This window comes from Balaenoptera acutorostrata, chromosome 2 (assembly GCF_949987535.1).
Source record: "Balaenoptera acutorostrata chromosome 2, mBalAcu1.1, whole genome shotgun sequence".
NCBI lineage: Eukaryota > Metazoa > Chordata > Mammalia > Artiodactyla > Balaenopteridae > Balaenoptera > Balaenoptera acutorostrata.
In genome coordinates this window covers 184100002-184370580 of record NC_080065.1, presented here as the reverse complement: position 1 = coordinate 184370580, position 270579 = coordinate 184100002, and the positions used below count along the sequence as shown (strand labels likewise).

The 270579-nt window shown below is 58.6% G+C and overlaps 15 protein-coding genes and 1 long non-coding RNA gene across 47 annotated transcripts in view; 8 read left to right on the top strand and 8 right to left on the bottom strand.

Annotated features, from left to right (window-relative positions):
- The window catches only part of TCF3 (transcription factor 3), a 35964-nt gene extending 228 nt beyond the window's left edge, over positions 1 to 35736 (top strand). Inside the window, exons 1-19 of one of the 11 annotated variants that reach the window (XM_057539920.1) lie at positions 1 to 83; positions 2015 to 2152; positions 5357 to 5429; positions 18709 to 18782; positions 18951 to 19029; positions 21754 to 21821; positions 23091 to 23220; positions 23916 to 23965; positions 25182 to 25284; positions 25367 to 25536; positions 25621 to 25753; positions 26163 to 26221; positions 26323 to 26401; positions 27193 to 27266; positions 27626 to 27784; positions 27859 to 27961; positions 30492 to 30621; positions 30820 to 31055; positions 33344 to 35736. The exon at positions 1 to 83 is cut by the window's left edge and continues 227 nt beyond it. In XM_057539920.1, coding sequence (XP_057395903.1) covers positions 2081 to 2152; positions 5357 to 5429; positions 18709 to 18782; positions 18951 to 19029; positions 21754 to 21821; positions 23091 to 23220; positions 23916 to 23965; positions 25182 to 25284; positions 25367 to 25536; positions 25621 to 25753; positions 26163 to 26221; positions 26323 to 26401; positions 27193 to 27266; positions 27626 to 27784; positions 27859 to 27961; positions 30492 to 30621; positions 30820 to 31055; positions 33344 to 33486 — 1935 coding nt within the window. In that variant the 5' untranslated portion in view covers positions 1 to 83; positions 2015 to 2080 and the 3' untranslated portion in view covers positions 33487 to 35736. Of the gene's footprint in view, positions 84 to 2014; positions 2153 to 5356; positions 5430 to 18708; positions 18783 to 18950; positions 19030 to 21753; positions 21822 to 23090; positions 23221 to 23915; positions 23966 to 25181; positions 25285 to 25366; positions 25537 to 25620; positions 25754 to 26162; positions 26222 to 26322; positions 26402 to 27192; positions 27267 to 27622; positions 27785 to 27858; positions 27962 to 30491; positions 30622 to 30819; positions 31056 to 32905; positions 33133 to 33343 lie in introns of those variants that run through there. The other 10 variants (XM_057539922.1, XM_057539921.1, XM_057539918.1 and 7 more) reach the window with 10 other exon arrangements.
- A 4749-nt stretch (positions 35737 to 40485) lies between these two features.
- On the top strand, positions 40486 to 44345 carry LOC103010463 (cytochrome b-c1 complex subunit 10). Its single transcript, XM_057541258.1, has 3 exons — positions 40486 to 40637; positions 43540 to 43688; positions 44187 to 44345. The coding sequence occupies exons 1-2, from the start codon at positions 40588 to 40590 to the stop codon at positions 43658 to 43660; spliced, it is 171 nt and encodes a 56-aa protein (XP_057397241.1). The 5' UTR covers positions 40486 to 40587; the 3' UTR covers positions 43661 to 43688; positions 44187 to 44345.
- A 1909-nt stretch (positions 44346 to 46254) lies between these two features.
- Positions 46255 to 51817, bottom strand: LOC130707308 (uncharacterized). Of its 2 annotated transcripts, none has more exons than XR_009007210.1 (3): positions 51363 to 51817; positions 50114 to 50175; positions 46255 to 49655 (listed from the first exon to the last, which is right to left on the bottom strand). It is a non-coding gene; the product is annotated as an uncharacterized LOC130707308 (long non-coding RNA). The 2 variants fall into 2 exon arrangements; XR_009007211.1 differs by having other exon boundaries at positions 46255 to 49645.
- A 127-nt stretch (positions 51818 to 51944) lies between these two features.
- Positions 51945 to 62013, top strand: MBD3 (methyl-CpG binding domain protein 3). Of its 6 annotated transcripts, none has more exons than XM_057541257.1 (6): positions 52298 to 52445; positions 58011 to 58170; positions 58722 to 58859; positions 59724 to 59814; positions 60274 to 60451; positions 61610 to 62013. In XM_057541257.1, exons 1-6 carry the CDS (start codon positions 52432 to 52434, stop codon positions 61800 to 61802), a joined length of 774 nt encoding a protein of 257 aa, XP_057397240.1. In that variant the 5' UTR covers positions 52298 to 52431; the 3' UTR covers positions 61803 to 62013. The 6 variants fall into 6 exon arrangements, 4 of the variants coding, with proteins under 4 accessions (XP_057397240.1, XP_057397239.1, XP_057397238.1 ...); XM_057541256.1 differs by having other exon boundaries at positions 52406 to 52541; positions 58761 to 58859; XM_057541255.1 differs by having other exon boundaries at positions 52406 to 52541.
- A 3898-nt stretch (positions 62014 to 65911) lies between these two features.
- On the bottom strand, positions 65912 to 68976 carry MRPL54 (mitochondrial ribosomal protein L54). Its single transcript, XM_007176571.3, has 3 exons — positions 68840 to 68976; positions 68037 to 68193; positions 65912 to 67390 (listed from the first exon to the last, which is right to left on the bottom strand). Exons 1-3 carry the CDS (start codon positions 68955 to 68957, stop codon positions 67258 to 67260), a joined length of 408 nt encoding a protein of 135 aa, XP_007176633.3. The 5' UTR covers positions 68958 to 68976; the 3' UTR covers positions 65912 to 67257.
- A 791-nt stretch (positions 68977 to 69767) lies between these two features.
- APBA3 (amyloid beta precursor protein binding family A member 3) lies at positions 69768 to 76962 on the top strand. Of its 3 annotated transcripts, none has more exons than XM_007176567.2 (11): positions 69768 to 69908; positions 70565 to 71167; positions 71255 to 71294; positions 74147 to 74292; positions 74424 to 74510; positions 74617 to 74778; positions 75136 to 75315; positions 75437 to 75649; positions 76302 to 76421; positions 76508 to 76648; positions 76742 to 76962. In XM_007176567.2, the coding sequence occupies exons 2-11, from the start codon at positions 70592 to 70594 to the stop codon at positions 76811 to 76813; spliced, it is 1737 nt and encodes a 578-aa protein (XP_007176629.2). In that variant the 5' UTR covers positions 69768 to 69908; positions 70565 to 70591; the 3' UTR covers positions 76814 to 76962. The 3 variants fall into 3 exon arrangements, with proteins under 3 accessions (XP_007176629.2, XP_007176631.2, XP_007176630.2); XM_007176569.2 differs by having other exon boundaries at positions 69777 to 69908; positions 70626 to 71167; XM_007176568.3 differs by having other exon boundaries at positions 69797 to 69955.
- A 108-nt stretch (positions 76963 to 77070) lies between these two features.
- Positions 77071 to 106567, bottom strand: TJP3 (tight junction protein 3). 2 transcript variants are annotated; one of them, XM_057541848.1, is made up of 21 exons: positions 106383 to 106567; positions 94018 to 94074; positions 93793 to 93902; positions 92956 to 93058; positions 92340 to 92688; positions 90568 to 90671; positions 89353 to 89512; positions 88967 to 89075; positions 86488 to 86546; positions 86185 to 86251; positions 85883 to 86039; positions 84880 to 84994; positions 84511 to 84748; positions 83709 to 83920; positions 82479 to 82574; positions 80114 to 80184; positions 79482 to 79692; positions 79293 to 79393; positions 78668 to 78955; positions 77657 to 77703; positions 77071 to 77282 (listed from the first exon to the last, which is right to left on the bottom strand). In XM_057541848.1, the coding sequence occupies exons 2-21, from the start codon at positions 94063 to 94065 to the stop codon at positions 77180 to 77182; spliced, it is 2748 nt and encodes a 915-aa protein (XP_057397831.1). In that variant the 5' UTR covers positions 94066 to 94074; positions 106383 to 106567; the 3' UTR covers positions 77071 to 77179. The 2 variants fall into 2 exon arrangements, with proteins under 2 accessions (XP_057397831.1, XP_007176628.2); XM_007176566.2 differs by having other exon boundaries at positions 84886 to 84994.
- A 4023-nt stretch (positions 106568 to 110590) lies between these two features.
- On the top strand, positions 110591 to 172571 carry PIP5K1C (phosphatidylinositol-4-phosphate 5-kinase type 1 gamma). Of its 3 annotated transcripts, XM_057540120.1 has the most exons (19): positions 110591 to 110811; positions 140428 to 140459; positions 141884 to 141976; positions 143803 to 143933; positions 144823 to 144940; positions 150116 to 150268; positions 151522 to 151821; positions 152577 to 152782; positions 154527 to 154610; positions 156241 to 156289; positions 158173 to 158257; positions 159930 to 160091; positions 161011 to 161149; positions 161240 to 161272; positions 162406 to 162510; positions 165182 to 165302; positions 166712 to 166789; positions 169329 to 169412; positions 169709 to 172571. In XM_057540120.1, the coding sequence occupies exons 1-19, from the start codon at positions 110718 to 110720 to the stop codon at positions 169709 to 169711; spliced, it is 2070 nt and encodes a 689-aa protein (XP_057396103.1). In that variant the 5' UTR covers positions 110591 to 110717; the 3' UTR covers positions 169712 to 172571. The 3 variants fall into 3 exon arrangements, with proteins under 3 accessions (XP_057396103.1, XP_057396104.1, XP_057396105.1); XM_057540121.1 differs by lacking the exon at positions 166712 to 166789; XM_057540122.1 differs by lacking the exons at positions 166712 to 166789; positions 169329 to 169412 and having other exon boundaries at positions 110592 to 110811; positions 169709 to 172570.
- Positions 120285 to 121785, bottom strand: LOC130704564 (heterogeneous nuclear ribonucleoprotein A3-like). The gene has a single exon (XM_057540123.1). The coding sequence runs from the start codon at positions 121783 to 121785 to the stop codon at positions 120673 to 120675; it is 1113 nt and encodes a 370-aa protein (XP_057396106.1). The 3' UTR covers positions 120285 to 120672.
- Positions 172572 to 174505: 1934 nt separating the features above from the next.
- CACTIN (cactin, spliceosome C complex subunit) lies at positions 174506 to 187974 on the top strand. The gene is made up of 10 exons (XM_007176561.3): positions 174506 to 174751; positions 177090 to 177579; positions 180191 to 180286; positions 180754 to 180899; positions 181671 to 181833; positions 181920 to 182034; positions 185680 to 185872; positions 186387 to 186509; positions 186600 to 186880; positions 187342 to 187974. The coding sequence occupies exons 1-10, from the start codon at positions 174579 to 174581 to the stop codon at positions 187830 to 187832; spliced, it is 2271 nt and encodes a 756-aa protein (XP_007176623.2). The 5' UTR covers positions 174506 to 174578; the 3' UTR covers positions 187833 to 187974.
- Positions 187975 to 192747: 4773 nt separating this feature from the next.
- Positions 192748 to 203666, top strand: TBXA2R (thromboxane A2 receptor). Its single transcript, XM_007176559.3, has 3 exons — positions 192748 to 193297; positions 198036 to 198904; positions 202933 to 203666. The coding sequence occupies exons 2-3, from the start codon at positions 198119 to 198121 to the stop codon at positions 203176 to 203178; spliced, it is 1032 nt and encodes a 343-aa protein (XP_007176621.2). The 5' UTR covers positions 192748 to 193297; positions 198036 to 198118; the 3' UTR covers positions 203179 to 203666.
- Positions 203667 to 204408: 742 nt separating this feature from the next.
- On the bottom strand, positions 204409 to 210854 carry GIPC3 (GIPC PDZ domain containing family member 3). 3 transcript variants are annotated; one of them, XM_057541801.1, is made up of 6 exons: positions 210270 to 210853; positions 209327 to 209512; positions 209032 to 209212; positions 207734 to 207846; positions 207359 to 207453; positions 204409 to 207240 (listed from the first exon to the last, which is right to left on the bottom strand). In XM_057541801.1, the coding sequence occupies exons 1-6, from the start codon at positions 210510 to 210512 to the stop codon at positions 204576 to 204578; spliced, it is 3483 nt and encodes a 1160-aa protein (XP_057397784.1). In that variant the 5' UTR covers positions 210513 to 210853; the 3' UTR covers positions 204409 to 204575. The 3 variants fall into 3 exon arrangements, with proteins under 3 accessions (XP_057397784.1, XP_057397785.1, XP_007176723.2); XM_007176661.2 differs by having other exon boundaries at positions 206955 to 207240; positions 207372 to 207453; positions 210270 to 210851; XM_057541802.1 differs by lacking the exon at positions 209327 to 209512 and having other exon boundaries at positions 210270 to 210854.
- Positions 210855 to 213262: 2408 nt separating this feature from the next.
- Positions 213263 to 218904, bottom strand: HMG20B (high mobility group 20B). Its single transcript, XM_057541800.1, has 10 exons — positions 218832 to 218904; positions 218492 to 218547; positions 217896 to 218004; positions 217205 to 217408; positions 216446 to 216566; positions 216054 to 216100; positions 215701 to 215773; positions 215260 to 215475; positions 214485 to 214617; positions 213263 to 213958 (listed from the first exon to the last, which is right to left on the bottom strand). Exons 2-10 carry the CDS (start codon positions 218527 to 218529, stop codon positions 213946 to 213948), a joined length of 954 nt encoding a protein of 317 aa, XP_057397783.1. The 5' UTR covers positions 218530 to 218547; positions 218832 to 218904; the 3' UTR covers positions 213263 to 213945.
- A 10761-nt stretch (positions 218905 to 229665) lies between these two features.
- MFSD12 (major facilitator superfamily domain containing 12) lies at positions 229666 to 246541 on the top strand. Of its 3 annotated transcripts, none has more exons than XM_007176547.2 (10): positions 229666 to 230003; positions 233861 to 234071; positions 235781 to 235919; positions 236040 to 236222; positions 236514 to 236606; positions 236691 to 236783; positions 237189 to 237359; positions 237639 to 237733; positions 238862 to 238992; positions 246407 to 246541. In XM_007176547.2, the coding sequence occupies exons 1-10, from the start codon at positions 229706 to 229708 to the stop codon at positions 246463 to 246465; spliced, it is 1473 nt and encodes a 490-aa protein (XP_007176609.1). In that variant the 5' UTR covers positions 229666 to 229705; the 3' UTR covers positions 246466 to 246541. The 3 variants fall into 3 exon arrangements, with proteins under 3 accessions (XP_007176609.1, XP_007176610.1, XP_007176611.1); XM_007176548.3 differs by lacking the exon at positions 246407 to 246541 and adding an exon at positions 239106 to 239244; XM_007176549.3 differs by lacking the exon at positions 238862 to 238992 and having other exon boundaries at positions 246407 to 246538.
- On the bottom strand, positions 239902 to 245256 carry TEKTIP1 (tektin bundle interacting protein 1). Of its 3 annotated transcripts, XM_007176552.3 has the most exons (4): positions 243214 to 245256; positions 240403 to 240641; positions 240180 to 240305; positions 239902 to 240080 (listed from the first exon to the last, which is right to left on the bottom strand). In XM_007176552.3, exons 1-4 carry the CDS (start codon positions 243477 to 243479, stop codon positions 239902 to 239904), a joined length of 810 nt encoding a protein of 269 aa, XP_007176614.2. In that variant the 5' UTR covers positions 243480 to 245256. The 3 variants fall into 3 exon arrangements, with proteins under 3 accessions (XP_007176614.2, XP_007176613.2, XP_007176615.2); XM_007176551.3 differs by having other exon boundaries at positions 239902 to 240305; XM_007176553.3 differs by lacking the exon at positions 240180 to 240305.
- FZR1 (fizzy and cell division cycle 20 related 1) lies at positions 245568 to 268158 on the bottom strand. 5 transcript variants are annotated; one of them, XM_057539620.1, is made up of 15 exons: positions 267971 to 268158; positions 253905 to 254016; positions 253587 to 253668; positions 252321 to 252446; positions 252158 to 252221; positions 251950 to 252077; positions 251377 to 251459; positions 250788 to 250971; positions 249755 to 249820; positions 249184 to 249286; positions 248916 to 249100; positions 248527 to 248760; positions 248121 to 248225; positions 247527 to 247628; positions 245568 to 247169 (listed from the first exon to the last, which is right to left on the bottom strand). In XM_057539620.1, the coding sequence occupies exons 2-15, from the start codon at positions 253934 to 253936 to the stop codon at positions 247128 to 247130; spliced, it is 1536 nt and encodes a 511-aa protein (XP_057395603.1). In that variant the 5' UTR covers positions 253937 to 254016; positions 267971 to 268158; the 3' UTR covers positions 245568 to 247127. The 5 variants fall into 5 exon arrangements, with proteins under 5 accessions (XP_057395603.1, XP_057395604.1, XP_057395613.1 ...); XM_057539621.1 differs by having other exon boundaries at positions 247536 to 247628; XM_057539630.1 differs by lacking the exon at positions 253905 to 254016.
- Between the last annotated feature and the right edge of the window lie 2421 nt (positions 268159 to 270579).

Below are 270579 nucleotides of genomic sequence, written 5' to 3'. Positions count from 1 at the left end.
TCGGGGCCGCGACGCCCCTTTGTCCGGGGGGGCCGTTCATGCCGCCGCCCCCCGCGCGCTGCGGGCCGGGCCACGCCGAGCAGGTGAGCGCGCCGGGACCCTCGGCCGCTTGGTGCCCGGCGGGTCGGGCCTCCCCGCGCGGCGCCAGGACGTGGGGACCGGGGGACGTGGGGCGGGGGCGGGCCGGGCGGGGGGCGGCGCGGCCGGAGTCATTGTTCTCCAACTTTGCGCGCCGGAGGGGGCCGGCGACGTGGAGGGCGCGCTCGGGCCCGCGCGCCCCCGCCGGCCGGCACTTCGGGAAAGTTTGCGGAGCCGGGCGGGGGCGCGGGGGGCGCCGCGGGGCCGCCCAACTTCGCGGCGGGGCGGCGGCGCGGAGGCCGCGAGCGCCCCTTCGCACGGGGGCCCGGCCGGCGGCGGAGTTTGGAGGGGAGCGAGTCAGGGAAAGGGAGCGTCCTTTTGTCTGCGGGGAAGGTGCGCCGCGCGCCTGCGGGCTCGGGCCGGGGGCCGGGCCGGGGGCCACATCTGTTCCGCGCTCCGCGGGCACGGGCGGCGGCTTCGGGGCGAGCAGCGCGGTGGTGGCGGCTGCGCCCCGAGCTTCAAAGGGTTCCCGGGCCGCGCCACCCGCACCGGCTGCGGGGGGTGGGGTGGGGATTGGTTTCCCGGCCCTCCTCCCACCCCTCCCCCCCACCCCCAGAGGAAGACGTTCCTGCTTCTCTGCTTCCAGAGTGGCTTCACGTTATCTTCCGAGTCCCCTTCGAGCCCCCAAAAGTTCTCGTGACACCCCAGAAGTGTTTCAGCTCTCCTAGAGAAGCGTGTTTAGCCCCCCCAGCTCTGCCTTAAAATCGGTTTCAGCCACCCCACAAAAAAGTGCGGTTTCATACTCTTCAAAAAAAGTCAGTTTCACACGCTTTCCAAAAAAGAAAAAGCTTCGTGGGGGAGGGGGTGCGCTGGGGCATCCGTTTCACACCCGTCTCCAGTTGGCAAACAAAGCGGGGGTTTCTCCGCTTCTGAGGTCGGGTCTCCCTCGATCTCGGAACCCCCTTCCCCTCGCGGCCCCCGCCCGCACCTGGGGCCCGGGGAAGATAAGCTGGAGGGGCTTCACTGTTTGACCGTGGGACGGAGATCTTGCTCTCCTCTCTTTTCCGGATGGGGCCCGGCAGGTGGATCCCCCCCATTCTAGAATGGAGCTCCTAGGGACCATGCGGGGTGGGCGGGAACCCTGGTCTTGGGACCCCCTCCCCCCAGGGCAAGGGATGTTTTCAAAGTTGCTTAAGAATAATTCCCGGATACATCGTGACAATAAAACAATCTAGGGTGGTTTTTTTTTTTTTTCCCCCAGAATTTTGTTGTTTTTTATGGGGGGGAGGAGGTTAAGTGTAGTGGGAAGCTTTGCGGGTAGGTCCCTGCGCGGGGCATCCCCCCTATTTAGTTGTGGAGCAGGAAGGGGGTTCTGCCGTCTTGTGGATTTCTTTTGCTTTGAATTTGGGGGTGACCGGGCCTTCAACGTGCTCTGACAGCTGCTGGGGGGGGGGGTGGTCACTAAATTTCCCTTGGGGCGGGGCCGGGTCGCCCCTCCCCCTTCCCGGGGGTGGGGCCAGTGGAAAGCCTGCGGGTGGGTGGAAATGGGAGAGGTGTCGGGGAGAGGGGCGGGTTCTGGCCAAGCTGGGAAGGGACCACTCCACCCCGCATCCAGTTTAAAATTTGCAACTTGATTCCTTGGTGGTCGCAGAGGGAGTTCAGGGAATGTACTCTGCGCTCTCCCCCCCCCCATTGTTCAAACTCCCTGAAGGCTCTGGGGAGGGGTCTCTAAGGGCCCCAGTCCCTGAATTCTGGCTGCCCCACCCCCATGCCTCAGGGTCTGGAAGGGACGCAGCCTGGGAAGACCCAGACCCAGAGCAGTTAGAGGGGCTCTTAAACAGCTCTCCCCCATCTGCTCACCTCGGCCATTGTCACTCATACCTCTTCTCTTCTCCACTCCTCACCTCTTCTTGCACCCGCTGCGGGCACCCTGCAGGGCTGTCTCTAGGCCTGAGGAGCCCACCCCGGCCCCTGGCCCCTTGCCCCCTGTTGCTTCTGGAGAATGAACCAGCCACAGAGGATGGCGCCCGTGGGCACGGACAAGGAGCTCAGTGATCTCCTGGACTTCAGCATGGTGAGCGGCCCTCCCTGTCCCCCCGTCGTGTCCCCCCCCCCACATGCCTAGCTGTCCACACTCCTGTGCCCCCCGGACGGTGGGAAAGAAGCTTGTGCCAAAAACACTCCCAGCATCTGGACCTCAAGCTCCTATGGGTTAAAGAGCCCCAGGTGGGGCTGGGGGAATTGGGGTGCCCTCGGATGGATGGGTTGACGCCCCCGTGGCAGGGTGCAGCTTTGGGGCCCTTGTCGGCTTCCAGAGGCACCCATCGTCACCCAACTGTTTGCCCAGGCACAGAGTGGGTCCAACATACCACTTTGCAGATGGGGAAACTGAGGTCCAGAGCGAGGGAGGGACTGCCCAGGGCCTTCAGCTTTTCCTTGGGGAGGCTTGGCCCTGAGGCCCCAGCTTGGCTCTGGGCATGCAGTGATCTTGCCTTGGGACCTGTAAAACTGTGTGATCGGGGTTATTCATGCCATCGTGGGTGCAGAAGATGGGGGGGTGCCCAAAGCCTAGGTGCCTCCTGTGGGGACCTTCCGTGAATGAGGAGAGGCCACAGGCAGTGGACGTGTGATTCCTCAGTTGTTTACTGACACGAGAGCCAGTGCCGTGGGTCTGCGGGGTGGGGGGGCAGGGGGATGTCCTCACACTTCCCAGGTGGTGTGCTCTACCCGACACAGCCCGTTCCCCGGCCAGGCTGATGGAGGTTCAGAGAGGGTACTGCCTTCCAGAGGTCACACAGCTCAGACGGGCCCAGGGAGGCTGGGAGCTGGACCATCCCTTGGAGGACTGGGGGCCTTGGTTTGCCTGTCTGTGCAATGGGCCACCTGTGTCGGGAGAGGCGGGGTGGTCTGTGTTTCCTCACAAACCCAGGAGCTGTGTGTGGACTTCCTAAATCCTGCCCCCACCCCTCCCCCAGCGAGCATTATTTTGGTTTGAAATGGGTTCAGGGAGGATGCTTTCGGTCTGAATTTAATCCTCTGCCAGTATGAGGCCCAGGCCACTGAGGTCTGTCGAAACAAAAGTCCCCAAACTGAAACGGCATCAGCCGCCCTGCGGAAAAACACAGCCCACGGGATGGAGCGGCCGCGGCTCCGGAAGGGCCATGCCGGTATTTTTAAGCCCCGTTTTATTTTTGCGTCCCAGCTGAGGAATCAGGGGTGCTGCTCAGTTGTTTTTTTGTTAAACTGACAAGTCACAGACCACTGGGCCGGAACAGACCGGCTTGGGGGTCAGAGGAGGGGGTGGCACAGGTTCTGATGTCGCCCCCGCCCCCCCCCACAGCCTCAACCAGTTGCCCACCACCCCCTGCTGTCCGGGGGGTCCAGACTCCCCCGCCCCCCAGCTCAGACCCATTTCACAGATGCGGAAAGCGAAGCTGAGCGTGCGAGGTGCCCAGTGTGTGTCCTCTGGGAAAACCCAGAACTGGAGTTTTGTTCGACCTCCTTGTTCCCATGAGGAGAGAGGCCTCGAGGCAGCCCCCCATCGCAGGAGGCTCACACCCTTTCCTTCCCACCTGCCCCAGAGACACTGAGTTAATTTGTTTTTTTTGAAACAAATTTTCGACTGAAAAGATTTTGAAAGGAAAGCGCTTCCTTTGGGCAGGTCTGTGTAAAGTAAACGAGGCAACTGTCAGTTAAATACCAGGAAAAATGGCTCCTCCTAGCTGTTAAAATCGCATCTCTGCCCCAGCCCTGAGCTTTGCCTGTTAGGCTGGAGGCTCTGAGGGTGTGTGGGCCTGAGGTGGTCCCTGGGCCTGACGACGGCCTTGAAGGGTGAGGGGCTGGGGAGGGTGCTGTGAGCTTGCCTGGTGGCCTGACCGTGCTCCTCTGAGCTCTGCGCGTGCAGAGGCCCCTACGTGCCCAGGATGCCCACGTGCATTTGGGTTTCACAACAGCCCACACGGTATGAGCTCTGTGTCTGTTTCACAGAAGGGAATGCTGAGGCTCCGAGGGGGTGCGGGGGCCTGGCTGGGCTGATCACAGATCTTCAGTGCCCGCAGGACAGAGCCCAGTGCCCCCCCCGCCCCCCCCACCCTGTGGCAAGTGCCACGTCAGCGGCCTCTGGCACCCTGGAGGGCGAAACAGAAACAGAATTGAGCACCACCCCCCTCCCGCTCCTCAGGCTCCTGATCCCCAGGCCTGCCCCTCCCCCAGCGCAAGCCTCAGTGTCCCCAGCAGGAAAGCAGCCCGCCTTGAGGCCAAGGCCCTGGGTGCAGTGAGCACAGCCCCGCCCCCGGAGGGGACAACAGACCCCGTGAGAACCCGAGTCCAGCCTGGGTGCACACCTGCCCCAAGTCTGCACTCGCCCTGCCAGCTCATTCTGTGGCCTCAGTTTCCCCTTCTGGAGAACAGGGTGTGGGGGCAGGACCCCCTTTCCTGGGTCGCTCCCAGGGCTTGTGATGCTGCCCCGAGTCACGCCCACAGAATGCACACCCTCATGTCCTGCTTGTCAGCCTTCAGCCGCTCCCCCCAGAGCCTTAATGCTGATTGCGGCCACTCTGAATTGCTTGGTCCCCAAAAGAACCTCTGAAACTCAGACCGTTGGGGCAGGGCAGGGCCATGGTTTCTTGTGCTGCACGAGGGTTTGTTGATGTTGGGTTTTCCCAGTTAATGCTGCTAAGCTGTTTAATCTTGAGAGATTTAACACTGTGGGTTTGGGTGAGTGAGTGGGGGGGGGCGTGGTGATGCACCCACACTCGGTGCCCGCCCACCCGGGAGAACTGCCCCGTCGTTGACCGGGAAGGGTGCAGCTCTGAGCACGGAGCCCGGCTCGTGGGGGCCCCCCTGCTCCCCATCCCGGTGGCGGGGCCTGGCTGTCTTCCCTGCACTCCCACCGCTCGGGGTCAGGGGCCCATGGGGAGGTGGATGCCGGTCTCCTAGGGTGAAGGTCGGGGTCCGCGCCTGGGACACCGGTGGGACACGCCATCCATCTGGGAGTGTAAATGATCTCATTTATTTAAAGCTGAAACTTGAAGAAAACTTCGTATCACTTCTAAGTGGATACATTGTATCAAGTGCCTTCGTGTTATTTCATCCCCAGCAAAACAAATACAGAGGTAAACGGGAGATTTCCCTGCCCCCGGCTGTGCTCCCAAGGGGCACTGGGGAGCCTCTTACCGCCAGGGCCCTCAGGGCGCCTCGGGCCTCCCGGGGGACAGGACCCCGGCAGAGCTGTGGCCTTGGGCTGTGCCCCCCACTCAACCCCTCTTTCTCCCCGCAGATGTTCCCCCTGCCAGTGGCCAATGGGAAGAGCCGGCCCACTTCCCTGGCCGGGGCCCAGTTCGGAAGCTCAGGTAGGACCCCGCTGGCTGCCTGGGGGCTTCTTGTTTGCTTGAGGAGATCATTGCGTGCGTAGGGTGGGCCCATGGAGGGTGGGGGGGGGGCGACTGCGGGGTGGGGCTGGCGGCCGGGCGCAGCCTCGTGGACTAGGCACTGAGGGGAGAGGTGTTTGGGGGCAGCGCTCAGGCCCGCCAGGTGGAGTGGGGCTGAGGGGCCCGGGGCGGAGGTCCAGGCGCCATGTGGGCGTGCGGTGGGGGGATGGTGAGCCTAAGGGAACCCCAGGAAGCAGCTGCTGTTGTGGTGGTGTGACTTGCCTTGGGGCTAAGGGAGGGAGCCCCGTGGTCAGCATGGTGTCACCGTCCACCCTGGCCCCTTGTCCGGGTGTGGGGGACTCTGTGTGACTCACGAGGGCCGGGGTGAGCTGGGCACTTGAGCCTCCAGGGTCTCCTTGGCCCCAGTGGGGTTCTGGGTCTCCAGTCCATCCCCAGGGAGGGAACCTGAGGCCCAGGAGGGGAGTTATGTGGAACCCCAGCTTTCTCCAAATCCTGCTCAGCTCCTGGCTGTTTTCATTCAAGTATGTATTAGGTGCTTATCGTTGACAAGACCCGGCACTAGCGTGATTACCTGGCCTGGTTTGTTCGAGGTCTGGGGGGGTTTCCTGGGATCTGGGACTTTGAACGTTCCAACTGGGGTCATCCCAGGCACACCTGGATGAGCTGGGCACCCTGCCTGGTACTGAGTGCAGAGGACATGGCCCAGGGAGGACAGATGGCATGGCCTCAAGGAGCATAGAGCAGGGGTCAGGCTGCAGAGTGGTGGGGAGGGCAGTAGGAGCTGTCTCCACGGAGATGTTTGGATGTTTGAGCAGAGGCCTGGGGGCGCAAAGGCCCTGGGGCAGCACCATACCTGGCGAGTTGGAGGAACAGTGAGGAGGCCTGTGTGGATGGAGCAGAGTGAGGGAGGGGGAGGGGTGGGGGGGAGGGGGAGGGGGGGAGGGCAGGCCATGCAGGGCCTTGTGGACTCGGGCTTTTGAGAGGAGCCATGTGCATGGGGGGGAGCCCACTCTGGCTGTCGGGAGGGTATGGGGGACCCCTCGGGAAGGCCAGAGGTCTGCACGGAGTTCAGTGTCTTTCTGGGGTCTTGGGATGGGGGCCGTGTCCCCCCACGTCTCTGGGGTCCAAGACGGAAGGGTCTGTCTGCTCCAGATTCCATCAGGGTGTCCGGTGGGCTCTGTCTGGAGGAGGAGGGGGTTTCAAGGGTGGTTTGTACTCCCCCCACCCCCCCTGCAAAAGGAGGGACATCATGCTGGTGACCCCACTGCCCCACGCAGGCCTTCCTCTCTGCCTGAGGAAGTGGCCTCAGGGCTGGCCGGAGTCCTCCCTGAAGTGTGGAAATCCCCACAGGCCACCCTGCCTCCCCATTCCCAAAACAGCCCTGGGGAGCAGGGGGTGCTGCTGTTCCTCTGCCTCAGGCAGAGGGTCAGGCCCCAGCAGGCTTCCTGGAGGTGGTGGCACAGTCCCTTCCTCATCTTCCCCCAGGTTCTCCCCTGCTCTCTTTTGTTGCTCAGTGTCCACTTGGGGCCAGTAGCCCCCAAGGAAGGGACCCCTCCAGGACGCCCCATGCCTGGCCCGGCCTGAGTGGGACCCCTGTGAATTTTGCAGGTTGATTTTGTGTGGTTTCTGCAGCCGTAGCCCGCTCAAGCGCCCTGCCCTGGCTACTTCAGGTGGGGAGGGTCCGGCCTTGTCCCGCTGCACGTCGGGCTGAGTTTTCTTCTTCCCCACGAGGGTCGTGGTGTGGTTGGTCCAGCCCAGGAGGTCTCCAGTTCTGGACACACAGCTGGAGACCCCTTTCCCCAATTCATTTGAGCAGTTAGTGCTGTCTGGGGCGGGGGAGGGGGCATCGGACCGGGAGCCCTAAGACCTGAGCTTAGGGGTCCCCTCCTTGCTTCCACTTCAGGCACAAGGCAGGCTGTGTCACCTGACACAGGTGGTGTGACTGCAAGACTCAGTTTCCTCGTTTGTAAAATGGGAGTCTCCCCATCGGCAGAGGGTTCAGCGAGTCCTTGGGCGTGAAAGTGCCTTATAAACTGAGGCGCGGGGCCCGTCTCGGTGTCTGCCTTGAGGGGGTGCAGGGGGGTCGCAGCTCCAGAGCCGGGAGCCACAGGAACTGAGACTGGTCCCTTTGGGGGGGCTCTCCCAGCTCTGAGCTCATTTACCTACTCCCTCTCTGGTGGAGCTGGAGACTCCAGGAGAAGGTGGGGGGGGTGGAAGGGTTGGTGGCCCAACAGCGGGATCGGGCTTGGGGAAGTCACCCCCTTTCTGAGCCTCAGCTTTTTTCGTCCGTAAGATGGGTCACTGCCCTCCAGACGGGCAGTGTCGCTTTAAGGGGACAGGAGTTTCTGAATGCTAGTAGGTCATGCCAGCCACATTCTCCCCTTCACTCTCCTTGCATGTCTTGGCCTCGTGTCTCTCTACTTAGAATTCCTTTGAGTCAACTTGCTTCTTTTAGATTCACTTCGAAAGGGCACTTCATGTTAGAAGAGGAGCAGCCCAAGCCAGCGGGGACGGGTCTCTGAGGAGGGGTCTCCGAAGGTCTCGGGAAGAGGAGCTGAGCGTGTGGGGTGTGCGGGCTGCTTGTGCCGTCTCTGTTTAAAGATTCTTGTCAGGGAGGCGCCGAGGCCAGAGACTTTCTCCTCGTCATCTAGAGCAGAAGACTGCAGAACGGGGATAATTTTTCCACTCCCTCCCTTTTGGGAAGCCCCAAGGCACAGATCTCTCAGTGGCAGCACGTCCTCTGCCACAACCTACAGGGTCCGAGGCCCCATGAGATATGGGGAAACACCTGCTGACACTGGAGGAGACATCTTCCCTGTTTTCCTGTCTCGCAGCTTTCCTGGTCTGTGTGACTCTAAAGGTAACGTGCCCTTGGGTACAAACCTAACAGGTAGGCAAGGCGGCATCTACCCTGGCTCAGCACAGGTGTGCGGTTACAGCCTCAGAGTAGGTTCCCGGCTAGAACTGCCAGCTGTGGACGTGCGTCCACGGTAAGAATGTCCCTCTGGCATCCCAGTGCTGGCTCTTTCCAACCTCCTCCAAATGCGCCGTTTCAATGGGCATTTACACGTTAATCATGGGCGATCATCTTTCCAAAAGCAGATTGGCCAGATGAGTTATTTTTTCATGAATTTCCGATCACTACCCCCTTTTTTTCTTGGATTTAGTGAACTTTTTATTTTGAAATCATGATATATTCACAGGAAGTTGCAAAGAAATGTGCAGGGCGGTCCTGCACACCCCTCCCCAGCCTCCCCAGCTGTCAGTCCTGCACGTCCCTCACGTGACACCAAATCAGGAGGCTGACCTTGGTACGATTTACAAGAGTTTATTTGGATTTTGTAGTTTATTCACAAGCTCTGTGTGTACACGTTTGTGTGTGTGTAGTTCTGCTTGGTTTTATCCCGTGTGTAGTGCCATGAAGCCACCACCATGGTCTGTTCAGAACTGTTCTATCGCCCCATGACCTCCCACCTGCTGCCACTCACCACCCACCACACCTCACCCTGGCGACCCCTGATTTACTCTTTTCCATCTTCCCAACTTTGTTGTGTCGAGAATGTTACATACATGGAACCATACAGCATGGAACCTTCTGAGATTGGCTTTTTCTACTGAGCACGGTTCCTTGGAAATCCCTCCAAGTTGTTGGCTGGATCAACAGCTTGTTCCTTTTTATTGCTGCCTGGTGAACTTTTTAACAACAGCAACAGTAACACTTACCAATGACAACTTATGTCGACATTTGTTGAGCGCTGTATGCCAGGTACTGAGCCTGGATTGTTTATTCTGAGTCCTCAGTCCTCACAGGTTGGTGCAATAAGTGTGATTGTCATCCCCATTTTACTTACGCTAAAGCTGAAATTCAGAGTTTATTAACCATCCCAGCTAGCCACCCAGTGTTGTCTCCCTGTAGTGTCTTGTACTCCTGCACTATGCTGCACTTGTTGATTTGTAAGAGCTTTTCATAGAGGAAGGATGTTAGTCTTTTGTGATCTTCAGCCTTTTCCCTAAGTTTTCATTTATAACCGTTGTTGATGATGGAGACTTTTAATTTGCCTCAGTGCTTTACAGGTTTCAGTTTTATGTTGTCAAGTCTTCTATGTTGTTCTAGCTTTGGTGCCATTTCTGCAAAATCCTTGAGAATTAGATGACACAGTCCATTCTGCATTGCAGATGTGACAGTCATGAATGTGCCTGTTCCTCATTCCATCAAGTTGAAGAATATACGGGAAAAGATGCTGGAGGGCAGAAAAGCATGCCTTTGCAGTTCTTGGCAGAGCAAAGAAGTGAAAAATAAGTGGGAGGTAGAGAACCTCAACAGTGAAGTGATCAAGGTTGAGCTTATGCAGCAGTTTCTGGCCAAGGGAACACATCCAGCTCACCTGTGGGACTGCTCAGAACACACACCCCTGGGCCCTGGACCCAGAGACACTGATAAAAAGCCTGGGATGGGGCCTGTAAGAGCTTCCAGGCAATTCTGAGGGGCACCTCCAGTTAGAAGCACTTACCTTTAAAGGCCATGCCTTGTAAAAGAGATCATACCATTCTTATAAAAATTGATCACATACTGTGCACAAAAAAAACCTGTAACATAAAAAAAGTGACCAAAGTATAAACCGTATTCTTTGAGAACAATGTGGTAAAACTGGAAATGAAAGACCAAAAAACGTAGAAATAAGTAAAAAGCTTAATGACTTGGAAATAACAAAATTCCTTTTCGTTTACCTCTTGGGTTAAAGAGGAAATTAAAACAGGCTAGACAGAAATCAGCAATAATCTAAACACACTGAAACTACAAGGTGCAGCTAAAGCTGTTTTTAGGGAAGAATCATAGCCTTTGACCGTCTTCAGATACAATGAAAAGAAAAGGAGTAAGCATTTAATTTAGGAAGTTCTAGGACAACGGAATAAACTCAAGAAAACCTTTCTTGGTGGTTCGAAATGCCTTAAAGCATTTCCTAAATTGCCATTTACCCATGAATTTTTGTCTCATCTTTTTAGCTTCCTGTTGCTACTTTAGTACTACCTGGTGTCAGTTACTGTAGCTTTTTAGAATTATTATTAAATTTTTCTTTTTTTCTTTTTCTTTTCTTTTATTTATTTGGCTGCACGGGGTCTTAGTTGCAGCATGTGGGATCTTCATTGCCACATGTGGGATCTTTAGTTGTGGCATGCGGGATCTTCAGTTGTGGCATGTGGGGTCTTTAGTTGCAGCATGCAGAAGCTTTAGTTGTGGCATGTGGGATATAGTTCCCTCACCAGAGATCAAACCTGGGCCGCCTGAATTGGGAGTGTGGAGTCTTAGCCACTGGACCACCAGTGAAGTCCCCTAGTTACTGTAGCTTTGTGGTGTTTTTATAGTCTTCAGTTGTTGTTTTTCAGGTCCGCCCCCCCCCCCATATTCAGACGTGCTGATTCTTTTTCATGATCTTTAGAATAACTGTTATGTCTCCTCCCCCATCCCTCCGAAACAAACAAACCTACCTGTTGGGATTTTGATGTTGTGTTAAATTCATAGGTACATTTCGGAAGAACTGTTTGTGTTTATAGTACTGCATTTTCATGCTGTAAGAACTTGGTGTCTTCTTCCTTTACTTAAGTTTTGACCCTTAATATTAAGTTTTTAAGATAAACTTTGAAAATGAAAGCATAAGGCATTTAGCCATTTTATAGTTTTTTTTCTTTCCTAATTTGCTCACATACTTTTTCAGTGAGAGTTGTTTCTAGGTGTTTTAGGATTTTCCATGCTGTGGTTTGGGGATCTTTTTTACCATATTTTCTACCTGGTTGCCTCCTGACATCCCCTAATTATTTGCATTCTTCCCTTGGCTTGGTTTTCCAGGTAAATCATCCTCAGGCCTCTTCCATCCTGGTGCGGAGGCCATGTGCCTTTTCACATCAGCAAGTGTTTCTAGAACCACATTGGGTGTGTGCTGTTTGGCTTCTTGTCAGCAGGACCGGGCCTGATCCTGGCTGTCGATTCGAGATAGATCTCTCTGACTGTCTGTGTTTATCATGTTCAGGGCGTTTCCTTCTCGTCCTATATGACCATCCACGCAAGTGATTGGCATCACTGTGGTGTGTTGGGTGTCTCAGGACAGCCCCTGGTTTTCTCCTTCCCCACGTCCTGACGCTGTCCATTAATGGTTTTTCTCACCCCGATGCTCCCTGAATTTTGGGTTTGGTCCATATCCTTGTTTAGCTGCCAGACCAGATCTGCCAGCATCCGTTTTGCATTTTGCTTGTGTTCCCATGTCGTGTGGCACTGAGGCTTCTTGTGGCTCCCTGCCATGTTTCTGCACCAGTTTCTCTGGAACAGTCTCCAGCAAGTGGGGCCCCCCATTCTCTGGGCACTGGGGAGCAGACCTGCCACCCTGTTTGCATGCGACACTTTGCCCAACTGCTTTATTTCTGCTACGGCGATTGGCCTGTTGTGATTTTGTCCACTCCTCTTGTCAGTTCTAGCATTTTGTTAGGGGGGAAAAAAATCATCCGTTTCAGGCACATTTAAAAATGGTTCACGTTGCATTCTTTAATAACATATGAATCCATCCATGTCTCAGTCCTGAATCTACTTATTCTTTCTTTTTGTTCCCTTGTCCTGGACCCAGCTGTCTCGTGTCTGTATTATTGACTTTTTTCCCAAGGAATCTGCTTCATTGACGAATCGATGTTTATCAATTAACTACTTTTCTCTCCACTACTTCTATTTAATTTAATTAATTTATCCATTTTTTTGCCGTGCCGTGTGGCTTGTGGTATCCTAGTTCTCTGACCAGGGATCGAACCCGGGCCCTGGCAGTGAAAGCGTGGAGTCCTAACCACTGGACCGCCAGGGAATTCCCCACTACTTCTGTTTTAATTCCTCCCGTTTTTTTAGTTTTTCTTTTCTTTTTTTCTCTTTTGACTTCTGAATCGAAGGCCCGTTTGTTTATCTCTGGTCTCTCGCTCAGTAATCATGTTGAGGGTTATAAATTTCCCTCCGAGGACCACTTTGGCCATATCCCGTTGGTTTCAATAATGCGTATTTTCATTATTATTATTATTATTTTGTATAGATTCTTGGTAATTTTTAAAGCACGTTTCTCTTTGAGTCAGGTTCTTCAGAGATTTCCAGTTTCCAGGTTGGCCGTGGAGTGTTTATTCCTCGATTGGCTAATTTCTAGGTCACCGATGCAAAAGTCACCGTGGCTTGGGCTGTGCTGCTGTTGGGGAGATGCAGGGCGTTCCTACTCTCCTGAAACGGGGGCCGCGTTTGTCCTTATTCCTGAGGGCTTGAGGGATAATTTGACACGGAGCTGTGAGGTCTTCGTCTCCTGCCCATCACGTTTAGACTTCTTATTTGTTCAGTGTCAAGGACCCAGGGCGGTGGGATGTTCTCTGTGGGTCCAGCCCACTGTTGACAAAAACCCACCCTCTATTCCAAGTGAGAGCTTGCGCCTTGAATTCAGACTTTTCTGTGAACGTGACGGCCCCTCCTTTTCACTTGCATTGCTTGGTATATCTGTGTGCAGCAGATTGTCTTCCTGAGTCACTCGTTCCAGAACTGTTTTCTGTAGGTGCTGTGTTCTCAGCTTTCAAAAAAATTGAGTCTGCATCTGTCTTATTATACTTTCCATGCTCTTATTTTAGGTTTTCCCGTCTTTATACTTTTTCCTTGCAGTCGTGTCTGGTGTCTTTTCTTGGGTTGGGTGTGGAAGGCTGTGCTGCTGGTGGTTCTAATGGTTTTAGGGAATGTGCTGAAGCCTCACGTGTCTGGCTCCTTCCGCCTCAGAAGTGAAGTCACATCTTGTTGTCCTGCAGGAAAGGGTTCTTCCCCAACCCTTCTGTTTGGTATAAATACTTTGCCACGCTTTAGAAATGTTGTTTCTCTTTGTTCGCAATGTTTGTATCTGGCTGAGAAACACGTGTCCTTATTGTGTTCATTCTGCCACTTAGGAGGCTTCAGCCTCCTCATCTGGGAAGCGAGGTTGATGGCAGCCATTTAAGGGTTCAGTGGGATAAACCACAGGAAGTGCCTGGAGCAGCGCGGCACCTGTGGGCTCTGGTGCCCCGTTCTTGGGATGGCGTCGAAATTCCACTTAGTTTAACTTAATGCGCGGCCCAGATGTGCTCAGCCTCCCTGCACTCGCGGAGTCTGTGCTGGGACTCCCCTCCCTCCCTCGGGGATGTTCTCCAGGGAGGGGTGCGGCTCTGGATGTGCACCTGGCGCCTGCCCCTTGTGAGGGGCAGCGGGTTGGGGGTGGAACTCCCGGGGCCTCGCCTTCCTTCCCTCAGCTCCAGCCCCGTGGGTTGTGTCATTGTGCGTTGTGTCATTGTGCGCGCGGAGCCTCCAGGGAGTGCGTGCGTGTTCTTCCGGGTTTTTCTCTAGCTCCAGGTTTGGGTGTTTTTCCTGTTCCTCCCGGGATGCCGGCTCTGGTGTCTGGGCTCGTGTTAAGCCCTCGTGTCCGTGGTCTCAGAATCCCCCCTTCCCCGGTGTTTGGGGGCGTCTCCAGAACCCACCCTTCTGTTCGATCACCTCTTCTGCATTGTCACTTCTGCCTCGCCGCCTCTGACGCTGCTTTTAAAATCTCTTGTGAATTGGCAGCAAAAACTAATTAGTTTTTCCTGCTTTCGCTCTTCCTCTCTCCCTGAAGCCTTATCTTCCTTCTATTCCACGGCACCCACAAGCTCTGCAGTTTCCTTGATGGTGCATGGTGGTGGTCTTAGATATGCGACCGTTTCCTGGGATAAATCCTAAATCTGTGAATGTCCATCTTCTGTGTTCCGTGTTTGTTTTGCCCTGGGCCTGTTTCTTGCAGGGAGGTCCCAGCTGGGATTCTGAGCTCATATTTGGCTGAGCAGTGGGGTGGGCGAGATCCTCCCATCCTCGCCGTTGGGTAGAGGGGTCCCCCTTGAGACTGAAGCAGGATGGGGTCTTTCTACTGTTGCTTTGGTCACGAATCTGAAATTCACAGGAGGGAGGGGGCAGGGCAGGTTCTGCAGCTGGGGGACCCCGTTCCTCTGAATTACCACACATCGGTGGGCCCCCCACCTGAGGGCCAGCTCCGCCCATTGGGGAAGCCTCTGGGGTTGGGGGGTTGCTGCTCCGGGGGTTCAGGAGAGGTTGGGTTGGAGCCAAGCCCTGGTTTGGGGGACCATCTGCTCTTGGAAATGGTGGGCTGTGCCCTCCACTCACTTCCTCTCCAGCCTCAGATCCGCTTGCTTGGGCGCAGCTCCAGGTCCGCTGTCTCCCCACCCCCACTTTCAGGGGCAGGAACGGCAAGGGCTGTGGGCGCTGTGAGCTGCTCCGGCACTTTCCTCCAGCCACTTGGAACCTGCTCCCTCTGGCGGGAGCTCCCTGGGGCCCTGGAATTCCTACCAACTTTTGCAACTCTGAAGGCCAGAAACAAGTGTAGCTGCTGTGAACACGGAGGGGCAAATGAAAAAGGGGGCGCATAAAAGCGATGAGAGGGTCTGGGTTTAGGGCATATCGTGCATCTCCCCACAGCATTCCTTCAAGTCTGAAGTGATGTAGGAGTTCAGAAGTTGCCCCAAACATCACAGGAAGAGAGGCAAGGACCCCACTGGCCCGTGCAGGGAGGCCCCGGCCCACTTGAGGAAGGGCTTCCTCCTGACTCACACCTGTGTTGGTCTTGCCCCTCATGAGACCCCAGGTGCTGCTGAACAGGCCACCATCCCGTTTCTCGGGGATTTTAATTCTAAGGGGAAAAAGCCAGAGGGGGAGCTGACAGCCTTGGGGAGCTGATAGCGGCAAGAAGGAAACACTTAGGTGAGGACCGGCAGACGGCTGCCCTTCGGTGCTGTTCATTTTTTCTCAGATGTGATCACGGTGCACGGTGGTTATTTTTATTGTTGCTATTTTAGTCTTTACTTGGGGGGCGGCACGTCCAGCACAGCAGCCGCTTAGCCGCACAGGGTCATCTAATCGTGCGTTAATTAACATCGCATCGAGGGGGGAGCTTTTTCCGCCAGTCCCGTAGTAGCTGCGTGTGACCGCAGGAGGATGGCGCCGCCGGAGGCCGTTGTGATTGGTTAGTTATCGGAGCAGTGAAGAGGCCAAAAACTTACTTGTCGAGGTTGTTTGGGGGCCAGCCCTGTTCAGGCAACGCTGGGGACAGGGGGCCAGCAAGGCGACCTCCCTGACGGGGGATGAAGGATTAGCAGGTGTGGGGACCACTGGGGCAGAGCTTGGGTCGGGGTTGGGGATCTGCTCACTTGTTGGGGGGAAGGGAGGAGTGAGCTGGGGGCAAAGGGCGGTCAGGGAGGGGTCTGATCTTTACCCTGAGAGCAGTGGGGAGCCATGGGAGAGGCTAGAGGGAGGGAGGAGAGGCAGGTTTTGCTTCCGGAAGCTCCATCAGGCTGCTTGGGGTGGAGTGTGGGCAGGGAACCTGGGGTGGGGGGGACACTGCTGTACGGATGGGGCTTGACCCAGGGGACACAGGGCCGAGCCAGGCTCTGATCCGAGGCCACGGGGGTGGGGGGCAGTGGAGTGAGGGAAGGGGAGAGGACGGCTCCCGGGATTTAGCCCGGGCACCCGGGCGAGGGGGTGCTGACAGAGCTGGGGCTGCAGGACGAAGCCCCTGACGACCATGGCTATGCGACAGGCTTGTGGTGGCAACGGTGCAGGGCCATGCCTAGGCCCTGTGACCACGTCTTCCCCCCACTCCAGGTACCGAAGTCTGCTAGTCTGGCTACTTTATATGGAGGGACTGGCTCCTGGAATCTTCTCCATGCCTGGGTCAGCAGACCTTCCTTGTAAAGGGCCAGACAGTTTCTACTGCAACTGATCTCTGCGTTGTAACCAACACCGCTGTATACAGGGAACAAACGTCCATGGCCATGCGCCAATAAAACTTTACTGACAAAAGCAGACAAGGGCCAGACTTGGTCTAGTCACAGTTGGCACACCTGCCCTGGAGGAGTCAGCCAGGACGGAGGCCACTCAGAGGGGCCTGCCCCCCCATGTCATCCAGCCAAGGGGGTGTCCGGCTGGAGCCCGGGCTGGGCAGGTCCAGCTGTGCCACACTGGTCATCCTGGCGGCGGCAGCCCTCACGGTGGGCGGTTCTGTCACCCGGGCTGACTCGGATCAGATCTGAAACTCCGAGGGGCGGGCGGTGCCCCTGGGCACACCCAGCCCTCTGCTCCGTCCATCTCCCACCTCTTCCTGGGGGCAGGGCCGGGTTTGAGCAGAGAGATGACCTTTCGGGGGCTGCCCTGCCACCACTTCACCTCTAGCACTTTAAAAAGAAAAAATTATACTGCGACAGCAACGTCTTATTCTATTAGTACATTTTAATTAGAACGTGAACAAGAGATGTTATGAATATTCATGATTGGGTTATTAAAATGCATAATTAACCAGTGGGGGGTTAATAACTATTAATGGCAGCGGTGGGGGAGGGCCCATCCCTCTTTCTGTCGTCTCGTCTCGTCTCATCTCCAGCAGCGGGGAGGCTGGGGCTGGGTGAGGGGGTTTTTACCAGAAAGGGCAGAGCAGGGCCTGGTTGCCTCTGCCCGAAGCTTGTGGGGCCCAAGTTGGAGGGGTCCCTGGGTGTCGGCCCCAGGAGTGCCCGTCACCCTGCCAGCCCTCGGGGGGGTAGGAAGGCCTGGCTTTGGCCTTGGACCTGGCCTCCTGCTCTTGCTCAAGGGTCCTGGCGACTCTGGGGCCCTTGGTGGATGCCCATGGGGGTGGGGGACCCAGAGCGGGACAAGCTCGTGGGTGGGCACCGGAGAGCGAGGGGATGACAAGTAAGTGGCTGTGGAGGGAAACTGGGGCTCGGGTGCTGGCCCTTCGCCCAGGGTCACCCCCCTTCACCAGCTGCTCTCATCCCCAGAGCCCAAGTGAGGACTTAGGACCTTGGGGTGCAGACACCCCAAACCTGGCGGCAAATGTTAGATGGATTTGTGGAGACCATGGGAGCTCTGTCTGACCCCCTACCTGCCAAGGCAGCCCCCAGCTCCCCATGGTAATCACATTGGAAATTTTTTATTAGAAAACAGAATCTAACCGAGGTATATGAATATTTATCAGACTGGGACATTAATATGCATAGTTATGCAAATCAGACAGCAATTAAACACCAACTCTCCAGGGGAATGATTAACTCAAAGGCACCAAAAGAGAAAGATGCAATTTAAAAGAAGTTTCTGGTACAGATGCGCAGAGGAGGGCCGGGTGAAGGATTCCGGTCAGGTGTTCGGGATGTCCACCACGTGGGGTCGGGGGTGGGGTGGGGCACGTCCCCTGGCACAGATGGCAGGGCTGGGCACGGCCTCTCCCGCCCAGCCTGGCCTGGGCAGCTTTGACTCGGACTCGTATGTGGACACCCCCAGCCCTGCAAAGTAGGGCGTGTTTGTGACCCCATCTGCAGAGGAGGGAAACTGAGGCACAGGTGGGAGGGGCCTGGGGGCTGCTCCCATTCTGCTTGTCCAGGCCCTGAGCCCCGTGGCCCCCGATGGATGGTGTTGGAGCCCACCCGGCCCGGGAAGGGTGCAGGCCCCTGTGCCTGCCTGCTGGGAAGATCTGGGTCCTGGGCTGGGCCCCTGGGCGAGTGTTCAAGGAGATAAGGGCCCTGCCCTGCCAACCCTGCATCCAAGGTCCTTGTCCCCACGTGGCTAACCCTGCCACACCTGGGCCTCCAGCCCCGCCTATCTTACGGGATTGGATTCCTCCTTCCCTGCCCGCCAGCCAGCCTGTGCCTGGTGGGTAGTCTGCGGCAGCTGCTGCTGTTACTTCAACAAAGGGACGGCCCCGCCCCTCGAATTGGCGGAGATGGGAAGGGGGAGGCTTCCACTCTCAAGATGAGATGAGAGATCATCCCTCATCCCCATTCCCTGACGCCTTCATGAGCCTGGGCCAGAGGGAGGGACTTGGGCCTGGAGAGGGAAGCCCAGAGTGGGAGTGAGGGCTCCGTCCAGGGTGGGCTGGGGGCTGGACGGGTGGGTAGAAGTTTGCTAGCAGCAATGGCAAATTTGCCAGCAGCTGGTTGAATTGTTTCTTGGGCCGTGGACCCGGAGGTCTGCTTAGTGCCTGTGTGTCCGGGGTGCTTGCCGCTGGCAGGGGTGTCACCATGGGCAGTGCTAGGGTGGGTGCATCTGGACGGGCTCCAGCACCAGGCTGGGTTGGGAGGGGCCTGGAAAGCTTCCCAGGTCGAGTGAGGGCTCCCCGAGGCAATGCGGCTGGTGTGGAGCGGCCGGGGGCCGGGCCCCTAACCCTGCCTTCCTGCCCTGCAGGTCTCGAGGACCGGCCCAGTTCGGGCTCGTGGGGCGCCAGCGAGCAGAACAGTTCCTCCTTCGACCCCAGCCGGGTGAGGAGCCCGTGGAGGCCTGAGACCCTGGGGTGGGGGTGGGGGTGGGTGGGCGCGAGGAGAACCCCCGGCCTGGCCTGCAGGGGCTTTGGGCTCTGTGGCGCGCGGTCGCGTCCTGGCCCGGAGGCGTCCCCGAGCCCCCCTCATCCCTGCCCGTCCCCCCCACAGACCTACAGTGATGGCGCCCACTTCAGTGAGTCCCACGGCACCCTCGCTTCGTCCACATTCCTGGGACCTGGGCTCGGAGGTGAGTGTCCACGTGGTCCCCGCCCCCACCCCCCTGCCCGCTCGGTTCTCGAGCACTGGGGCTTCCGGGACGGCCACCCAGAGCAGAGGACACAGGTGGGGACCAGCCAGGTGCCTGCTGGGAAGTGGACTATGTAGTCCCGACAAGCCGAGTCTGAGGCCGGATGCCTCGCCTGCTCTCCCCAGAGCACCGGCATCCTGACCGTGAGAATCAGGATCGGGACCTGGACGAGGGTCCCCTCTCTAGCCCCAGTTTCCCGACCTGCAGGGATGGGGATTCTCACAGAGCCTTCTGCGTAGCCCGTGGTAAGGACTCATCTGGCTCCCCAGGCCCGAAGGCCCACCCCCATCTCGCAGATGAGCAGACTGAGCCTCAGCGAGAAGGGACCCGGCCTCCGGGACCCTCAGGGCCTGGTTGGGTGTCCGAGTGCTGCCCCTGCTGAGCCTGGGCCCTCCCTGTTCTGAGGGAGTGTTGGGGTGGCTGCAAGGCTGGCATCTCTGGGGGTTCAAAGGGGCCGGGGGGGTGGGTCAGCTCCCGCTTTGGGGCCTGGGCTGCGCACTCCCGGTGCTCCTGAGACATGAGGTCCTTGCACATGACAGCCAGGTGAGGTAGGCTCCTTCGGCGCCGTCCCCAGCGGTTCCCAGGCCGAGGTGCATGGCGGCGGGGTTGGTGGCTGCTGGGGGAGGTGGGTGAACTCTGGTTGCCGGGCCCAACCAACCAGTGGGGCAGCCAAGGCCGGAGGGCCTGGGGTCCAGCCCTTGTGGGCTGGTGCATGGAAGGAGCCAGACGGGCGAGCGGGGCCTGAACGCAGTCCCGGGCAGGGAGGGGGAGCACAGCGTCCGGCACCCACTGTGTCTGGCGGGAGTCCGTGTGCATCTCCAGGACCGGGAGGTGAGGGCTGGCCGGGTGGCCCGGGGTGGCCTCTGCACCTGCCGCGACACCGGTTCCCCTCTGCTGTTCCTTCCTCCGGCTTCTTCCTGGCACGGGCAGTTCCCACAGCCAGGCCTGGTCAGCAGGGCCCAGAGCCCAGCTGTGTCACACACCCACCACACACCCCAGTGGCCGAGGAGCTCAGAGAGTGCAGCAGGGAGCCCAGGCCAGGCCCAGCGAGACAGTGGGGAGGTGGGCGCAGTTTCGCCCTCCCTGGACCCTGGTTTTCTTGCCCGTGGACCGGGGCTGGCGATAGCCATGGTGGGGCAGCGGGCGGTGAGTGCCAGGCCCAGGGGGCGAGGGTCACTCTGTTCCCGTGCGACCCCCAACCTGGTCGAGCTCCTCCATGAGACCTGGTAGTTCTGCTCTTGGTGTCTGTTCTCCTCCCCCCTCTCATACCCTGATGCCCGGGCCCGGTGCATGGCTTGGGCACCTGCTGTATACCCACAGGGCTCGTGGTCCTCGCAGGTCCCCTCCCAGAACCTGTGCTTTCTCTCCTCGCCTCCCTCAGCCTTCCTTTCAGGATGCCCCTGCTTGGTGCCTGCTGTACGCAGGGTCGAACCACAGCAGCCCCGCCCTGCAGTGGGGAGCCCAGAGCCCTGGCTGGGCCGGCCAGCTTTGCTTCCCACGGCCACCCTGGGAAGGGGGGGAGTGCACCCTCTGGACTGGGGGCGAGTCCCCTCTGGCCTCCAGGCTGTGGTTTGTTCATCCCTAAATGGGCCCCGTGTCGCCTGCCCTGAGCTTGGGCTGGTGGGCGTGGCCTGTGGGGCATCTGGTGTGTTGGTAGGAGCATGGCCCTTCTCCCTGCCCCCTAAACAGCGTTTGCTCCAAGAATCCACTTGAAATTGTCCTTTTAAAATCAAGGAGAGAGGGAATTCCCTGGTGGTCCAGTGGTTAGGGCTCGGCACTTTCACGGCCGAGGGCACAGGTTTGATCCCTGGTTGAGGAACTGAGGTCCCACAAGCTGCGCAGCGTGGCCAAAAAATAAGTAAAAATATTCAAAAAATAAATGGATAAAGCGGAGAATTTCCCCCCCACACACACCCAGTTTGAGAATAAACCAGATTAGTCAGTCAAGCATTCTGATTCTTTGCTCACGGTAAGGCTGGTTAAGGTCCACCCTCAGGATAGGTGCCCAGCTGAAGCCAGAAACAAGCCGAAATTGTTCAGGTACTGATGGATCCAGGGACCTGCTTCAGGCGAGGCTGGATCCAGGTGTTTGTGTAGCTGCAGGAGTCTGTTCACACCAGCTGCTCTCTCAGGCAGGCTGTCCCCCCACAGCTCGGTCTTGCCCACCCACACAGAGGAAGGGCTTGTTCGCACCGAGTGGCTTGAATCAGCGTCCCCAGGGATGTCACATGCTTGTTCGTGAGCTGACCCTGTCCAGGAGCTGGGGAACGAGCCCAGGGCCTGGGTGCTGAACCTTGCAAGATACCAGGGACCTCGACCTGTCTGTCCCCTGGGAACCCAGCACCCTGGGGAGTTGACACCTCATGACCTTGAACAGAGGAAACCGGAGCTCGAGGAGGGCGGGGGTGGGGAGCCGAGTCAGTGCTGTGCCGCTTTGGGGATGGGGCATGTGGGGGCCCTGGCGGGTTTGCAGAATCCTCTGCGGGTCATCCGGGGATAGCGTCTGGCTGGAACCCCACTTGTCCCTCGGCTCCTCGCCACTTGATGGGGAGACCAGTGTCCCACCACGGTTTTCAGTGTTGTGCACTTGTGGAGCGCCTGCTGTATACGGGCATGTGTCGGCTTCTGGGTCAGCTCTGGGTGATCCTCCTTCCTTTTCCCCAGGCAAGGGCGGCGAGCGGGGCGCATACACCCCCTTTGGGAGAGACGCGGGGGTCAGCAGCCTGACTCAGGTGAGGCTGCGTCTGCAGGGTGGGCGGGGGAGGGCGTCGGCGGCCCTTGGAGCCTGGAGAGCCCCTGTCTCCAGACTAGGGAGCAGCGCAGGTGGTTAGGGACTGGGGGGTACCCAGTGGGGGCCACAGTCACCGCTTGACTTCTCACCCCACCTTGTATTCCCTAGTTTTAATTTGAAACAAATTCGTCCCAATTGCCTCTTGATCTGTGAAGGCTCGGCCAAGTGCTGGTCACTCTCCAGCAGTCGCTGAAACAGGCCCAGGCCCTGGGCCAGGCCGGGTGGGTTGTCGATGGGGAAAGGGGAGGCTGGGGTCCAGCCTGTGGCGCCCTGTGCACAGCTGAAGGGGTTCCAGGAGACACCTGCCCGCCCGCCTGCCCCCAAGTGGCAGACAGGGAAACCGAGGCCAGCCCGGCAGCCGAGGCCTGACCCTCGCACCGTGCCCCCGGCCTTGTGGTCCAGCCTCGGCACAGTCCCCGGCCTGGGCGAGATTGTCACCCGTGGCCACCCCCCTGGGATGCTGACGGGCCAGTTGCCTGGCACAGTGGTCCCTTGTGGCCTCCTGTCCTGGTCCCCGCTTGGGTCTCTCTCCCGCCCCACGCCCGAGGGCTTTATTCCCTGCCCCTGCCTGCAGTCCTGCAACCTCAGGGTGCAGCTAGGCCCTGCTGCAGGCAGCGCCGCCTGTGTGCACACTGGGCCTCAGCCAGGTCACAGCCACTGAGTGCCCACGGGGCCCCAGGTTGTCGGCCAGGGGCAGAACTTGCATGGCCTTATCTGTCCCGATGACGCCCCTGAGCCGTGGAACGTCTGACATGCCCATTTCACAGACAGGAAAGCCGAGGCTGCAGCACTGCGCCTCGAACCCCAGTCACCGTTGTTCTCCTGGGAAGAGAGTCTAATGTCTGCGAGATTAAACCGTTTACCTTAAAAAAAAAAGGGGGGGGGGGGAGGCTTATGTACAAAGTAAAACAAACAGATTCCCTTGACACCTGAAGCATAGTTGTGCCCGTTTAGCACCCAGACAGCGACACATCTTCAGGCTTGACGGTGTTTCTCTTCCCGTCTTTTTCCTTCATGAAAATGGCAGTGGGTAGTGTCCTAGATCAGAGAAACGCCACCAGTGTCAGCAGGGAGGGACCTATGCCCCAGGTCACTGTCACCCCAGGACCCTGCCATTGGCCTGGACCTTCACTCTTGCCTTTGTTGTTTTAAACCGGAATGGCCTGGGGGCTGGGCAGGGGACCGGCTGCTAACCCTCCCCCTCCCTCAGGCCGGCTTCCTGCCCAGCGAGCTGGCCCTCAGCAGCCCGGGGCCGCTGTCCCCCTCGGGCGTCAAAGGCGGGCCCCACTATTACTCCTACTCTGGTCACTCTCGGCGGAGAGCGGCGGATGGCGGCCTGGGTGAGTGGGGCGGTGGCGGGGCGGCTGGGACGGCGGCCCCTGTGGGTCCTAGCGGTCGCGTCCTGTGAGGTCGGGCAGCGCTGAGTTGGCATAGCGAGGGTCCCACAGCCCTCGGTCGCTTCCCCGGCCATACAAACCCTACGCACTGTGCGGTTCTGTCGAAGGACGCCTCGTTTAGCGAGGTTGCTTTGATTCAGTGACGCTAAAGTCACCCACCCAGAAGTACACAGGTGCCAACGTGGGCCCACAGCGAGGGGGACCGGGACCCCGGCTTCCCATCTGGGCTGCACTGGAGCCGGAAGGCCGGCGGCACCTGGCAACCATGGAGGCGCCCAAGCCAGGGTTGGGGCTTAGCAGTTTCGGCGAGGGGGGAGCTTGCAGGTCCGGGACTCGGCGACCGGGCGGCTGCCAGGAGCTGGGGCTCAAGGAGCAGGCACCGGCTCCCGTGTCCATGAACCCTGCGACCCGGCTCCCAGCACACACCCGCCCCCCCTGAGTTTGCCACATGGGCCCGAGGCTGGTTTAAGTCATTCTCTTAGTAGGGAAGCTTGGGGGTCTCTTCTCCGAGCTGCAGGGTGGGGCTGTCTCCCATCCCCTAGTGACAGGAGTGTCCAAGCGGGAAGGGCCCCCTGCACCCCTCCCTGTGGTGAGGGCGGGAGCCTGGCCGGGGGTGCTCACTCCTTTTGTCCCAACAGACACGCAGCCCAAGAAAGTCCGGAAGGTGCCGCCGGGTCTCCCATCCTCGGTGAGTTGTGGGACAAACGGGCTCCACAGGCCGAGCGCCTCTCGTGACCCCCTCCCGAGGGTGGGCCGGCCCTGCATGGGGTCTGACGAAAGCCCCATGGGCTCAGCTGGACTTCTTCCCCGAGGCCCCAACCCTGAGGTAGTCGGAAAGTCCTTCCTTGGGTCTAGCCTGGGTCCCTCCTGCTTTAAGAGAAGGTGGTTTCCTCTGGCCGAGGCGCCTCAGAAAGGGCGTGAACCGGGGTCCTGGAAGCAGGAGCAGGCGGGCGTCCTGGCGGCCAGTTAGAGGGTTTCCCGCCCCGTCCGCCCTGCTTGGAGCTGCCCTCTGTCCTCGCCCCGATGTCTGGTGGCTGGCGGGCTGCCAGGCCCAGCAGATGGTGCCGAGCCGTCAGCGGCTCCCAGCACCGTGCTCCCGAGACTTAATCACGTTGGGAGAAAAGGCAATTTGCTGGACTCCCCGGCTTGGCCACCACCCTCTCTGCTTGCCTTCTCTGCTGAGCCCCGGAGGCTGACCCGGCCCGTACCAGGCCGCAGGCCCAGAGGCTGTCTTAAGGCTCAGCTCGTGATGGAACATCTTGGAACATCAGAGCTGAGAGGCCCCTGAGCCCACTTTGTCCTACCATCTCTTGGCACTTGCACCCCGCTTTCTGCTCCAGTGTTGGGGCAGACGTGGCCATTTGACCCCAGCACTTTCCTGCAGTGCCCAGCCGATCAGGGTTGGCGCTGATCCTTGAAAGCCTTTGCTGTCTCACTGCTCTGGGGCAGCTGGAGCAGAATATTCACCTGGGGCCCTGCCTCGGAGGCCCCCAGGTCTTGTGTGATCAGGGCTGGGGTTAAGGCAGGTTCCAGTGCTGGGGGCAGCACAGCTGGGCTCTGCTGGATCAATAGGAGTTTACTGGATTAAGGAGGGAAAAGGCAGTCTGGGCTGGGGGTCCAGTCTACAGAGGCCTCAGGCGCAAGGCTGGGACTGTGGGGAGGGCAGGAGGGTGGGGGTGAAGAAGGAACAGCAGAGAGGTGATAACACGAGCAGAGCCTCAGATGCGGGGCCGAGGTGCGGTTTTAGAGGGAAGGTTTGGAGAAGCACAGGGAAGTGGGCGGTGGGGTGGACAGCCCTCCAGGTGGAGGGGGAGACCCAGGAGGGGGAGCTGCGGGGCGGGGGCTGGCCAGTCCCCACCCTGCCCGGCCCCTCCTGCCTGACCATGCCCGCTGGCCCAGCACAGGTGTACCCACCCAGCTCAGGTGACGACTACAGCAGGGACACCGCCGCCTACCCGCCCACCAAGACCCCCAGCGGCGCCTACCCCGCCTCCTTCTACGTGGCAGGTGCTTGGGGGCTCGCCCGGGTTGCCTGGGGCGGGGCCCGGGCTCCCTCTGCCCCCCCACCTCACCATTCCCCTCTCCGCAGACGGCAGCCTGCACCCCTCGGCCGAGCTCTGGAGCCCCCCAGGCCAGGTGGGCTTCGGGCCCATGCTGGGCGGGGGCTCGTCCCCCCTGCCCCTCCCGGCAGGTGGCGGCAGCTCCGTGGGCGGCAGTGGCAGCGGTGGGTTTGGCGGCCTGCACCAGCACGAGCGCATGGTAGGCCCCGCGGGGTGGCCGTGGCAGGGGAGGTGTGTGGGCAGTGCCCCGTCTGACCCTTCCTACCCCGTCCCCCCCACACAGGGCTACCAGCTGCATGGAGCAGAGGTGAACGGCGGGCTCCCGGCTGTGTCCACCTTCTCCTCGGCCCCCACGGGCGCCTACAGCAGCGTCTCCAGCCACACGCCCCCCGTCAGCGGGGCCGACAGCCTCCTGGGTACGGCCCCCTCACTCCACACTCCCGGTGGGCTCAGGATCCAGCCCTGGGTATCATCATTAACCGCATCCCCCTCGCCTGGCTCGGGCTCCTCGGGCCTCCTCAGGTGTTTCAGAGTGGCTCCTCGATGAGTAGGTCCCACTGTTCATTTGGGGAAACAGAGGCGCAGCGAGGGGGCTGCTCACCCCGAGCCCCACAGCCTGCCTGTCCCCAGAGCACTGTGGAGGCGCGTGGTGAGGTGTCAGGAGACGCCCGACTGAGACCAGGGCTGCCCAGGGCCAGGCTGCGGCATCCGTGCAGGCAGCTGCGTGCAGACGGGAGCTCCCCGTCGGCCGGGGCGAGTAAGCCCAGCCCAGGTGCTGGGGCTGCTGCATCCCAGAGGCTGGGCCTCACCTCTCTCCACCCACAGGCTCCCGTGGAACCACGGCCGGCAGCTCTGGGGACGCCCTTGGGAAGGCGCTGGCCTCGGTGAGACTCGGCATGTGGTGGGTGGCTGGGTCGGTGACCCAGGAGGCTGACTCCTGACCAGCCACGTGGTGGCCCTTTCTCTCTCCCTGTCCCCGTCACAGATCTACTCCCCAGACCAGTCAAGCAATAACTTCTCATCCAGCCCCTCCACCCCCGTGGGCTCCCCACAGGGCCTGGCAGGTCTGTGCAGCGTGCTGGGGGAGGGGACTGGGTCTGCTGACTGTAGCCCCGGGTGGGCGGGGAGCTGGACAGACCACATGCCTCAGAGCTCAACGTTCCCATGGCCGTCGAGGAGAGCTCCCTAGAGGATGGGGGGCTTCCAAGCCAATGCTCCTAGGTCACAGCAGAGGCAAAGGTCAGGAGGCGCGACACAGCAGGCTATGCATTGTGAGCATGAGGGGCAGATGGGATCCAGCGGGGGCCTGGGATGCCACCTGGACAGAGGCAGAGCAGCCGGCCCGAGGCTCCCGCCTGGACTCCAGGACGTGGGCATGTTGGCGTTTATTCACCCCAAAAGCTGTTAGGCACCTACTGTGTGCCTCATGTTCGGCTTTGCTAAGGGGGCCGGGTCCCCTGTCCCTAAGAGGGTGCAGCCGGGGCTCAGCCAGGGGCTGCGGAGAAGTGAGGGCCACAGGTCTCCGGAGGGCGCACAGGCCCGCACGGTGCCTCTGGGGCTCCAGTGGGGCAGGACTGGGAGGAGCCACCTGCCCCGTAGGTTTTGCATTTGGAGAGACTGAGGCTCAAAGACGTGACCTGCCCACTGGGTTCACACCCCAGCCTGGCAGAGCTGTCGGGCCAGCTGGGCTGAGATTCAGACGTGGGGCCCTTAGACTGCCTTGTGGGCGTGGGAGCCCCTGTGGCCAGTCTGGGCATCACAGCCGCAGATTCCCAGCCCAGCCTTCCTCCCTCCCTGGGTCAGGCTGCACAGACACCGCTCCCCCCACCCACTTTCGCGCATCTGCCCCTTCCAGGGACGTCGCAGTGGCCTCGAGCAGGAGCCCCCGGTGCCTTATCGCCCAGCTACGATGGGGGTCTCCACGGCCTGGTGAGTGTCCTGGGGGCCAGGGAGGGTGCACCCTCATGGGAGCGCAGGGAGCAGAGGTGCTTGTGAACACACAGGGACACCCGTTTGGGGTGAGGGGTGGCTTCGCATGTCTGCCACGGCCACGAAGCCACATCCTATAAGAGGTCTCAGGTGTTGTGGAAACAGCAGAACGTGCGATAGGACAGGTGCCCCTTGACCAGGTTAAACTTGTCAGCTAATTTGTTGTGAAGAGGATCCAAAGCTGGTGGGTGGCCAAAGCTGTTGCCGTGGCCTGTGGCCCGCGACGGGCAGCTAGGCTGTTGGCAGCTGTATGGGGTCCCGGCAGCCCAGGCACCTCACCCCTTTCCACCCCACAGCAGAGCAAGATGGAGGACCACCTGGACGAGGCCATCCACGTCCTCCGCAGCCACGCTGTGGGCACAGCGGGGGATGTGCACGGAATGCTGCCCGGCCACGGGGCGCTGGCCTCGGGCTTTGCTGGCGCTGTCATGCCACTGGGTGGGCGGCACGCTGGCCTGGTGAGTGCTGGGCGAGGGCAGGCTGGGGGGGCGGCCGGGGCCAGGCCAGCACTGATGACCCCCCTCGTCCACAGGTGGGCGGCAGCCACTCGGAGGATGGCCTCTCCAGCAGCGGCGGCCTCGTGCACAACCACGTGGCCCTCCCCGACCTCTCCCGGCCGCCTGACTCCTACAGCGGTAAGTCCCCGTGACGTCCCCTGCGCAGGGGTGGCTGCACCCCAGGGTGGCCCGTGCCGTGGGCCCGCCAGTGGGCGCCACTCCTCCTTGGAGCCACATTCCTCCTCTGGAAAATGGGGACTGAGAGCCACCCACCAACCTTCCCGGCGGCCTGTGGGCTCAGGACTGTCCACCCCCATCTCCAGTTGAGGAAACTGAGGTCCAGGGGAACTAACTGGGCACCGGTGCGGGGGGGGGGCAATGCCCCCTGCCACATCACCAAAGCCCTACCTGGCCTGGTGGCAGGATCCCACAGGGGTGGGAGGGGCCCTGCTGCTTCTGGGGTGGGTTGGTACCTCTCTGTTCACCTGGTCAATCGGGAGAGTCCCAAAAGGCATATATGTTTAGCGTCCATTGTGCGTCTGGTACTTTTCTCGGCACCAGGGAACAAAACAGATAGGGCAGAGAAAGGGGGTGACTTGTGTGGAAACTGGAAGGTGAAGTGAGCGTGTCAGGATGAGTGCTGAGGAGAAAGTTGTGGGGGGGGGGTGCGCTTGTGCAAAGGCCCTGGGGCAGAGCCGTGCCTTGTGTGCTGGAGGAACAGCGAGGAGGCCCGTGTATCTGGAGCAGAGTAAGCGAGCGAGGGGGAGAGAAGGAGGAGGGCAGGGCCGCGAAGGGATGGGGGAGGGGATGGGGCAGGTCGTGCAGGGCCTTGGGGAGGACTTGGGCTTTTACCCCAGGGAGGTGAGGGCCCTGGAGGGCTGTGGGCAGAAGAGGGGCGGGGCCTTGCTCAGGTGCTCATAGATGCCCTCTGGTGGCTGCTGCTGGAAGGACAGACTTGGGGGGTGGGGCTTGGGTTGGACGTGGGAAACAGGGCAGAGGGGACTGCTGGTCCAGGAGGAATGGTGTGGGTGGATGCTGTGGACCGGCCTGCGAGGGGCCGAAGAGGGGCAGTGGTGGGCAATTTCCAGGTGCTTTGAAGGACTTGCATATGTGGAGGAGGAGGTACGGTTCCGGTCTGTAGGTGGGGGTCTCAGGGTCCTTGGCACACGGTGGAGTTGATGGTGGGGAGCCTGGGCAGGTCCCAGGTGGGGCAGGGTCTCAGGTGGGGTCAGGGTCCCGGGCAGATCAGGGGGTGCGGGTGCTGAGGGGCCTGAAGGAGGGTGCACTATGTCGGATGCTGCGTTGAGGGCCCCGTCAGGGCAAGTGGGGTGGCGTTGGAGTTCTGGGGTGTTAACTGTCCAGGGAAGCAGAAAAATTAGCGAGAGGGGGTGAAGTCACTTGGCACGAGGTTATCCACACAAGGGGGTAACGGTGGCAGGTTTGTGCATGCCCACTGGGGTTTGGGGCCCTGGGTCTCACAGGGACCTGTCCCAGGGTCGCTGGTGAGACCAAGGCCTGGAGAGGATCCAGGACTCCACCCACCCTGCCCCCATCGACCTGGTGAAAAATACGCCGTGCCACATGCTGCGTGCATTTGACAAGGCCCCCTGAACCCACCACACAACCCTCATGTCCGCCTGAGGACCCTGCAGCCCCAGAACCAGCCTGACTCTTGACTCGTGCTTCCGGGGTGTCTAGATTTTGTCACTCCACACCTGGGTGGCGTCTGGGGACATCTTCGGCTGTTACAGGGGCAGGGATGCCGCTCAGCCCCCACAGGGCCCAGGACACCCTGGCCTGGTGGCAGCAGTGCTGAGGGAGCCCCCAAGCTGGTCTCTTAAGCACTGCCCCAGTCCTGCAGTTCAGCTGCGGGAGAGCCCAGGCCACGTGGTGGTTTCAAGCAGCTGTGTGCCCTCGGCCACAGGTCTCTTTATGTGGCCTGGGGGTTTTGTGAGTCGTTGTCCTACTGGGTGGCTTTCCCACCCGACTGCTCACTCAGCTGCCATGCAAGGACCAGCCCTGGCCTCACGGGACACTAGGTCCCGCCCCACCCTGGGCCCACGCGTGGGTGCTTTCCCGAACCTTCGGAGCGTGTCTCCTGGTGGCGGCTGTGATTCTGGGTTGGAGGGTTGCTGGGCACACACGTGCCTGACTTTTCCAGATAAGGCGGAAAAAGTGCTTTCCAAAGCGGTCACCCCCACAAAAGATACTCAGACCCGCAGCATTTCCGCATTTCCTGAAGCGATGATGCAGATTGCAGGCTCCCGGGGGCCCTCCCTGCTCCCCTCAGGCTTCTCCATCACGTCTGCACTGACTTGTAGCAGTTCTTGCGGATCGTGGGGACTTGCCCTTTGTTGGCTTGTACGTGACAGCGTCTTCTGTCCATTGGCGCAGCTGCTTATTTTCTTGGTGATGAGAAGTTCTCAATTTTGATATATTCAAGTTTATCGATTTCTGTTTCTTTTGAGGACAGCTCCTTAGCGTTTTAGGAAAGTTTTCCGCCCCTGAGTGGCCACGACATTTCGGTGCACTTTCTTCTGAAGGCCTTTCGGTCCGCGGGGCCTGGAACGGGTGCCCGCGTGTGGCGTGAGGCCGGTGTCCCGCTCTTGGTGGGCTTCTGGGTGGCTTGCCGTTGCGAACGCAGGCCCCTGACTCCGGCCCATTGCAGATCTCGGGCGCGGCGCCGCCCCGGGGCCCGGCGACATCAAGCGGGAGGAGCAGGAGGACGAAGAGAATGTGGCGGCCGACACTGCCGAGGATGAGAAGAAGGACCTCAAGGCCCCGCGCGCCCGGACCAGGTGCCGCCCCCCACCAACCCCCCACAGGCCGGCTGCGCACGCGCACGCCCGCCCCCCCACCCCACCCAGGGCGCACGCACATGCGCACGGGGCCCGTCAGGGCGCCCGCGCACACGCTCGGGGCGCCGGCTCCCGAGGCCGCGGCAGGCCCTTGCCCGGCCCCGCCTCACTGTCTCCCTCTGGCCCCTGGCCCCGTAGCCCGGACGAGGACGAGGACGACCTTCTCCCCCCAGAGCAGAAGGCTGAGCGGGAGAAGGAGCGCCGGGTGGCCAATAACGCGCGGGAGCGGCTGCGGGTCCGAGACATCAATGAGGCTTTTAAGGAGCTGGGGCGCATGTGCCAGCTGCACCTCAACAGTGAGAAGCCCCAGACCAAACTGCTCATCCTGCACCAGGCCGTGTCGGTCATCCTGAACCTGGAGCAGCAGGTGCGAGGTCAGTGGGGGCGCCGCTCCCCTCCCCCACTGCTGCCCTCGCTCTCCCCTTCTCCCTTCCTGGAGCCCACCTCCCCTGCGTGACATCCCCCGCTGTGACCTTCCTCCCTCCCCTTGTGACCTTTTCCTTGCAGTGACATCACCCCTGCAGTGACCTCCCCCTGCTGACTTTCCGCCTCCTATAGTGATCAGCCCCCCTTCAGTGACTGTTTCCCATTTCCCTTTTCCCTGCTGTGACTATCCACCCCCCGTGACCATCCTCCTCTGCAGTGACCGTTCCCTCCTCAGTGACCATCTCCCTCCTGACCGTAGGCCCTCTGCCTGGCCAGGCCCCATTGCCTCCTCTAGTGGTTTTTTTTGGCCGCGCTGCGTTGGCAGGCGGGATCCTAGTTCCCCAACCAGGTATTGAACCCGCACCCCCTGCAATAGAAGAGGGGGAAGTCTTAATCACTGGACCGCCAGGGAAGTCCCATCCCATTGTTCCCTCTGAAGTGAGAGGAACAGACTCTGGACTCCTAGCCCTGTAGCCTTGGGCACTTTGGCACAGAACTGTGTTCTCAGACCCCAAAGACCCCACCTGCCCAGCCCTTCCTTCTGAGGAAGCCCGAAGCCCGGCTGGCAGGGACTCGTGTCCCTTGGCTCCCAGAGACTGTCACTGTCACTCTCGCTCTGAGCAGACACTTCGTGGGGCGCCTGAGCCCATCGGTCCCCACATGCAGGTGGGGTTCACCCCTCACCCCCAAGGCTGAGGGTCAGGGAGGCTGTGTGACTCCCTCCAGCTGATTCCTTAACGCCCCCCACCCTACCCCCGCTGCCCCGTTAACCCATTCTCTCCTGCAGCGCTGTCGCTTGGACCGGAGCTAGGGCCCTGGCCTGCTGCCCACTGTCCCCTGAGCTCTGGGGTTTCCGCGTCTCCACGGCGGCGTGGGCGTCACGCCGCGTCCGCCCGCCTCTCTGCTCTCTGCCCCCCGTGCTCCCCCACCCTGGCCGCCCACCTCCTCACTCCCACCGGCTGCCCTCCTTACCTCGCACTTGCGCCCGAGCGCTGAAACGGCAGGGCTGCGACCCGGGCCTTTCATCCCCCACGGCCCCCGTCGGGACTTGAGGGAAGAAAGGGGCCCCGAGGCCTGTCAGTTTGGTCTGCACGCTTGTCCTGAGCTCCGGCCGCCGCCGCCGCCCGCAGGGGTCGCTCAGGCCCGAGGGCAGGGTGGGCGGGCAGGACGGGTTCCCAGGGAAACAGGCAGATGGAGAGGTTGCTCGTGCAGAGCCCCACGCTGCGCCCCTGGGGGGCCTGAGCTGGGGTGTGGACCCCGTGGTCAGCTCTCTGAGCCCCCGTTCCAGACTCGTTGGGGGGACTCAACACCGTGCCCGCCGCCCAGCGGTTACAGCACAAGTGCTAGGCCCCAGGGGCCTGCGTGCAGGGCTCAGGGCGGCCACTCCAGGCCCAGCTCTCAGGCAGCCAGGGTCCAACGTGGGGCAGGTGCAGTCCTGTGGCGCCCAGGCATGAGGGGTCTCCAGGCTGTGAGCTGGTTTGCTCCTGTAGATTCAGTGTCCCGAGCTGTGGGAGCCCCAGGCCCAGCTCTCCTTCACCCAGCAAGCAGCTGCTCTGAACGGGGAAGGTCGTCATCTCGGGGTTGGGGGGGTGGGGGCATGGGGCCTCCCTGCTTCCTGGCCAGTCCTGGGTACGGCGAGCGGGCGGGGGCAAGGGCTGCGCCCAGCTCCCCGCAGACGCGCGGGTGGGGGTCAAGGCCCCGCCTCCTGCCAGGCATACGGCATGCGCACTCGCAGCCAGCGGGTGCCCTCCCCACGACCCCTGCCCAGGACTAACGGGGCCCCGGTGCTGTGACCCAGCAGTACGGAGGAGGTGCTGTCCCTGGAGGAGAAAGACCTGAGGGACCGGGAGAGGCGCATGGCCAATAACGCGCGGGAGCGGGTGCGCGTGCGGGACATTAACGAGGCCTTCCGGGAGCTGGGGCGCATGTGCCAGCTGCACCTCAAGTCGGACAAGGCGCAGACCAAGCTGCTCATCCTGCAGCAGGCCGTGCAGGTCATCCTGGGCCTGGAGCAGCAGGTGCGAGGTAGGCGCCCGGGCCGGCCCCGCCCCGCCCTCCGCCCACCGGGGACCTGAGCCGCTGGCGCCCCCCGACGCTCATCCTGCTCTGTAGACCCCCGGCCCGCATGGCCTTCTCGGGGACGGGGACAGGTCAAGAGATGGAGCAGCCGCGCGGGGCCCCCGTGTTCTTCCTCCCCTGGGGACCCTCTCCCACAGTGCTCTCCCCCTCCCCCCAGAGCGTAACCTGAACCCCAAAGCGGCCTGCTTGAAGCGCCGAGAAGAGGAGAAGGTGTCCGGCGTGGTCGGAGACGCCCAGATGGTGCTGTCGGCCGCCCACCCCGGCCTGGGCGAGGCCCACAACCCCGCCGGGCACATGTGACGGGAACGCCGCCCCGACGAGTGACGCCACCTTGGTCTAACCTGGGACAGTCACGCCAGGCGCCTGGTCCCCACCCCACGCAGCCCGTGGTCAGCCTTGAGCCAACATCGCCTTGGGGGCTCCGGAGGCAACACCACCGCCAGGTCTCTGGCCTGATGGATCCTGAAACTGAGTCTCGGCCCTGCTGCCCAGGCCTGGGCGGCAAGGAGCATTGTTTTTGGTTTTGGTATATACACGTTGTCAGACAAGAAAATGAATGCCTTAAGTATAAAACGTGAAGACTCAAACATACCGTTCACAGGAGGGAAATGCTGTGCGGAGCCAGCTTGGTCGGCAGCCACCAACCAGCAACTTGTGCCTACGCCTGAGAGGTTTTTTTGTTTTTTTTTTTTTTAAGGAAAATAAAAGGAACCTTAGTTATGAGAGTTTTTTTTTTTTTTTTTTATATACTGTAGAAGAAAATTAGAATGCCTTTGGTCTTTTTTTTTTTTTTAGCTTTTTTTGCGTATGTTTTCTAAGCAACAAATTTTTTTGTATAAAAGTCTCATGTCTCTTGCTATTTTTGCTGCTGTTTCTAGAAATGAGCATTGCATTTCATGATCAACAAGGTTATTAAAAGTTGTATTAAAAAGACCCCAGGACTTCCCTGGTGGTCCAGTGGTTGACTCCGTGCTCCCAATGCAGGGGGCATGGGTTCAATCCCTGGTCGGTCCCACGTGCCACGTGGGGTGGCCAAAAAACTTTAAAAAAGATCCCTTGTAAACTTGAGGTGAGGTCCCCTTCCCCGCCCGGGGAGCCACGGGACCAGGGGTGGCAGGTGCCGTCCAGTTCAGGTTCTAGCATGGGGGGCTTGCTCTTGTGGTTTTGCTCCCTGTGAAGTAGTGGGTGGGCCGTTGCCTGGTGGGGGCCTCCCCTGCCCGATCCGCTCCCCTCCCTCAGGAAGGGGGACACCCTGCTGGGGCACCTCCAAGGAGGCAGGGACACTCCCCTGTCACACAGCCGAGGATCCTCCCCGCAAGCAGCTCTGGTCCCCCAGGCCCCTGCCTGCGGCCTGCCAGCCCCACATCCCTCCAAGCCCTGGGACCTCTCTCAGATGGGACTTTGTGAGGACCAGCATTCCTGGGCCCGGGGCCCGCGTTGCTGAGCATGGTGCTGGGGGGCCTCCCTAAACACCGCGCCCTTCATTCTCTGAACTCTGGCACAGAAACCCCCTGCTCCCCAAGTGGCCATCCTGACGTGGACTGGGGAAGTTACAGGATCCCCCTGCCCAGAAAGGCCGCCAGGCTGTGTGACAGGGTTGACATCCGGTTGCAAACCAGGAGGGTGAGCCGCCCTCAGGCCCTGGGCGCCAGCTCCCAGGCCTCCCCAAGTAGCCCTCTCTCCCGTGTGTTCAGGGGAACCCACTTGGCCTGGGCTGTCCCAGGTTTATAAACAAAGTCCAGGGCGGTTGGTCACCCTACGTGTCACCTGGGCGTGGGGTCAGGCCTGCTGGGGTCTCACCTGCCCTCCCTTTACCCCCTGCATAGAGGCCTTACGTACCCCCAGGCTGGCTGCGCGCACCCCACCCTACCAGTATCCCAGGTGTCTCCCCCAAAACCCCACCCTCCCTCCCCGAGCACCAGGGCGGCCTGACTCCTCAAGACTGGAACTCCCCACGGCTGGGGGCCGGGTGCCCCACGGGAAGCTTGAGGGAACCCCAAGGCCAGCACGAGCGGGACATCCCAGCTTGGGGCCGGGGCCACCTCCAGGTCCCTGGGATCCCCTGGGGTCTGCCCCTGAGACGGATCAGGGGACTCTCCTTGGTGACTCCCCTGGTCTGTGGGTCTTGTCTCTCTTTGGGGAACCTGCCTCAGTTTCCCTCTGCCTAGGGCCTAACCCAGAGACCCATATGGGCAGGGGCCGAGGAGCCTCTGCGGCCCCCAGAGGCCCGCAAACTTTTGAACTGTGTATTACATATATAATTTAAGTTTTATATATTTTATATATATATAATGAGATTAACCCAGCACGGGAAAAAGTAGCCTTGGGGGAGGGGAAGAACCACAATTACGGGGAAAATTGTGCTCTGAGTGCCTCAGGATAACTGATTTTTTAAAAAACAAAAATTTTTTTAAGTAGAATAATTTTATATAAGTGTCAACACAGCTGGCTGAATTCTTTGGGATTTTTAATAACGATCCTCTTTAAAGTCGATTTGGAGACCTGTACATAACAGCACTGTAGCAATAAATGTGACATTTTATGACAATACTCTGCTGTCCCTGGATCTTTCAGCTGCTGTGTGCTTACAGATGAAAAGAGGGGTTGGGAAGGTGGTGCCCCCGGTGTTGGTGTTGGCGTAGGCGCTCACTAGGTGGCCTGAGTACATCCCACCAAGGATGACCTGGGCGGGTGTGGGCTTATCCGCACTGTGCATCTCCTGGACAGCTAAAACAGCTCGGCGGGCGGGCGGGCGGGGGGCTTGGAAACCATAGGAATCTGTTCTCACACATTCTGGAGGCCAGATGTCCCAGGTCCAGGTGTGGTAGGGCCGCGCTCCCTCCTGACGCCCCGCCCCCCAGGAGAGTCCTTCCTGCTTCTTCCAGCCTCTGGGGACCCCAGGTGTGCCTCGGTTTGCAGCCGCATCACCCTGATCTCCACCTCCATCTTCAGGTGGCCTCTCCCCGTGTGTCTTGTGTCCAGGTGTCCCTCCTACACACACACCTGTCATTGCCTTGGGGCCGCAAAATCTCTAGCGTGACCTCATCTTAACCAATCACATCTGCAAAGACCTTATTTCCAAATAAGGTCCTGATCACAGGCTGTAGCAGGGGCGGGGGGCGGTCAAGACTTGAACATGTCCTCTTGGGAGGACACAGTTCAGCCCTCAACCGGGGTTTGATGGGGTGGTGGTGAGCAAGGCCGCAGACACTGGGAAAGGTGGCCACGGTGATTCCTTGCTCTAGAAGCAAAGTTCCTCGGGCAAAGCCAGGGACCTGCACTTGGAATAAGGGCTCCCGGGATGTGGAAGCTGACTGGCTCTTGGCGGAAGGCCACTCCCTGAGTTAGTATGTATGTATGTATTTATTTTAACATCTTTATTGGATCCCAATGCAGGGGGCCCAGGTTCTATCCCTGGTTAGGGAACTAGATCCCCCGCATGCCGCAACTAAGACCTGGCGCAGCCAAATAAATAAATAAATAATTTTAAAAAATAAAATAAATATTAAAAAATAAATAATGTAATACACCAAAACCCACTGAATGATGCACATTGAATGGGTGAATTGTATGGTGTGTGGATTATACCTCAATAAAGGTGTCTAAAAATATCTTAAAGGTGCCAAAATCCTTATCCGGGGAGGCGCTGCCTCTGTCCCAGCAGGGGTCGGCTCCATGGAAATTTCTGGAAGGAGCATCTGCTTGACTCAGGTCAGAGAAATCTGGTGGCAGGGGGTTGGGCACAGGGAAACTGGGGCGGTAGATGTGTGTGCGGCTTGACAGCGCCAGTGGTGTCGCAGGTGTGTTCCTGAGTCCAAGCCTTTCAAAGCCTGCAGCTCCCCATCTGCTGGATGCCCACCGAGCCCTCGAGGGCTGACAGAGAACACGCAGAGCCCGGTCCTGGGGCAGCCCTGACACCCGCAGGCCAGGGAGGGAAGGGACATGCCTGACTGAGACAGACGGTGCCGGGCTGCAGCAGGGTGATGGGAGCCACAAAAGAAACGCCCACGTCCTGACCTGTGAAGGGCACCCTATTTTGAAAAAGGGTCTTTGCAGATGTAATCAAGTTAAGGATCTCAAGATCGTCCTGGATTAGGGTGACCCCAAATCAATGACAAGTGTCCTTATAAGAGACAGAAGACAAGAGACACAGAGGAGAAGCCACGTGACAACAGAGGCTGGAGGGAGGCAGCCACAAGCCAAGGGATGCCGGGGGTGGGGCGGGGTGGCAGGGTCCAGAAGCTGGAAGAGGCAGAAAGGACCCTCCCTTGGAGCCTCCGGAGGGACCACAGCCCTGTGACACCTTGATCTCAGACATATGGTCTCCAGAACTGGAAGAGGATAAACCCCTGTAGCTTTAAGCCACCCAGCTTGTGGTCATTTGTCACGCAGCCACGGGGAATTAATAGTATCTGTGCCCTTTTTTAAAACCGCAAAACATCCAAACGCAACAGGGACTCTTCATACCTGGCTGGTGGGAACACAAACGGATACAAGGACTTCGGAAAAGACTTTGGAGGTGCACCTGAAACTAACATGTTACATGTCAATTACACCTCAACAATAATAAAAGCGTTTGGCAGTTTCTTCTACAGTTAAACATAAGCCTCTCCTACAAGTCAGCCAGCAGCCAGTCCACCCCAGTCATCCACCCAAGAGACACAAAGACACACGTCCACACAAAGACCTGGATGCAACTGCTCATTGCAGATTCCTCTCCCACCGCCAAAACGTGGAAACAACCCAAATGTCCTTCAACAGGTCAGTGGGTAAACACAAGGGTCCACCCACTCCATGGACCATGACTCAGCAGTAGAAAGAATGAACCGCTGACAGAAACAATGGCTTGGATGATTCAAAATAGCTACGCTGCGTGGACAGAGCCAGACACCAAAGAAAACATACTCTATGATTCTCGGTAGAAAAGTGTAGGAAATGCAGACTAATTCACAGTAGCGTGGTTGTAGGGGCTGGAGGGGGGAGTGGGTGGGGTCCCAAAGGGGCAGGAGGAAACTTCCAGGGGACGAAGGGGAGGTGTTCATTATCTCCACAGTGTGATGGTTTCATGGGTGTGCACATATGTCGAAATACCAAGCTGTATGTTTTAAATACGTGCATTTTTGTAGGTCAAATATACATCAGTAAAGTTGTAAAAATTGTAAAAGAAAAGAATCCAACAGATGAACGGATAAACACCATGTGGTCCCTCCACACACGGGAGCATCACTCAGCCATGAAAAGTGGTGAAGCACTGACACTCGCTACAACGTGGATGGACCCTGAGAACACGATGCTCAGTGAGAGAAGCCAGACACAGAAGGACACACAGCGTGTGATTCCATTGATGGGAAATGTCCAGAACAAGCAGATCCATAGACAGAGAGTGAATTCCTGGTTGTCAAGGGCTGGGAAGGCGGTGGGGGTGGGGTGACTGCTGATGAGGACGGGGCTTCTATTGGGGTGATGGAATGTTCTGGAATTCGATGGCGGTGGTGGTCGCACAACCTTGTGAACGTACAAAAGACCAGTGAATTCTACACTTTACAATGGTTAATTGTATGTTATGTGAATTTCACATTAATGAAAACAAGAAAAGTCCTTCCGTTTCCTGAGGGCCAGATAGGGATCCTGCATGGAACCCAGGAGGCCAGGGCAGAGGGCCAGCAGGGTGCAAGGGGGGCCAACCGTTCTTGCTTATCCACCATCTCTTCTGGTCACAGAATCCTGGTATTCTCTTTTGGGGATCCTCCTCCAATTTCAGCCCACATTCTCAAATGAGAGGGGCCAACTCTGCCCTGTTTCCACAGCACGCGAATGAGAACCAGCTTAGGGGCATTTTCTGTGATTATTGGGAAAGAGGTGCCATCTTCCTGCAAGGGTTGCTGGAATGTCAACCAAGAGTTTCTGGGTGCCTCTGCTCAGAGTTCACCAGAGAGTAAGGGCAACACAGAGGAAAGAAGAGCTGAGAGATAGAGAGAAGATTCATAATGACATTGCTGGACTCCTGGATGCAGCTGTGCCTGAAGCCATCTAACATGCCATAGAACTTCCTTCTGTTCTCTTAAGCCAGTTTTTGTTCTTCGTTTATCACTTGAAGCAAAAAGCATTCTGCCTTGTGAGCTGAAGTGCATTAAGCAGAAGGAACAATGCGGCAGAGCTTCGGAAACTGCTGGATCCAGGACCTGCAGCCTCAAGGCCTCTATGCCCACCTCTGCTCATCTTTTCACGCAGGTCTATTCTCTGTCTCATGATTTCTAATCTCTGTCTCAGATTCTACAATCTCCAGGGTGGCCCCTACATCCCACTTTTTAAGTTTCCATCGAGGACAGAGACTTAATTCAGGTCCTCTCTGATCCCAAGCTCAAAAATCCCAGGGCAACTGGAAAGGCGGAGAAACAATGTCCAACTCAATAGCAACGAGCACCCCTCCTGCCCAGACCGTTGTCTCCAACCAACCCCCTGGTCGGAGGCCAGGGCTAGGTGAGAACCTGCAGCCCCCTGGGAACCGCAGTCTTGGAGGGTGCCGAGGGGCCGATCCCAGCAGGATGGGCTGGGCTGGGAAGACAAACGCCACGGTGTCCAGTCCGCATCTCCAAGCCTGCATTCGACGCTGGGACACCGGAGGCGGTGAAAAGAGAAGGCGAGCCCGAGCGAGGCTGGGGCGGCGGAAAGCAGAGGGCGGAGGACCCACCTGTCCTGGGTCCGTCAGCTAACAGGTGGTATCCTAAATGTTGACAGCGCGAGGAACCAGGCCTCCCTCTGCTGCCGGAATGAGGAATCACTCCCAATCGAAACGTGCAATTTCCCACCGAGCCTCCGAGCAACAGACAACAAAATGCCAGCAAACCGAGGCTCGGGGAAGCGCTGTCATCTGGCCAAGGTCCCACACACAGCGAGTCCAGTGACAACGCCTAATTCCTCCAAAAGGGAGTTCAAATCCCACCCTTCCCCTCTGTGCGACTCTGGGCTTAACCCTTCCCCGTTTGGCCTGTTTCTTTAACTGTAAATAAAGTTCTGGCACGTAATAAGGACACAAACTCACCAGTCAAATGTCGCGGGCCACACTTAGTCGCAGGAGGTTACGCAGCTTGGGGCCACTCTGACCGCCAGAGCGGAGAGGCAGACCCCGCGTCCCCACGTCACGTGGTCAGAAAGCCCCGCCTCCCGGACCCGCCCACTCTAGTCTGCGTTCTTCAGACCCTCCCCGGAAGTGGGTGCAAATATCTTCCGAGTCTGCGCGCGCAGTGGCGGTCCCCGGATCTCGCGCGGTAGCCCGCCCGGGCTAGGCCGGGCCGGGCGGGGCGGGGCCTCCCTGTGGGCCTGCGCACTGCGGCGGCCGCTCCTGCGCAGTGCGCCCGAGCCGGCGGGGCCAGGGTCACCCTGAGCTGGGACGGCGCCGCTATGTTGGAAAGGTTCCTGGGCCCGCGCTACCGCCAGCTGGCCAGAAACTGGTGAGGATGCGGCTACCGCCCCCGGACCCCTTGTCCTCCCAGGTCCCAAATGGGGAAACTGAGGCACAGAGCGGCGGCGCGGTCTGCCCCGCGCGTGGCTGGCCCCCGATCCTGAGTCGCTCTGCCTGGGGGCCGCGACGGTGCCCACCCAGTCCGCGCCCAGCACCTCCGGCTCAGCTCCTGGGGCCTGGAAACTGATCCTGTGCGCTCCTGGCTTTGCTTTTGTTTGACGTTGTTGTGAAGCCGACGGCCGCGCCTGTCCTTGACTGACCCCCGTGGGAGGCGGGTGGGATGGGGGTAACCCCATGTGGCAGCCGAGATTGGGGAGCCCACGATGTGAGGCGCTGAAAAACAGGGGGCCTGTACTCCGCAGTCGTGTCCCTGAGCCCCGGCAGGGAGAGTGACGGGTGGGGGCTGTCCCTGGACAGTGGCGCCGGCAGGGACCTTCGGGTGGACAGTGACAGTGGCGCTTTACAGCTGGGGCGACCCAGGCTCAGGGAAAGGCCGTCCCTGGCGTCGGGTGGGACCGCCAGCGGCCCCTGCAGCCCGTACCGCGGGCGGCTCGAGCCCCCGGGCGCTGTCGGTCCGTCCCCATCTGCGCATGGTCAGACCAGCGACCCCCTCATCCAGGGTTTCGTTCAGTCGGCAGCAGCACCCACTGAGCACCTGGTGTGTGCTCGCATCTACCACTGAGTCGGGTGCCAAAGACACAGCGATAAACGGAACCTTCCTGGCTGACGCTCTAGGTCGTGGACCAGAAAAAAATTAAACCGATGTGATCCATGGCATGAGGTTGATGTAAAGTAATAAAGGGGGTGGGTGCAGCCCTGTCCCACCCACACTGGCTTCCGGAGGCCAGGAAGCGGGACTCACCCCCAGGAGGCACTGTGGAGTTGTGGGGTCTCAGGCTCGGAGCATCCGCGCTCACCAGCTGGGTACTCTGCACTCAGCTCCTCCCCGAGCCCTGGGCGTCTTCCTGTGAGGAGGGGGAGGAGAGGTGGTGAGGGTGTAACGAAGTCCCACGAGGGATTGTCAGCAGCATCATCACCTTCGGTGCCCCGTGGAGGTCAGGTGTGTGGCCACCTCCCTCTCTGTGAGCTCCATAGGGCCCCAAGGGGAGTGGCCAGGATGACTGGGGGGGGGGGCCGGCGGTGGAGGCCTCCCTGAGGGCAGGCTCCTCTGACATCAGCACCCCTCAAAGCTGTTGGGCTGTGAGAGGAAAGATTCCCTCTCTGTTCGTGACACCTGCCCCAGAGCCTGTTCCAAAAGCAGCAGTAACCGGGACCCCACCAAAGCGCAAAGTTGAGTTGTACGGGCCTCTCCCCAGGGAGCAGGGGGTGTCGTTGGTGAGGCAGGTTGGGGAGGGGGTGTTGCTGCTTCCATCTCTCCACCCCAACACCCCAGGCCCATGGGTTACGGCGATCCAGTGAAGTGGGCACCCATGTACAAATTCTGCCCCTGCACAGATCAGCGATGGAGCCTGTGAGAGTTCTCTGTCGCTGCGTAACGAAGAGCCTACCAAATGCAGCAGTTTTGCAGACATTCATTATCAGTTTTTGTGGGTCAGGAATTGGAACACAGCTGAGTCCCCTGATCAGTGTCTCATCTGAAGGCCTTACTGGAGGTTTCCAGGTCACACCTGTGGTTGCAGCAGGGGGCCACCCTCAGTCCTCTGCCACAGGGACACCTCTACAGGGCAGCTTACAAACTAGCAGCTGGCTCCCCGCAGAGAGGGTAAGAGCAAATGAGCACGCCCTGACCTAGCCAGTCTCTAAAAGCCCATCTCAGAAGTGACATTCCCTCGCGGTCCAGTGGTTAGGACTCGGCGCCGCCGGGGCCCGGGTTCAATCCCTGGTCGGGTGACTAAGATCCCGCAAGCCGCGTGGCGCTGCCAAAGAAAACCAAACCAAAACAAAAGAAGTGACAGCCCATCATCTCTCGTATTTGATTCATCAGAGGCGAGTGACTGGATCCTGCTGACCTCAAGGGGAGGGGCTGTTCAGGGGTGTGAACACCAGGAGGTGGGACTGTTGGGGCCATCCTGGACCCTGCCCATCACTGGACGTAAATGTGGAGTGTGGTGGTCTTGGAGTCCCTGCCTCGGCTGTGCACCCGGTGGGCTGTGTGTCTCCGGGGCATGGCTTGCCCTCTCTGTGCCTTGGTCTCATCTGTGAGACAGGGACCCTGATAACTCACATCTCCCTCAGTCCATCGGCTGTCTCAGGGATCCAGCTGCTGCAAATCGCGTTAACGTGCCTACCTGCAAAGTTTAGATATCCTTATGCTTTACAAGCTTGGGCTTTTTCTCTTTTTAGTGGAATTCCTCAAATAAAACCTTAAGCAGGGACTTCCCTGGTGGCGCAGTGGTTAAGAGTCTGCCTGTGCAGGGGACACGGGTTCGAGCCCTGGTCCGGGAAGATCCCACATGCCACGGAGCAACGAAGCCCGTGCGCCACAACTACTGAGCCTGCGCTCTAGAGCCCGCGAGCCACAACTACCCAGCCCGCGTGATACAACTACTGAAGCCCACACGCTCCGCTCACAGCCCGTGCTCCGCAACAAGAGAAGCCACTGCAGTGAGAAGCCCGCGCACCGCAACTAGAGAAAGCCCACGTGCAGCAACGAAGACCCAGCGCAGCCAAAAATAAATAAATTAATTTACTAAAAAAAAAAAAAAAAAAAACAACCCTCATGCATATTCTAATATGAAAGCAGATGGGAATGGAGTTGCCTCAGGGTCACCTGCCTGGTGCCTGCCCTCAGGGTCATCAGCAGGATGTGTCCACACGCTGGGCAGGGCCAGGTGTGTTGGGGGGTGTGGGCACCTGGTAAACGGCAGCTTGGGATGGGGGGGATCCGGCCACGCTACCGGGAGGGTGAGGCCTGACCCCCGTTCTTGCAGGTTACCCACAGTGGGCATGTGGGGCACCGTGGGAGCCGTGGGGCTGGTGTGGGCCACTGACTGGCGGCTGATTATGGACTGGGTGCCCTACATCAACGGCAAGTTCAAGAAGGACGATTAATTAAACCCATCCCCCTCGGACCCCTCCGGTAAGTTTCAGCAGCTGTCAGCTGGTGTAGCCCGGGATTCCTGAGCAGCAGAGGAGCAGTGTTCCCTGCAGGTCCAGGGCTGGGCCGGCAGGTGTTGGGGGCTCACCTGGAGAACCCTGCCTGAGGGCAGAGCCCTGCACTAGCTCCTGCCTGGTGGCGCAGAGCTGCCAGCCAGCAGCCTCGGTTTGTGGGGCTGGGGAGTGGGTGCTGCCCCTCGGGGCTCAGTCCTGGAGGCTGAGCCTGCACCCTGGGTGGGACGGAGGGATGCCCCGTTTTACAGACAGGAAAGTGGAGGCTGGCCTCCCTGGGCGGGCTGCTGTGAGCACTGACGAGCCCGGCGCTGTGCTGCCCACCTGACAGCCCAGAGTGCACGTGCATCCCCATTTCACAGACTCCTAAGTGGCACAGCCAGATCTGGTGTTAGAGCCTGTCTGCAGCATCTGTGCTCTTACTGGGCGCTCAGCATCTGCTGCTCACCCTGCTTCGTTCCCCCTCCAGGTGTCTGGTGGTGCTGCCCCCTTCCATCTGCATCTGGAACGGCCCAGGCTCTTGGGATTGACCTCGAGGAAATACACGGCGCGAGTTAGGTTTCCTATGTTGGTGGAAATAGCTTTGGTGTGTGAACACACACGGCATTAAACCTCACTCTGAAACCTGCTGGCCTGCACGTGCTCATGCTGGGGCTTGGTTATCTTGACTGCAGGCCCAGGGGCCCAAATGACCCGGGGAGCCTTTCAACTCCAAAACTGCAAATCTGCAGTTTCCCAGTGGCTGGCAGACATGGTTTGATTACTTCAGATGTTTAGTGGATAATACCTGCACGGGGTTTTTACTGATCGCTGCCTTAACAAGTTACCCTTGACCTAGTGGCTCAAGACAAACGTTATCTCTCAGTGAGAATTTGGGAGTGATCTTTCTGGGAGGTTCTTGGCTGAGGGTCCCTCATGAGGTTGCAGTAGAGGCATCAGCTGCATGATGAAGGGTGGTACCGGGGTGGGGTGGGGAGTCGGGGCTTCCAGGAGGCCCTCTCACGTGGCTCCTCCCCACGTGGGCCTCCCAGACGCTGCTTGAGCCTCTTTACTACACAGCAGCCCGAGAGCAGGCAGGGAAGAGCCTCTGTGCCTTTTATGACCTACTCAGGACTCTCAGGCCATCTCCTGCTCCACATCTTATTCGGGAGGAGAATTAGGCTCTGTGTCTGGAAGGAGGAACATCAGAACCTGTAGACGTGTTAAACCATCACCGGGGATACAAAAATGAGTGGGTACACGAGGATATACTGCATACAGGCAGTTCCCTCCAACTCCTGCCAAGTTCTGGAAAATTCTAGAAACGTTCTATTTGTGCAGAAGAGCTGTTTTATTAGTCTGTTTGGGCTGCCACAATAAAACACAGGCCAGGCAGCTTAAGCTACAGAATGAATGTCTCACGGTTCTGGAGGCTGGAAGTCTGAGCTCAGTTCTGGCAGGGTTGGTTCCTGGCGAGGGCCCGCCTCCTGGCCTGCAGACAGCCCCCTTCTCACTGCATCCTCACGTGGCCTCCCCTTGACATGTGAGCAAGTGAGCGCTCCAGGGACTCTTAGGACATGCTAATTCTAGGGGACCAGGGCCACACCCTTCTGACCTCATTTAACCTTAACTGTTTCTGCGGGGGGTGCCATCTCCACATGCAGCCACGCTGGGGGTTAGGGTGTCAACATACACATTTCAGGGAGACACTTTTAAGTCCACAGCAGCTTTGTATATTTTAACACAAGTAGTGGCATGTTCTACACACTTCTGCACATTTTCCACCTATGGCTTATTTCCTGGAAGCCATGCTACTTTGGAAAGCACAAAGCATCATGAAAAAGTCTACAAATAAGGGACTTCCCTGGTGGTCCAGTGGTTAAGAATCCACCTTCCAATGCAGGGGTTGCAGGTTCGATCTTAGTTTGGGGAACTAGGATCCCACATGCTGCGGGACAACTAAGCCTGTGTGCCCCAACCAGAAGCCTGCAACGAAAGATCCTGCGTGCCGCAACTAAGACCCAAAGCAGCCAAATAAATATTTTTTTAAAAGTCTGCAAATAAATGCTGGAGAGGGTGTGGAGAAAAGGGAACCCTCCTACACTGTTGGTAGGGATGTAAACTGGTGCAGCCACTATGGAGAACAGTTTGGAGGTTCCTTAAAAAACTAAAAATAGAATTACCATATGATCCAGTGATTCCACTCTTAGGCATATATCTGGAAAAGATGAAAACTCTAATTCAAAAAGATACATGGAGGGCTTCCCTGGTGGCGCAGTGGTTAAGAATCCACCTGCCAATGCAGGGGACATGGGTTTGAGCCCTGGTCTGGGAAGATCCCACATGTCGCGGAGCAACTAAGCCTGTGCGCCACAACTACTGAGCCTGCGCTCTAGAGCCCGTGAGCCACAACTACTGAAGCCCGCGTGCCTAGAGCCCGTGCTCCATAATAAGAGAAGCCACTGCAATGAGAAGCCCACACACCGCAAGAGTAGCCCCCACTCGCCGCAACTAGAGAAAGCCCGTGCGCAGCAACAAAGACCCAACGCGGCCAAAAATAAATAAATAAATAAATGTATTAAAAGATACATGGACCCCAATGTTCATAGCAGCACTAGTTACAATAGCCAAGGCATGGAAGCAACCTCAATGTCCATTGACAGAGGAATGGATAATGTGGTACATATACACAGTGGACTATTACTCAGCCATAAAAAAGGATGAAGTATTGCCATTTGCAGCAACATGGATGGACCTAGAGATCATCATACTAAGTGAAGTCAGCCAGACAAAGACAAATATCATATGATATCACTTATATGTGGAATCTAAAAAGATGATACAAATGAACTTATTTACAAAACAAATAGGCTCACAGACAGAAAACAAACTTCTGGTTACCAAAGGGGAAAGGGGGGAAGGGAGGGATAAATTAGGAGTTTGGGATTAACATACACACACTACTATAAACAGATAAACAACAAGAACCTACTGTATAGCACAGGGAACTATAGTCAATATCTTATAATAAACCATAATGAAAAAATATGAAAAAAATATACATGCATGTGTATAACTGAATCACTTTGCTGTACACCTGAAACTAACACATTATAAATCTACAATTCAATTAAACAGAAAAGAAACACACAGCGTCCTCAGTTTTTAAATGGCTGCCTGGTACCAACATTTACTAACCAGTCTATTAGCACAGGACATTCATTTCCTGTCATTTGCCATTATAACAATATCTGTGGAGTGATGTTATTTCATACATAAATGAATAGATGCCACTTAAATACCTATAAGTGACGGATTCTGAGATAAGTTACTCAATTTTTTAAAAAAAATTTCTAACTCATGCAGATGTGGACAGTCCCACAGCCCCCCATCAAAGCCTGAAACAAAAGGAAATGTGAGCCCCTGTACACGAGTTATGTATTTTTGTAATGGCTAATGGTTTTAATGAAAATATCTGAGTTTGCTTTTGTGAAAGCCAAAAAAGTAAAATTCTAATAACTTCAGGTTCGCATTAAGTACAATATTTAGGCTTAAACTTCTGTGAGTTCTCATACAACTCCTTTTCAACATTTCAATACTTTTTCAACCACTTCAGTGTTCAGGGAGGGGAAAGTTAACCATCAAAAACTACATAAAAACTTATTGTATAAAGGGGGACTTCCCTGGCGGTCCAGTGGTTAAGACTCTCTGCTTCCAATGCAGGGGGTGTGGGTTCGATCCCTGGTCGGGGAACTAAGATCCCACATGCTGCGCTGAGCGGCCAAAAAATAAAATAAAATAATAAAATAAAATAAAATACTAAATAAATAAAATAAAAATATCTTCTTACAATGTCTTGTACTAGGTTGGTGTTCAGTAAATATTGCTTTAAAAAATGTCTAAAGGGCATATCTTCCTCATTTTGTCTCACTTTAAAATGGCACAGTACTGTTCAATCTGTATTTAATTTTTTTACATTTTGTATATAAATAGCTCCTACAATTCAATAACAAAAAAAACAGTCCAATCGAAAAATGGGCAGAAGACCTAAATAGATATTTCTCCAAAGATGGCCAATAGGCACACGAAAAGATGCTTAACATCGCTAATTATTAGAGAAATGAAAATCAAAACCACAGTGAGTTACCACCTCACACCAGTCAGAATGGCCATCATTAAAAAGTCTACAAATAATAAATGCTGGAGAGGGTGTGGAGAAAAGGGACCCCTCCTACACTGTTGGTGGGAATGTAAATTGTTACAGCCACTATGGAGAACAGTACGGAGGTTCCTTAAAAAACTAAAAATAGGGAATTTCCTGGCAGTCCAGTGGTTAGGACTCCGTGCTTTCACTGCCAAGGGCCCTGGTTCAATCCCTGGTCGGGAAACTAAGATCCCACAAGCCGCATGGCGTGGCCAAACAAAAACAAAAAATAGAATTGCCATATGATCCAGCAATCCCACTCCTGGGCATATACCAGACAAAACTATCATTTAAAAAGTTACAGGCACCCCAATGTTCATAGCAGCATTATGTACAATTGCCAAGACACGGAAGTAACATTAATGTCCATCGACAGATGAATGGATAAAGAAGTTTGGTACATATACAATGGAATACTACTCAGCTATCGGAAAGAATAATGCCATTTGCAGCCAACAGGGATGCAACTAGAGACTGTCATACTAAGTAAGTCAGAAAGAGAAAGACAAATACCATATGATACCACTTATATGTGGAATCTAAAATACAACACAAATGAACATATCTACAAAACAAAGACAGACACAGAGGAACAAACTTGTGATTGCCAAGGGTGGGGAGGGATGGAGTGGGAGTTTGGGATTAGCAGATGCAAACTATTATATACAGAATGGATAAATAGCAAGGTCCTACTATATAGCACAGGGAAATACATTCCATATCTTGTGATAAACCATAATGGAAAAGAATATGAAAAAGAATATATATATGTAAGACTGAGTCACTTTGCTGTATAGCGGAAATTAAACACAACATTGTAAATCAACTAACTATACTTCATTAAAATTTTAAAAATTTTTGACATTTTGTTCATCATGGATTTTTTGCATTCATTTCGGATTGTTAAAATATTGCATTAACTGCCATTAATCTTGAAGTTTCTGGCGCCCACTAAATTTTCTGCCCAAGGTAAGTGCCATGAATGCCTCATATTAGCTTGCAGGAACGCTTGGCTGGGGACATCCGTGGTTGTCACGACTCAGGGGGGGGCTCCTGGCATGAGTGGGCGGGGCCAGGGATGCTGCTCCACACCCCACAGCGCCCACGATGACCCCACAGAGAATGTACTGGCCCCGACGGCAGCAGTTGCAGGGGAGAGAGACCCTGCCTCCGAAAGTCTTTTCAAGGTCCTCACATGGCACCTCCTGGTTTAATTTCTATCTTTCACCTTGTGGAGACGGGCAGGAGAAGACGTCTGCTTGGGGACTGGGCCAGCAGGCCTGGGCAAAGAGTTTATTTCAAAGGAGCAGCGCCCAGCCCAACGGGAGAGGAGCTGGGCAGCCCCCGTCCCTCCCATCCAGGCCTCCTGGCCTCTCGTCTCTGCGTCTGCCGCCAGCACCCTGGGTCACGGCCACCCTCCCGGTCAGGCCTCTGGAACAGTCCCTCGAGGACAGTCCTTGGCTCGGGCCAAGTAACACCCAGAGACCCACTGTCTATGCTCTGGGGTCAGCCGGGGCCCGAGGGGGTCAGATTCTCTGAGAAGCAAGTGAGACCGGCGGGGCTGGTTCTTGAGGTGGAGGCGTTGCATTTCCATCATCCAACCATGAGGTCAAATCCAACACCACACGTCCATGGGTATACGACTGTCAAAACCCAGAAAATAACAACGGAGGATGCGGAGAAATCAGAGCCTTTGTTCGCTGCTGGTGGGAATGGGAAATGGGGCAGCCACCGTGGACAACAGTCTGGCAGTTCCTCAAAAGATTAAACATAGGGCAACAGGCACATGAAAAGATGCTCAGCATCACTAATCATCAGACAAATGCCAATCAAAATCACAGTAAGGTATCACCTCACACCTGTCAGAATGACTATTATCTAAAAGTCTACAAATAAAAAATGTTGGTGAGAATGTCGTGGAGAAAAGGGAACCCTCCTACACTGTCGGTGGGACTGTAAATTGGTGCAGCCACTATGGAGAACAGTAAGGACATTTCTGTAAAAACTAAAAATAGAAGTACCATATGACCCAGCAATTCCACTCCTGGGTATATATCCAAAAGAAACAAAAACACTAATTCAAAAAGATACACGCACCCCAGTGTTCAGAGCAGCACTATTTACAATAGCCAAGACATGGAAACAACCTAAGTGTCCAGCGACAGATGAATGGATAAAGATGTGGTACATATATATAATAGAATATTACTCACCTATAAAAAAGAAGGAAATTTTTCCACTTGCATCAACATGGATGGATTTGGAAGGTATTACGCTAAGTGAAATAAGTCAGACAAAGATAAATACTGTATGATACCGGTCATCTATAGAATCTAAAAAATACAGCAAACTAGTGAACATGACAAAAAAGAAGCAGACTCACAGATATAGGGAACAAACTAGTGGTTACCAGTGGAGGGGGAGAGGGGCAAGATAGGGGTCGGGGGTGGGAGGTCGGGGGTGGGAGGTACAAACTGTTGGGTGTTAAGATTGGCTCAGGGGGGCTTCCCTGGTGGCGCAGTGGTTGAGAATCTGCCTGCTAATGCAGGGGACACGGGTTCGAGCCCTGGTCTGGGAAGATCCCACATGCCACGGAGCAGCTGGGCCCGTGAGCCACAATTGCTGAGCCTGCGCGTCTGGAGCCTGTGCCCCGCGACGGGAGGGGCCGCGATAGAGAAAGGCCCGCGCACCGCGATGAAGAGCGGTCCCCGCACCGCGATGAAGAGTGGCCCCCGCTTGCCGCAACTGGAGAAAGCCCTCGCACGAACCGAAGACCCAACACAGCCAAAAATAAATAAATAAATAAATAAATAAATAAGAAAATCCTTTAAAAAAAAATGTATATAAGATTGGCTCAGGGATGTACTGTAGGACATGACCAATATTGCCAATATTTGGTAATAACTGTAAATGGAAAGCACACTTTGAAAACTGTATAGAAGTCACAAAAAATATATTAATGTTTTGCCCTTCTCAAAAAATGAACAAAAACAAAAACAAAAATTTAAAATATAGGATCGCCACGTGATCCAGTAATTCCAGCTCTGGGTGTGCACCCAAGAGAAGTAAAAGCAGGGCTGGGGTGGTGCTGGGGTCTCCTGTCACAGGAAGGCTGACAACTTTTTCCTTTAAGCGTCTTCACGTGCTTTCACTGATTACAATGCACGCATCTATCTTTGCAACTTTGATTTTTAAATGAAAACGAAGTCGCACACGCTGGGAGAAAACACAACAGCGACCAGCACTGCCCTCTGTGGAAGGCCAGGTCCTGGAGCCCTGGGTTTGGGCCTGACCTGCACAGAGGCATCCAGTACTCCGAACCAGCTTTGTAAAGGGGTGACCGCTCGCCGATCAGGATGCCTCCCCGGCCACGATGCCCTTTGTCTGTGGGAGAGCAGCCCAGCTACCCCTTGGGGAACCCAGGAGGGAAAGGGACGTACGAAATTGAGAAGTTGCACTTACCCGGGGACTTAATATAAACAAGTGACACCTGTGGGCCATGGTCTTCGGCGTCCCGCCCAAGCCCCGCCTCCAACTAGAGCAGGGACCTGGGGGGCCCCAAGGCTGCGAAGACACCCGCAGGGAGCTCCAGGTGCGCGGCCCAGGCCTGTTGCCCTCGGGGGAGCCCAGGGCCTTCCCACCCGCAGCCTCCCCCTCCCCCAGGGACCCGACGCCAGGACAGGCCCGTCGGGAGGCCCAGCCCGCTCCTGGCACTGCCCAGAGCTCCGGCCACTCACTCAGCAGTCTTTTCTGAAGTACCTGCCCTGGGCCGGCCAGGCTCTGCCCTGGGGGAGCAGGGCAGGCAGGAGAGGGCCTGGGGGAGGGGGAGGGGACACAAGACGCGGGGGGGAGCGGGAGATTCCCAAGTAAGGGCCTGGAGCCCCAGGAGACAGAAAGCGGATGGACTAAGGAGGAGGCGGGAAGAGGGGGCCGGATTCTGAGGTGTCATTAAAGCGTCGGGTGGGCCTTGGGGTGTGGAGGTGGGTGGTCACCGACAATGACCCTAAACGCGGATGCCAGTGACGAGACCAGGGAAGCGGCGGGATGGCGGTCCGGCACTGGACGGGCATCCCGGGACACAGACGGGGCCTCGGAAGAGGCGCAGGAGAGAGACCAAGGCGAACAGCGCAGCGGCAAGCAGGGGCCACCAGCCACTTGCGGGCGGCCCAGGGCGCAGGCGCGGAGCGGACGAGCAGCGCGCCGCCACAGGCCCCACCTTCAGGCCGCGCGCTGATTGGCGCCGCCGCCGAGGGGCGGGACCTGCGCAGCGCCTGCGCAGCACGGGGCCCCGCGCGCGGGCGGGTGGGCGGAGCGGGCCCCCCGAGCGGGGGCTGGCGAGCGCGGGGAGGGGGCCGAAAGGGCGGCAAAGCCGGCGCGCGCCCGGCTGGGGGCGGAGGGCGGAGGCCCACGGGCCGGAACAGCCGCGGCAAGTGGCGGCGGCAGCGGCGGAGGCAGCTGAGGCGGCGGCGGCGGCGGCGGCGAGCGGGGGTCCGGGCGGCAGCGGCGGCGGCGGGCCGAGGAGCCGGGCGCGATGGAGCGGAAGAGGTGGGAGTGCCCGGCGCTCCCGCAGGGCTGGGAGAGGGAAGAAGTGCCCAGAAGGTCGGGGCTGTCGGCCGGCCACAGGGATGTCTTTTACTATAGGTGAATGAACGTGCCGGCCGGGGAGGGCCCCAACGGGCGCCTCCCAGCGGCCTCTGCGGCGGCCTGGGCGCCTCGACCCGGGCCGCGGCCTGGGCCCCGCGCGTGCGTTGTGCGTGCGTGCGTGCGTGCCGGCGCGCGGCGGGCGCTTGGCCCAGTGCGCGTGCGTGCCCGACGGGCCCGAGCCCAGTGCGCGTGCGTGCCCGGCGAAGCCCTCGCTCAGTGTGCTTGCGCTCCCCCCGCAGCCGCATGGCCCTGGGACCGGCACCGGGCTGGTGGCGGCCTTTGTTCGGCGGCCGCGGCGAAGCGGCCGGCTGGGCAAGGGGCACCCCGGCGCGGGCCAGACGCCGCTGGGAGGCGGGGGTGGGGGCTGGGCTGTCCCTTTGGTCCTCGTGGGGCGCTCCTGGGGCCGCGCGCAGCCTGGGTCGGGTGGGGATCCCGGGTTTCAGGGAGCAGGGTTCGCTCTGGGGGACCAGGGAGGGCTGCCTAGGGATGCAGGTTCCTGGGCCTTTCACAGGGTGGCCTGGTGCTGGAGATGTGTGTCTTTTAAGAGCCGCCCCTCCCCCATCCTTGGGCACCGTGGGTAGTGGCCTCTCCAGTCGCCAGACCGGGGACGCGGCCTTTGTGAGCTTCCCTCACCCAAACTGGAGAGAGGGCTGCCCTTGGGCTGAGAGGTGGCAGGGACACCCCCCCCAGTGAAACAGAATCAGTAGGCGGCTGGAAGCCCAGCCCCAGACCGTCAACCACCTGCTGTTTGCCTTTTCCTTCCTTTTTTTTTTTTTTTTTTCCTTCTCCTGACTGGTGGAAGATGCTTTTGTTTCTGAGCCAGGCTTGATGGCTCCCTCCCCTTTGCTTTAGAACTCTGACAAAAGAAAGGCAGGCGGGACACCTGCCACGTGTTGAATGCCTGCCAGGTGTTGGGGGGTGTGCAGCAGGTCCTGGGCCTTTGCTGTCCCCGTTTTGGGAGGAGTGAAGGAAGTGAGCAGGGTAAGGATGGCAGCTCATCCAGGACAAGCTCAGGTTCTAGTGTCCAAAGAGTGCTGGTGGCCCTCCAGTGTGTACTGTAATTGGCTGGGGTCCCGTAATGTCAAGCATGAAATAGTGGGGTTACGATCGGTATCTCTTAGGGAAACGTGTGTATTCCCCCTCACTGCGGCTGTCTGTGACGTCACTCCCTCGCTGGCTGTTAAGAAAAGCTTCCTTCTGGGTGCGTGAAGAGGCCTCTCACCACCTCCCCTCATTTAATTCTGAGCACACTTGTGTTCTCACTTCTTCCTTTTAGGTCTAAAGACTGAGGCAGATCTCTGTTCCTCTAGTCCTTTGTTAATTTAACAGACGCCTCTGCAGCACATGCTGGGTGTCTGTCCTGGCCATTCAGCTGGGAGTGAGACCTGGGCCCTCCCCTCCTGGGTGACAGCTGGTGCCCCAGCCATCACCCCGTTGCTTTCATAGTTAACAGGTGATGACATATGCAGAGAGATGTGGGGGTCTGTGAGGGGCAGATGATGGGAGTGCCTGGTCGAGCTGGGGGCGGGTCAGTGAGGGCTTGTCTGGGGAGGCAGCACAGAGCTGAGCCCTGGCAGTGGAGCCAGGAGGAGAGTCCAGGCAGCGCCAGCAGCCTGTGAGGAGGCTCAGGAGCTGAACCGGGGCCAGCGTGGCTAGAGGGCCCCAGCCCGTCATCGCCTCACCTCTTGTCCCCACCTGCCTGGGAACCTCTCCGGGCTTCTGTCAAGTGGGACACTGCTCCAAGGCCCCGCCCCCGAGCATAGGGGTCTGGTGGTAGGGAAGGGCTCCAAACTGGGGCTGGACAGATGGAATTTCAGGTTTCCCACGGCTCCAATGAGAGGTGAGGGCCTGAGACAGGATGCGGGGTGCGGGGTCCAGTGCCACTCCCAGGTCTCTGGTGTGGGTGACATACCCTGTCCCAGCAGGTCGGAGGTCTGGGGGGGATGTGATATGTTTTCTGGAATGTGGACCCTTGGCCTTCTCACCACCCGATGCCGAGCCAGGTGACTAAGCAGGGAGCACAGATGGATTTCCCTGGTTCTCTTTTTTTTTTTTTTTTAATATTTATTTATCTGGCTGCACTAGGTCTTAGTTGTGGCACATGGAATCTTCGTTGTTGCTTGCGGGATCTGTAGTTGTGGCATGTGGGATCTTTTAGTTGCGGGATAAGGATCTAGTTCCCTAACCAGGGATTGAACCTGGACCCCCTGCATTGGGAGCGTGGAGTCTTAACCGCTGGACCACCAGGGAAGTCCCTTCCTGGTTCCTTAATGCAGAGGGAAGGCAGATCTCCAGTGCTGTTGAGTCAGACAGACCTGTCCTTGGATCTTAGCCCTGCCCCTAGGGATGTGGAACCTTGGTTTGCTAGTCCAGAGAGTGGGAGAGAGCCAGTGTGTTCTTTGAAGGAGAGGTGGAGTGACCTCACAGACCATTCTGTAGGACTCACCCACACGCCCTTCCAGCTTGGCGACCTGGCCCTCAGGACTGGGAGATGGGGGCGGAGCATCTGGTTACAGCCGAGTATTTTCTTTGGAAAAATCATCTCCCTGCCTGACATTTACAATCCAGGCAAGAAGTTGAGGACTTGGAAGTTAGCGTCATTCTTTGGGGTGCGTGGAATAGAGAGGACTTACCGGAGCTTTTTTTTTTTTTTTTTTTTTTTGGCTGCACCATTGCAGCATGCAGGATCCTAGTTCCCTGATAAGGGATAGAACCCACGCCCCCTGCATTGGGAGCGTGGAGGCTTAAACCACTGGACCACCAGGGAAGTCCCAGAGGTCTTTTTTTTTTTTTTTTTTTAATTAATAAATAAATTAATTTTATTTATTTACTTTTGGCTGCGTTGGGTCTTCGTTGCTGCACGCGGGCTTTCTTTAGTTGCGTCGAGTGGGGCTATTCTTTGTTGCTGTGTGTGGGCTTCTCATTGCGTTGGCTTCTCATTGTGGAGCGTGGGCTCTAGGTGCGTGGGCTTCAGTAGTTGTGGCACGCGGGCTCAGTAGTTGTGGCTCACGGGCTCTACAGCGCAGGCTCTGTAGTTGTGGCGCACGGGCTTAGTTGCTCTACAGCATGTTGGATCTTCCCGGACCAGGGCTCGAGCCCGTGTCGCCTGCATTGGCAGGCAGATTCTTAATCACTGCGCCACCAGGGAAGACCCCAGAGGTCATTTTAAAGGTGCAACTACTCAGGAAAGCAGGAGGTGCTCGGCAGGTTGACCCCCCTTCCTTGGACAGCGGGCTCAGCTTGGCCAGAACCAGCTTCATCTTGCTGTTTGGGCCTCACTGGGCATCTTGGGTTACAAGCCTCCTTATAGGCCTGGGGTCAACACCCGCTCATCACCCCTCATACAGCCCTGCATCCGGCCCAGGCCCTGGGCTCCACACTTGGTGCTGGCTCCATCCCCATGACGGCCCCAGTGCTTCAGGGTCCCACCAACTCAGCCGAGGGCTGCCCTCCGCCCGGCTTCTGGCTACCTGTCTACTCCACCGGGTAGGCCTGTTTCCGTAGAAAGGCCGCAGTGCTCATTTTTGTTCTACACGTGTGGTTTTACTACAGAAGTTTTTTTCTTTCATTGGATAAAACAACTCAGACATTTTTCTGTCCCAATACAGATCTGCAAAACCTGTTTTTAAAATTGAGGTATAGTTCACATTCCATACGATTCAGTCTTTAAAAGTGTCCAATTCAGCGGTTTTCATACACCCATCACCACTCTTTAGTTCTGGAACGTTCTCATCACCCCAAAATGAGCCCTGTGTCCATTAGCTCCCCAGCTCCTCGTAGCCCCCATCCACTCTCTGTCTTGCGTTCACTTTTGTGACAGCTTTATCGAGGTAGGAGTCACATGCCGTACTGTTCACCCGTGTAAAGCGTACAGTTCTCAGGTAGCTGCAGCCACCACCACGGTCAAAGCTAGAGCCTTTTCCTCCCCCCAGAAGAGCCCTAGACCTTTAACTATCTCTGCCCTTAGCCCTGCTCCCCAGCCCCTAATCTACAGTTCTGCATTTCTGTTTCCCTGTCCTTATGCATTTTTTAAAGCAGAACAGCAGCAGGTGGGGTGACTGGAGGCCAGGAAGTGCTGGCGAGTGCTTGTCAGGGTCCTGGCCCTCTTTGTGGCCATAGTTGGAGCCAGAGTCGGGACTCAGGGTCCTTTCCGCTGCTCCAGGCATGTAGACTCCGTTCACGTCAGCCAGCACAGAGCATAACGGAAAAATGGATCTTCCAGAAGAGTCCACGGGGGTCTCAGAACCCAAGGTGGTGGGGCTGGCCCTGACCCAGGTGAGGCCCTGGTGGGGCGGGAACGGGTTCCACTCTTCCCGCTTTTGCCACTTGTCCGCAGTGCCCAGGGACACCTGGAGGGGGCGGGCGTGTGCTGGCTTGAATTCAGGCTCAGCCTAGAGGCTCTCAGGGGAGATCAGCAAAGTGCAGGCCCTTGTTAGCCTCAGATGGAGAGTGACAGGGATGTCCTAAATGGGTGCCAGGCCTGCTGGAGGCTTCATGTGTGCCACTCACTGGTTCCTAGTACATTCAGGGCTGTGCAACCATCACCTCTAATTCCAGAACATTCCATAACCCCAAAGAGAAGCCCCAGTCCCTGACAACCAGGAACCCACTCTCTGTGTCTGGATCTGCCTGTTCTGGACGTTTCCCATCAATGGAATCACACTCTGTGTGTCCTTCTGTGTCTGGCTTCTCTCACTGAGCATCGTGTTCTCAGGGTCCATTCACGTTGCAGCGAGTGTCAGGGCTTCTCTCCTTTTCATGGCTGAGAGATGCTCCCGTGTGTGGAGGGACATCTGGGCTGTTTTCACTCTGCCCAGTGAGTCATGCTGCTGTGAGTAATTAGGTGTAAGTTATTATGTCGACATGTGTTTTGATTTCTCTTGGATACTTAGGGGTGGAATTGCTGTTTAACCATTAGAGGAACTGCCAGACTGTTTCCCAGAGTGGCTGCAGGAGTCCCTGTGCCCAGGGACGTGTCATCATTAATGCTCACTGGGTCCCGTTCTGGTCACCTGTAGCGTGAGCTCTGAGTCTGCACGGCAGCTAGAGGTTGGCGTTAGCTTTTCCTAGAAAGGCGAGTCCCCTGCGCTGGTCCATGGGGTGAGCAGGATCGCAGAGCTTCACAGCCAGGTTTCAGGCTTTCCCAGCAGGTCCTGCCTGGGCAGCTCTTTGGTGTCCTGGCCCCAACACTGAGGTTTTACAGCCCAGCCCCCCCAGGACAGGTCCATAATGCTGTAATGGACCTGCTATCCTTGGGTCTTTTCTCAAGAACACGGCCAGATTCTGTTTCTGGAATGTTCCAGAAACTCCAGCCAGGCTCCCAGGGCTGGGCCCCATCCTTCCGAAGGTCGGGGCGTCCATCCCTGCTCTCGGCCTCGGCATCTGCTGTGCTGGGGAGAGGGTGGACCGGCCCGGCCTGGCCCTCCCCCCCGGCCCCCTCCTCCGCTGACCGCGCTGTGTCCGCAGCCCGAGCGGGAAGAAGTTCCGGAGCAAGCCCCAGCTGGCGCGCTACCTGGGCGGCTCCATGGACCTGAGCACCTTCGACTTCCGCACGGGCAAGATGCTGATGGGCAAGATGAACAAGAGCCGGCAGCGGGTGCGCTACGACTCCCCGAGCCAGGTCAAGGTGAGCCCACGCCGACCGCTGCTGGGTAGGGCTCACCCCCCATCCTGGAGTTAGAGGCCTAGCTACTCACTGGGGGAAGCTCAGCAGCTGTGGAAAAGCAGAAAGAAGACAGGAAACCGCCCGTCATCTGTCCCCAGGAGAGGCTCGGGCATGGGGCCTGGGAGGCGGCTCGGCTCTGGTCCACACTTGGGCGCCTGGTGACCAATGTGTCTGCGGGTCTCTGATGGACGCGTGTTCGGGGGACTTTGTTCCCTGCCCCGGCTGCAGAACAGAGGTGGCCAGGGCGCAGAGGTGTTCTCTGCGGAGAACAAGGCACGGGAGGTGAGAGGGACGGTGGGGGGTGGTGAGAGGGGGCAGGTGTGTGTCTGGAGCCCCCGCTACGGCCGCACCGAGGGCAGCGAAGCAGCTGGGCCTGGGCTTGGCGTTACCTCTGGATCCGTGGGTACCACGCAGTGTGCTGGTGACCGGGGCCTGTTCCCCGAAGCCCCTTGCGGGGCACGGCTTTCTCGCTGACGGGGAAAGCCCGCTGAGGACCCCGCCCGACCCTGCAGGGCAAGCCCGACCTGAACACGGCCCTCCCGGTCAGGCAGACGGCGTCCATCTTCAAGCAGCCAGTGACCAAGATCACCAACCACCCCAGCAACAAGGTGAAGAGCGACCCGCAGAAGGCCGTGGAGCAGCCCCGTCAGGTGAGCTCCGGCACTTGGTCCACTCTTCAGAGCCGAGTCCGTGGGCCCCGGGCCCCAGCACCACGGTCAGGAGCCATCACCCCGGGGCACGGTCCTGCGGGCACCAGCGCCCGACACGCGTATGCTGGGCCTCCTCGGGCCGGCCACTGTCTTGAACAGATTGATAAGATCCCACAAATGCAGTTTTGTGATCTGTTTTCCAAAAACTGAGCCTTAGCCGCGTTTTCATGCATCTTTACGAACTCCCGGTAGATAGTGGGCTGTGGAGGTGCTAGGCCAGAGCAGGGGGCCGTGGCCGTCAGAGGGGGAGACGCTCAGGGACCCTGCAGGGCCTGGGCCCCGCCGTGGGCAGCCACCCTGGGTGCCGTGCCGTTTGGGTTGGAGCCCTCTAGGTAACAGGTCAGAAACCTGTGGGGCTGCCTGTCGCCCCCCTCCCCGGAGTCTGGAGGTGCAGTCGAGGGTGTGAGCTTGTTGCCCGTCCGGGGGCTCCTGGGTCCCCTGTCTGCACCGGGCGGTGCCCACGGACAGCGCTTGCTCGGGCTGTGGCAGGGGTCGGCCGGGGCTGTTGCCCTGGGCCCGGGGCTCGGCCTGGGGTGGAGGTTGGACCTCCCACCCCCCAGCTCCCGGGTGAAGCGGAGCCACAGACCGTCCGATGGCGCATCTGACATCCTGGGTCTTCATCCTGCCGGAAACGGGGCTTGGGGTTTCTCTGCCCTGCGAGGACCCTGGGGCGCGAGCAGCCCCAGCAGGTGTGGGGGTCAGAGGTCACACTGAGACCCCCATCCCGGCCGCCTAGGGTCGCCTGCTGTGGGAGCAGGTGGCCTGGCCATCCTGTCGGCCTGACGTCTGTCTGTGTGGCGGCAGCTCTTCTGGGAGAAGAAGCTGAGCGGCCTGAATGCCTTTGACATCGCAGAGGAGCTCGTGAAGACCATGGACCTCCCCAAGGGCTTGCAAGGTGACCCCCTGTGGGGGGGAGGGGGGAGATGGAGGAGGAATGAGGCCCGTGCTCCCCCAGCCTGGGGCCAGCCGGGCTGCACTTGACGCTGGGGCCGCGTCTGGTCACGGGGTCCTGAAAACACTCGGGGGTCTGGTTTCCCTGCCGCGCCATAAAAGCATCCCTGCTGTCCCTGAGAGGGTAGTTGTCTGCCTGTACTTCGTGGGAGTGACCGCCCCCTTCCAGCGTCCGGGTGTGACATGGAAATGGCCGGGGAGGGCTCGATTCAGACAGGGAGACTCCTGGGGGGCGGGGCTCCTGGCCCTGCGACGGCTCCCCTGAGCAGGGCTGCCCGTGGGCTGTGAGGCCCTGGCGCACACAGGACCGGGCAGGGCCGGCTGTAAAGGGAGGTTCAGGATGAAATCGGGGCTGAGGGGACAAGGCTGGTGCCCACGGCGACCACCCTCCCTTGCCCGGCAGGCGTGGGTCCCGGCTGCACGGATGAGACGCTGCTCTCGGCCATCGCCAGCGCCCTACACACCAGCACCTTGCCCATCACTGGGCAGCTCTCAGCCGCCGTGGAGAAGAACCCCGGGGTGTGGCTCAACACAGCCCAGCCGCTCTGCAAGGCCTTCATGGTGACCGATGAGGACATCAGGTAGCCCCCCCCCACCCCCCGCCAGTGTCCAGGTGTGATGTGGAAGTGGCCGGGGGAGGGCTCGGTTCAGACAGGCGGGCACCTGGGGGGTGGGGCAGCCTGCAGGGGCGGGAGAGGACGGGGCTCTTGGCCCCGCAACGGCTCCCCTGAGCGGGGCTGCACATGGGCTGTGAGACCCTGGGTCAGGGGGCGCTGGCGCACACAGGACCGGGCAGGGTGGGCTGAGGGGAAGCGGGACGCGTCCCAGGTCCTGGATGCTGGGCCTGCGCTTGGCCAGGACCCCATGTGTGGTGTCCGGGTGTGGGTGGAGCTGTCTGGGAGGGCCTCCTGGAAGGTGGTTGGAAGTGGCTCCTGGGCAGGAAACATCTAGAGGTGCTGAGAGGGTAGAACATGGGTTGTATTCAGCTTTGAAACATCAGTGCACAGCTGAGGTTGGGAGAAGGCGGGGGGCTTAGGAACCCACAGGAGGGGCTGGAAGGCAGAGCAGCCGCACCTGGAGTACTGTGGGGGGCAGTCTCGGGACTGCAGGTAAAAGCCAGGTGGGTGTGAGAGGGCAGCCCTGTGCCCCGAGAGAGGCGAGGACACAGCGGTGAGACCACACGCACGTGTACACACACACAGATGCACGTACACAGGTACACACACACTACACATGCACGCATGCACTGCATGTATGCGCACACGTATACACATGCATGTACACATACACGTGTGCGCGTACACATACGTGTATGCACAGGGCTCATCCCTAGGGAAAGGGCAGGAAAAGAACACGACTGTCTGAAAAGTCCAGGCAGATCTTTAAAGCACAACTTGCAGAAATAGAAAGTCAGTGAGGTGGGAACCGCAGGTGTCAGGTCCAGCAGTGGCAGTGGCTGTGGTCCTGCTGGGAGGAGGGACTTGTGGCTGGTGGAGGGGAGCGACAGGCACAGAATCAGGTCCCCGTGCTGAGGGGGGCAGCATAGAGGCGGCAGGGAGGGGACAGGGGTCCTTGGCCCAGGCCGGCAGCCGCCCTCTCAGCGGTGCTGATTTGGGGAAGGCCTGCGGGCTGTGCTGGGGCCAGGGGCGGGGGCGTCAGTCTGGACGGGGCGCCCGCAGCACCCCCGTCTCCCCAGAGATGGGACGTGCCCTGGCCAGCGGGTCTTCCTGTGTCCCCAGGAGGCAGGAGGAGCTGGTACAGCAGGTCCGCAAGCGGCTGGAGGAGGCGCTGATGGCCGACATGCTGGCCCACGTGGAGGAGCTGGCCCGGGACGGCGAGGCGCCGCTGGACAGGGTGGGCGCCGACGAGGATGAGGATGACGAGGACCAGGAGGAGGGGCCCGACCAGGACCAGGAGATGGAGCACGTCTAGAGCGGGCACTGGCCGGGTCCCAGGCTCCATCTCGCGCGGGTAGCGACCACGGGTGAGGGGTGGTCCGGGTCCCTGGGACCTGCCTTGTGCCAGTGGCAGCAGTGCTGGGCCGGGCGCCTCCCGAGAGCACCTGTCTTCAAGGAGGACGGCCCGCCAGGCACTGATGGCGCCCTCTCTGTCCCTGCACGGGCCCCACCCGCCCGTGGGCCACCTGCAGACTCCTGCATGGGGCCACCTGCAGACTCGGCCCTCACCCTGCCCAGGCGTGTCCCCTCCCCTGGGCCATGGGGACACGGCTGAAGGACGGCCTCTCGCCCGATGGACCCCCCCATGGCTACTTCTTGGGGTCATGGCTCCACGCTGGACTCGGGCCAGCCTGGTCCCCGTGGCTGCTGCCCTGGACCTCTCGCACAGGACAGCTGCCACTGGGCCGCCTGCGAGGCTCCCCGCGGGGCTGGAGAAACACTTGCGGAACAGTCTCCTCTCCCGACCTGCACACGTGAGGGACGGTGTCCCAGACTGCCCGTCGGCCCTTCCAGAAGGGGATGCACAATGGCTCCCCGGGGCCCACCCGGCGGGCACAGCGCTCCCAAGAGCAAATGGCACAACCCGGACATTTTCCTTCAGTAAAACCCATGGTAGAGGCGAGGCCGATGTCCACGTAGCTGCTTAACCTTCTGTCTGTTGCGCACGGACGGGAACTCAGGCCTCAGCGCCTGAAGACCTCGCTGTCTGCAGCCCAGCCCAGCCTGATGGTCGGCGCCGTGGACAGAGGACTAACTGCTCACGGCCGGACTCGGGCCAGGCTCCAGGCCAGCGCCGCCATCGGCTGACCTCCAGGCCTCGGTCTTGCCCCGTAGAACAGGGACAGTGGCGCTGATCCGGCAGGTGTGGGGCCTCCCACCACCTGGGGCCTCTGCATCCCCATCCCAGGCGCGTTTCCTGGCTGGGCCTGGGCAGCAGCCTCTGTGGAGCATGGGGTTTGGAGGCGGTCAGAGTCGTGCTGTCCCTCCCTGCAGCAAGTGCCCCGGGCCAGGGGAGCTGGCGCATGCAGGACCGGGCAGGGCACGCAGGACTGGGAGCTACCCTGAGTGGACCCCGGGCCAGCCCCCTTCCCTCAGCCCCAGGAATGCCCTTGGGGTGGCCCCCAGCCCCTCCATCAGTCTGGAGACACGAACCCTGGGCCGGTGCGGCCCCAGGGACCGCCAGCCCTGTCCCAGCCCTGCCACACCTGTGGCCATGACTGTCGGGAGGGACCTGGGTTGCTGCCTCGTTTGGCCAGACACCCTGGGCTGCTGTGGCCTGCCCGGCGGGGCGACAGTGGCAGTGGGAGCCCCTCGGGGCTGAGACTCGCTGCCCACTCCCTCCAAGGACGCTGGCCCAGGAGGTCGGGCTGACTGCATCCTTCCAAGTCCAGTCAAAGCACAAAGCCCTGAGGACCGCGGACGCTGCCTGGGGCCAGGCCATCACAGGTCCCAGGAAGGCCCCTCCACAGAGGCCGCGGCCCCGAGGGAGGCTCCTGTGGGCGGTGTTGAATAAAGCGTGTCGGGCGAGCGTAGTCTGGGGCCTTGGTTTATCGGAATCCCAGTTTTCGTGTCACAGCGCTGGGAACCTGCCTGTGCTGAAGTTCATCATCCTGCCCTGGGTTGGGGGATGGGAGAGGATGGCAGACCCCTGGCCTCTCCCAGGCAGGCGGGCTTCCCATGGCCCCAAGTGGGGCCTCCTGATGCTCGGGCCCCAGCAGTGTTGGCGTGAGAGCTGGGTGTGGAGGCTTCCAGAAGGCCGGCACACTTGGGCGCCCATGTCCTTCCTGGGAGAGACGAGGACCCGTCAGTGGGGTCCGCGCCAGGAGCTCAGCGGGGGCTCCTCGCGGCCAGCGCAGGGGCAGGGGAGAGGGTGCGGCTGAGCTGACCCTGCAGGCCTGGGCTGGTGCTGACAAGTGGCTGGGGAGGGGGTGCTAGGACATCGGCCACACCGGCCCCCTCTCCAGCTGCCCCCCGACCCCTGGTCGGGTGGTCATTGCTGGCTTTTCTCCCGACCCAAAGCCAGGGCGCGGGAGCTGGGAGAACCCTGGTCCCTCACCTGCCCAGGCACCCCAGCCTGTTATTTGCAGGCAGCAGAGGGTCTGCCTTACCCAGGGGGAGCAGGATCCCTCCCCAGCTTGCCTGGACCCCCTCCTCACCCCTACTGTGTGGGTCTCACAGGCGTGGGCAGGGCGGGTCCTTCCGGGGGCTCCAGGGGAGCATCGGTTCCCGCCTTTTCCAGCTTCTAGAGGCGCCGCATCCCTGGCTCACGGCCCCTCCTGCATCCTCACAGCCAGCCACGCAGCATCTCCCGTCTCTCTGCCTCTGACCTTCCTGCCTCCCTCTTATAAGGACCCTGTGATGACACTGGGCCCCTTGGGGAATCCAGGGTCCTCCTCATCTCAGGGGTCTTAACTTAATCCCTCCTGCAAAGTCCCCTCTGCCCCATGAGGTGACACATCCTCAGGTCCCAGGGTGACTTCGGGGTACATAAGCCTGAAGGCAAGTTTCTGTCTTGTCGAGGCCACCCCTAACCACATGCCTCAGCTTCCACCATTTCTTCTTTCACCCCCAGCTCATTCCAGCCTCTTGGGCTTTGTCCCCACTGTCCCCTCAAGGGGAACGAACAGCTGCTACAGAAGCCCTAGAACTGGCCAAGCTCAGGATGCATCGGGTTTGCAGAGCGAGGGAGCTGGAGGTGACTGGAGGCAATGATGCCTGGTGACAAGTTGGGAGTTTCCCGGTCAGAGAAGAGGCAGCAAGATCGGCTGGAGCAGAGGGGCCAGCTCGGATTTCTGGAACAGTCCAGTGGGACCCCCCGCCAGCCACATGTGGCTGGGAAGTTCAAACTGGTGACAACAAATTACACATTGCTCTCCTCAGCTGTCCTGGCCACATGGGGCTGGCAGCCATGACCAGACAGAGCAACGGGGAACATCTCCATCCACACCGTCTAGAACACGGGTTCTGAGCCTTGGCGGGGGCGGGGGTGGGCGACACCTGTAAGATCAGGTAAGTCTTGTCAAAAATTGACCACACAGGGCTTCCCTGGTGGCGCAGTGGTTAAGAATCCACCTGCCAATGCAGGGGACACGGGTGCTGTCAGGCCCACGACTTTTTGTTGAAACCGTTTGGGAAAAGAAATTGTTTCCCCCTGGACTTGGAACTGGGAGAGTACGAGCCGCTGGGCAAACGGATCTGCTCAGAAGAGTGAGGCCGCTCAGCACAGAGGAACCCGAGCCGCGAGGGGGGCCTCCCCAGGACCTCATCCCCGCCCACACTTTGCACTTTGAGCCAGTGGATTCCCTCTTCTGCTTAAGTCAGTTTGAGCAGACATTTGTCCCCTGCAGCCCAGAGTCTGTCCTTGACCACATCCCTGCCGACCCCACCTGAGATGCGCCACAGCCGAGGCTGGACTCGGTGGAAAACACCGCCCCCTGGGAGCCTCCAAGGGCCATCCTGGGGCCCCGCATGCTCGGATGGGATGGGGGGGGTGTTGGTCCTGCTCACGAAGACATCATGGGGCTGAGCTGGACTCCAGGTTGGGGGGAGGGGGGAGCTGGCAAGGAATGGGGTGTCACTGCTGCCTGGGGCTGGCCCAGTGCCCACATGACAGGGCACCTCCTTATGGGATGGGGCAGCCAGGGTCAGGAGAGTGCCGTGAGGCGGGGTCAGGGGCAGCACCCCACTCGCTCCAGGCTCTGTCCAGGAAGTTACCACAGGTACCAGGACATTCCAGGAATTTCACTTCTAGGTCCTCACACCCAGATCACCTGCCCACTGGGGCTCTCAGCTGGCCTGCTCACCTCCAACCTCAGGTGGCACCTCGCACATGAACCCGATGGCCTGTGTGTTGTCCACACTGCAGCAGCCAGGCCAACCATCCATCCAGTCATCCGTCCACTCACCCAACTTACGATGAGGACACGACTGAACAAAGCAGAGAAAAGTCTCTGCCCTATTGGAGCTGCCACTCCAGTGGGAGAGAGACAAGAACCATGATTTTAAAAATAAATAAGTAAAACATGAAACATCTGCTGGTGATAAGTGCTTGGGAGAAGAATAAAACCAGGAAGGGCGATCAGGAATGTGTGGCAGGGTTGCAATTTAATAGGGTAGTCAGGGGAGGTGTCAATGAGAAGGCAACGTCAGACCAAAGGCCTGAAGGTGAAAGAGGGAGCCTTGAGAACATCCGGGGGAAGAGCGGCGCAGGCAGAGGGCCCAGGGGCAGCACCATGCCTGGCGTGTTGGATGAACAGTGATGAGGCCCGTGGCCATTACAACTTCGCTTTCTACCGAGAGCCATGGGGAACCATGGGAGGGTTGGGATGATCCGCCTGCCCAGAACAGTCCACCAGCGAGGGCAGGTGTGGGGTAATCTGCCTGGCAGAGTCCTCCGAAGAGGATGAGGGGCCTCATTTTCCTGGGACCAGACAGAATTAGCCTGGGGGACCCTGCCCTGCCCGACCCGTCCAGCTCTGGAGGAGCCTGGAGGGCGAGAGGGCCCTGGTCCAGCCCCCCAAGTAGTGTGGTCCTGGCACTGTGTGTGTCCTCCAGCTTCCTTCAATCTGGTGGGCACCAGTGGGTGTGGATGGACAGGAGAATGATGAGTAGGCCCAGGTCCCTCGGCTCAAGTGACTGGCCAATGAAGATAACCCCTGTGACCCTGGCAGAAAGGAATAAGAAGTCCCTTCCCTCTGGCTGGGCTTGCTGAACTGGCTAGGGGGTGTCAGCTAGAAGCCCTGGAGCCACCCCTGCCCGAGGGAACTACCCACTGGAGTTAAAAGGACCCAGAGATGGAGAGAGCCACATAGCTGAATACTGAAGCACCTGGATCCAGCCGTGCCTGAAGTCAGACCCTACCCCTGGACATTTCAGTTCCTGAAGCTCACAAAGACTCTCTTCTGCTCCGGATGACTTGATTCAGGTGTGAGTCCAGTGCAACCCAGAGCGGCTTGGCTAGAAAACCCTCCCCCTCGAGGATGGAGGTTGGGGCCTCTTGGGCAACGCTAGGAATTCCAGGAATGAGGGTGAGCAGCTCAGTGAGGCCGGGAGGAGAAGATGGACCTGCAGACGCCCAGCAATCATTGAGGGTGGAGGCTGGGCCATGGGACCACTGGGTCTGAAGTACCCACCTCCCCACTGCCTGCCCCAAGTCCCTCCTGGCCCTGACATGCGACAACACCCAGAGGCATCTGGGGCCTGCCAACAATTGCCCCAAGAAGTCTTTATTGGCCCCCAGGGCCCTGATTCAGCCTCAATGCAGGGGCCACCCAGTAACCCCAGTGAAGGGAGTAGTCTTCTCTGTTCTCGGAGAAGTCTGTTTTTCCAGAAAATAAAAAGTCCAGGGGGTGGGCTGGGGGAGGTACCCCTCGACCCACCGCATCTCCTCCAGGTCACTGGAGGGTCAGGGTGCTCTGGTCCTTCCCCCGCTAGAACTTCTGGTTCTTGCTCAGCCGGTTGTGGCGCCAGATGTTGTGTTTCCGCAGCAGCCGCCAGTACTCCCGGGTCTCGGGGTCCAGCTCCTCCAGACTCTTGGGGGAGCCCACGTTCATCTGGAACAGCCTGATGGGGAGTGGGTGGAGTCGGGGTTGCAGAGCAGCCCCCTTCCCCGCGGCTCCCCCACCCCAGACCCCCTGGGCACGGGCAGCAGCAGGACTGGGTCCCACGGGGGCCGCCTGACCTCAGGGCAGTCCCTCCCCACCCTGAGAACATGGAACAAGGGGGTGCTGGGTTGTGGAACAAGGGGGCGCCCCCATCCCAACGGCGCTGGGATCTGAGGTGGGCGCACACCAAACCTTCTGCCTCCTGGCCTTTGTCCATGCTACCTACCCACCTGTAAGGCCTCCCCACCCACTCGCTCAACCTTTCTAAACCTTCCCCAGCTTGAAGGATTGGCACGTGGCAACGGCTTCTGCATCCTGCCACTGCTCTCAGGGCCAAGAGCAAAATTCCCCCTGTAGCCCCCTGAAAGCTGGGCTCCATCAAGTTCCTGCCCTGTCTCCCCCTACTCTCCACCTTGCCTCCTGGGGTCCACTAACAAACCAGGTGCAGTTCTGCCTGGGGCCTTTGCACTGGCTGTTCCCGCCCACCCCTAAAGCTCTGTCCACCCACTCAGGTCTTGACTCACACACCACCTCCCCGGGGAAGCCCTCCCGGATCCTCAGATTTGGTTAGCCAGGCCCTCTTTACCCAGTCCTGGCCCACTCACCACTCTGGATACTCGGAATCCGGCTTCAGGACCACATCCTGGCCCTCCTTGTAGATGTTGACACCCATGGCGTGCGTGGTGAGCCGGACGGGGTCTGTACACACCTCTGGGTCCTTCAGGGCCTCACCGACCACAGCGCCTTTGCCCCCCTTAATGACTACGGTGGGGGAGAATCATTTCAGCCCAGCTCCACCTTCGGGAGGCCAGCCGTCCCTTTCTGCCCTGGCTGGACCCTGTCTGCTGCATTCAAAATGATTTTAACGGGGACACGGATACTGCATTAAATGACACTGATATTCAGAGTAACCAAGTCATTCCTCTTCAATCCCATTTTCATTCCTTCTGTTTATCTCACGAAGAAAGAGCCTCCGCTGGCTGCTCTGTGTCTTTAAAACCTCACGTCTGCCAAATCCCTCCTTTCAACAAAGGAGATCGGGCAAGGCTGTATCCAGAGAAAATTTAAATAACCTCGTTTTGGTTTTAATACTTAGGTGGGTCCCAATTTCTGGTGGTAACCTGCCAAAGGTGACTGATTTGGAGGCAGAAACGTCATTGGGACCCAAGTTCACGACCTACTCCTACCCCCGCCCCCACATTAAAACAAAACAAAACAAAACTTGGGCCTGCGCGCTGAGTCCAATCGCGCCCTAAGCACCTCAAACTGCGCCTGCGCATATAGCTTAGCGTCTGCCTCTACACTTGCGCGCTGACTCTAGGACGTGCCTCCCCAACCAGCGCTTGCGCACTACCAACTCCCCAATGTCCCTACCGTTCCCATCTTGGTCCCTCCTAACCCAGCTCACCCGGTCTCTTGGCATAATCTCGTACATGGAGTCTTACAGAAGCGGCGGGGTTCGGGAGCTCCCGAACCCGCCAGCCGGCCGAGCTCCACGTAGCACCGAAGAGGCGCCTGGCCGCCATGACGTATGCCGGCCGTCTGCACGTGCACGTTTCCGGAGGACGTCTGCGGCCGAGGGGTGCTTGGGAGTTGTAGGCTCCTAGAGATTTATGGGAAATGTAGTTTTCCGGCCGTAAGCATACGTTAATTGTGATTTCTTTAAACTTTTGTAGATATCCCCAGGTACTGCACGAGGCGACTTCCAAAGGATGTCCGACTTCTTGCCCTTCAGTTACTTATCACTTACTTTAAGTATCACAACTTATACATCCCTGATTCTAGTCAATGAGCACTTACTGAAAACCTAAAACTAATAAAAGTTAACACTATTATTAGGCTCATTATTTTCTAAACCTATTGCTAAATCTGTAACCAGCTCGATTTCATTTAGTTAGGAGGTAGGTACTATTATTATCCCCAGTTTACAATTGAGGAAGCCGGAAGTTTAGGGAAGTAAGTTAAGCCAGGCGAGCCATTCGGCCGCCCTACTGAGTGCCACAACGGAAGTCTGTCTACAGTGTGGTCCCCGCGTCGCTTCCGGTGTCCCCGGAGTCGAAAGGGTCCGCCTCTCACGCTCCTTTATTATTTTCCAGTCCCATTTCTTCCCATCTGCCATCCCTTGGAATAATGAGCAAAGCCGTAGCAGTCAAGCAGTGGCTTTAAACCGCACTTTGCAGTTCAGGAAACAGGCTCAGAAGCCAGCCCGAGCTTTCACTGTGCGTAAATGAAGGTTCGGGATTCGAACTCACGGTCCCAACATCTAGCGCCCTCGCGCGGCCAGGCTGGCTGAGAGAACTACATTTCCCAGCAAGCCCCGCGGGCTTGCGCATGCCCAGTGGTCCAGGAGCGCTGCGCGAACAGATCTGCCAGCGCCCTGTCCGGGAATTGGCGAGCGGCGGCGACTGGCAGGACCGGACCAGCTAGGGCGCGGGGTCCTGGGGGCCGCGCGGGTTGAGGCCACCTCGGTTTGGGAAGTGAGTGTGCCGGCGGAGCAGAGCGAGCTCTGGAGCCAGCGCCTGAGGTCACGGCTCTGAAGTCTTGAGTCTGGGGTCTGCTAGAGCACTGGGGTCTTAACTCAGCTTTAGGCTCGAGTTGAGTCTTCAGGTTGGGTCTGAGGTCCGGGTCTGAGGTCTAGGTCTGAGTCTGGGGTCGATCTTGAGGGTGGCATTGGAGGTTTTGAGATGAGAGCCCGCTTTCTGGCATCTTGGAACTCCAGTATTAAGTCTGAAATTCTGGGTCTAAAGTCTTGGACTGAGGTCTTGAGTCCTGGGTCTCGGCGACCTACACCTGTCGGGTCTGTATAGTCAGAGTATGTCTCCAGCCTCCACATCCCCGGGGAGGAAGACTTGGAAGAACCAGGGCTGGGGTGAACAGGGTCCACGGATGGGGAGAGGTCTGGGGCAACGGGTACAGGGGAATCCTCCGGGGTTTGGAGCCTGGGAAGCCACAGCCTTACAGCTGCTCATTCTGCACCTCAGTTTCCTCGTCTGTAAAATGAGGTCATAGCAGAACCGTCCTTGCAGGGTATGATGGGGATTAAATTATGTGTCCTGTATGAATACATACCAGGTGAGAGAGCCTGGTACCAAATTGGCAGCCAGGAAATCTCATCTTTGATTCTCTTTTTCAGATGCTAGCTTGAGCCCAGGGTCCAGGCATGGAATTCCTGACAACCTCCCAACCCCCTCCAGGACCTCCAGCCATGGACTTGGAGGAGCCCAGGGACACACTTTCACCCTCTCAGGACCTCACCCCTGATTGCCAGTGGGACCCGGCACCAGGAGGCCCCAGCAACCTGAGTCAGATGGAACTTGACGGGCTAAATATTCAGGACCTGCTGCAACAGTTTGAAGCTCTGCCAGGTGATCTGGTGGGCCTGTCCCCAGATGGACCCCCGTGCCCCTTGCACATTGCCACTGGCCATGGCCTGGCCCCTCAGGACATCACCGATGCCCATGGGCTCTTGTCCGCCGAGGCTGGTCGGGAAGACTTGCTGAGCCTCTTGCAGCAAGACGAGTGCCCTCCTTCCCAGTCAGGTCCCCAGGAACCTCCAGACCCTGCTCCTCACCTGTTGCAGCCCCCTGATGACCCAGAAGGGGATATGGGCCCCCAGGAGTGGGCAGAAGGAGCCTCTGTCGAGCAGGACGAGGGCAGGAGCTCAAGCAGCTCCCCAGAACCCTGGCTGGAGACAGTACCTCTGGTCACTTCTGAAGAGCCACCTGCCAGTGCCCAGGTAGAGCCCACCCCACCCCCCAGGCCGCTCCACTGCTGGGAGCCAAGCAGGAGGACTCAGGCCTACCCCTCTTCTGTCTTCTTCCAGAGCCCCAAGACCCTGGCTTCCTACCCAGCCCTCCAGGAGGGTGAGTGTCCCGCCCACCCTGGCCCCAGGGACTTCGGGGTTTCAGAACAGCCCGACTCAAGCTCCCAAAACCTGGCACAAAGTTTGCCAGTAACGAGTTGCTTCTAGAGAGGCTCTGAGGTTGGTTTTGAGTAGATTCCAGACACCTGAAAGAAGAGACAATCCTGAGAATGTTCTAGAATGAATAGGGAGCATTAGGGCAGACTTGGCAAATTGTAGCACTTAACTTGATTCTAGAGCAAGGGTTGGTAAATTACCATCCATGGACTTTCTGGTATGTTTTGTGAGCTAAGATGGCTTCTGCATTTTTATTTATTTATTAATTTTTTTTTTAATTTTTTTTTTTTTTTTGGCCACACTGCGCAGCATGTGGGATCTTAGTTCCCCGACCAGGGATTGAACCTGCACCACCCTGCAGTGGAAGCGCGAGTCCTAACCACTGGACCGCCAGGGAAGTCCCATGCATTTTTATTTTTATTTTATTTTATTTTTAAAATTTATTTTTGGTTGTGTTGGTGTTCGTTGTTGCTCATGGGCTTTCTCTAGTTGCGGCGAGCAGGGGCTGCTCTTTGTTGCGGTGCGCGGGCTTCTCATTGCAGTGGCTTCTCTTGTTGCAGAGCACGGGCTCTAGGCGCGCAGGCTTCAGTAGTTGTGGCTCGCAGGCTCTAGAGCACAGGCTCAGTAGTTGTGGTGCACGCACTTAGTTGCTCCATGGCATGTGGGATCTTCCCAGACCAGGGCTCGAACCCGTGTTCCCTGCATTGCCAGGCAGATTGTTACCCACTGGGCCACCAGGGAAGCCCCCGTGCATTTTTAAATGGTTGAAAAAACTTGAAAGAAGAACATTTCTTGACAGATGAAAACGATAGGCAATTCAAATTTCAGCGTCCGCAAATAAATTTTATCGGGAGGGACTGATGCCCATTCATTCGCGTGTTGTCTGTGGCAGCGGCCAGACTGAGTAGTTGCAACGGAGACCATCTGGCCCACAAAATAAAAAATATTTCCTGTTTGGGCCTTTGCAGAAAGGCTTGCCAGTCTGCTCTCCAGGCATGAGAAGTATCTGTTCTGGCCACCTGGAATGTTCTAGAACATTCTCCCCCACACTATCTGAGGCTCTAGGTCAAAGAACAAGTTCTGTGGTTGTGGGAAAGGAAGCTGGTTTGAACTTGTAGTTCCAAGAAAGTTCTAGAGTCATGGGTGGAGCTGTGATTCACCTAGAGAGTTCCAGAACCTAGCATTTTGCCTGTGGTTCTAGATTAAAGTGACCTCGGCTGATGACGGTGTTCTGGAATGATGAACAGAGCTGTCAGGTTCTACTCAGACTGGGGAGTTCTAGAACCATGGAGTGAATAGAATTTATCTCTGGTTCTAGACCTTTAGGAGCTGTACTAGAACTGGGCAGAACTGTCCAATTCTAGAAAGTTCTACAGCTATACAACAGAAATAGAATTTGAGCCACATGTCACTTGTAATTTTTTAGTTATCCACATTAAAAAAACAAACACTTAAAATTAGCTTTAATAACATTTAAATTAAGCCCATGTATTTAAAATGTTATTTCAACATACAATTCAACATTTTATAATTTTACATTTTTTTTATGAGAGCGTCTAAATCCGGCATGCATTTTACACTTACAGCACATCTAAGTCCAGACCAGCCACATTTCAAGTGCACAGTACCCACATGTGCCTGGTGGCTACCATATTGGATGGTGCAGTTCTAGAACCCAGAGCAGAGTTATCTGTTGTTCTGGAATGCTTAAGTCATGAAGGACAGTGGGCAGAACTGGCTATCCTTTAAGTTCACGGGAATGTGGTTTCATTCCCTGCGGCCTGTGGTTCTCCAAAAAGCAATAGCTATTGGTTAGAATATTCTAGAATCACTGGCACTGCTGTCTGGCTCTAGGTTGCTCAGGGAATTCTAGAGTCATGAGGGCAGAGCTTTCTGTGGTTCTGGGCTGGGTTGGGGGAATTCTAGAACCATGAGCGGAGTTGTTCGTTTCTGGATTGTTCAGATAATTCTTAGAATTGCCCAGTGCATCTGCAGTTATGAGTTATTGAGGGGGTTCTAGAACCACAGGAGGAGCTTCCTAATGCTATCTTGATCAAGACGTTCTGGAATCACGTAGTGGAAAAGTCTGATTCTGGAGCAATGTAGGTTTCTAAAATCCCAGGCAGAATTCTGTGGTTTGAGACCTGTCAGGGAGTTCTAGAATCACAGATCAGGAACCACCTGGGTTTCTGGACAGTATGAGAGTCTGAGCTACGTGGACAGTTGCCTCTTTCTACTCTGTTTGGGCAGTTCTATGACCATGGAGTAGAGTTGTCTGTGGTCCTGGGCCAACAGAGAATTCTAGAGCAGTGGGCAGAGCTGACTGGCTCTAGATTGATTGGGATTCCAGAACCATCCAGCAGAGTTGACTATGGTTCTATAATGTCAAGGGTTTTAGAAATAGTGGGACTGTCTGGTTCTAGCCTGATTCCTGGAATTCTAGCAACACAGGGCGGCAGTGTCTGTGGGCACTAGAGCTGTTTCTGGCCGTGGTTCTGGATGCAGAGTCTGCTCCTGAAACCGCGTTCTCTGCCTGGGAGTCCTTGAGCTGTGGGCAGAGCCTGCTCTAGACTGACGGAGGGTTCTACATCCGTGAGGGCCGAGCCACTGACCTGTGGCTCTGGCTGATGGGGTGGCTCTGGGACAGTGGGCAGACCTGTGTGGCTCCAAGTGCCCAGCCGCGGGGCAGAACTCTCTGTGCTTCCAGACCATTCAGGGCTCTGGGCAGAGCCCGCAGGGGTGGACGAGCCTGGCAGAGGTTCTAGGGGGCTGACCCGCCTCTGCTGTCGCCCTCAGTGTCCGGCCCCTGTGACCACGAAGACCTCCTAGATGGTGTCATATTCGGGGCCAAATACCTGGGCTCCACCCAGCTGGTGTCTGAGCGAAACCCGCCCCCCAGCACGCGCATGGCGCAGGCCCAGGAGGCCATGGACCGCGTCAAGGTGAAGCCAGGGGCCGGCAGGTGGGTGGGCGGGTAGGTGGGCTGCAGGCCGGGTCCCCCGAGGCCGTCTGAGCCTGGCGGGTCAGAGTCTGGGTCTTTGGGGGCCTCCATGTCCCACCCCACCCCCCGCAGGCCCCCGATGGGGAGACCCAGCCCATGACAGAGGTAGACCTCTTCGTCTCCACCAAGAGGGTCAAGGTTCTGACGGCTGACTCCCAGGTACGGGGCCCAGGCCTGGCCTCTGGGGCGTGGGAGCCTCCGCTGAGGGTGAGGCCGAGCGAGGCCCCCCGCAGCCCACCCAGCCCGGTCTCCCCGCCCCCTCCAGGAGGCCCTGATGGACCACGCCCTGCAGACCATCTCCTACATCGCCGACATCGGCAGCGTCCTGGTGCTCATGGCCCGGCGGCGGCTGGCCCGGCGGCCGGCGCCCCAGCCCCACAGCCGCCGGCTCTACAAGATGATCTGCCACGTTTTCCACTCAGAGGACGTGAGCAGCGGGCTCTGGGTGTCCTGAGGGCGAGGGGGAACTCACAGCGGCCCCTGCTCTCCACCAAAGCCCCACCTGGCCACACTGTCACCCCAGCGTCCTTCCATCCTCACCCTCCTGAAGGCCCTGAGCCATATATTCCAGGCCTTCCTGTAAGAGCCTGAGACTGGCAGCCATCTCCCCAAACCCTCCCTGCCCCAGGCCTGTCTCCCTTCCCCTCCCCCTAGATTCTCGGCCAGCGGCTGGCGGGCCAGTCCCACTTGGGGGTGTATGGGCTGCTGCTAGGGATGTCAGTGGCTGGGGGGGGACCTGAAGGAGGTGGGTGGGACCCCCAGAGAGGTGCCACCCACCCCACAGGCCCAGCTCATTGCCCAGGCCATCGGCCAGGCCTTCGCCGTGGCCTACAGCCAGTTCCTGCGGGAAAGCGGGATCAACCCCAGCCAGGTGGGCTCCCAGCAGAGCCAGGGGGCCACGGGCCCCGGCCACCTCCACAACGGGGACCTCGACCACTTCTCCAACAGCGAGAACTGCAGGGAGGTGAGCAAGCGGGTCCCCCCACCCCGGCCCACCGAGTGGCCCTGAAGCCCTCCCGCGCCCCCCACCCCACCTCCTCCTACCTCCTCCAAGCAGCCCTCAAAAAGCACCTGTGACCCCCCAGGTGTGCATCGAGAAGCGCCGGGGTGAGGGTCTGGGCGTAGCCCTGGTGGAGTCGGGCTGGGGTTCCTTGCTGCCCACGGCCGTCATCGCCAACCTGCTGCACGGGGGCCCCGCCGAGCGCTCAGGGGCCCTCAGCATCGGAGACCGCATCACCGCCATCAACGGGACCAGCCTGGTGGGGCTGCCCCTGGCCGCCTGCCAGGCTGCCGTCCGCGTGAGTCCTCCGGGGTGGCCAGGGCAGAGGGCCTGCGAGGGCCCCCCAGATGGCAGGTCCCCCCTCCCCACGTGGCCAGGAAAGTGAGCCCGAGGCCAGGTCTCTGTGTCTCAGTCCAGAAGGGGCAGGTAAAGCTTCAAGTCCTACCCGCTCCCATGCACTTTGGGAAACCGAGGCTCAGAGAGGGTATGTCCAGGGACACCGCTCTGGTGCGGGAGCAGGATTGGAACACAAGGCCGTTCCTCTCTGCCATGAGGCAGCAAGTGTATTCTTGAGTCTTGACCCTCGTTGCCCAGACTGGGAGACTGAGGCCCAGAGATGGGGAGGGGCCTGGTCAGGCCAGAAGGGCAAGTCTGACATGGTTCACGCAGTGTGTTACTGAGTGCTTGTAACCCTGCCTTGTGGGCACTGCTAGAACCTTGCTTTTGACCATAAGGAAACTGAGGCCCAGGGAGGTGAGAGGTGGCACGGCTCTGACTCCAAGGCTGCCCAGCTCTGGTCTGCATTCTTAACCACTTCTCAAGGGATCTTGTAGAATCTATAGGTTCCATTTTATGAGTGGGTAAACAGGCCCAGGAGGGGCTGCAGCTCAACAGGAAGTCTGGCAGCCCCCCGGAGGCCCAGCCAGGCCAACAGCCCCCATCCTGCACAGGAAGTGAAGTCTCAGACGCTGGTGACCCTCAGCATCGTCCACTGCCCGCCGGTCACCACGGCCATCATCCGCCGGCCCCATGTCCGCGAACAGCTGGGCTTCTGCGTGGAGGACGGCATAGTGAGCCCCCAGCCCAGGGACCGGGTGGCGGGTGGGCGGCCCCAGGCGTGGCCCCCTGAGCAGCGTGGCCCTTCCTGTCCCCCCAGATCTGCAGCCTCCTCCGGGGTGGCATTGCCGAGCGCGGGGGCGTCCGCGTGGGGCACCGCATCATTGAGATCAACGGGCAGAGTGTGGTGGCCACGCCCCACGCCCGTATCATTGAGCTGCTCACGGAGGCCCACATTGAGGTGCGTGCGTGGGTGGTGGGTGGGGCGTGGGTGGTGGGCGGGGCCTGAGTGGGAGGAGGCCGCCTGCAGCTGCCGCCTCCTCTCTGCCCCCAGGTCCACATCAAGACGATGCCCGCTGCCACCTACCGCCTGCTCACAGGCCAGGAGCAGCCGGTGTACCTGTGACCGGCCACCTTCCCCTCACCACTGTGCCTTAGCCCCCGCCGGCCCTGGAACTCCATCCACGGACCCTCCTCGGCTGGCCAGGGCCACAAAAGTTTCTTGGTTCTATATTATTTTTTATGTAAAAAATTAAAAGCTTATTGAATGGGCAAAGTGTCAGATCTGGGTCTGTGGGGTTGAGAGAGGAAAGATAGCACCCTACTCTGGCCCCTTGTCCCTGGAAGTCACTAAAAAGCCAGTGCTGTGAAAATAACTCCATTTATTAAAGACCGGGCAGAGGGAGGCAGGTTTCCAGGTTCTGTGTGGGAAGCTGAGTCTCAGCTCCAGGGATAAAAAGGGAGGACAGGCCAGCTGGCCACCTGGGAGGGGTCACAGGTCAGTGGCCGGTCCCCAGTCATAGCCATCTTCGTCAGAGGACTCCACATCTCGGGCTCGTGTAAACTTTTTCCTCAGAGCATCCCGCTCATATGTCCTGGGGATCAGAAAATAGAACAGAGGCTGTGGGTGGGGAGGATGTGGACTTACCTACCATTATCTGAGTTGACTCTGGGCTAGGCACAGTGGGTGCAGTCAGAGATGAGCAAGACAAAACTCCTACACATCCTTCAAAGCCCGCTCCAAATTCCCCTCCTTCAGGAAGCCCTCCCAATTCTCCCAGGAAGAGGATTCCTACTCCCATGGCCCTGACTACATGGGGCTTGGAGTGGCTCTGTCTGGCTCTCTCTCACCCAGGAGGCTCCCAACACCACGAAGGCATAGCTTGGTTCTAGGTCTCTTCTCCACCCCACACCCTGAGTCCCAGGGGGAGGGTTGAGGGCCCCCAATGTGGAGTACAGGGGCTCTTACCGCATGCTGTCCTGTCGCCATTGACCCTGTGGGTGGCGGCCATCCACCTTGCAGAGGGAGAAAGGAGGTTAACACTTACCCCCAAGTATGATAAACTGGGATGAGTAACCACCCCATCCCACCTCCCCACCTTTGCCCCCGGCAGTGCTACCCACAGGCTTTCTCCTTGTCCCCACAGAAGTCTGGAGCTCATCCCCAATTTTAAATGAGAAAACAGCCTGGGACAGGGGAAGGCCTTGGCTGTGACCTCCCAGCCTGTCAGCAAAGGGGGAGTGGGGTTTCCCATCTGTGACTTTCCTCAGAGGGCTGTTCTCAGGAGCTCATAAATGAGTTCATATATGTCAAGTGCTTAGAGGAGAGCCTGCCCCATAATCAGGATGCCATGGACAGTTGAGCAGGTCGGGTACTGCACAACCCCACGGAGCACCATTCTACCAGAGACGTCACAGATTCGTACATTTTTACATTTCCCTAGAGAGGGTTTGGAGGAATTTGTCAAATTCACAGAAAGGCACCTTGGAGGCTGAGGCAGCCGCACAGAGAATAAGTGCTAAGTCAATATTTGTTATTGTTAAACACCCGACTCCCGTGGGCCAGGACTTGGACTAAGTGTATTCTGTTTAAACAACAAGCTTGTGGGAATTCTCTGGCGGTCCAGTGGTTAGGACTCTGAGCTTCCACTGCAGGGGGCGTAGGTTCGATCCCTGGTCAGGGAACTAAGATCCCACAAGCCGTGTGGCCAAGAAACAAAACAACAACAACAGCAAAATAACAAGCTCGTGACGTCAAGACTTTACCATCAAACCCTGTATCTCAGATAAGGAAACTCATGCAGAGGTTAAATATTTGCTTTAAGTGACTCAGTGGTTCAAATACCCTAGATCCAGGTCCCAGCTACTGATCTGGTCGGGGAAGTTTCTGTTCCTCGACATCCTGGCGGAAAATAGGCTCCCTAGGTGTCTCAGCCCCGTCCCGAGACCCTTGCTGGGGCCAGCCTGGTGCTCTGCTCACCTGGGTCCCCCGGTGACCCGAGGATCTGCCGTGATCTTGCAGGATCCGAGGCTCATCCTCCAGCACGGGCTCCGAGGACCGGGCCAGGGCTGGCGCCAGGGGCCCCTCGTCCACGTCCGTGTGGGGCCCACCCTCGCCATCCGTGTAGCCCTCGCCGTCCGTGTAGACGCCGCCCTCACCGTCTGTCTCATAGTCACTGTTGAGCCGGCTGTCACAGCTCAGATCCGCGGAGCTGTCAGCCAGGCTGCGATGAGGGAGGTCCAGGTTGTCCTCTGAGGAGCTGTCCAGCTGCGGGTGCACATGGCCTGGCTGAGCCGAGCCCCGGCCCTCCCTGATCTTAGAGAAAACCCCAGACCCGGGACACCACCTTTCAAACTCCAGTCCTCAACCTCAAATTGAGCCTTAACCCTTGACCCCAAGGTGAGTTCTGACCATTGACCTTGGTCCAGACTGAGGCCCCAGATCTGAGCTGAGCCCCAACCCTGACTCCAGTGTCAGGAAAAGACCCCAATCCCATCTCACCCCAGGAACCAGGTCCAGACCCTAGCCTCAGATCAAATCTGGGCCTTGACCATGGCCCCTAACCCAGCCCTAACTGCGACTGTTCCCAAACCCTGGCAGGTACCTGGTCCTCGGCCGTCCAGATGGGCCGCGTCTGCTGCTCGCGGATGATGGCCTTGAGCTCTTGGTACCAGGAGTCGCTTGTGCCCTGCAGGGGGATGGTGGCTGCGGGCGGGGGGGAGGGGCATCAGCCTGGCTGGGAGACTCAGGGCAGGACCCACCGCCCACCCCAGACCCTCAGCTCCCGCTTCACCTGTGAAGAGGTGGTCACTGTGCTTCCTCAGCTTCTGGGCCTGAGCGTAGAGGCGGCGGGAGTTGCGGTGGGAGGTGGGGGCCAGCCATTGGCGCAGTGCCTTGAGGGCTGTCCGGCTCTCGGGGACACAGAAGACCACGATTGGGTAGTACTGCACGTAGTTAAGGCGCTCAATGGCTGAGGGTGTCACGTCCAGGAGTGCGTGTTTGTCCTGGGCCAGGCCAATGTTGGGGGCCGTGGGGGAGGGAGACAGACAGTGGAGGGAAAAACACCCAGAGACAGAGCATCAGAGACAGGTGAGGTGAAGAATCAGAGAGACAGAGATGAAGAGTCTGAGGTCAGAGTGGACCCCAGCCTCTCACATCTGCAGGCCAGCATGTTGGGGTGGGGCTTGGTGATAGCCCAGGCCACAGTGTCTTGAGCACCAGAGCCCCAGTTTGAGTCTCTGCCTCTTCCCAGGACTTGCTGCTTTGTGACTCTGGGCGGGCTCTGTCTCCCTCAAGTCCCCCACATCACAAAGCCTCCAAGAGGGGGAAAACCACACTTGCGGGGTGTGGGGCCAGAACAGGTTGGAGGACTGGGCCTCGGTTTCCCCATCCACGAAATGGGACCCACAGCAGGGCCTTGCTTACTTTCTCTGCAATCACCCGCACAGTGTCCAGTTTGATGATCTTGGAGGGGCTGTCGGTCCTTGACATGCTCTCTGTGGAGGGGATAGGCGACTGGCAGCTTCGGGAGGGCAGTCCACTGGCCCTTCAAATTCATGTCTCCCTGCCCCTCCCCTGCTCAAGAACCCACCATGGCTCCCCATGGCCCTTGAGAGAAATTCTAACGCCAGCAGCAGCAGCAGCAGCTCCTGCTGGCCCCACTCCTGACACCACACTGGGTCCCCTCCTGACCACAACCCTCACCTCCTCCTCCTGAACAGGAGTGGCTGTTACTGGCAGATGGGGAAACTGAGCCAGGGACATACAGTCACCAGCTCAGAGTCACTGAGCCAACGACTGGCATGATGGGGAGACGGATGCATAGTCTGTGCTCCACACACTCACTTTCCCAGGTTTGGTCCCAACTCTGGGCCTTTGCTTGGGCTGTGACCCGAAAGAAGCTACTCTCCCATCCCCTATGTGTCCTCTAGGACCTGAGATGGAGTACTGCTTCCTCTAGGAAGCCCTCCTAGATAGCATGGCAGCTGAGGGAGAAGGCACGCTGGGGTCTAAAAGGAGGGGGACACATACTTGCCTTTTTTCTGTTGTGGTAAAATGTGTGTAACATAACATGTACCACCTTAACCATTTTTAAGTGCACAGATCAGTGGCATCAAGTGCATTCACACTGTGGTGCAACCATCCCCGCCATCCATCTCCAGAACTTTCTCATCTTCCCCAACTGAAACTCTGTCCCCATGAAACACTGACTCCCCATCCCCCTCCCCCAGCCCCTGGCCCCCAACCATCTACTTCCTGTCTCCGTGGATGTGACTCCTCTAGGGACCTCCTGTGAGTGGAATCAGACAGTGTTTGTCTTTTTGTATCTGACCTATTTCACTGAGCATTGTGTCTTCAATGTTCATCCATGTTGTAGTGAGTGTCAGAATTTCCTTCCTTTTTTAAGGCTGAATAACATTCCACGGTGTGCATGGAGCACGTTTTATTTATCCATCACCTGTCGATGGACACTTGGGTTGTGTCCATCTTTTGGCTGCTGTGAATCAGGATGAATCTTCATGTACAAGTATCTGTTCAAGTTGCAGCTTTCAGTTCTTTTCACATGTCACAAAAAAATTGTTTTAACTTCTTTTCAACCATTTAAAATATATCAATACCATTCTTGGGCTTCCCTGGTGGCTCAGTGGTTAAGAATCCACCTGCCAATGCAGGAGACACGGGTTTGAGCCCTGGTCCAGGAAGATCCCACATGCCACGGAGCAACTAAGCCCGTGCGCCACAACTACTGAGCCCATGTGCCACAACTACTGAAGCCCGTGCGCCTAGAGCCCATGCTCCACAACAAGAGAAGCCACTGCACTGAGAAGCCCGCGCACCTCAGCAAAGAGTAGCCCCCACTCGCCGCAACTAGAGAAAAGCCCACGCGCATCAACGAAGACCCAATGCAGCCAAAAATAAATAAATAAATAAGAGGCACACCTATTTCAAAAATAAAATAAAATATATCAATACCATTCTTTTTTTTTTTAAATTTATTTATTGTTGGCTGCCATTGGGTCTTCGTTGTGGCACGCGGGCTTTCTCTAGTTGTGGCGAGTGGGGGCTACTTTTCATTGCGGTGCATGTGCTTTTCTCATTGCGGTGGCTTCTCTTGTTGCGGAGCACGGGCTCTAGGCGCACGGGCTTCAGTAGTTGTGACTCGCGGGCACTAGAGAGCAGGCTCAGTAGTTGTGGCGCACAGGCTTAGTTGCTCCGCGGCATGTGGGACTTCCCGGACCAGGGCTCGAACCCGTGTCCCCTGCATTGGCAGGCGGATTCTTAACCACTGCACCACCAGGGAAGTCTCTGAATACCATTCTTAATTAGCAGGCTGAATAAAAACAGCCATATTTGGCCCAGGAGCTGTAATTTGTTGATTCCCTACTCTAGCTTAATTGTTCCTGCAGTTGTTCATTTTTGGTCTCCTCAGGAGACCCTGTGTATTCGTTCGATGCTGTGTCTATAGCTCAATAGACAAATCTCTTGAACAAACAGACAACTGGCAATTGTCCAACTGGCTCCATTGGCAATGGCTGCTTGGTGAACTGTGTTAAGAAGGATTCTGAGGCTCTATCCAGGTAAAGGGTGGCAAGATTGATTGAGGATGTCTGGCCCAGGGATTGGAGGGGGTGCTGGCGGATGATCTGCCTCATGTTTGGCATGGTTGTTCTAACTCTTTCCCCCAAACAGCATCATTAGCAGCCCCCTTATCAAGCTGCCTCAACCCCAGGCTGGGAAAGGGTTATGAAATGGTTCACCAATGAGGTTGCTATGGGACCTGGTTTCTCACCTGCAATTTCAAACTCGTCAGGCATCTCAGCAGTCAACTTCTGCATAGCAATGTCAGCCACGGGTCCCAGGATCACCACCGGGCGCTTGAAACTGGCTGCGGGGCAGAGAATCAATGACAAGAATCAGGATCCCAGGCGGGGCAAAGGCTGCTAGCCTCTTGTGCAACTGTCTCTCCACTTTCTCCATAGTGGATCTAGCCAGGCCCATAGCTGCCCAGCTGAAGACTACAACTCCCAGCCTCCCTTGAAGCTAAGGATGGCCATGTGACTACATCCTGGCCAATGGGATGCAAGCAGAATGATGTGTGAAATCTGGGTTGTATCCTTCAAGGGAAGGTGTGAGACCTCTTGGCCTTCTTATACTGAGACTGTTACTTGAAAAGGAAACTTCTTGTTTATACAGTTTGGGGTCAGAGCAGCTGAACCCAGCTAACTCAGTGATTGGCAACCATTACAACCCTCAGGCCACATCCGGTCCACTGCCTGTTTTTGTAAATAAAGTTTTATTGGCACAAAGCCACATCCAGCATGTCCCCTCTCTCCTGCCTTCCTGCAGAGTTGAGTCATTTGGACAGAAACCATCTGGCCTGCAAAGCCTAAAATACTGTCTGGCCCTTTGCAGGAAGAGCTTGTTTGACCCCTGGCCTCACCAATACTCCCTTTTACCAGTGAGGAAGTGGGTGCAGAAGGCATCTTGGCCGGAGAAGGCATCTTGGCCGGAGAAAAGCGAGTAAGCAGACGGCTCTTTACACCTCACCCTTCTCTCTTTTTCTCCTCTCCTTGCAGGCCTCTCTCTTGCTCTTAAAAACTCAATACGTTCAGATTTCTAAACTTTCGTTGCCTGGGGGTAGAAATTAAGTACGTAGCCTTTTATGTTTGAGTCTTTTTTGTCTGGATGACAGACCAGCAGCTGGAAAGCAGCTCAGCCCTTTCCGGTCCTGAGTCACCTGCTATTTTCTTTAAAAAGCCTCAGCACCTGGTTTTAATCCTTCTGCCCTGAGGCTGTGGGCAAGAGCTTAATCTCTTCCCTTCCTGAAATCTGAATGAGGTGTATTTTTACCCCTGGTTCTCGGGTAGTGAAAGGATCTATGTGCTGGTTTTGTGTGTGTGTATTTTCATCCTAAAGTAACCAAAAGGGGGTATTTTGGGTGGAAGGAGAGAGGTAAGGATTGTGGCTTCGGAACACTCTTATTTGAGGCCCCCCCTCGGCCCCTCCCACCCTGGCCCACCTTCTCGCAGCACCACGCGTTCATATGGCGGGTAATGACCCTGTCTGGTCAGAGCCGACAGATCCTCGCGGCTCCGATGGGTGGTCTTCTTGGCTCCCCGACGAAGACCCCGCAGCCGCCAGAACTCGGCCCGTGTGCTGGAGCCCGCTGAGGCTCCGGGCCCGACCCCCACGGCCCGCTGGGCAGCCTCCAGACTGGCCAGCTGCTCCGCCCTGGAGAGAAGAGAGGAGATGAGTGAGCACTGGGGTCCAGGATCACAGCCCCAAAGATGTCCAAGGCCTAATCCCGGGACCTGTGAGTATGTCACCTCTCACGGCAAAGGGGACTTTGCACGTGGGGTTAAGTTAAGACCCCTGAGATGAGGAGGACCCTGGATTCCCCAGGGGGTCCTAGTGTCATCACAGCGTCCTTATAAGAGGGAGGCGGGAGGGTCAGAGGCAGAGAGACGGGAGATGCTGCGCTGCTGGCTGTGAGGATGCAGGAGGGGCCGCGAGCCAGGGATGCGGCGCCTCTAGAAGCTGGAAAAGGCGGGAACCGATGCTCCCCTGGAGCCTCCGGAAGGACCGGCCCTGCCCACGCCTGGATTTAGCCCCATCAGACTCATTTCTGACCTCCAGAACGTGAGAGGATAAAAGTGTGTTGTTCAAAGCCCCTAGGTTTGTGGTAATTTGTTACAGCACCTGCAGGAAACTCATACAAGCACTGACTGGTCAGCCCTGAGCCTTCTGCACGGCTCCCCAGAGTGAATCACCAAGGATGCTAAGTGGTGACACTGTGCCCTGTTCCAGTGGGCGGTCCCCACCTGCTCTGGTTGGGGATGATGCCCCGCTCTTTCTCCCGGAGGTCACGCCCCATGCGCACCGCCAGCCAGTGGCCTCCGCGGGCATGGCTCTGCCCAGGGCCGGGGTACAGCGTGTCCAGCACGTGGAAGACGTCTCCGCGGGTGAAGCCCAGACCAGACGGCGGGCTGGGCTCCATCTCAAAGTGCATGCGGATGTAGAAGGAGTCGCCCACGCGGGACTGCACCATCTTCCGGAAGACTGTGGACACGGAGGCTCCGTGAGCTAGCAGGGCCACCGCCCAGACCCGACCCCTCCCCAGGGCCTGGCCGTGGATCCCAGCTCCACTCTCACAGACACACACGCTCTCACACACTCACACACATACACACACTCACTGTCCTGCTTCCGCTGCGTCACCAGCTCCACCTCCTCGCCCGGGGGCAGCTCCAGCAGGAACTGCACAGCCTCCTCCCGGGTCAGGTTCTGGAATGGAGTATCATTCACCTGCCGGGAAGTGGGTGCAGGGGTGGGACAAGGGCACAAGATCCCAGCTCTTCCTCCAGACGAAGCCCTCCACCCAACTCCTTCCAGAGCTGCTGTCAAGAGCCCCAGAGATCGGGGGACGGCTTTCCGAAAGGGGCACTGCCCTGTGGCAGCCTGGGCATCACACACACACACACACACACACACACACACACACACACACACCACACACACACACACACACACACACACACACACACACACACGTCTGGCCCAGAAACCAGGATACAGGGAATGCAATCAGTACAGGCATAACCAAGGCTCTGTGGGTTGTCAACATCAAGACATGGGAACGAGGGGTCACAGCTGTGACAGGACCAGGACGCTGGTGAGAATTTTGTGATACTTGAAAGAGTCAAGACAGACATGGGGTCGTGACAGGGACACAATATACAGACCCAGACAGCAGGTCACAGACACTGATGATCATGGAGTTAAAGACACACCACGAAGGCGCAACCTGGATAAGGCCACGACCCGGACACGGGAGACGGGTTGGCACAGAAAGGGACTGTGGATGGACGCAGGGATCAAGGGTGCGGCCCAGGCAACATAGTCAGGACACGGTCAACTCAGTGACACAAACAAGGAGACTGTGACATCGATAACGAGGCAGTGACCTGGGAAAGGTCGTGAGCTGGACATCGAGGTCATGACATTGACAAGGATGTGACATGCACAAGGTCATGACCCAATCATCAAGGTCATGCCCCAGGCTGGGAAGCCTTAAAATGTTTGAATGTCTCTGGGTGTCTTGCCAGTCCCCAGGGGGTCCCCGGGGGAGGACACACAAGCAGTAACAGACTCGGGTACCACCCAGCAGGCCCACCACCAGCCTCCCCCGCTCACCTGCAGAATCTCATCTCCCTCCTGGATGCCCTGCCCGTCAGCCGGGCTGCCCGCCTGCACCCCGGACACAAAGATGCCCACGTCATTGCCTCCGGCCAGCCGCAGCCCAATGTTTGCGCCCTTGAGGAAGCGGACCACCCGCGAGGCGGGGCTGTACCTGAGCAGTGAGGCAGAGACGGCGTCAGGCCATGGATGGGAGAGCCCCACCCCCATGCTGGTGCGAGAAGGCAGGTGATGGGAACCAGGAGGCAGCCCCGGGTGTGCGAGTCCTCAGCTGGGGGGCTCTGTCCTGGGGCACATACCCGTGGTCCTCCACGCTCTGACCGCTGGGCACGCTGTGCATGTCACAGCTCCTTTGCCTCGGGGAGTCTGAAAGGGAACAGCCAGTTTTTCCCGAGCACACTGACTGGTCCAGCCGCCAAACCTTTGCTGGGGGGTGTCCCTGCCCCTTGGAATGCAGCCCCCAGCCCCCCGCTTCTTCCCAGGGAACTGTCCCTGGCCTCTTAGGTCCGTGCCGGCCTTCCCCGCTCTGCTCGGTACAGCCTCGTTAGCTGCGATCAGAAAAATCAGAGGAGGGGTGCTCAGAGTCACCACCCTCTGCTCACCTGGTTCTGACGCAGTCCTAGAATCCACTGAACTTTCCTGCCGAAGCTGGGGGCTCTCCCTGGTGGGGAACAGATTTGGGGTGAGGTGGGGGTGGGGGGATGTTGAGCAGCAATTTTTAGAAGAATTTTAATTTATTGGCACGTGGGTTCTAATCCTGGTCCTGCCCCTCTGCAGCTGTGTGACCTCCGGCCCTCTGCTTCCCCTCTCTGAGCCCCAGTTTCCTCCTCCGAGCCCTGGGATGGCTGAGTCGAGTCAAGGCCTCAAAATGAGATGAGCCTGTGACAGTCATGTTTATTGTTTTAATATTAGTGAAAAGTTATAGAAGGTGCTCTTGACCCAATGTCTGTGTCCCCCCCCAAATTCATATGCTTAAGTCCTAACCCCCAGTGGGATGGTCTTAGGAGGCGGGCCTTTGGAGGTGACCAGGTTTAAATGAGGTCATGAGGGTGGGGCCCCCATGACGGGATTAGTATCCTTATAAAAGACACCAGAGATCACTCTCTCCACCATGGGAACACACAGCAGGAAGGCGGCCGTCCATGGGCCAGGAAGAGGCCTTCACCAGGAACTGGCCATGCCAGCACCCTGGCCATGGACTTCCGGCCTCCTGCCTATGGTATTTTGTTAACAGCCCGAGCAGACTAACACAGAGTTAAACCACAGGACAGAAAGAAAGTTCCCTGCAAAATCAACCCACTGTTAGCACAAAAGAGTTACTTTCCAGATCTTTCAGATGCTTCCAAAGAAACAGTGAGGAAATATATACTTTTGAAAGAAGATCAAGATCAGGCCATATGTTAGCATTTCCGACATACAGCCTGTGAACCCCCAGTGCTGAGTGACTGGGGGTGGCAAAAGACACTTGAGAATGATGCACCCCCAGCCCAGGTCTCACAGGGCAGGTTTAAAGAGTACAGGGTCTGCATCGGAGAAACACATCAAGCTACTTGGAGCCGTCTGTCCACAGATCCTTCTGTGTGCCCATGGAATCCCCGGGAAGATCACACAAGAGTCCCCCAAACCCTTTGAGATGCTGCCCTGTGTCATTCTGCAATCCGGTTCATTCACCATACACAATGCCAAGTGCATTTTCCCAAGGTCTTTTCAATATACTCTTGGAGACATCCTGTTTCATGGCTGTCTAATATTCCCAAGCAAGGATTATATTATAACAATCGTAATACAGAGCATTCACTACGGGCCAAGCACACACACACCATCTCCTTGTGTTGCCGCTAGTTAGTGCCCTAATTAGTGGTGAGTAAGATCTGGGGCCTTGGCGTGGGCCCTCCTCTGGCCTCTAAAATGGACCGCAATGACCCCCACCTCCTGGTCCTCCCGCCAACAGCCATGCGAAGGAGCTTAGAAGGGGATCATCCACTCCCAAAAGCCCACAGCCCTAGACCACGTCTTGACTGTAACCTCACGAGACCATGAACCAGAACCACCCAGCTAAGCCATCCCCAATTCCTGACTCTCAGCAACAGTGAGATAATACATGTTTACCATTGTTTCAAGCGGCCAGGTTTGGGGGTCATTTGTTATGCGGCTGTAGATAACAGATACAACCCCCTACTTCACAGGGGACTGCAGGCTTAAATGAGGTGCCTGTTACCTAATCCCCAAGTGTTGTGCAGTCATGTTTTTTAAGGCACTGAATTGTGTACCCTCAAAATTCATCTGTTGCGGTCCTAACCCCCAGGATCTCAGAATGGGACCTCATTTGGGAACAGGGTCATCACAATGTGATTAGTGATCTTGAGGTCATACTGGGGTGGGGGGGGGCGTGGCTAATCCAGTCTGACTGGTGTCCTTATAAAAAGGGGACATCTGGACACAGAGACACATACACGGAGGAAGATGACATGAAGACACACAGCGGGGAGACAGCCACCTGGAAGCCAAGGAATGCCAGAGGCTACCAGAAGCTAGGAGAAAGGCCTGGAACAGATTTTCCCCTAAGAGCCTTGAGAGGCAGTGTGGGCCTGACACCGTGACTTGGGTCGTCAGTCTCCAGGACTTTGAGACAATAAATTTCTGTGGTTCTAAGCCGACCAGTTTGTGGCGCTTTGTTACTGCAGCCCTAGGAGACTAACAAAGTAACTGCCACTCTGTCCCTTTTATAAACATCATCATAACGAATAAGCATCCTCTAATCCCTGCACACAGCTGTGGCTATTTTGCCCCCAAGAGAACTCTCTAAAAGCCTTGCTCGGTGACAGGGCTTATGCATTTTGAAGTCTTCTAGGGCTTGTTGTAAAATTCTGTTGTCCCTTCTGCTTTAAGTCCACCCATTTCTGGTTCTCCCAGGACCAAGAACCCTGAGCCACAATAAGGAGGCAAGAAGGACTGTGTGTGGAAGGAGAGGCCTCTTCCAGGCAGGCCGCCATGACTGCACCCTCAAGGCTACCCCATGTTGGAAAAGATAGGCCCATTTTCCCATCCCACTTGGCCATTCTAGCCAATGAGGTTACATACATGGGGGAGCTGGTTCGGCTGGCGTCCGGACTCCGCTGCCCATGCTGGGGTGGCGGTGGTACATGGGATGGTGGCGCCTGAGACAGTTCTGACCCAAGGTCTGAGATGTCTGCGGGGGAAAGCGTGTCTCAGCCACGGGCATGCCTTCCAGGCTGCCATTTCACAGAGGGGCACATCAGGCCCCTCTAAGCAAAGGGGCCCAGACCAGAGTCAGACTCAGCTGAGGGCCTCCAGCCCTAACTTGCTGTGTGGCCTCGGGCAAGTTTCTGTCCCTCTCTGAGCCTCTCAGGGCCAGGCTTCCCAACTCCTACTTGGCCCTGCCTGGCACAGCCTGCCTCCCTGGCCCTCCATTTGAACCTCCCAGGGCCGGCCTCTTGGCCCCTCACCCTCCAGAAGGGAGCTGTCACTGTCGCTGACGGCCGGAGGGATATTCACCAGGAACTGGCCTCGGTCCCTGAGCACCAGCAGAGTCAGTTTCCCTTCTGACTTCTCGATCAGTTGCCGTGTGTCACTCAGTGACAGATTCTCACTGGACACCCCGTTGATCTAAAAGGGATCAGGAAGGAGGAAGCAAGTTCATGAGAGATAGGGGATACTAGAAACAGATACCTTGGTGAGGGGGACTAGAAACACACAACCCTCAGGGGTTACTAAAAACAGGCATTCTCAACAGAAAATGATAGAATTGCATTCCTGCTGTGAGAGGAGACTATGCCAATAACTGACCTCGAGAAGAATTCTAGAAACAGACAATTTTCTAAGAGGGGTGGGGGGGCGCTAGGGAAAAATTAAAAATGGATTGACTCTCATTTCCCCAGAGGGGGAAATTTCTCAGGAGACACTGGGAACAGATATTAGAAACAACTCTAATTGGGGGAGAGGGAGTAAATACTTAGATACTAGAAACAGACAATCTCTAGGAGGTACTGGAAACAGACATCTAGAAGTGGATTAGAAACATACAATTCCTAGGAGAGATTTAATGTCATCTCCCCTCACCAGGAATCCACTGCTAACATTTTCTCTTGGGAATGTCTGTTTTCAGTAACCCTTCTAGCCCCCAGCCCCACCTCCAAGCTCTGTTTCAAGTGTCAGCCCCAAATTACTAGAAACAGACAATTCCTCAGGGTCACTAGAAACAGACAACTCTGAGGAAACTCTAGAAACAATCAACCAGAAATGATTTGGATATCAAACACTAGGAATCACTAGAAACAGATTTTCAGGGGAGGAGTCTAGAAGGAAACCAAGCTCTTAAGGCAGAGCTGCTCCTCAAAGCCCGGTCTCTGGACCATTAGCATCCAGGCACCTAAGGCAGGCCCATAAATCAGTGCTGTAGCCAGCAGGTCATGTGATTCTGGGGATACTAGAAACAGACAACCCAAAGGGGGTGCTAGAAACTGACATTTGGCAATGGATTTGCAGCAGTGGGGGGAAGGGGGGAAAATCCTGCATAGCTATCTCCAACCTTTGTGAAACAGGCCACAATGCAGGAGGCAAGTAGTTCAGAACCAGCTCTGCTGGCCGTGCCATATGCCTCGGTAACACTGTTACCCTCTGGCCCCGGTCTCCCTGCCCCTTGACAGGAAGCCTGGTCTCACCTGTAGGATGAGGTCTCCTTCCTGGAGCCTGCTGTTCCGGGCAGCCAGGCCCGATTCTGTGATGTGCTTGATGAAGATCTGACTGCCCAGTTTGACCCCGAAATCTGTGGGGGGAAGAGGAGGGAAACTGAGGCAGGGCCTGGGTTCTGGGCTGCCAGGGGCTCTCAGACCTCAGCCTTCTCGCCTGCCCTCAACCATCCCACCTTCCAGGCTGCTGTCCTGCAGGGAGGGGGCAGGCTTCAGCCTGCTGCCCCTTTCCAGCGGGCACTCTCCCCCTGCAGGTGCCTGTCAGCGGGTGACCAAGCAGACCTGGTCCCCTGTAGTTGGGGGAGATGGAACACACAAGCACCCGGTGATGCTGAGCACTGGGAAGAGAAAAAGCTGGGGGACTTCCCTGGTGGCGCAGTGGTTAAGAATCCACCTGCCAATGCAGGGGACACGGGTTCGAACCCTGGTCCGGGAAGATCCCACATGCTGCGGGGCAACTAAGCCCGTGTGCCACGACTACTGAGCCCGAGCGCCACAACTACTGAAGCCCACGCGCCTAGAGCCTGTGCTCTGCAACAAGAGAAGCCACCGCAATGAGAAGCCCGTGCACCGCACTGAAGAGTAGCCCTTGCTTGCCTCAACTAGAGAAAGCCCACATGCAGCAACGAAGACCCAACGCAGCCAAAAATAAATAAATAAATAAATAATTTAAAAAATAAAAAGTATTAAAAGAAAGAGAGAGAGAGTAAGCCAGGAGGTGGGGAGAGTGGCCGCGGAGGGGCAGTTTGGGGACAGGTGGTGGGGGATGGCCCCTCTCAGGGGGTGACGTCTGAGCTGGGTCTTGGATGAAGCAAGGGGGCAAACCCTGCAAGGGTCTTGGGAAGGTCATTTCAGGATGGGGGGGGGAACAGCCCATGCAAAGGCTCTGGGGCAGGGATTCTGATATCATTGCGCAGCAGTCAGCAGCAGGCACCTGAGGAGGAGCAGAGCCCAGGCTGTCCCTTCCCAACACCCTGATGACATCACCAAAGGGGCTTAGGGGTCACAACCCCAATACTCAGTGACATCACGATGAGCGTTTTCAGGATTATTAAAATTACAATGTGGGGTAGATATCCCAGTGCCATTTGTCACATCATGACCAGAATTCCAAGGTCACAATACTGCCATTGACTCAAGACAGGAATGAGAGATCACGTCCCTACTGTTCTATACCTACTAATCCTTTGACAGTCGACTGATGTCACGATGTGTGAGTTTCCTGTTGCTGTACCAAACTGCCACAAACTTAGTGGCTATAATACAACACAAATTTATCTCATAGTCTGAAATGGGCCTCGACGGGGCTAAAATCCAGGCATGGGCAGTGCTGGTCCTTCCGGAGGCTCCAGGGGAGCAGCGGTTCCCGCCTTTTCCAGCTTCTAGAGGCGCCGCATCCCTGGCTCACGGCCCCTCCTCCATCCTCACAGCCAGCAGCGCAGCATCTCCCGTCTCTCTCTGCCTCTGACCCTCCCGCCTCCCTCTTATAAGGACCCTGGGATGACACTAGGACCCCCCAGGGAATCCAGGGTCATCCCCATCTCAGGGGCCTTAACCCCACATGCAAAGTCCCTTCTGCCCTATGAGGTGACACATCCACAGGTCCTGGGACCAGGATGTGGGTATCTTTGGAGGCCACTATTCTGCTGACCACACACCATATGTGACCAGATTTTGGGGCAGCAGCGCTGCCCGTTCCCGGGGATGCCAAGCCCCACTGCCGACAACGTGGCCCCCACGCTCACCGTCACTGTCTCTCCTCCGCACCAGCACGGACTTCACGGGCCGCATCTGCACGTCCTGCCGCGGCAGCCGCTTGAAGCCAGACACTAGGGCCAGCCCGTTGGCTTCGGAGCCACTGCCTGGGCTCCTGCGCCCATGGCTGCCGGCCCGGCTCCGGCGACCTGTCCTCGGCCGGCGGGAGCGCTCGCCCCAGGAGTGGCCAGAGCCGCTGGACGTGTCACCCTCGTAGCCCTGGCCGTGGTCAGCCTCGTCCAGCCGCCGCGGCCCATCTTCCTCGTCCGAGTCCTGGTGTCCCAGGCCAGAGGTGGCCTTGGTGGTGGGCAGCTGGACTTTCCGGGGACGCTTGACTGTCTGTTAGGGCAGGCAGAGATGGTCGGGGTGGCAGGGGGCAGCTCAAGGCTTTGCCCCATCCCATGGGGGACCCTGGGGAACCCTGGGGCACTCTGGTCCCTCTGGGCCTTAACATCCAAGCTGTGAATGGCAACAAGATTCCACTTGCTTGGGGAAGCTTATACTCATACTGCCCATGGGCAGCAGGACCAGGGGGAGTGGGGTTCAGCCAGGGGCAGAAGTGCCACCTGAGCCAGGGGCTGCCTCTCCCACCGAGCCCCCACTCACAATGTTGGCCACTTTTGTGCAGGTCTTGAGTATCTGAATGGCGAAGGTGGAGGTGACACTCTCCATGGAGACCCCATTCACCATGACGATGTGGTCCCCTGTCCTGAGGGAGGAGGCCAGGTCTCAGGGAGGAGACATCACCCAGGAGCCCCTCTCCCCAGGCCTGCCCTGAGGGCCCCTGGCAGGTACCCCCACGTGTACAAAGCCTGGTTCTGATTCACTGGTGTCCCCAGACTCATGAAGACATTTATCCTTCTGGGCCTCAGTTTCCTCATCTGTAAAATAGGGCTGATCGCAGATCCCACATAATAGTGAAATGCAATCATAGAACATAAGCTGCAGTTACACCTGGTGTCCCTGTACCCCCTCACTTCTTTCTCTCGGGCCCCCTCTTCCTGCTTTTCTCCCCTTCTCTCCCTGTCCATTTCATACTCTCTCTCTCTGAAGCTGGTCGCTGATTCTGAGCTGAGCCATATCACCCATCAGCCTCTTGGGTCCCAGAACCATTTTCCCAGCATAACTCCCAGGAGCCTCCTACCCACAAGGGCTCAGGACACTGGGTCTCTCTCCCTCCAGCCAAAAAGAGGTTCCCAGGATATTTGCTCCAGGCGCATCCTGGGGCCACTATGACCCCCAGAACTCATCAGAGGACCAGTGCCTTGAGGAGAGTGGGGGCTAGTCACTGACTGTCCTGCTGCCAGCTCCAAGCCCTGTACTGACAGAGCTGGAAGGCGCCAGGCACTTTCCAGCCTCCTGGCTTTGGCCCACACGGTTCCCTCCTCTTGATGTGTCCCCCCACCCCCACCCCCGCCGGAACCCGGCTGCCTTGACACTCACTGTAGCCGGCCCTCAGCTGGTCCTCCGGGCACCACATCGGACACAACCACTGATCCACTGGGCCGGTCTCGGCCACCAGATATTGCAATGCCGAAGCCTCGGCGGGGGTCCTGAGGGGGGATGAGAGACAGAACGTGATTTTGCTTCTCATTGGGACAAAGGCTGTCCTGCAGGGACCAACCCACCATTCCCATCAGCACCCACGCAGAGGGAGGGAGGCCCCACCTTGCTGATCGTGGCTGTGTGCTGTTCCCAGATGGTCAGCTCCTCCATGTCCAGCACCTGGTGGGAGGTGACAGGGAAGGTGGACATGAGGTCTATCAGAGCAATCAGGGGTCCCCATACCTGGGTGTGGAGCCTGGCTCTGACACTCCCATGGCCCAAGTCTGTGAGTTAGTTGCTACCTCTCTTGAGATCTCAGTTTTCTCACCAGCAAAATGGACTTAAATCAGTGGTTCTCAATCCAGGACCATTCTACCCCCTCCCCCAGAGGGCACTGGGTGGCATCTGGGGACATCTGTGGTTGTCATGACTGGGGGGTACTCCTGGCATCGAGGGAGTGGGGGCCAGGGGTGCTGCTCAAACCCCTACATGTAGTGCACAGTCAGACCCCACCACAAACAATGATCCATCTCCAAATGTTAATAGTGCCATACTGTGGTGGGAGCAGAGGAAATGTGAGTCCTTGTCACTGTACCTCTGGAAGGTCTGGCTCAGTCCCTGCGGGGGGCGGGGGCGGGATCTAGCAAGGCCTGCAGACACAAGGGTCTCACTCTGCTCCAGACACTCAGGGCTCCTCGATGTTCCTCCCACACACCAAGCCCGGTCCTGCCCCAGGACCTTTGCATGAGCCATCTCCTCTGCCTGGATCTCTCTTCCCCCAGATCTGCACCTGGCCTGCTTCCTCACCTCCTTCTCCCAACCACCCTGTCTGGAACTGGAACGCTTGCCATCCCACAACAGACCAGTTTATCCTCCTTTCCCTGATTCCTCGTTCACAGAACTTGTGATCCCTTGACACTCTCTAGATTTTTAAAATCTGGTCACTGCCCTTCTCCCTCTAGAATATTGGCTTCAGAGGTCAGAGATTTTTATCTGCCTCATTCAAAGTTGAGCCTGAGTGCCTGGATCATAGGAGAGATTCTAACTATCTAAGGAATGAATGAATGAATGAAGTGCTTCCTTTGCGCCAAGCACTTCACAGGTAAGATCTCATTTAGTCTGCTCACTAAGGGGCATTCTATTATCCCCCTGTCACAGAAGAGGAAAGCCAGGCACAGAGAGGGGAAGTCACTTGCCAAGGCAACAGAGCAACTGGAGGGTGGGGCTGGAGGGTGGGGCTGCGGGGCGTGGATTCTGTTATTTTCAAGCCCAGGGTATAGATGAGATCACAGGCTCTGGGAGTAGAGGTCACTCAGCCGGGAGATACCGGCAGAAGGGGGGGATGTGGAGCCCGCCGGGAAGCCGGACCCCACCCATCCCTTACCTTCTGCGGGGCTGTCCCACTCCCCCGGGGACCTTGTAGAAATGACACTCCCTCCCCAGCCTGGTTGCCCAGCTCAGCACTGCGCGGGCGGGGGATTCCCTGTGAGCCCTCCGTTGGTGTGATGTGTTCCGGTGCCTTTTCTTAGAGGTTCCCGGGAGAGCAGCATTCCAGGCTCCCCGGAGGTAGGAAGGGGGCGGAGAAGAGGGAAACAAAGCCAAGGGCAGGGCCTCACGGACACTCCTGGGAGCCAGGTCTGCTCTCTCAACTGAGCCTCAAATCCTGCAGTCTGCCCTTTGCTGGCTGTGGTGGTGCCTCTCCAGCCTCATCTTCCCCATCTGTGAAATGGATACCTCCCTCACCCCCGCCGTCCCATCTTTCAGCGCTGAGGTGTGGGAAGCGGGCATGGAGTCATGCACGAATAGCAGAAGGAGCCTCTGGGAGAGATGACAGTGTTGTTGTGAGAAGTAATAATAATGACCTTCTTCCTCTGCATAATATTACTAAGCAACACTATTCCGTGCGCTGCCAGCGAGCGCATTGCACGTACCCATTCATTTACTCCTGAGTGACCTCAGAAAGTGGCACTTCTCCTATTCCTGCCTTCCTGCCTTACAGGGGAGGAAAAGGAAGCCCAGAGAGGTTCAGTAACTTGCTGGAGCTCACACAGCGCTCCGCAAACCTTGGCAGCCCATCCCATACCTTTAATCTTAACCACCGGGCTACAGTATCCTTCTGCTTTTTTTTTTTTTTTTCCTTCTGAACTTATTTTTCAGAACAGAATCTTTTCACTTGCTTTGATTTTATGCTTACTGTCATTAGACGGCCTCCCAGAATTTTGACTTCCTGGCCTTATTTTAAGAAACAGCGCACAGGGAATCAGGGCCCCTGAGGGGGCAGGCGCAGGTGGCTGGGGCTTGTCCCAGCTTGTGTAGCTTTGCCTCCATGGATACTGCAGGACTCTCCATGACCCATGGGGTCACGCCTAACGCCACATCCCACCTCAACTTAGTTCACCTCCAAACATTTCCCTGGCAGTCCCCTGTGCCTTGTTACCCTCCAAGGATGCACACAGCTGCCCCGGACACTCAGGTCTCAGCTCAAACGCAACCTCCCCAGGGGACCCTACTAGACTAGCCAATCTTCCCTGGCACCCTACCACCCCTCCCTACTTAATTTATGAGGTTTTATTCATGACATCCAAAACCATCTTAAATTATCCTGTTTAATCATCAATTAGTGAGTTTCTGGTCCTTCCTCTTGGGCTGTGAAGGCTGGGCAGGGCTGTCTCTCTGGGTACGTTGGTGATGGGCCCTCCAATCAGCTCCTTTCCAGGCTTTTGCACATGCTGTGCTCCCTGGCAAACTCTTATTCATCCTTCACAGCCCCAGTGCCATTGTCTCTTCCTCCAGGAAATGAGTCCTCAAGGCCCCCCGCCCCCCCCCCCATTTTACGGCTCTGATTACTGGGCCCTGGGATGTCCCAGTCCACCTGTCTCCCCTACATTCCTCTAGTCAGGGGATTCCTAGTGGGCAGGGCTGGGGGTCCTGGGACCCCAGCATTGTCCCCACAAGACCAGGCACGCGGGAGTTTGAGGAATGCGTGAATGGTGGAATAAAAGGCTGATTCCACCAGGAACTCAACCAGGTACGTCCTGAGTTCCTAGCCTCCTCAGCCCCGCCCCCGTCAAGGTGCGCTCCGAGGGGGCGAGGCCCGGGCCTTCGTCCTCGCCCCCTGCCACGCGCGGGACAGAAACACCGGAGGGGAGACGCCTCCAGAGGGACAGGTCTTACCAAGTCACACCGCCCCGGGCACTTGGCTACCAGGCTGCTGTCTGCTCTCCCCCTCCCCCCTCCAACCTCTGGGAACAACGGCGGGGGTGGGGAGGGGGAGGGGAAGGGGGGTCACAAATACTCGAGCTGGGGACTAGATTCTGGGAGCGGTTCCTTGCTGCCGGGAAGGAGGCGGCGGGAACCAGAACTGCCCGGCCCCAGAGCCTCGGGCGGTCCGGCCTGGGGCGAGCCACGTAAACAGCCTAGGCCTGTTTACCCCTCTGGGGCCCGACCTGAGACCCAGTGGGGTGGGTGTGACAAAGTCGATTCAAGCTTCAGCCCTGGAGAGCGAAGTCCCCCCAGACAGAGCCACAGGGATTCCCTCTCGCAGCCCTGGTCGGCTTGCTCGGTGCAAAACGGAGCTCTCGACGCCCATGTCTACCAGGTCGCCCAAGTGAACGGCTCTGTATACAGTAGGCACCCAATAAATGGGGATCCCCTCGTCCGCAGCCTCACCGCATTCGCCAAAGCCGCTCCCGCCCACAAATGAAGTCCCTGCCCACGGTTCCACCCTTAGTGCTGAAGCTTAACTCCGCTGATCTCCCGGGAAACCGGGCACGTACTACGTGCCAGGCGCTTTGCAACACACTTTTGTCCTGGAATCCTTCCTACGCCCTTCTATAAGGTGACCATCATCCACTTTATAGATGAGGTTCGGAGACGCATGGATTCACCGGCCCAAAGTTACGCAGAAAAAATGGGATTTGAACCCAGGTCTACCTGCGAAGGCAGACCCAGGACAGAGGAAGCCCCCGGAGGCCGCTTTGGAGGCCAGTGGGCGCGGACGCCTCTGCCCGTGCAGCCTCGGGCTAGCCACTACATTCCTCTGGGCCTCAGTTTCCCCATCTGTTACCTAGGCAGAGGGAGATCTGGGGTCCTGGATCCAGGTCCCAGCCCGGACCCCAGCTCGGTCCCCTCCCCCTCCCGCCCTCGGCGGGCTACTCGCCTGGAATCTCACCGCCATAGTACACCCGGGGGCCGTCCAGTGCCTCTGCCCCAGGGGGGCCTAGAAACAATTGGCCCCCACCCTGGCGAGAGGGAGGAGGCTGGGGAGGGTCGCGGCGAAGCAGGTGCCCGGCTCTCGCCCTCCTCCAGTCCGCTCCGCCGCCGGGGCTGCACCTGCACCTCTTCCTCCTCCTTGGCCCCTACCGGCCCCGCCCCCGCCCCCGCCCCGACATGCCTTCGGGACGCCGCCGAGGCAGCCTTCGTCTCCCCTTGCCCTCCCAACACAGGATCCAGGCCCAGGGGTGGGAATTCCAGGCCGGGTTTCCCGCCCAGCTGAGCACTAGCCAGCGGCAGGGCTGGAGACCAGCCAGGCAAGGCTGCAAGGAAGACCCGGCAGGGATTACAGCCGCGTTCGGAACGGAGCCTGCGCTTCGGAAAGTTTAACATCCGCGAAAAACTCTACATGTTGAAATTCAGTAGGGAGACCTGTTGGATTAGGAGCTAGTCAAGGGTCAGAGACCTCAGGAGCATAGGGCTGGTCTTTCTCGGGTCACCCATCTTCAGGAGGTTTACCCTATTTTAGAGAGAGAAAACGGAGGCCCAGGGAGGCCAGGGGCATGGACTTTCTGAAGGCGCACAGCGGCCGCCTCTGGGCCTGCCCTGAATCCAGTGGTACCCGCCTGTCTTCACACCTAGCACCTGGCTGGGTCCCCAGCTGGGGAGGGCGGGGCGGCGAAGGCGGAGGAAATTCTTTAGGCTCCTCTGAGTTAAGGTCAGGCTTCCTTCTCCTCACCCAGCCCCACCCTCAGGAGCCCGGTCTAGGAACTACAGGACAAGAGCAGGAAACCCTCTACCTGGGGGTGAGGGAGGGAGGAAGTCACCTGGATGGGTGGAGCCACCATCGGCCCCACCCACACATTCCTTTGTGCTTAAAAAAAATAGACCCTGAGGCCCAGCTGTTTCTGTGCCCCACCTCAGGCCAAGGTTGAAGGGGCAAATCTGGGCATAGACACCCCTTCCCAGCCTCATCCAGTCAAGACTGGGCAGAGAGGAACTCCAGACTGTGGGAAGGGGGGAGGCAGAGGGGAAAATGGGGGATCAGGGAAGTGTTCCTGGAGGAGGGGGTATTGCCACTAGGGTTTTTAGGGTTGGATAAGAGTTTGCCAAGTGTAGAAGGCGGAGAATATAATCAAAATCTTTGAGGCCCCCAAAGTTGATTTCTCACCACTCTCCACTGCAGTTATCTCCCAAAACCTAGTCTGGAGACCCCAGTTAGCCAGAATCAACCCCTCAAGGGTCCTCAAAGGGCCCCAAGGCAATAAACATTTGCAGAAGCCCCCTCTTAAGGACCTGCTTGGAACCTCATGGCTAAAGGGGAAAGCTCAGCCTTTCCCGACATGACCTTGGGTCACCAGCAGGTGGCACACAACATGATTTTAGGTAGAAGAAAGTCAAATATTTTCTAAATAGATGTGTATTTGCTTTAATGACTCATAGGACAAAACATAAATAAGTTCCCCACTGCCACGTGCATGCAGGGGTTCATGGCTGCGATTACTGGGGAGGACTGGGGAGGAGTTACTGATTGGATGTAGGTCTGGCAAAATCAGACAAGTAAGCTGGCTCATGCTTATTGAGTGTTTGCTTTGCTCCAGCCACTGTTACACAGATATCCACGTGACCATTTTGCAGCTGAGAAAACTGAGGCCAGGTGGGTCGAGTGGCAAGCCCAAATAGAAGAGCTGGATTTGGCCCTGGATTTGGCTCTGTTTGACCCCACACTGCTCAGTCTATACCAGTGCTTCTCACTGTAGGGTAATTTGCCCCCCATCCCCCAGCCTGACACCGCAGGGAACGATTGGGCCCCAAAAGCCAATAGTGCTGAGGTAGAGAAACCCCACTTTAAACCCCTCTAAGAAGGGGGGCAACCACCACAAGACACATGGTCTTCCTTCAGCCACCTCACATACTCATGCCCTGCTCAAGAACACTCACTGGGACTTCCCTGGTGGCGCAGTGGTTAAGAATCCTCCTGCTAATGCAGGGGACATGGGTTTGATCTCTGGGCCAGGAAGATCCCACATGCCTCGGAGCAACTAAGCCCGAGTGCCACAACTACTGAGCCTGCGCTCTAGAGCCAGGGAGCCACAACTACTGAAGCCTGCGTACTTCAACTACTGAAGCCTGCATGCCTAGAGCGCGTGCTCCACAGCAAGAGAAGCCCCTGCTCACCGCAACTAGAGAAAGCCCGCGGGCAGCAACGAAGACCCAACGCAGCCAAAATTAAGTAAATAAATAAATTTCAAAAAAAGAACACTCAGTGTCTCCCTAGTACCCATCGGATGACGCTGTGCTCAAATGCAGGGCTTTGGAGAAGGGTGCGTCCAGTGCTGCCTCACAGGCCAGAGGCGGTGTCATTCATGCATTCATTTTCCCACCTATTCAGTCATTCACTCAACAAAAATATTGCAAGCCCCTGCTCTGCGCCAAGTACAGAAAGGAGAGGTGATGGGGGACGGAATTCCCGTCTGAAATTGCAGTGCAAACTACAACCAGGAGGGGGCAGTGTGCGCATGGCCGGAAGGGGTGGGGGAAGGGAGGATTCAGAGAAACCTGTGGGATGATCCTCCTCTGCCCCTTCTGAGCGCCTACAGGGAAACTGAGGCCCAAAGGGGGTAGGGACTGGGTTGAGGTCTCCCAGTGGGTCGTGGTCGCCAGGAGGGGTGGGAGCCTGCGGGGTTCGTTCACGCTGGGAGCTGGGGGTCTCCCTGGTGTAGGCTGCTTTGTGGGGCTGCAGGAGGCTGAGGTCTTATCTGTGGCCTAACAGGTCTGACCAGAGCCCAAGAATGAAGCAGCTCTGCAGCCTGGCTGGGTGCTGGCTCATTCACTCGAGGTTTACTGATCGCCCACTGTGTATACCCAGCACTGACGCAGACCCAGTCCCTGCCCTAAAGGAAGCCAAGGGTCCTCAGGGGAGATAGACAATAATCAGATCATCACATAACAGAAATAACAAGTCCCACCTAGATTTCTGAGAGCATAGGTACAGAGGCACAACCTGGGCTGGGGGCTCCGGGAGGGCTTCTCTGAGGAGGTGGTACTGAGATTAATAGGAGTGACCTAAGTGAGTGGTATCTGGGCAGAAGTAACAGCTAGACCTGAAGGAGGTGAGGGAGGTGCCGTGGGAGAGCTGGTGCAAAGGTCCTGGGGCAGGACCATGCCTGGCGTGTTGGAGGAACAGCGAGGAGGCCCGTGTGGATGGAGCAGAGCAAGTGAGGGGGAGAGAGGGAGGAGGGGAGGGCAGGAAGGGGACAGGGCAGGTCATGCAGGTCCCTGTGGGCTGCGGGGAGGACTTGGGTTTTTACCTCCAGGGAGGTGGGACCCTGGAGGGCTGTGGGCAGAGGAGGGGCGGGGCCTGACTCGGTGCTCACAGGCGCGCTCTGGTGGCCACTGCCGAGAGGACAGACTGGGGGCCGTAGGCGGGAGCTGGGAGAGCAGTGAGTCCAAACCCAGAGGCCCTGCAAAAAAATGTTTTAAATAAACATTTTATTTTGAGGACTTCCCTGGCGGTCCAGTGGTTAGGACTCGGCGCTTTCACTGCCGAGGGCCCGGGTTCAATCCCTGGTCGGGGAACTTAGATCCCACAAGCCACACAGCGTGGCCAAAAAACAAAAGAAACATTTTATTTTGGACTAGTCTTAAATTGACAGAAAAGTTGTAGATATAATTCAGAGAGTCCCCCTATGCTCCTCACCCAGTTTCTCTCAACATTAACATTCTACATGACCACCACGGTATATTTGCCAAAACTAAGAAACCACATCCTCATCACTGTTAACTAAACTCCATGCTGTATTCAGGTTTTACTAATGTGAAATCTGCACCAGGAGCCCATCCAGTATCCCACAGTGTGTTCACGTCTGTGGGATCACGTCTTCTCGGGCTCCGCTCCCCTCGTTCCGTGACCTTTTCCGTCTGCAGGAGACGGGTCAGGGATTTTGTACGATGCCCCTCATTTGGGGTTTGTCTGATGCTTTCCTCATGCCTGGACTGGGGTTATGGGTTCAGCCAGAGGGCTCAGGAGGAAGGGCAGTTTCTGGGTGGGGTGGGCTTGCTGATGAGCGCAGCACTGAGGAATGTCCCAGCGGTTGGCACCATGTGGGTCCCGGGGCACCTTAGGGCGAGTACTTTGATGTTGGAGGGAGGGGAAAGCGAGGAGGGGGTGAAGACCCTTCTGGGGGCGGCTGGAGGGGGCTCACAGAGGGTGTCACCCACCCCCCACCCCCTAGGTGGGAGGAAGCCCTAGAAGGAAGCTCCACGGCAGGGGGCAGAGCAGTGCCTGGCGAGAATCCCAGCCCCTCTGCTTCCTGCCTCAGTTTCCTCATCTGTATAATGGGACCTGGTTCCGACTTCGAGCGCTATGATCAGGAAGGTTCACAAATTAAAGCAGCTGGCACGTAGCAGGTGCACAGAAAGGTTTGCCTGGGTGCTCCTTGTAGTTCCTCCACTCAGGCCAGAAGGAGGGAGACTGGGAAAAAATGGAAGGGAGTTATGGTGTCCTCCAGAGCTGGATGGGGACCACCTGCAAAATTGTCTATTTCAAGCTTCCATCATTGTGTGCAATGGCTGGGGGAAGAACCCAGGCCCCTGACACCTTCCTCACCATCCCTGGTTTCAGTCTGGCCTCTGCACCTGTACCCACAGCAGCTCCCCCCACTACACCCCATGAAAGGTCCCGTGAGACCCCACCCCTCATGTTGCTGACCCTTATCTGCCTTGAGGCTGAGCCTGCCACAGCCGGAATCTGTCCTGCTAAAGCACACAGCACTATCTTTCTATTCTGTTCAGAATCTTAGGTTGTTCCCCATGAGCTATTCATTCATTTATGGAGCGCCTACTGCATACCAGGCACTGTTCTGGGAGCCTAGGACACTGCAGAGATAGAGCTTACAGACCAGCACGGAGAGCAGACATTCAACAAATAAGTCAGGACTTCCCTGGCGGTCCAGTGGTTAAGACTCAGCGCTTCCACTGCAGGGGGCGTGGGTTCCATTCCTGGTCAGGGAACTAAGATCCCAAAACCAAAAAATAAATAAACAGTCTCAGCAATGAGCGTGCAGTTAACAAGCTGTGGCTTTAGCTCAAGAATATTCCATAGCTCCCTAGCATTCGGTCAAGGATATTTATTGAGCATCTGATCAATGCCAGGCTCTGGGTACCCTCTTTAGATATCTGTGCTTCTTATGGTCTTCGAAGTATTTTACAACTCTGTAAATTATAAGAAACTGGTGGTATCTCAAAAGATTCTTGTCCATAGAAATACAAATGAATTTTGTCCCGTGGAGACCACTGATTATTTCCCTGTGGCTATTGACCAGCTTTACAACTATTTGCAAATTCATTTCAGCATTGATTGCCTGTGTGTGTGTTCTTTCTTAATATTCTCTCCTTTTTTAAAAAATTATTTATTTATTTTTGGCTGCGTTGCGTCCTCGTTGCTGAGCGTGGGCTTTCTCTAGTTGCGGCGAGCGGGGGCTACTCTTTGTTGCAGTGTGAGGGCTTCTAATTGCGGTGGCTTCTCTTGCTGCAGAGCACAGGATCTAGGCGCGCGGGCTTCAGTAGTTGTGGCTTGCAGGCCCTAGAGCACAGGCTCAGTAGTTGTGGCACACGGGCTTAGTTGCTCCGCGGCATGTGGGATCTTCCCGGGCCAGGGACCAGGGCTCGAACCCGTGTCCCCTGCATTGGCAGGCGGATTCTTAACTGCTGCGCCACCAGAGAAGTCCCAATATTCTCTCCTTTAAACAATCTGTAAAATCTTGCTGGTTCTCATATTAATTAATGAGTTAAGTAAACTCATAAAGCACCTGTTTGTTTTATATTAGTATAGAGTCATGCTTTTACATTTTTGAAAAAAAAAAAGATCCCTTAACTCCATTACACCGAAAGCCTTCTTCACTCTAGCATCCAAGGCTCCTCCCTGAGGAGATTCCCAATTACTCCGTCTTACCTGTTACCATCTTCAAGTCCCAGAGCATTCTTCCCACTTTTCTTCCTAATCATCCTGAACTCTGTCTTTCGTAGTCAGCAAATGCTGTTGGTTCTCCCCAGATCTGTCCAGAATCCGTCCACTTCTCCTCACTTCTGAGCCCCCACCTGGTCCACCGCATCCTCTCCCACCTGGACCACCTCAGTCCCCTCCATCCAGGTGCCTGGTTACGCCCTCACCGCCCACAGTCTGTCCTCCCCGCAGCAGCCACCAGAGGGCGCCTGTGAGCACCTGAGTCAGGCCTCGCCCCCTCTACCCACAGCCCTCCAGCCTGCACGACCTGCCCCGTCTCCTCCCTGCCCTCGCCTCCTCCCTCTCTCCCCCTCACTCACTCTGCTCCAGACACACAGGCCTTCTAGCGGTTCCTCCAGCTCGCCAGGCATGGTACTGCCTCAGGGCCTTTGCACGGGCTGTGTGCTCTGCCTGCAATGCCCCTCCCCCAACTACTCACTTCTTTCAAGTCTTTGTTCAACTGTCGCCTTCTCAATGAATTCTCCCCTAATCTTTCTACTTAAGACTGTAAAACACCCCCCTGCCTGTTTTACTCCTATCCCTGTACGTCTTTCACTTTTTTTTTTTCCCTGTAAGACTGACCATCCTCTAACCCAGGATACAATTTAGGATACAGTTTCCTTCCTTATTGTGTCTCTTGTTTCTTGCCTGTCTTCCTCCACCAAAACACAAGCCCCACAAGAGCAGGGATCTTTGTTTCTCTTGATCACCCCTGAATCCTCAAGCCCCAGAACAGCACTTGGCACACAGTAGGTGCTCCATAAATGCAGGTTCATTCCCTGGGCACCCCCGCCCCCCCAGTCATGTTCCCTGCTAACCTCAGCCCATTCCAAAGGGTGTCAGGCTCCACCCTGAGCAAACACAGCTCCCCTGGCGCCAGGCCAGACCCGAGGTGGAAGAACAGGAACCCAGACTCCCGCGGTGGACTTTCCCCAGAACTGGGGCCACACAGAAGCCCTGAGCTGGGGAGGCAGGACTCTTACAGATTCTGAAACTGGGGTATTGGCTGGGGGCATAGGCAGCCCCCAGACCTCCCCACTCTCCGCAATTTGACTCCTATCAGGCTGACAGCCCTACTTTACTCTGCAGCCCAGGGCAAGTGGCTGCCCCTCTCTGAGCCTGGGTTCGAGCTCCGCAAAACAGGAAGGCAATGGGACATTGCCACTGGCTTGGCATTCTGAGTTCTGATTTGGGGTGGGACAGTTTACCTTGACCCCTGCATGACTGGGAATCTATTACTTGCTCTATCATATGCTGTTCTCAGCAACCCTGCGACGTGGTGACTCTTATTATACCCAGTTTACAGAGTGGAAAACTGAAGCCAGCTCTATTTGACTCCATGGGTTTTTCTCTCCAAACCCAGGCAGGGTGGGATCTGACAGTCGAGATGTCCCCGCTCCCAACCCCACAGACCCCAGATCTTAAGCAGCTCTGCTTCCCGGGGGTGACCCCAAATGCCAGGCTGGCTCTATACCCTGCAACTGGGACGCTCATGCCTCCTGAGCCCCAGAGGGCCCTCTTGGGCCCAGACAAAGAGCCTTGAGGCCTTGAGGTGCAATCAGACACTTGGCTGGCTGGGAAGTTCTCTTTGTCCTGCACTTTTTGGGAGCAAATGACCCAGAAAGAGCTCTTGCCACTGGATCCCTGTCTTCTCCTGGGTCTAAGCTTCCTTTGCCCGGAGACCATCCTGGCTCCTTGCCCACAGTCAGCTCTGCAGACTGTTGTGACAACCGTCCACCCGCCCCTTCCTGCACTTCTCCGCTGGGAGATTTCACCCAGAGAAGAAATCAAGATAAGCAAGATAAGCCTCCCCAGAACCCCCCGTTCCCCCAGCTCCAGCACCTGGAGAGGGGTCAGAGATGAGATGCAATTGTCTGAAAACTTGGGGGCCTCTTAAGAAGTACCAGGAGGCCCAGATACCAAGCAGGTGCCAGGCCGCCTCACCTGCCATCTCCCCGCCAGCCTCCCCTCCTCAGTTTGGGGGATCAGAGGCCAGTCTGTGCCCCCTCAGCCCCCCTGCAACAGCCGGGGCCAACAATGACCCTCTGAAGTCTGCGGCTATGGCATCCTGGGCGGGCTGCCAGGGGCAGTAACTGCCGGCCAGATAATCCCTTAGAAACTATGTCAAATGCCCACACAGTGGTGTCAGTTTCCTGCTTTCCGGGGAGCCTGGTGGTGGGGGGAGGTGACAGGGGGCCCAGGACCCCACAGTGGGGAGCCCAGTCTGGGCAGTGCCTTCGGGATGGTGGGCAGATCGGGGTGGGGGACTCACCTGTCTAGGAGGCTGGGTGGCCTCTGGGCAGACGACAGGAGCTAGGGCCTGGGTTTCCGCCTGGCATCAGGGGCGGGGAGGGGACCCGAGGCTTGAGCTCTGGTCTCCCCACCTGTTTGTCCAACTTTGCCTCCCTGCGGTGGCACAGGCTAGCCGGTCCCTTGCCAGGTGGAACCAGCAGGGCAACAGGCGCAGGCAAACCAGCGAGAGTGAGAGAGACCTGGTTGGGTGTGTTGCTCTGTCGCAAGGTGCTCTCACGTGGGAGCAGCTGACCTTAACCCCTGCCGGCCCAGAGGCCAGGGACGCCCAGTCCCGCCCTGCTTGCACTGGCCACCGCTGAGCCCTTGGCATCAGCAAGGGACTGGCTCATGTGGCAGGTCCTTGGGAGACATTTGTGGAAAAATTCAAGGATGAATGAATGAATGGTGCATCCCTGCCCACCCCCCCATCCCCTCACTGCTCGCCTTGCCTTCCACCAGGCACAGCGTCCCACCGCTTGTGGCAGGGCTGCTCCTTCCCTCCCCGCAGATCTGAGCGCAAATTCTGCTTCTGTGCCACCAAGTGACCGGCCGGATTCCCACACTGAGAATTTTCTATCACTTCCCAGCTGGGCAGCTTTGGGCAAGTCACCGGCCCCCCAGTTTCCTTATCTAAAAAAATGGGAACAACGGGGACGTCCCTGGCGGTCCGGTGGTTAAGACTCCACGCTTCCAGTGTTGGGGTCGCAGGTTCGATCCCCGGTTGGGGAACTAAGATTCCACATGCCGCGCGGCGTGGCCAAAAAAAAAAAAAAGAAAATAATAATAATAATAAAATGAAAACTAAAATAAAATTTAAAAATGGGAACAACACTGGCGTCTGCTCCTAGGGTTGTTTCCTACAGTAAAGTGAATGAACGTCCGTCCATAAAGTGCTGAGAACTCTGCTGGGCACACAGTAAAGTTGCACCTTCCAGCTGCGACCCACAGGTGCCTGGTCTGAATGAATGACATGCAGGTAAAATACACATTGGATTAGGAAGAGCAGCTGTGCAGAAAAGCATGTAAAATAGCTCATTGGTTTTACCTATCGATTCCCTGTAGAAATGATAATAGTTTTGAATGTATTGCATTCAAAGAAATATAGTGTTAAAAGTTATCTCACCTGCTTTTGGTTTTTTAATTTTTTTTTAATGTGGTTGCTAGAAAATTTTAAATGATATTTAAAAAGTTAAACTGAGGGCTTCCCTGGTGGCGCAGTGGTTGAGAATCTGCCTGCCAATGCAGGAGACACGGGTTCGAGCCCTGGTCTGGGAAGATCCCACATGCCACGGAGCGACTAAGCCCGTGAGCCACAATTGCTGAGCCTGCGCGTCTGGAGCCTGTGCTCTGCAATGGGAGGGGCCGCGATAGTGAGAGGCCCGCGCACCGCGATGAAGAGTGGCCCCCACTTGCCGCAACTGGAGAAAGCCCTCGCACAGAAATGAAGACCCAACACAGCCATAAATAAAAATAAAATAAAATAAAATAAAATAAATTAAAAAAAAAAAAAGTTAAACTGAAATGGGCTTGCCTTGTAGTTCTATCAGAAAACACTGGAATAGGAGCTTAATACGTATTAGCTGTGGAGCCTTTTGCAATCACATTCTGTTGCCATTGTATCACATCTGTATTAGTTTCAAAGTATTTATTAGCAGCTGAAACGCCTTGTGTCTTGTTTGCTTGTTTGTTTGTCTTCTAGATGTCTCTCTCTCTCTCTCTCTCTCTCTTTTTTTTGGCCACGCCATGCAGCTTGTGGGATTTTAGTTCCCAACCAGGGATCGGACCCTCGGCAGTGAGAACGTGGAGTCCTAACCACAGGACCACCAGGGAATTCCGTAGATGTCTCTTCACTGAGGTCGGGGATTTGGTCCTGCTTATTTGTGTATCCTCCTGGCCTAGAACAGTGTCTGGTATACAGTAGGTGCTCAATAAATATTTGTGGAATGAATGAATGGAATATGGGGAGGGGGTGGAAGACTCATAAAGTCCCTCTTACCTGCAGGACCCAGTGCTGACAGAAATAACCACGATAGCCACGAGGGGGTGCCCGAAACCAGGCAACCAGCCCCAGCTGGGCAGCCTCACTTTTCCATCCTGCAAAATGGGAATATCGAGCAGGCACTTGGGGGGATGAAGCAAGAGGAGCAAAAGCCGCTACCCCACGGGATCCCGGCCCCTCCTCTCCATTCCCAGTTGTCTGAGCCAGTGGTTCTCAAACTCTATCAGGCATCTGAATTGCCTTGGGAGGCTCATTGAAAGACAGACTGTGGGTCCCCGCCCCTGGAGTTTCTGATGCAGGAGGGCTGGGCTGGGGCCCGAGAACCTACATTTCTAACAAGCTCCTGGTTGATGCTGATGGGGGCAAGTCCAGGCACCTCGCTCTGAGGATCACTGATGCAGATCTTCTCTGGAGACAGATTCAAAATGAATCAGGAGTTCTATCCATGGCGTGTGTCCAGAGAACTTCTGGAGCCTTTTTAAAAAATGGTGGCAAAATACACATAACATAAAATTTACCGTCTTAACCATTTTTAAGTGCACAGCTCAGTGGCATTAAGCACATTCTCATTGTCGTGCATCCATCCCCTCCACCCATCTCCAGAACTTTCTCATCTTCCCAAACTGAAGCTCCGTCCCCAGGAAACACTGACTCCCCAGCCCCTCCCCAACCCCGTGGTCCCCACCATCTACTTCCTGTCTCTATGGATTTGAGTCCTCTAGGGACCTCCTGTGAGTGGGATCAGACAGTACTTGTCCTTCTGTGTCTGGATTCTCTCACTGAGCATCACGTCCTCCAGGTTCACGTACGTTGCAGCGTGTGTCAGAATTCCCTTCTTTTTAAGGCGGGATCATATCCCATTGTATGAATGGACCACATTGTGTTTATCCATCATCTGTTGATTCCCTGGAGCTGTTTGACTCCTCCTCTCTGGGTAGGCTTAATTCTAACAGGACACAGCTAACCTAGGGGATCCCTCCACCTCATCCTGGGTCCTGTTCTCTGCGTCTTCCTTTTTCTTGATTTGTCTCCTTGTTTTGATGGAGAACATTTCAGGAGCATCTTTCTAAGCCCTGGGTCAGACCGAGGCCTGCTCCATCTTGCTGATTCCCCCTTATCCACCACCAAGCACCCCTAAGCCCAGCCTTGTCGGCCTCCCGCTGACCTCGCCAGCACCCTGACAATGAAGAGGGGTCACGTGTCTGGAGTCGGACAGGCCTGGGTGAAAACAGCCCAGCTTCACCCACACCAGCTGAGCGTCTGGACTCCCCCACCTGCCTCCCAGCAGAAATCATTAATAATGAATAAAACTACTAATAGCAACATTTATTACTCCCCAAACCATGACCTCAGAATGAATGACTGCCTAACCATGTCGTTGGTGAGTTCACCATTAGACTTAAATAATATTATTATTCTTAATACAATAAGTAAAGGGGACGCTTCACAGCACGGTCCTTTGTGTGATACCAAACACGTGGCTTCAGCTCTCTGCGCTCCTGTTTTCTCATGTGTAAAATGGGGATGATAATAGTTTCCATCCGGTTGATCAATATTATCAAATATTTATTGTCTTCTAGGTGTAATGTTCTGCGTTTGGTATTGAGAATATGGTAGTACTTAAAAAAAAAGGAAACAAAAAGCAGGTCCCTAACTTATGGAGGTATTGCATATAAAGGCTTTAGCACTAAGCTTGGCATTTAAGGATATTATTGTTACATATAACTAATTTTTACTACGTTATATATCATAAATAATATTTTTACGTTACATATTAATATTACTTATTACAAAACCATATTACTGTTTGTTTAATAGTCACGTTAATGTATCATGACAATATCACATATAATTTGTATATTGTGCATAATGATAAAAATTTTTTTCTTATTATTACGTAACTATTATTTACATCAAACAATCATATGTAATATAAATTTTATTTTTAATATGATGACAATTTTTAACTGTAATTATTATTTATGCTCGTTATGTATAATAACGCTCTTACGTACTACAGTAATATTGACAGGAATGGCGCTGCCCTTCCACCCCCTGGGCACGTGAGGGCGCTCGCGGCGCTCCCGGGGCCCGGGACGCACGCAGGCCCCGCCCCCGAGCTCCGATTGGCGGTGCGCGCGGTGCGCGATGGCGCAGCGCCTGGCCCCGCCCCGGGCCCGCCCCTCACTCCCTGGGCCCGGCCCCCTCCCTCAGATCTCCAGCCGGTGGCGGTTGTTGTTCAGCGGCGGCGGCGGCCGCAGCTCGGGTAGCAGCCTCCGGCCGCCCGCCCGCCCGCCGGCAGGTCCGCGCGCGGCCATGGAGCTGGAGGTGCCGGACGAGGCGGAGAGCGCCGAGGCGGGGGCCGTGACCTCGGAGGCGGCCTGGGCGGCAGAGAGCAGTGCGGCAGCAGGTAACGGTTCCGGACCTTCCTCCTTCTCTCCCCGCTCCCCGAATGGACCCGCCTGCCCCCCCCTGCCGAGGCCCAGTGGACCCATCCGAGCGCCGGAGGGGCGTCGGGACCCGCAGCGGGGAGGCCGGAACGTTCCACTCGGGGGCGCTCGCGGGGGGGATGGAACGCCCCACTCCGGGGCCGGGGGACGCTCCGCGGGGCCCGAGACGCCCCGCCCTGGGGTCGGGGTGGCGCCGCCCATTCCCGGGGTTCTTGGGGGAGCCGCCTGTCTGGGAGCGGGGGTGGGCGCAGGGCCCCATTCTGGGAGGCTGTGGGTGGAGCAGACCCCGTTGGAGGCATGCGGGGAAGATGGGTCTTCACCTCTGGGAGGGATGCGACCCCTATTTAGGACGCGCGGTAGGTGGGTGCACTGCCTCCTGCTGAGGGCGCTTGGGGACGACGTCCCATCCAGTCTTGTTGTCAGGGGGCTGCTCTGCATGTGGGATAGTGGAGTACCCCCGTTCCGGTGGGGGGCCCTGCCTCCAAGGGGTGACGCTGTCCCACATGTTCCCCCCCCCTCCCCCCCCACCGTCTGGACCCACTGCTCGGGGCCGTCCACTTTGCTGGTATCAGCTTCCGGGCCTCACCCGTTCCCCTGCAAGCCGTCACCCTGTGGGCACATCCTACTGGTCGTTAAGGGCAGGGGCTGCTGTGGCGGAAGTGGGGGGTCTCCGAGGCCAGCTGGGTCAGCCTCCTGACTACCTCAGTTTTGTGGAATTCACCAGACCTGGTTTCTAGTCCACTGGCCATTCCTTCCCTTTCTGGGTCTCAGTTTACCTCCTGTAACCGGAGGTAGGTAGGGGGATGACATCTCCAGGCACCTTCAGTGCCAGGGCTTGGCAAGCAGGTGGGGGAGGAGAAGGCCCCCTGCAGCCTTTTCCCTGGATGTTGGGGGGCTGCCGTAGCTCTGTAGGGGCACTGCTTTCTTGAGCTCCTCTCCTTGGCATGCCTCCCTGGCCCTCTAGCAGAGCAGGTTTGGGGAAGGAGGCAGCCTCGCCCAGCCCTGTGGGCCCACGGTCTGCCTTTCCCTGGGGCGGTGTGCAGAGCCCAGCCACTGCCTGGTTCCTTCTTGGTCGAGGTTGCAGGCTCCCAAATAGGAAGTTTCTGGATCCGCAGAGTTCTCTGTTCCAGGCAGCCCTCTCTGGCGAGTCCCCTGTAGACACCCACAGGGGCATCCATCCTCCTTCTCCCCCGGGCCTCCCGAAGCTTCCTTGGCAGGCAGGCAGATGCTGTGCTGCCTGGGAGTTGGGAGAAATGTCTGGAGGAAGAGCCAGAGCGAGCGAGCTCCCCCGGGCTCCAGAGGACTCCCACCGCTTCCTTTCCTGCTGCCATCTGGAGCTGCTTGGTGGGTTACCCTGGTTCAGCTCCAACCATCCGGCCCTCTGGCTCCCGGTCTTTGCTGGCGGCGATGCCCTGCCTGGCCAGCCCCAGACATGGCAGAGGGACCCGGCTGAAGTCCTTTCTCAGCCCCCTGACCTCCTTCAGCAGCCCTCTGCCCTGTGCTGGGCAGAGACACAATAGCCTAGGATGCAGTGCCCACAGGAAAGCCACACAGCATACACTTGTCTTATCAGGGGCTAGGTGATCTGATGGGGGCAGATAAAGTCTCAGGCCCCGGCTGTGGTTGGGTCTGAGCACAGGGACCTGGCCCATAAGGGGCCATCCCTGCTCCTGTCCCCAAACCCGCAGAAATCCGGTTCCCACAGCTGATCACTTATTTCACTCACTTTAGGGCTAATAGCTGTCTGTCCTCCGCCGAACCCGTTTCTCTTAAGTTTGGGGAACAACTGTCCATGCCTTTCCTGCTGCTCGAACAGATGCGTAAACACACAGATGGGTCTGCTTGCTCTCCAGGGGGTTCGTACGATGCCAGAGTCTCGATGCCTCAGCGCTAGTTTGGGGCTGGAAAGTTCTTTGTTGTGGGCGCCGTCCTGGGCACTGTGGGGTCCAGCGGCATCCCTGCCCCCACCCACTTGATGCCAGGAGCCCCCCCAGTCCTGACAACCACAGATGTCCCTGAACATCACCCAGTGTCCCCTGAAGACACAGTCACCCAGGGTGAGGGCTGCCGTACTTCACCCATCATTCTGTAACTTGCTTGCTTTTTATCCATAATACGGCTTTTTTTCCCCACGTTGGTATCAATTCTTTTCTTCAGAGAGAGAGAATATGGTGCTGTGATTGAGAAGGTGGAAACCCCTTATCCTGCCTGGGTTCCACTCAATTTCTGTGTGACCTCCCAGGGCAAATGCTTTGATCTCTCTGAGCCTCAGTGTCTCCATCTGTAAAATGGGGCCACACTGCCAGCTTTACCTGAGTTAGTGTGTCAGCAGGTGGAGGGCGCTTGGTGAACTTTAGTGACAGCCCACCCCCTTTAGGCACGAGCTTCCTGCTGAGGGACGATCCAGTGGTTTCTGGAGCCGCCTTTTGCTGTCACAAGCGATGCTGCAGTAAACATCTTTGAACGTGGGCCTGTAGCCGTGGTGCTCTCAGTTCTAGTGGTTGGAGTCCCCGCCTTGGAACCGCTGGGTCAGGCGCAACCAGATTGATGCCCCCTGGCTTTCTGGAAAGGTCCGGCAGGAGCCAAGAGAGACTGTCTGTCTCCTCACAGCATTGCCAGCTCCGGATGTTATCGGCCTCGGTCATTTTGGCCAATCTGATGGGAGGTGAAATGTATCGGTGGTGTTTTAGAATCCGGTTACTTTAAACTCCCGGGCTCCTGAGCCCCGGTCCAGGGAAGGCCCGATGGTGTTCTCTGCTGGCTTTTGGGGACTCTGTGGAGTGCCTGGTTCTGTGGAGGATCTCAGAAAGGCTGGGCTCTTGGGCACATTCACGGGGCCCCTGTGGGCTTTGGCCTGCACTGTGGCCTGGTGTTTCTGAGCAGTTTCCCTCCTGTCCTTCCTGCTTCTGTGATCTCTCAGAATAGTCAGCTGCATTCCCCGCTGACCCCTGGCCCCTCCCACGTCTAACCTGGTGGCAAATTATGTCGGCTTTGTCTTCAAAGTGGACCGAAAATCCACCCATTTGCTCCCCACTCCTCTGCCACCACCTGGTTCAGTCCCATCATCCATGGCTGGCCTGGCCCCCTGTCTCTTCCTGTGCTCCCTCCCGCTCACTCCAGAAGGCTCCCACTAAAAGCTGACTCAGGCCCCGCTCCTCCTCTGCCCACAGCCCTCCAGGGTCCCACCTCCTGGGTGTAAAAGCCCAAGTCCTCCCTGCGGCCCACAAGGCCATGCGCGACCTGCCCTGTCCCCTCCCTGCCCTCCCCTCCTCCCTGTCTCCCCCTCGCTCACTCTGTTCCGGACACATTGACCTCCTCGCGGTTCCTCCAGCTCGCCAGGCCTGGTCCTGACCCACTGTGCCCTCTGCCTGGGATGCTCATCCTCCGTATCCCTGTCATTTGCTTCCTTAGTCCTTTCAAGTTCTTGCTCTACTGTGTCCTCTCAACGAGGCTTCCCATGACATTTGAGGGAGGCCTGAGGGAGGCGCAGGAAGCCAGCAGGGCCCAAGCAAAAGGCCTCATGTGCTCGAAAAGCAGCGTGGGGCCAGCATGGCTGGGGGTGGGGCCTCATCACCAGGGGCCTCCTCTGTAGCTGTGGGCGGATTGTAACCGCGGGCAGCAGCGTCCCTCGTCTGCTCGTTGGGAGTCAACAATGGCCTTTGGAGGCAGAAGGCTCCGGTTCTAATCCCGCCCTGGCCACTTTGTAGTGAGGCCATGTCCAGTGCTTGGGCCGGCAGCCTGGTCCTCTCCGTGGAGAGGCCTTGGGAGCCGGACCGCCGTTGCCAGCCAGGGGGTCCTCTGCCTCGGTGTCTCCATCTGTGAAATGGGTGTGATGACTGTGCCTTTCTCATGGAGCCGGATCAGGTCGATTGGCTTGTAGAGCCCTGGAAGGGTGCTGGCCTGGCCGGCCCCACATGGGTGCCAGCTCGAGGGACCGCTTCCCCCAGAGCCTGGGCAGGCGGGGCTGCCATCTGACTCGGCTCACGGGGACGTGCGATCACCTGTTGCTTTGCCCTTGGGCAGGGCCTGTTGGACGTTATGGAGCACCTGCTGGGGGGGCGGGTGTCCGGCGCCTGGGCTCCCTCACCTTCAGATTGGTGCGGGTCAGGATGCGATGGCGAGCTAGTAAATAGGTGAGGCCAGCGGTTGCAGACTGAGGCCCCGGGTCCATCCCGCCCGCCGGTTTTTGTCTGTCACGTCTTCCTGGCGCTTCGCCACTCCCTGTCAATCGCCTGTGGTCCACGGGGCTGTCTAGCTACGGCGGCAGAGCTGAGAGTTGAGACAGAGACCCGTGGCCTGCAAAGTCGGAGACACTCACTGGCTGGTCCTCTACGGAGAACGCTTGCCGACCCCTAAGTCAGACCACGCCGGCCCATGGGGAGCTGCCAGGGCAGTGAAACGGGCGCCGTGGCCCCAGGGGGTGACCAGGGCCTGCTGCTGCCAGGTGGTCAGGGGAGCAGGTGACCCAAGTGAGACATAGCAGCCGCGGTTGAGCATTCAAGCAGAGGGATCAGCAGTGCAAAGGCCCTGAGGCAGGAATGAGCGTGATTCATTCCTCAGAAGGGAAGGGGTGGGGGGCCTGGCCCTGCTCGGGTTCTGGTCTGAGGCCAGTCGGTGGTGCTGGTGGGTTTAAGCAGGGCAGAGAGTCACATTTTACAGAGCGAGAGCCCTCTGCCTGCGTGGTGGGGAGGGGCTGCGGGGGTGGGCGTCCAGGTGAGTGGGGCTGGGGGCCTGGACGGTGGTCTCGTGGTGGGGGAGGGAGGGGAGGGAGGCCTGCACCCTGGAGTTGGTGGGGGGAGGGCGGTTGGCGAGGCCCAAGGAGGAGCAGGTCTGGGGGTCCAGGCCCTGGCAGGCTTGTGCTGATGGGTGAGGAGCAGCTCTGGGGGGCTGCTTGGGGCCCCCAAGGCTGGTGGATTCCCACGGGATCCTGGGCAGGGCGGCCTGGGGCTTGACCAGGCTCAGCCCTGCCTGGGCTGAGGACAGTGTGCCTGCCTCCGCCTCTCAGAATGAGGGCAGGGGTCCCAGGGATTCGGCGGGGCATGGAGAGGTGAGACCGGCACCCCCGGCGGTGCTCGTTAGGTGACAGCCGTGTGGCCCGGGCATTTACCAGCCTGGTGGCCAGGCCCCGGGCCCTCCTGTTCCCGCTGTCCCCACTAAGCCGCGTGGCACCACGTGTGACAGGGCAGGTCGGGACCCCGCTGGGGATTTCCTGGCTGCTGCCAGCTGGACAGTGGGGACTGCCCACGTGGGGGGATTACTGACCTGGGGATTAGCCTCGGGACCCCTGTACTAGGTGCCACCAGGCCCCATGGAGGGGATAGGGGTCCAGCCTGAGGGGCCCCAAGTGCCTGAGCCAGTGGAAAGGCATTTGGAGACCTGGCCTCTGGCTCTGACTGAGGAAAGGGACCCCAGCATCTGCCCCAGTTGCTCTTCTCTCTCGATCATGCGCATGTCATGGACACATATGGGCCGTTATCCTGGGGGCATGGGGTTGCCGTTGAAGGTTTCGGGCTGTGGGGTACAGGTCAGGTGTTTGTGAGCAGATGCTGCTGAAGACTGCTCGGGCCAGGTGCTGGGGAGGCCCGAATGAGATGGGCACGGTCCTTGTGTGCATGCCGGGGGTGCGGGTGGGGTGTGTGCAAACAGTAAATGAAGAAAGGAGAGAGAGGTGTAACATGGCAGGGGAGGCGAGTGCCGCAGGGAAGAGCAGAGCAGAGAAGGGGAGAGAAAAACGGGCGTGGGGGGAGCTGATAGAGGCCAGGTACTCAGGAGGGGCGACGGGCGACATCTGAGCAGAGATCTGCAGGAAGGAGGGGATGTGCACTGAGGGGGTTTGGGGAGAGGCTCCCAGGCAGAGGGCACAGTCCGTGCAAAGGCCCTGGGGCAGGACTGTGCCTGGGTTGTTGCAGGAACAGTAAGGAGGCCCATGTGGATGGAGCAGAGTGAGCGAGGGGGGGGGCAGGGAGGGGACGGGGCAGGTCGGGCAGGACCTTGTGGGCCGCAGGGAGGACTTGGGCTTTTACCCCGAGGGAGGAGGGATCCCTGGAGGGCTGTGGGCAGAGGAGGGGTGGGGCCTGACTCAGGTGCTTATGAGCTACTTCTGGCCACTATTGGGGAAGGACTGTGGGGAGGGAGGCTGGGAGCTGGGGACCAGGGTGGAGGGGACTGTGCTGGTCCAGGTGGTGATGCTGGGACTTGGGCTCGGGTGGAGGCAGGAGGAAGGAGAGATGCAGAGTAGATTTTAGAAGCCGAGTCGACCGACCGGACTTACTGAGGGGTTGAGTGTGGCGGGGGAGGGGAGAGGAGTAGAGGGTGACTCCCAGGTTGGGGTCTGAGACCCTGGAAGGACAAGCTGCCTCGGCTGAGATGGGGGACGGTCGGGCGCAGTGCGAGTATGAGACGTGGAGACGTGGGGGGCAGAGGACCGAGTCTGGAGCCCAGGGGGTGGTTGGGCAGACGGCCATGGGGCGAGGAGGCGGGGACGAGGCAGGGAAAGGGCCTCCTCGTGCAGAGCGATGACCGGGCAGCCGATGGGTCCATGGAGAGGGACACGTCTTAGCGCCCCTGGCAGGACATGGCCTTTACAGCGTGTGACGAGGGGAGGTGACCAAGGGGGCGGGCGCAGGTGGAGAAGAGGCAGGGTGCAGGGTCCCAGCAGCCACGGGAAGCGCATTGGTGAAGCGGCATCCAGGCACGCCTTCCTCTCGGGGATCCCATGAGGATTAGATGAGCCAGCTCATGCGAACCGTCCAGGACGGGGCTTAGCTTGTGGGGAATGGAGGCGTCTCTGCAAGCCAGGTTGGACGCAGAGAAAGCATGGGTCTTTCCTGGGGTTTCCGCAGGATGGGAGGGACGGGCACCGTTGGCACCCTGAGCCAGCTTGGGATCGGCTCGTTCGATGGCGGCGGCTGTGGGCTGGCATGGGCTCTGGCTGGGGGCGGTTGAGGCGGTGCCCCTGGGCTTGCGTGTGAGCAGGATGAGGAGTGCTGAGGGTGTGGCCCGTAGTGGCTTGGTTGGCACAGCAGAGATGTGCTCACAGGCAGGTGGTTTGTGATCTAGGGGTTGGCTGGCTCCAGGAGGGACAGTCCCCAGGTCTGCAAGGCCCCCGAGATGTCAGAGCATCATAAGATGCACGTGATGAACCCAAGGTGAACCGTTCTGAGTTCCCTCCAGCAAGGGTGAGAGCTCCGTGCCTCGCCCATTTCTTCCATCTTTGCCAAACTTACGGCACAAAGGGAGGTCTGGGCATAGTTGCAGCTTGTATTTATCATAACGTGAATCAGAGGGAAACGTGAATCAGAGGGAAATGTCTTCATGTATTTTTTCCTTTTAATGTTTCATCTTTGTTTTATTAAAAATGTATCCCAGCAAAGGGAGCAGAGACTTGCCCGCCCAGGTCACACGGCAGTCCAGTGGCACTGGACTGCCTCACCTTGACAGCATCCTGCACTTTGTCAGAGCTGGTAAATGGAGCATCGACCACCAGGGAGTCCTTGGTGCCTTTGCCCCCACAAGCATTCAGGTCTCCACTCTGTCTTGTCTTTTTTTTTTTTTTTTTTAATTAATTAATTAATTTATTTATTTATTTATTTATGGCTGTGTTGGGTCTTCGTTTCTGTGCGAGGGCTTTCTCCAGTTGCGGCAGGCGGGGGCCACTCTTCATTGCGGTGCGCGGGCCTCTCACTGTCGCGGCCTCTCTTGTTGCGGAGCACAGGCTCCAGACGCGCAGGCTCAGTAATTGTGGCTCACGGGCTTAGTTGCTCCGCGGCATGTGGGATCTTCCCAGACCAGGGCTCGAACCCGTGTCCCCTGCATTGGCAGGCAGATTCTCAACCACTGCGCCACCAGGGAAGCCCCTCTGTCTTGTCTTGATTCCACACTCACAGACCCCTTTTCACCACTCACCCCATTCCTGCATTTAATCCTACACATCTCAGGACTCTTATTCATTTTCTGGAAGCTGTATACTGATTGTATCTTTCCCATTTTCAAATTACTTACCAGTCTTTTTCTTATTGATCTGTGGGAGCTCTTTATATATTATGGAAGATTTTTTTTTTTTAAATCCACGATACAAGTAAGTTTAAGTAGCTTTTCCCCATCTTCTCTTAAGATGATTATCAATGCCAGGCAGGTGTTTTTGTTTTCATGTGGTCCCATTTATCAGCCTCTCTCTCTTTTTGTTTTTTACATAGTATCTTCTATTTACTTATTTATTTAATTTATTTTTGGCTGTGTTGGGTCTTCGTTGCTACGTGTGGGCTTTCTCTAGTTGTAGCAAGCGAGGGCTACTCTTCATTGTGGTGCACAGGCTTCTCATTGTAGTGGCATCTCTTGTTGCAGAGCACGGGCTCTAGGCACGTGGGCTTCAGTAGTTGTGGTGCGTGGGCTCAGTAGTTGTGGCTCTCAGGCTCTAGTGCGCAGGCTCAGTAGTTGTGGCGCACGGGCTTAGCTGCTCCGTGGCATGTGGGATCTTCCTGGACCAGGGTTCGAACCTGGGTCCCGTGCATCGGCAGGTGGATTCTTAACCACTGCGCCACCAGGGAAGTCCCTGTCAGTCTCTTTTTATGGTTTCCCAGTTTGGTGTCATGATGGAAATGTGTCCTCTGTTCTGAGGTTACAGTTAAATTCTTCTAGTACTTCTATAATTTTACTTATTTTTTTCTTTACATTTAAATTCTTGTTATATTTGGCATTTATCCTGGCATAAGATGTACAAGGGTTTAATTGAGCCAAGTCTTCCCAGGTGGCTCAGGGTCAGCCCAGCCCCACTTCCTGGATAATCTGCTTTCCTCACAGATTTCAGATGCCACCTTGATTACAGACCAGATTCTTGCGTGTAGCTGGTCTATTTCTGGGCTTTCTGTTCGGTTCCCCTCATCTGCCTCTGTCTTCGTGCGAAAGGCATGCCTTCAGCTACAAATAATAACATGCTTACTGGAAAAAAGCAGCAGCCCAGACCTGCAGTCAGTGGAAAGTGAGCATTTATTTGTCTCGACCCTCCGTTTCTACGGAGGTAATGACCATTGTTCCGGATGTTTACCTGTCTCCGTATATATTATTATTATTATTTTTTTTTTTTTTTGAATTCTGAGATTTTTCATTTGAAGTAAATCTTAATGCTATTAAATTCACAAATATGCTAATTTAAATACCCAATTCTATTATCTAAAACACACATTGCAAACATACAAATATCTATTCTCTCCGCATGTCAGAGCCCATTCATTTCATGGTTTGGAAATGGGGAGAATAGATCCCCTTAAACTGCAAGTCAGCAGGTGTTTCTTTACAGTTAACTTTAGCAAAATTCATACAAAATATTAATTAACAATGATCTTCTTTACTTGTTAACTCACAAGGAAACACCTTCAAAACTGCATTTTGTTAAAGTTTCTGTACTAAAATGTAGAAAAACTGAACTACACAAATATTGAAAAGTTAAAAATTCCTTATTTTTTTATTCCTGGTACCACTACCACAATTTACAGGGCAATATACCTGATGTAATGAAAAGAAAAAGAAAAAGACAAAGCTACAACAGATAAAAGACCTCAGGAATGTACATCTAATTGACACTACGTTGCATTAATCAATAGCTGCACTTTTTGCAAACTGTGGCTAGGACAGTCCTGAACAAGAAGGGTTTCCTGTTTAAGCTGCAGTAACTTTTCTGACTATGGATCATCGTTCCTTCTGTGGCAGATTTTTACAGTTCCTCTAATGCATTTGGGACGACTGTCTCAAAGTAACCTGCAGCTTTCCTGACAACTCCTCGCTCTCTCTCCTGCTAAGAACTGTAGCCCTTTTCTTCTGAGTTTTTAGAACCTTCTGCTACCATATCCACCACTTCCACCACCAGATCCATAACCACCACCATAGGGACTTCCCGAGCTTCTTCCACCAAAACTGCCCCCCTTCATGGGTCCATAATTTGATTGCTGTTGTCCACTATAATTTCCAAAATCATTATAGCTCCCACCACCACCATAGTTACCTCCAAAATTTCCTCCTTCATTGTAACCATCATATCCTCCACCACCGCCACCATATCCACCACCTTGGTTTCCATATCCTGGTCCACCACCACCATAGCCTCCTCTACTACTGTAACCAGGACCACCGCCATAGTTACCACCGTCGCCTCCAAATCCGTTATATCCACCATCACCTCCTCCATAACTACCTCTGCTGCCACCACCTCCACCACCATAGCCTCCTCTTCCACCAAAGTTTCCACCACGGCCAAAGTTACCTCCACCACCTCCAAAGTTTCCTCCACGACCCATAAAGTTGCCAGATCCACCTCCACGACCTCTTTGTGATCCAGCAGATTGCATTTCTTGTTTAGAAAGGGCCTTTTTCACTTCACAATTATGCCCATTAATAGTGTGGTATTTCTGAACAACAATTTTATCAACTGTATCATGATCATCAAAAGTTACAAAAGCAAATCCTCTCTTTTTTCCACTCTGCCTGTCTTCCATAACTTCTATGGTTTCAATCTTGCCATACTTTTCAAAGTAGTCTCTCAAATTATATTCTTCTGTATCTTCTTTAATACCACCAACAAAAATTTTCTTCACTGTTAGATGGGCACCAGGCTTTACAGAATCCTCTCTAGAAACAGCTCTCTTTGGTTCCACTACACGCCCATCAACCTTGTGTGGTCGAGCACACATTGCTGCATCCACCTCTTCAACACAAGAGTAAGTCACAAAACCAAAGCCCCTGGAACGTTTTGTTTGGGGGTCTCTCATCACCACACAGTCTGTAAGTGTGCCCCATTTCTCAAAATGTTCTCTTAAGCTATCATCTGTAGTTTCAAAGCTCAGACCACCAATAAACAGTTTTCTCAACTGTTCTGGTTCCTTTGGATCATGGCCCTCCTCCCCCCGGCGGCGGCGGCGACCGGGCGGCGGTTTTACCTCCATTTTGAGGATATTATTATTTTTTTAACGTTTTATTTTGAAACCTTTGAAGCCTGCGGAAAGTTGCAGGGACACTCTGGTGACCCACACGCCCTCTGCCAAGGGAGGGAGGACACGCGGGGCCAGGTTCCGCCTCTGTCACCCCATCGTCACAACTGATCCCCATGCAGCAGCCTTGTGTGATGTACGTTTCTGTTTAAAGACGCCTTGTCTGATACCAGTTGTTGATTCATTCACGGCTGGCCTGTAACCCTTGCCTGAACGAAGCTCATCTAACACACGTACTGTCCCCGTGAGCACGTCACTGCCCTCCTGCACTTGGGACACCGGCCAGCAAGCACTTCAGCTCTACGCTGGGGGGCAGTTTTAGATGCAGAATCACTCACCAAAAACACAAAAATGCAGAAAACATGGCACTAAAGAGACCACGGAAAGTACACTTGTCTGTGGTCTGAGAGCTGAACCGAGCAGGCAGGGCGTCGCCTGGCTCGGGCTCGCTGGGCACGTGTGTAGGGCACCCGAGACCTCGCTGCCCTGCGTGTGCCTGAGAAGGAGCGTGGCAGCCCTGCGCGTGTGGGTTACAGATAAATTCCAGCCGGTAGGTGGACTTGCAGACGTGGAATCTGTAAGGAAGGAGGACGGAGGACGGGCTGTACGTCCGATAAACAAAGACGCTCTCTGAGCTGAGGGCAGGGGTCACGTGGAGGAAATGGAACATCGGCGCGGCCCGCAGTCGGGATTCACAGTTTTGTGAATTAACCCAAACCGTCCCGTATGGTAACTTTTTTTCCCTCTCCTGGATTCAGTCCAGGATCACACACGGCATTTGGAGACGTGGGGTCGGCGGGGCCCTCCAAGGGCCCGAGACTGGACAAGCCTCCTTCCTGGGCTGACAGCCCCTCTGTGACCCTGACCCAGCCGCCTGAACCCTTCCACCTGCGGAGCCACTGAGAATGTGCCTGGTGACCCCCGGAGCCACCCTCCTTGCCTCGGTCCTCCTCCCCCCTGTACAGTCCGTCCTCTGCCTGCTCCTCCAGGAAGCCCACCCGATTTCCATGGCCGAGTCCGCCCCCCTTAGACCTTGCATGTGGTTATTGTCTGCTGACCCGAGGGCCGTCTCTGCCCAGAGCCTCGGGCCCTGAACTTTGGTGGCAGGCCGGTGCTCAGCCCAGACGGGTGTTAGGCTGTGTCTGTGGCATGAGTGGTGAAGGTTCTGGAACCTTCTTTCACTTAGGGCCTGTGAGTTCTGGATTAACACCCTGCCCCCCACCCCCACCCCTGGCCCTGTCCTTTGCAAGGTTTCCTGTTTACCACTGTGGAAACACTTGCTCTGTGCAGTGAAATGGGGGGGGGGGGCGCAGCATGGGCTGCTGGTCAGGGCTTGGCCCCCAGCTGCACCCTCCCCTCTAGCCACAACAGACCCTTTCTTTGCTGTTCCTGGAGAGTGTCCTGTCACCACAGGGCCTTTGCATGTGCCCCCCACCGCCCCCCCCAGAATTCAGCTTTCTCGTGATTTTTCTTTTCCCTCCTTTGGAAAGCTGCTGTGTGTTTCTGGCACGAGATACAGGCCTGGCCCCACCCTCATACCCACCCCAGGGACCTCTGTTGCCAGCCCCTTGGGAGGCACTCGCAGTGCACATCTGCCCTGGTCACACACTTCCTACTGTGGTGTTTGTAAAATGCAAGCAGACCTCGGAGACACTGCAGGTTTGCTTCCAGACCCCTGAAATAAAGCAAATACCGCAGTAAAGCAAGTCACACGAATTTTTGGTTTCCCAGCAGATATAAAAGTTATCTTTGGGGATTCCCTGGTGGCCGAGTGGTTAGGACTCTGCGCTTCCAGTGCCGGGGGCACAGGTTCGATCCCTGGTTGGGGAACGAAGATCCCACAAGCCGCATGCGGCCAGAAAAAAAAAAAGTTATCTTTACACTATACTGTAGTATTATTAAGTGTACAGTAGCATTATGTCTAAAAAACAATGCACATACCTTAATTTAAAAATACTTTATTGCTAAAATATGCTAACGGTCACCTGAGCCTTCAGAAAGTAGTTATCTTTTTTTTGATAGTAACATAAAAGATCACTGACCACAGATCAGCATAACAATATAATAGTAGGGACAAAGTTTGAAATGTTGTGAGAAATAACACAGTGTGACTCAGAGACACGAAGGGAGCAAATGCTGTTGGGAAAATGGCGCCGATAGACTTCCACAAACCTTCATTTTGTCAAAAACTCAGTATCTGCTCAGTGCAGTAAAGCGAGGTCGGCCTGCAGACCTCATTCTGCACTTAGACTTTTTTCTGAACACTTTTTTGGGTAACAGCTTTGTTGAGATATAATTCACATGCCACATGGTTTTACCTATTTAAAGGGTGCAACTCAGTGGTTTTTACTATATTCACAGAGTTATGTGACCATCACCACAATCGATTTTAGAACATTCCCATCACCCCAAAAGGAAGCCCTGTCCCCATGAGCAGTCACCCCCATACCCCTCACCAGCCCCTGACAACCACGAATCCACTCTCTGTGTCTGTGGATTTGCCTGTTTGGACATTTCATGTAAATGGAATCACACCCTGTGTGTCCTTCTGCGTCTGGCTTCTCTCACTGAGCATCGTGTTCTCGGGGTCCATCCACGTTGTAGCGGGTGTCGGGGCTTCACCCCTTTTCATGGCTGAGTGATGCTCCCATGTGTGGAAGGACATGTGTGTTTATCCATCATACGTCGATGGACATTTGGGGTGTTTGCACCTTTTGGATGCTGTGACTCGTGCTGCTGAGAACATTCACGTACAGCCTTTGTGTGGACACGTGTTCTCATTTCTCTTGGGTGGACACCCAGCCGTGGTGATGCTGGGTCAGATGGAAACTCCGTTTAACCTTCTGAGGAGCTGCCGCTCTGTTCCCACGGCGGCCGCGCCACTTCCCCTCCCCCATCCTCACCAGGGGGCGGGGGGCTCACCGTGGTCTTGGTGTGCATTTCCCTGACGGTTAGTGATGGTGAACATCTCTTCGTGTGCGTGTTGGACGTTTGTGTGTCCTCTTGGAGAAACGTCTATTCAAGTCCTTTGCTCATTTTCCAGTTGGGTTAGTTTTCCTTTCATTACTGAATTGTAGGCGTTCTTTCTGTGTTCTAGGCATGAGCCCCTCTTCCAATAGATGATCCACAGCATTCCCTCCCATTCTGTGGGTTGTCTTTTCATCTTCTTAGTGGTGTCAGTTTTGACCAGCTTCCATTTCTCTCTTTTTTCTTCGGCTGCTGTGCCTTGGTTGTTGTAGCGAAGAAATCCCTACCTGACCCGAGGTCATGAGGATTTACCTGTTTTATACTAAGGGTTTTATGGTCTCAGCTCTTGCGTTCGTGTAGGTTTGTGATGCGTTTTGAGTTAATTTTGTGTTGCTGTGGGTGGGACCCCAGTGTTTCCCCTATCCAGTTGTCTGGGCGCCCTTGTGGCCTGGCCTCTGGTCATAGCGGGGGCCAAGACAGACCCTGGCCCTGCCTCCAAGGAAGCCCCCCGTCTGGGAAGCGCTGGAGATGGACCCTAATCACCAACCACACGTGGGTCCAGTGGTGACAGTGGTGTCAGGGCCTGTCCCCTCCCTGCCCTCACCTCTTGTCGCTGACTCTGCTCTGGCATCACAGCGTCTTGCCGACCGCCCCCCGCCCCCCCTCCAGCTCTGCAGGCATGGTCCTACCCCAGGACCTTTGCACTGGCTCTTCCCGCTGCCTGGGAGGCTGTGCTGGCTCTCAGCTGGCTCTTTCCTTTCCTGCATCCTTTCCTGGATGCAGTCGTTGCTCAGGCTGAAGCCTGCCGTCTGGAATCAAGTCCATCCGTTCCCTCTCTATCCTGGGTGACCTCAGGCGAGTGACCTGGTCTCTCCGAGCCTCAACTTCCACATCTGTCACGTGGAGGTAATCATAATACCTGCCTTACAGGTCCATTGGGCAGATTAAACAAATCAACAGCCCTGGCCTCATGGTACAGACTCGGTCAGCATTAACTCTTTGTCCCTGCTGCCCTGGCTGGTCTCTGGAGTGACTGGAGGGTTGGAGCTGGTGGCTCACACAAAGCAGCCTGTGCCCTGGGGCTCCTGCCCCCTGTGTGCCCTCTGAGCCAAGCCCTGGCGCCCTGGCCCCAGACCTCGTCATGACTCCTGGGGCCATCACCAGGGAGAAGGGGGTGGTGCCGGTGCCCGCGGTCCTGCCAAGTGCCAGGCACCTGCTCCCTGGGCTGTAGATGTGCAGGAGGGTGTGATTGCTGCCCGCACGGGGCTCATGGCTACTAAGGGAGCAGCCACCGGAGGAGCAAAACTATAAAAAAGAAGGTTTAAACCAAGCAGACTTATAAGTGACAGAGAGTGGGGTGGGGAGCCAGCTGCAGCCGGTGGTCAGGGAGGGCCTCTCTGAGGGGGTGGCGTTTGATCCAGGCCTGAATGGTGAGCTGGGGAAGAGTGTTCAGGCAGAGGAGAAACACGTACAAAGGCCCTGGGGCAGGACTGTGCCTGGCGTGTGTGAGGAGCAGTGAGGGGGCCACGTAGGGGGAACACAGTGGGGGGAGGGAGGAGGAGGAGGTGCGGGCCGGGAGGGCCCTCCATCTGGACAGCTCTCCCATCTCCATCCACTCTTCCCGTTTGTGCCTCAGGGGCCATGTTGAGACCCAGGTAGCATCGGTTAGTTATTGCCGTGTAACAAATTACCCCAGAACTTCGTGGCTTAACATAGTAATAAACCTGTATCATTTCACACTTTCTGTGGGTCAGGAATCTGAGGGCGGCTTAGCCCCAGACCTCGCGGCTCCATCTCTCGCGAGGTTTCGAGGTTGCAGTGAGGCTGTGGGCCAGGCTGGAGGAGCCGCCCCCAGGATGGGCCCGTGCTGTGGCTGTGGGATCAGGCCGCTCGTGTGGCCTTGGAACCTCTCTTTTCTCATCTGTAAAGCGGGGCGCTTGTAGCCCTTGTCTCACTGGGTGGAGCTGGGCAGTCAGCTCCCCCATGCCTGGCTCAGAGGGGCCTCGAAGTGCAGGAGCCCCTGTGACACCCCCAGGGCCCAGCCGGCCATCAGGGGCCTGGCTCCTGGTCTGGCCTATAGGGTCTGGTGGCCCCTGGGATATGGGGCCCAGAACTGGACTGTGAGAGCAGCACCCCCCAACTGGCAGTACCCCCCCGTGAGCAACCAGGGGGCCTCCGGCCATGGCCCCGCCTCCCTCAGTGCCCTCGGTCTGCTGAAATCCAGTGCGGTGTGTGCCACTCAGCCCGGGCTGCTGGAGAATAAAAATACATCTGGGAGGCAAACTGGGCCAAGAAACCTCGAGCATCAGTCCTGAGATAGTGCATGACCCTCCGCCAGGTGCCTGCAGGGTGAGGGGAGCACTGTCCCCACCGCGCTCCGGCCACTGTCCTCCGACCTGGCTCCTGCCTGCCGGCCCCTTCCCGAGCACTGACGCTGGCGACCTGGTTTCCCCTGGTGAGCCCCTGTCCAACCCACAGGCAGGGTGCCTCGGCCCTGGGTGAGTGGGACCAGGCCTGGTTGCATCAGAGCCTCCCTGCTCTGGGACTTCATGTGGGGCAAGAGGATGGAGGGGCTGGTCCACCCCACACCCAGGTGCCTGCCGGGGGGGCAGCAGCAGAGCTGAGATGGGGAGACTGAGTCCTCGGGGCCCCCAGCCCAGCGAGGCTTGAAGCCCATCGCCCAGCCTCCTTGGTCTTGCTGGGTTGCAAGCTTTCTCTGTGAGGGGTTGGGTGGTCTATGTGGGAGCTGATGCTGCCATGATTGTGAATGAGTGGGTGGGGCCATGTGCCAATAAAACTTTATTTATAACAATTGCAGTGGGGGGTTGAGTCCACAGGGCAGTTTGCTGGCCCTTGACTTACATTAACAAATATTCCTCCCCCCACACATCTTTTTTCACCAAGCAGTGTGAATTGGGTTTCTGTCTCGACTCAAAACACCCAAATACCCCTTCTCTGAGCCCAGTTTCCCCCACTGAATAGAAGAGACAAGTAGGGCATCACTCAGGACAGGCTGGGCTGGAAGCACCACGGGCTGTGGCCGTTCTGGGCCTTCAGCCCTTTGTCTGATGTCCAGCTCGGGGGAACGTGTCTGAGACTCGTGAGTGCTGCGTCCCCACTGCTCTTCTCTGAGGCTCTCGGTGGTGCTTGTCCTCAGCCTCCTCCAGGTAGCCATCCAGGGTTTCTCGCTCAGCCGATACTCACTGAGGTCCAGTCCATGCCCAGCCCTGGGCTGATGCGGGGGCACTGAGGGGGCTGGAGAGGGGAAGCCTGCCCCATGGAGCTCTCAGTGGAGTCAGGAGAGCACCAAAGGTGGGGTCGCAGTGTGTTGTGCCGGAGGGAGAGACCCAGGCCGCCAGGAGAGGGTAGAGCCGGGACTGCCGAGATCCCAGGATGGGCATGGGGAAGGCGAGCTCCACCTGGGTGTGAACCGGATGCGGCTTCCCTCACCCCAGCACCCAAATCCACAGAGGAGGAGGTGCGGTGCTAGTGTGGGCCCGGCGGAAGGCTGCGCACGGCCAGGCACGTCTGTGCTCCAGGGCAGAGCGAAAGTCGGTCATCCAACATGAGGTGAGCCTGCGCTCTGTGCCAGGCCGGTGCCGGCCCTGGCAGCGACTCTGTCCTTGAGCCCAGTGGAGGCGGGGACAGGTGACCAGATGGCCGCAGGGCCCCAGGCCAGGTGTAGGACACAGTCGGCAGCACGGCTCCACCCGGAGGGTCAGGGAAAGCCCCAGAAAGGGTTCAGGAGGAAGCTTCTGGTAGCTGTGCGGACGGGTCCCAGCTTGGCCTGGTGGCCTGAGCACCTCCGAGAGTTGCCCTCGGGGGCTCAGTGAGTCTGCAGGGACCCAGGTGCACACGGGGCCCTGGGGACCCCCTGGAGCTCCACTTAGCTCACACTTTGCACGGGAGACATTAATCCCCACCTGCCCCAGGACAGAAAGATTTTCTCCTTGATTTACTTCTAAAGTGTTTTTATCTTTTGCTTTTAAGTCTTTCCCCGTCCAGGGTTGATTTCTGTGTACGGTGTGAGGCAGGGGTCCCCAGCACCTGGTTGTCTGGGTGTCAGGTGGGCGTTCCCCAGCAGACCTGCAGCGCCCTGTCACATACCGTCCGGCGGGAGGCTGCTCTCGGCTCCCCTGATGCCTGCCCTGCCCGGGGCTCAGGCCGCCCAGCTGGCTCCCCGCAGCCGCCGAGTCTGCCGAGAAGGGGGGGTGGCCGTGGCCCTGGAGGGCAGCCACAACTCCCTCCCCACACAGAGGACTCTGGAAAGGAACCCAGGCACGCGGGGATGTTATTCCAAGGGCGAGGGTTGTGTGGCTCCCTGGAGATGTTGGTGTGAAGGGACACGAGGCCAGGAGCCAGATGGGAGGGTGTGAAGTGGGCCACGCTCGCTGAGGGGGAGCTCAGGCCTCGCGTGGCTGCACACCCGGGTCGGCAGGGGTGCGTGTGGTGCCAGCTGTCCTGTGCTGCTTCCACCGGGTCCTGCCTGCGCCCCCGTGACCGTCCCCACCAGACTCGCCAACTGAACGTGCGTGATGAACGGAAGAAGGTGGGGGAGGGTGACGATGGGAAGACTAACAAGGTGCGTTTGGGGACGGCTTTCTATGTGCCTCAGACTCCTCTCCACACCCTGGGAGCTCAGCACTGTTCTTACCTGTTTGGCAGGTGGGTAAACTGAGGCTCGGGGAGGTTGGGACTTGCCCCTGAACTGCCAGGCTAGGAGGGGAGCTCCCCGTGTCACCTCGCGAGCTGGCGCTGTCCTGCCTCTAGGGACAGGGAGCTGGGGGGCAAGGCTGCCAGTCTGACTCTGAGCTCCCTAGGAGCCAGAGTGAAGAGGGAAATGGGACTGGCAACTGCTTCATGGTGAGAAAAGAGGCCTTATTTCCTGGTGCCAGGACCTCGTGTGTCTTGATGGCTTGAGTTGATGAGATACCTTTGCTAAGAGGGGGCCCTTTCCATTTGTCCCCCTGCCCCCAGCCCCGCGCTGTTGGGTGAACGGGCCCAGAGCTGTGTGGCAGCACAACTGGCTCTCCGAAGGCCTGGCCTCCTGGGAGCGTGTTTGCACACAGGGCACTTGTCCGGGCCTCTGCATCTCTCCACCAGCTGCTGGATGGGCAGCTGGGGGCGGGGAAGGGGCTTGCCCCGGAGCCCAGTCGATCTCAGAGGCCGAGAACCCCACCCAGGCCCCGGGGCTTGCTGGCCACGCAGCCTTGGTCAAGCTCCGTGGCTCCAACCCCTGGTTTACCTGGAAACGGCACCAGAGCCTTCCTCCCCCTCAGGCCTGCGACGTGGCTCTCGGTGCGGCGAATGGTGACGCTGCAGCCTTTGAACTCGCCGGACCTCTGGGCCTCAGCCTCCCTGGCTATGAAGTGGGTCCAATGGTGATTACCTCCCAGGGGTGTCGAGAGGGTTGGAGACTCAGCTAGTGGGGCGCCAGCCCAGCGCAGGGGGGGCTGTGTGTGTGCCGTAGCCTTGTATCACGGGGCACCTCGAACAGAATTCAAGGCAGACAGGGTAGTACGAGTGAGTGTATTTTTATCATGAAATATTTTAAACACCTAGAGAATAGTATAATGCACCCGCATGTGCAGGCTCTGCCCCCCGTACCACACATCTTTATATTTGCTCCAGGTCTCCCCCGGCACTGCTGATGTCAGGCCGGGTCATTCCCTGGGGGCGTCCTGGGCGCTGTGGGGTGTGGCGCAGCATCCCTGCCCCACCCACTGGATGCCAGGAGCCCCCCAGTGGTGACGACCACAGATGTCCCCAGACATGGTGCAGTGTCCCCTGGGAGCAGGCCACCATGGGTGAGACCCACCTTTAGGTCACTCCCCTCGCCAGGACGCCTGGGTGGCCTCTGCTGGCTCTCCTCTGGCCCTGCACAGAAACTGCTTGCTGACCCCTGACTTAAGGGATAAACGAAAAAAGATTTGTTTAACCTGCATAGTAACACATTGCTGTCTTTTATTGTGTGCTTTCCTGGGTGTTTAAACTCTCTTCTTATTAAACATTAGGCAAGGAACCAGTTTCCTCTGGAGTATTTTATCCGTAAAACAGGACCCTATACCTAAGGGATGCTCACTGAGTTTGTTACGAGTGAATGAATGAAGGAATGAATGAATGAGTGAACAGACAGAATATCATCTGGGAAGTTGCTTACTGGGGAAAATTTTTCATTCCTCACCTGGTTCCATTCACCGTTCCGGGGTGCAAAGTGATAAATGCAAAATCATAAGAGCAAACATATGCAAGAGGAAGGAAATACCTTGTATTAATCCCCACACATTTTTTGGAGACTTGCCATCTGTTCTGAAGTTCCAGACCATGGCCCGAGTCCTCCCGCGGTGAGGCCCCACTCACTACGCCGCAGCCCCAGCTGGTTGGTGGCTGTGGACTCGGAGCCACCTGGCCGGGACGGGGAATCAGACCTCGGGTGTGGATTCCTCCCGTGGGCCCAGCCAAGCCCCGCTGTGGGCCGGGCAGTGCTTCCCAGTGTCCGTGTCTTCATCCATTCATTCGCTGACTCAGCGAGCACCTGCTGTGCGCTGAGCGCTGCTCTAGGCATCAGCTGCCACCTCCACAGGCCGTCTCCCACGTGTCCCCAGCCCTGCTTGTCCAACCACCTCCAGGATGTCCCTCCCGGGCCCCTGTCTCAGTGATAGGGGTCCCAGCCCCACTTCCTCCCATAGCGGGGTCTCCTCATCCTTGCCTTCCCCCTCTGAGATTGCTCCCCCATCCGTCCATCCCCTTCTCTCCATCCCAGCCTCCCCTGCCCCAGCTCCATTGGACCTGTAGTTACTATGCTCCTACTGTGTGCCAGCAGGCAGGCTAGGTCTGGGGAAGCGGCTGTGAACGAGACAGTCTGGTCTCTGCTCTCCCAGGAAGGAGCAAGGCAATCAAGAAGTTAGCTTCAGACAGTGATGTGTATCATGAAATAAACGGGCGTGGTAGAGGGTGCAAGGGGTCGGGGGTGGGAAGGGGCCGGCGTGGTTGAGGAAGGTCTCTAGGAAGAGACATTCACGCTGAGACCCGAGCATGGAGGACAGGAGCCAGCCACGAGGAAGTGTAGGGATAGCGCGTCCCAGGCAGAGGGCACAGCAAGTGCAAAGGCCCTGAGGTAGGCACGTGCCTCCTCCAGTGTGTGATGAGCAATGCCTGTTATGCCGGGCCTGGCACGCTGGTGCTCAGTAGTGTCCACTACTGCCCCTGCGATCACTCACATTCTTTGGGCAGAATCTGCTCAAAAACGTGTTTCTCCAAAGTTCAAAAACACCTGACATCAAAGGTGAAAATTCACCTTTAATCCAGAGGAAAAAGATTTTATTAAGAAAATCTTCAACCGTACTGAAAAGTTGAAAGAATTGGACAGTGGACACTGACTGATTACCGCTTGGATCCTACAATTAACATTTTGCTGTATTTACTTCATCCCTCCATCCACCTGCCCATCACTCATCCATCCTTCTCTCCATCTGATTTTATGGATGCATTTCAAAGTTGCAGACATCAGCACACTCCACCTGAAACACTTACATTTGTGTATCATTAACTAGAGCGTGATATTTTTCAACATGTTCTTTGGGACGTTAACTACCTTCATCAGTTATTAACTTTAGACTTCTTAGCCTTCCCTGTCATGAATGCTGGCGGTGAAAGTCTGCGGTAATATAAAAATATGAAAGTTCTTTATTTCTGTCACTGTGTGGTGTTGACCCCAGATTTGCATCTATTCAGTGTCACACCAGGTGTGACCCTAGTGAAGGAAGGATTAGCAGCTGCCCTGTTAACGTCTGTTAATCAGAGAGGTCATCTACATTTGACAGATTAAAATTAACCCAAGTGTGAAACCATGGATAGGCAGACATATAAGAGCAGATGGTGGGTGCAAAGGGCAGAAACTCCCAGATCCCACTTCTTCCCGACGTGTCTGCAATATGACCTCAGGTTAGTCACTGGTATCTGTCTGGCCACCTTGCTCCGCTCCATTTAATTCAATGATTGGTCAGTTGGTTCTCTTAGATTTTCTAAAATTTTGTCTTTTTTCTTTTCAATATTCATTCCTTTTCTTTTTTCTTACCGCATTGGCCAGTGCCCCCACTGGAGTGGTAACCCTCACAGCTGCACTCCTTGTCTTGTGGTTGATATGAATATGTTTACTGTGTTTGCTTTGTATTTTGTTTTGTTTTGTTTTTGTTTTTGTTTTGGCCACACTGCTCGGCATGCGGGATCTTAGTTCCCCGACCAGGGATCGAACCCGTGCCCCCTGCAGTGGAAGCGCGGAGTCCTAACCACCAGACTGCCAGGGAATTCCCCTACTTATTTATTGTTTTTTTAAATAAATTTATTTATTTTATTTATTTATTTTTGGCTGTGTTGGGTCTTTGTTGCTGCGCGTGGGCTTTCTCTAGTTGTGGCGAGCGGGGGCTACTCTTCATTGTGGTGTGTGGGCTTCTCATTGCGGTGGCTTTTCTTGTTGCAGAGCATGGGCTCTAGGCGCACGGGCTTCAGTAGTTGTGGTGCGTGGGCTCAGTAGTTGTGGTTCTCGGGCTCTAGAGCGCAGGCTCAGTAGTTGTGGTGCACGGGCTTAGTTGCTCCGCAGCATGTGGGATCTTCCTGGACCAGGGCTCGAACCCGTGTCCCCTGCGTTGGCAGGTGGATTCTTAACCACTGCGCCATCAGGGAAGCCCGGCAGGCGGATTCTTAACCACTGCGCCACCAGGGAAGCCCACCCTACTTATTTTTAAGTAAAGGTGGTTCCTGCCTCATGACCCACCCCTGCTTTTTTTTTTTTTTTCCCCTTTCCTGTAGTTTCTTTGTAGTTTTTTGGACATGACTTTCATGTTGAATTTTATGGGACACTTTTCTGGATTCTGAGATGTGATCGTAAGCTTTTTCACCTTTGACCTGGAGTAACTTCCTAAATTTCTCCAAACCCGTGCGTCCCCTTCTGTAAAATGGTGGTAGTGAAATGTGGTCATTAAATCAGGTGGGGTCTGGCTCAGGTACTTGGCGGCGTCCTCTGGACACCGTGGGGGGAACAGACCACGAAAGTCAAGAACGTGGATCCAGGCAAGTGAGGATGTTGGCCTTGTCTATGTAGATCTGCTCACTTTTCAAGAAACCCAGGTTTATCTCCAAAACATTGTGATTTTGAAAGTTGACTCAACTCACATCAACTCTGTACGTCCAGAAAGAAAGCCTAGGTAGGGGGTTTCTGATGGTGTAACCGAGGGATAAACTCGCCGAGCACGGGGTTGTGGAGTCAGGGGCGCCTGGGTTCTCACCTCTGCCTGTTGCTTTCCCATGGGGACTGTCGCCTCAGGTCCCCACGCAGACTGGGGAGGCCAGTCCCCATGTCACCCGGTCAGTGTGGCGTTAGGGATGAGTGGCGGGACGGGGCGGGCGGTCTGCGGGACAGGGCCCACACAGCGCCCAGCACAACGGGAGGGCGTGATGCTGGCCGTCACTGCCGTGGTAAACGTCTCGTCCAAGGGCTTTCAGCCACAGGGACTAGGGCAGACGGTCTCACCTGGGCGACCCTGTCCCCTGGGACCCTGTCCCCTGTGGTCGTCACGACTGGGCGGCCCCTGGCGTCCAGTGGGGGGGCACGGATGCAGCTCCACATCCCACAGCGCCCAGGACGGCTCCACAGAGAGCAACCCGGCCCTCGTGTCTGCAGTGCTGGGGGGCGGGCTGGGTCAGCGAGTGGGCTTTGGGGGTGCCCGGAGCCCCCCACACTGTCCGCAGAGGGGAGAGGAGAGGCCGAGGCCGGGCTGCGCAGAGTGTCACAGCTGACACGACGGTGGGTCCTCCACGAGGTGAGAGCAGGAGGTGGGGGCAGTGACTTCTGTCTGGTTTGACTGCAGTTGTGTGCACGTGGAATCAGGAGCAAAACCTCGGGCTTGATCTTGCGTGTCTTCGCTTCACTTCTCCAGTAGCTGATTCTTACTGTGTTTTATGGATGTCTGGCCCCAGGATGGGTTGGAAATAGAAGGAAAAACTGGTCCTTCCGCACAGGAGGTTGGGGGAGCGGCGGCCTGGAGGGTTGGCTGCCCTTCCTGAGCTCAGACACCTCCATCTGGTTGCACGACCCCGTTTCAGAGGTGGGGAGACTGAGGCCTGCCTGCATCCTCTTGCTTTGCAACATCACTGCCAGAGGAGCAGGGTCTGGAGGAGGCTCTGGTGCCGCACATCACTGGGTGGTGTTTTTGCAACTAAAGGGATTCATTCCTTAAAAGAAAAAAAATTTTTTGAGATAGAGTTCACATACCATAAAATTCACCCTTTTAAAATACACAATTCAGTCGTCTTTATTATGTTTGCTTTGTTGTGCCACCACCACCAAAATCTAATTCCAGAACGTTCCATCCCCCCCAAAAAGAAACCAGTCCCCATGAGCAGTCAGTCCCCATCCCCTCCCCCGAGCCCCTGACAGCCAGGAACCCACTCTCTGTCTCTGTGGATCTGCCTGTCCTGGATGTTTCCCATCAATGGAATCACCCACTGTGTATCCTTCTGCGTCTGGCTTCTCTCGCTGAGCATCGTGTTCTCAGGGTCCATCCACGTTGCAGCGAGTATCAGTGCTTCATGCCTTTTTAAGGATGAGTGATCTGTCGTGTGGCACGTTTAATGCTTTTGTGAGCGTGAGGAATGCAAGTTGGGCAGAGGAGGTAAAGTGCTCTCTCCTTTATCCCTCTCCTAAAGGAGTCCCTGGAACTGGATCCTTATATTCCTCTTGGAAGTGCTCTCAGTGTGGAGGTGTGGTACCTGCGTCAGTCAGCTACTGCTGTGTAACAGCCACCTCGGAGCTGCGTGGCTGCAAACTGCACACGCTTGCCTGCGCTTCTGCCATCTGGGTCGGGTTTGGCGGGCGGCACGAAGTTTAGGAGGCTCCTGTGCTCACAGGCCTCGGGGGAGGGGGCTGCCTGCCCCTCCCTGCCAGGGGGTCTCCCCCAGGGCCCCAGCAGGGACCCCGAGGGTGGAACCAGAAGCTGCCCGCCTTCCTCACGTCACACGGTCTCTTCCGTCGAATTCTGCAGCTCAGAGTGAGTCACACGGCTGCTGGCCACAGAGCCGACTGTCCTTATGGGTTACAAGCAGATTTCCCGGTGTGGCTTGTGGGCGGCCCGGCCTCACCGGGGGCCCCAGCTTCCTGCCATGCCCATGGGATGCCTGGCTTCCCCGCGGCCTCCCTGCAGGACTCTGCTTCTGTGGCCAGACCTTTCCAGCTAATAGGGGAAGTGAGTGAGCGCTGGCCCTGGCACCGCTTCCTGCTTTCTCGGGGTTGCAGGCCCGACGGCCTTGTGCTTTCTTGTTTGCTGAGTCGGGGAGCCAGCTCTCTCCTGGGCACCAGGCGGGCACTGCTTGGGGCACAGCCCCTGCAGTGACCCCACAGGCCTCATGCCCCCTGCCGCCTCTTTCTGGCGGGGCCTCTCCCCCTTAGCACTCAGAGAGCTCTGCAGGTGCCTGTTGGCAGGAGACAAAGCAGACCTGGTCCCCTGTAGTTGGGGGAAGATACAACACACAAGCACCAGGTGGTGCCAAGTGGTGGGAAGAGAGAAAGCCTAGAGGTGGGGAGAGTGGCCTCAGAGGGGCAGTTTGGGGCAAGGTGGTCGGGGGACGGCTTTTCTGAGGGGGTGATGTCTGAGCCAGGTCTTGGATGAAGCAAGGGAGCAAACCCTGCAGGGGTCTTGGGAAGGTTATTTCAGGTGGTGGGAACAGTCCGTGCAAAGGCCCTGGGGCAGGACCAGGCCTGGCATGTTGGAGGAACAGCAAGGAGGCCTGTGTGTCTGGAGCAGAGTGAGTGAGGGGGAGGGCAGGGAGGGGACGGGGCAGGTTGTGCAGGTCTCTGTGGGCCATAGGGAGGACTTGGGCTTTTACCCCCAGGGAGGTGGGAGCCCTGGAGGGCTGTGGGCAGAGGAGGGGCGGGGCCTGATTCAGGTGCTCACAGGTGCCCCCTGGTGGCTGCTGCAGGGACGGCAGACTGGAGGGAGGGTGGGAGCTGGAGACCAGAGGGGAGGGGACTGAGCTGGTCCAGGTGGGAGAGGATGGGGGCTGAGAGGAGCCGGGGACAGTGGTGGATTCTGGGTAGACGTCAAGGTAGAAAAAAACCTAGTGGTTTTGCTGAAGGACAGATGTTAAGGCCCCTCCCCCGGTCCTTGGGGAGCTTTCTCTGCTTCATTTTCCACATCAAATGTAGAGAAGCGGTCCTGTGTGTGCCAAGGAGGGGGTGGGTCCCTCGTCAGCGGGCTTCAGAGGTGTCTGCTGGGAGCTCGGCCCGAGGCACAGCTGTGCCCCCAGATTCCCCCAGGTCTCAGCCCTGCAGCGCCTCACACTCTCCCCCTCCCCCCGGCTATTTTTAAAACTTAATTTCCTTGAAAACGGGGTGGCTCATTCAAAAGATAATTGGTCACTCTTGGGCTGGGAGGAGTTCGACATCTTGGCGTGGTCCCTGCCGCCCCCGGCCCGGCTGGTGGAAGTGGGTGCAGGAACCGCGTGGCCCCTGGCAACAGGGCCACCTGGTCACAGGGGCGACGGACAGACAAGGTTCCAAAAGGGAATTGCAGAGAGTGAGTGAGGGCGTGTGGATGGCGGGACCCGGGGAGGCCATGAGGAGGCCCCTCCGAGGGGACGTCGGCGAGTGTCCGGGCAGGGGGCGCGGCGCCGTCCCCGGTGTGCCCTCCATTCCCTGTCCTCCCCTCGCTCTGTCCCTGCCACCCCTGCCCTGTGACCTGGGCCAGCGTGGAGCCTGCCTGCTGCCCCTCGTGGCCTCACGCCTGGGGGTATTCCGCGTGGGGTGGGTCTCCCCCTTCACCAGCCAGCGTGTGAGTTGGGCAGGAGAAGCAGGGGGGCCTGGGGGTGAGATCCAGGCACAAAGCGGGGAGACCCTGAGGTCAGTCCCTCAAGTGTCCCCAGGCAGGGCAGACCTGGCTGGGACTTTGCGTCCCATGCTGGTGTTGGCCAGGCCGCTCCCACAGGCCTGAGACTGCAGAGGCCTCGGTGGTGGGCTGGGGCTTGGGGGGGGGAATCGAGACCACCGTGTTGGACCAGCTGGACCCCGGGATGAGGGGCTGGGAGCTGCAGAGGACTTGGGTGGGCACAGGGGTTGGGCTGTGGGCTCAGGTGCCCCAGGTGGGCCGAGAAGGGGCTGCCTGGGGCCCCCAGACGAAGTCTGGAATGTTCTGCGCGGTCCACTGCCGCTTCCTGCCTTGTTCCCTCTTCCTTCCCCCACACCCCAGACACAAAACCATGCATTGTTCTGCTGTTGGACAGCCAACGAAAATATTATGTCGGCTTTCCAGCACCTTCCGCCACCCCCCGGGCCTCGGGAGGGGCTGAGCCCAGGTTCGTCCCTGTGGCCGGGGAGCCCGGGCTGGGAGGCCCACGTGTTGCCGGCGGGCATGGCTGGTGTGACCCACACGTGGCTGGCGTTTCCCGTTCTGGTGGTGGTATGCGCCTTCCAGGGCCTGTGGGCTTTGTCCTCTGGGGGTGGGGGTCCCTTCTGTGAGCCCTGCTGCCACGAAGCGCCCAGCTGGCTGCCCACCTGGCCTCAGTTTCCTGTCTTCTGGGGGTCGCGCGCAGAGATGGGCGCTCAGGGGCGTCCCCACCCTGCCCAGCCTGGCTGCACCGCGGCCGTGTCGTCTTGGGTTTATGTTCTTTATTGAGAGATAATTCACAGATAGCATAAAATTCCCTATCAAGTGTACAATTCAGTGTTTCTTGCACAGTGTTGTGCAGCCGTTACCACTGATTCCAGAACATTCTCATCCTCCCAGAGGAAGCCAAATGCCCATTCGCTGTCAGTCCTCACCCCCCAGCCCTGGCCTGAACCGGGTGGATACAGTGGGTGTTCTGACCCCTGACCCCTGACCTGGGCCTGCTGCTCCCCGGCTGCCCTTGCTCCCCCCCGCCACCGTGGGCGTCTCTCCTCCCCCACCCCTACCTCCCCCGGACGGCCTTGTCCACTCTTGGGGCTCGAACCCCCTCTACCCCCGGACAGCTGCCTACAGCCCTGTCTCCAGCCTGGGCCTCCCCGAGCTCCTGACTCAGGGTCCAGCTGCCCCTTGACATCTTCACGCAGAGGGTTCACGGGGGTCTCGCACTCAGCATGGCCACCCTGCACCCGACCACCCCCAAAACCTGCTCCTGCCCGGTCCCCCATCTTGGCCGAGGCAGCTCTCTCCTTCTGTGAGTTGCTCCAAGATCCTGAGTCATTCCCGACTCCTCACTTTTCTTCACTCCGCCCCCAGTGCGCACAGCCTGTCTCTCCTGACTTCAGAGCTAACCAGAATACGCCCACTTCTCACTCACCCCTCCACGGCAGCCACCCTGGTCCACCCCATCATCTCCCACCTGGACCAGCGCGGTCCCCTCCCCACTGGTCCCCGGCTCTGTCCTCACCCTGTCTGTCCTCCCACGGCCACCAGAGGGCACCTGTGAGCACCTGAGTCAGGTCCGGTGTGTTTCCCATTCCTGGCCCTGCAGGACTCCCACCTCTCTGGGGTAAAAGACCAAGTCCTCCCTTGCTGATCTGATCCCCCACCTGTCACCCCAAGTCATCCTGTTGGCACTCGCTGCACTGTCCAGGCCCTTCTCTGCTCCCCCTGGGCTGTGAGCCCTTGAAGGCGGGGGCTGGGACTGTCCTGGTCACCACTTGCCTCCCCTCTCCAAGCTGACACCTGGTAGATACCGGTGTCTGAGTTTCCTGTTGCAGCTGTCACAAATCACCACAAACTTGACCTAAAACCACACAGACTGGTTCTCTCACAGTCCTGGAGGTCAGGATTCTAACTCGGGCCTCACGGGGCTAAATCCAGGCATGGGCAGGGCGGGTCCTTCTGGAGGCTCCAGGGGAGCATCAGTTCCCGCCTTTTCCAGCTTCTGGAGGTGCCGCATCCCTGGCTTGCGGCCCCTCCTGCATCCTCACAGCCAGCAGCGCAGCATCTCCCGTCTCTCTCTGCCTCTGACCCTCCTGCTTCCCTCTTATAAGGACCCTGGGATGACGCTGGGCCCCCCGGGGAATCCAGGGTCATCCCCGTCTCAGGGGCCTTAACCCCACCTTTAAAGCCCATTCTGGGATCAGGATGTGGACATCCTTGGGGCGATGGATATCTGCTGATCACACTCACTGAACAGATACTCCTCAGCAGAAGCCTGCTTTCTGGGTGAGGACACCAAGGTCAGAGGGGTCAGTGGTTGGCCTGAGGCCTCCCCGCGTGAGCCTCCTGGGCCCCCCAGACCCCAGCTGGGAGCCGTGTGGGTGGGAGCCAGGCAGCGTCCTTGGCTGGCCCGGCTGCCTCGGGAGCCGCACCATCACTCCAGCCTGGGCCCCAGCGCCGACCGCTGCTGCCCCGTCCCTGCGACGACCACCTGCCCTCACCTGGGGCCCTCCTGGCCGTGGGCCGTGCTGTTTCTCCTCTCCCGTCCCCGCCCCCCACCCCTGTCTGCGAGGCCACGTCGGGGTGGTCACTTCCCCAGCATCTCCCGCCTCGGGGCCCCTCGTCCAGCCCGCCTGCATCACGTCCCCAGGCCCGTCGCCCATGTGGGGTCCTCACGGCCTTCCCAGGGGTGCAGGGTGCATGTATGGGGGTGCCCCCGTGTCCAGACTGAAGTCTCCCTTCTCTCCCTCAGGTTCAGCCCCGAAAAAGATGACCCCGGTGGAGGTGAGTGTCCCATGGGCCCCACCCTGGCCTGCCTCGCGAAGGTGGACCGGAAGTGCCCGGCCCAGCCCGCGTCCTGCTCTGTGGCCTCGGGCATCTCCCTGCACCTCTCTGGGCCCCAGATGCTGGCCAAGCAAATAAGCAACTGTCATCAGACAGTGAAAACCTGTCTGTCCCGCCAGCGTCTTGAGTTTCAGGGAGGGGTGGGGTGGGCGGGGAGGGCCCCGAGGACCCTACCCTGGGCTGTCCAGGGAGCAGGGAGGCGGAAGGGGCCTGGAGAGGGTGGTACCACCTCCCGCCAGCCGCGCCTCCAGGACGGCGCCCCCACAACCCCACACGCCTGTCCGGGTCCCGCCAGTCCTGCCTGCTCGCGTGAGCCCCGGGCGCCCAGCCCCTGGTCAGTTTCCGGTCACTCCTGGAGGCCGCCTGTGGGGGGCATCTGTGAGCCCTGTTGTCCAAGGAGCCACGGTCAGCGGGTTAGAGGCAGCTCAGGTGCACAGGAGCCCCGCCCCACCTGGGTGTCCGCCTTCCCTCCCAGCCAGGCTCCTCTCCCAGGACGCCGCTGGGCACTCAGGTCCTTCTTAGGCGAGCTTTGTCCACCTGCTGGGGGCCCGGAGGGCGTCCAGGCCGCAGGCAGTGGGGAGCCAGCGAGGGGTGCGGAGCAGGGCTGGCAACCAACGTTCCCTGAGCGGAGCCCGCCCCCTGGTGGCCAGTGTGCAGAACAGGCTGGTCTGAGCCCTTCAAGTGGCGGCAGGTGCTTCTTAAATGTCCGTGACCCGTGGAGCCCCGGCCCTGAGCTGGCATCTGTGTCCCTCCAGGCCCCACTGCCCCATCCACCATCCTCCCTCTGTGATGTCACACACGGGGGCCAGCGGCTTCCACACGACTTTGCTGGGATGCCACATGTGTCCCCTGGAGCTGGCAGGAGCCAGGCCAGCGGGACTTCTTCCCTCAGGGAGGAGATGCTGTTTGCAGTCATTCCAGCCCAGAGGGTCTCACCTGGCCATGTCTGGGGGCGTCTGTGGTTGTCACAACTGGGGGGCTCCTGGCAGCGAGTGGGGGGGGGCAGGGATGCTGCTCCAAACCCCACAGTGCCCAGGACACCCCCTTCACAGAGTGACCAGCCCCAAGTCAGCAGTGCCAGGCGGGGGGAGGCCCTGAAATTGGGGCTCTTCTCTCCCCGCCTGCAGAGGGCCGGGGCTGCCGACCTTCCTGCTTTCTACAGGAGCAGGCAGTCCTAGTCTGGGGGTGGCCCCCCCGGGCGTGGAGCCCAAGTGCCCTGCAGCCCACCCCCAGCGGCCCCCGCCCTGAGTTTCAGCTGGGCACGGCGACGAAGCCCCTTTCTCGGCAGGATTTCCGGAGCATTCTGGCCCCTGCAGCAGTGCCTCGTTGCCAGTTTTGAACACTTCCTGCTTCCTCTTTTCCAGGCCCCGTTGATGACTGGACAGCCAGGCCCTGGCCACGGGAAGAAGCTGGGTCATCGGGGTGTGGACGCATCCGGCGAAACCACCTACAAGAAGGTTCCTGCTCCGCCCTCCGCCGGCGGGGGTGGGACGAGGGGTCCTCGTGGGTGCACAGGGCCCTGAAGGTCGGGTGTGGGCCGCGGCCATAGGTGGCTGGAGACTAGGTGGCTGGAGACAGTTGCTCTCGGTTGCCGGCAGGTGCTCTGAGGCTGCACCACCTGCCAGGCTCCTTGAGTCACCTGTGGCCTTGGGCGTGACCTTGAGCAAGAGGAAATCACAGCTCCCTCCCTTCCCTCTGAAAGTGGGGCTGAGGAGAGGAGGGGTCAGGCCGGGGATGTGAGAGGCAACCCTGGGCCCCGCTGCCTCTGGTCCCCCCCTCCCCCCGCCTTGCTGCGCCTCCTAAAATACCAGCTTTGCTGGGAGCCAGTGCGTGCAGCCTATGAGTCACTCTTCTGAAGTGTTCAGTTAGGTGGTTTCTAGAGTATTCAGAGCTGTACAGCCATTGCCACGGTCAACTTTAAAACATTTCTCTTAACCTCCAAGAGAAACCCCGTACCCATTAGCCTCCTCCACCCCCTCCCCAGCCCCTGACAACCAGGAACCCACTCTCTGTGTCTGTGGATCTGCCTGTTCTGGACGTTTCCCATCAATGGAATCACACCCTGGATGTCCTTCTGTGTCTGGCTTCTCTCACTGAGCATCGTGGTCTGAGGGTCTGTCCACGTGGTAGCGAGTGTCAGGGCTTCACCCCTCTTCATGGCCGAGTGATGTTCCCGTGTGTGGAGGGAACCATTCTGTGTATCCACCATCTGTCGATGGACACTTGGGTTGTTTGCACTTTTTGGCTGTTGTGAGTAGTGCTGCTGTGAAGGTTTGCGTACAGGTTTTCGCGTGGATGGTGCTTCTCCCTCTGGGCTGCACACCTAGAAGTGGAACCGCGGAGTCCCATGAGAGCCATGTGTAACCCACTGGAGGAGCTGCCAGACCCTGTCCACAGCGGCTGCCCTTTTTTCCATTCTCAGCAGCCCAGCACAAGGGTTCCACTCTCTGGTCCTCCATGGTGCTTGTTGTCTGTCCATCTGGTTCTGTCCCTCCCAGCACGTGGGAAGCGGGTCTCACTGTGTCCAGATTTGCATCTTCCTGGTGGCTGGTGGCGCTCAGCACCTTCTCCTGTGCTTGTTGACTGTCTGCGTATCTCCTCTGGAGAACTGTGTTCAGTCAGTAGCATCTTGAGGGAGTGGCTCGCGGGGGGCTTCAGGAGGAGAGGCGGGTGCCGGGGAAGGGCTTGCTCCTGCAGTGGGGGTGCTGGGGACCAGAGTCAGTGACTTGGGGGCCGAGGTGTCTTTCCTCAGTGGTGGGCGCGTTGCTTAGGGCTCACAGTGACAGTAATATGAACGGCGGTGCTGACAGACGGACAGGCAGCTGGTGCTTCTCCAGTGTGGGCGGGCATGAGGGTGGCCCCAGGAGGGCTGACGCTGTTACCTCCATCCCCGACCGGGGTGGGGACCAAGGAATAGAGAGGCAGAGCCCCTCGAAGGTGGACAGATGGAACCCTGGTCTCGGAAGTGCAGCCTGGGCACCGCTGTGTTTTGTGCCCTCCCCCCAAAGGAAGCCCTGGCAAAATCCCCCAAAGACCCCTGCTACGTTGGGGCAGTTTTGAGATGTGGGAACCTTCTAGAAGCTGGAGAGAAAACAGGCCTTGGGGCCGTGCCAGGTGGTGTTGGTGTCTCAGCCAGGCCACTTCCTTGCTGTGTGGTTGTGCAGGCTGAGCGGCAGGCCAGATGCCGCCCCCCCATCCCAAGGGGGCCTCCCATCTTGCCTCTCACCCTGGGTGGGCCAGGGACTGGCCCCGGGGGTCTTGATGTGGCTGGGTTTCTCCGCAGACCACGTCCTCCACCCTGAAGGGGGCCATCCAGCTGGGCATTGGCTACACCGTGGGCAACCTGAGCTCCAAGCCGGAGCGCGACGTGCTCATGCAGGACTTCTACGTGGTGGAGAGCATTTTCTTCCCCAGGTACCTGGCCTGGTCCGCGGGGACAGCTCCCGTGCCTTCAGCAGCTCCCGTGCTTTCAGCAGCTTGCCCTGCTCGCAGACAGCAGTGATAGGAAATAGTCTTCCCGTTCTCTCAGCTCCTTTCTCTGCCAAAAATAGCACTGACCCCTCCTGGGGTCTCCTGGCTTTGAGGTCCAACCCTGTGTAAGGATGTTAGTTTGCTGCTGAATCACAGGGATGCAATATAATGGTGACTTTTAAAAATAGGGAAAGACAGAAGTTCGTTGTTTCTCAAATGTGTGCGTGTGTGCCTGTGTGTGTGTGTGCGCACGTGCGCGACACTCACACACACTGATAGTCAGTCTAGGGCTGGTCAGGTGGCTCCATGATGTTGGGGGGCCCGGGTTCCTTCTGGTTTCTCCAGCATCTTCAATATGCTGCTTTACTTACCAGTGGCCCGTGGGGGCTGCCTAGGCTCCTGCCATCACACCTGCATTCCAACAGCAGGAAGGAGGAGAAGGAGAGCACATGCCCCTGCCCTTTAAGGGCATGACCAGGAAAGGACCCACATCATTGCTCCTCCACTCACAGGGGACTGGCTGAGCACAGCCCCCTGACCACACCTGGCTGTGGGAGAGGCTGGCAGTGGTCTTATTCTGGGCAGCCATGTGTACACCCAATGCTGTGGGCTCTGTTGCTGATGAAGGGAGGGTAGTTGTTGGGGGACAGCCCGAGGCTGGCCACGGCCCTTTGTCCCATCGGGAGACCCGTGTTGCTTTTTGGATTGGCTCTTTAGGGACCTTGGGGCCGAGCCTGGGCCTGGGCAGGCGGGCGGGCGGGCCGTCAGTGGGTGAGGGGAGAGCACACGAGCCGCCGTCCCTCACAGACCTCCCCCCCTGCTTCCTCTGCAGTGAAGGCAGCAACCTCACCCCCGCCCATCACTTCCAGGACTTCAGGTTCAAGACCTACGCGCCCGTCGCCTTCCGCTACTTCCGGGAGCTCTTTGGGATCCGGCCGGATGACTACTTGGTGAGTGTGTCCTCGGCTGCTGCTGCGTCCCCCGCCCCCGGCTCCAGCCCAGGCTCGCTGGCTCGGATCACCCCGTTTGTTGCCTCTTGGTCTCTGTGGGGCAGGGACGCGGGTGCAGCGTCGCCGGGCTCCCTGCTCAGTTTGTAGTCGGGGTGGGCCGGACTCGGTCCTCGCTGGCTGTTGGCCGGGCCGTCTGTTCCTTCCAGACGTTACAGTCTCCCGTGCGCTCATCCTGGAGGGACTGTCCCGTCACCGGCCATGCTCGTGCTCCTGGCCACCAGCCTGGACTCTGTCCTCTCGGCTCCGGTGTGGTTTTAGTCTCTCAAGTTAGAAAAACCAAAACCTAGGCCAGACCCTCTGACCTCGCATCCATGGTCAGGACTCGTCCAGATGGGGCTTCACGATAGCAGCGTCTGGGTCATCGGCCAGAGTCTCCACTTCAGAAGGTCCGGCTGGTCTGTTCCGGGCCCACCTGGTCACACGTTGTGACTTTGCACGTGGAGGCCTCGGCGTCTGCGCAGACGCCCACGTCTGACCTCCCAGCACCTGCCATCCCCGGGGAGGCCCGATCCTTGGGTTTGGGGGGCCTTGACTGTGTTCCGACTGCTCCCGTTCGGGTCTTAATCTGTGGGAGAGCTGTGCCCTCAGCCGGGGCCACGTCCTTCTGGAGGCCCAGCGTTTGCTCTGGCCGGGGACACACGTGACCTGAGGCTCTCCAGCTCTGCCCGGTCAGTGCCCAGAAGTCACCAGGTCCCACGTGGCCTCTCCCATCCCAGCCCTGGGAAGAGCTTCCCTCGTCTGCGAGCCCCGTGGCATGAGGAGGAGCATTTCGTGTGCAGCCTGGTGGTTCTACAGCAGAAAGGACGCCGGTTACCCAGACTCTGTGTTATCATGTTACCAGGAGGGGAAACCTACGGCCTTGTTCACAGTCGGGGAGAAGTGGCCTCGGTGTCCATTAGCAGGGAGTGGACAGTGGAACTGCCACGTCCACAGAGGCGGGCCACGGAGACGGCTGGGGCCTGATCTCGAACTTGATAAGCAAAGTTCAGGGACCTCAGACGTCTGAGGTCACCTGGCCCCACCTTGGCGACCTTCAACTTCATTCTCCCTGCTCTTCCCAGAAGGGGAGTGTTCTCGTTTCTCCCTAACCTCCACTCCCACCAACACCGCCAGGGACAGGCAGGCAGCAGCCCTGCGGCCTCCAACATAGGCCACGGAGGGAGCGTGAGCCTGGAATGGCAGCAGGAGGGCGGAGATGGCCCGGGTGTTCTGGGCCATGGGGCCCTGGTGGGCTAGAAACTCGCTGGAAGGTTCAGACCTGAGGCGTGTCCATCCTGGGCCCAAGGTGGGTGGGGGGGTGCTGCAGACAGGGCCTCGGGGAGCCTGCTGGGGTCGGCCGTCGGGGAGCGAGCCGGGAAATGCGGCAAGGAAATGGGTGCCGTGTGGAGGGCAAGCGGAGCCCCTCAGCCTGCGGGCTGGGTCGCTCCGAGCTGCAGGAGTGAAGCCCACGTGGCGGGGCAGGGATGGACCGGGCGCCCGGACTGTCCCCAGCCTCCCTCGCCAGCTCTGCCTCCCCCGGGGTTCCCCTCTCCTCCACGGTCACGGCCTCGGCCCCTGGCTGCCGCCCCAGCCCCAGCTACAGGCACCAGGCCCGAGTTTTCTTGTGCAGAGTCACTCTCACCCCTTGTGAGACCCCTGCGCTCTCCTGGGGTTAAGTGTCATTTAATCTCAGCTCAGGACAGCAGGGCATGGTCGAGGGGGGCGGGCTGTTTCCTGAATCGGGGGTTGTCTGCCCATGACCCCGTCCTGACGGTGGGTTACCTGGCTCAGGAGCCCTTACTTGTCGCCCGCCTGCCCCTCGGCAGCGGTGCCCAGTGAGGCCCAAGACCCAAGGCCCCGACCAAGCTGCTCCCCAGGGCAGCTGCTGTCAGCCATCTGGTTCCAGAACTTTCTCCGCCTGTAGATTTATCCTGTACAGAGCTGGACACGTCCCTTCTGCTGGGTTTTCCACTCGACGTCCCTGCTCTCCTGCAGGGTGCTTTGCTGCAGTCTGTGCTCAGAGGTGCCCGGCGGTGGCTGCGGGCCCATGCCTGGCAGAGTGTGAGGAGGACGGGGCACCTGGGCGGAGCCTCTGTGCTGTGGATGTTTGTGGCTAGTGGCTGCGGGCGGAGCGGGGATGGACAGTGACTGTGGCCGCAGCTGCACGCCCTTCGCCCCCATACGAGCCTTCCCTGAGCTGCTCTTGCTCCCACGGCCAGCCCTGCTGGGGTCCTGCCAACCCTGCTGTCGGATGCATCGGAATCTGGCCACTCCTCACCCTCCACTGATGCCCCTGGCCAGCCCCCGCCCCGCCCACCTGGGCACCCCATCAGGCTCACACCCCGAAAGTCCAGAGGCGCCTCTTAAGACACAGATCACACCATGTCACTCCCTAGCTGTCCCCGCACTCGGAATAAAGGTCGGCCTCCTTGGTTCCCTTCCCAACCGAACTCCACTGCACCATCCCCATTGCCACCCGCCCCCCACCCCGGCCTCCTCCCTGTGCTGTCCTCCACCAGCTGCACGCGCTCAGGGCCTTTGCACGGGCTCGGTCACGTTCTTTTGCTCGATGTTGGCTCCTCAGGGGAGACACCCTTCCTGGCCACCTGGCCACCGTAGCTGCCTCCAGCACGTCTGCCTTTCAACCGCGGGATGTTTCTCTGTGCCCTTTGTCACCATCTGACACACTGTGTTTTACTTTATTTATCTGTCTGGCTTCAACAAGAATGTCAGCTCCAGGGCTTCCCTGGTGGCACAGTGGTTAAGAACCTGCCTGCCAATGCAGGGGACACGGGTTAGAGCCCTGGGCCAGGAAGATCCCACATGCCGCAGAGCAACTAGGCCCGTGAGCCACAACTACTGAGCCTGCGCTCTAGAGCCCGTGAGCCACAAGTACTGAAGCCCACGCGCCACAACTACTGAGCCCGCGAGCCTAGAGCCCCTGCTCCGCAACAAGAGAAGCCACCGCTATGAGAAGCCCGTGCACCACAATGAAGAGTAGCCCCCGCTCACCACAACTAGAGAAAGCCCGCGCACAGCAGAAGACCCAACACAGCCAAAACTAAAAATAAAATAAATTAAAAAAAAAAAAAAAAAAAGAAAGTCAGCTCCAAGAGCCAAGGATTCAGCCTGTTTTGTTTACTGCTGTGTCCCCAGTGCCAAGACTGGGCTTCAGAATCCCTGGCGGGAGGACTGACTGTCCCCCCACTGCTCCAGGAGAGATGCCCGAAGTGTTAGTGCCTCACTCGGGGTGGCCCCCGCCTGGGCCCTTGAGTGACAGCAAAGAACACAGCCCCAGCTGACCCACAGCAGACACAGTGTAAGTGCTGTCTGGGGGCTGCTTGTTAGCATATCCTGACTGTGCTGACTGCTGTATGAGCTGGCTTCTGCCTCCATCACAGTGAGTGGGGGCAATAAAACTGCCGGCTCCCACCTCTCAAGGCTGAGGTCAGGCACCAGCAGACCAGGGGGTACATGGAAATACGCTTGGGTGTCAGGTAGTACTGAGAAAGTGGCAGTTGGCTTTTGGTCAAGGGACCGAGGAAGGCCCTTCTCCTCCCTTGGGCCTGAGTCTGCCTCCGCTGGTGCTCCTGAGAGTCAGTAATACGTGAGAAACAGGAGCACTGGGAACAGCATGCATCAGTCAGCACGCAGCAGATTATGCTGGGTAAGAAACAGACCCCTGCATCCGTGTGGCCTAAAATGACAGTGGTGTGTTTCTTGCTCACACTCTGTGTCCGCCCTGGGTTGGCTGGGGGCTGTGCTCATCACTGGCACAGCCAGGCTGACGAAGCAGCTCCCACCCCAGACGTCTGGTCTCCGTGGCAGAGGGAGAGTTCTGGAAGGCTCACAGCAGCATTTAAATCTTCCAACCTGGGGATGATGCACCACTTGTGCTCACAGTTTACTGGCCAGTGCTCGTCAGACAGCCTCACCCCACCCCGGAGAAGCCAGGCAGTGCAGTCCTGCTCTGTGCCCAGAAGGGGTGATGGTGGGTGGGATCCAGGGCTGGCTGTCCGTGGGCTCTGAGAAGCCCTGGAAGTGGGCTTCAGCTTGTGAGCAGCCCCGCACCTAGTGCTTGTGGACGCAGGGTAGCCTTTGGCTCGGGGGCCTGGACATCCAGGGGCAGCTGTGGCGTCAGGCATAGTTGGATCCAGGAGCTGGGCCGAGGGCAGTGGGGTCCTGTGTCTGTCTCCCTGCTTTTCTCTGTGGATAGGAAAGGGGGCCCGTCCTCCATGCTTTGTATACCAGCGGTACTTAATTAGGATTTGGGGGGTGCAAGAAACAGAAAACCTGACCCAGACAGCCTCAACCCCAAAAAGTACTTCATTGACTCAGCTGAAAAGGCCTGCAGGCCTTGCTTTTCATTCATTTGCTTAACGATTGAGCATCTACTCTGTGCCAGGCACTGAAGTATGTGCTGGGGACCCCTCTTGTTATGTGAACAAAATCACATAGATATTCCTGTCTCCCTAGAACTTACTATCTAATGGTGTGGAGGGGGTGCGCGGGGACGTTGGGCAGTGATCGCGGAGGTGGAACGTGGGTGTCAGGGACTAGGAGGTGGGGAAGAGAGGTGGGAGGGGCCGGGTGTCCGGGGGCCAGGTGGGGCTGCTCACCAGGTACGCAGCTGCTGTTTTTGCCGTTCCCGGTGCCCGGCTTCCACCCCCAAGGTCACCACATGGTCCAGTGCGGCTGCGGGGTTCCAGGTGGGAAGGAGAGAGGGGTGCAGACAGGAGGTGCGCCAGCTCCTGCCACCCGTTTAGAAAGCCTCTCCCAAGTCCCACACGGCAGCCTGTGCTTACGGCTCACAGGCCAGAGCTGACCGTCGTGGCTGCAGGGAGGCTGGGAGGCGAGTCGTGGCCAGGTGTGTCGGCTCCCCATACAGCCAGGTGTCTGTCCCTCACAGGAGAGGGAACACACTCTAGTGGGTCAGCACTGAGACTGCAGGCTTAGCCCGGGCTCAAATCCTTGCTGTGTGGCCTTGGGCGAGACCGTCCCCCTCTCCAAGCCTCAGTGGCCTTGTCTGTAAAGTGGAGCTGATGGTGACCAGTTTTGGGGTTGCCCGCCAGCCCCTGGCCCCGCGGGGGGTGGGGTGTGGTGAGCACCCCGCCCACTCGCTGCCCCCCTTTTCAGTACTCGCTGTGCAATGAGCCGCTCATCGAGCTGTCCAACCCCGGTGCCAGCGGCTCCCTGTTCTACGTCACCAGCGACGATGAATTCATCATCAAGACGGTGATGCACAAGGAGGCCGAGTTCCTGCAGAAGCTGCTGCCCGGCTACTACATGGTGGGAGCGCCGTGCCCCTCCAGCCCCAGCGCCCCCGACCTCACACCCTCCTCCTCCCTCTGCCCGAGGAGCCTTGGGCACTAGTCCCCCCACCACACCGGCACCTCCCACTCTGGGCACCATCCCCTCCAGGCAGGCCTCAACATGCCGTCCTGGGTCACTGAGCCTCACCCGCAGGACCCCCTCACGTGGCGAGCAGGAACAGCCATCTGGGCCCTGTTGGCCATCGCCCCCCAACCCACTGCCCTGAGTCCTGGGTCCTAGAAATCATGGCTTCGCGCCTCGTGTCTCAACAGCCAGTGACTCAGAGAAGCACTGGGGAGGTGGGCCTGGCTGCCAGCTGGCATTTGGGCCGCTGGGCGGGGGTGGGAGCAGGAGCCTCAGACTTCTGGCCGGCAGTAGCCGGGGGTCCTGATACACACACATGGGGGCGGGGGCAGAGGCCCCGGGCAGCTCTGCACAGTTTGTGACCCATCTCTCCCTGTGGGGTGCACCACCCACCCCAGCCGTGTATGATCTTGGGTGAGACCCCCGGCTCCCCTAGATCAGGGGGTCAGCAAACTTCTGTAAGGAGCCAGATACTAAACATCTTCAGCTTTGTGAGTGACAGCCTCTGTCTCCACGGCTCAGCTCTGCTGTTGCAGCGAGAAAGCTGCCACAGACAAGGCGAGAGCAAGTAGCCATGGCCGAGTGCCAGTAAAACTTCTTTTGTGGACACTGACGTGAGCATTTCACATAATTTTTACGTGTCATAGGACACTTTTTCTTTTAGTTTTTTAACAGTGTAAAACCATTCTTAGCTCCCGACTGTACAAAGACAAGTGGCCTGGATTTGGCCCTCGGGCCGGAGTTTGCTGACCCCTGCCCTGGGCACTCCTGGAGGCCGTGCCCGCCATCCCCCCAGTTTGGGCTGGGGAGGTGGGACACCTGGGTCTGACCTGGTGGGAAGCCAGGCCCAGACACCTCGGGAGCATGCCCTGGGGCCCTTTATGGAAAGGCTGTCTCTCGCTGGGCCTGGCTCTGCAGAAACAGATCCTCCTGGCTCTTCCAGGTGGGGTGATGGGGAACTCATCTGGCTGGCTGTACAGTCAGGGTGCTGGGGGCGTGGAGAGGGGGATGAGCCTGGGAGAGGTGGTCACGGTGGGCTTCCTGAGGAGGTGGCCTCTGGCCTGAGATCTGTGGGGCAGGCAGAGTGCCGCGCAGGGTGCGGGCACAGCTCCCGGCGTCATCTCCGCTGACCCTCTCCCCCCCAGAACCTCAACCAGAACCCACGGACGCTGCTGCCCAAGTTCTACGGGCTGTACTGTGTGCAGTCGGGCGGGAAGAACATTCGCGTGGTGGTGATGAACAACGTGCTGCCGCGCGTGGTCAAGATGCACCTCAAGTTCGACCTCAAGGGCTCCACGTACAAGCGGCGGGCCAGCAAGAAGGAGAAAGAAAAGAGCATCCCCACCTACAAAGACCTGGACTTCATCCAGGACATGCCTGAGGGGCTCATGCTCGATGCCGACACCTTCTCCGCGCTCGTCAAGACGCTGCAGCGCGACTGCCTGGTGAGGAGGGGCTGGGCCGGGGCCGTGATTACGGGGCTTCCATCTCTGAGCCCCGGTTTTCCCACCTGTAAAGCGGGGACGCGGTGTGAGCCTGAGATACACGCTCCCTCCCTGCCCCAGCCGCACCTCAGGCTGCGTTCCTGCTGCCGAAACAAAGCCCCAGGAGCAGCCTGGTGTATTCAGGGAGGGCCCTCACCTCACATCAGGCCCGTGCGGGCTCCGAGCTGCCCTCCTCCACGGGCAGGTGCTTCTTAAGAAAAAAGAAGGTCTGCCAGGCTCTTTGCAGGCCTTGCAACTGCAGTCCACCGCGCCCCCCTCGGCCTCAGAGGCGCGGATATGGAGGCCTGGCGGGGCTCAGGCCAGGCCTGGGTCCTCCAGGGTCCCCTCTGCACCCCGGCTCCCAGACCCCTTTGGAAGCGCGACACAGACTCCCCAGAAATCCACCAGACACCTCAGGGCCCCACGGCTTCCAAGAGCCCCCCCCCCCCCGCCGGGGCCCGGGTGTCCACGTCCTGGGCTGCACCTCGGGGCCTGGAGCAGGAGTGGCGGCCAGTGAACCGCGCTCCTGAACCAGGGCCAGGGCAGCCTGGCCTCCAGTCAGAAGCTGCGCCCCAGGCCCACCGCTGGGGTCCCCAGTGGGATGCGGACGGGGCCTCCCACCTGGCTGTGGGGACTGAGTGGACACAGACGCAGGTGGGGCGGGGTGTGGGGGTCGGGGGGCAGCTGGCGCCTCCCCATGACCGCCGGCCCCGCAGGTGCTGGAGAGCTTCAAGATCATGGACTACAGCCTGCTCCTGGGTGTGCACAACATCGACCAGCAGGAGCGTGAGCGGCAGGCCGAGGGCGCCCAGAGCACCGCTGACGAGAAGCGGCCGCTGGGCCAGAAGGCGCTCTACTCCACGGCCATGGAGTCCATCCAGGGCGGGGCCGCGCGCGGGGAGGCCATCGAGACGGACGACACGTAGGTGGCGGGGCTCGGGGGCTTCCCGCTCTTGTCTCTGCCCCGGCCCCCTTGCCAGGCGAGAAGCGGGCGGGGGGAGTCGTGAGGAAGGTGAGAGGGATACGACTGAGTCCAGGGTCTGGCCTGTTCCTGGTTTGTCAACCGGACAGCAGCGCCCACCCATCCCCCAGCCCCCCGCGCCCCGAGGGGTGGACGGCGGACACACAGCTGCAGCCAGGTGTTCTGACCAGGGCGTCCAGATCAGTCAGTCAGTAGACGGAGGTCATTGGCCATCCCTGTGGGAAGCACAGATCCCCTTCCCTCCCGCTGGACCCCAGGGTGGGTTAAAGCGCCACCGTAGGCAGCAAAGCTGGAAAGGTGTTGAAAGACAGCCCCAGAGAAGGTGGAAACAGCTGTGGATGAGTGACCCTTTCATAGCAAGATACCAAACCCGGGGTGCATCAGGGGCAGGGCTGAGAACGGTCCTTCCCTGGCGATGCCAGGCGGCAGTGAGGGGTGACTGGGTCCAGAGAGGAGTGCGTCCCCCGACCCCACCCACCCGGCCGACCTGGTCCTGCCCTGGTCCTGCCCTGGGTGCTTGGGCGCGGTCACAGACATACGGGGTAGCCCTACCGCCCACCCTGTGATTCTCACATTCAGGGTCGGGTCACTTTCTCTGGGGCGTCCTGGGCACTGTGGTGGGTGGGGCAGTGTCCCTGCCCTCCAGTCGTGACAGCCACACGTCCCCAGGCAGCATCACTGTCCCCTGGGGACAGAGCCGCCCCAGATGGAAACCGCTGCTGTGGACAGGTGTCACGATTGTCCCCTCATCACCAGGCACTGACCATGCCGGGAACCAGCGGCACCCTCCACTTCCAGATGCTGTTCAGTCCTTGGGGCGTAGGGGGCCCTGGAGGAGGAGGGTGGCATCCCCCTGTCTTCAGTTGGGAGAAGGAGGCTCAGAGGTGGGGGTAGCCGTCAGGGTGCAACAGCCGGCTGGGGGACGGGCCGAGGCTTGACCCCGGCCTGGCCACCACACTGGGCCGCCAGCTGAAGGGCCCTGACCGGGCTGAGGCTGGGGGGACACGAGCTGGCCCGGAGCTCAGCCGTCTGGCGTTCGTAGGGTTGGTGCCAGACCAGGCGAGATGGCAGGGTGTGCAGGTGAGATCGGGTGTGGAGTGTGGCTGGCAGAGCCTCTGGGGCCCTAGTGACTGCAGGACAGCTGCTGCATCGTGCGACCTCACTAAGTGCACCGGGCAGGCTCGGCCTGGGGCTGCGTGCGGCCATTAACTCCCCAGGCTGCACCTGGAAGCCTGGTCCTGCCTGGAAGCCTGTGCGTGCACGTGCGGGCATGTGTGCGTGTGCCTGCGCGTGTGTGCAAGTTCCGCACGTGCACGTGTGGGTGGGTGTGCGCACATATGGGTCTCGTGGCCGGGACCCCTCTGTACCTTGTGGCCTCCACCTTGGACTCGGTGAGCTGGCCGGGAGAGCTGCTCGACCCCTCACCGGGATGGGGTTCCCAGGTGCCTGGACACCCTCTGAGGGTCCAGCCAGGCTGCCACCTACAGGGAGCGTGTGGATCCTCAAGCCCCAGGCCCCATCAGTCCTGCTTGCGTCTCCCTCTGTCTGTGTCCCCGCAAGTCCCAGACCAGGCCCAGGGCCCCAGGCTCTGGGCTCCAGACCACCTCCAGCCTGTGCCCCTGACAGGTGGGCCCGCCCCTGGGCCAGCTCTGCAGGTGCTGATACTCTCAACCCCTTTCCCCAGGATGGGCGGGATCCCCGCTGTGAATGGCCGCGGGGAGCGGCTTCTGCTACACATTGGTATCATCGACATCCTGCAGTCCTACAGGTGGGTGCCCGCCCCCCATCCTGCGGTCCTCCAGGTGGGAGCCCGCGCCCCCTCCAGCCTGCGGTCCTACGGGTGGGTGCCTGCCCCCGCCCTGTCTCCCCACTCCCCAGTGAGAGCCCGGTCAGGGCCAGGTCAGGGCCAGTGCAGGGCTGGGTGGTGGGTGAGGTGTCGCCAGCTGACTGACTGTGGGCCCTGCCGTGTGCCAAGTGCTGGGCTGAACAGAGCAAGACGGAAACACCCTGTGGCTGGGAAGCGCAACATCTCTGGAAGGTTCCTACACTTCCAGAAATAAATGCTCACAGCCAGTGCCACGTGCTGTGTGGTCTCGAGTGTGGACACGAGCGTGGTGCAGCCGAAGGAACAGACGCCTTTGGGTGACGGGCAGCTCCGTTACCCGTGCCTTGTGCTTTGCACGCTTACAGCAGTGAGCGTCTCTTACTTGTTAGTTGTTTTTTTTTTTTAAGAATTTATTTATTTAATTAATTTATTTCCTTATGCCTGTGTTGGGTCTTCGTTTCTGTGTGAGGGCTTTCTCCAGTTGTGGCGAGCGGGGGCCACTCTTCATTGCGGTGTGCGGGCCTCTCACTAGCGCGGCCTCTCTTGTTGCGGAGCACAGGCTCCAGACGTGCAGGCTCAGTAATTGTGGCTCACGGACCCAGCTGCTCCGCAGCATGTGGGATCTTCCCAGACCAGGGCTCGAACCCGTGTCCCCTGCATTGGCAGGCAGATTCTCAACCACTGCGCCACCAGGGAAGCCCCTACTTGTTAGTTTTTTATCGAAGGAGTTACACTCATGCATCACACACAGTCCAGGCATGACAGGCAGGTTGTGGCCATGGCGGTCCCCCTTTCGCATCCACACCCCATCCCGTGCCAGGAACTCCACTTAGCGTTGGGTGACTTCTCTGCCTGCCGGTCACCTCTTGCTCATCAGACTGCTGACGTTTGCAGCCTGTTTCCTCACCTGAGGGCTGACCCCATCCCCTGCAGGCGTCTCCCTCCCGTTTGGAGCAGGAGCAGGCAGCTTTCCGAGTAGCGAGCCAGGGTTTCTGCAGAGACCCTGGGTGGGGCGAGGGGAGCGGGACAGCACGGGGCAGGCAGCCACACGCTCACCCCGGGGCAGAGGTGTGTGCCAAAGGAGGGGCTCCTTCCCCCTGCAGCCTAGAGGTGTCCAGGAAGGCTGCCCGGAGGAGGCAACATTCTCCCCAGCCCCGGTGTCGGGCGGGGCCTAGCTGGGGGTCACGGCGCAGGGCACTCACTCCAGCAGCGAGGGGCCGGGCTCAGCCTGGCCCATGGGAGAGAGGAAGGGTGGTCTCTGTCCCCCACAGGGGGCTATGCACCACGACCTTTCCACTGCCGCGCCCAGAGCATGTGGTGGGAGCAGCCAGCAGGCGGGGGGCGGGAGGGTCAAGGGGGCAGGAAAGGGGAGGTGGCCTCTGGCTGATGCAACAGGTGGCCTCGTTCCTCTAGACCAGGGCTCCTGTACCCCCTTGATGCCAGGAACACTCCCACCCGTGCCAACCACAAACGTCCCTAGAGACCACCAGTGTCCCCTGGGACGGGCTTGCCCAGAAGAGAACCCCTGGACCTGAAGGTTTGGTTGACGTCCTGGGCGTTTTCTTCTCTGCAGGTTCATCAAGAAGCTGGAACACACCTGGAAGGCTCTCGTCCACGATGGGGTGAGCATCGTTTGTTCATTCATTCCGTCCATCTGTCCACAAACGCACTGACCGTCTCCCTGGGCCAGGCACAGGTGCTAAAGAGCTGGGAGATGCGTCCCCCTTTCTGGAGCCAGTCATGGGCCAAGGGGTCAGGGCCGAGACGAGGAAGCAAGGCAGGTGCAGGATCCTCAATGAGGGGTCCGAGCCATCCGTGAGGGGTACAGGAAGGCTTCCTGGAGCGGGTCGGGGGGCCCCAAGCTGAGTGGGAAGGATTCCCAAGGACAGGCTGACCCGGAAAGTCAGGGGCCGGCCAGGCAGAGAGCATTCTGGAAACGTGTGATGTGGAGGGTGTCTTGGGCCCCAGCTGCGCCCCGGGGGCAATACTGCACAACTCTAACCCCTGCTGCCCCATGGGGGTGGGGCCTGCTTAGACGGAGCGGCTCAGTTATTTGAGAAAAGCTTGAAATTCGTGTTTTCCTGTGAGCGCAGCCAACCTGTGAACACTTGCAATGAATTACTTCAAAATGTAAAAGACTGTGAAGACCAACAGTTGGGGCTAAACAGAGCCTGCCTGTGGGCCCAAGGCAGCCCGCGCACCCCTGGTCCAGCTGTGGACCCTCAGGCGGAGGCATCTCCTCCCATGGGCCCCCCCGCCCCCCGCAGGCCAGTTCTCACTCAAGTGCTAAGGGCTGTGTGTGCCTGCAGTCTGTAAAATCCCGGGTCCTAACAAGCCCGCCCACCACTCAGAGAGGGTTTGGAGGGTCTGGGGGAGCTTCCGGAATAAGCGCTGAGAAGGTCCAGGTTGCAGCCGGGCGGCCGCAACCCCCGTCAGAGGATTTGAGTCGACTCCCCAGGAGCCTCAAATGTCAATGGAAGTAACCATCCAGGTGTGAGCGACCTGGGGCCAGTAGGATGGCCCTCAGTGTTGGGGGCCAGGTTCTTTCCTGTGTGTTGCCGCACACCCCCAGGCGTTGTCCTTGGCCCCTGGCCCCAGCCGGAGGGAGGGGCGCCCTTCCTTTCAGGGCGGAGAGACTTCCGTTAGCTCAGCTCATCTCAGCTCGCCAGCCATTGGCCAGAACGTGGTCACGTGGCCATGTGGCCACGCCTCCGCGCAGGCGAGGATCGAGTACAGCTTTCATTGTGGGAGGCCATGTGTCCAGATGGGTTCTGTTATGTTACAGTGGGGGGAGGACACCGGGCGGTGTCTGGGGACATCTGTGGTGGTCACACTGGGGGGCTCCTGGCATCGAGTGGGTGGGGACCAGGGATGCCGCTCCGCACCCCATAGTGCCCGGGACGGCCCCCAGAGAACGACCGGCCTGCCGTCAGCAGTGCTGGGGCGACCGTGCCATAGCAGGCGAGGAGACTGGATCCCGGGGACAGCAAGGGTGTCCGTCCAGGGGCCCAGCCCGTATCGCGCCCCGGCCGTGTGCCGGGCTCCCTGCCTCACGGACATCCCGTCCCTACGTCCTGGCGCGCCCGGCAGCCTCCAGTCTCCCCGTGGCACAGATGAGGAGCAGTGCGTGGCCAGGGCCGCCCCCACCTGAGTGCAGGACGCCGTGCCTGCCTGCCCCGAGGACACCAGCCTCCCTCTGTCGTAGGGACAGGCCTGCAACCCAACTTTCGAAGCAGCCTCGGGCCGCGCTCTCCCCGACCCTTGCTTTAGAGATTCTTTCTGGTTTCTTGATTTTGATACTTACCTGTTTACCTCTTTGAAACATGGTTCAAAAAGTTAAAATTACAGATGAGGTTATTAGGAAACCACCTCCCTGCTTCCCCATCCATACCTGCACCTTGGGTCCCCTCCCCACAGAGGTTACATCCCGCCCCTGACACGGGAGCCCCCATGGGGCCGCAGCGCTCACCCCTGCCTGCCCTCGGGCCCCTACTTCCTTTCCCAGGACACCATCTCTGTCCACCGGCCCAGCTTCTACGCTGAGCGCTTCTTCAAGTTCATGAGCAACACGGTCTTCCGGAAGAACTCCTGTGAGTGCCCAGGCCCTCTGGGTGGGGGCGTGGAGGGAGGAGGGTTGAAGGTCAAGGGCAGGGTAAACCTGGAGCGCTGGTCCTGTGTTCGGCCAGCTTTGGGCCTCAGGCGGGGACTTGGTCCAGGGAACAGGGCAGTCGGGGTGGCCCCTCCGGGATACAGCATGGGGCCTGGCGCCCGCCCAGTCCCCGTCCTGCTCTTCCTCATCCTTCCCGTGCAACCTTGAGCAAGTGACGCCCCCTCCGCACCTCAGTTTCCCCATCTGTACAGAGCCAGGAGCGGGAGGTGTGTTCACGCACGCGATCAGTGGGGAAGCACCGTTGCCAAGGAAACGGGACCTTGCCACACGGAAGCGGCCGGTCATCAACCAAACTGGGCGTCGTCGGGGAGGGCACAGGGCGAGCGTGGTGGCCCCAGCCCATGGTGGCCTCTGGAGGTCCCATGTCCGTGCTGGACCTCCGGAGTCACAGACCCTGGTGCACCCCAGGCCGGACCCCACATGGGGCCTGAAGGGGTCTTTCTCCCTACGTGTCTGTCATCAGACCCCCCAACCCCTCACCCACCCCCAAAAGGCAGGGTGCTTGTTCACTCTGGTCGCTCCATGTCCCCAGCGTCCAGCCCGGGACCTGGCACACAGTAGGTGCTCAGTAAGCGTCTGTGGGCGTGGGGATGGTCTTGGTGTGCGCCTTACTGTCCAGGCCTTGCGCTCCACGGGGGCTCCACACAGGCAGCGGGAAGGGGCAGGCCCAGTGTCTGGCCCTCAGCTGGGGGGCCACTCTCCCTGCCTGGGCCAAACGTCTGCGGGCCGCGAGCCAGAATGGCCACAGCCATTCTGTGACATCTGGTTGTACGCTGAAGTTGACTGTGGAGGGAATGTTTACACCATGGAAATCGGCAAATACCACAAACCCAGCATCTGTCCCCAGAGAGCCGGTTGTTAACCTTTACCAGCACACCTCTTCCTGGAACCTTCTCAGGGCGCTGTTCCCACTGTGGTCCAGGGAGTTCACCGGCCTCCAGGGACTGGATGGCTGTGCCTAAGGCAAACCGAGCGCCTACTGTATGCGGGAGCTAAGCTCGCCATGCTGGGGGCAGAGGTCACAGGGGCCGCTGGGAGAGGGTGGTGACAGGTCCTGATGGGGCGCAGAGGGCGTCCCGGGGTTTACCCGCCTCCCCTGACCCTGATGTTGCAGATGAGGACTTGGGGGCCCCGAGAGCTGAGCTGCGTTCCCCAGGCCGTGCAGCCTGCACGGGAGCCAGACCCTTGGTGCTGAGCCCCACTGTCCCAGGCCCTTGACTTCCATGTCAGCGGCGGGGCCGTGGCCGGGTGGGCTGGGACACAGTGGGTAAGGCCCCAAAGTGCTTGGTAAATGTTGGCAGCTGCTGGTCTGCTGCTGTTTCTGGGGGCCGGGGTGGAAGTGCTGGGTCCCCGGGGGCTCGTCCCATCTCTCTTGACGGGCAGGACAGGTACCTGGGGCTCCCGGCACCTCCTGAGGCAAGCCGGGTGGAAAGCAGGGCAGGCTTTCTCCACCAAGAGTGAAGAGCACTGGGGGACAGGCTGGAGGCGGGGCGGGGTGGGGGCAACCAGGCTTTTATACAATGGAGGCACCGGGGGCTGCAGGGCCCGGCCTCGGTGCTGCCACCCAAGCTCTAACTGCCCTCCCTCTGCAGCCCTCAAGTCCTCGCCGTCCAAGAAGGGCCGCGGTGCCTTGCTGGCCGTCAAGCCCCTGGGGCCCACTGCCGCCTTCTCGGCCAGCCAGATCCCCAGTGAGCGGGAGGACGCGCAGTACGACCTGCGGGGGGCCCGCAGCTACCCCACGCTGGAGGACGAAGGTGAGCAGGTGGGCCGGGAGGTAAGGGGGCCCCTGGGGCAGGCGTCGTCCCTGGGGGGCTGAGAAGGGAGGGGCTCAGGGAGCAACAGCAGCAGTCCAACGGGAGGAAGGGGCCCCTGCAGCTGGGAAGTGGGGAGCAGCTGGGATGGGGCCCCCAGAAGAGCCACAGCAAGGGTTGAGCATAGAATTTGCCTCCCCGCCCATCCCCCCCAACCCACGCCCCAGAGGTGACAGGCTCCCTTCACATCAGAGGTGCACAGAGACCTGGAGGGATGAAGTGCTTGATGGGGTTGGGCCTGATGTTCTGGAAGGTCCCTCCCGTCCCCTGGGTCAGAGATTCCAGGCAGGGAGGGGCTGGTGGAAGAGCATCAAGGAAGGGAGAAGCTGCCTGTGCAAGAGGCCCTGGGGTGGGACCCGGCCTAGCCTGTTGTGTGGGAGGAACAGCGAGGAGCCTGTGTGTCTGGAGCAGAGGGAGAGGCGGGAGAGGGGGAGGGGGAGAGGGGGAGGAGGGGGAGGGGGGAGGGGAGGAGGGAGGGAGGGAGGAGGGGAGGAGGGAGAGGAGGAGGGAGAGGGGGAGAGGGGGAGGGGGGAGTGGGGGGAGGGGAGGAGGGAGAGGGGGAGGGGGGAGGGGGGAGAGGGGGAGGGGGGAGAGGGAGAGGGTAGGTGAGGCCTGAGGAGCAGGACCCCTGTGGGCTGAAGGGAGGGGTTCGGATTTTAGTTTGAGAGCAGTGGGAAGCTACTGGAAGGCCTTATGCCAGGGGGAAACTAGAGCACATCTGCCTGCTTAAAGCTGGCAGGGACGACAGTGTGGGGTGGCAGGTGGGAGTGGGGGGCATGGGTGGTGGAGGGTGAGCCGAGTTGTAGGTGGAGCCCAGAGGCCTCCCAGGCCCCCGCAAGTGCCCACCCGCTCCTCGCCACAGGCCGGCCAGACCTCCTGCCCTGCACACCGCCTTCTTTTGAGGAGGCCACCACCGCCTCCATTGCCACGACCCTGTCCTCCACGTCCCTCTCCATCCCGGAGCGGTCCCCCTCGGAGACATCAGAACAGCCGCGGTACAGGTGAGCAGACCAGCCGTGTCCCTCCGCGGGGGGCTGCGCGTGGGCGGGGCCTCACCCCACTTCTCCCACCTGCTTGTGGTCTCTCTGCAGGCGGCGCACGCAGTCCTCCGGACAGGATGGCCGGTGAGCTGAGACCCCAGCCCTCTCCCTCTCCCCCCCGACACCACCCGCCCACCCCAGTCCCTCCTCCGCTTTCCCCACCCAGAGCCCTTCGTCTCTGACCGCTCCTTTCTGGGCACAGATTCAAGTCAGGCTCTAGAACCGCATAGAATCTCAGGTCATTTTGTGTCTGTCTCCCACCTGGGTGCCCAGAGGACCCTGCTCCCACGCCTGCCTGTTGGTTCTTCTTTCTCTTTCTATTAATATTTTTATTTAAGAGATACAAAAAGGAAAATAGTTAAGATGTTTCCCCCTGCCCCATGCCTGCTCCCCTCTCTGGGAGCAACCCCCCGGACGGATTTTTTGTCTCCTTCCGGAGATATCTGTGAATATACAAGCAGACACACATTCAGGCCTGTCTCTCCTCGCATTTTGACCAGCGTGCACTCTGGGCGGCACACTGCCCTTTACTCTGTCACCTACCAGCAGAAGGTCACCTGTCTGAGCAGGTGGAGCATGTGCTGGTTGCCATCCCTCTAATGGGCCATGGACACTTGGGTTGTTCCCAGTTGTTTGATCTTGTAACAGGACTGCAATGAAGAGGCCATTTCTGTAATTAGTTTTTTTGGGATAATTCCTGCCAGTTGAAAAAAAGTCATGGTACAAAACATCTTTGGTGCAAAGTGCATCCCCCTCTGTCCAGCTACCTGCTCTGACGTCAGCCACCATTTTACTCCCTGGTGTTGCCATCCAGAGATTCTGCACGCCTGGATGCTGGAATGTTCTGACCCACCTACACCATGGGTCTCAGCCTGGAACCCCAGAACCACCTAACCCCCTAGTCCAGGCCCCAGGCAGGTGCCTAGCTGCCCCCAGGGGGTCGGCAGGATCCAGGCCACCATTCACTCATTATGCCTCTGCTGGTGTCAGAGTCACAGGATAGCCCCAGGTGGACCCTTGCAGCCCCGAGGCGGGCATGACGGTTGGGCTGGCTCAGGGCCCTGGTCTGATGGTGCGCGGAGACAGCACCTCGTGGAGACTTCCAGCTTGTTACCGGGGGTGGAAATTGGCACCGGCCTGGAGCTCGGCTGGTGGTCCTGGTGGTGGGGGGGGGCGGTGAGGAGGGAAACTGAGGCGCAGCTCCCTGTTGCCTCCAGGCCCCAGGAGGAGGCGCATGCGGAGGAGGACCTGCAGCAGATCACGGTGCAGGTGGAGCCCGCGTGCAGCGTGGAAATCGTGGTCCCCAAAGAGGAGGATGCTGGGTGAGTGGCCCCTGAGTCAGTCGCTGCGGTCCCGTTACCTGGTTCCTGCTTTCCAGTTCTGCTCTGGCCCCATTGGTCGAGCATGGTCACGTGGCCAGCTGGCCGCGGGGGAGGCTGGGAAAAGTAGTCCGCAAGCTAGGGGCGGGAATGAGGCTTCCGGGCGTGAGGCGTGGGGGGGGGGGAGGGGGCGCGTGATGCTGGGAGCAGCGGGGGTTTTGCACTCGGGGAAGGGTCTCCTCCTCCAAGGCTCAGAGCCGCCCTGTCATCTGAGGTCACTTTCCCTCCTACCCTTCCTCTCTTCGCCCTCTTAGCTTTGCCGGGGCTTAGAAGACAGCGACTTACAAGCTTTTCAAAGAACCGGTTCGGGACTTAGTTACCTTTTCCCTTGTTGTGTTTTGTTTTTATCTCATTCACTGTAACTCGCCAGTAATGACTTCTTTTTTTTTTTTTTTTTTTAACATCTTTATTGGAGTATAATTGCTTTACAATGGTGTGTTAGTTTCTGCTTTATAACAAAGTAAATCAGTTACACGTGTACATATGTTCCCATACATATACATATGTTCCCATGACTTCTTTCTAGCTGCTTCTGGTTTGTTTTCTCACTTGTTTCTTTTTTCCAGTGCTTCAATTCCTTTTTTTTTTAAATAATGAGGCCCTTAAGGCTATGTAGTTTCCTCTGAGTACTGCTTTTGCCATGTCCCATGGGTTTTGACATGAAGCAGTTCTTTTATATTGACTCGCATGTGCATGGTTAGTGATTTTTTTCTTATTTCCTCTTTGAATTAAGGTAGGGGCTTTCAACCACCTGAGGGTGATTTTGCCCTCATGGGAGAGTGGGCAGTGTCTGGGAACATCTTTGGTGGTCACGACCAGGGGTGCTCTTGGCATCATGGTGGGAGCCAGGGACGCTGCTCCACACCCCACAGCGCCCAGGATGGCCCCCAGCAGAGAATGACCTGCCCGATGTCAGCAGTGCTGAGGGGGAGACCCTGGACTAAGGCTTTTTAGGGGTGTCTCTCAAGTGTTTAAGATTTTTAGTTTACCTTTTTGGTACTTACTTCTAACTTCATTAGGTTTTGAGCTGAAGAAAATGGCCTAAAAAAGTCTACGCTTTGGGGAATTCCCCAGTGATTAAGACTCTGCACTTCCACTGCAGGGGGCAGGGGTTCGATCCCTGGTTGGGGAACTGAGATCCTGCATGCCACGCAATGCAGCCAAAAAAAACTATGCTTTTTTTTTAATTTTTTTTTTATTTTTGGCTGGGTTGGGTCTTCGTTGCTGAGCGCGGGCTTTCTCTAGTTGTGGTGAGCGGGGGCTACTCTTCGTTGTGGTGCGCGAGCTTCTCATTGCAGTGGCTTCTCTTTGTTGCGGAGCAAGGGCTCCAGGCGCACAGGCTTCAGTAGTTGTGGCAGGCGGGCTCAGTAGTTGTGGCTCTCGGGCTGTAGAGAGCAGGCTTAGTAGTTGCGGCGCACGGGCTTAGTTGCTCTGCAGCATGTGGGAATCTTCCTGGACCAGGGATCGAACCCGTGTCCCCTGCATTGGCAGGCGGATTCTTAACCACTGCACCACCAGGGAAGTCCCCAAAATTTACTTTTTAAGTGTCCATGGACACTTGGGAGAAAAGTGTCTTCTCTGTGAAAGGATGGAAAGTTCTTTACAAGCCTCTTCTGTCCAGTGTCTTGATTGGTGTCATTGGTTCCTTTACGTCCTTACTTGCCTCTTGTCTGTTTGGGCTGTTTAATTCTATAATTGCTTTATCCAGTTCTTCTTGCCTTTCCCATAATTTTTGCTTTATATACTTTTTAGAATTTCTGTTCTATTTCTAGAGACTTAGCACTCCCAGCACACATTCCCAGGTGCACTTTGCTATTATTTCACACACGCACCAGTTCCTGCCACTGTCAGCTTTTTTGCCATTAACTGAAGTGTCGCAGTGGGAAGTGTCATTCAGTCTTTGCCCCACAAAACAAGTTGCCCTCAAATGTGACTGGAGAACCAGTTCTGCACGGTTACAGGTGCTCTTTCTTCTCAGAACTCGTCATTTCATCCAGGAGGTGAAATTTAGTCACCGGTCACATGGCCGCCAGCCGAGGCCTTGGGCATGTTCCTCACCTTCACTCTGAGCCTCAATTTCCTCATCTGTAACACAGGACAGCAGCAGCATCCCCCCTTTCCCCAGTGGAAGTTCAGTGGGTTCATTCACGCAAGGCCCTCAGACAGGCCTAGCAACTAGTAAGTGCTCAGGAAAGAGGAGAAAGAGGTTCTGGCCCCTCGGGGGTAGGTGCCATGTGTCCCCACTTTACAGACGAGGAAACTGAGGCTCCGAGAAAGAACGTGGTCCTCCTGGCTGCCCAGCAAGTGAGTGGTGAGGCGGGGATCTGCCCACGGGCGTGCACCTGAGCAAATAGAGGGGGAAGGGCCCGCCTGCTCGGGGGCGGGCACATTGTTCCCTGGGCCGCAGCAGTGCTTGGGGGTGCTCTGTTTGTTTTGTGCGGGAACTAGACCATGTCAGACAGGATGCATCCCTGCAGTTGGACTCCCCGCGTCGGTGGTCTCTGTGATGAAGGACGGTGTGGAGCAGGGAGGGTCCTGGGGTGCGGGCTGGAGAAGGCGTGGGCTGTCCAGAGCACCCCCAGCCAGGACTCCCGTGTCTTCCCCGTGTCCCCAGGGAGGGGGCGTCCCCGGCCTGTGCCTCTGCCGCCGTCGAAGTGGAAACTGCCAGCCAGGCCTCCGAGCCCGCCAGCCAGGCCTCAGACGAGGAGGACGCGCCTGCCACAGACATTTACTTTGTAAGTCCTCCCGGGATCCCTCCCGTCGCCGGACCCTCCACCACCTGTGCTCGCACGTGCACACACATGCACGTGCCTGTACGAACCCACGTGTGTTTACACCCACACCCGTTCACACATGCGCACCCTGCTCCCTCACAGGCTCGTGCTGACACATCGCGCACACAAGGCGCCTGTGCACACCTGCACGTGCACTCACACACAGGCACACGTGTGTGCTCACCTTTCAACACTCAGGGCCACGTGCCCGCCCAGCACGCTCACACTCAGGTGTTGGGGAGCACCCCTGTCCCTCGCCATCCAGCCCAGGCCTCATGACCACATCTGGCCACGAGCCAAGGCCCTGTCTTCAGTGGTGCCCCGGGAAACATCTGGAGTCCTCAAGTGCTCGGCCCCGCTGGCCTGAGGGGAGGCCCAGGCCCTGGGTGCCGGGGCAGCCCAGGCTGGCCATGGTGGGCTGGCATGACGCGCACCTTCTCTCTCTGCGTGGTGGGTGCGGGGGGTGGGCTCCGTGCTCAGGGAGGTCAAGGTCCCGCCGAGAGGGGCAGGTGGGCTCTACGCTGCCGACTTCACAGGATGAGGACGCACAGCTGCTCCTGGATGAGGTGGCGTCCGTCAGAGTAGGAAGGGGCCCTGCCCCGGGGACCCGGGACCTCTCTCCAGAGCTGGGGGTCTCTTTCCCCACACACCTCCCATGGGCGGGCAGGGAGCTGAACCAGGAGCCTGGGTGAAGTGGGTGCCCGGGGGCCAGGGAGCCCCCGACAGTGGGTCCTGGAGCCATCTCCCCTGGGTGGCCCCGCTCAGGGATCACATGGTCCCAGTTACAACAGAGAGGGCCAGACACGCGCCCAGCCGCCCGTCCTCTTCCCGGACCTTCATTCTCACCTCTGACCCCCGACCCTGCCCCAGGAAAGTGAGCTGGGGCCTGCCCCCTCCCCGGCGCTGGGCCTTGGGGCCTGTTTGGGTGAGCTTGGCCCTCCCGCTGGCATCGCTGCTTCATAACTAACACCGACCTCTCTGCTCTCGGTCCCCGAGCCAGTGCTGCCGGAACACGGCCCTGCCTGGCCTGGAGGGTACCAAGTGCACCCTGTGTGTCCCCCCACCTGCCGTCAGCTCCCGCCGGGGCTGGTTGCTTCCCGCTCTCTGGATCTGTGTGGGAGGTGGCCCCTGGGGCCGTGTCCTGTCATGTGCGTCAGGGTCCCGAAACCCCCGAGTGGGCAGCCGGGCCCCACGCGCAGCAGAGAAGGAAGCCATTGGGACCCCCGCCCGCACCTCCTGCTTGGCCACCGGCTCACCTGCCCCTCCCGGTGCCCTCCTTGCCTGACCGCCTGCCAGACCCCCGTGGCCTCATCCTGTCACTTCATCCTGTCCTCTGTTTGCTTCCTCCCCCGCCCACCCGGCCCGCCCAGTTCACCGATGGGAGGTACTGGATTTACTCTCCCCGGCATCGCCGACTGCGGGCCGTGACGCTGAGCTCCTCAGGGACTGTAAGTGACCATGGCAGGCCTCCAGGGAGCCCAGCCCCGCCCCGCGCCGTGGGCAGCAGGGAGCCACAGGTCCTGGCTGTTCCTCTTCCTCTGAGAAGGGACTTGGGGAAAATGTCACTGTGGCTGAGGTCGGCCGCGCTGGCCCGTGTGGGGCTCTGTGCTGCAGGCATCCCATGGGGACGTTGCTTACTCCCCTCCGAGGTGGGCGTCACTGGGCCTGCGGGCACACAGCTGGGGCTCTGGGGGCCGGCCTGGCTGTGGCAGGGTCTGCATCTGACCCCCAGCCCCTGGCTGCCCTTGCCCCTTGTCCCAACCCTCCCGGGTCAGGGACGTGCCAGGTGCACTGTTCCCACTTGTTCAGACCTCGCTGCTGACGGCTTCCACGGGGTGTCTGTCCCCTGAAGGGGGTGGCCTCATGAGTCAGCAGAGGGACTGCAAAGCCAAGCTCTTAATTGCAGGAGAGAGGAGCTGGTGTCTCCATACCCATTTCACAGATGGAGACACCGAGTCCCTGGCTCTCCAGGGAGCCCATGAGAGTGCAGGGTAGACACAATCTGGATCCCAAGCTTCAGGCACCTGTGTGTCTAATAAACACTTATCCACCCAGCGTGCCTGGGATGCTGTGGGGATATTGTGTAGCGGTGGCATCGTTAGTGCTTGTTATTGTCATTGTGAGCAATAAATGGGGGCCCAGAGAGGCCAAGTAACCTCCCAGAGGCACACAGCACTCGAACGGGCAGGACAAGGCAAAGACCTAAAGCGAGACTTTGTGTTCTCAAGATGAGGCCCCTTGGAGACCACACTCCAGCCCCGTCAGCAGCCCCTCTGAGCGTCACTGGGTGTCGGGCGCTGCCAGGCGAGCCCGAAAAAGGGAGACCGCTTCCACAGCCCTCCCGCCACGCTCGGTCCAGCCGGGGATGCTGCTCCCCAGAGATGGTCCCAGAGTCGGGGACACGTGGCCCACAGGGGCCTTGGGGTGGGGCGCTGTGGCAGAGGCTGCCTGGAGGGGGGTTGACCCGGACTTTGACAAACACGTGGGGTGTGGGGAGGCGGAAGAGGAAGGGCGGTCTCAGCTGGAGCACCAAAGAGGCAGGAGCCTGGAGGCCGACGGGAGGAGAGGGAGCGGCAAGAGGAAGGCCGGGCCCCGAGGCCCGCCGTGCGGGGCAGGCGTGCCCTCGGCCCGACTTCCATGGGTCGCCCGGGGCCGGCTCCTCACGGGGTTCCCTGCGTGAACCCCGTGTCGTCCCCACTCTGAGCCCAGCAGGGCAGCCACCCCAGTGTCAGGAGCTGCTGTGGCCCAGACAGGCCTGGCCCCGCCCCCCGGGCTCCCAGGTGGGCAGGGAGCCAGGGGGTTTATTGCTTTGTGACCCCCTGAAGGAATGAGTGGGGCCCCAGCTGGGGTCTCGCCCTGCTGCCCCAGACGCTTTGTGCGAACCCCTCCGTAGGTGGACACGGGTCTCGTGGGTGCGCGGCCTGGGCCCACACGGGTGCCGGCACGGCCTGGGAGCTGCGGGGAGGGTGGGTGGGGTGGAGCAGGTGCAGAGGCGGCCGGCGGGCCCCGAGGGCAGCAGGGCAGAGGCTGGTTGCTGGTGGTGCCCCAACCCCGCTGAGGAGGGGTGGGGCTTGGGGTGCCATGGTGGGCTTAGGGGCCATGGGACGCCCAGGGGGACGCGGCCAGGACAGGTGTGTGCTCTGGTGGGGGGTGGAGGTCAGAGGCTGCGGGGGACGTTGAAGGAAGAGAGAGAAGAAGGCGGCTGGGGGAGCCCCAAGAATGTTGTGGTGGTGAGAGCAGACCTGGGAGGGACGAGGGGGCCGGAGGAATGTATGTCCTCCCCGCAGTGGGACCCGGATGGGGACCCCTCCCCAGACGCAGCTGGAGGAAGAGCAGCCTGCGGCCCCTCGGCGGCCAGTCCCCGCTCTGCCTGTCCCCAGGCCGGGACTTGGGCTCCGCTGCGCCCCCGCCCCAGGACGGTGACCCCGGGCTCTCGGAGCGGGGCGGGGAGGCCTCTGCTGCTTGCTCTCTGGGTGGCGCCTGCCTGGGTCTCCCCTGAGCAAACCTGTGTGTGCCGGTGCTGAAAGGCTTCCCGGGTCCGGAAATGGGCTCCCCCCGAGTCCCCACCACTCAGGACCCCCAGCAGAGGGTCTCCAGGGCGCTGCCGGGCTAGGCTGGAGGTCAGGGTGCCATGGGGCGGGTGGTGGACAGCAGAGCAAGCCAAGCCCCGCCGGCCCTCCCCGCCTCCCGCTGTGCCGGCCCTGCCTTGACCCCGCTCACCGCTTCCTGCTGCCCGCCCCACCGCGCTCTGGCCACTCAGCCCCAGAGGCCCGGCCCCCGGCCCCGCCGAGCCCGAGGGCCATCCGGGTTGGGGCAGGTCCCCGTCAGGGAGAGGGCAGCGGGGGCTGAGCCGCCCACCCGTGCCGCCTTGGGGGCCCCCTCTTTTATTTCTGTTTCTTCCTTCCTTCCTGTCGCCTCTGTCGCACCTCCTCGCACCCTGCTCTTCTTCTGCGCCTTTCCCGCACGTGCCGCCCGCCTGCCCTCCAGCCCACCGATGAGAGGAGCTGGGTGTACTCCCCGCTTCACTATAGCACGCAGGCCCACCCCGCCTCCGACGGCGAGAGCGACACAGTAAGTGCGCCACGGCTGGCCAGCCGGGCCCACTCGGGGCTCAGGCCCGTGGCCTTGGCCAAGGAGGGCCTGAGAGCCTGGCCTCCAGGCACCCCGGGACCGACAGGGAAACTGAGGCCCAGGGCGGGAGGGGCAGTCGGGCTCTACCGCGCGGGGGCCTGTGTCCAGCCCTCATGGCTCCTGGGGTCCCTGGCCCTCGGCATCAGCTGTGGGGCCCGACCCGGCCAGGGGAGGCCCGGCGGGTGTGGGTCCGGCCCCGGCCCACCATGGCCTCACCCGCGCCCCTGCCTCTGCAGTAATTCCTATGCAGGCACTGACGGAGCCGAGTGTCCGCTGCTGCCCTGGCTGCTCCCTGGGGGTGCTGCCCATCCGCTCAGCCCAGAGTTCGGGAGACGCCCGCCTGGCCGCCGGCCCTCGCCCTCGCCCTCGCCCTCCCCTCGACGGCGCCGAAGCTCGGGCTGCAGCCATCCCAATCCGGGCGGCTCGCCTGGCCCCGGCTCCCCATCAGCTCCCTGCGCCTGATACTGTGAACCCTCCGTTTCCGATCATGTATTTATTTGGGGCCCTTATTCTTTGCACAGACATGGCAGCACACGTGTGTGTTTTTTTAGAAAAAGAAAAAGCCCCCCAAAAAAAAAACACCACACAATGGAAAAGAAAAAACTCCATTCCACTGCACTTCTGGTTCTTTGCTGTGCTTGCATGTGTCTTGCTGAGGGAACCAGGCCCTAGGCTCTGGGGACCTGCACCCCAGTGGAATCCATTCCAAGTCCTGGCCGCGATGGACGGTCCCCTGGGACAGAAGGGCCGCCGGGTCCCCAGGGCGCCACTGGAGGCCTTCCACCGCGCCTGCCAGGTGCTCTTGGCTCAGGGTTTTGGGCCAAGAGCCGGACACCGTCCTTGAGGGTGGCCGGGCGGTGGCTGGGGGCGCTGTCCACCCTGTCACCCCTGCTGCTCAGCATCTGTTTCCCACCACCCACCTCCCTGGTGACCTTGAGCGGGAATCACCAGGCGTGATTAGAACCTCCATGTGGACGCAAGGCCGCCCCCTCTCGGTGGAGCTCAGGGCCGTGGGCTTACCTCTCCTCCAGAGGACGGACCAAGCTGGGAGGAGGTGGCTGGGCCCTCAGCCCACGGGACTTCCCGAGAGCCGTGTCCTGGAGCAGAGCCCCCCAGTCAGGCGCCCGGCCTAGAGGACCAGACTCCCTTGAGTAAGAGGACTGAGCTGGGTGTCCTCTCTCTTTTTGATGGTGGGGGCACCTGTGCCGATTGAAGGACAGAAGAAATTCTCGGTGAAAAACAAGTTTTTTTTTTTTGGATGGTCATCTTCAGCAGGGCAACCACTGCTGGGCCCAGAGCCCCACAGGGTGGCCGCCAGGGGCCCCTGCTGTGTCCACAGCAGGCTGCTGGAGCTGGCAGCTTTGCAGGGTCTCTCCCGCCTCTGGAGAGGGACACATCGGGGATGGTTTCCCCTGGCCTGCCCCGCCCTGCGTGGGAGGAGCTGCGAGCTAGCGTGGAGTGGAAGTTGCACCTTCTGGGAAAATTTCTCCCCACCTTTGCCTCCCTGGTGGAGCCTGAGACAGCTGGAGAACCCACCGACCCAGGAATTTGATTTTTTGAGTCCATTGCAAACTGCGTACACTGCTGTCCTCCTGCTCGGCGGGTCCCTCCTCACCTCCCCGGCACAGCCCGCTTCGTGCGCCTGGCCGGAACCTGGTGTCTAGCTGCGCCTCTCCTCCCTGGAGAACCGGGCTGCGCCCTGGGGGCTCTCCCCGCGCAGGGCCGCCAGGGACACTTCAGCACGAAGCGGCTCTGAGAAGAGGACCTGTCCGAACAAGCCTGCGGGTGTCCTGGGCTAGAAGCAAAATAGCGTCCTCCCCTCCTGTCCTCGGAAGGTGTGTCCAGACTCCAGAACGTCCTCGCCTGGACTTCACACGGGCGCCCTCCGCAGCGCCTGCCCCGTTCTGTGCGGGGGTAGGCGGGCTGAGTGGGCAGAGGTCTGAAGGGGACGAACAGGGACTGCTGAGTCGCCCAAAAGCCGACCGGAGTCCCCGCCCAGGCCCCCAGAGGCCGGGCACAGAGACATTGTGTCCCGTGGGGACCACCAGAGCATCAGGCCCCACGTCCAGGGCGCCCTTAGCCACCTGGAGCTGCAGGAGCTGGGCCCCTCAGGCTTTCCTGAGTGAACCACGGAACAAATGCACCAGTCGGATGCGGACTTGGAGAAATTTGCAAACCTGGTGATCAAGACGTTTTCATTTTTGTGCTAAGTCATGAACACCCCTTTGAAGGCCCCCTTTGTGTTAGTTGCATTCTTTGTCCCTTTTTCAGAGAACTGTCACACGGATGCAAAGTGGTCTGCGGACTGGGCCGACTGGGAGGCATGTGCTTATGGTCAGGGCAAGGGTAGGAAGGCAGGACCTTATTTATCACGTGTAGTGAACTCGTGGCCTTCCCCAGACCCCCAGCAAGGAGGGCCCTGGACCCACCCAGCTGTCGCCCCCACCCCGCCCCAGGATGGAAGTCTGCCGATTCCTTTGTGGCGATGTCCTGGTTCTGTCGCAGCTCGTCCCTGACGGCTGCTGTCACTGCGAATGTGGGCACAAATGTACAAATGAAAGGCGTGTTCTGAGACTGACAAGGTGGAACCTCCGGTGTGTCCCCTGCTGGCCTCTGGCCTCTGCCATCTCTTGCCCTCTCCCTCCACCACCTGGCTCAGTGCAATACTCCCGTCCCACTGGGGCCCCCTGCCATGGTACTGTCGCCACAGCCCCTCGGTCCCCACCCTGGGACGAGCACCCTTGGCCACCTTCTCTGGTGGTTCAGTTGCATCGCCTGTTCCCATCCCAACCCTGTTTTTATGGCCGAACTGATTTCCAAACACAAGGAAACTGCAAACCTTGTGTGTCTTAATTCTCACCGGGGGTTCTGTGTGCTCAGCCCCCATGGTCTGGTGTGTGACAATCCGGGGCACAGCCTCCTCGGGCACAGGACGCCATCCCGCTCAAACCCAGAGCCGTGGGCGCCTCTGTAACCGCAGCCACTGCTGGTCCCGTAACACTCATATGCAGCCCCGGAACCCCAACCCCCAGCCCCGCCGTCCCCCCCCCCTTTTTACGTGGAAGAGATCTCTCTAATAAATCGGGTAATAAGCGTCAGCCGCCTCTTTGTCTCTCTGTGCGTTCCGGTGGTCTGAGTGGGAGTTTAAGGACTGACTTTGAAGGAGAGCACAAAGAAACCTTAGTAAAAATCAAAATAATTAAGTAACAACAACGGACCCGAATGCCTTAATAGTAGTGAGTTCCAGTTCAACTCGGAAAAACTTAAAAGCTCACATCAGTGCAACCCAGCTGGAAGGAACAAACACTCCCCAGAGTTTGTATTTGTTCTGCCAGAGTCTCTCAAATTGAGTAATGCATGGACCCCTTTTAAGGGGAAAATATTTCTCCCGGACTCCCAATTTGAGAAACACTGCATTGAAAATAAGATTCTGTCTGTAAGCAAGCCCTTGGAAAACCCAGTTTTAATCCCAGACGCAGACGGCTCGTCTTGTTTATACACAAGACTAGGCGATAGAGAATGTGCTCACCTTACGTTCAGAGATGAGTATCCAGATACGCTCAAGGATGCATCGTGGGCTTCCCTGGTGGCGCAGTGGTTAAGAAGCCGCCTGCCAATGCAGGGGACACAGGTTCGAGCCCTGGTCCGGGAAGATCCCACATGCCGCGGAGCAACTAAGCCCGTGCGCCACAACTACTGAGCCTGTGCTGTAGAGTCCGTGAGCCACAACGACTGAAGCCCGCGCGCCTAGAGCCCGTGCTCCGCAACAAGAGAAGCCACCGCAATGAGAAGCCCGCGCACCACACTGAAGAGTAGCCCCTGCTGGCCGCAACTAGAGAAAGACCACGCGCAGCAACAAAGACACGATGCGGCCAAAAATAAATAAATAAATTAAAAAAAAAAAAAAAGGATGCATCTGCATCAGAAAAATCACCAGGACAACCCACATCCCATGACAGGCAGTCATCAAGGGTTCCCTTTGCGCCACCACCGCCACCTCGGCACCAAGCAGAGCATACAAAGCTAGCATCTAAGGTGGTGTTAGGAAGTTGTATCATAGGATAAACATTTAAAGTATTAAGTGCCATTCTCTGGGGTGGGCTGGGAGAGCTCAGAGCAGGACTTCGGGGTCCTTCAGATCTCCGGGCCTCCATTCTTGCCCCTTTGTGGTCTTGCCCCTGCCTGCCTGCCTGCCTGCCCTGAAGGGACCCACCTGATGACCCCTTTCATCCCTCCCTGCTCAAAGCCCTCTTACGGTTCGCCAGCACCCAGAGGACAAAGCTGGACCACCAAGTTCAAATCCCAGCTCTGCACTGCCTCATTGAGGGCGGGAGTGTTACAGTGACTTTCACTCTCTGAGCCTCAGTTTCCCCCCTATAAAATGGGTTAATGGGGAACTTAAGGAGTTATCCAAGTTTTGTTTTGTTTTTTTATCTTAACCCCTGAAACACACAGGTATTATTGGCGGGTGGTGAAGCATGATGGTGACTCTCACAGAGGGTCAGCCCAGCATCTAAGGCTTTTCAGTCTCCGTCCCAGCTCCCACCCCTCGCCTCCTTGGGCAGCCTGAACTCTCACCTACGGTCTTTGAGGCTTCCCCGCTTCCACAAGCCGCGAGACCTCGCTCCCGGGACACGCCTCCCTTGGCTACGCCCCTAGACCCCGCCTTCTGTTGACCCCGCCTTCTCTTGATCCCGCCTCCTAGGCCCCGCCCACGCCGGCTCCAGTTCCTCTCTGGACCGGCTTCTTGGTCCCGCCTCCCCAGGCTCCGCCCCCGCACCGTTCCTGGTTCGCCCTTGCTCCGCCCACTGCTCCTTTGGCTCCTAAGGCTCGAGGACCCACCTGCGCCTGCCCCCAGTACTGCCTGAAGAACGAATCCCCAGCCCTAGCGACAACAGTCCGGCAGGAGTTCATTACGCAGGCCACGTTTGAGGACGGTGGGGAGGTTATGGGAGGGTCGGAATCCCCGCGGGATGAGCAGCGAGATGGGTTCCTATCTCCCTGCTCAGGCGTGGGTGGGGCAGCCAGGCACGCGCCGCGATCGAGGAAGGCCCCCGGCGCAGATCCCGGATATTTGTGTCCGCGCCGCCGCCACCGTCCTAGCCGATGGGTCGAGGTACACGCTCGCGCTCGCGGTCGGCTGGTCGCAGGGGCCGAAGGCAGCGGAGCCGGAGTGGGAGTCGGAGTCGGAGCCGAAGTTGGAGCGGGAGCCATGGGCGGCGAAACCGACGTCGCCGGGACGACGAGGGGCGGGGCAGGCGGAGGAGCTGGGAGCGCAGGTAGGGTCGCTGTGTGAGCCGCGCTGGGGGTCCGGCTCCAGCCCTCGGGGAGCTGGGAGACCCCCGAGTTAGTCAGGGAGGGCTTCCCGAAGAAGGGGACGTCTGAGCACGTCGGGGTTAACCAGGCAGCGAAAGGAAAGCGAGAGGCGTTCCAGGCAGGGCGCCTGGTGGTTGGAAGTACAGCAGGAGGCGCCGTGAGCGAGGCGGAGGGGAGTCGATGAGGTCATAGAGGAAGCGGGAGACCGGATCGTGCGGTCTTGTGTACCGTGGTGAAAGGTTTGACTATTATTTGGAGGGGAGTAGGGAGCTGTGGAGGATTTTGAATCAGGGAGCGATGTGGTCTGGATTACTTTGCAGAACTCCTGCTGGTTTTCGCGTGGAGAAGGGACTGAGCGTGTCGGCAGGAGTGACACCAGGGAGGAGGAAGATAGTGCAGCTGTCCAGGCAACAGATGATGATGGCCTTCAGGAGAGGGAGGCTGTGGGGAGATACAGTGGGAAAATGGATAGATTTGAGAGGGATTTCCGAAGTAGAGGTGACAGCACTTGCCAATGGAGGTGGGGTGTGAGAGGGAAGAACTGTTGATGGCAGGTGGCAGGACTCAACTGACTCCTGAGACTTGGTGCTCAGCCTTCCCTCAGCCCGCAGCCCTTTTCTTCTGGAGATGGGACACCTGGCCAGACTTGGCTTGAGTCTGCTCCAGCACAAAGGAACCAGCACTGTGACAGGGACTGACTCTCAGACCTGCGTCCTAGTGCTGGCTCAGCCAATAACTGGCTGTGACACTCAGGGCAGTACCTGCCCCCCTGTCCCCCAGATTTCCTCATCTGTGCCTTCAGGATCTCCACGGGGCTTCTCCAGGCATGCACTGCCTCCCATCCCTCCAGCCTGTTCTCCACACCATAGCCGTAGTGACTGTTGTCAGACATAGCTGATCACCTTCTAGGTTTGAGAAGGTGGCTTTTCCTTTTGCGTCTCATAAGATCATTGCCATTTAGGAATTCCAGGAAGGTATAAGCAGAGGAAATAGTAAACAGATGGTTTAAACCAGGGCTTGGCAAACTACAGCCTGTGGATCAAGCATAGTTTTTACATGTTTAAACGGTGAGGAGAAAAAAAAAAAATCAAAAGAATAGTATTTCATGACACGTGAAAATTATTTGGGTTGGCTGAAAAGTTCATTCGGGTTTTTCCATAAGATGTTAACGGAAAAACCCAAACAAACTTTTTGGCCAACTCAATATATGAGATTCAAGTTTTGGTGTCCAGAAATAAAATTTTATTGAACAAATTTATGCCTATTTGTTCATGTACTGTCCGTGGCTGCTTTTGCACTATGACAGCAGAGTTGAGTAGTTGTGCCATAGACGCTCTGGCTCTTAACAGAAAAAGTTTGCCAACTCTGGTTTCAGCTCCGGGCCTTGATGTTTTAACATTGGTTCACGTGTAGTGGTAAATCTTGTTATTATCATCTAGTGGTTTCTAAGATTTTAGTTATTCACAAGAATCAGCCACCCTAGATATTGTAATTAGAGTCAGTGTCATTTATGAAGATTTGATCAGATTTGCAGTCTGTATTTACGTATTTGAAAATCAAATAATTGATTTTCATGTTGTAGATTCTTTGACGTGAGCTTAATAAGTGGAGCATTTGACAAACTAAAGACAGATTTAGTTGCTCAGAGGCCCCCAACATTAAAGAATCTATCCCCAGGATTCATATGGTGCCTTCCCTGCTCGCAGTGCCCTTCCAAGGCTCTGTATTCCCTCCAGTCTTACTCCAGTTCACTCCTGCCCGTCCTATAGGACCAGTTAAACACCATCTTCTCCTGTAAGCCCTCACTGGACACCTTGGACAGCGCTGATAGCTCCTGCACCATCTGGCCCCAAGCCCGCCTCCCTGCCTTCCCCTCCTCCCTCTCTCCCCCTCACTCACTCTGCTCCAGCCACACAGGCCTGCCTGCTGCTTCTTGAATATGCCAAGTAAATTCCTGCCCCAGGGCCTTTGCTCTTGCTGTGCCCTCTGCCTGGATCACTGTTTCCCCAGATCTCCCCCTAGCTCCCTCCCCCACTTCCTCCAGCGTTACTTCCTCAGAGAGATCCTCTCTGACCTCTCCACACCCTAATGCTGCATCACTATCTTGGTAGCTCATGGTACCATCCAGTGTCACACTGTGTGTTTGTTGATGTGAAGGCAGGGACCATCAATGTTTTGGTCACTGCCGTGTCCGCAGAACCTAGAACAGCTCCTGGCACCTAGCAGGCGCCCAGTAAAGGGCCGTGGGATAGATGGCTGGCCAGCAGGCAGCGAGCAGAGCTTTGCGGGTTCCCTCCGCAGGTCGGATTCGGATGAGGAGCGGTGGGGGCGGCAGCGAGGCAGGCAGAGCCGGAGCCCCCCGCCAGCCCACCGGCGCTCCCAGGACCGCTCCTCTCAGTCCGACTCGGGTGACGAGCGGCGGCAGCAGCGGCGGCGCCGATGGGCCCGCCAGTGGCAGCAGCGGACACACTCCTGGTCCCCCAGCTCCTCCGCATCCAGCTCCGCGTCCCCGGCCCACTCCCAGAGCCCTCGGGAGGCGGCGGCAGTCCTGAGCCAGCGGCGGGGCCTGCAGGAGCGGCTGCGCCTGCGCGAGGAGCGGAAGCAGCAGGAGGAGCTGCTGAAGGCCTTCGAGACGCCCGAGGAGAAGCGGGCACGGCGGCTGGCCAAGAAGGAGGCCAAGGAGAGGAAGAAGCGGGAGAAGATGGGCTGGGGCGAGGAGTACATGGGCTACACCAACACCGACAACCCCTTCGGTGACAACAACCTGCTGGGCACCTTCATCTGGAACAAGGTGAGCCCGAGGTGGCCGCCGGCCGTGGCCCTCAGTTCTGCTCGCGTTGCTCGCCAGGTCTTCCTGTGCTTTTGCTGGGTTTTGCTTCATGAACTGTTTACAACTTACCTTCAAAGACGGTGTTTAGCACTCCCAGCACATGTGCCCAGGTTGTACCTGGCCATCGAGAGTGTATTTTTACCCACACGTGCACACACACTGGCTCCGCCAGCTTTTCCCACGCTGTCTCTTGCAGTGTACAGTTTCAGGCACTCTGCCCACAGAACCAGCCTAACCTCAAGACAGGTTCTCAGCGTCACATGCCCAGGGTGGGATTTCACCTCAGAGCTGTCACCTCATCCTTGAGATGAAAACTACACGTCAGGACTTCTCCTGCGGTCCAGTGGTTAAGACTCTGCGCTTCCACTGCAGGGGGCGCGGGTTTGACCTCTGGTCTGGGAACTAAGATCCCGCATTCTGCGCGGTGCAGCCAAAATAGATAAATAAAAAACTAAAAAAACCACAGAACTACACACCAATCCCTTTCCCACCAGCCGGGGCCTTGGGCACTTGGATTAAAACAACACAATTTCCCTCGCAGTTCTGGAGGCCAGAAGTACAAAGTCAAGGTGTCAGCAGAGCCACGTTCCCTCTGGAGGTTCTAGGGGAGAATCCTTTCTCGCCTCTTCCAGCTTCTGGTGGTTGCCCGCCACCCTTGGCTTGTAGCTGCATCACTCCAGTCTCTGCCTCTGTCGTCACATGGCTGTCTTCCCTCTGTGTCTGTGTCTTCACGTGGTGTTCTCCTCTCTGTGTCTCTGAGTCCAGAGTTCCCTCGTCTTATAAGGACACCAATCACTGGACTAAGGCCCAGCCTAGTCCGGTACGACATCAACTAATCACGTCCGCAGAGACTCTGTTTCCAAATAAGGTCATGTTCCCGGGTTCCTGGGTTGGGACGTGGACATATCTATGTGGAGGACAAATTCGACCCGACACAGCTGTGGGGAGGGTGAGAGCCGGTGGACACAGGCGGAAGCCGCCGTATCTCCCGTTGTCTACATACGGTCTGAGCTCACAGCACCTCAGGGCCTTTGCACTCACCATTCCTCTACCTGGAGCGCTCCCGAGCCTTCCCCATGGCTGTTTCTTCCTCAACCTTCAGATCTCGGCTGATGTGTCCCTATTCTGAGAGGCCTTCCTGGCCCCCTTGGTCCCCCAGGTCCCCTGCGTTCTTTATCAAGGCATTGCTTCTCCCTTCCTAGTGCTTTACTAACAGACGTGAATCATGTGCCTGCCGGTGCTGGGTACCGTGTGGGCCCTGCGCATGCGTCAGTGAGCGACAGACAGAGATGCCTGTCCCTGTGCGGCCAGCAGTCTCAGGGGAGGCTGGCTGTAAATAAGTCATTTAGCTGAGTCCGCAGAGGAAGGCGGGGGTGGGCGAGGCGGCTGCAGTTTAAACACACGGGTCCAGAGAGGTCTCGTTGCAAAGGTGACATCTAAACACACGTCCCACTTCATGGCATGTAATTCCTGCGGACTGTGAGCTCCACGGGGCAGGCTCGGTCCCAGGCGCTGGCACGCAGTCGGCCCTCAGTAAATTCCGAATGGGTGAGCGGGCCTCGCCCCGGCCCAGCCTCTGAGGCCTCTGTAGTCGGGGGAGGGCGCTAGATGGCTCAGCTGTGTGGGCGGCGTCACGCATCTTGTCCCGGCGTCCTCGGGGTGCTGGGCTGGCAGAGTGGGCAGGCGTGGTGTTGGCCACGAACATGCCTCTCCGGGCCGGGCGTTGGTCGAGGGCTCTGTGCCTGAGTGCGGGCTCTCCCCGTCCAGGCCCTCTGCGACTGTTCTGTGTGGCCGTAGAGACGAAGTGTGGTCATTGTCACTGTGTGGCGTTGGCCCCAGGCCAGGCCACCCCGTGTCACCCTGGGGGCGCGTTTTTCTGTGCACAGGGGCTCCTGGAACGGCCCTCGGAGCCGGCAGAGGTGACAGGAGGCACGGGTCTTGGCACCTGCCACCCACAACAGTTGTGAGATGACTTGGGAGGGGCGAGGGGTCTCCGGGAGCCTGTGCCCGGCCCCCTCCGTCAGGTGAGGACGCAGACAGGGAGGAGCCGCTCTCCGTGCTCGGGGTGCCCCGAGGGGTCTGTGAGCGGGGACCCCGGCGAGTGTGCTTTCAGAGTCCCCCTCTCGCTCAGCCGCTGGTTCCGCCCCTCCCCATGGCAGCTGGGGGTCTGACCTGCTGAGAGCCGGACACCACCCAGCCGGTGCAGCCAGGCTTGTGTGTAAAACAAGAGTCAGCAGCCCCAGGTAAGACTGTCCCGTGTGTGACATGGTCGAATTCTGCAGAGGTGGGGCTGCCTCTCCCCTGTATCTCAGCACACGGCTCGGGGCAGAGGGCGCCCCACGATGCTGGAGTGTACTGAACAGATTCTGCAGGCGAACGGGGGGCTGCATCTTCCGGTGGAAGTTGGGGTGTGGCCGCGGGCAGGTCGCTTCTCCCTCAGCCTCGTGCTCCTCATCGGCAGAGCGGGTGCTTTGGTCTGGTGGATCCCCACCTCGTGGACCAGCAGGTGGTCCCGGGGAGGGCGGCAGGAGGAGGCATCTCTGCTCAGCGGGCGTGTCGTTGGCCCTTTCAGGCCCTGGAGAAGAAGGGGATCGGCCACCTGGAGGAGAAGGAGCTGAAGGAGCGGAACAAGAGGATCCAGGAGGACAACCGGCTGGAGCTGCAGAAGGTGGGGCGCCCCGGGCCACCCTCCTTCCCTCCGGAGGGCTCCCAGGCTGGCTCACCCTGGCTTATGTCAAGGGGGACCTGATAGGCTTACGTGGAGAGTCCAGGGGACATTGGCTTCAGACACGGCTGGATCCAGGGGCTCGGGCAGTGACTCCAGAGAGCTGTTTCCCCCCACCTCGGCTCTGCTGGCCTCTGGGATTTATTCTAAGACGCTCCCTGCTGGGTGGCCAAAGTGGCCCTGGCTGCTGAAGGCTGCTGTGTCTCTAGCAAAAAGAGGGCTCCTTCTGCCACAGGGTGTGTCCAGCGTTTCAGGCATCCCCAGACTGATTCCTGTGTCCAGGGCCAGCCCGCTGGGGCCAGGCCATGGGTATGGTCCCACCCCGACCCTAGGGAACCCCACAGCCTGACAGGATGAAGGCACGAGACCCCCCTCGTCCGCTGGCCGCTCATCTTCTTGTACGCCCCCAGGTGAAGCAGCTGCGGCTGGAGCGGGAGCGGGAGAAGGCCATGCGGGAGCAGGAGCTGGAGATGCTGCAGCGGGAGAAGGAGGCGGAGCACTTCAAGACGTGGGAGGAGCAGGAGGACAACTTCCACCTCCAGCAGGCCAAGCTGCGGTGCGCGCGGCTCGGGCGCCCTACCGCCCTCCGGCCGGCCCTCCGGGCCCGGACACAGGGAGCCCGGCCTTGCTCCCACGTTGCCCCTGGGCCCTCGGGTTTCCACCGCCGCCTCCTCCTCGGGGTCCCTCCTGACTCCCTTTTGGGCACTGCTTTCCGTCGCTTCCTTCATTGCGCCTGTCTCCCCAGGGGCCGGGTGCCAAGGGGATGCACGAACGTGCTGCTGAGTAGAGGGTGCCGGGTGCCCTGCCATCCCCAGCCCACGGGGTGGTTCACTCAGCAGCCTCGTCTAGAGTCAAGAAAAGTGAGGCTCCTGGGGTGTCGAGAGTTGCCCGAGCTCACACGGGGTGTGTGAGCTCCAGGCCCGGCCCCCTTCTCACCTTGCTGCCGCGCCAGCCCCCAGGGGCTCAGACCTGCCTGGTCACAGGGCTCCCTGGGGTTGGACCAGGGTCAGCCTCTGATGCATGTTCCCACACGCAGCACTGAGGCTCCAGATCTTTCACCCCGGGTGGGCCTCTCTGACCCTCTCTCCCCACCCACCCCCTGCTCTTCAGACCCCCTCGCTCCCGTCTCTGCCCCTTACAGGGCCTGTGCCTTCCAGCTGACCTGTCTTGCTCCTCCGCTTGATGCCTCCTCTTCCAGGAAGCCTTCCCTGACCACCACCCACAGCAGGCCGGGCTCCTCCCCTGGCTCCGGTCAACCCCCGAGGGCGAGGTCTTTAGGAGGGTGGACACAGCCCCGGCTCTGACACTGCCCCCCGCTCCCCGGCAGCTCCAAGATCCGCATCCGGGACGGGCGGGCCAAGCCCATCGACCTGCTGGCCAAGTACATCAGCGCCGAGGACGACGACCTGGCCGTGGAGATGCATGAGCCCTATACCTTCCTCAACGGCCTCACGGTGGCCGACATGGAAGACCTGCTGGAGGACATCCAGGTATGGCCCTGCTGCGTGCCCGGCACCGCCGCTGCCACCCCAGCCCCGGGCGTGCCTTCACCTGCCATCTGCACCTTCGCTTCCAGGTGTACATGGAGCTCGAGCAGGGCAAGAACGCGGACTTCTGGCGGGACATGACCATCATCACGGAGGACGAGATCGCCAAGCTCCGCAAGCTGGAGGCCTCGGGCAAGGGGCCAGGTAATGCAGGCCGGGCCACCGGAGACACACCGGGCTGTGCCCTCGGGGACGCATCTCTGGGTCTGGTGGGAGCCTCTGTGGGCCGGGTGGCTCCACGGAAGAGGCCTCGGCTTCCTCTCTGGGGTCTCCCTGCCGGGGGCCTGTCTGCGAGCCACCAGGGGGCAGCACTGGGCAGCGGGGGCAGCGGGTCCTGAGCGAGGCGCTCTCCCGCCGGCGTGAGGGCTCACCCAGGCAGCGCCAGTGGCTTCCTTTATTTTTATTTTATTTTATTTTATTTTTTTAAATTTATTTATTATTTTTTTATATTTATTTTTGGCTGCGTTGGGTCTTTGTTGCTGCGCGGGGGCCTTCTCTAGTTGCGGTGAGTGGGGGCGACTCTTCGTTGTGGTGCGCGGGCTTCTCATTGCGGTGGCTTCTCTTGTTGCGGAGCACGGGCTCTAGGCACGCGGGCTTCAGTAGTTGTGGCGTACAGGCTCAGTAGTTGTGGCTCGCGGGCTCCAGAGCACAGGCTCAGCAGTTTGGCACACAGGCTTAGTTGCTCTGCGGCATGTGGGATCTTCCCGGACCAGGGCTCGAACCCGTGTCCCCTGCATTGGCAAGCGGATTCTCAACCACTGCGCCACCAGGGAAGTCCCAGTGGCTTCCTTTAAACAGCTGCTTAGCGCTGGGCTTCCCCGGGAGCAGCGTCTGCGGGTTTTCTGTTTGGGTTTCAAGTTTTTGCCGGAGGCTCAGTCCGTTTGAGTGAGAACAGGACCTGACTGCACTTGGCGGGAACCCGTGCAGCGTGGTGTGCTTCTTTAATCAACTTTTCTTTTCCTCAAAATGATTGCCTGCATATAATTGCAAGGGAGACAAGCTCTAAAGCAGGGTCTTTCCCCCCAGCACTGCTGACATTTGGGTCCAGACTGTTCTCTGTGGGGCCGTCCTGGGCCCTGTGGGGTGTGGAGCAGCCTCCCTGCCCCACCCACTCGGTGGCAGGAGCCCTTGGTCGTGACAACCGCAGATGTCCCCTGACATGGCCCAGTGTCCCCTGGGGGGGAGGCAGATTCAACTCTGGTTGAGACCCACTGTTCTAAAAGCTCATTGGCAACCACTGCAGTCCCACCCCTCCTGCCCCCCTGAAGCCACCGGCTTTAACGACATCTAGCTCCTGGGGGCCTTGAGCCTGTGTCACTAAGCTCTCAGCTCCATCTCACTGCCCACCCATGGTGGCTGAGGACGAATGCCCTCCCTTCCCTGAGCCTGTGTAAGTGCTGTTCTCTGCTCAGTTGTGGTGGTCGGGGAGGTTTCCTTCCTCTTAGGAAAAGGAGGAGCATCCTTTATCTTTGTAAGTGGAGTTTTATTTCTCCCGACCCTTTTAGCGGGGCACATCCTGTAGTAACTTCCAGAGAAAGGAAAGGACTCTTTGCTGTCAGAAATGGGTGTCCAGGGGAATTCCCTGGAAGTCCAGTGGTTAGGACTCTGTGTTTTCACCGCCGAGGGCCCAAGTTCAATCCCTGGTCGGGGAACTAAGATCCCGCAAGCCACACGGCACGGCCAGAAAAATCCAAAAACAACAACGACGACAAAAAATAAATGCATGTCCAGAAACATCTGCTTTAGTGGCAGTGGTGCTGGTTGGGAGGGTGCTGCAGGGCCCTTGGACAGAATGACAGTTACACGTGTGGCTCTGGGTGCACACCCGGGTCGCCCAGCAGCTTGGCCACCTGGGGCCAATCGGTGACCTCCCCAGAGCTTGGTTGGTCCTTGCATCGCACGGGGTTGAGAAAACACCTCCGGGAGGATTGCGTGAAGAGGAGTGAGTACATGGTCGTCAAGCATTCAAAACAGCGCCCGCTCTTATCATGCCGATGCCTCAGCGCGAGGACTGTGGGTGGGGGATTCTGCACCACCGACCCCACCTTCCCCAGGGGGTCAGACACCTGGGAGGCTCCCATCAGGCCCCCTGCCCCGTCCCTGGGCCCTTTCTCCCCCCTCCCTCTTCCACCGCGGGTGGGTCGTCCGCTGCCACCCTCCTGCAGCTCCTGCACTCGCCCCAGAGGAGGTGCCCCTTTCTGGGACCCCACATCTCTCTTTCCTGTGGTTTGTGCCCTCGCATCCTCCAGTAACTTGTAGAGAGAGGCAGGAAATTGTTGGCGTCCCATGTGTCAGGAAATGTCTTCTCTCCCCTCGGCTGCTGGCCACGGGGCAGGAGCCCTGCCCCATGGCTGCGGAAAAGTGTGAAGGGACGTTGTGCTGGGTCCCTCCTGTTTCCAGGGCTCCCCGCATGCCTCGCCCACGGTCCCTCCTGTGGCACTTCCCTTCCCTCTCCCCCTCCCTGCCACGTCAGTCACCCCTCTGTCCCCTTTCCCTTCTCACGTGTTACGGTCAGGGTGCCAGGTGTCCTCAAAGAGAGTGTTTGCGTTAGTCTTCTTTTGGCCTGATTTCCGAGAGAAGAGGGGGAGCTTCTTGTCTCCACCACTCCCAGAGCCCCGCAGAGGCGGCCTTCATCATTTTAAATTAAGTTGGCCCTTTCCTTTCCTTTCCCTTTTCCCTTTTCTTTTTTTTTTTCTTTTTTCCCCCCTCTCCTTTTCTCTTCTCTTTGCAGCTGGGAAATCCTAACTGTACAGTAGAGCGTGCAGTAGGAAGTGGGTCCCCGGACACCCCTGTGGCCTCTCCAGTGCCCCGCCCCCCTTACAATCCCCGTGGGTCCTCCCAGGGAGCACCTCTGAGGAGAAGCCTTCCCCCCACCCAAACGGTGCCACCCCCTCTCCTGAAACGGTGTCCCAGAGGGCACTCAGCCGGCACTCTCCAGCCAGGCCTGTTGGTGGACCCTTGGGTGGCATCCAAACCCAGGACCTGGCCTCCTTTAAGCAGTGGCTCAGCACCCGTGGCTTCTGTGGGAGCGGCGCCCACTGGGGCTGTCTGTCTGGGTTGTTACCACCGGTGGCTCCGCCTGTCTGAGGGAGCAGAGGCCTGGCTTCTGTTTGAGGTCAGTGCAGAATGCGGCTCTGCTTGGCCGGGTGTGAAGGGTGTCCCCGAATTGGGTTTTGGTCCCGTGATGTGTCTGCACCTGCTACAGACCGAGGCCGGGCTGCCGGCCCTCTGGATCTGCTGCTGAGGCCAGGGCTGCTTGGGAGCCCAGGTGCTTATTCCAGCGTCCCAGGTTGGTTGGCTGGAGGGGACTCGGGTTCTTCTTGACCCTGTCTGATCAGCTGGGCTTGGAGAAGCCAGCTTTGGAGCAGGGAACACGAGCCGGTCGCCTGCCCCCACGTTCACCCAGAACCTGCGTATGGAGCTCCCTGCCCTTGGAAAGCCGAGAATCAGGCATCCAGGCCAAGGGAGCAGTCTGGTAGTCGGCGAAGGCTTCCCAGTAGAAGGGATGCTCTCGCTGAGGACTGAGGATGGCTGGGATCTAGGAGGCGGACTGGATGGGGAAGAACTTATTGCTGGTGGGAAGCGCCCACCGCATGTGCAGAGGCCTTGGGGCAGGGCAGGGGTCGGAAGGGCACAGCGTGCTGTCTGATGAGCCACAGACAAGGAAGCCAGCCAGTGTGAGGGAGAGCTGGGGTCAGGCAGCATTGGCCTCACCCTCAGGGGCCTCTCAGTCTAGAGGGTTAGGACCTGGGCCCAGCCCCATGCCGAGCAGCCCTCACCCCACTGCAGGTGAGCGGCGAGAGGGGGTCAACGCCTCGGTCAGTTCCGACGTGCAGTCGGTCTTCAAGGGGAAGACGTACAGCCAGCTGCAGGTCATCTTCCAGGGCATCGAGGGCAAGATACGGGCCGGGGGCCCCAACCTAGACATGGGCTACTGGGAGAGCCTACTGCAGCAGCTGCGTGCCCACATGGCCCGTGCCAGGTGAGCTGGCGGGGCCTCCCTGGGAGCCACAAGCTGGGGCCCCAGCTGGAAGGCCCCCGCCCAGCCCCCAGCAGCCTGCCCACCTTCCTTCCGGCCTCTACTTAGCACCTGGTCTTTGTTTTCCTGGGGTCAGCGGACACCACAGGAAGCCCTCAAGGCTGCTGTCCCCCGCCTTCCACAGGCCCCACACCCGCTGTGTATGAATTCTCTGCGTGCTTGGCGCTGTCATGTAAACACAGCTCCTGTCTGCCGCTAAGTGCAGTCACTTCTAAATTTATCCTCTTCCTCGCCTGTCCCCCGTCCTTTTCCAGCCCAGCCTGGCCCTTAGGTCACGCCTGCATGTGAACACCCCAGTACAGGGACCTGCCCCCTCCTGGTGTCCACCTGTGCCGTGCCCACTTGCTGCCTTCAAACTCCGGGTCCTTGCAGCAAAATGGGGGGGGGGGGTCATGAGAAGTCCTTGGGGGGGCCTTCCTCTTAGAGTGTCAGGGTGACCACCCGGCCTGCGTTCCAGGCTCCGCGAGCGGCACCAGGACGTGCTGCGGCAGAAGCTGTACAAGCTGAAGCAGGAGCAGGGGGTGGAGAGCGAGCCCCTGTTCCCCATCCTCAAGCAGGAGCCGCAGTCTCCGGGCCACAGGTAGGCCTGGGTCTGGACGTCCCCTGCCGGGCGGTGGGACTGGAGGCCCCGCCCACTGCCCGCCCCGCTCAGTCCAGCCCTCTCTTGAAGCCTGGAGCCTGAGGACCCGGCCCCCACCCCGCCCGGGCCCTCGGAGGGTGGCGCTGCTGAGCCCGACGCGGAAGCAGCGGCGCCGGCGGAGGGCGAGGCGGACGGGGAGGCGGTGCTCATGGAGGAGGATCTGATCCAACAGAGCCTGGACGACTACGACGCCGGCAAGTACAGCCCGCGGCTGCTCACGGCCCACGAGCTGCCGCTGGACGCCCACGTGCTGGAGCCGGACGAGGACCTGCAGCGCCTGCAGCTGTCCAGGCAGCAGCTCCAGGTCACAGGTGCGGGGCGGGGCCAGAAGGGGGCGTTGGTGGTGAACCCGCTCCCGATCCTCTTCCGCCGCCTGCTCTCTTGAGGGTGTCCGTTCATTCACCCGCTCGCTTGTTTGTTCGTTCTGGGCGTGACCGGCTGGCTGGTCCCAAGAACACAGAGGTGGTGGTCTTTACTTCCCGTGCCCAGCTCTGCTCTGAGCTCCTTACACTGCCCACTTGCCGGGGCCTTGGCCTTCCTGGGCATCCATCGTCCCGGAACAGCGGAGAAACGGCCTCGGAAAGGCCCCGGTCCGGGGTCCCACTGCGGGCTTCTGACCACCAGGCTCTTCGGCCAACCCGGCAGGGGACACGTGGTGTTTGGTGCCCACCCGGGAGGGCGGGGGCACCGGGCAGGCGGGCCCGGGTGGGGGCTTGTGACCGGGAAAGGGAGGCTGCGTGCCGGGGTCCCAGTTAACGCGCCCCGCCCGCAGGCGACGCCACCGAGAGCGCGGAGGACATCTTCTTCCGGCGCGCCAAGGAGGGCATGGGCCAGGACGAGGCGCAGTTCAGCGTGGAGATGCCGCTGACGGGCAAGGCCTACCTGTGGGCGGATAAGTACCGGCCGCGCAAGCCGCGCTTCTTCAACCGCGTGCACACGGGCTTCGAGTGGAACAAGTACAACCAGACGCACTACGACTTTGACAACCCGCCGCCCAAGATCGTGCAGGGCTACAAGTTCAACATCTTCTACCCCGACCTCATCGACAAGCGCTCCACGCCCGAGTACTTCCTGGAGGCCTGCGCTGACAACAAGGACTTCGCTACGCTCCGCTTCCACGCCGGGCCGCCCTACGAGGACATCGCCTTCAAGATCGTCAACCGCGAGTGGGAGTACTCGCACCGCCACGGCTTCCGCTGCCAGTTCGCCAACGGCATCTTCCAGCTCTGGTTCCACTTCAAGCGCTACCGCTACCGCCGGTGACCGGTGGGCCCCCTCCCAGACCCCTGCGAACTGACCGGGGGTGTGGGAAGCCTGCAGCCTCCCCCGGCAGGGCCTCCTCCTCGCAGGGCCTCACTTCCTGGTGTGAACAGGGGTCGCTGCGGAGCCTGCCTCAGAGAGCTGAGGGAACCCACCACCAGGCGGGCCTGGAGCATTGACGCACAGGAGGGGCTGCTGAATGGATTTTCAGAGCCCAGGGAACCAAGCAAGCGTCCCCAGACCTCAGTCCTTGGATTGACGCTGAGCCCCACCCAAGAAACAGGCCCTGCATAGCCGGGGCTCTGGGGGGCTTGCAGAGCGTTGCTCAGCCCCTGGACATGGCCGGCAGCTGCAGGACCCAGGCTCCAGGCCCTTGAGTGCGTGTTCCCGGAGAGGCCATCCGGGGACGTCTGTGGTCCCCCAGCTCGCCCCTGGTGCTGGCTGGGGTCAGCCTCCAGCAAGTGGGCACGGAGGACACGTCACTGCCCACCATCAGGTCTGGGAACATCCTTCCACAGCCACCGAGCACAGGAGCCCCCAGGGTGCGGCTGTGGCGCCCCATCGGGCCTCTGGGCCTTTGCACGTCCCTCAAGACTGAGCTCCTAGGGCCACTTCCCAACCACCACAGGGCCGCCCTCCTTGTCCCCAAGTCTCGGACAGGGGCAGTCAAGGGCCCGGCAGGTACGATCACTCACCCAGTCACAGACTCAACGGTGCCCCAGGCAGGCCCACCCCAGAAACAGATTGCTTTTAGCGTTTTCTTACGGAGACATTGCCAACCTCAAGTGGTCAGAAGCCTGAAGGGCCGCTGCCAGCTCCTCAGACAGCCTTGCCCAAACACCCTATTTCATCTGGAAACATTTCCATTTCAGGCTGTTTCTCTAAAACGATTTTTTTAGGTGGGGGGGTGGGGGGGAATCTTGTTTATTTTCATTTAATTGGTCTACTTGTGAGATTGCATGTTTCTTTTCAATAAACATTTTATTTTGGAATAAGTTTAGGTTTTCAGAAATGCTGCAGAGATAGTCTAGTGTTCCCACACCCCACACTCAGCTGTCCCCATGGTTAACGCCTTACATAACCACAGCACATCTGTCACAACTAAGGCACTAAACAGCTAAGAAGACCTTTTGAAAACAACCACCACACCTAAAAATAGTCAATAACAGTTCCTTAGGGAGCCCCTCGTAGTCTGAGGGCTTCCTCCCTCTTTGCCGCCCACCCCCTGCCTCAGCTCCCAGAAGGAGGATGTACTCCCGAACGCTCCAGGAGGTGCGCAGCTGCTCACCTAGGCCAGGGGACAATGCTCAGCGGTGTCTGGGGACATCTGTGCTGGTCATGATCTGGGGGGCTCCTGGCATCATGGGGTGGGGGCCAGGGATGCTGTTCCACACCTCACAGGGCCCAGGATGGCCCCCCACAGAGAGTAATCTGCCCCTATGTCCCCAGCACTGAGGCTGAGACTCCCCAGGCCACTGGTCATCTACCAACCCCGACTTAACAATGTCCCAGGAGCCTCTGGCTCAGCTCTGGCCTCCACTGCCCTGCCCCACCCCACACATGCTCATACATCAGTAAACATGTTCTAGACAGCAGGGCTTGGGGACTCGGCAGGGAACTGCATCTGGTCAAGGGGCACCCAATCCCCACTGCAGACCCTGTCCCACCCAGCCAGCCTGGTCCAGGATGAAGACTACCCTTTAGGGCAGCGCACAGACCACATCCATCCCCTTTGGAACCCTCCACAGACATTAGCAATCAATTGCTGATTGCCAGAGCAATCTTAGAATCCTCTGGGCAGCCACTACCAATTGATCCCTGGCCTGCTCCACTGTCATCGAGTGTGGGACAGGCCCTGGGAGCAGGGTTGAGTCGGGGGCAGAGCCGGGAGGCACTTTCGTGCCTAGCAGGGTGCTTGGTCACCAGATGGGTCGGGCCTTGTTCTGTTCTCAGAGCATGGGCTCTGTGTGGCTGCAATGGCCTGGCCTTTAGCCAGTGTTTTGTGGACTTCATGCCAGCCCTACATGACAGCACTTGTGTCCATTTGGGGAAACAGGCTCACAGAGGCACATGTTTTCAAGCCTAGAAAGCAGCAGTCAGGGTTAGAACCCGGGTTTCTCCAACCTCCCATTCCCAGCCTCAGTTTCCCCACCTGCCCCCCGAGGAGTCTTCCCAGCCCCAGCATCCTGGTTCCTCCTCATGCCCCTCCTGCAATCCGGGCAGGGAGTCCACCCCAAGGGAGGTGGCGGCTCTGAGCAGGGGGAACAAGGTGGCTGTGACCCCGACTCGCTGGGCACGTGTTTAGCCAGGAGCCCCCAGTCCGGAGGGAGGAGAGCTGGGCTCAGACGCCCTCCAGGCAAGGAGTCAGGGTAGGGCAGGGGAGGCACTGAGTCTGGGGGGCCCCAGAAGGGACACTGAAGGCTCCCTGGAGGAGGGGAGGGATGCAGGTGCTGGGCCTGGGAGGACGGGGCTGCCGGGCAGAGAAGGAGGGTGGGGCCTGCCTTGCAGAGGAAAAGGCAACAGGTGCGCCCAGGGCAGGGCTGAATGCAAGTCCAGCTGCTGGACTCTTTCCCAGGGCACTGGGGAGCCATAGAGGGTGAGTGAGTTGGTCAGGGCACAAGCTGCGTGTCAGGCAGACTGGGGCACATCACCACACCCAGCTGCCCCATGACACAGCCCCGCCCAGCATCCACCCAGTGTCCCTCAGATTGTCCCCAACCCCCATCCCAGCCTCTTCCTGCCCTGGGCTGTGAGTTAGGCTAAGAATAGATGCTCTCAAAAAAAAAAAAAAAAGAAAAAAAAGAATAGATGCTCTGCCTGGCTCCCACCGGAAACCACAGCCACTGGGGGGGCACGTCCTGAACCTGGTCTCTGTTCCCACCATCTGGAGCCCCCAGGCCATCTCAACCCCTCCCACGCCTCCCGTGTGCCCTTTGAGCAGGGCGGGGGGCGGGGTGGGGGGGAAATGGAGGCCCGGAGACCCCCAGCCACCAGCCGAGGAGGTGGGGGAAGCCCAGTACTCATATTCAGATCCCACCCACACGTGGCCTTTGACACGTCCTATCTGCCCTCCAGGCCTCAGTTTCCCCATCTATAAAGTGAGCATTTTTACCCCCTGCCTTGCAGAGTCGTGGTGAGACCCAGGCTAATTGCAAGTCAAGTGCACTTCTCTGACCCCTGCCCTGGCTATTTTCCAGAAGGAGCACTGTCCTTCTTATCTTGGGCCAGAGGAAGTGAGACCGGAATTGTCCCCTTTCATCTCACCCGCCACCCCATCTGAAGCCCCAGAACCACATCCTCTTCCCACCAAGTCTGCCCTCCTTACAGTTCCCCGAAGCCTCATGTTCTCTTGCCTCCAAAGTTTTGCACGTGTAATTTCTGCCACGTCTCTTGGACCTGTGGAACTCCTACGCGTTCCACAAAGCCCCAGTTCTGAGTCCCTTCTCCCCTACTCCCACTGCAGGATGCCTTCCCGGCTCACTTCCTGGACTCCTACCTAAGCCCTGTCACTTCCCTGGGCCCAGCCCTGAGCGCAGGAGACTGGGACTGTCTGTATCCAGCTTTCTCTCTCTCAAGCCTGGGGGATCTTTGAGGGCAGGTCAGGTTTAGTCTACCTGTTCTACCACATGGGCTGCCACACAGAGTTGCCCTTAAGGAGGGGTTGGGGGAGGCAAGACTGCCTGGAACAACTAGGCTTTACAGAGGAGAGGGCCTCGGAGCCAGGGCTCTGCCAGATGCATAGGAGTTGGGGAGACTCCTTGTCAAGGAAGAGAAGTTACGGTTAAGTGGGATGGAACAGAGGAGGTGCCGTCTGGAGGGATGCAGAGGCCAGAAGGATAGTGGGTAGACCCAATGGAGGGGAGAGCAGGGCCAGGGCAGGAGTCCATCTTTCTCACTCAGAGCCTGTACTCTGTGCCCCTCCCAGGCCCCCGAGGACTGGGTGGGGTGAGGTCAAGGCCAAGCCAGAGAGTCCCGGCCCACTCCAGGCCTTAACTGAGGGCCAAGGAGGCCCAAGGCCACCCCTCCATGACCAAGCCCTGCCCTCCACACATCTTCAAAGGCCAGCCCCAGGCCCGTGGACCCCCTTCACCCACCTGAGGCCCAAGGACTGTGGGCAGGAAGGACCTTTAAGGAGCGTTTCACTTTCCTGCATCACGGTCCAGCCTCCATGCCTTTGCTCTAGCCGTACCCAGGTGGTCACCCTCTGCTTTCATGGCTTTGGGCTGATCAGACCCTGGCCCACAGCCCTGAGTGAGTCTGGGGGCTTTCAAGGAAGCCGATCCTGCCTGGGGAGTCATTCCCCAGCCCTGCTTCCAGCCCCCTGCTCATCCTCAATCTCTCCTGCAGTGCCGGGCTCTGGGCATCCTTCCCCACCCTGAACTGGGGGGCGGAGGGAAAGCACACCTCCCCACCCCGACCACAGGCGGCTCTGCAGGGGGCTTTGCCTCCTCTGGCCCCAATGCCAGCCTGTGTCCTCACAGGACCCTCCCCCTAGAATGCCACCACCCACAGCCCTCCCAGATCACCTCCTCGAGAAGCCTGTCTCAGCAGGCTGCCCACGAAGCTCCTGGGTGGAGAGTGTGGTCGCCTCTCCCCTCTAAACGTCCCTGCACCCCTACCCCCAGCCCGGGCAGGGGCCTCAGACAGACCCTACATTGATGAGGCACCTACTGTGTGCCAGGCCCCACCCCACCGGGTTCACCAGCTCTGAGCCCTGGGTCCCTGGGTCGGGGTCTGGGCGCCCTGGGGAGCGGGGCCTGCCCCCGCCCCGCCCCCTCTCAGCCTCGGGTGCTGCCCGGACGGTGAATAACACTGGGCCTGACGGCCGGAGCGCCGGGAGGGGACCTGGCTGGGGCGGGCTTGGGGGAGGGGAGGGGAGCGGGCGGAGGCTCCCGAGAGGGCGCCGGCCACCCCCGCCACCGCCCCTGCCCCTAAGGCCCTGGGGTCCCATGGGCGCCCCCTCCCCCAGGAGGCCTCGCGGTCTCCCCGCGGGGCTGGGGGGCGCCCACTGACCCTCATCAGCCAGGCCCGGGCGGGAGGGGCGTGGCCAGCGCGGGGCGGGAGGGGCTGATGGGAGACGGACCGAAAGACAGAGAGATTGAGCCAGACACTAGCAGAGACAGGCGCCGGCCGCAGAGCGGAGCCCCAGCCCCGGGCTATTTTTAGCCCCCGCCGAACCCCCTCCAGGCCGGGAGGGGACCTCGCCGCCCCTCCCGCGGCCCGGGACCCCGCGCCGCCCCACCCTCCATCTGTGTCCCGCCGCGACGTGGCAGTGCCGGGGTCCTCGGCGTGGTCCTCCCGCCGTGACTCAGTTTCCCCAGGGGCCCCGGAGGCAGGGCCGCCCTGCTTCCGCTTCCGCACGCCCCCCTCCAGCCCGGCACCCGCAGGTCCGCCGGGACACGACTGCGCGGCTGGCTACTCCTGCACGCCCCATCGACCATCGCCTGCTGAGGACAATTGGCTATCAGGTTAGGGGCGGGGCATGAGAGTGGGCAGGTGTGGCTTGGGTGTATCCTGCGGTGGCCCGCCCTGCTGTGGGTGTTTCACCGTGGGCGGTGACAGTTGCCAGGTGCTGGGTGTTCCGGGGCATTGGTGAGCTTGGGTCCCGTGCCTGGAGTGCTACCGACCCTGGGCACCTGCGTGTGCCTCTGTGGCCAGTGTGGCGGAGGATGTGCTTTGTGTGTGGGTTTCTCTGGGTGTGTGCCCGGCCACTCCGTGTCCTGTGGTGCCACCACAGCCGGAGAGGGTGCCAGGGTGCTGGGTGTGGCTGTGTGAGCACACGTCTGGTTGGTTGTGTGTCTGTGTGCACACTCGGAGTTGTGCCCATCATTAACCACTGCCGCCTGGCCTGGGTCCTGTTCCTTCATCACCCATCCGTCCCCCGCCGGTGCTGGGGGACGCCCACTGGACAGATAAGGAAACTGAGGCTCAGAGGGAGGGACTGTGTGAGTCCGGGCCAAGGCTCAGCTCCAACCCTGACAGGCTGACTGTAATGTCTCTGGGGTGGGGGCCTGGCTGCTGTCACCAACAGGAAAAGTTTCCGGAAATTGAGTCTTGTGGTGGGGGAAGGCAGGGGCGGGCCTGGGGACTGACAGTGGCCCTGCATGTATGCGTTTGTGTCTGTGTGGGCGTCTGTGGCTGCACAAGGGCGTGGAGGGGGTCCACACCCTCAGGCGTGCAGGTCTGCATCGGGTAAGGGCAGGAAATGATGCAGAGATTGGCCTGGTCCCTGCACTTTCATGCCAGAGGACATCGTCGTTGGTCACCTGGGCAGCACTAAAGGACTTAGGAAGTGTGGACGTGGGCCAAGGTCACACAGAGCATCAGGGCTCCCACCTGGCTGCCCCATGCACGCAGCCAGGAGACGAGCTGTGAGCACAGCCAGGAAGCAGGAAGGGTGCACCAGGCGGGGTGGGGATGGGGGAGCACAGCGGAGGCAAAGTCTCGGTGGCAGGAGCAGGTCAGGCCTGGGAAGACCAGCCAGAATGCCAGCAGGCGAGTCGGTGTCCTTGTTATCCCCATTTCACAGAGGGGGAAACTGAGACTCAGCAAGGTCGAGCCCCCAGCTGGGCAGTGGCAGATTGCGGGCTCCAGTCCGAGTTTGTCTGAGGTCACCGTCACCCCTGGGGGAGGCTGGGTGGGTCCATGGCGTGAGGACAGGCAGGCCGGGCAGGCCAGGTGGTGGCGTGTCAAGAGGAAGAGGGACTTGTTGAAAGACAGATGGATCACAGGAGCAGGAGGAGAAGAATGGGGCAGGTGATGACGGACCATCAGGCAGAGGAGGGGCCTGGCCCTTGGGAACCAAAGGCCACATTCCATCGGGGCCACCATAGTGGGCGGAGGGAGGACCAGCCTGGTGCCCGAGCCCAACCCAGCGCACGGGCCTCTGGGACAGCGGTGGATAGAGCCCTCCCAGCCTCACCGAGGGAGGTTGAGGGAGCAGTGAAAGTCCATCCTCCAGAGAGGAGCCAGGACCCGAGAGAGAGATTTCTGGAACCCAGGACCCAACCAAATTCCCATCAAAGTTCTGGAACCTCAGCCCCTTGAAATTCTAGATTCTTGGGGCCTTCAGCTTCCAGAACTGGGAACTCGTTAGAATTCCAGAACCCTGGACCTTCAAAGTCCAAACCTCCCCACTCTCGGGGCATGGAATCCTGGGTTTGTCCAGCAAATCTGGGGTCCATGTTTCTCTTGAGGCACAGAGAGGGAGAGCAATTCCCCCAAGGGCCACACAGTGGTGCTTATGGACCTCGGGCTGGGAAGAGCACGGTCCCCTGCAGGGTGGGGGCCCTGCCAGCCCTCCCGGCCAATGTGGGAGGGGAAGGGAGGCCTCGCCAGGTGCCCCTCTGGCCCGCTTGCCTGGGGAACTTGAGCTGGCCGCTCTCACCTGAACCCCTCGGGGGGACTGGAAACCGCCGGCTGGGGCCAGAGGGAGTGGTGCCAGTTTCCAGCCTCCCCCAGGCCAAAGGCCCTGGGCCACAGGTTTGTTCCCAGACATGGGAGACGAGGCAGACACGAGGTGTGTGTCCCCGGGTGCATAAGCTCCCACGCAAGGTGGGGAACCAGGGGACCATGAGACCCGGCAGGAGGTGGCGGTCACTCAGGGCTGAGGCAGGGGCAGTGACCGCAGGCACAGCCCGAGTCCCCAGGAATGTTTAGAAACAGCGCATACCAGCTCTCAAGGGAGGGAGGGAGCAAGCGCCCCGCCCCAGGGGGAATCCGAGTGCAGGCCAAATCTGAGATGGCAAAGAGCACACCCCTGCCCGGGAGTGGACGGCTCAGATGGCCGAGCACCGTGGAACGCCCCCACCCCTCTGGGGTTCTGGTTTCCCTCTCCAGGCCCCGCCCCCATCGAAGTGGCAGTGGCCTTGGCTCTCAGCCTGGGAGGGAAGCTCTGTGGAACTGGCCATCGGGAGCTGGATAATTTATGAGGCTCGATAAGGAGTTGCTGAGCTGAATTAATGAGATGGGGAGTGAGGGGGTAGCTGAGCACGCTCACTGCTGAGGCCAGGTCACAGGCACGGGCCCAGGGCCAGCACGAATGCAGCGCCTACATGGGCTTAGCCCTGGGCACAGACGAAATCATTCTCATCATCCGCCCCATTTTATAGGAAGGGAGACTGAGACTCAGAGCGGGGCAAAGAGGGTTCGTGGATTCGAATCCAGTCTGACCAACTTTTTAGAAAAATTCTATCCCTTTTTGTTGTTTGTTTGGTTGGTTGGTGTGTTTTTTGTTTGTCTTGTTTGGTTGAGCTGCACAGCTTGCAGGATCTTAGTTCCCTGACCAGGGACCGAACCCATGCCCTCTGCAGTGAAAGCTCGGAGTCTTAACCACTGGGCCGCCAGGGAATTCCCTAGAAAAATTCTATCTGTTTTTCATCAAGGAAAATTCCAATGATGGTGACGCTCCACACCCACCTCCCACCAGCCTCCACCTGACTGGCAGGCCTTTGACTCAATTACACACATTTGTATGTAACGAGGCCCGAGTTTAAATCTCAGATCCACCCCGGCTAGGCTGTGTGACTTTGGATTAGTTATTTAACCTCTCTGTGCCTCAGGTTCCCTGCCTTTGCAAAATGGGGATCATAAGAGGACCTTTCTGATCTTTAACTGCCTGGGCCATCTGTGCCTCCTATGGTCCTGCCTCCCCACCTTTGCCCACTCTGATCCTGCCGCCCAGTGCCCCCTCCCTGCCAGCACAAGGATGGCTCGTGGTGTGCACCCAGGGTGGGGTGCCGGCCCCCTGGGTGACTTTATGCCCTCCCTGCTGTGTCCTTTTGGGGAATAGTTGTGGCATGCGGACTTCTTAGTTGCAGCATGCAGACTTCTTAGTTGTGGCATGTGGACTCTTAGTTGTGGCATGTAACTCTTTAGTTGCGGCATGCATGTGGGATCTAGTTCCCCGACCAGGGACTGAACCCAGACCCCTTGCATTGGGAGCGCGGAGTCTTACCCACTGGGCTACCAGGGAAGCCCCTGGAAGTTGGCTTTTGAATGGTCTCATTTTATTTCTACTCAGCATCCCCATATCTGGCTGATTCGTCCACACCCGAGGCAGTCAGACCTACATGTCTCTCCAGTTTTCTCCCCCAGCCCCACACAGGGTAGTTTATAGCCCATTACCCTCCTCCTATTGTTTATAGCCCGTCCCTGGGGATCCTGTTGCTCCAAATGACCTGAGTTTTGCTCCCAGATGGAACTGGATTTCTGGGTTTATTTCTTTTTTTTTTTTAATTTTTATTTATTTTTATTTTATTTTATTTTATTTTTATTTATGGCTGTGTTGGGTCTTCGTTTCTGTGCAAGGGCTTTCTCTAGTTGCGGCGAGCGGGGGCCACTCTTCATCGCGGTGCGCGGGCCTCTCACTATCGCAGCCTCTCTTGTTGCAGAGCACAGGCTCCAGACATGCAGGCTTGGTAATTGTGGCTCACGGGCCCAGCCGCTCCGCGGCATGTGGGATCTTCCCAGACCAGGGCTTGAACCTGTGTCCCCTGCATTGGCAGGCAGATTCTCAACCACTGCGCCACCAGGGAAGCCCCGGTTTATTTCTTATTAAATGAAAATGGGGGGAAAAAAAGAATCTACATGATTCCAACATGTGAGGAAGGCTCTCCCTAAAACACCAATGGGGCCGGGCCTCCCCCACAATTTCACGAGAAATTGTGACCCACAAGGCTGACCTTGGAGCCCACTCGAGAACCAGCGACCTCTGGCCACCAGCCAGCCGCCCTCCCCACACTGGGTGTGTCCTGTTTTACAATAGCTGAAATCTGTTCTGGATTCTGCAGTCCACCAAGGGCTCAGATGGATGACCAGCAGGGAAATGGAAGTTTAGAGAGAAGAAATCATTTGCCTGGGGTCACACAGTGGGTACCAGGGCAGGAGTTCAAACTGGGGCTTCTCAGCCCTTCTCTGAGACCTGGCAAATACTAACTGGTGTCTTATCAGGGTTCCCAGAGGAGATAGAACTGATCCTCACCCTTGAGGGTCACTGAGCCTGGGCAGGACAGGGCTGGAGCTAGTCATAGTAGTAATAGTAATACTTACTGAGTGGGGAGTGAGATAGGTCAGGAAAGGCTTCCTATAGGAGGGGATATTTGAGCTGGGGCATTGAAGGTTGTGTAGGAGTTCACCAGGGCTGCTCAGACTAAAATGCAGAATGAATCACCAGCAAATCTTCTCTTCCGCCACCCCCCTCCCCAGGTGTGCCTGAGCCAGTGCCAGTCCGCCCCACCTGCAGCCTTGGCCTGATGGGGTGGTGACCCTCCCCACTCCGCTCTGGCGCCATGTGGCCCAATGGCAGTTCTCTGGGGCCCTGTTTGCGGCCAACAAACATCACGCTGGAGGAACGGCGCCTGATCGCCTCCCCCTGGTTCGCGGCCTCCTTCTGCCTGGTGGGCCTGGCCTCCAACCTGCTGGCGTTGAGTGTGCTGGTGAGTGCGCGGCAGGGCAGCTCCCATGCGCGATCCTCCTTCCTGACCTTCCTCTGCGGCCTGGTCATCACCGACTTCATGGGGCTGCTGGTCACTGGCACCATCGTGGTGTCCCAGCACGCCGCCCTCTTGGACTGGCAGACCGTGGACCCAGGTTGCAACCTCTGCCACTTCATGGGAGTCATCATGGTCTTTTTTGGCCTGTGCCCGCTGCTGCTGGGGGCCGCCATGGCCTCGGAGCGTTACCTGGGCATCACCCGGCCCTTCTCACGGCCCGCAGCCGCCTCGCAGCGCCGGGCCTGGACCACGGTGGGGCTGGTGTGGGCCGCCGCGCTGGCGCTGGGCCTGCTGCCCCTGCTGGGCGTGGGTCGCTACACCGTGCAGTACCCGGGCTCCTGGTGCTTCCTCACGCTCGGTGCCGAGCCGGGGGACGTGGCCTTCGGTTTGCTCTTCACCCTCCTCGGCAGCCTCTCGGTGGGGCTGTCCTTCCTGCTCAACACGATCAGCGTGGCCACCCTGTGCCACGTCTACCACGGGCAGGAGGCCGCCCAGCAGCGCCCACGGGACTGCGAGGTCGAGATGATGGCTCAGCTCACGGGCATCATGGTGGTGGCCAGCATCTGCTGGATGCCGCTGCTGGTGAGTGGCGGGGGCAGGGGCTGCCGGGGTCTCCCACCCACCCCTGGTGACTGGGCCTCGGTTCCTCCCGAATGAATTCATAACCCTCAGGTTCTTGTCCGCCCAAGAAAATGTGGGCATGACCCCAGTGTTCAAGGGTCCTTCCTTGAGGAACCCATGAGCAAGACACAGATAATCCCAAACTAGGGGCAGGACTGGGGCAGAGGCAGTGTCCTGGGACTGAGATGCCCAGGGAAGGGCTCCCAGGCTCTCCCTGGGATATCAGGGAAGGCTTTCTGGAAGAGGGGCATTGGAGCTGGGGTTTTGAAGGATGAAGAGGAGTTTACCTGCCAGAGAAAAGCAGGGAGGACATTCCAGGTACAATTACTGAATCATTTCTACTTTGTGCCTAGTTCTGGGCTGGACCCTAGCCTTGCACAGATCTTCCCTGAGTCAGGGGAGCTTGCTGAAGTCCTTCCACTGATTGATGTAATTGGCCGCTTGGAGTGGTTATTTTTCCATTTCTGACTGGATGGGGACAAGTCTGGAGACTGGAATCAGATACTTGGTTTCCAGCCCACATCCAACAAGGACTTATCATGTGACTCTGGCTACGGGTTTCCCTCCTCCAGCCTCAATCTCCTCTTATTATGGGGATGACTAAAAAGGTGCCAGCCTCTCAGAGTGACTGTCAGGATGATGACATGAACTCATTTATTCATTTGTTCCTTCAACAAACATTTATTGAGCAATGAGTGTGTTGCTGGCTCTGGTCTAGGCACTGCACAGGGAACAAAACTGACAAAACTGAGTGACTTCCTGGAACTCTTAGGTCATGGGGAAGACAGAAAATAAACATAGTATATAAATAAGTGAAGTGGTAGATATTAGGAAGTGATAAGGGCTAAAACAAAAACTAAACCTGTGGGATAGGAAGATTGCAAATTTGGTTTGCTTTGTTTTGCTAAGAATGTTTTTACGTGTGTCAATGGTGGGAGAAAAAAAAGAAAGGAACATAAATTTTTTTGTGATACGTGAAGCTGCAGGCGCTGATGGGTCCCAGGGGAGTGGCAGTTACCGGATGATGCTTCTGGCTGAGAAATGTGCTTCTGTTCTGTACCTGGGGTGTCCCTCCCAGGCCTGGTCTCATAGAACTGAGGCCATTTCTTTTTTTTTTTTTTGAATTTTTGAATTTTATTTTATTTATTTTATACAGGAGGTTCTTATTAGTTATCTATTTTATACATATTAGTGTATATATGTCAATCCCAATCTCCCAATTCATCCCACCACCACTGCCCCACCCCGCCACTTTCCCCCCTTGGTGTCCATACGTTTATTCTCTACATCTGTGTCGAGCTGAGCCCATTTCTATATTCACTTATAATTATTATCATTATTATTTATCGGGCAGCATCTAGAGGGTGCCTGTGAACACCTGAGTCAGGTCCCCCCCTCTGCCCACAGCCCTCCAGGGCTCCCACCTCCCTCAGGGTAAAAATCCAAGTCCTCCCTGCCACCCACAAGGCCCTGCACTACCTGCCCTGTCCCCTCCCTGCTCCCCCCACCTCCCTCTCTCCGCCTCGCTCACTCTGTTCCAGACACATGGGCCTCCTGGCTGTTCCTCCAACATGCCAGGCCCGGTCCTGCCCCAGGACCTTTGCACTGGGCTGTACCCTCTGCCTGGAATGCTTCCCCCTACCCCAGATCTCCACATGGATCACTCCCTCACTCCTCCATGTCTTTCCTCAAATGTCACCTTCACCAAAAAGTCCCTGAGAAGGATCTGCCTCAGCCTCTTCTTTCTCCCTGCCCTCCAGCCTTGACTCTCTTGAAATACCCAGGATGAGCCCTGCCCTGCTCTAAATAGGGGTTGAACTGTTAGGTAAAAACCAAGAAGGCATCCTAGGTAGAATCATTGAACCATTAAACGATTCCTTGTCCCCTTTGGCAGCAAAATTTTTCCTAAAAGGCCATATAGTAAACCCTTTAAACACAGTCTCTGTGACAACAACGCAGCTCTGCTGCTGTGGCATGAAAGCTACATGGAAACAAACGAGCACGGCTGTGCACCAGTAGGACTTCATTTACGGACTCTGAAATTTGAATTTCATGTCATTGTCACGTCACAAAATATGCTTTCTAGGCCACTACCCTGGTGGCCCAGTGGTTAAGACTCTGTACTTCCACTGCAGGGGTTGCGGGTTCGATCCCTAGTCGAGCATGCTGCGTGGCACGGCCAAAAAATAAAAAATAAAAATAAAAATTTTTTTAAATTAAAAAACCCCCAAAATATACTTTCTATTTTTTTCTCTCACCATTGACACATGTAAAAACATTCTTAGCAAAACAACAAAACAAACCAAAAAGGCAAAAATAAAGCAAACAAAGCAAAACAAAAACAGGTGGCAGGCCAGATTTGGCCCACGAGCCAACTCCTGCTCTAAAACCTCCCATAGCTCCCTATTGTCCCAGAAGAAAGGCCCACAGACACTTCCTTCAAACTCATCTGGGAAACTCCTATTCGCCATCTGGTTACCTCTCCCAAGCCCGGTCAGGCTCCTACTCTGGGCTCCAACAGTGCCTCCATCACTGCTAGGTCACCCCCACTCCCACCGCCAAGCTGCAACCACCGGGTCACATGTCCTAATGGGGCTGTGAGCCTGTGAGCCTGTGCAAGTGGGACCTGGGTCTGTCTTGGCCACTGCAGTGTCCCCAGAATTGCCCAGCACACTGTAGGTGCTCAGGAAACAATTTTAAAATAATAATTTATGGGGAATTTCCTAGCGGTCCAGTGGTTAGGACTCTGCACTTTCACTGCTGAGGGCACGGGTTCAATCCCTGGTCAGGGAACTAAGATCCCACAAGCTGTACGGCGCAGCCAAAAAAAAAAGAAAAAAATTTATTTTAATATAATACATGCAATACAATATGAATATAATTATATTAAATATAGTATAAATTTGATTATAATTATGAAATATAATAATTATAATTAATTATATTATATTAGAATTAATACTTAATAATTATATCAATCATATAATTGTTAAATACTGTATAACATATAACTGTAATTACATATTATTACTTAATATTTAACAATTATATCAATCATTATATAATATATAGTTATATATTATATAATTGTTAAATACTATATAACATATAACTATAGTTATATATTATTCATTCATACTTAATAATATATCAATCATTATATAATATATATTATATAATTGTTAAATACTATATAACTTATAGCTATAATTACATATTATTAATTAATATTTAATAATTATATCAATCATTATGTAATTTATAGTCACATCCTTATAATTATGTTATATATTATATAATTACATATATAATTTTAAATACTATATAATATATATAACATAACTTATATAATAGTTATAATTAACAATATATTAATTATTAGGTAACTAATTATATTCTATGATAATCTGTAAATACCTTATTACATTACATATTGTATAATATTAAATATAAAATCCAATATTTAATAAACTATATTAAAGTGATTTAATATAAGAATTTAACATAAAATTATTTGTCATAAAATTTTATAAACTATAAATTTTAATATAATATAAACTGACTCAAAATAAAGTAAACAACATAAAATTTAATTATTTAATATACAATTTTATACCATAATTTGATATTATATTATAAAATTTGTGTAAAATATAAATGTTTGATAGAATAATGAAACTGGCAGTCACAGTGATTCCACCTGCTCACGTGTGCAAGTCCTCTTGTCCACCACGTTTAATTGTGCCCAGGAGAGGAGCAGGAAAAGTATCTATTTTTCGGTCACATCAGCTGAAGCTCAGAGAGGTCAGGCAGTTCTCCCGAGGTCACACAGCACCTCGGGGACAGAATCGGCACGGGATCTCGGCAGACGGCAGGTGGCCCGGGCAGGTGCTGGTGGAGGGCAGGGCTGGTGGCCGGCCTGGCCCCCGGCTGACCGCTCTGGCCACACACACACACACACACACACACACACACCCCTCCCCCCGCAGGTCTTTATCGCCCAGACGGTGCTGCGGAACCCACCTGCCATGAGCCCGACTGGGCAGCTGTCCCGAGCCACTGAGCAGCAGCTGCTTATCTACCTGCGCGTGGCCACCTGGAACCAGATCCTCGACCCCTGGGTGTACATCCTGTTTCGCCGGGCGGTGATCCGGCGCCTCCACCCTCGCCTCAGTACCGGGCCCAGGTCGCTCTCCCTGCAACCCCAGCTCACCCGCAGGTCCACGATGCAGTAGGGCCAGGGCTGGACGTCGGGGGCAGCTCTGGAAGGACAGAGCACCCTGCCAGCATGTCCCCCATCAAACCTTCATCCTCCCTGTCAGTCGCATCTGCCTGTTCGGAAGCCCAGGAGCCAGGAGTGCAGGATGGACAGTTTGAGCGGCAGGATTGTGTGCTGTCTTCCATCATCCCTGGGGACCCTCCAACTCTTCCCTGACTCCCCTTTCCAAAGCTCCTCCCCTCTCTCAGCCCCCTCCCCACTCAGAGGCCCCTCCGAATCCCAGGAAGGGTGTGGGCAATGCTGGGATGGTGTCTGGAGGAAAGCAGACTTGTAAGCCTCCCCTTGCAGAAATCCTCCAGAAATGGGGGACTCTGACCCCTGAATATGACCTACTTACTGGGGTACAGTTGATTCCCTTTGACAGCCCAATTTGAGAAGGCTCTGTCTAGAAAAGGTTGAATGAGAACGGGCAAGAGACTCCCTCTCTTGCCAAAATATAATCTCTTTTGGCTCTGAAATTGTCAATTATTGAAGTTTCTTGGATCAATATTCCTATCCAACCGTGTGGCAGCCGAGCAGGACTGGGGGACTGCGGAAGCCCCAAGAGGCTGGGCTGGCTTCCAGCTCCTCTCCCCACTTCCTTTATTGAGTCTTCCCTAAGCACATTACAGCTTGGATCTCCTGGAAGCCTCCCTACAGCCCCTAGGAGAGGGTTCTGGGATTAAACCCATTTTGCAGGTGAGGAAAAGAGAGGGCAAGACACACGGAGACCATGGGGTACACGCCTGCTTCCTCCACGGAAGACGGGGCGCACTCCCTCATAAGCTTGTGGTTTAGCCATCTATTCGCTCAGCCCTTCAGACTCCCCATGCCTTGAACAAGCAGCTCCTGGCCCATAGTAGGTGCTCAATAAAGGCAGACGGAATGGCCGAACGACTGAGCTTGTACAGAGCACCGTGTGTCTGCAGGTCCATGAGCACCTGCACACTTAGCACTTAACAACGTGCCTGGCACGTCGTAGCCACGTAAGAAGCATCCAGTGTTGCCATGTCGGCCCCCCAGACCCTCACGCCTGCCCCTTCCTCTGCTCTCCCCCAAACACCCCCCAAAAACGACACACCAGGCTGCAGGGGTGGGAGGTGCCTTTATTCCCCATGAGCCCTCGAGGTACATGAGGAGGAAACCGCCTCCTGCCCCCACTTCCCACACCCCCACCCCACCTCCCCTCCACAGACCTGGGATCTGCTTACAGCTCCCAGAGCCAGGCCCAGGTGAAACCGAAGCCCCTGTGTCCACCCTCCCTCACCCCCCACCCCCCGCCTGTGGGGGAATGAGGTCACCTGCTGCTTCTGGGGGACCCAGGCTGGGAGGGGCAGGAGAGGGCATGGGGGCCACAAGTATGTCACCCCCAAGCTATAGCCCCCCATGGTAGGGGAGGGGCTCTGACGCCTGCGGAGCTGGCCCTGGCTCCCTGAGCACGGCGGAGGGGGCAGGCCCCCGAGCTGAGGGTTCAGGGGGCTGGGAATGCAGGAGGGCCGCCCTGGTGGCAGAACTAGGGATGACGGATTTGGTGGGCAGGGTGGACTTCTGGGGTCCCAGCTGGGGCTTGGGGGGAAGGGCTGGTTTCTGCGGGGCGGAGGGGGACCACGGCTGTGGCATCAGGGCAGAAGTGGATGGGCTTCGGCCTGGGCCAGTATCGGCCTGGGCTCCTTGAACCAGATCATGGGGCTGAGGGTGAGAGACCCTCCTAGGACCTGGAGGTGGGGCTCTGGGTGGTGGGCCTGGGTGTTGAGGTCGGGCTGGGGGAGTGGGATCAGGCTGGGTTCTGGGGTCAAGGCCAGGGGTCTGTGGGCGGAGCCCATTTCTAGAGCTGAGCTGGATTCTTGAGCTGGTCTGGCTTCCGGAGCTGGATTGGGTTTCAGAAACAGATTCGGTTCTGGAACTGAGGTGGATTCCAGAGCTGGGCTGGGTTCTTGAACTGGTCTGGGTTTCAGAGCTGTGGTGAGTCTCAGATCTGAACTGAGTTCTAGAGCTGAACTGGGTTCTGGAGCAGAGCTGGGCTCCAGAGCTGGGCTGAATTCTTGCACTGGTCTGGGTCCCAGAGCCGGGCTGGGTCTCAGAGTTGAGCTGGGTTCCAGAACTGGTCTGGGTTCTGGAGCTGGTTTGGGTTCCAGAAATGAGGTGGACTCCAGCAAGGGGCTGCATTATCGCACTGGGCTGGGTCTTGGAGATGAGCTGGGTTCCAGAACTGGTCTGCGTTCTGGAGCTGAGTTGGGTTCCAGAGCTGGGCTGTATTCTTGAACTGGTCTGGGTTTCAGAGCTGGCTGTTATCTCTGAGCTGAACTGAATTGTGGAGCTGGGCTGTGTTCTGGAGCTGAACTGGGCTCCAGAGCTGGGCTGAATTATTGAACTTGTCTGGGTCCCAGAGCTGGGCTGGGCTCTAGAGATGAGCTGAGTTCCAGAGCTGGTCTGTCTCCCAAAGTCCGGCTCAATACCAGAGCTGCCTGGGGGTGTGGTCTGGAGTTGGTTTCTAGAGCTTGGCAGGGTTTCTGAGGTGAGCTGGGTCCCAGAGGTTTTTTGAGCTCCCAGGCAGGGCTGGGTCCTGGAGCTGGGCCTGCTCTCAGAGCTCGACAGAGCTGTGGAGCTTAAGTCTGTTGCTGCATTGGTCTGGGTCCCAGGACCAGACTCTAGTTGGATTCTGGAACTCAAGTGGGTCTCAGCAATTGACTGTGTTTTAGCGCTGGATGGGATTTCAGAGCCAGCCTGTTCTCTAGAACTGAGCTGAGTTCTGGAGCTGGGTGGGGTGCCTGAGCTGGACTGAACTCTGGAAATCGGCCAAGCCTTGAAGTCTGTCTGGGTCCCAGAGCTGGATGACGTTCTAGAGCTGCTCTGTGTTCTGCAGTGAGGGCGGGGCTTGGCATCAAGTGGAGCTCTGGAGGCGGGCCTTGCCCCAGGGATGGATGGGGGTCCAGAGCTTGTCTGAATTCTGGAGACAGGCCTGCTTGTTGCACTAGTCTGGGGTCTAGAGCTGGGCTCAGTCTCTGAGCTGGACTCATCACTGGAGCTAGACTGGGCCCTAGTATGGGGGTGGGGTCTGGACCTGGGCTGCTCTGCAGCATGCGTCTGGGTTCCTGAGCTGGTCTGGGCATGAGAATAGGGTTGGGTTTGGGAACTGTCTTTGAATCCTGAGCTGATGTGGCTTCTGGAACTGGGCTGCTTCTTGAGTCTCACCTGGGTTCCAGAACTAACTGGCGTTTCTGAGCTAGACCAGGTGTCCAGGTACAGCTGGGTCATGGAGCTGTCTTGCGTTCCAGAGTCGGGTCGAGTTTTAAGGCAGGGCTGGGTCATAAAGCTGGCCTGGCTTTCAGAACTAGGATTGATTTCAGAGCTGGGGTGGCTCTTAAAACTTGTCTGGGTTCCCAAACTTGACGTTATATCAGAGCTCAGCTTAGCCTCAGAGCTGTCCTGGGTTCTAGAGGAGAGCTGGGTTCTGGATCTGGGTTGCATCTCAGAACTGGATTGGGTTCTAGTGATGAACTGGACCTCAGAGCTGGCCTGGGTTCCAGAGGAGGGCTTGGTCTCAGAGCTGGGCTTGGTCTCAAAACTGGTATGGGTTCTAGAGGTGAACTTGGTCTCAGAGCTGGCCTTGGCTCTAGAGGGGAGCTTGGTCTCCGAGCTGAGCTGGGTTCTAGAGCATGGCCGAGTCTCAGGGCTGGGCTTGCTCTCAAAACTGGTGTGGGTTCTAGAGGTGATGCCAGTCTCAGATCTGGGCTTGGTCTCTGAGCTGAGCTGGGTTCTAGAGCAGGGCTGGGTCTCAGATCTGGGCTTCTGGACTCCAGAGCAGGGCTGGGCTTGGGGAACTGGCCGGGAGGGCTGGGGCAGGGGGCTGGGCTCCGGGCTGGGGCTGCGCTCGGCCCCGGGGCAGACTAGCCACAGGCCTCCCTGGCCTCGCCGATGGCGGCCCACACCTCCACCACAAACTCGTCCGGGAAGGCGAACTCGCCCAAGACGGAGTCTAAATGGCGTGCAAACTCCTGGACACTCACTGTCTTCTTGGATGTCTCCACCATGGTGGACGCTGCAGGCCGAGCCGAGGGGAAGTGGGTGAGGGCGCTCCCTGGGGGGACGCCAGCTTCCCCTGGGACCCTTGCCTCCTCCCCGTGGGCTGTCCTCCCCCCAGGGTCCACCCGGCTTACCCTGGCCCCTTACCCAGCTCTGGGTCCCGAATGCCCATGTAGCTCTCCAGCAGGTCATCTACCCTCTGAGATGCCTCTTCCTCAAATTCACTAGGCTGGGGGCGTAGGGAGCAAAGCAGAGGGTCAGAAGCCTGGGATCCCTCCGGCCCAGCCCCCTCCCCAGTCCCCCACCCCTTAGGTGACAGCAGACTGGGACCACCCATTAGTCAATGCTTCTGGTCCCACCATTACTGCCCTGACTGACAAGGGCCCACTTTGCACGTAGGGAAACTGAGGCTGGGCAAAGGAGAGGGTCTTACCCAAGGTCATGCTGAGTCAGCGATAGAACTCTAGGTGCAAGAGACCCTGAAGTCCACCCTTCTCCCCTCCACTCACCACTTCCTCCACGGTGGCGGCCCCCCCAGGCCGAAGCCGCAGGGTCTCCCTCCCGCTGCTGACTTTTGCCTCCATGGGGCATTTGCTGCTCCGGCTCCTCTGGCCGATCATATCTGGAGGGGACAGAGTGGGGGAGGTGCATGTGTTCTGGGCAGATCCATATCTTCCTAAACACTCAGAAGCCACCAGCTGAGCCTTTCTAGAACCTTCCTACCCTTCAAAGTCCTCCTTATGTCCATGGGTGAATCCTCAGGGACCATGCTTGAGAATCCTTTCTTCCCTCAAATTTCCCTCCTCCTCTCAAAATGACTTTCTCTAGAAGAGACTGGTTAAGATTCTCCTTGTGCCCAGAGGGTCAATCTAGAAAGCTCCTTGCTCTAGAATTGGCTCTTTCTAACCTGCTCATGGCTCTCAGAGTTCACTGTCCTGCTCCAGGGCAGACCTAGGACCCCATCCTGTCACACTCTCCTGGGACCTCCCTCCAGATGGGCCAGGGCAACTTTAGAGCCTCTTGTTCTGGGACAGGGCGACTCAAAGGGCCAGTCCATGATGAGATAAGAAGGCTGTGCCAGAATGGAAATAAGCATCCTGCTTCCTTCCTTGAGAAAGTCTACCTATGGAAAAAAATTGTCTGCTGAACTAAACAAGGTGATCTACATTCTAGATCAAGGTTCTCAACCCAGTTGGCACGGGGTGGGGAGTGTGATTTTGCCCCCCACCCCTGGTGACATTGACAATACCTAGAGACACTTTTGATTGTTACAACTCGGGGGAGACACTGGCACCTGTTAGGTCAAACCTGACAGTGCCCAGGACCACCCCACAACAATCATCCAGCCCCAAATGTCAATAGTGCTGAGGTTAAGAATCCTTCTTCGACGGGGACCTCCTTATGTCATCCATGGACCAGTCACAGACTTCTCTTTGAAAACCTCCATTCTAGAGCTCCCTTTGAGAGCCACTCTCAAGAACTCACCAGAGCCTCATAGCAGTACTTTAAAAGCTCCCAGACCAGCTACGAAATAGATCCAGATACCTCCTCATCCTTTCCCAATCTTCCCAAGCCTCCCCCGACCCCCATGCCCAGACCAACTCTATAACAATCTAGAAATGACCCTCCTGTTCCTCATACAGTGCCAGAAGCTCCCTGTCCTGTCACCAGAGGCATCTAGAACCTTCCATCCTGTCCCATCCCCCCCACCCTTTGCCACCCCGTGCATCCAGAGGACCAATTTCTGGAAGAGCTTCCCCGCCCCCCCCCCCACCAGCCTGCCCCCTGGGCCCCAGGTGGCCCTCACCAAAGGCTCTCTTGGGCTGAACCAGGCGCAGGGTGAAAGGCTGCAACTTGGGCAGCTCCCGGAGCATCTTGGCCACCTCGTAGTGGCGGCAGCCAACGATTGAGTGGTCGTTGATGGCCTCAATGCTGTCGCCCACGCACACTGCCTCGATCCGGTTGATGATGCTGCCTTCCTTGATCCTCTGCAGGGACCCAGAGTCACTCACAGGGCCACCCCAGCGACCCCTCTCAGGTCCTGCTCACACCAGAGAGGGGCAGAGAGGGGCACCCGGGAAGCCACCCGCCCCCACGGGCACCTTGATGAAGGCATAGCCAGCCCCGTTGTCAGTGATGGTCAGTCCCAGGGCGTCCTCGGTCTTAGTGACCTCCACCTCTTTGGTCTCGCCGCGCACGTGGGCAAAGATAAAGTCCTCCAACCCTATCTGGCCGCCCAGGAGTTTCTGCATGTCCACTTTGTGGCTGTTTAGGGTGCAGAATAAGATCTGTCCCGAGGGGAGGGGGAGCCCAAAATTAACGACAGACCTCATCCCCCACCGTCTGCGCAGAACAACCGGGGGTTGGGCTCAGGGGCCTGATAGGGAAACCAAGGCGCACAGAGGCACGAAACTGACTCCAATCATCCCCTACCAGGATCGCAGTCACGTGTAATGGCAGAGTATGGGATCCTCTCAGAATGGGGTGGGAGGCGAGGAGATTGGGACCCCCAGAATGGGGAGCAGGGTGAGAAGGAGACTTCGGGCAGGAGGTCGCCCCCTCTCCCACCCCCCAGACTTCCCCTTTTAACCCTTCGGTGCCCTGTCACCCCCAATCTTTTAAGACTGTTCTAAATCTGCTGGCGCCCCCTCGGGGCTGCGAGGCGCTCCTACAACCCAGCCCCTGACCCCCCGCGGCCTCTGACTTCTCACCTGAAAGGGGGCTGCCTGGAAACACAGCCCCGCAACCGCGCCCAGAAAACATAGGCGCTTCCCTGAGAGCTGGGGTCCACTCCTAGCTGGGTCAGCCCAGTGTTTTCCTGGACGAACTAGGCATCCATTAACCCTAAGACGTGCTCATGTTTTGCGCAGGGGGTCCACCGGGTATGGGCACCCCAGGATCTGAGAGGTGCGTCTCTGAGATCCGGAGATGGGATCCCCTCCATCCGAAGATGGGCGTTCTGGGGCCCCAGTCCCGGCGTCCAGGGTCCACCCATACCCCCGGTCAGCCGGTGGGCCTCGGGTGCTGGGGGTCCGGGGGCCTCACCTCGGTGGGCGCGATCCCGAAGGCCTCGGCGATCTTGGCGTAAAGCTCGCGGACGTTGGTGAAGCCCTCGATCTTGCCCGTGGGGCTGCCGTGAGCCAGCTGCGTGCGGAAGACGAGGCGCGGGCGGGCTCGGGGCGCGGCCGGGGTGGGGGACGCAGCCGGGGGCTCGGCGGGCGAGGGCGGGGGCGCGGGCAGGCGTGGGGCCTCGGCCCCCCGGGCCTCGCGGGCCGCTGTGGTCTCCATGGCAGGAGGAGCTCGGCCACCGGGGCCACGGCCACAGCCGCCGGATCCGCCGCTTCCTGCAGCCTCCCCTCCCCCGGCCCAAGGAGCGACAGCCGAGCCGCCCGGGTAAGGGGATCCGGGAACCCGAGCCTCCCGGGAAGGCGACACCGCGGAGTGCGGGGCCGGGGAGGGGGGGCAGGGGGGCGGGGGGGGGTGGGCCCCAGGTGTGCCGGCCTTGCCAGGGCCAGCTGTGAGCTCTCCGGGGAGCGGGAAAAATAAGGATCACAAATAAGGATGGGGCAGCCGCGGGTGCCCGGGCGCTTGCTCTCTGCTGGGCGCACTCATTTAATCCTTGCGACAACCATAGGAGGTGGGGAGGACGCTTACCCTGGTATAAACTGAGCCACACCGCGTCCATCCTCTGCCCACAGCCCTCCAGGGCTCCCACCTCCCTTGGGGTAAAAACTCAAGTCCTCCCCTTGGCCCACAAGGCCCTGCACGACCTGCCCCGGCCCCTCCCTGCCCTCCCCTCCTCCCTCTCTCCCCCTTGCTCACTCTGCTCCAGACACACGGGCCTCCTTGCTGTTCATTCAACACACCAGGCACAAAATCCTGCCCCAGGGCTTTTGCACAGGCTGTGCCCCTACACTTGGAACATCTTCTCCCAGATCTCCAAGGTTCACTCCCTCACCTCCTTCGGCTCTTGGCTCAGCTGTCACCTCCTATCACCACCTCCCAATCTCTCTTTCTGGCTTTTTTCCTCCCTAGCACTGAGCATGACCTGACATAGCAGATAGTTTATTTATTCATCTTGTGTTTCCTCTGTCTCTCCAACTGGAATGTCAGCTTCAGGAGGGCAGGAGTTCTGGTCTCTTTTATCCCCTGCTGTATCCTGGCACACAGTGGGCACACGGGGTTACAGATAAAGAAGGAGGTTCTCGGCACCAGGAGGCGTCTCTCAGAATCCCCTGGGAACACAGCATCTAGGCATCACCAACAGGAACGTTGGTTGGCTCAATAAACAGCAGTGGAATGCCCTATAGCAGCTCCAAAGAGAGGTCTTTCGCCTTGGATGGATCTCAGAAACCAAGCATTGATGAAAACAGGCAAGTTGCAGGCTTTGGACGATGTAAGAAAATTTATGTAAAGTTTAAAAACGTGCAAAATGGGATACACACTATAGCACAGATGAACCTTGGAAACATGATGCTCATTGAAAGATGCCAGATTACAAAGGCCACATAGCGTGTGATGCCGTTTAGATGAAGTGTCCAGAACAGGCAAATCCATGGAGACAGAAAGTAGATTCGTGGTTGCCTGGGGCTGGGGGAGGTGAGGATGGGGAGTGATGGCTAACGGGAGGGGGGTTTGTTTTGGGGGTGATGAAAATGTTCTGGAATTAAGTTGTGCTGGTGGTTGCACAACTTTGTGATTAAACTAGAAACCACAGAGTCGTCTACTTTCGAACCTTTAGAAAAGGAACCAAAAAAAATCCATCAAAATGGTACTCTTGTGGGAAGACATCCTTTTGTGCTAAAAGTAGGTAAAGATCTGCCCAGGAATGGTAAACTCCAAATTTGGGATGAGGGTACGGAGCCAGGGAGGGGATGAGACGAGGGAGCACACACTTGGAGGTGGGTGTGTGTCAGTATCGTTTTTCGAGTCTCCTGGGACAACCGTAACAAAGTATCACCAACTGGCTGGCTTATAAAGAACAGAAATTTACTCTCTCACAGTTCTGGAGGCTAGAAATCAGCAAGACCAAGCTCCTCTGACACCCTGGGTGGCATCCTTCCTGCCCATCCTGGCTTCTGTTGGTGGCTGGTCATCCTTGGCTTTCCTTGGAGGCGTGCTTTGCTTGTGTCTGCCTCTGTTGTCACATGGCTGTCTCCTCTCTGCGTCTGTGCCCAAATCTTTATCTTCTTATAAGGACATCAGTCATATTGGATTAGAGGCTGCCGCACTCCAAGATGACCTCATCTTAACTAATCATATCTGCAGTGACCCTATTGCCAAATACGGTCACATTTTGAGGTTCTGAGGGTTAGGGCTTCAAGATTTTCTTTGAGGGGACAAAATTCAACCAGTAACATCAGTGCTTGTCAAATTACTCCCCAGAATTTTTAAGCTGCCCCAAACATTCCATTAAAGGCTGAAGTCTCTGTGAGGGCTCCCCAATAAGTTAAGCATAGAATTGCCATCTGACCCAGCAAGTCTGCTTCTCGGGATCTACCTAGAAGTGAGGGCAGGTGTTCAAACAAAAACCTGTACGTGCATGTTCTCAGTAGCACGATTCACAACAACCAAAAGGTGGGAACAATCCAAATGGCCATCAACAGATACTGGATAAACACAGCGTGGTCCATCCACACGATGGAATATTATTCAGCCAGAAAAAGGAATGAAGCACTGACATACACTACAATGTGGATGAACTTTGAGAACACGATGCTCAGTGAGAGAATCCAGACACAAAAGGACACGCAGCATGTGATTCCATTTACATGAAATGTCCAGAACAGGTAGATCCAGAGACAGAAAGTGGATTCGTGGGACTTCCCTAGTGGTCTAGTGGTTAAGGCTCCGGGCTTCCAGTGCAGGGGGCATGGGTTCCACCCCTGGTCGGGGAACTAAGATCCCACATGCCACGTGGTGTGGCCAAAAAAAAAAAAAAAGTTGATTCCTGGTTGCCAGGGGCTGGGGAGAGTAGGCTTAGGACCCCAACAGAGGGTCCTGGCCTGTTTCCCTCCAAAAGACACACACTCACAAGCTTGAAATTCAAATTCCATTTTTATTTAAAAAGTCCAATTGAGCAGTGGCAAAGGGGCCCCCTCCACGGGGGTCCCTCAGCTGGATGAGGGTGGGGTGGTCAGTACCAGCCCCCCCATTCTGGGGTGCAGGAATGTGAGGGCGACGGTAGAGGGCCCCGCCCGGAGTGTGAGAGTGTATCCCTGCGGCGTGCCCGGCCGTGTGGGCACTTAGGGTGACACCTGCCAGGCAGGAGTCCCAGTGTGTCAGGTGTGGGTTTTCTCTGCCCTGTGTCCAGGGACTGGTCCTGGAGAGCCGGTGTAGGGTGTGTGACTCTCCCCACACCGGGCGTATGAGCGGCTGTGGGTCTCCTCCTGTCCCGGGTCACGCTGTCCACGCGTGGTGTTCCCACGTCCGCGTAGCGTGATGTGCCCTGTCGGTCGAGCAGGCCTCGCTGGGCCCTGGGGCCGTGGGGTTCTATGTGTGCTGTGCGTGGTGGGCGATTTTTCTGGGTTGGGGCGCTGGGGAGACTGAAAGCTAGAGGGATGCTGTAGAAATTTAATTTTAGGGGGGCTGGAGCCCCCAAGGTGCAGGATTGGGCCTGGCCCCAAAGGATGGACCCGCACCCCTCCTCCATGGGGTGGGGGTGGGGGAGGGGCCGTGACCAGGGCTTGGTCTTCTCTGGATCATGGGGTGGCAGACACCCTCATAGATGCTCACTGTGACAGAAGGGAGGAGATCTGTGAGGGGGGACCCCCATCATCTCTCAGCCCCACCCCCTTCCTGGGTATCCTAGAGGCCATGCCCCTCTGCTCCTTCAGATGCCAGGGTGGGGAGCTTGGAGTTCATCCCACCTATCCTGGGCAGCTGGGAGCCACCCAGAAAAACCCACCCTGAAGCTTTGGGGAAGCTCGGGTCCCCTGGGCCAAGGGGGTGCTGGACGATTCCCCAGAGTCGTAATAGAGTACCAGGCCGAATCAGCGCCCCCAGGGGCTAGGCCATTAGCCACCTGCATCAAACCAGCCCCACCTAGTAGATCCCGCATGGGCTGTGGCCTCCGTAAAAGAGCCGGCAGCCAGATCCCACTGGGCAGCGCCCACAGACCCCAGAAACCCCGCTGGAGGCCTAAAGCTAGTCTATTTCGCCGGGCCCCGCCAGCGAAGGTTTAGCCTGAGGCAGCCCCTATGCAAGGCAGCCCCAGCTGGGCTGAACGGGCCTGGGGGGCAGACCTGCCCGGGCACATACCTGGCGACCTGAGCCAGGATCTCCTTGATGCGGACGATGAGCTTCTCGTGCTGCGCGGGGTCGCGCTCGATGGCGCCGTGCAGCCGCGCCATGTAGAAGTCCAGGGTGCTGAGCGTGGGCGTCTCGCCTGTGCCTGGGGGGGGAGGACCCGTCAGCCGAGCCCAGCGGAGGAGTCACCGCGGTGGGGTCTCCACCGAAGCAGAGGTCAGAGGGTGGGGGTCTGTAAGCGCGGGGTCCTGGGGAGGGGGTCAGGGGCGCACTTCAGTGGGGCCGGGAGGGCGCGGTCAGGGCGTCTGTACCGGGGGAAATCAAGGTCAGCTGTGGCAGGGGTCAGACGATGGAAGTTGGAGAGGGCGAGGTCGTGATGGGGGGGGATGCGGGGGCTAGTGGGGGAGGGGAAGTTGGCCCAGGTCAGCTGAGGAAAGAACGCGGAATGAGGGGAGGGGTCAGAGGCGAGGCGAGGCGGGGCGCGAGGGCCAGCGTGGGCGGGGCTGGCGCAGCAGGGTGGGGCAGCGGGACGGGTGGGGCAGCGGGACGGGAGGGGTTCGGGTAGCCGGGAGCGGGGTCCGCAGGGGCGCGGCGGATTGGAGGGAGGTGAGGGTTTGTGAAGAGACTGGTGAAGGGGTAGGGGTAGGGCTCGCGGAGCCGGGCCAGAGGGGGTGGGACTCGAGGTAGCCTGGGCGGAGCCCGAGGTAGTCGAGGGCTGAGTTAGCGGGGCAGGACTCGCGGGGGTGGGAGGGGCGGGGCTAGGGTGTTGGGGGCGGGGCCTCCGCACCCGGCACCGGCAGCGAGGCGAAGCTGGCGGTGAGCGCCTGGCGCACCGCGTGGAGTTGCTGCTGCAGCGCCAGTGTCCGCCGTTCCTCTAGCGCCAGCTCCTGCTCCAAGCGCTCGCGCGCGCTGCTCATGCTCTGCGTGTGCCTCTGCAGCACCGCGTTCTGCTCCTCGAAGGCCACGTTCATCTTCCGCAGGCGCCGCAGCTCCGCCTCCCGCGCTGTAGGCGGGGAGCCGGGTCAGATCCTGGCGCTTTCCTGCCTTCCCTCAGCCGCGCTTTGCCCCTAGCTGTGCCCCCCGCCAGGCCTTCCGTCACTGCTCTGCCTCCAGCCCCACACCTCAGCTCTCTGGTCTACGGGGGCAGGAGAGGAAGGCACCCACTGCCTACCCCCTTGGCGCCCTCTGGGCCCAACACTTGCTCCAAGAACCTGTGGTCAGCGCTCACCTTTGTTTTGGTCCAAGAACTCTTCCGTGAAGATGGGGACGTCGAAAGTGGAGAAGCCGTCACAGTCTCCACCCTGGGACGACAGGACAAGGTAGCAATATTTTTGGGAGGGGGTGGGAGGGCAGCCACACCCCCTCTGGGACATCCCCTAAGCTTGGGAGGGTCTCCTCAGGCCACCTGGGTCAGAGTCCATTTTACAGCCTTCCCATTGTGTGGCTGTCCAGCCTCTGCTTGCACACATCTGGACCGGGAGCTCACTTCATCCGAGGAGCGATGGTCCTCACTCACCCAGAGGTCTAAATACCTCCAGACCTTTCTTGCCCAGGTGTCCTCCTTGGAGGAGGGAAGCTTACCTTGTGTCCATTCAAAAGGGTATTCATGAGCCCGGAGCTGGAGTCCTCTGGTGGGGGAGGGAGGAGGGCAGGGTGAGCCTCCCAGGTCTCCTCGGACCCCACGCTTTGCTCTGCACGTGCTGTTCCCCCTGCCTGGAACACCATCATTCCCCTCCCCTAGTCAGCCCTACTCATCCTGGGTCAAGATCCCCACCTGGTCCCCTCCCCCCGCCCCCGCATCTGTGTGTGCCCAATCTCAGCGCTGACCAGCCCTATTCACTCACAACTGTCTGGTTATGTGTGTCTCATTCCCATGGGACCGTGAGAGCCCTTTGGAGGGGGTAGGTTGGTCTGCCTGTGTCACCTATCTCAGAACAGGCACTCAGCTGCCTGGGGGCTGGGGCCCTTCGCACCTTTCTTGATTTTCTTTTCCTGGATCTTCTCTGTGCACATCTTGTAGGCTTCTGACTGCTGGTATGCCCTCAGCTCCTTCATGTACTGCTGCTTCTCCCGCTCTGCCTCGTCCAGGTACCGCTGGCGGGGGCAGCATGAGAAGGCTTGGCCCAGCCCAGGGGCAGGGTAGCCCTCGCAGGCCAAGACCCCATCTCCATCCCTCAGCTCACTGTGCTGCACCTTCCCACAGCGCCCTACTGCCCTCCAGACAAAACCCCACCCTTCAGGCTGCTGCTCAGGCCACCTCCCAACTCCCTGACCTCACCGACCTCACCCCAATTCCAGCCTTTATAAACCACTCCCTGGTGTCTGAATGTCTGCAGGCTCCCACCTCCAGGCTGGACTGCCCTCCCAAACGCATTTTGCTTGTTGAAATCCCAGGGTAGAGGGTGCAAGCTGGTGCTAACGTTTCCTTGATATTTTTGCAATTTTTAAATTAATTACCAGAACTTAAAAACCATAAGGTTTCTAACAGAAATCCAGCCCTCACCCCTACTTCTTTAGTCTAACGTTGTTTATTAAGTTTTATGTCTATTCCAGCCTACTGCTACTCTCTCCTCCCTTCAACAAGCTGGAGAGAGCTAATGGGTGGTCAATTCTCCAGGTCCTGGAGTCCAGGAGGAACGAAGGACCCTCCACACCTGTTCCTTTGGGGTAAGTGGCTGCAGGTGGGTATCTGAGTGGGTGAGGGAAGGTCAGTGGTCCCCAGCCGTCCCCACCTGTTTCTCCGCCGGCTGCAGCTTGCTCCACTCGGCACCCAGCATCTTGGTGATCTCAGGAAAGGGCAGGTCCGGGTGGCGCGTCCGGATCTGCTCGCGCCGCTCGTTCAGGAAGCGCACGTAGCCGGTGACAGGTGCCTTGGGCCCATTCGGCAGGATTTTCTTCCGCTTCTTGCCTTTGGGCCAGCCGCGCTTCTTCACCGGCTGCAGAACCCAGCCGCGCCGTTGGGGGGGGCCTGGAGGGCTGGGGCCGGGCCCAGAGGGGAAGGGGCGGGGCCCTGAAAGACTTGGGCGGGGCCTAACCACGAGGTAGGACCCAGAAGGCCTGGAAGTATGGCCTGATCAGGGTTCAGGGTTGGGAGACTGGGGTTAAGGGACCCCTGGCCAGGGGTGAAGGGATCAGAGAAGTACTGGGGACAGAGGATCAGCCCAGGGATGGGGCTGGCTTGTGTTGTGGGCGTGGCCTCGTTGTGGCCGTGGCTTCCGTACTGGCTTCGATCCCTGGGCAGTGGGCGGGGCCTGGACTTAGAGTGGCAGTGGAGCTCTTGGGGCGTGATATCTGGCACGGGGCGGGGCCTCAGCATCTGGAGGGAAATCTGGACTGTGGGCGGAGCCACAGCGAATTCAAATTGAGTTCGGGGCGGAGCTTCAAGACTAAGGGCCGCCGCCACGACAGTGCAGGGACTCTCACCTCCTCCTCGTGTGACCCCTTCTCTCCGGCCCTCGGGCCCTCGCCGCGCTCTTGCTTGACAGCCACCACGAAGCCCCCATGCTGTCCTGGAGCCTTGCCGCTCGCCGGCCTGGAGCCATGGGAAGCCAGGGTCACCCCCCACTCCCCAACACCGACGGCGGAGTTGGCAGCGAGGGGCCTGAGTCCTCCCTCAGAGGAGGGCACTGAGAGGGTCAGGATCCGGGGGTTGAGGCAGAAGCACTAGGGGGGGCCACAGGGGGCGTGGGAGAGACTAGAGCCACGGGACGCCAGGGTCATCCACGCCCCCACGACGCTAGCGCTGGCAGCTAGGGGCCTGAGTTCTGGAAGCAGGGGTCAGAGGAGGTCAGGATCCGGGGTTCGGGCAAGAGCACTAGGGGAGGCTAGTAGGGGACCCCTGAAAGGGACTGGAGCCCGGAGGTTTGAGGGAGAAGCCCGTGGGGGCCCGAGGGGGAGGGCCTGCCCCAAGTCGGGGAAGTCAAGACCCTGGGGGGCGGGGGTCGAGGAGCTCCAACGGGACGAGGTGGGGGCTAGGCTGCAGCTCCGAGTGGGCTGGGGGGAGGGGATGTCGCACTCACGCGGCGGCCGCGCCGGGCTGCTTGGGACCGTGAGACATGGCCACTCCCGGCCGCACCTGGAACGTAGACGCGTGGCCGAGTGAGGGCCGCCCAAGCCGGTGACGGCGGGGCCGGGCTGGGGAGCCCCGGAAAGCCGGGTCCGGGGCGCCTGGGGGGGCCGGAACCGGGGGCGGGGAGGCCGTCGAGGGCGGGCGCCCCAAGGATCCTTTGTTGGGCAATCGCCCCCCCCCCAGGAGGCTCGGGTCCGCAACCCCCCGGCCCAGGAGGGGCCCCGCTCCGGCCCCTGGACCCCCGCGCCCCCGCCCCCTCGCAGGGCCCCGAGTTCCGCGGCTGTTTTCACCTCCAAAGAAACTTTCCCGGACCTCTCGGCTGCTACGACGCTCCAACCAACCGCCCCGAGCCCGCCCCTGCCGCCCACCTCTGCCGTCCGCCCCGCCCTGGCCCGCCCCCGGCATGCTAATGACGGTTCGGCGAGCGGTCGGATTGGGTATGCACTTCCCCTGGGGCGTGACCATGCAGATGAGGGTCGGCGCGCCCGTTGGTGATTGGCTGGCACGGCCGCTGAGCCGCGTGGGAGGTAAGTAGGGAACGCTGCGGGCGGGTGCGTCAAGTTCGGCTGCGCTCGGCGGCTCTCGGGACCAATCAGGATGCTTTGAAGCATCGCAAGGAGGAGCCTCTTAAAGGGCCAGTAGGCGCGGCGCGGACTCCTCCTCCCCCTCGGAAGTCGAGACTCCCCGCCCCTGCAGGATCCGGGGACCTGTGACTCCGAGTTGAGCCCCGCCCTAGTTGCCCTGGGACGGCGGCAGGTTGCTAGGGGAGGGATTAAGGTCTTTCGGAGCAGCCCCTTACCCCACGGCAAGATGGGGACCTGTTCTTAGCAAACCTGGCGGGGAAATTTCCCCTTTTTGACAGGACTTGTAGCCCCCGACGCCCCCGCCGTGCCCCGCCCTGCTCTGAGCCGGGGGCCTTTGGATGCAGGGGCTACTCTCCTTCCTGTGAAGGGGCCTCTGCTTTCTCTCCTGTGCAATGGGGATTTTGCACGGTGTTCAGGACCAGGAGGCTGGGATGCTGCGAGGATGAGACCGGGAGCTGGGCTGGAAGCATTTATGAAAAGGTGGTGTGGACAGGAAAATTGCAAGGACCTCGTGAAGACGGAGGGCCAGGAGACTCTGCCCTGGGATCTTGGGGACCCCCAGGCAGCAGCCTGGTCTTCTTACAGCCTGGACTGGGGTTACCTCTGACCCCAGGATGCTAGTTGTGGTTACTGGGTGCTCATGATGGCCCATTAGAACCTAAACAATCTGCCGACATCACCTTCCGGCTCTCACCTCCCTGCACTTTCCTTCTCACTCCGCACCGGCTACCTTGATGTTCCTCAGATACCTACATTTCATTCATTCCCACCTCTGGGCCTTTGCACTCGCTCTTTCTTCCACCTGGAGTGCCCTTCCCCCAGATTAAATGGCCCCCTTTTCAGTGAGACTTTCCCAGGCTTGTACCCCACCTCGTCTAATCTTTCCTCCATATGTTCGTTTGCTCCCTGTGAGCTGCCTGTTTGCTCATTGCTATATTCCCAGCACCCAGAACAGTGCCCACAGGCGCTCTCCATACATATATGTTGAATAAACAAATAGATGAATCATGTAAATTTCCAACAGGCAGGTGCAGCAGCTTTGGCAAACAGTCTGGCAGTTCCTCAAAAGGTTAAAAAAAAAACCATGGAGTTACCATGCGATCCATCCATTGCACTCCTAGGGATACACCCAAGAGAATTAAAAACATACATCCACAAAGACACTTGTACATGAATGTTCACAGCAGCAAGATTCACACTAGTGCAAAAGTGGAAACAGGGACTTCCCTGGTGGCGCAGTGGTTAAGACCCTGTGCTCCCAATGCCGGGGGCCAGGGTTCGATCCCTGGTCAGGGAACTAGATCCCACATGCATGCCGCAACTAAGGAGCCGGCGAGCTGCAACTAAGGAGCATGCCTGCCGCAACCAAGACCCAGCACAACCAAATAAATAAAATTAAAAAAAATTTTTTTAAAAAGCGGAAACAACCCAAATGTCTATCAGTTGATGAACAGATAAATGCTGTGGTCCATCCATCCAATAGAATATCATTGGCCATAAAAAGGAATAAATTGCTGATTCATGCTACAACAAGGATAAGCCTTGAAAACATTAGGCTCAATGAAAGATGCCATCACAAAAGCCCACACAGTGTATGGTTCCATTTATGTGAATTGTCCAGAACCAGCAACGCCAGAGAGACAGGAAGTGGATTAGTGGTTGCCTGGGGCTAGAGAATCAGTGGGGAGGGGCAATGGAGAGTAATTGCTAATGGGCACGGGGTTTCTTTTGGGGGTGTTCAAAATGTTCCAAAATTAGACTGCGGTGATGGTTGCATAACTCTTTATACTAAAACCCACGCAACTGTACACTTTAAATGGGTGCATTATCTGGTGTGTGAATTAAATCGCAATGAACCTGTATTTCGAAGAGCCAGCCCAGGGCTGAGGAAGATGAGCAGTTCCCTGGAATCTTGACAGACCCAGATTCCACACCTTGCTCTGTTGCTTCATCCGATGTGGTACTTCCCACTCTCACTTGCCTCTCTGCTGGGTTAGAAACTATGGATGTCTAGGTGAGAATTCCAAGCTAGAAGACAGGGGAAGACCCGCCCTCCGAGCCCCGCCTCTTTGGCTTGATTGACAAGGCTGGTGTTGGCATAGAAACTGTCCTTCCACTCCCAAGGTACCACACAAGGAATTCAGGGGTCTTCCTGTGTATCAAAAAGAAATGAAAGGGGCTTCCCTGGTGGCGCAGTGGTTGAGAATCTGCCTGCCAATGCAGGGGACACGGGTTCGAGCCCTGGTCTGGGAAGATCCCACATGCCGCGGAGCAACTGGGCCCGTGAGCCACAACTACTGAGCCTGTGCTCCGCAACAAGAGAGGCCGCGATAGTGAGAGGCCCGCGCACCGCGATGAAGTGTGGCCCCCGCTCTCCGCAACTAGAGAAAGCCCTCGCACAGAAACGAAGACCCAACACAGCCAAAAATAAATAAATAAATAAATAAATAAATTTTAAAAAAAAGAAATGAAAGGTTTTGAGGTTGATTTTTAAAATTTTTATTGGAGTAGAGTTGATTTACAATGTTGTATTAGTTTCAGGTGTACAGCAAAGTGAATCTGTTATACATACACATATAGGCACTCTTTTTTAGATTCTTTCCCCATATAGGCCATTACAGAGGATTGAGTAGAGTTCCCTGTGCTATACGGTAGGTTCTTATTAGTTATCTGTTTTATAAATAGTAGTGTGTATGTCAATCCCAACATTCCAATTTATTGAGGTTGATTTTTTTAAATTTATTTTATCTATTTTTTGCTGCATTGGGTCTTTGTTGCTGCGCGGGCTTTCTTTAGTTGCGGTGAGCAGGGGCTACTCTTCGTTGCAGTGTGCAGGCTTCTCATTGCGGTGGCTTTTCTTCAGTAGTTGTGGCACACGGGCTCAGTTGCTCCGCGGCATGTGGGGTCTTCCCGAACCAGGGCTCGAACCCGTGTCCCCTGCATTGGCAGGCGGATTCTTAACCCCTGCGCCACCAGGGAAGTCCCTATTGAGGTTGATTTTGAAAGAAGTTTGGAGCTCTTTGGCATCAAGACAAATTCCTTGCTGTGTGGGTATTTTGTAGAAAAAAACAAAAGTGTCTTGAGTCCAAACTGCATTGCATTCAGTCCAATGCATGCAATCCAGACACACACCACCCCCCAACAAGCAACATGTAAGAAGCAGCATTTCTGCTGTTTGACTTTACATCCTTCATATGTTTATCTAAAAGCAGATCCTTTTGCCCCCAAATTATAAATAGGTTTTTCTTAGCAACAAAGTTCTCTCAAGTCCTAGCTCTCAGTAAAACCAGGAACTCTAGCTGTCTAATGTCATATAATTTCTTGCTAGTTTCTTTGCATTCATTTCTATGCTCCATTTGGAAATTTTTATAGTATGAAATCAGGAGGAGTATCCCGATTTGTGGTCCTAGAAATATGAGATCTGTTAAGGATGGCTTAAATGTCTTTGTTTACAAAATTAATTTTATTATGCAAATAATGTGCAAATTCATTTCATTTGTACAAAATTAAAGTAGTGTATGAAGGCCACCATACCTCCACCATACTCTCCATTATCAGCTTGTTACATTTCTTAGCAAAACTTCTCCTAGACACACACACACACACACACACACACACACACACACACACACACGCACTCTATGAGTCTCCTAGGGCTACAGTTCTGGGGCCAGAAGTCCAAGATCAAGGGCTTGGTCAGGACTGGTTCCTTTTGAGGCCGTGAGTCTGTCCCATGCTCCGTGTGCTCTCCCAGTTTCCGGGGGTCCCTGGCAATCTGCGGCGTTCCTTGACTTGTAGAAGCATCACGGCATCTCTGCCTTCATGCGCACATGACGCTCCCTGTGCTTATGTGTCTGTGTCCAAATTTCCCCTTTTTCTAAGGTCACCGGTCATATTGTACTAGGGCCCACTCTGCTCCAGCTGTGACTCTTCATTACATCATTACATCTGCAGTGACTCTATCTCCAAATAAGGTCACATTCTGAGGTCCTGGGGGTTAGGACTTTCACCTAGGAATGTTGGGGGGACACAGTGCAAAACACAACACGTGCAGGACTTCCCTGGCGGTCCAGTGGTTAAGACTCCACGCTACCAATGCAGGGGGCCCAGGTTCGATCCCTGGTCAGGGAACTAGATCCCACATGCCCCAACCAAAGATCCCGCGTGTGGCAACGAAGATCCCATGTGCCACAACTAAGACCCGGCACAGCCAAATAAATTAATTTTTAAAAAACCCAGGGCTTCCCTGGTGGCGCAGTGGTTGAGAATCTGCCTGCTAATGCAGGGGACACGGGTTCGAGCCCTGGTCTGGGAAGATCCCACATGCCACGGAGCAGCTGGGCCCGTGAGCCACAATTGCTGAGCCTGCGCGTCTGGAGCCTGTGCCCCGCGACGGGAGGGGCCGCGATAGAGAAAGGCCCGCGCACCGCGATGAAGAGCGGTCCCCGCACCGCGATGAAGAGTGGCCCCCGCTTGCCGCAACTGGAGAAAGCCCTCGCACGAACCGAAGACCCAACACAGCCAAAAATAAATAATAAATAAATAAATAAATAAATAAGAAAATCCTTTTAAAAAAAAAAAACCCAAAACACACAACGCGTGTGCACGCCCACGCACGCGCGCACACACACACACACACACACATGAGTGTGAATGTATTCCTATATGGAATGTGAGCTCACATCTTGCTTTTTGGGATCACATGGCCATCATGCTGTGAACATCCCCTGCAAACTGTGAGTCCATAGCCTTTCTCCCAGTGGTTTTATATGTGAGGTCCAGAGCAGTACCTCGTTCCCTCTGGCGCTGGGTAACATTCCACAGCAGGACCACATCACCGCCTGTTTAACGAGCCCTGGCTGACGCAGGTTCTGGTCCTTCTCGATATGACTGTATTGCAGCCCCTGCTTCAAACGTTCCCAACCTGCTGTCTAATGCCCTTGGTTGGCTTTTCCAGGGTAAGTAGGAAGACGTGAAATTACTGGGGTGTGGTGCCTCCCGTTTATTTTTAAATTTTTATTGTTTTTGTCCATGCCGTGCTCATGTGGGACCTTAGTTCCCCGACCAGGACCAGGGGTCAACCCTGTGCCTCCTGAATTGGGAGCACGGAGTCTTAACCACTGGACCGCCAGGGAAGTCTCCCATTTACATTTCCTTTTTTTTTTTTAAGATTTTTTTGATGTGGACCATTTTTAAAGTCTTTATTGAATTTGTTACAATATTGCTTCTGTTTTATGTTTTGGTTTTTTGGCAGCGAGGCATGTGGGATCTCAGCTCCCTGACCAGGGATTGAACCTGCTCCCCCTGCGTTGGAAGTCGAAGTCTTAACCACTGGACCACCAGGGAAGTCCCCCATTTATGTTTTTAATGCTTATTTGCCAACATAGGATGGTTCAACTTCTCTCCACCCCCAGGAAGTATCAGGGTGTTGTCAGTGCTCCCAGGATATCCCAGCCCTGCTCAGGCTTTTTTACAGAGTGAATTTAATACAGGGGATAGCTTTCATGGGCATTGAAGGGCCGAGAAGGCAAAAGGGAAACACAGAGGTATCAGCTGCCGGAACGAAGGGGTGTGGAGACAGGGGTCTCAGACCTCTGAAGAGGGGGCACCCCCACTGCTGCTGGACCCTCAGGAGCTCAGGGAGGTGGCGCTGAGCCCCAGCTGTGTGACTTGGGCAATTTATCAAAACTCTCTGCACCTCAGTTTGCTCCCTCTGTGAAGTAGGATAATAACCATGTCTGCCTTTATGAGGTCTTTGGAAGGATATAATGACTTTAATTCATGGCACAGTGCTCAGAAAGATCAGGGAAGGCCCTGCCTAGGGGAAGGGATGACGAAAGGAAGGAGAGGTAAATGCCCAGCCCTCAGGGTAGGACAGAAGGACAGACAAGCATTGGCTAGTCTTGTCCACGGAGACTGAAGCCCCTGTTACAGAGAATTTTCTACTGCCATGGTTCCCACCTGGGGGCAATTTGCCCCCTCCCCTACCCCCACCCGGACTGATGTCTAGAGACAATTTTGGTTGTCACGACTGGGGCCGGGGGTGGGTGGGGACCAGAGATGCTGCAATGCCCAGGCCAGCCCTCACCACAGAGAACAATCCAGTGCCAACTGTCAATACTGGCCAGCTTGGGAAACCCTGTTCTAGGGCCCAAGAAGTTCTTTACCTGTCTGATCTCCCTAAGGCCTCCCAAGAACTCTATTCAGAGTTGCTACTCTCACCTCCATTTCACAGAAAGGGAAACTGAGACCCGGTGGCTTGCATGAAACTGCCTGGGTTTGGTCTTGGCTGTGGGCTCTGCACAACCACCCAGGGATCTAAGGAAATTTCTTCTGAGCCTCCATCCGAACCCTCCCTCTCTGAGTGCTCCCCCCACCCCCCTTTTTGACCTGGGTCAGAAGAAGATCAGAGCAAGCACCTCTCCTGAGGCTGGACAGGGGCCACCGGGATATCTGATCTCCAGCTGGGAGGAGGGGAGACGCGGGTCTGGCGTCTGAGGTGGCTGGGGGATGCTCTGGGGGCATCAGAGGATGTCCGGATCTCTCCTGACCACAAGCCTGTCTGTCCTTCTGTCCTTCCCTGAGGGCTGGGCATTTATCTCTCCTTCCTGTCATTCCTTCCCCTAGGCAATGGCCTTCTCTGATCTTCCCAGCAAGTCTGCCCCCGCCTCTTATTCGGGTCACTATGCCCTCCACTGGTGTCCCACCCATGCAGCTGAGGCCTGCTTTGGAATAAACCGCCCTCACCCTCACCCCCACAGACATTTTATCTGACCCTCCCCACTTCTAGAAACTCCTGTGGCTCCAGTGACCTGAGGGTAACTTCCCGACTCCTCCTCTGCCACTCAATCACCCTTTTTTTTTTTTTAAAGATTTTTATTTATTTATTTTTTATTGATTGATTGATTGATTGATTGCTATGTTGGGTCTTCGTTTCTGTGCGAGGGCTTTCTCTAGTTGTGGCGAGCGGGGGCCACTCTTCATCGCGGTGCACGGGCCTCTCACTATCGCGGCCTCTCTTGTTGCGGAGCACAGGCTCCGGACGCGCAGGCTCAGTAATTGTGGCTCACGGGCCCAGTTGCTCCGCGGCACGTGGGATCTTCCCAGACCAGGGCTCGAACCCGTGTCCCCTGCATTGGCAGGCAGATTCTCAACCACTGCGCCACCAGGGAAGCCCTCAATCACCCTTTTTGGTCTGATTCTTCCAGCCCCAGCACTGACCACGGGGGGCTCGGAGGGTGTGGCTCTGCCCCCCCCCACCTTAAGACTAGGGGCTTCAGAAGCTTTGGGGGTCCAGCATTGCTCAGCCTGAGACCAGATCCACTGAATGAATGAGTTCATGAATGAATGAATGAGTTCATGAATGAATGAATGAGTTCATGAATGAATGAATGATGATGCTTGGGAGGCAGCTCCCTGGCTCCCCCAGGGTCAGAATCAGCTTTGTTCCTGCCTTCCCCACAGAGTCAGGGCCAGGAAATACTAGCTGACTCTAACAGCGCAAGGACCCAGAGATCAGAGATGTGCTGTGCTTCTGCCAAACATCTCCTCGTTCCCCTGCTGCATCTGCCCCAAGGGGCTGCGGGGATGACTTCTTGTGTTCCTGACCCACACAGGAGGCGGATAAGAGGGAAAACTGAGCCACCTTTCCCTCCAGGTGGGCTCTCTCCTGCCAGTGAATAAATAACTCAAAGATACTGGAAGTCACAGGGAGCTCAGTTGGAAACTTGAATCTGCCTCTTGTTAGCTGCTTGCCCTCTGGCAAGGGACGTCTGTCTGAGCCTCAGTTTTCTCATCTGTAAAATGGGTGTGGGGACTTCCCTGGTGACACAGGGGTAGAATCCACCTGCCAATGCAGGGGACAGAGGTTCATGCCCTGGTCCGGGAAGATCCCACATGCCGCGGAGCAACTAAGCCCGTGTGCCACAACTACTGAGCCTGTGCTCTAGAGCCTGCGAGCCACAACTACTGAGCCCACGTGCCGCAAGTACTGAAGCCCACGCGCCTAGAGCCCGTGCTCCACAACAAGAGAAGCCACTGCAAGGAGAAGCCCGCGCACCGCAACGAAGAGTAGCCCCCGCTCGCCGCAACTAGAGAAAGCCCGCGCGCAGCAACAAAGACCCAGTGCAGCCAAAAATAAATACATTTATATATATTAAAAAAAAAGAACAGAAGCAATATTGTAACAAGTTCAATAAAGACTTTAAAAAAAATGGGTGTGAAGTGTTGAGGGATGAAAGGAGAGGAGGAATGCAAATAAAAAGCTTAGCCTAGTATTTTTTTTAAAAATATTTATTTGGCTGCACTGAGTCTTAGTTGCGGCATGCAGGATCTTTTTTTAGTTGCAGCATGCGAACTCTTAGTTGCAGCATGTGGGATCTAGTTCCCTGACCAGGGATCGAACCTGGGCTCCCTGCACTGGGAACTCCGCAGAGTCTCAGCCACTGGACTACCAGGGGAGTCCCTAGGCTAGTAATTTTAAAAGTCGTCTTCCATTTCCTTCGGAGAAATCAAAGGGGAGCATGCCCAGCAGGGAGGAAAGACTTGTGGTTCTTATCTCTCCTAATCCATTTATCAAAGATCTGGGTCTACCCCTTATCTCCTTTCTTCCCCTGCCAGGCTATCTCTCTTGGAGCCTCTATTCCCCATCCACACCAGTTTTTCAGCCTCCTTTTCATGAGAGAATTGTGGGTGGTCTGCGTCAGTGTGGGCGTCTGGGCCAGGCACCCCTTGGGCTGCCTGGGCTTCAAGTTTATAAGTGGGTTCCCCTCTGTTTCCCAATTTCTGTCTGCATTTCTGATTCTCTGCCTGTATGTCCACCATTCAATCGTTTGACAGATGTTTCTTGAGTTCCTACTATGTGCCAGGCATCGCTGGGGACAACGCAGTGACTAAGACGGACCCGGTTCCTGCCTTCACAGGGATCATGGTCCAGTGGGGGAGACAGTTACAATTGGGGCGGGGAGAGGAGGAGGTGTCAGGGTTGTGATGGGGGCAGCCCAGGACACTGTGGAACCCGGAGTAATAACCGAGGGGGGAGGAGAGGGTGCTGGAAAGCCTTTCTGGCTGAGAATATTGAGAGAACACTTAAAGGATTTCCCTGCTGGTCCAGTGGTTAAGATGCCTCGCTTCCACCGCAGGGGGGCGCGGGTTCCATCCCTGGTCAGGGAATTAAGATCCCACCTGCCGCGCGGTGAGGCCAAAAAGAAAAAAAAAAAAAAGATAACGCTTATATCCTTTTAAACATACATTATACCCATTCTAGAGCTCGGGAGACTGAGGCCCCACGAAATGGACTCGTCCCAGCCGGAAGAGCTAGGAGGGGGTGGGGCTGGGTCTGGATCCCGTGACTCTGGCTCCAGAGTGCAGGTTTTTTTGTGTTTTTTTAAAATTTTATTTATTTATTTATTTATGGCTGTGTTGGGTCTTCGTTTCTGTGTGAGGGCTTTCTCTAGTTGCGGCAAGTGGGGACCACTCTTCATCGCGGTGCGCGGGCCTCTCACTATCGTGGCCTCTCCCGTTGCGGAGCACAGGCTCCAGACGCGCAGGCTCAGCAATTGTGGCTCACGGGCTTAGTCGCTCCGCGGCATGTGGGATATTCCCAGACCAGGGCTTGAACCTGTGTCCTCTGCATTGGCAGGCAGATTCTCAACCACTGCGCCACCAGGAAAGCCCCAGAGTGCAGGTTTTAAACCACTGCTGGTGGAGGCCCGGAGGCCGGGGGAGCTGCACCCTACGCTTGGAGGAACTTGAAACTGCTTGCGTGGTGACCCAATCGTGGGAGGGCTCCAGAGCACAGGCCTCAGAGTCGCATGCACTTGACTCACTGTGCGCCCCAGAGCACCTGCGTCCCCTCTCTAGGCGGGTTTGTCCCCTGTGAAATCGGAGATTTGCCCCGCCTCCTGCTCTGCTGGGATGAGAAAATCCACGTGGGGCGCTCGGCACAGTCAGCGCTCATTAAATGCCAGCTGCTGTTAAAATTCTGATTATCCCCATTATTATCGTTAATAACTAAATAATTAGAACTAATGCGTCCTCTCTGCGTCCGATTGGGTCCCTCCGCGTCGGGAAATCACCGGACCCCAAGAGAGGCGAGGTCGGACTCAGACCTCTCTTCCACCCACCCACGCCCCGAACCCACCCCGTCTGCCCCGGTCTACAGCAGGCAGGCCTCGTAAATTTGCAGGCAGGCTGAGATGGCGCGGGCCTGGAGACGGGGGTGTGATTAAGGGTGCCCTTGGCGTCGCCCCCCATCTCCGTGGGAGGGGTCCGCAAACCACTGTGAGACCGTTGGGCGCTAGGACCCAGCAGCCCCGTCGGTGCCGGGCGTAGAGGCCGGGCTAACCCCGAGACCACGCCTTTCTTCGTGATGATTGGCTTTCCGTCCCCGGCCTGCGGCCCCGATTGGCGGACGCGGCCGCCGCTCCTGGGATTCCCCGCCCCGTCCGAGCTAGTCTCGGGTCCACCGGTTTTGTCGCCGCAAAAGCGCTCGGCGGGGCGGGCGGGGCGGAAGAGGGCATCCCGGGCTGGGGATCCCGTCTGCCGGCGCCGGACGGACGGGCCGAGCCCGGAGCGCCGCCATGGGCCCGGGGCCCCCGGCGGCCGGAGCGGGGGCGCCCCCGCGGCCGCTGTCCCTGGTCGCGCGGCTGAGCTACGCCGTGGGCCACTTCCTCAACGACCTCTGCGCGTCCATGTGGTTCACCTACCTGCTGCTCTACCTGCACTCGGTGCGCGCCTACAGCTCGCGCGGCGCCGGCCTGCTGCTGCTGCTCGGTCAGGTGGCCGACGGGCTGTGCACGCCCCTCGTGGGCTTCGAGGCTGACCGCGCCGCAGGCCGCTGCGCCCGCTTCGGCCCGCGCAAGGCCTGGCACCTGGTCGGTAAGCCCCGGCCCGGACTCCCCCATCCGACTGCCTGCCTCAGGGCCCGAACCTCCCCGCTCTGTCCCACTGCTCCGTCCTCTCTAATTGCCCAACCCATGAGCCTTCCCATCTGTCTGCTTAACTGCCCAGTACCCCTTCTGTTTGTCTGTCGCATGGCTGCCGTCTGACCCGCGGAGCCTCCTCCGTCTGACTGTTCGTGTGACCGTCCAGTGTCACTTTTCTTTGTCTAATTCTCCGGGGCACCCTGAACCCTCTCTGGGTTGGGTTTACTGCCAGCGCCTCCTCTGTCAGTCTGTCTGGTCTGGCCTGACTTCATCTGTGTCAGGGTGACCACCCAGGACAACTCTTGAGTCAGGCTGCCTAGAGTCCCCTCTGTCTGTCTGTTCCCCCAGCGCACTTTGTGCATCCATCCCCTCCCTCATCTCGGGCAACCTGGCACTTGGTGGCTTTGGGGAGCTGTCCTGGGATCTGGGTTGGGGACCAGGTGAGCCAGAAGGGTCAGGGTCCTGTGCTTGTCCGGCTGATGGGATGCGGGTCTGCAGAGCAGGTAATGGGGTCACCCTCTGTTTGTTATGAGGGAGTTACCTGGACTAAAGGGCTGTTGGTGAGGGGAGGAGGTGGGTCCCACGGGGGCCGGGGCACCCTGCCCGGTGCACATCCATGATAAGGCCCGGCTCCTGGCATCCCTTCTCTACCCACCCGGACCCTGGGCCCTGAGATTAGCCTTGGCCACTTTGCCTGCTGTTCTTTCCCTGGCAGAAGTACCCGCCGCATCCTGGCGCTTGGGGCATGCCGGGCATTTCAGGAGGCAGAACCAGGAATCCTGCCCGCTTCTGGGAATTCTGGGCGGCAGCTTTCCAGAAACCAGGAGGGCCGGCTGGTGTCTCCTTGCCCTTGGGAACAATGACTGAGGAGGCAGTGATTTGCCCTGGCCCTCATGAGGGACATTTTTCCAAGGTACAACAGATCTCCAAGTTGCCTGCAAGTGGCTGGCATTGCTGTGGCCGCGGCTTCGGGTCTGGATTTCAGTTTCTTAGACAGTGAGGATGCCCAGGCTGTTCTTGGGACACATTAGGCTAGCAGCCCGGGTGCGGGGGCGCGGGGGGAGCGGGGAGCAGGGAGAGGCACGTGACTCAGACCCCAGACAGAGGTATCCCTCTGCGGGCTGCGGTTGGGATTGGTTACAGAGCTGAGCCCAGAGTCTCAAATGCAGTTTTGTTCATAATAGTTGGGTAGACCCGTTGACACACAAAAAAGGTAGTTCTTGGGTCAGAGAGATGTGAGGGCTGTTTTCTCTGGTGCAGACAGGTGAGCCCCCTCTAAGGAGATGGAGTCAGCCACAGGTAGGTTTGCCTGGCAGTGGACGCTGCATGTGCAAAGGCCCTGAGGTGGGACCTCGTAACAGCCTGTCTTCCCGTTTTGTAGGTGGGGGGCTGAGGTTCAGCGATGGTCCCACCTGACCCCAGAGGGAGACGCTGAGTCCCCTTGCAGAGGGGAGGTTAGGGTAGTGGAGGCACCTTTGTCAGTACACTGAAGGCTTTGTGTTTATGCCTTCAGCTTATGATGGGTGCCCCAACCAGATACCAGGGCCTCCACCTGCGCCCTCTCCCTGCACGTGCAGAGATCCAGGAAGATCTGTGGAGAGAGGAAGCCAGGGTGGCCCATTGTGATGCCTGATAAGGTGACTTCAGTGAAGGTCACCTTTGGCCACAGTGCTCACTTCTCTTTTTTACCCGAGTCTGTGGGTGGTGGCGACGGACTCATTCTTTCCCTTAACAAGCCCTCGGGGCTCCCCGTCTAGCGCAGAGAGGACCCAGAAAGCCAGACATGGACACTCCTGTCGGGTCCAGGCTGGGGCAGGTGGGTAGACTGGGCTTCATAGGAAGAAGCAGAGCTCTGGAGGAGGGGACATTAGCTTTGGGGTTTTGAAGGACGAATAGGAGTGTGTGTGTGTAGGGGGGCATTCCAAGTAGTTGAAACAGCTTTTGCAAAGGTGTGACATCTCATGGCTTTGAAGTTGCTGAGACAGGCAGTGGCTCAAAGTAGTAGGAGCTCCCAATTTCACACATTAACTCTTAATTCTCATGCCAATTTTGTGAGGTATTTTTATTAGCTCCTTTCCTGGAAACGGAGGTCCAGAGAGGCAGTCACTCGCCCAAAGTCCCCCAGCCAGGCAGCCTGGCCCTGACAATGGTTAACGTGGCCTGGGCAGCAGCAGGGTAAGAGTCCGTCCAGCCAGGGTAGCACATTCTTCTGACCAGAGTCTACAGTTCCTGTCTGGCCCCGGGGTGGCCTCCAGGCCACCAGGAATCTGCCTGGGGTGCCTCTTCCAGGCACCAGTTCCAGAGAAATAACAAGCGTGGTTTTGGTTTCATTTCCCAGTCCCTGGACTGTTGGGGCGGGCCCAGGGTCTGGGGGATGAGGTCACCTCCGGGGCCTGGTGGGGAGGAAGGAAGTCTGGCTCCAGGCACTCTGGGATGGGAGGAGAAGGGTGGAGAGCTGGAGGGAAGGAGCATGGCTCGGGGTCCAGCAGGCTGGCCTCGCAGCTCTGCAGCTCACTCAGTGGGCCTCAGTTTCCTCATCAGGAAATGGGGTTAATAATAACATTCACCTCTTTGGGCTGTTTTAAACAGAGGCCACTATTATTATTATTCACTCATTCAAAAGATCTTGATGTGCCAGACTCTATATTGGGCGCCAGGGACACAGAAGTAACTTGGAGAGACCGGTTACCCACCCCCCAGACAGAGAGACAAAAGAATTCCTGTGTGTGCAAAGGGGTATGAAGGAGAGAAAGCAGGGTTCAGACAGAGGGTGTCAGGGTGGGGAGGGGACTGCTGGTGACTGGGCTGGTCAGGGGGGCTTCTTTGAGGAGGTGGCATTTGAGTTGAGTCCTGGAGGGATGAAGAGGAGTGCGCCTTGCTAAGATGTCATGGGAAAAGCATTCCAGGCAGAGGGGACAGCCTGTACAAAGGCCCTGGGGCAGGAGGAACAGGGAGGAGGCCCCGGTGGCTGGAGCAGAGTGAGCCGAAGGGGAGAGAGGGAGGAGGGGACGGGGCAGGGCGGGTGGTGCAGGCTCCTTTGGGACCTCAGGGAGAACTTGTACTTGTTCTGAGGTATGAGTGTTTTCCAGGGAGAGGCCCCCTTGTAGGCTGACGGGGACACTAGGAGGGACACTAGGACTCGGGAGGGCAGGATCCGGCCCAGCCCCGCCCAGCGTCACCTGGGCCTCCTGACTCCTGGCAGCCCCATGGGACGCCGGGTAGGAGCTGGGAGGAGAAGGCCCCCTCCGTGGGCGAGGCGGGAAGGGGAAGTGACGGGGGTCAGTGGTACATCTGCGGTGGGCAGTTCCCCAGGGGACCTCCACAGCGCCCTCTCAGCCTGCTGCGTGGCCTCAGGCTCGGCTTGTTTCCCCAACTGTCACCAAGGGGGCAAACTTGGCGAGCCCTGAGCCGGCATGGCGAGGCCCCATTCTTGCCCCCTATCACCTGGCCCTGCCCCTGCATGGTTCCAGCACGTGGCCGGCTCTGTGTCAGTTCCCCCATCACCCACAAGGGGCGTAGGGCCTGGGCTGGGAGGCCCAGCCCCTCTGTCCTGTTTGGCTGTGTGTCCTCAGGGGGCCCCAGATCTCTCGGCCTTAGTTCCCCATCTGTCACAGGGGCTGTAAGCCTGGGGAGCCCTGGGCTGCTGACGGCCACTCACTGTGTGACGTTGTTGTGTGTGTGTGTGTGTGGGGGGGGGGGGTCTCTAACCTTTTCCGTGTCTCGGTTTTGTCCCCACCCGCTCACCTGGGGAGCCCTGGGCCCGCGTGGGAAGGCCCTGCCATGTGCCCTCCCCGCTCCGCTCGTCCACAGGCACCATCTGCGTCCTGCTGTCCTTCCCCTTCATCTTCAGCCCCTGCCTGGGCTGCCAGGCCAGCACGCCTGAGTGGGTTGCCCTCCTCTACTACGGGCCCTTCATCGTGATCTTCCAGTTCGGCTGGGCTGCTACACAGATTGCCCACCTCAGCCTCATCCCGGAGCTCGTCACCAACGACCATGAGAAGGTGGAGCTCACGGCTCTCAGGTGCCACCTTCGGGGCAGGGCGGGCAGGCGTGCGAAGAGCAGGCACGGCCGGGGGCCCAGGGCCACCCTCCATGTCTGGGCACCAAATGAGCACCAAGTTAGCAACTGCAACCAGCACACATTGACCACCTCCTGGTTTCTGTGGGTCAGGAGTCTGGCTTAGCTTAGCTGGGTTCTCAGCGTTAGTCTTGAGGCTGCAATCAAGGTGTCGGCTAGGGCTGGGGTGTCATCTGAGGCTTGGGGTCCCTCTACCCTGCTCATGTCATTGTTGGCAGTGTTTGTCTTCTTATAGATTTAGAAGTCTTGGGGGCTGGGACTTCCCTGGTGGTCCAGTGGTTAAGACTCTGAGCTTCCACTGCAGGGGGCGCGGGTTCGATCCCTGGTTGGGGAACTAAGATCCTGCATGCCGTGCGGCACGGCCAAAAAAAGAAGTTGTAGGGGCTTGCTGCTTCTTTGAGGCCAGCACGAGTCTCTCATCTCAGGGATGGTGTGAGCCCACTTTCTGAGGGTCGCCTGATTAGGTCAGGCCCACTCAGGATAATCTCCCTTACTTACATCCACAAAATTCCTTTACCTTTGCCACAGACAGTTACCTAACACGGGCTTGACATCCCATCACATTCACACGTCCCGTTCCCCAAGGGGAGGGGGTTAGAGGGGGGCGGGGGGGGCAGGCCATGGGAATGTCTGAGCCGTCTTAGAATCCCGCCTCCCACACGTGGGTACAGCTGGTGCCCAGCGCATCTGTTGACTTGCTTGAGGTGCTGAAGGAGGTGATTCTGCATGTGATGGTAGCAGGAGCACTTATGGAACGCTTGCTGTGGGCTGGGCACAGTTCTGGGCCCGTCACGCAGAAGATCTTCTTGAATTCTCACGACAAGCCCTAGTGGTTGTCATGTGCCCAGGGACAGGGTTGGAGCAGAGCGGGGCCTGTGCAGTGGGAACAGGGATCAGGAGATGACGGTTCTCGGCAGGAGGGACGTCACGCATGAAGGTGGCCGTGTGGGCATAAGTGCTCGTCATGAGGGCCCTGCCTGTCTGAGCCCAGTTCCCCATTGTGGCCAAGAGCTGTGGGCACTAACGGCGGGGGTTGCTCAATGTCTGGGGCCCCCGAGGGCGCCAGCTGAGGGGGACAGGCTGGGCCCAGTAGAGGCCAAGCTCTGGGCGCTTTCTACCCGCACGTGCTTTACCGCCTGCCTCGTGTCATCTTCGCCTTGACCTCTGCGGGTGTTCTTATTCTCACTTTCAGAGAGGGAAGTGGACTCCTGGTGAGATCCAGGGGCTCCTCGCCCCGGCCGAGGCCCTAGGCGGGACGTGGCTCTGGGGCTGCAGGCAGGAGTGGACTCAGATGACTCTAGACCATGGAGCCCTTGCCCAGCTGAAGCCCAGGATTTCTGGGTATCTTGGGTTCTCAGGCTTCTGGGTTGCAGGCCTGACTCGGCCCTGCTTTGCTGAGTCTCTGCATTCAGGCCCCAGGCAGACGGGACCTCACGGTGGGGTCTTGGGCCAGAGAAATCAGATACGTGCAGGCTGGGGAAACTGAGGCCAGCAGAGGCTTTCCTGAGCTACCCAGTGTGTTGGTGGCTGAAATCACCTGGCCGGAGGTTGCCCAGACGCCACAAGCAGCTCTGACTGTACGCCTGCCTGGGGAGGAAGTGGTCGCGTGGCTCCCGGGCTGCCCTGCTGAGGCCTCGCCTGTGCCCCGGCAGGTACGCCTTCACCGTGGTGGCCAGCATCACCGTCTATGGGGCTGCCTGGCTTCTACTCCACCTGCAGGGCTCTCCCCACATGGGGTCCACCCAGGATGTCTATGACCAGCTGGGGGTCCAAGATGTGCCGGTGTTCCGGGTGAGCTGGGGCCCGGGGTGGGCCAAGGCTGGCCGCTGCCCGGGTGGGACAACCCCAAGGCCCTGAACTCAGGGCTCGGGCCGAGAGTCGCTGCTGACCCCTCTCCCGCCCGGTCCCCAGAACCTCTCGCTGTTGGTGGTGGGCATTGGAGCTGTCTTCTCACTGCTGTTCCACCTGGGCACCAGGGAGGGGCGCCGGCGGCAGGTGGAGGAGCCAGATGAACACAGCCCCCTGTTGGCCCCTGCTACTGCCCGGCCCTTGCTGCTCTGGAAACACTGGCTTCGGGAGCCGGCCTTTTATCAGGTACGTCATAGGGGCAGAGGGTGTTGGAGTTGATGCCCCTCTCCCACCAGGCCCTTACTCTGTGTGGCTGCAGGCAGGGATGGCAGACATTGGAGCAAATGTAGCCCCTTCTCCAGTCACACCGAAGGCAGACATTACTAATCAGTCACTGCTCTCTTCTCCACCTGACCAGCTAGGCAGTCACTACTAATGGATCAGGTGCCAGCTGCAGGGTTACTCACGTTGGCCCCCAGTGCTCCCCGCTTATGGGAGTAGAGGAGGGCCCCCTCTGACCTGTCCCTCTGTTTGCAGGTGGGCTTGCTGTACATGAGCACGAGGCTCATTGTGAACCTGTCCCAGACATACATGGCCATGTACCTGACCTACTCCCTCAACCTGCCTAAGGTGAGCTGGCCGGGCGGTGGGGGTGCGGGGCCCCGAGCCTGATGAGCCACGCCTGACACGCCTGTGCCCGCTCTGCCCCGACAGAAGTTCATCGCCACCATCCCGCTGGTGATGTACCTCAGCGGCTTCCTCTCCTCCTTCCTCCTGAAGCCCGTCAACAAGTGCATCGGGAGGAATGTGAGTGGGCCGGGCAGAGGGCAGGGTGCCTTGCAGAACCTGGGCGACTCCAGACCACGGCCCAGCGTGGGAGCCAGAGGGTGGCCGGCGTGACTGAGGAACTGAATGCTTCATTTTGTTTCCTTTTAATTGACTTGCGCTGAGACCCAAGTAGCCGCCCACTGCTCTAGTGGCAGCCGTAACAGACAGCATAGCCCTAGAACATCTGCTCCAGGAGCTCGGAGCACCTCTGAGGCTGAGAATCTCAGAATCCTCTGAAGTCAGAGCTGGGCGCTCCTTAGGGATAACCCAACTCAAACCCCCCTTTGCTGGGGTTGGGGGCCAGACTAAAGATCAGAAAGGGCAAGTGCCAGGCTCAGGGCTGCCCAGCGAGGCAGGCCTGACGCCGGGCCGGGCTCTCTGCAGATGACCTACTTTGTGGGCCTCCTGGTGATCCTGGCCTTCGCAGCCTGGGTGGCACTGGCAGATGAGCTGGGTGTGGCTGTGTACGTGGTGGCTGTGCTGCTGGGCACGGGCTGTGCCACCATCCTCGTCACCTCGCTGGCCATGACGGCTGACCTCATCGGCCCCCACACGGTAGGGCTGCTGAGCCGGTCCGGGTTGGGGTTGGGGACCAGGGCCGAGGCCTGGGAGGCTGAGCCCCTGCCCTGCTGAGCCGGTCCGGGTTGGGGTTGGGGACCAGGGCCGAGGCCTGGGAGGCTGAGCCCCTGCCCTGCTGAGCCGGTCCGGGTTGGGGCTGGGGTCCAGGGCCAAGGCCTGGGAGGCTGAGCCCCTGCCCTGCTGAGCCGGTCCGGGTTGGGGCTGGGGACCAGGGGCGAGGCCTGGGAGGCTGAGCCCCTGCCCGTGTCCCCCCAGCACAGCGGAGCCTTCGTGTATGGCGCCATGAGCTTCTCGGACAAGGTGGCCAACGGGCTGGCAGTCATGGCCATCCAGAGCCTGCACCCCTGCTCGTGAGTACCCCCATCCATTCGTTCTCGCGTTTAATGAGCTGTGCTGAGGCCGTGCTGCGCGCCGGGCGCTGCCCCAGGTCTGCTAACTCCATGAGAACAGAAGACCCCGCCCCGGTGGCCTCACAGCCAGGGAGACCGGGTTTTTCCCCACCTCGAGCACCCATTTATTTACTGAGCCGACAGTCTGTCCTGGGCCGGGTGCTGAGGAGACACAGATGGATCGGGGGGATGTGAGCGGACAGGGCAGAGGGAGAGCCTGGAATCCCTGTAATTCAGACCCTCAGAACCTAGGGTTCCAGCCCCAGATGGTTCTAGACCTGCGCTTGCACCCTGTAGAAGCCCAGGATTTGGGAATGAAAGCTGGCCTGGTCCTCTGTCCTCATGGAGCTGGGGACAACACGAGCCACATGAATAATCTCATGAATAAATGTGTACAAAGGGTGTGAAGGACACTACTTAGGGAGGCCTGACTGGGGCGAGAAGTCAGGAAGGGCTGCCTTGAGGTGACATGGGACCCGAGACCTGGAGGATGTCAGGAAGTTCTAGGCATATGGGGAGGAACAGCCTTGTGCAAAGACCCCGGGGCAGGACTGTGCCTGGCATGGTGGAAGGACAGCAACCAAGGCCCTTGCGGCTGGAGCAGAGTGAGCGAGGGGGAGAGAGGGAGGAGGGGAGGGCAGGGAGGGGACGGGTCGTGCAGGGCCTTGTAGGCCAAGGGAGGTGGGACCCCGGAGGGCTGTGAGCAGAGGGGGCGGGACCTGACTCAGGTGCTCACAGGTGCCCTCTGGTGGCTACTGCGGGGAGGTCAGACAGGGAAGGGAGGGTGGGAACAGGGGAGGGGCCTAGGATGGCGGGGTGGTGGTGGGGCAGGTGGTGACAGGGCTGGATCCTGAAGGAGGAGAAATGGGCAGTCTGGGGTAGACTTGGAAGGCAGAGCTGACCTTACTGACTAAAGTATCAGATGTTGGAGGGGAGGAGGGGGTTGAGGGCAATCACTTGGTCCTGGCCTGAGTGCTGGGAAAGATGGGGGTGCCCCGGCTGAGATGGGAGGAGCAGGAGGTCCAGGCTGGGGCTGGAAGGTACTGATAGGCATCTGCTCACCTCCTTCTGCCCTTCCCCCGCCCCCAGCTCAGAGCTCTGCTGCAAAGCCTGTGTGGCCTTCTACCACTGGGTGATGGTGGCCGTGACGGGTGGCGTGGGCGTGGCTGCCACCCTGGCTCTGTGCTGTCTCCTGGTCTGGCCCGTCCGCCTTCGGAGCTGTGAGTTGCAGGCCCCGCCACCCCACAAAAGCCCCAAACCAGCCATGGGTGTAGGTCTGGGCCAGGACAGGCCCCGCCCTCCCTAACTCCACTTCCACCCCCTTCTCTTGCAGGGGACCCTGGAGCCCAACCCTGACACTGCCCCATGGTCCCTTACCCTTTGTAACTTAACCGCGACTGTGAATACTCGCTGCCCAACGAGGCCTGGAGCGGCCCCTTTGCTGCTCTGATCCCACTCCTGCGTCTGTCCCGTCCCTGCCTGGCTGCGGGGTCGGGTGGGGCTTGGTGGGCGCGGTCAGGATGGGCGGGATCCCAGCAGCTTATCCCACCGAGCTAGGCCCTCTGGTATTCAGGGGCTGGTGGGGTCCTTGTGGGTCTGGGGTACCCCAATCCCAACTCTAACCCACCCCCAGCTGTCTGGATGATTCGGGGTGCCCTGTGTTGTGTGGGGGCTGGATGTGAGGCTCCTGGGCGCAGGGCCTGCCCTGAACTCAGCCCCGGCCAGCCTAGGGTCTCCCGGGTGCCGCCAGGCCCTGGAGGAGAGCCGTTGCTGAGCCTGCCAGGAGCCCCAGCCTCTGGGTTAGGGGGCTGGGCCCGGACCCTGGCTGTGGCGACGGTGAGGCTCAGCATGCTGGCCTGGGGCCCGAGTGGGGCTCCCTGCGCCCAGGCCACTGCTGCAGTGAATAAAGAGCCGCCCGGGGCCAGGACTGTGCCTTGGCCTGGGGCCCGGGGTAGGGGGAGCTGAGGGCAGGAGAGGTCGTCTATCTGACTCTGCCCTGGAGCTTGGTCACCAGGGTCCTGGTTCAGAGCTCCCTTCATCTGGCTGCCTGACTGCCCCAGAGGTGGACAGATGCCTTGAGGGAGAGGCGCCGGGTCCCCGAAGAGCCACACCGGGCAGCGCGATCTTTATCAGTGACTGGGCATGTAGACGGGCGGGGGCCGCTGGTTGGTGGAGGGGCAGCAGGGTTCCAGGTCCCACTGCCGGTAGTCCTGGGTGGTGTAGCGCGGGCGCTGGGGCGCCGACAGGTATGGCACGTAGTCAGACGCCCGCCACAGCGGCTCGACCCCGAATTGGTGCCTGTGGATCCCTGGGGGGCCAGGACCCGGGTCACCGGCTGGCCCCGCCTCCTGGCCCCGGGCGGTCTCACCCCCAGCCCCTGGGTCGCCTGCCCCTGGCCCAGGCTCACCGTACTCCTCGCCCCGGATGGGTCTGTCTTTCCACAGCACGCTCCCATACCGCGCGCGGGGGCCCCTGTACTGCGCGGGGATGACGGGGTCGTACCAGGCGGTCTCCCAGAGACGCTGGGTGTAGGCTGAGGGGCAGGGGTCAGCGGTCATCTCTGCACCTGTGGGCTTCACCTTCCCCTCGAGGCAGGCCTGGTGTGGGGGTGGGCAGGGCCGGGCACTCACCCGAGGGCATGCTGCGCTCCTGGGGGCTGTGGCATCTGTGCCTGCGGGCATAAGCCTCGAGGTGCGGGCTGTCCAGAGCCCAAGGGAGCATGTTCCAGGCTTCTCGGGAGTCCGAGTTGGTCAGGCCCGTGTACCACAGCTGGCCGGCCGCATCTCGTCCCATGGGCGTGTACTTCCAGCGCGTCGCCTGCCTGATGGCCGGCGTCTGGCGGGGCCCCTCCTGGGACAGGTAGGCATCGCTGAGGGTGGGGGTAGGAGGAGAGAGACTGAGCTTTCAGCCCCCCTGCCCTCCCCGGGCCTCTTCATCCCCATCGCCAGCACTGAGGGTGCAGAATGCAGAAGCCTGGCCCGAGGTGCGGGGGGGCCTTGTCTGTCCTTCAGTACTGGACACCCTCCCACCCAGGCTGGCAGAGGGTGGGAGGCTGACCCCTTGTAGCCCCTCCTCTCTGCCACATCCTCCCCAACCCCCAGGACCTCCTAAACATTTCATCTTTTCTTGCCTCTACTAAGTCCTTTGCCCAGCATCCCAGACCTGCAGGCCCTTTCCTCCAGGAAGCCCCCCCCTGGCCTGGAGGTGCACCAGGAGGACGTGGTCTCAGCTATGGCTGAGTGAGTGGCGCAGGTTTCACTGTCATTGGTCTGGCCTGGGAGCCGTGGGTTGGGGACACTGGGAAAGTGTGTGGGGAGCCCAGGCTCCCAGGGAGACCTTTGGGGAATCCTTGTGCCATCACCACCCGCCCAGCCATCGGGGCCATCGGGGCCAGCGGGGAGTGAAGGCAGGCTCACATTTAAAGGAGAAACTGGGCTTCCCTGGTGGCGCAGTGGTTGAGAATCCGCCTGCCAATGCAGGGGACACGGGTTCGAGCCCTGGTCTGGGAGGATCCCACATGCTGCGGAGCAACTAGGCCCGTGAGCCACAACTACTGAGCCTGCGCGTCTGGAGCCTGTGCTCCACAACAAGAGAGGCCACGATAGTGAGAGGCCCGCGCACCGCGATGAAGAGTGCCCCCCGCTTGCCACAGCTGGAGAAAAGCCCTCGCACAGAAACGAAGACCCAACACAGCCATAAATAAATAAATAAATAAATAAATATTAAAAAAAAAAAAAAAAAAATAAAGGAGAAACTATTGCAGCTACACAGGAGTGCCTGTTCCGGGGGCCTCTGTTGCCAGAGCCCGTCCCAGGCTGAGAGCATCAGGAGGGCTCCCCCGAGGAGGTGGCAGTGATGTGAGGGACCCGCTTGTGCAAAGGCCCTGGGGCAGCAGGGATGGTGTAAGGAACAGAGGCTGGCAGAGCAAAGAGGGAAGTGGAAATAGGCTAACGATGGCAAAAATCAAACCTCAACGAGGTACCATCAAAACTAAAGCTACCCTTCGGGAACACCCTCGCAGCACCACTGCCCAAGAGACAGACGTGGGCACGTGCTTTGACCTGGCGAGCTCGCTTCAGGGAGATGCCCCAGGGAAGGAGGCCGTGGCCCCAAGATGGTCCAAGCAGAGCTGCTGATAAAACGTTCTCCCCTGTGCCTGCTTGGAGTTCTCACTCCACACGGAAAACCAGAAACCCACGTTTTTCAGAAGAGGTGGGCTCGGCCTGGTCAGTTCCGGGAAGTGGCCGCAGGCTGGGTTTGCCACTTGCAGGGAGGGGAGTTTGGGGACCGTCTGGCAGGCCCCACTCTTTTGAACTACAAAATGAACCGAAACTACAAAATGCACCTGGCTTGTAAAAAGGAATTAAAACAGTCAAAACTAACACAATGAAAAGCGAGTCTCTGTCAATTATACCTCAAAAAAACTAATAAAAGAACATCGCGTTATAGCTGAAAAACTTTTTTTTTTCCTCATAATAAATGAATGCCTTTTTGATCTAGAATCGAGAACTCTAATGGCATTTAAATAAATAAAAGTATTGGAAAAAGCAGCGAGTCTCCCTGACCTAGCTGCCAGTCTCCTCCCCCGGGGCTGCCACTCTTACTGGTTTCTGCTTCATTCCAGAAGCAGTGTGTGTGCACGAGCCATTCCACCCCACCACACACCTGTGGGAGCCTGCTTCTATCGTGGTGGCACAGCTTTTTTTTTTAACTTAATTTTCTTGGAAATGGAGCAGCACCAAGGGCACTGACTTGCCTTTTCTGTAAAGCTGCACGGTAACCCATCATACTTTATTAACGCTTATTAATGGATCCTCTAATGGGTTGAACGTGTCTCCCCAATTCACGTCCACCCGGAATCTCAGAACATGACCTTACTTGGAAATAGGATCTTAGCAGATGTAACTTAAGACAGGGTCATGCCGGGTCAGGGAGGCCCTAATGCAACCCTAACGCGGAGCCCTGGTGAGGCCGGGGTATCTGCACAGTCAGGGGAGGTCACGAGACGAGGGACGCCACGGACTGCCAGCACCCCCAGAAACCAGGAGGGACATGGGGCAGATGCTCCCCTCACGGCCTCAGAAGGCCCCAGCCCTGCTGACACCTTGGTCTTGGGACTCCTGGCCCCCAGAGCTGGGAGAGGTAAATTCTGTGCTCGAGGCTGCCCTCTTGTGGGGTTGTTCCAGCAGCGCAGGGCTCCCGGGAATGTATCTGCTCTGCTGGCTGGCTGTGTGCGTGTCCTGCATGCGTGAACCATCACGTGTGACCTGCGTGTACTCCTGCCAGGTCCCAAGCCTGGTGCAGGTGGGTGGGGAGGGTGCAGGGAGCAGCCGGGTTAGGATGCAGGGAGCAGGTGCAGCACCCACGTGCCTTTATGGAGAACGAATGATGCTGGTGGGAAGCAAACCCAAAGAGGCAGTGCAGGGGCAGGATGTGCTCACCTGTAGAGAGATGCCGGGAGGTTCACTTCCAGGGTCCCCCGGGGGACGTAGGGCTGGGCAGCCTCCTGCCTCAGGGTCTGCATGTCTGCCTCTGCGTGCCCAGGGGCTCCTGCCTCCAAGGCCTGCGGGGCCATTGTTGACAGCAACAAAGGCGGCCCGGTGTCCTGGCAACAGCTGGGTCTGTTGGCCACAATCCAGGCCACTGCCTCTCCCCCAGCTGAGGGGCCGAGCCGGGAGAGCAGAGGCTGGAGGAGGCGGGCGCTCATCTGGGTAGGGCCGGCCTGGGGCTCAGCCCTCCCACCTCTTCTCTGCCCCCCAACACTGCCGTATGGGGGCCTCCAAACCCAACGAAGCTTCTGAATTTCCTTTCCACAATCTCAGCGCTACCCTTCCAGGTGCTCAGGCCAGCAGCCCTGCAGCCCCCAGGTCCTCCCTTCTCACTCCACCCCCGTCCAGTCCTTCGTCTGTTTCCAAAATACATCTAGCGCGAGAATCTGCACACGCGTGTTCACAGCGGCACAACCCACAACAGCCAAAGAGCGGAAGCAACCCAAATGCCCACCAACCGCACAACAGAAACCCAAAACAGGGTCCCTCCACACACTGGAATGTTAGCCATGAAAAGGGGTGACGCGCCGACACGACCTCGAGAACACGAAGCTCAGTGAGAGAAGCCAGACACAAAAGTGTCTGATTCCATTGATGGGAAACATCCAGAACAGGCAAATCTACAGACACAGAGGGTGGATTCGTGGTTGTTGGGCTGGGAGGAGGATGGGAGTGACTGATAATGGGGATGGGGCTTCTTTTGGGGGTGATGGAATATTCTGGAATTAGATGGTGGTGGCCAGTACAACATAGTAAATACACTAAAAACCACAGGATTGTACACCTCAAAATGTTACACACATTTTACTACATGTTAAAAAATTCACAAGAAATCCAGAACCTGCCTGCCTTTCATCATTTCCAGCTGCTTGTGGCCGCAGTCCTGTCATTGCCTGCCCGGGCAGGGCGTCCTCCCTGGTCTCTGCGCCCCTGCCCACCTGTTTCCAGGTCTCCACACCGAGAGGGGAAGGGTCTCCCTTCCCCTCTCTGCCCACAGCCCTCCAGGGTCCCACCCTCCCTCCTGGGGTAAAAGTCCAACTCCTCCCCAAGGCCCTGCATGACCTGCCCCGTCCCCTCCCTGCCCTCTCCTCCTCCCTCTCGCTCCAGACGCAGGGGCCTCCTGGCTGTTTCTCCAGCTCACCAGGCACAGTCCTGCCCCAGGGCCTTTGCACGGGTCCACAGCGTGGAGCACCAGCTCTGCCCGGGTGTGTCCGTGCCCCCATCAGGCCCTTGCTGACACGTCAGCCCTGGGCTCAAGCTGCCCTCTCCCAAGGCCCACGCCACCCTTCACACCGTGACGGCCACATGCACTTAACACTCTGTCGTCCACTCCCTGACACACAGAAGCTTCTCAAGGGCAGGTCTGGGCTCTGGCCTCCCTCGTCCCCGGCTGCCCGGGATGGGGGTCTTCCCCGGGCTTGGGCGGAGGGCCTGGGGTGCGCCGCCACTTGTGGGCAGCTGCTGACTGCAGGGGGCCTCACCGCCCTTCCTTCTCAAGGCCCCTGGGGCCCCCGGGCCCGCAGGCCCACCCAGTGTCACAACCCCTCTGGTCCAGGCTGCTTTCCTCCCTGGGGCCTCCTGCCCCCCTCTTCTCCGCTCCTTCCTGGAAGCTGCTGTGTCTTCCCTGCCTCGCCCTTGGCTGTCGCTGTCACTAATTCCCTTCCCCCGCCAGTCCAGGAGCAATGGAAACAAATCCTGCTGCACCACACCTGGCCCTCCCCACGCACAGGGCGCTGGGCCGGCAGTGTCCCTGCTGGCCCCGGAAGCCCATCTGTCAGGCAGAGGTGCCGCCCCCTCTACCCCGGGCCAGGCCTCGCTACGTGCTCAGACCACCACCCCCGGGCCCACCCTCCACTTCCCAACAGAACCAGCCTGGCTGCAAGGACTGGCCTGGATCACGGGGCCATGAATTCAGGGACCCCAGCGGGCCCTGGTGACCGCCTCTGAGTGGCCCCCGCAGCCTCTCCCCCAGAGCCAGCCACTCCCCACCGGTTTGTGACATTCAGGCCGCTCTGGGGTCCCGGTGTGTGCAGACTCCAGACGGATCGAGAAGACAGGCAGCCCCAGCTGGGCACGACCCACATGGTTTAATGACGGTGACGCTGAATTCCAGGAGGAGCGAGGTTCACCTGCGCCAGGCGCCTGCACCCAGCCCTGCCATGGCGCAGGCCGACGACGCGCGTTTCATCGTTTCGTGCCCGTCTGCGCTCCCAGGCTCGGGGCCTACAAGCAGAGCCAAGGCAGGGTGCGGTAGACACAGGACTGCTCTCTTATTAAAAAAAAAACAACAAAACTCAAACAAACAAAAATAAGATCTGGACCCATCGGAATACACACATCTATGTACACTGTCCCTGCTCGTCCCCGCCCGTCCCCAGCAAGCAGCCGGGATGGGCCGGGAGGCGGGGCCCACCCTTCCCCAAGTTCATGCAGGCTCAGCCGCCTGCCCCTCTGAAGGAGAAGACCTTAAGAGCTGTGACCTCTGTCTCCCCCAGGGGTAGGGGTGGGCCACTGCTCTCCCCCAGCAAGCCTTAACATTTTGGGGACTGATTTACAAAAACACAGAAACAAATCCAAAGGAAAGTCACAGATACACAGATACACATGCACACGTGTGGCTGGCTGAGCGGAGCACAGGGCTCTCACAACCGGAGGAGCGGGGGCTCCGGCAGAGCCGGGGTGACCGGTGGGGCTCTGCGGGGCCTCCCCTGGCCACACTGGACCCCCGCCCCGCCCAGGCCTGCTCTGCCCAGGCCACGTCCATCAATGTCCTCCAGCCTGGGAAGGGGAGAGGGAGGGAGAGGAGGAGAGGCAGGGTGGCTGCTCAGGCCCCTGGCCACACACCGGCCCCACCTCCCTCCTCCGTCTTCTCCAGGTGCAGCCGAGAACAGGGCAGAGGAGAACGATGAGGTGGGCCCAGAGTCGGGGGAGCTCAGGAAGCTTCCGGGGGAACCCTCAGGTGCCCCCTCCCCCGGCTGAAGGCGCAGATGGACAGGACCCACTAGGGTGGCCTGGAGGGGAAGGGGCTGGGGAGGAGGGCTGGGCACCCACGCGACCTGACCCGCAGGGTCAATTCTGCCCTCAGGTTACCCTGACCGGCCGCCCAGCAAGCCGCAAGAACCACAGTTGGCTGTGACCCCGTGAGCGACAAGGACAGTCGGGGCGAGCCATGATGGCGAACAGGTCCCACATCAGTCTCCCTCAGACAACAAGTCCGCCTCAAGGTGACCTCCTTTGGCGTGTGGCCTGCTCCCAACGCCGTGCCCCTGAAAGAGCCACCGGCCGGCTGCTGGGGCAGGGAGAGCAGAGGGGGCTGCAAAGAAACCTCTCGAGTGGGGACGTCGTTTCGATCCATGGGCCGACCCGAGCTGCCATCCTGCCGGGCCCTCCCCCGGCCAACCGGCCTGGTGTCCAGCTGTCTGTCCCGTAGCAGGTGTGGGCAGCAGTGAGCACGAGCTTCCGGGCAGAGCACGAAGCCCCAGCGAGGCGGTGACGGACACGGACGGAAGCAGGCGGCGTCCAGGAGGCGTCCATCCCGTTCCGAGCACAGCTGTCCGAGCCAGGGCCACCCAGGGTGGAGGGATCCGGAGGCCCCACTCCTGCTGGTGCCCGAGCCCGGCCCCGCCCCAAACACCGGCTGACAGGGTTCACAATCAGGCTTTAATAGAACCTTCAGGGTCTCTCCAGGCCCGGCTCCCGCCCCACCCTGGCTGCCTGTCTTCCTCTGGGGCCCGTGTTCGGGGGAGGGGAGGGTCCATGCACGCTGAGAGGTGGCGCTCTGCGACCAGGACGGCACGGCCACCGGTTTACCGGATCCTGGTGAAGAGGTTGAGGACGGACACGGATTCCTGCAGGGCACACAGGAGCGACGCTGAGCCCTTGGTCCGGTGACCTCCCGCAGGGGCCGGCTGCGGGGCTGGGCCGCTGGGCTGGGCGCCAGCCGCTGGGGCACCGGAAGGAAGTTCTGCCTGGAGGGACCCTGAGGCTCCGGGCCTGAGGAGGGGCCTGTGCGGGCACCTTGCGCGGCGAGTGCCCCTGGATGTGCAGGGACACCAGGTGATGCAGGAGGAGGAGAGGGGGTGTGGGGATCCGGGGAGGGCACAGCTGACGGGGTGACGGGCTGGCTGAGCGGCGGGGACGGGGGAGGAGGCCCCAGGACAGGCTGAGGGCACACACGTGGGGGAACATCTGGCGCTGATACCGACCCACTTTACCTTTGTCGAACGGGTTTTGCTAAAGACATTCCAGAACCTCAGGGTTTCATCTCCAGCACCAGTGACTATGGCCTCTCCGTCAGGGGACATGGCCTGCGGGAGAAGAGAGACCCCCGCTGTCCTTGTGGCCTACGGGCAAAGCCGTGAGATGCCACGCCCCACCACAACAAGGCACCCCCTTGTTGGCCAATGGCTTCCTGCCCCAGCAGGGGTCCCACTCTGTGCAATTGGGCAAAGGATTTGCTGGTTTAAGCACAAAACTTTTTTCTAGAAAAAACCAAAATATTGAAGAGTGAGTGGATTTGGGGAGGGGCTCCTTTCTCCAGACACGTGCAAATGGTTATTTGGTGAAACATCTAGAGATGATCTGAGCAGTTGGATGTGGGTTATTCGTGGCATCTTCTATTTTTATGTGGAAACAAATACCTGGAGGTTATAAAGGCGGGCAGAGCTGCCCCCGCTCACAGGGCGGGGGCGGGGCGTTGGGGAAACAGACTCAGAGCGATGGTGCTGCACCCTGCCGTTCAGCCCCAGAGCCCGAAGCTGGGCCAGATGGAGGAACCAGGCCCGGCTGGGGAGACTCACCAGGTAGAGGACCCGGTAGGAGTGCCCAGTCAGCTTGGCCACCTGTGTCAGGGATGGGTATTTCCAGACGAGGATCTGGTTCTGCGAGTAGCCATGCGTGCTCACCTAGGGGACAGAGAGAACGCTGTCAGAGCCTGGGGCTCCCCTCCAGTGACCCCAGGGCGCAGACCGCCCCCCCCCGACACACCCACCAAGGCACAAGGACACCAAGGCCTGCCCGCAGGGTGCAGAGACCACAGGTGTCAGCCCTCAGCCCCACACCCTGGTCGATGACTGGCTCCAGACAGAGAAACACACTGCACATGAGAGCCCTCGGGCCTCTCCTGCGGTCACTGGGCACACGCACCAGGTCAGCTTCTGCCAGACCTGGACGGCCGGGGCCTGGCCTCCTGCGCCCCGCACTCACCAGCTCATTGGCGTGCTTGGACCAGGCGAGGTTGCACACCTGGGAGCCGGTGTCGATGCACTGCAGCGGCTGCCCCGTGAGCGTGTTCCAGAAGCGGATGCAGCGGTCGGCTGTGCCGCCGCCGGATGCCAGCAGCCCGTGCTGGTGCGGGGACCAGGCGATGGCCTTCACGGCTGCCAGGTGCTCTGTGTACTGCTGCACGGGGCTCAGGCTTGAGTGGTTCCAGACCAGCAGCTGCGGGGATGGGGCCGGGAGGCCCAGGCAGCTCGTCCCCCAAGGGAAGGCAGGGCCCACCCTGGCCTCCTTCGGGGTGCACCCCTGTCACCCATCACCCCTGCTCCACGGCAGGGGGCCGGCGGGGCGGGAGGGAGGGCAGGGGCTGGGCCTACCTTGTTGTCGTTGCCCCCTGAGGCGAGCAGCTGGTGGTCCGTGGACCACTTGAGCCCACACACCTCCTGCCGGTGGCCCTGCAGCCGCCGCTCTGACTGCAAGGGCGGCGTGCGGATGTCCCTCTGCAGGATCATGCGGTCCCGGCTCCCGGACGAGAGCTGGTCGGCGTTCCAGGCCAGCGCCCCTGCGGCCGGGCAGAGGGTGGGATGACGACGCGACCCGGCCCCTCGGGACCCACCCATCCCCGGGCCCCGAGCGGCTCCTCACCAACGCGCGCCGTGTGGCCTTCCAGCGTGGACAGCTTCTTCCCTGCGGCCGCATCCCAGATCTGCACGAAGCCCTTGTGTGTGCCGACGGCCACCAGGTTCCCCTAGGACGACGCCGTGGGCGAGAGCGGGCATCAGGCCCCTGTGTGGGGACCCCTTGCTCGGGCGGCTGGGGAGCTCCCCTCACCTCCCTGCAGCAGAGCCTTGGGCCCACTTCTTTCAAGGTCTCTAACGCGCGCCCCTTCGGACACCCCTCCTAGGAACTTTCTGGGCAGATGGTAGTACAGAGAGAGGGACTGTTAAAATCCATGCAACATGCCCCAAGATCCGCATGCTTCAACGTGTGGAGCGAGCCTGCCCCAGAGTCTCTGTCACTCCAATCATCTCTACCAGGCTGGGGACAGCTGGGGGCACAGGTGTCACTGGGGCTTGGACAAGTGACCACAAGGCCAGATTCTGGCTCCTCTGGGTCTCCAAGGCCCCCAACACTGCGGAGGGCCCCTCCAGTGAGGTCCGGTCGACCTTCCTTGGGCCAACCCTGCCCAGCAGGGTGATGGGGCTAGTGTACTGACCCTCTCAGACCAGCCCACGGAGGTCACCGAGTCCCCTTCCACGGAGAGGTCACAGAGCCGGGTCACCTGGCGGAAGGGGGAGCAGTTGGTGCCCACTGCTCCTTCAAGGCCCAGACTGTCCACTCATCCATCTGTTTGTTCACCCATTCATTCATTCATTCACACCTCAGGCCCGGGGGCACTAGTGTCAGTGCTGGGACCCAGCAGAAGGTGGCTGGGGGGCTCGGGAAGCCACAGGCCGGGAGGGGACACACCCAAGCACAGGGATGCTGACGGCACAAAGCCTGGAGGGATGCGGGCATCATGCCCGGGGTGGGGGGAGTCCCTGCAGCGGGTGTCGTGGGGGGAGTCCCTGCAGCGGGTGTCGGCCACAGGCTGCCGGGTCGGGGGGGGGGGGGGGGGGGTGGTGGTGGTGGTGGTGGGTGGGTGGGTGGGTGGGTGGGTGGGTGTGTGTGTGTGTGTGGGTGTGTGTGTGGGTGGGTGTGTGTGTGGGTGGGTGTGTGTGTGTGTGTGTGTGTGTGTGTGTGTGTGTGTGTGTGTGTGTGTGTGTGTGTCTCGGCCTCCCTGTGCTGGCTTCGCTCGCCTTCTCTGAACCCACTTGCATCTGGTTTTGTCCCTCAAACACCCCACCTGCAGGGTCTTTGTGCCCTGCAGACCCGGAGCCCATGTGTGTCCAGCAGCCACTCCGAGACATTTACTGCTGGGCGGGGGACACTGCACTCAGTCGGGCCCAGACACCACGCCTCTTCTGCTGGCACGGGCGGAGGCTGGAGCTCAGGCCGGGGAGCAAGGACTCCTGACTCTCGGAAGCCAGCCCAGGGCAGGGACGGGCGTGGGCCTCCGCTCACCCCTGCTGACCGACCCCAGGAGAGTCTGCACACTGAGGAGACAGACCTGGGAGGAGCGGGTGGCCGGGAGCTGCCCCAGGCTCTGGAGGCCCCCGGCAACACTCCCACCCTTCACACAGGCCCCGGCCCGGCTCGGCTGCCACCCCGCAGCCCGCGTGCGTGCGCACAGGCTCAGCGGCGCCCACCTGGCTGGTGCAGGCGCTCCACAGGTACACGCAGGTCCCCAGCCCCACGCTGAGCACATTGAGGGATGACCAGTCCACCAGGTTCAGGTAGAAGTCGTCCTGCAGCTCGGGCGCGTCCAGGACCTTGAAGGGGATCTTGGAGATCTTGCGGGTGGGTTTCCGTGGTGACCGCAGTAACTTCTGACTGCAGAGAGAGACCGAGGCAGAGATTTGGCAACAACTGCACAGAACTGCAGAGACGCCATCTCCTCCCGGTGGCGCTGGGAGGCTGCGTCATTTCCCGCTTGTCCCGACTCTGTCACTGTGTGATCCCAAACCCGTGGGTGACCCCACGGCCACCGACCCCTCCACCACTGGATATTCAGCCGCCCTGAGCTCCGACAGCCCCACCTTCCCCTCTGCCCAGCACCTCCTGCAGGACCCCTCCTGGGCTCCCAGCACCTGGTCTGGGCCTGCAGCAAGTCCCCAATGAGGGGGGTCCTCTGGGCCACCCCGTACCCCGTACACAGCTCTAGAACTGATGGCAGCTCCCGGGCCCTGCCCGGCTGCCCCCCAGCCCCACCCCTGGCCAGTGCAGGTCTGGACTCACCTCTTGTTGCTGACGGGGGACAGGGAGTAGGGAGACACGTCATTGCCATCGTCGGGGCTGGAGCGCTTGGCGCTGAGGGAATACTGGGGGCAGGGGACACCCACTGAGTGGATGCTGGTGGTCTGTGCCCGAGTCCAGGGGGCGCCGAAACTGGGAGGGGCTCTGACTAGAGATGCGCGTCCCGGGCAAACCAAGCCTCGCACCCAAGGCGTCCTCCTGCAGGGCTGCTGGCATCAGCCTGTCTCTCCAGCCCCCGTGCAGCCACCAGCCCCTCAGCCCAGAGTCTCCTGAGGGACCCAAGCCAGGCCTTCTGGCGCTGCCCCAGGGCCCAAACGGGGAGGTGGGCTGCGGGGCGGCTCAGGCTGAGGCCCCGCCCCTCCGCCCTGCAGGCGGCACCGGTCCCAGGTCCCTCCAACCCACAGGCCGCGCAGGAGGGCGACAGGCCTGGTGCGAGGCACGGGGTTAAGCGGTCCCCCGTGCCTCTGGGATTCCAGCCCCCCGGGCAGGGCTGAGATGGGAGGAGACGCCCGTGGAGGCTGAGACCGGAGGCCGGGGGCAGCCAGCGGGGCTCACCGTGAAGAGGCCCTTCCTCTCAGGCGTGGAGGGCTGCAGCCTGCGGTCCTCCGTCTGCGGGTCCTGCACCTTCTCGATGCCAGCACCGAGCAGTTCGTTCTTCAGCAGAGCCGAGTAGGCCAGGCCGTCTGTGGGCACCAAGCTCCGTGAGGCCGGGCTGGGGGGGTGGGGCGGAGGGGGCAGGGGGCGGGGGGGCCTGAGTCCCGACCTTTGCCGTTGTCCGAGGTGGCGTCCTTGGCCTTCCGGTTTTGGCTGGGAGATTTCTCATTTTCCTGTGGGACAGGGAAGGGAAGGAGGTAGGGCTGAGTGGGAAGGGCCCGACCCGTGCCCCAAGGCTGCGCGGTCAGGGTCCCTCTCCCGAGCCCCCTCACGTTGATCCTGTGGAAATTCACGCTCCAGTTGGCGCCGGCTCTGGAGGGGATGAAGCGGTCCCCGTGCTTGCTGGGGGAGGACACGGGGGAGTTGGCGGGTGTCAGGGTTCGCCGCATCTCTGCAACCTGGAAAGACGGCAGGGCGAGCTGGGTGCCTCAGAGCCCCCAGAGCGCCCCAAGGCCAGCCTCTCCTCCCCGACTGAGGCCCCGCCCACTGTGCCTCCTCGCCCTTGGCCTCTGGCCGCTGAACGAGGGTTTGATCTTGGTAGTGACCCACGTGCTGGAACCTGCTAGAGGCACCATGTCTGGAGCTCAGTTCGTCCGTCCGGCTCTGTGGGTGTGAAGAGGCCAGGGAGCGAAAGCCCGACCATGGACACCGCCAGGTGCTGAGATCCGTTTCTCAGCAGTCACCAAAGGACGGGAACGTTGACAGCACAGAACAAAGAGCATCTGTCCCCCGACACTGAGAGCCTGTCGTCCTGCCAGCCCCATTCCCCGCACACAAGGCTATTCCCCCATCAGACCATGACCCAACCCCAGAACCAGGCAGTGGGAATGTCCCAGGAATGTCCCTCTTTCTACAAGGGATCTGCTGTAGGTTGAACTGTGTCCCCCAAAAGGATATGCTGAAGTCCCGAACCCTGATACTTGCGATGTGACCTTAATTAGAAATAGGGGTTTTGCACGTATCATCAAGTTGAGACGAGGTCATATTGGAGCAGGGTGGCCCTAAATCTAAGGCCTGGTGTTCTCAGAAGAGACAGAGACACCGGTACACAGAGGGAGGAGGGACGTGAAGATGAGGCAGAGACTGGAGAGTGGGTCTGTAAGCCTAGGACTGCCGGCAACACCAGAATCTGGAAGAGGCAGGAAGGACCCCGCCCTGGACAGCCCAGCGCGGAGCTGAGAGCGCTGAGAACCGGCAGGCGCAGCCTGCAACGTGCCGGGAGCCCAGGACAGAGAAACACAACACGGCGGAGGGGGTGGCGATGCAGTAAAGAGCAAAACAGGGCCCTCCCGTGCCACCATCGCTCCTCTGCCCTGGCTGCCCACGAGGATGAGGGGTCTGTGGCCCCGGCAGTGGAGGGCAGCGCAGGGAGGTGCTGGGGGATCTCACACCTGGCGTGGCTGTGCCGCCGCGGGGGAGGACGTGTCTGTCACCCGTCGGCACCTCTGTTCTCCAAGGGCCAAAGCCCAGCAGCTGCCTGCCCCCCCCCGCGCCCCCCAAGTCTCCCCGGCGCTGGCGGGGCAGCCCTGGGCACTCACGCACGGCATTGTATTCTCGTTCTGGATGACGATCTGCCGGAGCAGGCGCCGCTCGTAGTCCTGGTCCATGGCGGCCGTCAGCCTGGGCGGGGAGGGCGCGAGAGGTCAGTGCCGGCGTGCAGTGGTCCCCACCGCCGCCTGGCGAGCACAGGGCACTCCTCGGGGATGGCCGAGTCCCCTGCCAGGTGGGGGCCCTTCCCTCCCAGGAGCCCAGCGGGACGTGACGGGGACAAACGGGGCTCCTCTCTGGTTGTTCTGCAGGAACCTTCCACGGGGCCCGCACGCCTTTGTCCTGGTTCTGGCCGGTCGCCCACTTACCGCAGGCCCCCCCATCCCACACAGGCACCCATCTCGTCGCCTTCCTGCTTCAGACGCTCTAGGCCGTGAGCCGCCCCCGGGACCTCGTCCTCGCCCCTTAGCTCCTCAGGCCCTGTGAGGGAGGCGGGGCGGCCGGTCAGTCGCCTGCCTGTCCCTTCGCGGGGGTCCGCGGAGCGGACCGGGCGCCAGGCCTGCCGGGGCGGGGGACGGCAGCCTCCAGCGGACACGCCCCCGCCCAGCTCCCAGCAGCTCCCCGATCGCCTGGGGAGGCCTCTGAGGCTCGCCTGGGGAGGCCTCTGAGGAAGAGGAGCGCGAGTGCCGCAGCGAGGGGATGCCGAGGGGCATTCCAGAGAGGGAAGAGCAGGCCTGAGGCCGGAGGGCTGTGCGCCTGCCAGGACAGGGCGGAGGCCAGCGGACGCCTCAGAGGGCAGGGTACCCTTCCCGGGGGATGGCAGGCCAGAGTCCAGGGATGCCTGAGGCTCCGGGGGTGGAGGCGGCGCCGAAGGGGCCCCCCGAGCACAGCCTCCCACCCCGCGCCTGCTCTGCCCCCACCCCCGCGGCCTCGCACCATCACAGTCACCCTACGCTTCTGGCTGCAGCCCGAGGGCTGGACGGGGCAGTGCTGGCTAGTTCCGGCCCCCGAGCCTCCAGGCCGGCGCTGCTCTGACAACAGACCAAGTATCAAGCATTCGAAAAGTGAAGGCTGGCCAGAAATTAAGTTTACAAATACAAATTCCTAGGTGTAGTACCCTGGGGAAGTCCACACTTGCCTTTAAAAAAAATTATGGTAAAATACACGTAACATAAAATTCACCATCTTCACCATTTTTAGGTGCACAGTTCAGCGGCATTCAGTCCATTCACGTTCTCGGGCAACCATCCCCACCATCCACCTCTAGAACTTCCTCGTCTTCCCAAACCGAAACCCTGTCCCCATGAAACATTCCCTCCCCATCCCCTTGCCCCTGTTAGCTCCTCAAGAAATCAAATACACACAGCCACGTGACCCAGCAACTCCACTTTGAGATATACAGCCCGGAGAAAGGAAACAGACCCACACAGAAGCTAATGTTCAAATGCTCTTACCAGTACTATTTACAAAAGCTAAGAAGAGAAACAACCCAAGTGTCACCCACAGTGAACGGATAGACAAGGCATGCTCCATCCCCACCCTGGAATATTCCTCAGCCTTAAAAAGAAAGGAGATTCTGACACCTGCTACACCATGGATGAACCTTGAGGACATCATGCTCAGTGAAATAAGCCAGACACAAAAGGCCACATACTGTGTGATTCCACTCATGAGAGGTCCCAGAGCTGTCAAGTCCGTACAGACAGAAAGTAAACCAGGGCTTCCCTGGTGGCGCAGTGGTTGAGAATCTGCCTGCCAATGCAGGGGACACGGGTTCGAGCCCTGGTCTGGGAAGATCCCACATGCCGCGGAGCGACTGGGCCCGTGCGCCACAACTACTGAGCCTGCGCGTCTGGAGCCTGTGCTCCACAACAAGAGAGGCCGCGATAGTGAGAGGCCCGCGCACCGCGATGAAGAGTGGCCCCCGCTCGCCGCAACTAGAGAAAGCCCTCGCACAGAAACGAAGACCCAACACAACCAAAAATAAATAAATTAAAAAAAAAAAAAAAAAAGAAAGTAAACCAGAGAGAACGTTTGCCCTTAAAAAAAAAAAAAAGACACCTGAGGAAAGTCCAGCGCTCGCGTCTCTCTGTGTGACCAGGAGACTATGAGACACTCAGGCCGATCTGCTGAAGTGCTACTTTCATGCCCCCAAATGGCCTCTCCGAGCTCCTGGGCCTAACCCTGGGCTGAAGCACCGGCATGAGCCGGTCAGGTCCTTGTCCCTCGCCGGGATTATGTGATGCACAGGGCTGCCTTGGTGTGGCTTCGGCCCAAAGCCAGATGCTCGGCCGAAGCGGAGCCAGTCGGGTTAGAGCCCACGGGACAGTAACGCAGCCACTGGTCACCTCAGCGTGCCTATCTTACGCCGTGTTCCCTCCACGTGGCCCCGTGAACTGGATGCCTGCACCCCCTTGCAAAGATGAGGCTGTCGAAGCTGGGCAAGGGGTCAGGTGGGGGAAGAGACAGGGCTCCTGCCTGGACGCCCACCCGCCCCCGTGCCCATGGCCCTCCCTCCACTCAGCCTGGGGCCCTTCTGAGCCCGTGCTGGCCCAGAGCCACCCATGCCCTGTCATCGACAGACAGCGGGCTTCCTGCTTCGGTGAGAAGCAGGGTTGCAACACCTCCGCCCCCCCCCCTCATTTCAGGTTAACCTTTGGGAGCAGGCACCCCCTTGTTGGCCAACGGCTTCCTGCCCCAGCAGGCGTCCCTAGACACATTTTGTCCATTCTGGCCCCAGAACATAGTCTCTGAAATGACAGACGGCTGTCTCTGTCTCTGGCCTTGCCCTCCCCCTCCCCATGCGCCCACCCAGAGCCCCCCGCAAGCCCTCACCACACCCGACGGCTCCTGGGCAGCAGGGCCATAGCGGGACACAAAGGTGCCCATCTGAGCATCTGGCCTGGGGGGAGACACCCATTCAGGGGACCGTTTCCCAAGGGTGGACCCGGCCGTCTCGCTGACCACAGTGCCAGGCCAAGTGCAAGCCAGAACCAAGCCCCAGCAGGACCGGCGTCTACGGCGACTGAGGGGCCCGTGAACGGGCTTCGAGTGGGGCCGGACACCAGGAAGAGCCGTCACAGCCCTGTTCTAGCGGCTCCAGAGTTGGGCCAGTTGGCTGTCCCTGCTCTGCAGACACGGAAATGAGGCTCAGAGAGCCTGGCTAACTTCCTGGCCCGACGTGTGTGGTCAACCGCGGCGGCCCTGACCAGGGCCTCGTGTGCCGCCCGCCGGGCAGTGAGCCCTCGGGAGAGCAGGTGCAGGCGCACTCGGCCGTGCGCTCGGCGGCACCACCTCCAGGGCCCCCACTGCTGGGCTACAGCTCGGGGCCGGCGGGGCCCAGGGGAACGAGGGGCCTCATCATCAGCCCTCTAAGCCTCTCGGTCCACATGAGCTCATTTCCGACGGAAACCACGGCCCCTCCGTTCACAGACCAAAGCCACCGTGCCAATGCCCCCAGCGGCTCCCTGCGTGGTCAGACGGCAGGGCCCAGACAACAGCTTGGACGCTGCCCACATGCCAGAACCTAAGCAGAGCGCAAAGCACCGCGGTCATCTCGGAGCACACGCAGCGGGAGACTGGTTTCCTGGGATGCGCAAAGAAGCTGCTCCTAAGACGCCAAGTGGCCTTGCGCCGGGGGTGCGCTGAATCCGAGTCCAGCGAGTACGCCCAGAGTGGCGCGCCCCACCCCATCTGCCGGCGACATCCCAACGGGACACTCTGAAGAAGCCCGTGCAGCTGGCGGACGTCTCACTGCTGACAGATGTGTGTGTTGAGGGTCAGAGAGGTTCCTAGTCCCCAACCTCTGGGTATGTTCCCTTATATAGCAGAACAGGCTTTGCAGATGGGGTTAAGGCCCCTGGGATGGGGATGTCCCGGGGGGCCCAGTGGAGGCGGAGGGTCAGAGGCAGAGAGAGACGGGAGATGCTGCACTGCTGGATACGATAGAGATACGAAGATAGAGGACGGGGCCGCGAGCCAGGGAGGCGGCGCCTCTAGAAGCTAGAAAAGGCGGGAACAGATGCTTCCCTGGAGCCTCTGGAAGGACTAGCACTGCCCAGGCCAGGATTTTAGCCCCGTGAGGCCCGAGCCAGTCTCCTGACTTCCAGGACTGTGTGAATAAATTTCTGTTGTTTTAAGCCACGGAGTTTGTAGTAATTTGTTACAACAACTGCAGGACACGCACACACTAGGGGCAGGCGGAGGAAGGTAGAGCACCGAGACCACCTTTGCTGATCTTTAGGGGGAGGTGGCTGCCGAGAGGGTGTCCTCAACGGGGGCTCTCAGAGGCCTGCTCTCTGCCCCAGCCCGTGCGGCTCACGCGTCTGTCGGAGAGTCTTCATTCACCCCACCAATCCCATGTTTTCTGAGCACCCCCAGGCCTGGGGCAGGTGCTGGGCTGGAGCAGGCAGCAAGGACACAGTCCCACGGTGCTGAGCTCCCTGCCTAGCGGGGCGGTGAGTCAGAGACAAGTCACCAGGGGAAGAGGAGCCATGCCGGTGGCAGCGCGCCCCAGCGGCCAGCTGTCTACGGAGGGGCAAGGTGGACGTGAGGTCCAGATTGGGCAGTGGGTGAGTGTGTGGGGCCATCAGATGCCAGCATCCAGCCCAGGATGGTGTCTCCGAGACCCGACCCCTCGCAGAGGGACTCGCGGAGGCACGGGCACGGGTGCAGGGGCTCCAGGACTAACGCCTTCTCAAGCTCTGCCCTTGTAGATGCAGATGACACGCCCCACCATGGACGCTGCCCTCTTCTCTAAAGTGACAAGCCGGCGCCCTCAGGGGCACCCGCCCCGCACACCCAGGCTGTCTCGGTGAGGAGGTAGACAGACGCCAAGGGCCTCAACCAAGATCTCTGGAGGAGAGCGGTAACTCGCAGCATTGGTCGGCCGCAGTCACACCCAAACCACATGATGCTGGCGACAAAACCGGGCTGAGCCCCCACTCCAGCCCATTCTCAGAGCCGAGGGCCTGCGCCTCCGCCAGGCTGCAAGCGGCCTATTCTAGAGAGTGGAGGTGGCATCAGAGAGAGTCCTCGGTCCCAGGACCTCGGGGACGCCCGCCCACCTCCTCTAAGACTGCTGCTTGCCGCACTGCAGAAGACCAGAAGAGCCCGAAGCCCTGAGAGAAAAGGCTGATAAATTCACGTGTGGAGAAATGAAAAGTGTCTGCAAGCAAACACACCACAAACACAGTTTTCTAAAAAAAGAACGACGTAACAGGGAAAAGTACCTGCCACCCTCAGGACAGACCAAAGCGGCAGAGGATACAAACGGTTCCCGGAAAAAGAGGCTCGGCTGCACGCGCGGCCAGAGGGCTGCGAACCCAGCCCAGAGCCCGCTCCCCCCATCCCCGTGCAACTCCACGATCAGATGACGCACCCTCGCACCCACGCTTGGCAGGAGCCGGAATTTGGCAACTGCTTTCAGAATCTAAAAACGCACATCCTCTCTGACTTCTAAGAATTTACCCTTAGAAACTCTGGCGCGTGTGGGCAAAACCCTGTGTACGGAGACTTCTCCGCAGGCTGCTTAGGAAAGCAGGGGACGAGAGACGTCTACAGACCAGACGTCTACCTGCAGGGTGTGGCCCGTCTCCCCACAGGAGGCACTGCAGTAAAAGGGGGGCGGGTCTCTGGGACCCAGGGCACGTGACAACATGCTGTGTAGAACAAGCCATTTCTGGAAGGTTTGGGAAGGTCGGCTGGGGAAGAGGAACTAGAGGACGGGGTCAGGAGAGGAAGGAAGCCCTGGTCCCCCTGCCTTGTCACTCTGTGCTTCTTGGATTCTGCATCATGGGAACTTGCCGGCCATTCAAAGAAACGAGCAGCCGGGGAGAGCGGGGACCATGCATGCCCTGGCTCGAGACCAGAAGAGTTTGGGCAGCAGGGGCATGGCTGGCTGTGCAGGAGAACGCTCTGCCACCTTTGCTGTGTATCTGCAAAGTTTCCTAGTAAAAGGCAGAGACAGAGTAGTGACTTTTCTGTTGAAAAGAAGTTCCGAGCACAGAGGATCTGCAAGGTGGCTGAGAAAGGCTCCCCCAGGCTGCAGGGGCTTTAGAGCTGCCTCGGGAGACAGAGCGGGGTTAGGAAGCGATGAGAGCCTGCTCAGAGGGGCCAGAACCCTGGCCCTAGAGACGCTCTGCCCAGGAGCCGGCACCTGCAGGCTGGTGTCCGTGGTCTGTGAGGTGGGCTGGGGTCCTCAGTCGCTGGCTGCCAGTGCCCCCTCTGCAGGGCACTGTCACTGGGAGGCTCGCCCACCCGCCAAGCCAGCCCTGAAGGTGCGTCTCCTCTTTACCCCTCATGGCCCCCAGAATGAAGAGCCAGGCAGCCCACACCTTCTCTCATTGCTTCAGACTAGCCTTCAGTCTCCGAGCCTCAGCCTAGTCCTCTGGGAAATGGGCATGATCCTGGTCACTTGAAGGGACAGGATGAGGTCCCTACAAGGCTAGGAGTAGGGCCTGCACATGTCACAGACCGCCTGACCCTTCAGGGCTGCCCTCCTGTGCGCTCCCCACGTTCAAGCCCGGCCCCGGTCCTCTCCGAGAGTGAGGCTGACTCATGCTGGATGAAGAGGTCCCAGTGACAGAGCAGGGCCCTTGCTTTCAAGCCAGCTGCTCAACAGCTGGCTGCCCGTCCTGAGGAGGCCTTCCCTGCGGCTCCTCGATACCCCTGACCCTGCTCGGCCCTACAGCGTGCCAGGGTTCCAGGCACCAGGTACTCAGCAGGACGGTTCACTGTCAGTACAACCCAGGGGTCCTCACCAGGGTGGTTCTGCCCCCAGGGGACACTGGGCCAGGTCTGGGGATGTCTGTGGTTGTCATGACTGTGGGTGCCCGGGACGCTGCTCTACATCCCAGCGCCTGGGATGCACCCCACCCCCGCCCCCGGAGAATGACCCGACCCCCGTGTCCGCAGTGCTGGGGGGAGGGCTCTGTAGGGCCAGGCCAGGGAGGCTCCCTGGTGAGTGAGATGATGGGGCACGGGCTGGCCCTGGGGTTAGCAAGGACCAAGGGGCCTGAAGATAAGCCAGTGCCCCAGCCCTGTGAGCCCTCCTTCCCGCTGGAGCCAGAGGCGGCTGGGGTCCCACCTGAGAAACAATACCAAGAGCAAGCTTTCACCTCGAGTCACTAACAGCCCCCAGGTGCGGGCAGGAACCGGCCCTCCCTCCCCCAGCCCACAGAGGAGGAAAGGTCAGACAGGGGCATGTGGGGCAGGACCCATGACAGCGCAGCCCCTCTGACTGTCACTGTCAAGGCCTCCCGGGGGGCGTGCGGTGCGGAGGGCAGCATCCTGGGCACACCCTCCACTAGTTCACGCCAGGCCCAGCCAGCATGGCCTCCAGAAGTGCTCAAACTGCAAGTCCCTCAAGGCCGTGCTTATCTTTAAAACCAGTCCTGCTGTTCTCCTGCTGGGAGCCTCGGAGGCCCAGGAGATACCGTGTGACGTGGTTCATGACTCAGTACTGGAGGCTGAGCACGGTCTGCGTGTGGCATGTGGCCGCGTGCCTGCCTGCCCGCCTGCCCATGGCACGGCTGACATCTGGGCCGTCCTGGGCACTGCGGGGTGTGGAGCAGCCTTCCTGGCCCCCACCTGCTCGATGTCAGGGGAGACTCCCTCCGAGTTGTGTGCATCACAGATGTCCCCATACGTAGCCCAGTGTCCCCTGGGGGGGGCGGGGTGCAGGATCACCCCGAGTGAGGGTAACTCTGGCCTCTGGGGGGGCTGGTCACACCAGCTCCCCACACGGGGCACAGGGAAGGGAGGGGAAGAAAGCATGCCAGCAGGAGCCTGGGGACACCGCCCTGCCAGGTCCAATGTGGGCACTGCCTCCCCGGCGAATGGGGCACTGCCTCCCCGGCGAACGGGGCACTGCCCTGGCCCTGTGGGGAGACCGTCAGAACACAGGTGAGGACAGTGAGAGCGGTGACATGAAGGCCACCTGTGCCTCTCCAGCAGCCAGCACAGCGCCAGGCAGTCCAGGCGCTTGACTCAACTCGGTCCCCAGGTGCCATCCTATCTCCATTCCACAAAACCGGGGCTCGGGCGGCTGGGGGGCGGTCCAGCTCCATCCCGCCCGCCCCCACCTGCCCACGGCTGCTCGGGCTCCGCAGTGAGAGGCTCCCCAGGCCAGCACCAGCAGGCCAGCCGTCTAAAGCTCCAAGGCCCACTCAGGACGGGTCATCACGGCCACGTGTGCCTCGTCGCCGGCCTGCTCCAGCAGAAGCCATCCAATTAGGGATCACGGTGACAAATGGCTGGGGCTCCCTGAAAACCGTCATCTCGGGGCACAGACTTTCAACGGGCAACGGGCCCAACACCTCGGGGAAGCGCCCTCCTTCCCGGAAGCGTGCAGGCGGAAGAACCTGGAGACCGGGGCTGGCTCTGGTGCCCGTCCCCGGCTTCCTGACTACCAGCCCCCGAGAAAGGCGGGGGGCTGGTCGTCTTCTTCCAGCCGGTCTCTGAGGGGTTGGGGGAGAAGTCCCACATGAGAGACCCAACCAGAAAATGGGGGTCGCCTACTCTTCCGCTCCAGTCAGAGTCTGGCTCTGCCTCTTCTTCCTGGGCCCAGGCAGGCAGGCCGGCCTGGCAGCCCCCTCCCCACACAATCGTCAACCAGTCCCAGCAGGGTGGATGAGAAAGGGCGGGCTGCAGACAGGGACAGACCTGCTCTGAGTCCTGGCTTCACCCCTCCCTGGCTGCATGGCTCTGGGCAAGCAACTTCCCCTCTCTGAACCTCAGTCTCTTCAGCTCAAAGATGGGGGTAAGGGGATAACACCGCACATGTTGCGGTGACCGGGGCGCAGCTTCCGTGAAGCAGCAGGTAGAGGGCCTGACCCAAAGGAGACGCTAGGAAATGGGGGCTGGTCTCACAGGCTCAGTGACAGGCGCACAACAGATCCCAGACGCCCCTGCTTCCTGCTCCACCGCGCGGTGATGTGGGCTGTGTGGCACGGGAGGTATCCTGCTGGCCACAGCTGTGGGCCAGGTGACCAGGCAGGGCCCCATCTTCTCCCACGCCGCCCCCGAAGGTGAAAAGGACTGGTCTCCCCTTGGAGGAGGGAGGACCGTCCTGAGGACGTTGGAGGAGCAGGGTTGTGGGCTGTGGTTGTACAAGGCTAGGACCTGGGCTCCTGTGAAGGGAGTGGTCTCCCCCTGCAGGGGGAACACAACGATCTAGCGGCCCCTTATGTCTAAGGACAGCAAAGGACAAGGCTGGGAACGGCCAGAGTCAGAAAGGACTGTGCCCGGCACTGGACGGGAGACAGCGCACCTTCCTGAGTGGCCGAAGGGAATCACTAGGAGAGGGAGGCCTGGTGGCGGAGCCCTGAGGAGCATCTTCCTTTTGTTCGTTTGCTCATTCATTCATTCATTCAGCTGAGGCTACTGCCCTTCTGTGTGCAGGCAGGTGCAGGAGCTGCAAAGCAGGGAGCCAGAGTTACGTCCCACCCCCGGGCTCACAGCCTCAAGGAGAGGAGAATCCCGTCAACACCTCTTTTCTCCGTGACAACACCCCCAAGAGCACACTGCTGGCAGCAGGGCACCTCCACCCCATGTGAGATTGCTGCTCGAAACCTCAGAAATGATGCCTGAAGCGCAGTTTCTCATCCCCCCACCTCTCAGCACATGAAGCACCCACTCCCGTCTGACTTGGTGAAACGTTCAGACCGTAAGGGCGTCTGGGTCTGCAGCAACCCAGAGGATGCAAACCCCACGCAAAGGAAGAACAACTTGGGGGCCACACAACTGTGATTTATGTCGGAAGCCTGACTCTCAAGGCTGGATGTCCCATCAGGACCCCAGAGCCCTTACACATCTCTGTGTCCGCTTGCACACCTGCAGGGACAGGGATCTCACCCCCTCACAGGCAGCCTTGAGCAACAGAAAGTGCTTCCTCAATCTGTCTCACCGCAGTTCCCACCCATGGGTCCTGGGGGGCGGTGGCAGAAGGAAAAGCCTAGTGTGTTTTGGGCAGCCCTGGCACTGCTGACACTCAGGCGGGGTCCTGCTCTGCGGCGGGCCGTCCTGGGCACTGTGGGGGGTTGAGCAGCTTCCCTGGCCCTGCCCCCTGGATGTCCCACCCCCAGGTTTGACAACCGCCTAAACCAGTGGAGACCCTCTGGTTTAGGGAACTCCTTAGGGGGACTAGTTGCTTCCCCCCCCGCCCCGGTTTGAAAGACTAGCACTGACCTCTCAGCTGCTCAGCCCTTCTGTAAGTGCAGAGAGACAGACAGACAGACATGCCCCAACCCCCATCTTTCCCTCCCCCCACCATCCTTCCACCCCTCCACCCAGCGGCCCCTCCTCACTGTGGGACCCAGTGCAAATACAGCCTGACCCCCTTCCTGCAGTGGCTGTCATGCCTGGCAGGGATGAGACCCTCCCTGATGGTCACAATGCAATGGTTCCTGGGCCCATTCTGATCTGGGGAAGGGCATGGGGGGTCTGGAAAGAATGGTTTGGGGAGGCTGGGGTGTAAGGAGCACACTGGGGGCAGGAAGAGGGAAAGGTGACAAGGCCAGAATGGCAGTCTCCTGGGCTGTGCCCTAGGGCAGCTGGTGGCAGGGAGGTGGGGAAGGGACGGGTGGAGGGGCTTGATGAGATGCGCGTTTGCAGGCCTGCGGTGGTGCACTGGGCAGAGCGGCAGGGAGCAGGGAGACGGGGCCTGCTTTCCCAGGTGAGAACGCAGATGGTCCTGAAAAGATGGGGGAACGGAAAGGAGGGGCCCAGGTGAGGCTGGGGGAAGTAGGGGAGGGGGTACGGGCAGGTCTGTGGAAAGAGCAACCTTTTCTGGACGCACCGCAGGACACCCAGGAGAGGATCGACTGGCTGCTGGCCGCGTGGGCCTGCAGTCAGGAGCCAGCTCTGGGCATCAGCAGCAAATGAGGACCGGAAGCTAAGGGCGAGGGGCAGGCCACCAAGGAGCGCATGCAGAGGCATCTGAGTCCCGATTAAACAGGAGGGCCGCCCCACAAGAAACCGTGCCCGGCTGTTCCTAGCAGCTCTATTCGCAATATGCAGAAGGGGCCAACGGCCCAAGGGCCCCCCAACTGGTGGACAGACAAACACAATACGGCCCATCCATACGACGGAATACTATCCAGCCACAAAAAAGGGAGGACACGCTGCAACGTGAACAAACCTTAAAGATGTGATGCTCAGTGAAAAAAGCCAAATATGAAAGGCCACATACTGTGTGATTCCATTTATATGAAACGCCCAGAACAGGCAAAGCCAGACAGAGTGGTTAGTGGTTGCCAGGGGCTGGGAAGGGGATGGGGAGTGACTGCTGATGGAGACGCTCTAAACTAGATGGTGGCGATGGCTGCACAACCTTGTAAATACACTGAAAACCTCCCAACTGTACAATTTAAATGAGTGAAGTGTGGAATACAACAATTACATCTGAGGAAAGCTGTTACCAACAAAAATAAATAAGATGATAAAAGGAGGGCGAGTGAAGGACGAAGGGGGAGGCACAGGAAGTCAGGCGAGTGGGTTCCACGTTCCACTTTTTTTTACGACACGCAGTAGTCAGATGACTAAAGGAAGCAAGGCCGGGAAGGTGCACAGCACGTTCTCTCCTTCCATTCACACCTGAGGACACTGAGGCAGGAGACAGTAGTCGCTCGCCAAGAACACAGTCCCGTCGAGACTGTCAGTGCCATGTTCGGGGGGCTCCGGTTGCGCGCCTATCCCCTGACTTAAACACTCCCTGCCTGCACCGGGCAGGCTCCGAAGCGGCCAAAGCCTGGGGGAGGCCAGTGCGGGGTGGGCAGGGCCGTGATCAGTGGAGCCGACGAGCAAGAAGCCACTGGGGCCTGTGAGGGAGCAGAAGTCGGACCACAGGGAGCTCTCGGGGCGGAAGAGGGGGAGCCAAACACTCCCTTCCCGGCTCTGCAGGCCACCGGCTCCCGGTGCCAACCCCCAGGGCCGGCCAGGACCCCCGCACCCACTCAAGCCAGCATTCTACAGCCCCAGCCTCACCGGGCCCTGTGCAGGATCTGGGGATGGAGTCCCTGTACTCACAGGCCTCCTGGTCAGGACTCTAGTCCAAGGTCTCTCCCCCTCGGCACTGTGGACATTCAGGGCCAGATCATCCTCTGTGGGGGACCGTCCTGGGCGCTGCGGGGTGTGGAGCAGCACCCCTGGCCCCCACCCCCTCGATTTCAGGAGCAGCCCAATCATGACAACCACAGATGTCCCCAGACATCACCAGTGTCCCCAGTTGAGAGCCTCTGCTCTAGAAGAGAAGGATTACAAGAGTGCTGCAAGTTGGCTGCTTTCTTAAAGACCAAGTCCCTTGATGCTACCCGGAAGTCCCCAGGATCGACCCTCCAGACTGAATGACTTTGGATCCTCATCCGTCTCAGTAACACTGAGCGAAAGGTCCCACAACCAACCCCACTCTGGGCCTCCCCAAACTCAGAAGTCCTGGGTATACAAAACCTGCCCCAGTCAGAGGCCCCCAAAACTACGAATGGCAGGAGACAGAGGACCTGGTGTGAAAATCGATGCAGACCCGCTTCTGAAGACTCATCAGGCTCCGAGGTCCTCCTTGCCCAGCCCCAGACAGATAGCAACAGCCAGGGCACAGATTCTGAGATCGTCCTGGGAAATGGTCACGGTGGCACGCTGGCCAGCACAGTCACGTGAGATGTGGCCCCCAGCCACAGCAAAGCAACTGTCCTCTGAACCAAGACCTGTCCAAGGACCAGAGCCCCGGCGTTTGGAGGGGGAGTAGCCTGCATCCTTAACACAACCCTCTTGGAGCAATCCAACCTCACTCGCTATGCAAAGCGCCGCTGGGCAGCCAGCACACCTGCTTCCACTCTCAGGTTCAGAAGAAAAGCCGGCTCAGCGTGGCCGAAACAGAAGGGGCCCTCGACATCAACACTCACGACGGCCCACGAGACACTCTGCCCATAAATGGGCCAGGGGGACAACGTGTACCCACTCTGAGGACTGCACACTGCTTCCTCCCACCCAGGATCTCATCAGCTTCCAAGAGTGCAAATCCCGTCCGTCCCCACCTCCAGGAGGGACCAACCAACCTTCTTCATTTCAAAGGCATTCCCACCTGGCCCCGATCTGGAAGGTGGATCTGGCAGGCGCTGGCTGCATGAGATCTGGGTGGACGGTTTTTCTTTAGGTAAACTGTCCTTGTTCCAAGTATGCTAAGAAGTGGCGGGGACCGGGGTGCGGGGGGCGAGGAGAGTGGGCTGCAGCCTCACCAGCTAGAGGCATGAGGTCATCGCTTAGCGGACTGGGGGTGGGGGGATCTAGTTCCCAGTCTGAGAGGCACCTTGAACCAAGGGATGACTTGAGGGGAAGAGAACAGGGAAAAACCAAACGGGTTTAGGCTGGACAGCTGCACAACAGTGGGACTCAGGCTTTGAATTGGGGGCAGGCCTGGACAGTGCAGGACCAATGGGAGGTGGGGGTCAGTTTTTAGCAGGGGAAAGCGGCTGTGATGGCGTGACTGTGCCACACTTGCGGGATCCGGGGTGGCCGGGCTGGTGCTTGTTGGAAGACCCAGAATGGTCCCGGATTGGAGGGCAGTTGGGCACCACCAGGCGGTGTCACATTTTGGGGAGGTCAGTGGCGAGATGGGAGCGCTGGATTCTGGCTGGGTCATGCCCAGAATGGGTCAAGCCGTAAGGGTGCGGGGAGCAGAAACCAGACGGGCTGGGAGCCAGTGGGGCACTTATGTATTCAAAACTCGTCGCCTAACTGCTTCCGTGTGCCAGGAGCAGAGAGGGGCGCGGTGAGCACAATGGGGAGCCCATTCGGGCAGGGTCTCCGCACCTCAGCCTGGCTGTTCCAGGGTCCACGAGCCTCAGATTGTATTTTATCCGGGCGGGGGGCGGGGGCTGGTCCGAGCCTGGGGGAGTTGTGACAGCTCGGGGCGGGGTTGGGGGGGGGCAGTTTCAATTTGGGCAGGCCCCAGCTGGATGGTGTGAACTTGGGAGACCCGGGGTTGACAGGCCAATGATGAAGAGCACAAATTAGGGCGTGGGCCTGCCGTTCTGGGGGACGGAGTGGGGAGTCCCCCGGTTTGGGGCGGGGAGCGGTCAGAGCTCAACCTGCTAATTACAAAAGGATAGGGACGCTGACCGCGCGGGGAGGTGGCGGGCCGCAGGTGTCTCGGCTTGCGGAGGTCACGCAGGGCCTGCTCTAGGCGGAGACTCGGACGTGGGGGTTAGGGCGGGAGATGGGATGCTGAGGTCACCTGGGCCTAGCTCGGCTTGCGGGGCGGCGCGCCGGCGTCCGGCCGGCTCCCGAGGGGTTGGGGGGGGCCTGAGCTTGGGGGCGGCGGGCCGGGCCGCCAGTTCGGTTTCGGGGGCCGGGCAGGCCCACGCCGCTGCCAAGCCCGCCCGACTCGGGGGTCGCGCTCGGGTCCAGGGGGCGGGTCCCCAGACCTCGGCCGCCTCACCTGGCTCGCTCCCGTCGCCCGCTGGCTCCGCCGGCCCCGCCTCTCCCGGCACCACGCCGCGCCCGCCTCCGCTGAGCGCAGCTACGCCGCGTCCGGCCGCGGCAGCCGCTGACGGAATCCCGGGCTCCCCGCTCCTTAATATGGCGTCGGTCGCGGCTCCGCGCCCTCCGGCGCCCTCCTCCGGGCGCGCTCCCGCGGCCGGCCCCGCCCCCGCGCTGCGTGCCGCCGCCCCGCCCCAGCGCGCCGGGGCCTCGGGTCCGCGTCCCGCCCCGCCCACTCCGCGCGGGTGTGCCTGCTCGCCGCGGGCATCTCGGGAGGACGTGACGTAGCCCGCGATTCGAATCAATACAGTAAGCGTGGCGCCACGGGTTGCCCAGGGCAACCGCGCGGGAACAGGCTCCGCGGCCCGCGAAGGCGGCTACGTGGGAATCCGGGGGAGTGGCTCCTCTGTTTAGAGCGTTGTTCTTAGCAGGGGACGGTCGCAGAAACAGGTACCCCTGGGCAGACCCACACCGCAGTGACGGTGTCACACCGCGTGATAAGCGCAGGTGAGACCCACAACAGGTGCATGTGAGGGTCGTGCAAACCCCACTGCCTACTGAAACACATTCACTCATTCAACGGGTTGGAAAAGAATTTCCAGACACAAGGCAGAATGTAAAAAAGAATTTATTGAAGGGTCGCTGCCAGAACAGCGGGCTGACTTTCTGATAGGGAGAGCTGACCCCGAGCATGGGTTACTTGTCTGTTTTTATAGCCAGGGAACAAAGGAACTTGCGAGTCATCTGCTGATTGGGTAGGGTATGCATACTTCCAGTGCGCAGAGTGGGGGAAGAACAGGACAAATACCCTTCCTTATATGGGACGTGAAAGGAGCAGGGCAGAATGGCTGGGAGGGCTCAAAGACGTAATGGTTGCTACGTGACAGAGTGATGAGTCCCGTAACTCTGTTCCGGCGATGTTGGCCTTCTGAGTTTATCTTTTCTTTGTCTTTGGAGCACATTTCTCCCTCTCTTTAAATAAGCAAATAAAACAGCAATCCTCCTTTAACATTGCACCGGTCCCACCTTGTTTAGCAGTAAGGCTACAGCTCTCCTATTCTGTACAACCACTCCTGCTGGAGAATTTATTTGTTCTTGTAGAGTGTTAATTTGCGCTGCTAGGTTGACAATCTGTTGTGTGAGTTCGAGAGAGCTGTGGGGCAGTGAAAATAGAGTTTAAAATCCAGCTGAGCCTGTTCCTATCCCAATGATAATCCCTAGGACTGGTATTACAGTGAGGGCTGCCTGCTTTTGTTTATGTGATTGAGAGTATAAGGAAAGCAGGATACGGTCACTGATAAGGGTAAGGTTAGGAATAATGTATGCAAGGGTACAGGTCCCCATTCAGTTGGCTGGAAGGCATAAATAAACATTGGATCAGCAAAGGAAATAGGTGCTGATTTGTATGGTCTAAGCAGATGTCTAAAGTGATGTTGGGGGCTTCCCTGGTGGCACAGTGGTTGAGAATCTGCCTGCCAATGCAGGGGACACGGGTTCAAGCCCTGGTCTGGGAAGATCCCACATGCCGTGGAGCAGCTGGGCCCGTGAGCCACAATTACCGAGCCTGCGCGTCTGGAACCTGTGCTCCGCAACAAGAGAGGCCACGATAGTGAGAGGCTCGCGCACCGCGATGAAGAGTGGTCCCCACTTGCCGCAACTAGAGAAAGCCCTCGCACAGAAACGAAGACCCAACACAGCCAAAAATAAATAAATAAAATTTTTTTTAAAAAAGCATTGATTGCTAAAGTGATGTTGAAGTAGGGTTTCCCTAAATGAGTACGGGAATGTTCTATGCCCCCATAGGTGGTAGCTAAAGTTATTCCAGCTAAAGGGGAGAGGCAAGCAATCTTTGAGGAATGGGAAAAGTTATAAGTCCAGTTAAAAGAAGGAATAGTAGGGTTCCACCCTATGTCATAGTCCTCGGGTGTCTTGAGTTTTCTGTCGTCTTCTTGTTTAATATTACAGGGTTGGAATCAAAAATTGTGGTTCTGATAGGGACAACTTGGGGATGGGGTGGGGCAGATGGAGGTCCCAAAATAGCTAGCCTGTGTCCAATTGGTGGTAACATTGGGAGGTTTTGGGAAGTAAATGCTGTAGAAAGGGGAATCAAAATAGTAAGTATGGGGATAGTTTGTTTTGTCCTCAGTTACGAGGGAAACCCATGTTTGGGTACAGGAAAGGGTGAACGTATGATTACAGGCCTGGGAAATATTGAGGAATTTACCTACAGGGGGCCCTGGTCGAGAGAGAGAGGATACATATAGAGGAGCCGGTTGTGCCGTAGAGACTGAGGAGAATACGGGCCCTTGAAAGTTATAGTGAGGCCTCTGATGTATGTGGTTGAGAAGTATATGGTCCACTGTAGGTTTTACTCTAGAATTGACGGCCCATCCTGGTCTATCGAAATATGAGGGGGCTAAATAGGATTCAAGTTGGTTCCATTCATCTGGTGGAATGGGAATTGCCTTTAGGCCATACTGACTGGAGACAGTGGTACACATCCAACAGTTTCTGTATGAACCCGGTGAAGACTGATTGAGGAGTGTGAGGGCTTCCTGAACTGGTGGT

What these genes read in the sequence shown, in the direction of transcription:
- TBXA2R (XM_007176559.3), top strand. Translation starts at nt 198,119, where the DNA reads ATGTGGCCCAATGGCAGTTCTCTGGGGCCCTGTTTGCGGCCAACAAAC. An exon ending in TCTGCTGGATGCCGCTGCTG is followed by an intron (nt 198,905 to 202,932) that starts GTGAGTGGCGGG and finishes CTCCCCCCGCAG; the next exon opens with GTCTTTATCGCCCAGACGGT.
- GIPC3 (XM_057541801.1), bottom strand. Translation starts at nt 210,512, where the DNA reads ATGGAGACCACAGCGGCCCGCGAGGCCCGGGGGGCCGAGGCCCCACGC. An exon ending in TCGGGATCGCGCCCACCGAG is followed by an intron (nt 209,513 to 210,269) that starts GTGAGGCCCCCG and finishes CCCTCGGGACAG; the next exon opens with ATCTTATTCTGCACCCTAAA. An exon ending in CCGCCACCGTGGAGGAAGTG is followed by an intron (nt 207,454 to 207,733) that starts GTGAGTGGAGGG and finishes CTACGCCCCCAG; the next exon opens with CCTAGTGAATTTGAGGAAGA.
- APBA3 (XM_007176567.2), top strand. Translation starts at nt 70,592, where the DNA reads ATGGAATTCCTGACAACCTCCCAACCCCCTCCAGGACCTCCAGCCATG. An exon ending in AGGCCATGGACCGCGTCAAG is followed by an intron (nt 74,293 to 74,423) that starts GTGAAGCCAGGG and finishes CACCCCCCGCAG; the next exon opens with GCCCCCGATGGGGAGACCCA. An exon ending in CCTGCCAGGCTGCCGTCCGC is followed by an intron (nt 75,650 to 76,301) that starts GTGAGTCCTCCG and finishes CATCCTGCACAG; the next exon opens with GAAGTGAAGTCTCAGACGCT.
- LOC103010463 (XM_057541258.1), top strand. Translation starts at nt 40,588, where the DNA reads ATGTTGGAAAGGTTCCTGGGCCCGCGCTACCGCCAGCTGGCCAGAAAC. An exon ending in CGCCAGCTGGCCAGAAACTG is followed by an intron (nt 40,638 to 43,539) that starts GTGAGGATGCGG and finishes CCGTTCTTGCAG; the next exon opens with GTTACCCACAGTGGGCATGT.
- PIP5K1C (XM_057540120.1), top strand. Translation starts at nt 110,718, where the DNA reads ATGGAGCTGGAGGTGCCGGACGAGGCGGAGAGCGCCGAGGCGGGGGCC. An exon ending in TGCTGCCCGGCTACTACATG is followed by an intron (nt 150,269 to 151,521) that starts GTGGGAGCGCCG and finishes TCTCCCCCCCAG; the next exon opens with AACCTCAACCAGAACCCACG. An exon ending in AGGCTCTCGTCCACGATGGG is followed by an intron (nt 156,290 to 158,172) that starts GTGAGCATCGTT and finishes TTCCTTTCCCAG; the next exon opens with GACACCATCTCTGTCCACCG.
- LOC130704564 (XM_057540123.1), bottom strand. Translation starts at nt 121,785, where the DNA reads ATGGAGGTAAAACCGCCGCCCGGTCGCCGCCGCCGCCGGGGGGAGGAG.
- CACTIN (XM_007176561.3), top strand. Translation starts at nt 174,579, where the DNA reads ATGGGTCGAGGTACACGCTCGCGCTCGCGGTCGGCTGGTCGCAGGGGC. An exon ending in GCCCACATGGCCCGTGCCAG is followed by an intron (nt 185,873 to 186,386) that starts GTGAGCTGGCGG and finishes CCTGCGTTCCAG; the next exon opens with GCTCCGCGAGCGGCACCAGG. An exon ending in CCGCAGTCTCCGGGCCACAG is followed by an intron (nt 186,510 to 186,599) that starts GTAGGCCTGGGT and finishes CCTCTCTTGAAG; the next exon opens with CCTGGAGCCTGAGGACCCGG.
- MRPL54 (XM_007176571.3), bottom strand. Translation starts at nt 68,957, where the DNA reads ATGGCGGCCAGGCGCCTCTTCGGTGCTACGTGGAGCTCGGCCGGCTGG. An exon ending in AGATTATGCCAAGAGACCGG is followed by an intron (nt 68,194 to 68,839) that starts GTGAGCTGGGTT and finishes CCCCCACCGTAG; the next exon opens with TCATTAAGGGGGGCAAAGGC. An exon ending in GATTCCGAGTATCCAGAGTG is followed by an intron (nt 67,391 to 68,036) that starts GTGAGTGGGCCA and finishes ACTCCCCATCAG; the next exon opens with GCTGTTCCAGATGAACGTGG.
- TEKTIP1 (XM_007176551.3), bottom strand. Translation starts at nt 243,479, where the DNA reads ATGAGCGCCCGCCTCCTCCAGCCTCTGCTCTCCCGGCTCGGCCCCTCA. An exon ending in CTCCCGGCATCTCTCTACAG is followed by an intron (nt 240,642 to 243,213) that starts GTGAGCACATCC and finishes CCCCACCCTCAG; the next exon opens with CGATGCCTACCTGTCCCAGG. An exon ending in GGAGCGCAGCATGCCCTCGG is followed by an intron (nt 240,306 to 240,402) that starts GTGAGTGCCCGG and finishes CCTGCCCCTCAG; the next exon opens with CCTACACCCAGCGTCTCTGG.
- TJP3 (XM_057541848.1), bottom strand. Translation starts at nt 94,065, where the DNA reads ATGGAGGAGCTGACCATCTGGGAACAGCACACAGCCACGATCAGCAAG. An exon ending in GCACAAAAGTGGCCAACATT is followed by an intron (nt 92,689 to 92,955) that starts GTGAGTGGGGGC and finishes CTGCCCTAACAG; the next exon opens with ACAGTCAAGCGTCCCCGGAA. An exon ending in TGACGAGTTTGAAATTGCAG is followed by an intron (nt 80,185 to 82,478) that starts GTGAGAAACCAG and finishes TCCCCTCCACAG; the next exon opens with AGAGCATGTCAAGGACCGAC.
- FZR1 (XM_057539620.1), bottom strand. Translation starts at nt 253,936, where the DNA reads ATGGGTGCCTGTGTGGGATGGGGGGGCCTGCG. An exon ending in AGAGGAAGGGCCTCTTCACG is followed by an intron (nt 251,460 to 251,949) that starts GTGAGCCCCGCT and finishes CCCTGCCCCCAG; the next exon opens with TATTCCCTCAGCGCCAAGCG. An exon ending in TCCCCCGTCAGCAACAAGAG is followed by an intron (nt 250,972 to 251,376) that starts GTGAGTCCAGAC and finishes CTCTCTCTGCAG; the next exon opens with TCAGAAGTTACTGCGGTCAC.
- HMG20B (XM_057541800.1), bottom strand. Translation starts at nt 218,529, where the DNA reads ATGTCTCACGGTCCCAAGCAGCCCGGCGCGGCCGCCGC. An exon ending in CAGCCCGGCGCGGCCGCCGC is followed by an intron (nt 218,005 to 218,491) that starts GTGAGTGCGACA and finishes CCATGGCTCCAG; the next exon opens with GCCGGCGAGCGGCAAGGCTC. An exon ending in GGAAAAGAAAATCAAGAAAG is followed by an intron (nt 216,101 to 216,445) that starts GTGCGAAGGGCC and finishes CTCCCCCACCAG; the next exon opens with AGGACTCCAGCTCCGGGCTC.
- MFSD12 (XM_007176547.2), top strand. Translation starts at nt 229,706, where the DNA reads ATGGGCCCGGGGCCCCCGGCGGCCGGAGCGGGGGCGCCCCCGCGGCCG. An exon ending in GTGGAGCTCACGGCTCTCAG is followed by an intron (nt 234,072 to 235,780) that starts GTGCCACCTTCG and finishes GTGCCCCGGCAG; the next exon opens with GTACGCCTTCACCGTGGTGG. An exon ending in CAGAGCCTGCACCCCTGCTC is followed by an intron (nt 237,734 to 238,861) that starts GTGAGTACCCCC and finishes CCCCGCCCCCAG; the next exon opens with CTCAGAGCTCTGCTGCAAAG.
- MBD3 (XM_057541255.1), top strand. Translation starts at nt 52,432, where the DNA reads ATGGAGCGGAAGAGGTGGGAGTGCCCGGCGCTCCCGCAGGGCTGGGAG. An exon ending in AGGGATGTCTTTTACTATAG is followed by an intron (nt 52,542 to 58,010) that starts GTGAATGAACGT and finishes CTGTGTCCGCAG; the next exon opens with CCCGAGCGGGAAGAAGTTCC. An exon ending in GTGACCGATGAGGACATCAG is followed by an intron (nt 60,452 to 61,609) that starts GTAGCCCCCCCC and finishes CTGTGTCCCCAG; the next exon opens with GAGGCAGGAGGAGCTGGTAC.